Source organism: Acartia tonsa, chromosome 6, assembly GCF_053477335.1.
Source record: "Acartia tonsa isolate MP-2025a chromosome 6, ASM5347733v1, whole genome shotgun sequence".
NCBI lineage: Eukaryota > Metazoa > Arthropoda > Copepoda > Calanoida > Acartiidae > Acartia > Acartia tonsa.
The window spans coordinates 23,663,481-23,937,726 of NC_137265.1; the positions used below are offsets into that span (position 1 = coordinate 23,663,481).

Below are 274,246 nucleotides of genomic sequence, written 5' to 3' on the forward strand. Positions count from 1 at the left end.
TAAATGTGGGCATAAATAAATGTGGCCAAAATCTTTAAAATAAAGCATAGACATCCAAGGGTTGGGAATAAGAGCGTGTTTACCCCCTCAGACTTTGAATTAGATCATTTTAAATTCCTCAATTTAAAAAAAAATACATCAAATTACCCCTTCAAACTTTTAAAACATTTTACCACCCTTAAGATAGAAAGCTTAGACATCCTTGAAATAGAGCCTTTAAATGAAAATAAAATTGTCGAACATTTTGTCGCAGTAAATCTGCCTGATATTTACATTGACATTATGTAATATATTTTAGGATCCTATACCAACAATATAACGCTGTCCTAATCATGAGAAGTTGGTTATAATTACATTATTTGAAAAGCGTTATATTGAAATTTATGATATTGAAGAACTTTTTCTTGAAAGGTTTTAGCCTCAGCGATGAGCCTCACCCCTACGGGGGGGGGGGGGCGCTCCAAACCATAGTAAACCTAAAATTGAAAGTTCAATTTGCTTATCATATTATCCTTTAATATGGAGGGTAATACTTCAAACAGAAATATCTTTTTTTTATTTTCCTTATATGATCAAAAATATACTTGTAGATTTTTTTGGTTTGATGGATTTTTTGGCTAAAAATACTTTTAAGATAATCTTTTAAAAGATTGCTATATTTAGGTTTTTTTTGTAGTTACTGAATTAATAAAGTGATGGAAATAATAAATTGTTAAATTTGTAAAAAAAAGTTTGAATCAAAGCTACTCAATAACATTAAGGGACATCAAGGACGTACAAGCTTTTTTTTTTTTTTGGGGGGGGGGTTGAATATTTTTAACTTCCCCCACCCAAAAAAATTTACTCTGTGGGTGAAATGTATATTGCAACGGGGTGGGGGGGGAGGAATTAGGGTTATTTGCAATTAGCCCCCCCCCCCCCTTGGGCATCCTTGAGAGTTAGAGTGAGTAGAATTTTAGAATTTGTACTTCTCATCTATTGGGTAAAATATCGGTTTCTATATGAAATGTACAGAATAGGTTGAGTGAGGTAAATGAATTTTGTTTGTATTATGGAGATTGAAAATTGTATTGCCTAATTTACAAAAGACAAAGTCGACCAATAGAATAGAACATTTAAGTCTACCTTCTTCAAAAACTGAGAAATTTATCGGCCGACCTCTAAAAGTCTTTTTGTTAACTAGTCAATATGATTCTGAGTTTTTAAAAAAAAAAAAACTGTTTTATGTTGCTTTATGATTTAATTCATATAAAAGGTTTTTAAAAAATTGTGTACATATGCTTTTGTTCAAGTTCGTTTTTGAAATTACGGTTCGGAGCTGTCAAATGCCCTTAAAAGTTAGGAAACATTTATAGTTTTGTTTAAGCAACTGATGATTGTTTTTTTTTTATTTCATGAGAATTTCCAGCATGACATTAAAACCGATTAATATCCGGTGGATTAGAACCAGTTATAGGTCATCATGATAAATCAAGTATAGCATCTTATCACCAACAATTTTCAACGAATATAAAGATAAAAATCATAAAATTAGTTATAATTTTACATTTTTAATTTTAATATCCACGGAAAGCTGTCTATAATACGATGCGATAAATAACTATTTCTAAATTTCTTTGTTAAGAAGATAAAATGCTTATTTTAAAGAACCATGTAATATTAACCTGACTAAAATTCAGATAGATTCAGGAAAAAAAGAAACATTGGACTTAAAATTAATATAGTCTTCAAAGTTTAAAAACTTGTTCTCTCATTTATTGGCTTAAAAATTTTTTAATTGGTTGCTTTAAACTAGCAGTGTCAAAACATTTATCTACAAAATGTGTAATATTGTTTATCATACATAGGGATTTACATCAATTTATCGGCCACTGTCTTATCCCTTGAGATCCCTGTTTTAAGACTATATAGAGTCCATTATCGGAAAGCATTAGAATGAAACAAGCTCTTCGGATTATAAATTCTTCAACAAGGAAAGATTTTATCTATTCATGATTGAGCTTATACCTAAAGATCTCACAAACAGCTGTACTGATTGGTTTTGAATTAAGGGCCCATTAAAGATTCCATGCAATTTTAAAAAATTTAATTTATAAACGATGAAAATATAGAATTTACTTTTTGTCAGTCTGTCAGTCCATCGATCCGTAACGTGATATTTTTGGCTCCTTTTTAGAGTAGACTACTCATTTTTTTGTATGAGAAATCCTCTAACCAAAGAGCATCTATACAGTATACAACCAGTTCATCGGTCATTCTACAAAAGACATGTGCATAATCTATTTTTACAAGGGTTTTGCGATTTCATATCATTTTTATTTCCTTTTTTTAATACCAATGAACATAATCAAGTTGTTCGTTTGTCGTTGGCTCGTGCTTGTTCGTGGCTGTATTTACGTATTCATCCATAAATGGATACTCAGAACGTCTATCTATCGTCGCACTTTGATAATTGATTAGTTTTTACTAAAAGAATAACAAAATGTAGAAAATTTGAATTTAAAATTATTTCTAAAAACTTTACAATTTTTCCAATATATCTATACTAAAGCTTTTCAATAAGTTAGTATCTTTTCAAAAACACGGCTTTTTAAATAAAAATTGAAAGCTGAAACAAGGACGTATATATAAGCTTTTATTCTTTTTGGATGGTGGAATTTTCTAGAATGGGGTGCAATTGTCTTTTTGGTGGGTGGAGGTTATAGATAATAATGCACGAAGCGCGCAGAAAATTTGTTTTATATAAAAAATTGGTTGTGTCTGACATAATATCGAGATGCAATTTTCTCTTTCCAATATTTATATCGACTATATGTCTTTAATAATATATGGCCTTGGTTGATATTATATCGGTAATCTAACACATAAACCACATACTTGACATAATAACGACACAACTTGTAGACGTGCCGCATGCATGATAATATCCTTATCTAAGCATTCTCTCATCCTTGTTTTAATCGAGTGCGAAATTTTCTTTTAAAGTAAATATGATTTATGGAGTGTGTAAAACTGGATATAGATTTTCCGTAGCAGAGCTACTATATAACTTGTCACGTAAATCTGTCCGCAATGCCTATCCTTATTCATTTCTGGTTCATTCTAAAAAATCATGAATGTTATTGTATCGGAGACAATTTTCCAAGAATAATAAAATAAATATCAAAACTGGAATTTTCAAAGTTGCTTTTTTTGCTTATTTGTTGATGAAAACTTACCCACCAGACATCGATTTTATAATCCATGGGTAACGAAAAGTCAATCAAGTTAGAAATATAAAATATATATTTAGCTTTGCCTCAACACCTCTAAAGCAGGCTATTCTAACAATCAATTCTACAAAAAATCACGAAACCTTTGGAAGTGAGGTGGAAGTATATCTTGTTTTTTTTGAAGAGGGGTGGGTAAGAAGGGGGTTTTAGGGAAATTTTCCTTTAGAATTGTTTGTCAAAGTAGCTCATATAAAGGGACTTTTGAAGATCGATTTCTTCAAAAACAAATGGCTTCAGGCAAATATTTTGGGATTTTGCAAATGGGGTCTAATACATCCACAAAACATTTCTCTCAATTTATTCATTTCTGTTTATCTTATATTCAGGGAGGGAGGGAACACTTTGCTGTTTATTGCAATACTCCTTAAAGTTTTATAAAATCATTTTCTTATTCGTTGCCTTAACAACTTTTATTGAATTTTGATTGGTTGGTTTGGTGTCCAAAAGTTTCAACTAATAATGGTAATCTACAGAAAAGGTAATTTTGTGTATCAACATTGGGGATGTATATCAGTTCATCGGCCATTGTCTTAACCTTTTAGATTCCTGTCTTCTATTGGACATTATCCTACTTGTTTTCTATCCTTCATTTTATGGGCAATTTAGCACATAATTTACCTCAAATTGTTTATACATATAGTCGTTAGGCTTTCAATAAGGATTGCAGTAGATAATAGTTATTTCGCGCATCGTATTATAAACAGCTTTCTGCGGATATAAAATGTACAATTTTAAGATTAAATCCAGTTTTTTTTAGCCCCGAGGTGCCGAAGGCACGATCTAAAAAAATGGTTTATGATTGTACATTTTTATATTCGTAGAAAGCTGGATATAATACGATGCTAGACATAGTTTTTTCGTCTGGATGAGAACCGGTTCTTGTCCACCGGATTGGAATGAATACGAGAAATGAATTCATATATTTTTTAGATCTTACACTAAATTTCCAAGTTCTTATATGAAAGTGAAACTAGCAGTGGGCTCAAATAACGAAACAACCCGTCCCCTCCTACTGGATTAACGAACTTACTGATATTGACGACAATTTTTCCCCCGTCATAATATCCACATATATTCTACAAGCGGCATCAACCCTAGCCTCTATCTAGGGGCTTTGTCACATGAGGTTTGATCAACCTAATTTTTCGTATTTTAGATTTAAATTGAGAACAAGTGTCAAATTATCGTTAACCGTCATAAATCCTTTAAATAGAAGCCGCCAGTTATAAAAAACCCGTAACTTATTTAACATACTCACTGAACATAATATTTTTACATTTCTGAGCCTCGCTACTTATGGATCTCGTCTTCCTAGTAAGATTTTCAGCTACAGTAACTTTAATGCGAAAATGATAATATTTTATGCAAGTTTATTCAGTTGTAAAATTAAGTAAATATATATAATAATATAAACATAAATAATATCAAAACATAAAGAAAACGTTTTTTTTATATATAAATGCAAAAGTACAAGCTAAATAAATCCATTAAAATTTTGGTGCATTTGTTTTGGTAGAAAATATCTATTTATCAAAACGTTTTTATAGATAATATGGTTATAAAACGAAAAAATAACTTATTTGCTGGCAATTCCCTAAAAGTGTCTTGACGATCACTGAATCCCCCACTTGTACTATAAAATACATTAAAAATAAGAGGAAGGCGGGGGGGGGGGGGTGGGAGTAGGTTAGGTTCAGTGCTCGATAAGCACTTTAAAGGAAAGCACCTATTTGCTCTATAAGCTAAAGGTTAAAATAAATTACAAATACCCATCACCATTTTGAACACAAGAAAATTTCAGGACAAAAACGTGCCCAATACCCAAAGAATAAAATTCTGAGTTTCAATTCTAAAAATAATCCTCTAACTCTATAGCTTTAATGTCGTATGATTTTATACATGTCATGTTTTTGAAAAGAGTAAAATATTTTCGGATTAAAACTCAGATTTAACAATGGTTTAACAATTTAACAACCATTTCATTATGCAACAAAAATTAAAAGCTAGAAAATTGTTTTTTTAATAAAAATGATATTTTATACAACTTTCCAAAAATCTTTTTAATTCAGTAAAAAGTTAATAATCTACACCTAAATTTATAAATATGAAGTAAATTTTTCTAATAAAATTCAAAAATAATTAAATAACACTATATCACAGAAAATTATAAAAACAAACAAACATAAAAACTGGGTCAGAATGGGTAAATACTATATATTTCCAGTATGGATTCGAAACCGATTAATATCCGCTGAAATTGAGCAGGTTCCGAGCCATGATGAAAAATCATGTATCGCATTAACAGCTTGTTGTCTATAATACGAAGCGACAAATAACTATTATTGCATCGTATTATAGACAGTTGCCTGTAATACGATGCTTTTCAGAAAGGCTTCAAACCGGTTTTAATCCAACGGAAATAAAGCGGATTTTGAGTCACACTACAAATACAACTAAATTTTTATATTAAATTGTTTTTAAATAAGAATTTACATATGTATAGGTAACCAAACTAACTTTAAATAAGATTAAATTTTCTAATTAAACTTTTTATAAATAAAATCTTTTAAATTAAATTCAACTAAATTTATAATTTTCATTTCAAGAGATTTTTAATTCTAACCAAAATAATCATTTCTTTGCATTTGTTATTCAAAAAAATTTAATTATAAAATTACATAGAAATACATATAAAAAATTTCCAGTATTTCTTCGAAACCGATTAATATCCCATGGATAAGAACCGGTTCTCAGCCATGCTGAAGAATTATGTATGTTATCGTATTATATCCAGTTTTCTACAAATATTAAAATGTACAGTCATATGATTAAAACCATTTTTTGGGCCCTTGCCTTCGGCATTACGCGGCTATAAAAACTTATATTTTAACATTTTTAAATCCGCGGAAAGCTGTTTATAATACGATGCAATAAATAATTATTCTGATGAACATATATAATTTTGTTGATCAATTTATTGGTAAATCTCGAGTCCAAGGATTAATTTATATTCCCTCAACTCTGAAAATTAAAACATTATTAACATTTGAATTAATCAAAGATCTAAAGGGATAAGACAATGGCCATTAAAATGGTGTACATTCCCAATTATGATACACAAAATTCCCTCTTCTATAGATTACAATTATTGTTTGAAACGTGTGGACACTCAACTTAATGAATCACCCAACCCAAATTCATTAAAAATCTCCAAGGTTGTTAAGATAACTTTGGGTACTGGTTTTAAAAAATTCCCAATGTCACCTCCCCTCCTCCCTTAGGAAACTGGTGAGTTGCAGAGTATAAAATAAATTGTTACAGACCTGATATTTGGATTATTCATAGGGTCCAGCATTGGGTCATCATAATCACCACCACGGGACAGATAACTAAAATATATTGTATAATAGCTACGCTTTAAAATTATTTAATTTGACATAATAGATTGCGAGAGATTCTTGCATACCCTGATAAATGTGTTTCCCGGCTGGCCAATACCAACGATACCCTATCCCACCTTAGAATTAACCCCATCCAATCCCCCTGACCATGGAGGAACGTGTTGATCAATATCTGTGGACTAAAATTACCCTGTCACAATATCCATTAACTAGCGGCTTCGCCCCTAGCCTCTAGGGGCTTTGCCCCAAGAGGTGATAAAAAAAATTAAGGCAAAATTCGTTAAAGGACCAAGGAAATCTTCTACAAAACATAAAGAACCAAGGAAATCTTCAGCAAAAAAAAAAAAAAAATTGTGGGGGATCTTTTTGTTTTTGGGGGGTTAGGGGTGTCCCACCTCCCAAGAAAATAGCTTAAAACCACCACAGGACCAATAGGTATATACCCTAAAGAGTAGAATCCGATCGGTTCAGTGGTTACCGAGATCTTAAGGGACAGACAGACGGACAGACAGACATCGTTCTACTTTGTATTATAGATATAATATGCAAAATGTAGGTATAAATAAATATTACAATAGGTTTAAAGAGTATAAGAACAAATTCAAAGTAAATTACAAAATGCAATATAAAATAAAAAAAAAAAATATCTGGCAAAAAATTTGATTAAGTGGATAAAAAGCTTTTTCTAATACCTAAAAATATGTTTCAATTCAAATAAAAAAGTTTACCTAAGTAGTGCAAATAGTGTAAGTACAGCAATGAATCCAATAATAACCAGCATGGGCCAGCTACCCACACCTCGCCGACCTCGTCCTCCAGAATTCATCACACTGCGCAACCATCTGAAATTGGTCATAATATCAAACTAACAAAAAAGTTTTAAATATTCAAGAAACAAAGAACCTGTTTCTTTGCTTTGCTTTAGTTAGGATAAAACTAAGTAACTTGACTTCAAAATTTCAATAGTATGTTTTGTAAAATCGTAAAGTAATTTACAATTAATTTTTTTTTTGTTTGAGAACTCCGCGGTTGGGATAAAAGTCAGGTAGTAAGATAATTCATCTTCAGAAGCTACATTTGAAATAGTTATACAGAAGTGCATTGTTAGTGGAAACAAATTCTAGAATGGTATATTTTAAACAAAATTGTAAAATTCAAATTCAAATGCGCTTATTAAGTCAAACTGTATAATGAAATGGTCATGAATAAAAAACAGTTTCGACGCAAATAAGCGCATTTGAATAATCGGTTACACACAAACTTGCGGAAAATACGTGAAAAAATGACCCCCTTTTAAAATTGTGTACCTGTACAAAAGATCTGTAGGAGCTCTCCTCTTATATTTGTTGGCATCTATTAAAATCAAATTATTATATGAAAAATTAAGAAATCACAAATCGATCGTACAGCAAAGATTTTTAAAAATTAGGACGATTGTAACAATAGGACAAAACAAGAATATCAAGGGATATGACAATGTATGATAAATTGATATTATAAATTCCCAATAATGATAAATACAACTACCCCTTCTTTATATTAAAATCATTGGTTAAAAGTTGAGACAATAGCTGCATCTTTTACCATTGTCCAACTGTTGTTGTATTGGCTGCTCATAGTCCATATTCGTGTCCAGGTTGTCATCAGTAGGTGGGGGAGGGGAGGCTTATGGAGGGGGCTCTGGAGGGGGGCGTTGAAGAGGAGGGAGGCTGGTGAAACTGGGGTGTGATGATAGGAAGGCAGCTACGAGGGTGGGATTTTGCCAGAGGTCAATGGGATTTAGGTTGGTGGGGTTATTAGGGCAGGAAAAGAGGTGTTGGACTGTTTCAGGGGTAGGATTGTTGGGGCAGGATGGGCAGTTGGGTGAAAGAGAAGCGTTGATGGAATGCAGGTAACTTTGGAGCTTAGGACAATAATTGGATCTTAATTGGGAGAGGATGGTTCTGTAGTGCCTAGGAAGTTGGATCTCAGAGGGGTTGATGTTGGGAGGGGCATGATTAAGGACAGGATTAGGGGGGTAGGAGTTGATGGCTTGGGTAACTGCAGAGGTGTGGAGTCGGGAGATGGTGGATTTGTAATTTGCAGGGAGGAGAGTGTTGTCAGGGGTGAGAAAAGGTTGGAGATTCGGGAGGAACATGGATTGGAGGGTGGATTTCTTGGATCTAGGACCAGGAGGGGTTGTGACATTGGGGAAGGATGGGTGGGAAGGACGGAGGGAGGAGGCCAGGTACTGGGAGCATAAAAGGGAGAGGTGGTTCCGTACTGGTAGGATTTTAGTTTCTTGGTGGAGGTGGCTAATGGGGGATTTTTTGGTGGAACCAGTACAGATGCGGAGGGCTTGGTTTTGGAGGACTTGGAGTTTGTCAATGTTGTTTTTGGAGGTGTTAGGAAACCAGACAGGACAGGCATAGGTGGTGATGGGGCGGAGGAGGGTGTTGTAAGTGGTGAGGAGGGTCTCCTTCTGGTGGCCCCATTTGGTGCCAGCCAGACATTTAAGGATTCTGAGGCGGGAGGAAATTTTAGAGGAAATGGTGGAGACATGGGAACTGAAATTGAAAAAGGTGTCAAAGGTAACTCCAAGGATCTTAGGGGTTTTCTCAAGGGGGAGGATGGAGCCGTTAATTTGGACTTGAGGATGGAGGTTGGATTGGTGCTTACGGTCAGGAGTGAAAAGGGTGACAGTGGATTTGTTGGGGGCGATGGAGAGGCCATTGGTGGAGGCCCAGTCAGCGATTGAGGAGAGGTGGGAGTTGATGGATTCAACTGACTGGGGTATGTCAGGAGAGGAGTGGAAGGAGTTGAGGTCGTCGGCATAGGAGGAGGTGGTGGCAGGGGGGATGTGGGGGGCATCTGCTATGTAGAAGTTGAAAAGGACGGGGGAAATAACAGAGCCTTGGGGGACACCAGTGTGGACAATTCTGGGGGAGGAGTTGGTATTTTGGTAGGAGCAGAAGGCCATTCTGCCACGCAGGTAGCAGGACAGCCATCTGATGATGTTTGGATGGAGGTTTGAAGAGGAGATTTTTTGGAGAAGGAGATGGATTGGGATGCAGTCGAAGGCTTTGGAAAGGTCAATGGAGGCTACGGTTGTGCGGCTGGGGGGGAGGTTTTGGTTGAAACCGTTAGCAATGGAGGTGGAAAGATTAAGGAGTGAGGATGTGGTGGAGTGGAGGGGTTTGAAGCCATGTTGAGAGGGGTGGGTGGAGAGGGATTGTTTAAGGTATGGGAGAAGGAGGCGTTCAAGGACTTTAGCTGCAGGACAGAGGAGGGAGATTGGGCGGTAGGAGGTGGAAAGGTCAGGGGGTTTACCAGGTTTGAGGAGGGCAATAATTTTGGAGAGCTTCCAAATGGCAGGGATATTAGCAGCGGAAATGGAGAGGTTGAAGAGTTTGGTAAGGTAGGAGATGCCATTTGGACCAAGGTGTTTGAGGTGGAGGATGTTGAGGTGATCAGGGCCAAGTGCAGATGAATTTGAGGAATTTTTAATAGCTTCAAGGACAAGGGCAGGTGTGAAAGGTTGGAAATCTCTGTTGAGGCGGTGGCGGTGTCTAATTTTGCGGATAATTTTTCTGGAGAAAGGGTTGGAGGTGTGGCGGGAGACAGAGGTGAATTGTTTGGTGAAGGATTCAGCAATGTGGGCGTGGGAGGTGTGAACTTTGTTGTTGAAGGAAATGGGTTGGTTGGAAGGAGGGGAATTGTTTTTGCCAGAAAGGGATTTGAGGAGGGACCAGAATTTGGAAGGGTTGGTTCTATGGTCGGATTTGGAAAGGGTTTCTTGCCATTTTTTGTTGGAGTGTTGGTTTACTATTGAGGAAATTTGTTCATTGAGGATTTGGATTTGAGGATCATGGGGGTTAATTTCTCTTAAGGAGTCTCTTTGCTGGATAAGGGGCTTAGCAGACTGGGGGAGGGAGGGATTGGAGTTTTTGATGAAGCCAGCAGGGACTGTGTGTTTGGAGGCAGTTTGGAGGATTTGGCGGAAGGTGGCTTCACCTTGGGAGCAGGAGGAGGGTTCAGGAAGATATTCAAAGAGGGTTTCAGTTTCAAGGGTGAAGGTGTCCCAATCTGCTTTACGGAAGTTGTGGAAAGTTTTGACAGGGCGGGGGTTTCTGTTGATTTCAGGAAGGGAGAGGAGGATGGGGAGATGATCAGAACGGAGGGTGGTGAGGGTGTGCCAGGAAAAGTCAAGGGCAAGGTGGGCAGAGCAAAGGGAAAGGTCGGGGGAGGTGGGTTGGCCGTTGGGGGGGAGGCGGGTGGGGGAGTCCTCGTTGAGGAGGCAGAGGCTGCTCTCATTGAGAGCTTCCAGCAGAGCCTCCCCACGATTCATGGCAGATTGGTCAAGGGTGATGGAGTTCCAGGCAGGGTTGTGGGCATTGAAATCACCGACTAGGATAAGGTCATTTGGGTTGTCAAAGAGGAGGTTAAAGTCAGGGGTGTATTGGGGGGGACAGGAAGAATGTGGAGGAAGGTAAAGGTTGATGATTTGTGTAGGAGAGCCATTGCGGGAAATTTGGATACCATCGATCTCAAGGGGGCCATTGGAAAGGTGATTGAGGTCAAGGTGGGTGAAGGGGATGTCATCGGCAATAAGGAAGGCTATTCCTCCACCAGGTCGGTCTTGACGATCCTTCCTGAGAAAGTTATAGCCAGGGAGGGGTTTGGGATTGGATTTGCTGGAGAGTTTGGTTTCTTGGAGGCAGGTGATGGGGATGTTATGGGTAGAAATAAGGTTGTGGAGTTCATCTTGGGTGGTAAGGAGGCCATTACAATTGAATTGAAGGACAAAAGGTTTACCAGGAGGTTTTCGGGGGGCAGGGGTGGGTGGAGGAGGGGGCGGGGGTGAAGGAGGAGCTGCAGGGGAAGGAGGGGTAGACGGGGAGCTAGGTGATGGGAGGGGTGTAGGGGGAGATAAGTTAGGAGAGGGAGGGGGTGAGGTTGGGGGGGAGCAGGAAGGGCAGAACCAGAAAGGGGAGTAGTGGGTGGCAGATGGGAGGAGGGAGCATTTAGGGTGGATCCATTGGAGGCAGGAGTTACATTGGAAGGAGCCAGTGGATTTTGTAACACCTAAGGAACAGACTGTACATGGGAATTTAGGACCGCGGGGTTTGGATGGGGGTGTTGGTGGTTGGGGGGAGATAGGTGAAAAGGGAGTTGTTGAGGCAGAAATGCAGGGTGGGCAGGACCAGTTGGAATTGTAATCGGATTTGGATGGAAGGAGGGAACATTTAGGATGAACCCAAAGTTGGCAGGAGTTGCAGAGGAAGGCACCAGTGGAGCGGGTAATATTGCGGGAGCAGGTAGAACAGGGGTATTTGGGGCCAGGATTCGGGTGGATGTCGCCAGAGAGGATGAGGGGAGGAGGGGGAGGGATGTTGGATGTGGTTATGGAGGGTTGGAGTTGAAAGGCCTCCAAGGCCTCCAGAGCTGACAGGGGCTGACTTAAAAGCCTATTAGGCCAGCCCCTTGGTGGAAACCCGGACAGGGTGAATGGTCAAGCAGGTGTGTTTGATGCAGGTTTGCCCGGGGACTTCTTCTCCATCTCCCCGGATAGGACCACTCCGGAAAAGCTTGCATCCTCGGTCCAACTGGATTCAATATAAATTGCAATTATATAATTACAGATTATATCCGGGTTTCACTAAGACGTAAAGACATCTATCTAAAACAAAAAGATCAGTAAGAACATTGTAAAGACGTCACAAAATAATGAAATTAATAATTTATAAAATAATTGATTCCTGAATCAGGGTCGCCAGTTATCAGGGGCGAGGTTGCCAGATCTGGAAATTCTGTACCAGCTCGTCTGAAAATAAGTGTACATTAATAACAAAGCTAAAACAAATTAAAAATAACAGTAAACAGCTATACAATAAAAAAGTATTTTAGTACTGATCAAAGGTACTGTTTAAAAAAGTCAGTAGGTAATACTTATTTTTTTTGTAATTTCGTAATATTGGTCATACTGGAATGGATATTCCAAATATTCTGGTAATGTGTGATCACAGGGTAAAACTTGAATCGAAATTTCTATCTCCCCTTCGTGGACGAAGACGGTAGAAATAACAAATTTTGCCATGTAATCATAATAAATAACAAAACCTTCCTGTAGGTAAAACATTGCAAAAAGGCGATACATAATTTTGACGTATTCGCATATTTATGCTTTAGAGTATAAAAAATACGATAATCTTTATCTAATTAAATTCTTTATTTACCTTGAAGTAGGAGTATCAAACTCGAGAACAGTTTCTCCTCCCTTCCAGTTGCCAGATGGTCCAGGCTTGCCACTTGTAGAAGAGCTACTACCTGACCTCTGGTCACCTTTCTTTGCTGGAAAAGAAATTATTTTAACATGGAGCACTTGAATAATTAACATTAACATTATTGGTTGTTTGTATTGAATAATTCTTCATGTTGTCATTGTAAAATAATCAAAGATTTTCTTTTAAAACATTACATCTCGGAATAGTAAGAACCCAATCACCATGGATTTCTTAAATTTTCTTGTTTGTGTAAAATGTTAAGGTTTCCTATACTAACAAAGAAAACTATGCTAATATCAAAGCGAGGGTAATAAATCTCAGCCTCAATGATTATAAAAATATATTAATTTAAAATAAGAGAAAAAATAATTTGCAATATCAGGGCTCACCGGCCGCAGAAGTAAAAAACAGCTTAATTTTTGGACAATCCGCAACCAAAGTCGCCAACGATTAACAAACACAATACTTTAGGACAACTATATAGCAGCCAAAGACGACTTCAGCCACCTTCTAGTCCAAAATCTTCAGCCGCAGCCTAGCTGCTAGGAAAATTGGCGGCCAATAAGGAAATATTCTAAAATTTAGAATATTTAAAAGTGATAGGTATTCTTTTTAACTATGGATAATGTAAAAATTTTAGCCAATTTTGGAATTTCGAATCCGAAATCCGTTTTTTAGTAGCGGATTCGAATTCTTAATTGGTAGGCTAAAATTAGCGTCTTGAGTTTTTTCTTTCAACTCCGCCTTTTTGAAGGCAAAGATTATCATCATTATATATAATATCTTTTAAAATCTGGTTCGATTCTCGGAAGTGAATTATAGAGAACACCAAGAACATTAATTTTTAGGACATATGTAGCAGTTAAATTTTTTAATTTAAAAAAAAGCCTTTTAAAATATTCCAAGAATCCGGAATCCGAATCCGGAATCCGCTAAAAGTAAAAATCCGGAATCCGCCTTTTTTTTGACGGATTCTTGTAAGAATCCGAATCCGGTCAAAAAATTTGACGGATTGCCATCCCTAGTTAAAATCACTTGAACTAAATGTATGTTTAAGAACTTGGAAGTTAGTTGATGAAAGAAAAAGTACGAAAAGCATTTTCCCTTACTGGGACTAGGATAAGTTTTAGGATAAACAAATGTTAGTGCTTTCCCTCAAACTCGAAGTAAAGCACTAAAACGCACCCCTCCTCAATATTGAAAGAAAGAAAAAATAGAAGTGGGGGTAACTGCGGTGCATTTACACTGCTTGGCTACCAAATATAACCTAACCTAAAATATAAACCAAAAAAGAAAAGCTGTCCACACTCCACAACCCTTATTGTTAAAATAGGGTTTCTGTGTTTAACAAGGCACTTTAAGGGAATACCCTAATATAAAATGATATTATGTACCTGCTTAAAGTGGGGTTGACAAAATAGATGTCTAAAATTTATAACTTAAGTTCTCTAATTTAGATATTTAATCTAATTGAAATATAAAATGCATTTTTATTTTATTCAAGTTTAGTCAAGAAAATCCCTATGGAAAGATGGTTTGATGCCTTTTTTGCCGGTTTATTCACTATTTTTGTTTTCTTTGAATATATTAAAGTTATAACTTTGGACCTTTTCTCATATCAAAAGAAATAAAAATAAAGTGTTTTGAGTTTGAATAAGGATAAAGATCGACATATTACATATTACTTGGATGCTTCATATATTATAATTAATGCTTGAAGCTGGTTGATATAACGATAACCCCCATTCACCCCCCTTCTCCTAAATGAACGAACTGAACAATAATGAGGTCCATAATCATATTAGCAAACTAAAATAGCGTCAAGTTTTGCACTATCATAAATACTATCATATATTCATTAATCTAATTAAATTTAATTTCTCGTATTTATTCGAATCCGGTGGATAGGAACCGGTTCTCATCAATACGAAAAAACTATGTCTAGCACCGTATTATAACCAGTTTTCTACGAATAAAAAAATGTACAATCATTAGATTAAAACCAGTTTTTTTAGCCCGTGCCTTCGGCATCTCAGGGTTAAAAAACTGGTTTTAATCTTATAATTGTACATTTTATATCCGCGGAAAGCCGTTTATAATACGATACGAGAAATAACTATTAATTTATTCCTATCCCCCTCCCTGTAGTTATGTGGTAGTTAATGAATGCACTGCACAATAACAAAATATCAACATTGGGGCGCAACTAAATTGATGAATATAAAGAAAAATATCCTTTTATAAAAGAAACAGGATGTCTGTCTGTATCTTTAGATCTCGCTAACTGCAAGTCCGATAAGGGATGGTACCTCAACTCTACAATAAAATCGCTCCAGAAAAAAATATCCAACTGATTTTATTACTTTTTCTTTTTAAAACTTAAATCAAACTAGGTATTATATTGATACTGAAAAACAGAAAAAACTTACAGAATTTTTTTTTAGGAAAAGCTTTTAACTTCAGTTTTTCGTCCCCTATAAAAATCTGTTTACGAGCTTCTAAGCCATCGTAATTACGCCACTAAAAGCACTTGATAAAGTTAGCAACAAATATTCTTTATCTTTCTAACAAGAACAATTTCCACCTCTTCAAAGTATGAAAAAACTTTTTATAATGTGGACTTACTGTAAGAATACTAAAGATAAAACTTCATTTTCAGGAAGGAGGCATATATTATCTGAAGATAAATTATTTTACCTAAAACTATCAAGTGTAATAACTTTTGAGACAAAGTCTAATGATTTAGAAAGTCTTTATTGTAATGCGCAGCTTAGACTCTACAGTCTTTGCGCAGTTTTTTTGCGATTCCCCTCTAAGTGGAGAACACAAACACAAGAAATAAATTAAAAATACGGTAGAAATAGTTTTTTGTTTGTTTATTTTTACTTTACCCCCTCCCCGGCCTCCCTTTTCAGATTTTTTGCATAAATTGAGGGGAGGGGGGTTGCTTTTAAGGAGCCATGATATACAAATTTAAAGTTTTGAAATGTATTTTGTATGATGAAGTGGAGAAAATAAAGTGGTTTAGTTTGATTGAAATTGCGACAACCATACTTTATTCTGAATGTGAAACTCTACTTTTGTGGCGAATGGATAAAGGCAAATTAGTTTTTTATTCAGATAAACTATTCCTTCCTGTAGATCTTCACTAGATTTAATAAATCTTATTTTTCCTGGAAGAATAACTTATTTGGAACGCTTTTATCCAACAATTTGGCTATAAAATGTAAAAAATGCTTTTAATAAGGAATAGTTATTTATCGCATCGTATTATAGACAGCTAAAATTAAATATCAAAACCAGTTTTGTTAGCCCCGGGGGACGAAATTTCATTCTCAATTGTTTCAAAAGAAAAAACTCTTTTTTGTAGGTAAGGTTTATCAGTACTGGTTTAAAAAGGAAATCAAATTTCTATGGGGAAAACACATTTGCCGGTGTTAGCAAAGATATTTTTTGTAATTTCAATCTTAGCTATTTATTAATGTTGTCATCCTTGTTAAAAAATTACGTGTTATACTCATTATAAAAATAAATGATCTCTAATCAAATATCTAAAAAAAATCTATTACAAAATAATAGATTTATTAAGAAATCAAAAACTAAAAAGGATGACAACATCTATAAAAGAGAAGTTCTGAAATGGTAGGACAAACGAACATTTACACTTTTAAAGTGTCAGAACTAAATAAGCAGAATATTAATGCACAAGTTTAAACAAAATTGTAAGTAAATTTGTTGCCAAACTTCTTAAATATTCAATAATTGTTGTCAGAAAAGTAGAAATCAGCATATTTTCAATGGACTTTCTGGTAACGATTATAGAGTTGCTTTTATGCTTTTGACGTGTAGTAATAGCAAGAACAAACAGCTAAATATTCTTATAAAGTGTATTAATTCAATACAAGGTTAACATACAATAATAACATTAATATTAAGACAACTGTTCACTTTTATGTTCGTGTCGTGTTGCAGAGCAATGTCTTGCTCCGAAACCGTTGACACAAGAACTAAAAGCTAATATACAAAATACATACATTGCTCTCAAGTCAGGAAGAAAGGGACTATACATCACATTTCTCCCTGGCTTTAACAGGAACATGGATTTCAAAACTGTAATATTTCAGATTGAATATAACAATATGTTTATTACATGTTAATTATCATATATATTATAAGTAGCATTGAATGCTTATTAAATAGATAATAATTGATCTGGTATGACACCTGCCATAATTTTTTTTTTTTTTTTTTATTTTATTTCCAGATCTTTAAACATTTCATATACATTTTTTTTTCTTTTTGTTTTGGTTCCTTAGAACTCTTTTATGTTTTTTATATGTTCCTTTTTTTTTTATGTGTTTTTTTTTTCTCTTTTTTTTATTTTTTTTAAAAAAAACATTGATTAACATATAATCATTGAAAAATGCATTGATTAACATATAATGCATTGATTAACACATAAACATTGGAAATGCATTGATTAACATAGTTATTATAAATGCATGATAAATAAAAACACTGATTAACATATAACCATCAGAATGCATTGATTTAAAAACATGTCATTAGAGATGCATTGTTATAAAAGCATTAATATTAAACCTTTCGAGACTACTACTGCCTCAACAAATACTTAAACATTAATACATAAAAATAAAATAAAATATGAATTAATACACATTAAAACTATAATTATTCTTGATCATAATATTCATTCTTTTGCCAGATTTTTCTTGATAATAGTAGTATCATTCATATCCATCAATCCATCATTATCCATCAATCCATCAACATCTCACAAATGATATAACCATACCAACCATAGTAGTATCATTCATATCCATCATATCCAACTGTGATTTTCTCAAACAACACAACAGCCATTCACCTCCACCACAAGAAGCCTCCAATCTCTTCAAAAAATTGGGATCAAATCCTTTCTAGCATCGACTCTAACTACTTCCCAAAATTCACCCTTTCCTGATTCAAAATACGTTGCTGATCCTGCAGGTTAGCCAACCGAGCATCTAACTCAACCATTCTAGTAACCAAACCTGCCAAATGTTTGAGGTCTCAGATCAAAAATCAGAACTGCTGTTCACATTTATCATCCAGGAGATTATATCTATTGCATAGTCAGGCATGACTTAAGCCTAATAATGACAACCACAATAACTGCTATTAACATCTCTGTTAGATTCCAAAAATCGACATGTCATTCAAAATACAGAAACTGCCAATGATTTTCGTTATAACAATGATGCTACTGTCGACACTCCAACCAATGATAACGTTGAAAACAATGAACAGAAACAACAAACACAGAGAAAACTGCAGCCGAACAAAAGCAACCAAAACCTTCGCCATAGATTGATTCGAAATCTGATCCATTTTGTTTTTCAATACTAACTATCGACAAACACACCAGCTATTTACAAGTAAGATTACCAACCTGGCAGTCAAATCTACAACAGCCACATCAACTTTAAGCCCCGCCTTCTTTAGAACAGCTAAAATTTCACTAACCAGCATTATACTTTGACTGCCCACTGTATTAACAACTTACAAATATCCGTTTTATCAGTCATATATATATTCAAGATACAATGCATGCTATTTTAAAATTCTGCACAACTTCACAATAGCTTCTAGCCCATGGTGTATATCTCTGTATATCATTATCTATCAACTAAATACTTCTCATTTTGACAACTGTAAATACATCTCTTTGTAGCTACCTGACTCACTGTGCATTTATTTGCATCATCCTGACACACTGTGCATTTATTTGCATCATCCTGACACACTGTGCACATCTGTTCAAAATAAATATCAACATAATTCGTTTAACTCTTTGTATCTACCTGACTCACTGTGCATTTATTTACGTTAATCTGGCACACTGTGCACATCTGTTCAAAATGTTACAATATCAACATATTTCATTTAACTCAATGTTATTTCATTATCCTTGACATACGAATCCTCAATTTTCAAATTAAGCTTCAAAACTACTCTCCGACGTCTTATTATCCACAACTGTTGCTTAAATGCTTAAATTTAACACCTCCAAGTCTTCAAAACTTTTCAACAGTTATTATAAATCTAGCAATCTATAAATCTAAATTACTTTTCTTCTCCTTGGCAGCAGTTGAATTGTTGATTGGAGTACTTATAACAGGTTGAGAAAGGGTTGCAACAACAGTATCAACAGATTGACTTGCTTCAGTAGGATTATGATTATCACTATCACCAGTACCAACAGATTGACTTGCTTCAGTAGGATTATGATCATCACTATCACCAGTACTATCATTAGTTGCATATGATTTGCCACTACTGGTTGATTTAAGACTCTTCTTGCCAAGATCAGTAATAGTCTTCCCATATATAGAGATATTATATTCAAGCTCAAAGATAGCTTCATCAATCATTGTTTGCAAGATATCATATTCAAGCTCAAAGATAGCTTCATCAATCATTGTTTGCAAGTATTTAATCTGTAACATCATGAGGAAACATATTTTGTTGCACAATAGACAGAATATTAGTAAATCCATAAACAGCAGCTCCATACATTCCAAATATGTTGTCAATCCAGCACAGGCTTCCTTTGGAGTTTTGTGCAAGCACTCAGTTGTTAGCTTCAGGTACTTTTCATGATCACTAAATCTCCTTATAGTTGCCAGAGAATACAGGAACCTTGAACTTGATATCTACCTTCCTGGTGATACTCCAAGCTTCTTGACCGCATTATTGAGAACAGTTTTAGCATCCTGTTTAGCTTCCTGTTTAGCTTCCTGTTTAGCATTCTGAACTTCAACAGACTTCACATCTAATCTATAAACAGATTCTCCAGCAGCAATAGGATGTTTCACAATATTACTGACCCAATCACTAAACAATCCTGTTTAGCTTCCTGTTTAGCTTCCTGTTTAGCATTCTGAACTTCAACAGACTTCACATCTAATCTATAAACAGATTCTCCAGCAGCAATTCAACATATAATCGGTCAGAGCAAAGTGTATCATGTGCCTCCACTCTCTCTCCACCAACATTTAATTCAACATATAATCGGTCAGATCAAAGTGTATCATGTACCAGCCTCCACTCTCAAATAATATCAATGTCAACACAAAACAATGGCCAAATTCAAAACTAAATTTCAGTCACCACCAACTACTTCTCTTGCGGCCGATCTAAAACAAAATACAATCATTTTAGATGCCAAAACTTATTTAATACATATTTTATTTTCACTCAACAAAATAAAATAATTTCTTTAACATGTATTAGTATATATAACATTAATCAAATGTATATCAATATTGAACATCATTAAAATCTTAACAAACTAAAACTCACCAACAGGTAATACTGTATCTCAACCACCACAACTACTCCTCTTTTCGACCAATCTAAAACATAATACAATTATTTTAGATGCCATACTTAAATGTTATCACTTAACAAATAAAATTTCAACATGTCTTCTTAAAAATGTATTAAGAAATATAATATTAATCAAATGTTTGTCAATAATCGAGCAACATAAAAATAATTCTTAATACAATATATTAGTCTAATACAGTAAAAAATTTACCTAATTATTCAATGAAATATCTGAATAATAACTTATATCATCCACAACTATTTTTATGTATTAGAATCTTGAAAGTTGAAGCACAACTAACTATTTTTCTCTATACCTGAGAGCACTTTCTTGCGCAGCTCAACTTTTGCGCATACAACGCCCAACTCCTGCTCATCATTGCTGCTACCTCTCTGCACCACCCCACCTTGCGCATACCAACTTCGAGAGACAGTGCAAACTTTTCTTGCCAAATTATTGCCCACCCCCCTTCTCCATGAAGAGAGACAGCTCCACTCAAATATCTAATGCATTATAACAATTTTGCTTCATGAAATTCTAAGCTTCATAAATAATTTTGCTGAATCAACATCACTAAATCGCAATATATACTATTCTATATCGAGTGTCCTTAATAAAATTTAAGCTTAAACAAAAACTTAACACATCCATTATAATTCCAAGTTTTAGTAGATTTCAATCCACCCCTCAATATTTTCCATTTTATTCTGATCCACCAAAACTTTCGCAATACGTTCATTATATTCCAAGTTTTTAAATAGATTGAAATCCGCCCACATCTATTCACGTTAATTTGATTCATCCAAAATTGAGCAACACATAATGTTTCAATTTCAAGTTTGAGTGCAATTTGATTCACCACCCTGTGTTATTTATATAATTCTTCTCCTATAATTAGGTTTGGTCCGCCCATCCATACGACCATTTTGATTCACCACCCTGTGTTATTGATATATTTGTTTTTTTTCTATAATTAGATTCGGTCCGCCCATCCATACTTTACATCTATCTACTTTTTGTATTTCGAACTTTTCATGGTGATTTCTGCAGCAGGTAGGTACAATTTAAAAAACGTAGCAACACTATAATCATTTCTATGACGTCCGTACTTCCATTTGTAAACATGTTGATTTGACCACAAATTTCTATATGATCTAATTATTTGATTGTATACTAATTCCGGGAACAACAAAATTCAACATTATAATCGAAGCAGTTAAAATATCTAATTATCCAATAATTTTATATGATCTAATTATCCGATTGATTCGATGTATATTGATTCCTGGGACAATAAAGCACAATACTTTATGATTGCGATGTCAATAATTTCATATGATCTAATTATCCGATTGATTTGATGTATATTGATTCCTGGGACAACAAAGTACAATACTTTATGATTACAGTGTCAAGCATCCAATCACCCTTCAGACAACCAACACTCTGAGATGCACAACCTTTTTCAAGAAAACATTTCCCCACTCTAACTTTAACGTCACACATCTCACATAGTAGCAGTAGGAACCATTTTTAACTTTGTTAGTTATGACTCAGTGTCAGACCAAGATTCAAACCTATCACCTACCCAACAACAAGTAGATGTGCTACGTGTTAAGCGGTTTATAAGCGAAGCCACTCTATAAGCAAGTTCATAAAATGTAAGTAAAACATCAATCTGTTTCAATCAGTTCTTTTTTAACACATTTACTTACAATTTTACATCGACTCTTATGCACTTATTTTTTCAGTTTTGACACTATACAAGTGTTGATGTTCGTTTGTCCTACCATTCAATGCTTCGCTTTTGTTAATGTTGTCTTCCTTGTTTTTACAAAGATTATTCAGTTCTGACACTATGCAAGTGTTGATGTTCGTTTGTCCTACCATTCAATACTTCGCTTTTATTAATGTTGTCTTCCTTGTTTATTACAAACAAATTTGCTTACAATTTTTGCATTGAATCTTATATGTATATTCTGATTATTTAATTTTGACACTATACAAGTGTTGATGTCCGTTTGTCCTGCCATTCCATTGCTTCGTTTTTACGGATGCTGTCATCTTTGTTTTTATACATCATATCCTCATTACAATCATATATCATATAAATCATATATCAACATTTACTATACGAGTGTTAATGCTCCATTTTTATGAATATTAATATCCTTGGTTTATACATCATATTCGAAAACGTTTCAATAGAAGTCATATATAGGTCAAACTAAACTTGCAACATTTAACCACCAAGTCTAAACAACACATTTAGTATTAATCTATATTGCATCACCCATCATTGGATATAGATATACACAATAGACATCTCTTCCCTACACAATCCTATATATACTAGATCTATTGTCAAAACTTGCACAAAGTTTTATTTTCAACAAACATCCATAAATAATATATCCATTGTACACACATCAACAAGTGTTCTCTTCTCTCCATACAAATATTTCCAATAACATTCATTTCCTACTATACAAATATTTCCGATTTATTTTCAACAAACATCCATAAATAATATATCCATTGTACACACATCAACAAGTTTTCTCTTCTCTCCATACAAATATTTCCAATAATCATTCATTTCCTACTATACAAATATTTCCGATAATTCATTCATATATATATAATATGTCCATTATACATTTCAATTTTGCACACATATCATAATTAATCCACATATAATATGTCCATTGTACAATCCAATTCCACACACATATCTCTCTCTCACTCTCTCTCTCTCTTTCTCTCTCTCTCTCTCTCTCTCTCTCTCTATCTCACATCATAATCAAATACTGAATAACAATTTTTGCTTCATTAAAAATTTTTTGCTGAGTTATGCATTCCAATCTTAACTCGCCATTTAATTGTTTAAAATAAATCTAGTTAAATCCACAAAAATTCCGCCCATTAATCAAATATCAAATATCACATTCTACTGATCATAATGACAAGTATGTATCAATCCAAATCAACGTAAATTCAAAAACAAAACAAACAAAATTTCTGTTCTATCTGTAATAGAAATTTCGTACTATGAATAATATATCACAGATCAAAGATCACATATCTATCTTCACGCAAGTACAATCGTTATTATTCATAGCACATTTTAACCATATTCAAAATATTTTGTTTCCATTCATATAAGCTTAAGAGTAGCTTTACTCTTATTTATACATAAACCGCAATATAATTGTTTTAAATTAAATACTTAGAACCATAATAACTGACTCAACTTTTAAAACAATTTACAGCCTTTCATCAAAATTCTAATACTTTTTAAAGTATCTAATTTCAAATTTTTATCCAATTTTCATAAAATCACGATATTAACATTTAATAAAATCAATTTTCTTCCATTAACAATTTTACAAAATTGTATTCCTATTTTCGTTGAAATTAATCCATCTTCCATTTTTTTATTCTTATCTCTGTTAGACACCACAATAGTCTGAAACAAAAATAAATATATCCAAATATCCAATTCCAGTGTAACAAAACACAAAAAAAAAATAAATGCATATATTTTGATTTTCATAATAACATAATCTCATAAACTCGTATTCAATAGTTAACAAAATGTTATATTTCCAGAATTCAAATAATTACCATAAATCAAATTATTTTCCATCACAAACTTTATAGAGTTGCTTCGTTTCTCTTCTTATTATTTAAACAATGTCAGCGCTTTCCAAATTATATGTTATACATTCTAACCTTATGCATGGACACCACAATGGCAGATAAATTAACATTTATCCCACTAATTCGAATAATATCAGAGATCTACATTTATTAGCAATGGATACAACAATGGAAAATAAATTGACGTTCATTCCCAAAAAATCGAGTAAGATCAGTAATATACAGGGATATAACAATAGCAGATAAAGTTTCGTTCATTCTAGAAAAAGTTGCTCCACAAATAATCTATGATTTGTATGTCAACATAACATCTGCGAGTTTTATTTCCTAAATAGAAATACTTCCAGAAGCACAACTTCTATACATTTTTATAAGCCGTCAAATCTATCAGATACAATACTTATTCAATTATAGATATCTTAATTGCAAAACTACAAAAATCGATCGCCGTCAAATCGCCGTAGGCCGTAGTACATGTATATCCTGTTGATACAATCCAAAACTGTAGAGAAAATCCTTCTTCCCTGCAAATTGTAGAAAGAAATACTCGTTTAATCAATACACGTCTGTCCTGAATAAGCTATAGAAAGAAATACATGTAATCCTTGCTTCCCTGCAAATTGTAGAAAGGAATAAACTGTAGAGAGAATACATTTTTAACAATTTTTAACAATACTCAACTGTCTCCCTGTAGAAACAAACTATAAAAGGATAGAGAGAATACATTTTTAACAATTTTTAACAATACTCAACTGTCTCCCTGTAGAAACAAACTATAAAAGGATAGAGAGAATACATTTTTAACAATTTTTAACAATACTCAACTGTCTCCCTGTAGAAACAAACTATAAAAGGATAATTTTTTAACAACACATATCTATCCTTCTCTCCCTGCTGATACATGTCCAGGGCGGCACCTTTTCCCCTTTCATGGTGTCCTCCACCAACATAGTACATGTCCAGGACGGCACATATCTTTCCCTGGACATTATGTTGGTGTCCTCCACCCACATGTTGTCCTGCAATGTCCAGGGCGGCACCTTTTCCCCTTTCATGGTGTCCTCCACCAACATAGTACATGTCCAGGGCGGCACATATCTTTCCCTGGACATTATGTTGGTGTCCTCCACCCACATGTTGTCCTTCACTAGACAGGATGGTGTCGTGGTGTCCTTCAATGGACAGAATGGTGACATGGTGTTCTTAACCATCACATATCTCTCTTTCACCAGGGGTTCGACCTGGTTCACCCTCTCTCCATTCTTTAAGCATAACTGGTCCAGGAATTCGACCTGGTCCAGCATCACATGTCTCTCCTCCTCCAGAGGTTCGACCTGGTCCAGCATCACATGTCTCTCCTCCTCCAGAGGTTCGACCTGGTCCAGCATCACATGTCTCTCCTCCTCCAGAGGTTCGACCTGGTTCACCATCTCCTTGACTGTTACCTGGTCCTCTCCACCTATACACTCTCCCCCCCCTAACCTGTTTGGCAACACCACCAAACTTTCTTGTTCAAGGAAACAAAATTTTTCATTAGCAATTGGAGCTTTGAAATTGTCCATAGAAAGTGTTGGCAACACCACCAAACTTTCTTGTTCAAGGAAACAAAATTTTTCATTAGCAGTTCGAGCTTCGATCTTATCTTCATGATCTTGCATTCCACCAAAAATAGTTCGAGAACCACTAGCAAACAATTTAGGCTTCTCTTCTGATCCTCCAAATCCTCCAGATCCGCCAGCCGTCCTCTGCCACGGCATAGAGTTATTTAAACCATTCTGCTGGTTATTCGACCCATTCTGCTGGGTATTCTGCTGGTTATTCGACCCATTCTGCTGGGTATTCGAACCATTCTGCTGGTCATTCAAACTATTCTGCTGGGCAATCTTTTCAAGAATTCGCTGCTGGCCAGTCATAAACTCATTCACAACAGTCACATTTTCAGTCTTGATATCATTATCAACACTAGGCTCCACCACCTTATTAAGACGATCTTCCAAATCGTCTATCCGAGTAGCCAGTCCAGTAACCGCAGCAACATTAGTATCAACATTATCCGTCAATTCCTGAACTTTCGCCTCCAGCGGCGCCATTCTTCCAGTAAGATTAACCAGCATATCCCCATTGGAATGAATATCACCCTGCAGCGAGGCCAACAATTGGAGCATATACTCCTCCTTCTCCGCCGGGGACAACTTCTTGTAATAATCAATGTCCACCTTCATGGCGTCCAAAAATTCCTGAACAAAACTAAAGCAAAGAAATAATACAATTAAAAGAAAATCTGAGCCGTAGATTCGTACTACACTACTGCGCCAAAATGACGTGTAGTAATAGCAAGAACAAACAGCTAAATATTCTTATAAAGTGTATTAATTCAATACAAGGTTAACATACAATAATAACATTAATATTAAGACAACTGTTCACTTTTATGTTCGTGTCGTGTTGCAGAGCAATGTCTTGCTCCGAAACCGTTGACACAAGAACTAAAAGCTAATATACAAAATACATACATTGCTCTCAAGTCAGGAAGAAAGGGACTATACATCACACTTTGTAAATCGTACCTAATTGTTACAGGAGTCACCAAACAAAGTTTTAAATCGATAGGACAATTCTAACCTGTTTAAACTAACAAAAAAAGCTAACTGTCACAGACGAACGGACCGACTCTAATAGTAGAAAAGCTTCGCTTTTAAAAATGTCATTATGGAGAGTTGAAGACAATTTTCATCCTTGCATGTTAAGAATAAATAAAATCCTAAAGTAAAATGTGGAATAGAAATAAGGTAAATTACTTACAGTGAAAGATTACAACTTTGTTGAAAAACACTCAAGGAATTAGGCTTCTACTTTTTCCAACACAGAATATAAATATCAAGATACTAGTTTTTTTCTTTTTCCAGAGGATATAGAGTATACGTGGATATTTGGACAGGGAAAAATTGTCAATTTGGGTTGCTTTCAATTTTTATAGACATCATAAATTAATCGTTCATCCAGTAGGAGGAAAGGGGATGAAAGAGTGGATGAGTGGGATCGTTGTATGAGCCAACTGCAAGTTTCACTTCATTAGAGTACATGATGATCTGAGGTATGATCAATGGACGTCCAAGGGGGGGGGGGGAGGAATGGTTGATTACACCCCCCCTCCCAAATAAAAAAGCTTTGACGTCCTTGCTCATATGATATAAAGATTACCCCGCCTCCCAATTTTTTTTATATTTTTACCAACCCCCTAAAAAAGTTATTTTAACATGTACTCAAATTTTTAAAATTGAAAAAAAAAAATTTGAGGATATTACCATTGTATTTTTAAAACTGTAATGAGTTAAAAATAGAATGTAATTATTTTTCTTAAAGATTTTCATAACTGCTAAATTCATATGTTTTCTCTAAGAAAAGAACATTAATCCTTAAATCTCTGACTAGGATGTCACTTGAATTAAATTTAAAATTGTATATTTTAATTAAAATTTTAATATGAAATGAATGAAGAGAATCCTTATCATTAATAATAAACATTTTATTTTCTAGGTAACATTTTTATGTAGACGAAATTTTTAAAGAATAATAATCAAAACTTTTTTTAGTATGTCTTATAAACCGATTAAGATTAGATTAGAACCGGTTCTCATCCATACTGAAAAATCGTGTGTTTATTATTGTATCATTGTATTACAAACAATTTCCATCGAATATTTAAAAAAAATCATCAGTTTTGTTAGCCTCGGGTTCGGCCTCTCAAGGCGAACAAAACTAGTTTTGATCTGATAATTTTCCATTTCAATATCCGGCCGTGGAAAGCTGTCTTTAAAACTATACGATAAATAACTATTCCTGTGTCGATTCTTCTTGATAGGTGGAGATAACCTCCCCCAAAGATGGCTAAAAACCTTCTTTGGACCTATTAGAAGCTAAACTGTAAAGGAGAACCAAATCGGTCCAGCGGTTAAGTAGCTACAGACAGACAAATAGCACTTTTATAAATGGATGTAATAGTTATTTATTGCATCATATTATAAACAGCTTTCCGTGGATATAAAAATAGTACAATAATAAGATTAAAACCAGTTTTCTTGGCCCTGAGATGCAGAAGGCACTGGCTAACAAAACTGGTTTTAATATTAAGATTGTACATTTCTTTATTCGTATAAATCAGGATATTATACGATAAGATACATGATTTTTCAGTATTGATTCTAATCCAGCGGATATTAATCGATTTCGAAGCCATACCGTTAAGTTGCTTACCAGCAATAAGCTCATGCGCCAGATTCATTGGATCTCCTATCCTGTCCTGTCCCTCGGGGGTTGGGCGGGGTCCTGAATTATAAAACAGTTAGCTTTTAACAGGGATCTAAGGGATAAGACATAAAATGGCAAATATTTTTCTTCTGTAGTTTAAAAATTGGTAGTTTGAACGTTTTGATAATCAATGCAATGAATTAAACAATCAAATTCAATAATAGTTCCCATTGTACCAATGAATAAGAAAACGTTATTATAAAACTTTGGGTACCGTTTAAATTTTTTTTCAATGCCCAATTGCAAGCTAGCATGGTCGCTCATATTTTGAACACAGTTAGTTTCTGCAACTATTCTTTATTCTATATTTCGTGGTATTAATCAAAATAGATCTTGTTATATTCTAATTGTTTTAAGAAAATTTGCATCCTTTCACACTATGAACTATTTGAAACCTGTTGAATAAATAACTTTAAAAATACTAATATCATAATAAAATATATTTATATTTGTACAGATTAGATGTTGACCTACCTACTGGAATAGGAGCAGGTTTCCTTTCTTTGGTAGCATCTATCAAGGGTAGGCCTAGACCAGCTCTGGCCCAATTCACATCCTACAGAACAACCTTGTTTTAAACTTTTTAGTAAAATAGAAAAAAGCTAACTGTCCCTTCATGTATAAACGTCTAATAACCGACCGGAAATCAATTTTAATATCTAGGTAGTCTTAGATACAAAAATTTTAAAAATTGAACGAAAAACGACGAAGAAGAATAAAAAAAGCTGATTTATTGATGGTGATTGTAAGTATTGTGACAAGCATTGTGTGAGATTGGGAGGAATACCTTGGCCTTTAAAAAAGTACAATTCAGTTAGGGCTTCTAAAAAGGCCAAGCAATCAAAGAGTTGGAACTATAAATGCTTCTTGAATAGAACAAACCTGTAAATGTTTTCTAAGTTGGTCAGCAACAGGAGAAACCAAATTTTCAGCGGGGAAAATTAGGGCATCACACTAAAATAAATAAAAAGATTAGGGTCAAGCGGGGCATTAACCGGTAAGGGGCATTACCGGTAATTTTTTACCCACCTTCAGAAAATGACATTTTTCTCCGTGTTCTATTCGACTGACAGAAAAAAACATAAAAGCAAATTTGTTCCTTATTAAATTGCCTACAAAAAAGTATAAAATGAAATTTTTGTGAGATGAATTTTAAGGGTACTTTTTGGGTCTCAAAGTCAGACGAAAATTTTTTTTTTAAAATTTTTTTCACCTAGTTGTATAAAGATCGACCTACACAAAAATTGGTAAGACCTAGAACTGATCCGTAAAAACCTTTTGAACTAAGAATTGCCCGCTCTTCCAAATCCGTTGAGAGCTTAAATGTAGAGTTAATATTTTTTTCAAAAATGACCAAAGTTCGCGCGGGGTATTTTTCGGTAACGTCGAAAAAAAATTCAAATTCGATTTTTAAGATAAATTTTCAGGTTTTCTTTGGTAAAATCTAAAATTCAATATGGGCTTTTTAAGAATTAGGCCAAAAAGTGAATAGAACAGGTTTTTTTATATAAAAAAATTTAAATTTTATTTTTTAAGAAAATTTTTGTGAAAAAAAATCGAAATTTCTCGTCTTTTTAAAAAGATGACTTTTGACATAGAAGGAATAGTCCGATCTTTAAGAAAATTTTTGTGGATAATCCCTATAACCTATATTAATTATGATTATTTATGTTTGACTGGCCGTTTGGCCGTTTTTCATCGATTTTTTTTAGATTGAAAAGACGTTACCCACAATGCCCCACCGTGGGGTATTTATCGGTAATTTCTTTGAGTCCAATTATGACAAACTTCTAAAAGTCCTAGGATAACGTCCTAATGGTCTTGGTCCCATTTAAAAATATTAATATTTACCCCATTTTTTTTTCAAAAAACCAAAAAAATTACCGGTAATGCCCCGCCTCACCCTAATTCTAAACTACGCACAAAATTACTCATTCTGTAGAATACAATTATAGGTTGAAATGCTTAGACACTCAACTCATTGAGCCAACCAATCAAAATTCATTATAATCCAATTATAAAACTTTGGGGACTAGTGTAATAATAATGTCCCCTTCATCCCTAGCTGTGTTTACCTAAACACATGTATATCCTTCAGGAGTAGTAGTAGCTGGCAAGTTTCTACAGTGGTTATCCAAACATTACCTGGACACATGTATATCCTTCAGGGGTGGTAGTAGCTGGCAAGTATCTACAGTGGTTATCCAAACATTACCTGGACACATGTATATCCTTCAGGAGTAGTAGTAGCTGGCAAGTTTCTACAGTGGTTATCCAAACATTACCTGGACACATGTATATCCTTCAGGGGTGGTCGTAGCTGGTAAGTTTCTACAGTGGTTATCCAAACAATTCCAATGGTATAAACAGTAGCACGTTAATCTAAAATCATTATTATTTAATATTTATAAATCATACCTAATTAGGTATTATAGGGATTATATATAAACTTAAACAATCAGCTTAAAATGGACATATGGAATTTCTGGTGATGATTACTGAGTTGCTGTGGTTTCTTAATTTTACCTACTTGTTACCTAATCATTACGCTAAATTAGACAATAATTGGACGATTCTATCATGCCAATTACGGACGGACGGACTATGCCTGACCTGTAGAAAGACACGCTTTGCTTTTAATAAGACGTATATATTTTTAAAGAAAAACTAATAATAAATAAAAATTGCAAAAATCCGGCTGGTTTATTAGTAATTAATTTGTGATATTAACTTGGAATTGTTCAGGATCTATTTATATATTTAGTTACATCTTGTTTTTTTTAAAAATAAAAGTTTATTATAATGTAAACCTCTTAGGATAAGTGACAATAAATTGCAAAACAAGCAAATTATCCAAAAGAGGACTATCCACGAACAAGAGCAAGTGATTCTAAGCACCTTCCAGCATTGATCCTTGGAATTTTTTTAGTGAATATACTAGGTTCGTGTTTATTATTTGGTTTATCGACTAAAAAGTTAGGTTTCACTATAGTATTATATGGAAAAAACTTTGAAATGTTCACCATATTTTGGTGCAATATCATCGAATGTTTTGATGAGTTCAAACTGTTGTTTAAAAGCTTTGACACAAAAGTATATCATTTTGATTAAAAATGTATGTTTAGAAAAAGGGTTGGTAGCTTGGAATATTTAAACAGTTTAATTATTGTATTTTTGCATTTGATGCTTTTATTTTATTTTGTCCTTTGAACTCAACAAAGCAGTTGATGGTATTGTGTCTAAAAATGCTTTACATTTTTCATATAAAACCATGGTGAAGCATAACTTTTTAATCGATAAACCAAATAGTTAACATAAACCTAATATATTTACTAAAAAAATACTATGGATCAATGTTGGAAGGTGCTTTTAATCACTTGCTCATGTTCGTGGATAGTCCTCTTTAAACACATTAAAATACATAAATCCTTATAACAAAGTAAAAGGATCTTTGTCTGTCTGTTTGTTTGTACCGAATGATCTGGCTAACCGCTGAACCGATCGGGTTCTCCTTAACAGGGTAGCTTCTCATAGGTCCCGGGAAGGTTTATAACTATTTTGGGGGAGGGTACCACCACCCTCCCAAGAGAATTCGCCCCTAGAAAATACCCCCCCTCAAAATTTTTTATTACTTTTTCTTTTAAAATCTAAAATAATACATTCGGTTATCAAATTCGACCCATCCCTCCTCAAGTGCCCCAAGAGGCCTCTAAGGGGCGTAGCCGCTAGTATGGAAAAAGAAACGTAGGAAAAGCTCATAAAATACAAATAGTTAAAAAGTATATTTTTGGCATTCTATACCTAATTTGAGGAAAATCAAAATTCTTTGAATCTGAAGATTTCATCTGAAGAATAACATGCCTCATTTATCCATAAATAGAAAACAACCAAAATCAATTTGCATAAAAATAATGAATTTTGAAGTAAGGCTCCGAATCCGGTTCATATCCGCTGGATTAAAAAAATCCTTGAAGCCAATAAACTAGAATTATCCATAGAAAACTGTCTATAATATGATGCGATAAAATAACAATATTTTTGTGCATGTATATTCTTAGTTTCTCTATCCTAAAATACTATTTTCATTTCCTGAATATTCCTAAGAGTGAAAGGAATCAGGGATCTAAAGGGATAAGACAATGATGATACACAAAATACACCCCTTCTGTAGATTACAATTAGTGGTTAAAACTTTAGGACTATCATCTGAATGAATCGACAAATCTAAATTCAATAAAAGTTCCCAAAGATGTTAAGCCAATGAAATTCAAAAAATCGTCATTCTAAAATTTTGGGAACTAGTGCAATAAACAGCCCAATGTCCCCCTCCTCCCTGAAAGAAATAATTTCCTGTTCCATCAATGTTTATATTAAAAATGAAAAGGTTCAAGGAGCTGGTTGCACTATGTTCTTCTGATAGAAGAAAGTTGAAGGAAGTGTCTCTTGATCAACTCCTTGCTTGCTAACAAACACTTAGAAACTAGGTCTAATAAACATATATTTTCTTTCAATTTTTCCTGACACTTTGGTTTTTCCAAAAATTATCATACCAAATTATGAATACCTATCCAGTTAAAAACTAGATCTATAGTATAGATGTATAACCAGACAACTTTTTGGTCTGATACCAATTTGCTATCTGCTTTATTGTAGCGACTTGGCTGTATTAATATTCCCGAGAATATTGGTTGATTTTTAAAGACCCAATTGAAAGTCGGCAGGGTACATACAGTTAATAAACCCTCTCCCTCTCTATTGTTTTAACCTATTAGTTAAAACATGAATGTTATTTTCCATTTGTTTTAGAACTTTCTTTGTCTATTACCTAACAGTGATTTAACATGAGAGAAATCATAAAAGTGTTATTTACACAAATTAAATATATAACAGTAAGAGAGTGCAATTTGTGATAGTTGACGCTACTATTTCAAAAAAAATTCAAAAATTTTCGAACAAGTGCTGAGGTGAGTTCTTAAAAAAAACTTTGGCCCCATTAAAATCAGATTGCCTCACTAAAATTTTAGTGAGGCAAAATTATCCCCTCAAATTTTTTTATTTGCCTCACTGATTTTAGTGGGGCAAAAGTTTTTTAAGAATTCACCTCTGTATTAATGCCGCTTAAAAGAAAACTTTTAATTAATCAGTAAAATTAATTTCAAAATCATGTAGTGTAACTCAGGGAGGGAGGGGACATTGGGCTGTTTATAACATTGGTCCCCAAAGTTTTTTTTATATAACGTTTTCTTATTAGTTGGCTTAACAACTAACACTAATTGAAATCTAATTTTGTAAATTTATCGAGCATTGTCTTATCCCTTTACATACCTTTCTATATTTATTTCAATCAAGAGTGAAATAAATAGGAACTTATCAACGTTTCATATGAAATGATAATTAAAATTGAATTTTTCAATTATTGAGAGTTTAATCCATAAGTAAACCTTCGTCAATTAATAAAAATTAATAATTAAATTTCTTTTAAAAGACGTAGAAGTTTACTAATAAATTGTATGTTAAGGTATTGACAGATAGATCAAACATAAAATATAGTTTATTTTTAATTATAAATACAATTTTTTTAAAGTCAATGTGAAACTTTTACTTACGTATACTTCTTAATTGCGTTTTGCATGCATTCTCACTAGAGGCTAGATTAGATTAGGTTATATTGAAAACAGGGTAGCCCAACAGGGTTAGAGATTCCCGCAGGGTTAAGGCATAAAACAATGCTCATTCTTTATTTCAAATTTATCTTATTTAAAAATCTTATGCTCGTTTCGATGAAAAGCACTTCGCGTTTTAAAATAGAGATAAACATTTAGTGTAAATGTGATAAAAAGCCTTACCTTACACATTCTTCTTCAGAAAGGGGAGAATTACAGAAAGCACAATCAGGATTATAATCAGAATCTTGTAACCACGCCAAATAGGACTGTACTACACACTAAATAAAACATAAGACTGTACATATTAATTATTTATTATAATTAGAATCTTGTAACCATACCAAATAGGACTGTACTACACACTAAATAAAACATAGGACTGTACATATTAATTATTTATTATAATTAGAATCTTGTAACCACGCCAAATAGGACTGTACTACACACTAAATAAAACATAGGACTGTACATATCAATTATTTATTATAATCAGAATCTTGCAACCATATCAAATAGGACTGTACTACACTAAATAAAACATAGGACTTTACATATTAATTATTTATTATAATCAGAATCTTGTAACCATATCAAATAGGACTGTACTACACACTAAATAAAACATAGGACTGTTTATCTCAATATTTTGAAACTACATACACAAGATGAAAACTAGTATAAAAACTAGTGATGGCAATCCGTCGAATTTTTGGGCCGGATCCGGATTCTTAAAAGAATCCGTCAAAAAAAGTGGCGGATTCCTTATTCTTATTTTTGGCGGATTCCAGATTCTAGCAGTATTTTAAAAGGCTTTTTTAAAAAAAATAAATGAAGCATGAAAAGCTGTAAAATTTAAATTTTATGTAGAAAAAAATGTAAGTGCTACATATGTCCTAAAAATTAATGTGCTTGGTATTCTCTATGGCCCATGGGACTGTGTATATTTTGATGTCATGTGACCACTGTACAGCCAATTAGAGGGCTTAGTTCACGGTGGGTGGATTACAAGCTCATCACGTGATCGTTGGCTGGACAATGAGAGCTCTGCGTTACCAGCTGATCTCTCAACTTCGTGGTTTATGTGGGAAGAGATTGGGGGAGGGAGGGGGGGGGGGGGGGGTGATCTTTGCCTTCAATAAGAGCGAGTTGAAAGAAAAAAACTTAAGATGCTAATTTTAGCCTACCAATTAAGAATCTGGAATCTGCTATTAAAAAGCGGATTCTGGATCCGGATTCAGATTCCAAAATAGGCCCAAAAATTGGGCGGATTCCAGATTTCCAACCCTAAAAAACCAATCATAATCAAAAAAGGGCTGAGCTATGCACTAAATATAAAATGCACAAAGGACTGTACAATATATTAAACATTAACTCACGTTAGCGTGACATATCGACACACGCAATTATTTAGCTGAGTAGGTTTATATTAAAAAATATTAATGAAAATACCTTTTTATGGCTGCTGACCATACAGTGCTCACAAACATTGACCCGGTGCTCAAAACAAAACTGGTTTGTCACCTTTCGCTTCGGACATTTGCACAATCCCATTCTTGTGGACTCTGAAAATTATTCTAACTCTGAGTTCTGGGTGTTCAAGTTGACAAAACCTTATTTTTTCAGGTTCTTAACTGCTTAATAAAAGCAGTTTAATGTTGTTTATATCGTTACTGATAATTTTAAATAAAATGACTGTATTTGTATTTTTATAATATAAAACAGATCTTTTAGAATCAGGATCATAAAACATTAATTTTGTAAAAAAGAAAATATCCTGAATCAAAAAGTTCATAATAAACAAAACATATAACAATGTGTATTTTAATTATTTTATAATTCATGTTTGGTTTGATAATGATGGCGGTGTAGGAATCTTGATATTTTCTCAACTGACTAATAAAATCATACATGGAGGATTTGCTATGTTACTTAAGATATCTTAAACAGCTTTGTCGAGATGTCTGCAAACATGAAAGCTTCACCTTATACATCGTATTCAATTCACATAATAATATAAAACAACAACCGATAATTATTATGGAAAAGATTCAGGATCCCCCCAGGTATACATAACCAACAAGCAAAATAAATTTTGGAGGCGGCTATATCCACAGGGGGAGGGAGCAACAAATAGCTTAAACCATCCAAAGACTAAAATAAATAGGAAAAAATATTTCGTTAAAATGAACCTTATAAAGTTGAGACTCCAAAAGTAGTGCCTAGCGAGATCTTAACTGACAAACATAGATTCAGACAGTTGCTTCTCCCAAAGCATTTAGGGGAGTGCTGAAAATAGCCTAAAACCATACCAGAACATTTAATAAGTTTCTCTAAAAGGTAACGTATCTACTTTATTCTTTCAATTATCTAAAATAAAATTTTCCTTACTCTCAAAACACTTGACAACTTTGCTAAAAGGATATTTTATACATACTTAACCTCGTCAAAGTAAGAAGGAAAAAAACAAGAATAAAAATTAAGAAAAAACAGAAATAAATTATTTGTAGAAAATATTAGGTAGCATTTTAATTAATTTCTACTTATATACTAATTTAAATTGGTGTTCTCTATAATTCACTTCCGAGAATCGAACCAAATTTTAAGATATTATATATAATGATGATAATCTTTGCCTTTAAAGGCGGAGTTGAGAGAAAAAACTCAAGACGCTAATTTTAGCCTACAAATTCAGAATCCGAATCCGCTTAAAAAAAACGGATTCCGGATTCGGATTCCAAAATTGGCTAAAAATTGGGAGGATTCCGGATTCGGATTGCCAATCCTACTTTTCAATAAATAATTTTTATCTACAGAAGTGGTAATTTTGTTTATCGTCATATAAACAAAATTATCTTTCATTGTCTTATCCCTTATGATCCCATAAGAAATTAGAGAAAATTTGCAGTAATGCAAAGAAAAAAGATTAACTTGTCTTTACCAAGATAATTATTTTAGAAAACTTTTAAACTTTTTGTTCCCAAAACAATTTGTGGATTCAGCAGGTTCAACAAGAATAAAACTTAAAACAATTTTAAAGTTTTCCTAGATTTCTTAGTTTAGCTAAGAAATCTATTTAGAAATCTGAGAATTTCAAGTTTATTCTGTTTAATTGTAACTAAATTTTGATGTTTGCAGCAGTGATAGATCAATGGGGAATAAATGATAACATCCAAACAAGCATAGCTATTCTGTTTAGTGGTATATACGTGGGTTTTTGTGTACTATAATTACATAAATGGAATTTCTTGTCTGCAATGTCAGTAATACTATCAAAAATACAAACATGTAATTATGTATACCAAAAAGCAGATGCAAATAAAGTTTCCTCGCTGCGCTTTTGTCCTCATGACGACACCCTCCCCAAAAATAGTTGAAAACCTTCCCGGGACCTATAAGAAGCTTCACTGTAAAGGAGAAAAATAACGGTTTAGCAGTTAGCGAGATATTCCATGACAGACAAAAAATACTTACTACTTTATATAATAGGATTAAACGCTATGCATATAAAAAAAATCGAGGAATTGTATGCACACCATACTACAGTGTAGTCTTAATTACATACTAAATTAGCTTCCATCAGAGGTGTACTTAGTATGTTATCTCAGGGAGGGGGGGACATTGGGCTGTTTAATACACCAGTCCCCAAAGTTTTCTTATTCGTTAGCTTATCATCTTTTAGGGACTTTTACTGAATTTTTTTTACTGAATTGGTTGATTCATTGATTTGCATGTCCAAATTTTGTGCATCATCATTGGAGATTGATTGACATCAATTTATCGGCCATTATCTTATCCCTTTAGAACCCTGATGTAACCTTCAGGATAGAAATGTATTTAGGTCATGTATTTATTCAGTCTTAATGAGTTAAGGTTTCAAAGTTATTAGGTATTAAGAAACAAATAAGAAAACGTTATTATAAAAACTTTAGGGACTAGTGTAATCAACAGCCCAAAATCCCCTCCCTCAGCTCCCTGCATTCATATAATTCCAACCATGGCACTCATGAATATAGTATTATAATATATTTGAACACACATGGCAAGACACGTTTTCATAAACAATATATGTATTAGTTGTAATAGTTTCCTTTTTTATGTTTACTTAACAACTTACTAGCAGCTTTGTCTTTTAGCAGGCATCTAAAGGAATAAAACAATGGCCGATAAATTGATGTACATCACCAATGATGATACATAAAATTCCCTCTTCTGTAGATTAAAATAACTGCTTGAAAATTAATTTCAAGTCTCCAAAGTTGTGAAGCCAAAGAATAAGAAAACGTTGTTATAAGACTTTATATTTTTTATTTTGCTTAGTAGGAACACCACCAGATAGTTTAACAATGGATGTAGAATATATGTGGTTATTAAAGGAAAAATATTATCGTCAATTTAGGTTGCTTATTCTCCTGTTATTTATTTGTCAGTTCGTCCATTTAGAAGGAGGGGAGGGGATGGGATGAAGGGAGTGGAAGGCGGGAATCGTCATTATAGCCCGTTGCGTGTTTCATTTTATTAGAGAACATGAAAATCTGGTGTAAGATTAAAGTAATAATATATTCATTAGTTTGGCAGTTTCCCTCAAAGTTCCTGGCGAGCACGGGTAGTTTATCATGTATCGGGATTAGGGCTGGTAAAGGTTCTTAAGGGTTGAGGCATAAGAAAGAAAATAACATTATTTTCAAAAAATAGGAGGGTGGTAGGAAGGGGGGGGGGTGGTAGTGCTTGTTGATCAGTGTATGGGAAAGCACCAATAGTTCTGATAGCAAATTACAATATAATGCAAAATTGTAGTATGTATACGCTAATCATTAATAATGTCCATGTTTAGGTGAACCTGAACATCATCAAAGATTACAAAGTTTAATGTACAAAGATAAAGCAGCTGTTCATCTACTTCATATATAGTCATATACAAAGTCAAAGTACAAAGATAATCTACATAATAAAGGACGTCATAATGTCATTCTATTTGTCTATGTCAAATGTTTCATTGGGTGTATCACGGAGATCTTAATTCAAATCATGCCTTCAGAAATCAAGCTTTTTATAATGACAAGGTGAGTGAGTTTTGTCATAATCTAATGATATGAAAATGAATTTATATTTAACTTTACAAATATCCAAAATTCAAGAAAAACTTTATAAGCCCTTCCCTCCAGTTAAAAAGTTTTAGTCCAGTAAACTACAGCTAATTGGATCAGAGTCTCAAACCAGGGATAAAGCAATAGCTGATAAATTGATGAACATTGCAAATTATGATACACAAAATTGGTGTTGCTTCATAAGACCTAATTTATATAGACCTACATTTTTAAGACCTACACTCATAAGACCTACACTAAGACCTAATATGACATAAGACCTACACTCATAAGACCTAAAGATATATAATTTATTATAAAATAATTCATGTTAATGAAGGTCATTTCCGCAGCTCTCGGCCCCCTGGCCTGCCTAGGCGCTGGCGCTCGGCCCCCTAGCCTATAACCTAACCTAACCTAAAAATTAAAGAAAAAAATATAAAAAATATAGTAAATTTTTCTCTTACACATTTTGGCCTCCATCCACCTTATGAGTGTAGGACTTATGAGAGTTGGTCTTATGTCAGTGTAGGTCTAATGTGAGTGTAGGTCTAATGTAAGTGTAGGTCTTATGAATGTAGGTCTTATGAGTGTAGGACTTATGAGTGTAGGCCTTATGAGTGTAGGATTTATGAAGCAAAACCCACAAAATTACCCCTCGTGTACATTACAATTAGTGGTTGAAACGTTTGGACACTCAACTGAACGAACCAACCAATCAAAATTCAATAAAAGTCACTGAGGTTGTTAATCCAACTAATAAGAAAGCGCTATAATAAGACTTTGGGGACAAGTGTTATTAACAGCCCAAGAGTCCACACTTCCCTCAATCCCTGGTCTCAAACTTTTAATTTAGGTTTTAATTATATGTTCAACATTTTTATATTGTTGTTTTGCTTCTTAAATAGTGTCTTTCCAGGAATATCCATTTTAAAATATTGGTAAAAGAAGAGCTAAATACCTTATAAATTGGAGTCAAAATTTATAGAAAAAAACCAACATGTTTACGGATAATTATAGTTGCTAAACTTTTAAAATTGTACCTAACTACTAGTACTAAGTCGTTACAACAAAGCTAAAATGGTATGTAATATTTATTTGGTAAGGACCGACACGGACAGTAATTGTAGATAAGCATCGCTTCTCAAAATATTATTAACCTCCATGTATGATTAAATTACCTAAGATAAGAATATTGATTGGAGTCCACATAGGATATTGGAAATATAAAATTCAGGAAGGAGTAGAGGAGGAAATATTGGACTGTATTCTAGAAAGTATGATGAAGGGAAAAGGTTGTATTCTTAAAAGTTCCACCAGTTGGCCTCGCCAGCCAGCCTCTTGCGCTCTCTCTGATCAAAGTATTCTTCCAACTCTTGGGTGTGTAACGCTTCGGTGGGCAGGTCGTAGTAAGGGTTGGCCTATAAAAACATTTGTTAAGAAGCTACGTTTAAAATTTCTAACCAAACAAGGATGAAAAAAAGTTATAAATAAATAGAAATCAGCCAAACATATGGAAGGTAAAAGTAAGCATAACAGACAGACAATTGTGCATGATGAGTTGTAGCTTAGTTGTTAAATCTTCAACACAACTCAGCTAAATATCTTAGAAAAAGCTTATAAATAAAAATAATTTCTTTAATGTATTCTACAGCAGTATCAATAAACCGATAGGCCAAATGATTTATATAGTAGATGAACAATGGTCAGCAAAAATCAGCCTAAAAATCGACGTAATACAAAGTAGAACGATGTTTGTCCGTTTGAAGCAAAAGATCTTGGTAACTGCTGAACTGATTGGGCTCCCATATCTAATTACCATACTATTACTCAGACAAAGGTCGTGCAATTAAAGGGTTGGTTGTCTGCAATGGTAGTGCCTTGGGACCTACTACAAATGTCTTGTCCTACGTTGTTATTAACCGTTATAGATCATGCATTTTGATAAAATAATAGTTATTTATCGAATCGTAGTACTAACAGCTTTCCGTGGATATAAAATGTACAATTATAAGCCCATGACTTCGGCATCTCGTGGCTAAAAAACTGGTTTTAATCTTATGATTGTTCATTTTTATATTCGTATAGAATTGTCAGTAATACGATGCTATACAAGATTTTTCAGTATGGCTGAGAACCAGTTATAATCCAGCGGATATCAATCGGTTTCAAAGCGATGCTGGAGTAAATAATACCGATTGAGGTTGGCCGATTTGGACCCAGGATCCACTCTCTCCCAGATCTTTATTCCATCCAACGTTAAAACTAAAGAAATGATCGTGATAATTTGAGGTTTTCATTGGGTGTGATTCAGCAAAGTAATTCCATTTGAAATTGCTGAAAATTTGGATATTTTTGTGACGTAAATCTTGTTTTGAGCTGTAAATAAAAGGAAATGTTTAACCGAGACCGTGGCTCAACGCGTAGCGGGGAGGTGATAAGTTCGAATCTCGGCAAGACACCGCGTCATAACTAAAGATGTTAAAAATGGTTCCTACTGCTGCTATGTCAGTTGCAAGACATACATAGTTGGAGAAATGCCTTGGCCCTTAAAAAGGCGCAACTTATTACCATGCACAGTTGGGACTTAACAGACAAAGGTCATGCAATCAAAGGGATGGTTGTGTGTTGGGTATTACTTAACCTAATATCCTTTGGTGTTAGAGTATCGTATCGCATTTCATTAAGAGAACGTTATTATCAAACTTTGGGACTGGTGTAATAAACAGCCCATTGTCCCCTCTCTGTTAATACGTGACTATTTCTTTCAACTGGCTAATATAATGATTTACTATATATTTGGATTGGCAATCCGAATCCGAAAACCGCCCAATTTATGAACCAAGAATCCGAATCCGCAATTTAAATTGTAGCACTTTAACAAATCATTTAAAATAGGTTATGTTAGGTTGAGTAAGGGTTAACAAATGGCCGCTGTAGGGGCTAGATTTTTTTTATTTATAAAGATACTTTTAAAAATATAGCTACAATCCGCAATTCACAATCCGAAAATCCGAAGAAAAAGAACAAGAATCCGCAATACGCACGGATTAATCCTCTTTTTTGGGGGCGGATTTTAGTGAGAATCCGAATCCGACCCTAATATATATAGAGTATCAGCGCTACTAAAAAGTGCGGTTACCGGTTTCCAGGAAGCTTCGAGGCAACTATAACCCATTCTTCTTCCTCGTGGTCATCCCTCTCAACACTAAAATTAAAAATTTTGGTTAAAATGTTTTGAAACTTAACTAAATGAACCAACCCATTAAAATTTTTAAGCAGCCCCTAAGGTTGTAAAGCCAACGAATAAGAAAATGTTATTATGTTAAATGTAATAAGCAGTCCAAAGTCTCATCCCTCTCTGTCTTTGCCCCAAAATTTTTGAAGTTATCAAAATCAGCTGATAAATATAGGTGTGAGTTAAAAGCTTAATGTAGCTACTTTAAGGGTATAATGTATGGGCAGAGCCTAAATATAGAGCAACGTTCTAAAGGGGGTTGCGGATATGCAACTTTTTGAAACCAAAAGTAAAACTCGCATGATCTCAGCCCATAAAAGAGTTACTTTTTTCGTTAAATCAGACAGTTCTCAAACATCTGAGATAAACTTTTTTCTCATAAAAATTTCCCTCATATTTTCACGTGACACTTTTAATATTTCAAACATGTCAATATTAAAAAAAATTGCAAGTGTAAAATCTTACAAATGTCATACATAATACATACAGCATAAAATCATACGCCTTGCACGATACATATGTTTTTATCACGGTTATATCCAGAGGAATCAATTCAGAGGTTTATTGAAAAGAAAAAAGAACTTACTAATCAGCATCAAGATATCCTCTATTGTAGACGGCGCTAGCTATCCATTGTCTCTTAGTGTACATGTGTCTGTACATGCTGTAGTTCTCCTGAAATTAATGTAGAATATACTATACATGGATATAATGACAGGGGAAAAATTGACAATTTAGGTTGCTAACATGGAACTCGTTCATATTTCAGTTCGTTCATCCAGTAGGAAGTGAATGATTGGTTAAAAAAAGGTGGAGAGGGGGGGGGAGAAACATTATTTTAGCCAGCTGCAAGTTTCACTTTATTATAGAACATGAAAATCTGGTGTAATGTCCAAATAATAATATATCCATTTATCCTGACAATACGAATACATTATTGTACGTATAGAATTAATGTTATCATAATTTACGAAATTTATATGTCAGACCATTAATAAAAGGGCAAAATAAACTTTTTTCCTAATACATAAAAAAAATCTGGATCTATCGAAAGATTAATCAATTTATTAGGTAGAATATATTCTGCACAAGAAAAGTTTTTCCCCTGCGTCAAAAAATATTTCATTTCCACCCCCCTTAGCAATAAAACCCATGCAGAATATTCACCACTGTAATCCCACCCTACTCCCCCCCCCTAAAATAAGAAATAGGATAACCCATCAAATATACACCAACAATATTTTAACTTTTTTTCAACTTAACAGCAAGCACTCACAGAGAGAGAGAGGGGGCAATGGTCTGTTTAATATACTAGTCCCAATAGTTTTATAATAACATTTTCTTATTAGTTGGCTTCAACTTTGGAGACACTAGTGAATTTTGATTGGTAAATCAATAAGTTGAGTGTACGTTCGTTTCAACCACTAATTAAAATCTACAGAAGGGGTAATTTTATATTTGGGGATGTAATTTATCGGCCATTGTCTTATTCCTTTAGATCCCTGACACACTCACCTCCTTGTGCATTCTCCAGTCTGACTGTTGCTTGTCATATTTATCAAAATATTCCAGCTGGAGACGCTCAACATCCTCCACTACAACCTCGGTGTCTCCACCCTCGCTCCAATCATATGTTAGAATCTTAAATAACAAGATTAATATTACTAAAAAGTTAAAGATTTGAATTAAAACAAGGATGACAACATCCACAAGTTGATGAAAGTACGGAATTCAAAGAGCAGATATTGAGTCATAAATCAAAAAGAAAAATAGGAAAAATCACGAAATCTTTCATATTTGTTTCAATATTTTAAGTTTTGTGGCATGAATGACCGACTGGCGGACCAAGTAAATTTTATACTGGATGCTTAATGGTTTAGAGAATTTTCCCCACAAAAAAATCTATCTTGAATTGTAACCGAAAAAAATCTCCCTTTCCCTGTAGCGTTCAGGACTGGCAGACAGACAAAGTTAATCATAGATTAGCTTTGCTACTATAAACAAACTGTAAATACAGTGTGTTTTTTTAATAGAACAAAAGTATTGCTTAATATAACCCACTTGCCATTAACAGAAATTAATAATCTATATCTTAATTTCTTTATTTTGTTGGGGAGTTTTGTATAAGAAAAAAATATTTAGCGATTTTCAACAAATTATGCCTTAAAAACCGGTTATTCCAAAGTACCTATTTTGGAAGATTTTTGGATCATGACCAATTTAAAGGGTGTGCAAAAATGCGGACATTTTTAAAATTAAAATTGTGCGGCTTATAGATTATTAATTTCTGTTAATGGGAAGTGGGTTATATTAAGCAATACTTTTGTTCTATTAAAAAAACACTCTGTATAGGTAATCATAATATTTAAGTTTTAAAATTGTTTCATTTTAAATAGCTTAACATTAAAAATATTAAAACAAGAAATGTTAAGTTTCATTGAGTGTGTTGAAAATTACACTTTTACCTTGGAAAAAACGGAGGCTTTCTTCATATAATCATTCTTCAACATATCTTGATAAAGCATATTCAGATAGGTAGAGTTCTCAAACACAGGGCTGTCCTTCTCCCAAGGGTGGGTAGTCTTAGATCTTAATAACATATTATTAGAGAGGGAAATTCAGGGATCTAAAGGGATAAGAAAATGCTCGATATTTTTATATACAATACATCCCTAAAGATGATACACAAAAATATTCCTCTGTAGATTACAATTAGTGGTTGAAAAGTTTGGACACTCAAATTAATCCCCCAACCAATCAAAATTTAACAAAAGTCCCCACAGTTGTTAAAAAAAGTTATTCTAAAATTATTGGGACTAGTGTAATAAACATACTAAGTTCCTCTCCCTCCTCCTTGGAGAAATTTCAAGTATATAAAAATCATGAAAGATCATATATGGAATGGACGGACTAAGTGCTTATTGGAGTCAGTAAGTCTTCAAACAAAAATTCAATTACATGGAATTGTTTTGCTCCAAGAAGACGAAATGAAAGAAGATATAAACAAAAAAGTTATGTAAGCTTGGGAATATACACAAAAAATTCAAATATGTATAGGCAGTTGAGCAAATAGTTTATCCAAAGAAGTATTATGAGAAGATCCACGAACAAAGTCATTCATATGATGATGAAATCTAATCTACAAAATTAAGCCATTTATCTGTAATAGCAGACGAGTATACTTATTATATTTTCCTTTTGGAATAAACAGACTAAAAAAAAGAGATGTTTTGTTAGTAAAAAAGGTTCAGTCTCTTACATTTTACTGGTACTTTTTATTAGTCTTTCTTTGGTTGTATTTCTTTCCTTATCATAAAAAATTCATAATTCTGTATTCTGAATTCGTGAACCTAACTGCTAACCTTCTGTACACAGTGAACTATTCATGTGCCTAACTGCTTACCTAGCTCTGATTTTGGCCTGAACAACATCAGTGGGAGCATCCAGGTGGATGATCACATTGGGCCTCAAGAGGTGCTGTAAAATTTGTTGCTGAAGCTAAAAAAATCATACATTTTAGAACCATTGACAGTAACTCGGCTTTTTTCGGATATTCAAAACATGAATGGTTATTTTCTCTAGAGAAAATCAATTTAATCCTTAAAATTCACAAACTTAAAAATATTTCTTTTTGTATTGCGTCAATTTACCATTTCATGGACACTTTTGAGACTCTCAGTAAGTGGGTAAACGCCTAGGGGGTTGTGTCCATATCCAACCTCTAACACTAAAAATGCACCTCTCTAAAGCTAATATCCCTCTCGATTTTGGTTAAAGAGGAGTGTAAAAATTTTCCAAAATCCTCTGAACGCCACTGCTTGTAAGCATGACTTACTTCATTTACACTGACTGTTAGACATTGTGACAGACAACAAACCCTAGTTATTGAGCAGCTTAGATGCTGATAAAGTACTTACTCTGTAGTAGAGAATTCTGGTGCTTTTATGAATCCATCCCATTCTGTAAGCAGCTTCAATGAAAACAGCCTCGCTGTAGGGAGACTTCTCGGTGACAATACCCTAAATAAAATTTGTTAAAAATGAACAGAAAAAAACAAACAAAATCAAATTACTTTGTGGTTAATGATTTTATAGATTTGTTTGTGCTTTTCCTTTCGTTTCATACCTTTTGGCGAATTTTTCAAATATGCTACCTACAATGTTTGAATTATTACTAGTTGATCTTTACGTTGATTCATATACTAGTGTAACATGAAGAGACTTTAAGACAAAAGAAATGTTATCAAATGGTATTTACCTGACCGGTATTGAACACATGGGCTAGGAGATCGTTGTATTTAAAAGCCCTGATCTTCTGGAGTGTGGTGACCATTCTGTCCAGGCCTCCTTCGCCTCCCAGGGGGTCCTTAGCAAAATTCTTCTCATCGTAACATTTGTTCCTTAAATTGAATGAGATTAAAATGATAATATGTCAAGAAAATGATTTCGTAGATTCTTTTCTAAGGTCTAAAAATTTAAAGGGGTGTGAAGAAGTCACTCATAGTAATCAAACACTCTCCGCAAAATAGTTAAAAACCTTTCCTGGACTGGACCCATAAGAAACTTCACTGTAAAGAACCATATCAGTTCCGCGGTTAGCGCGATGCTTCGCTACAGACAAAAAGAAGCTTACTACTTTAAATAGGATTTTAAAAACTATAATAAGATACAAATAACAAATGTATCAATTCAATCTTACTTTTGATGATGGAACTGCCAGTCAAGTTCTCTAAGATCATAACCATAGGAGTTGATGTACCAATCATCCATGCTAGCCCCGGGCACATAAAGCATGCCGAACTCTTCTGCCAATTCCTTGGCAAATTTGCCCTTCTCCAAACCTTAATAAATGTTGGTTTAAAACATTGATTTTCCTGTAAAAAATATTGTGTTTTTTTTATGTGTTTTAGTAATATTTACTTTCCTTTTTTAAATTCAAATTACTCTCCCTATGACAACCTAACCATATATAAGGGATATGGATAATTTTTATGACAATTAAAATTTAAGTGATGGTCAAAAATAGTAAACTTTTGAAGGAAATTTGGATATTATTGTACTGTATTCAGTCGATCAGTAATAAAATATTACTTTAGCCAAGAAGCGAAATAAATCTGAAATAATATTTGGAAGTGTTTTTTTTAATGCCAACTCTACCTTCTTGTGCTGACATTAAAACTATACCTGGAGGTAACTCTACATTAAAAGTATACCTGGAGGTCCCTCTATATTAAAAGTATACCTGGAGGTCCCTTTACATTAAAAGTATACCTGAAGGTCCCTCTACATTAAAACTATACCTGGAGGTCATTCTACATTAATACTACACCTGGAGGTCCCTCTACATTAAAACTATACCTGGAGGTCCCTCTACATTAAAACTATACTTGGAGGTCCCTCTACATTAATAGTATACCTGGAGGTATCTCTACATTAAAACTGTACCTGGAGGTCCCTCTACAACGATGACCTTGGTGTTATCGTTGAACCTCTTAGTTGTTCCTTCCGTAACCTGCGTCGCATAAACATGCATTAATATGTGTACAAAAAAAAACTGGACGGTATAAAATATATGTACTAAAGGGAGAGGTCATTTTCTAGTAAATCCCGTAAAGGTGTGTGTTATAAGGCCTAAAAATAGTAGTAGAACGATAAGGTGCTCTAGATATATGAATTCCCTATTGAATAGAACAATAGAGAAATTTTTTTTTTTTTTTGATAGCCGTACCTGGATTATCTAAAAAAAATACGAAATTTCTATCAAACGCTTTGTTTGGCTCAAACTGACAAAAATTTAAAAAAAATATAATTATAATAATAATGTTTTCTATAGGTACAAGGTAAAGGTTAAGAACAATCTATACCATTAAACAAAGGAAGAAGTCATTCTTTACAGGTTGATTTATTATAATTATATTTTTTTTTTATTTGTGTCAGTTTGAGCCAAACAAAGCATTTGATAGAAATTTCAGATATTCCAGGTACGGTTATCAAAAAAAAAAAAAAAATTTCTTCCCTATTGTTCTATTCAATAGGAAATACAAATATATAGAGCACCTTATCGTTCTACTACTATTTTTAGGCCTTATAACACACACCTTTACGGGGTTTACTAGAAAATGACCTCTCCCTTTTTTACAGCAGGTAGGATTCACGCTGTTAAGCCTTATTAAAATATATATTATATAAATACTAGCGGCTACGCCCCCTAGAGGCCTCCCCCCTTTTTTAATTTTAGTATTAAAAAAATTTTGGAGGGTAATTTTTTTCTATTGGCGATTTCTCTTGGGAGGGTGATGGTACCCTCCCCTAAAATAGTTACAATCTTCTAAGGACCTATAGGAAGCTACCCTGTTGAGGAGAATCATATCGGTTCAGCGGTTAGCGAGATCCATTGGTACAAACAAACAGACATCCTGCAGACACGATAGAGAGACAGACGGACACACACATGCAGACAGACCAAAGAAGATAAAGTATAGAATAGAATCCAGGTAGAAGATTCTGCCTGGCTAGCCTGAAATAAAATTGGAACATTTGAAAGACAAAAACGGCTGTAAGGCTGTTAGTAAATCACATGATTTCAGTAATTATTCAGAAAATATATTCAAAATAAATTCCTTTTGCAATAATTTACTAAAAGCCTTGTAGCCAAGCTTCCAGCTATCTCTTCCCTATTCACAATGGATTAAAAATGAATTTGATGTGCATTTCAAGCCTTAAAAAAAATTATGTAAGAAAATTTACAAAAAATATTGGTCTTGGTATTTATATTATAAAACTAGGTTGCGCTCTTATGTATGTTTTTAAACAGCTGATTTGGTGTTTTCAAATGCCGGATATCCGGCCAACGCCGGATATCCGGCAAATATCCGGTTATCCGGCCAAATTACCGGATATCCGGCCAAATTACTACATATTAAAGTATCAAAAAAGGATATAGTCCATTTCGTGGCAACGCACCTTAAGGGGCGATTCGTTGTATTTTTAAAATTGCTTTTAATAGGTTATTTTAGGTTACGTTAGGTTATATTTGGATAGGTGATTGCCCCGCAGGATTAGGCAATTGGCCCCGCTTGCTAGAGTCCCCCGCAAGGAGCCCGAAATAGGAGGAAAGCTACTGTGAAAATACGAATAATCTCTCCTTAAGGGGCGGTGCCACAAAAGGGACTATACCCGCAAAAAAAATTCTTCTTAAACTAGTGTTTTATATTATACTAGCGGCTGCGTCCCTAGTATCTAGGGATATTAGAAGGGACATGAAAGTGCAGAAAAATAACTTAAAACCTTACAACTTTACTTTTTTTTATAAAAATTTAACAGCCTAAAACCACTCTGGGACCTATAAGAAGCTTCACTGTAAAGGAGAACCATATCGGTTCAGCGGTTAGCGAGATCCTTCGCTACAGACAAAAAAAGATTACTACTTTACTTAATATTTGTATTATAGATAATAGGATAAAATTAAGGTTAAAACTTAAAAATTAAGTAACTATTAAATGATCTTTCTTCTCAGCAAATAAATCTAATTAACTATTACTACCCTCAATCTGTAATATCAACCCCTAACGGTTGGAGGATGGGCGGGGAGGTGTTGTTGAATGCCTGCCCCCCCCCCCTTCGTTTTTTTCTATCCCATTTTCTGTGTATAAAAGGTAGAGGGCTATAACTGAGTGACTTTCGAAATATGGGTATGACACATAACTGAGTGTTGAAATTTTTTTAAAACCTCCTTCATGGCGGGCACAGGATGCCAGCAAATCTGGTAAGGTCATTCAGGTAAAAAGTAAAAATATTTTTTTACGTAAACAAAGCATTTCATGTTATCTAATATTAAAATATCTTATAGTCATACATCCTCATATGTAATATAGGTGTCCAAGTCGATTTCAGGTTCAAGGTTTAATCCTGCAAGTCATGAACCTCTAGGTCTCCAGAAATCTTTAAACGGTTCCTGTGACTGCAAATTTTTACTTGAAGATTTCAAATTTTAAACTTAGGCTTTTTTATATATCTTCATGACATATTACAATTTCATAAAATCCGTTGCCGTTTACCTGCCAACCGTCGGTTTGTGGCTGGCAGCTGCAAAGTACTGCTGCCACCGCCAAAATTTATGTTTTGAGATTTATAATATAAAATTTACATAAAGATAAACATATTCAGAAAAAATTGTTCTTCTAGCTTCAATAATAATAAAATTACAGCCATTTGAGATTTTAAAAAACAGAGAATTTTGTTGTAAAATATAAAAGATTATATTGCCGGATATCCGGCCGGATAGTTTCAATATCCGATAAGCGGCCGGATATTGAAAATGGCCGGATATCCGGCCACACCGGATATCCGTCCCAACCCTAGAAAATTACAAATGTGGTCAATCGTACTTACCAAAAGTAAAACAACAAATGTTAAGGACTTTTCATATTTGTCTAAAACGACCAAGCAGCGTTAGATTACAACTTCCTTAAATGACATATCATTTTAGGAATCTGAATCAGACAACTGATGTCCCTACCCAGATTCTATTCTTCCTACCTGGATCTGTTTGTAGTGTTCTTCTTGTGAATATCCCCGGGGTGTCCTAATTATATATCATGATTGATTCCTTAATATGCATATGTGTTTACCTTATTGTGATAGTGAAAATAATAAATAATAATATTCTGAATCTCTCATGATCATGTTGATTAAGAACTCCCGGAAGATAACCTTAAGAAGAGGAATACTGCTTTCAGATAAGCATGACATAAGCGGGTTTAGATGTCTTCTTCATCCTACCTATATCATAAGCGTAATATTGTCCCGGATCAGCTCGGTGTTATTGAAAAGTTAATTAAGTCTAATCAGTAGAGATCTTACGAGATCTGACTGATAAATGCTAAGAACTTCTGTATTGACTGTATATAGTAGAGACCTTGCGAGGTCTGACTATCTAACATCAAGAACAGAATACCCTTAGCCAACTAGTACATAGGAATCTTCACAAGCTCATTTAGGTGAGTCATTTCTACTGTATAACGTGGTGGCAGCGAACTAAACTCTGAACCAGCCCCCATCTATTCTTCAGCGAAGAAATAGAAAGGATTAATTTACGCAATCTCTTCACAAGTGAAATGAGTAGAATTAAAATCAGTAAGCCAGAAAGGCTTCCAAGAGATGGTATAACAGACATAGATTTGAATACCTGGAAAAATGAACTTCTCAACTATCTTTCTCAAGATGACAACTTCGAGAAGTTCAGTGACGATGGTCCCTATTCAACCTGGGAAGCTTCTGAAACAAGTAAGCACAGAATTCTTAATGCTGTTCTGCCTGACACAGAACTTGATCTTGCAAAGAGAAGAAAACAGTTGAATAACTTCATTACCATCACTGCTGGATGCTGTTACAAAGATCATTACATGACTGTCATAGAACAATCTACCAGTTTTGAATGGATCTTTAATGAACTAAAGAACATATATCAAATAGTTCATGTAGGCAAAGATTTCTTGAACATAGTTGACATAAGATTTGATGCTTCAACTATGAGTGCTACATCTGTCTACAATGCCTACAGGTCAAAAATCATGGAGAACCTTAAGCCAAAAGGAACTAAAGTAAAGTGGAAAAATAACTTCATGATGCAATCACAGGAAGCACTAACTCCTACTTTTGAAGACCATATTCTACTCTCTGTTCTGCAACTGATTGATTCAAGACTTCCTCTCAAAGTTAGAGAAGTTTATGGACCTCGTATGGAGGACAACAAGTTTTTAATGGACTTTAAGCAAGACATTTTAACCAATGTTTCTAAAATGCTTGAAGATATGGAATCTGTTGAAACACAGCTGAGTTGGATGCAATTCAACAAAGCTAAAAATCCTTCCAGATTTGCAAAAACTAAACAAAACTATGGCCAAAACAAACAATCAGGAGGTAAATTTTGCAGACTATGTCATCTAACCCGCAAGTCAAGAAACCAAGTTACCAGTCATGAAATTGGAGACCTTGATTGTCCATCATTGTCATCTAAGGACAAAACTGCACTTGAGCAAAAGATTGGACGCCTGGCTCCTGTTGTCACTCCAAAAGATGATCTTGAAGAGTTGGCAATGCTTCATGGTTATGGCACTGAATCAGCTGAAGCTGATGAATATGAACCTACTCAGGAAAATGTCATTTTTAATTCCAAAATTTCTTACATAAACCCAGTACCATCCCAAATATTAACTCTTTTTCAAGAAAATAAGATTGTGCATATAGATCTAGACTCAGGTTGCTGGGTATCATGTGCAAAACTAGAATTTGTTAAGAAAATGAAATGGAAGATTCTACCTAACTCACAATTAGCCAAGTTGGCTGATGATAAGACTATCCTCAAATCAGTTGGAGAGATCAATGAAACCTTCAGTAGAAACAACTGGAGAGTAAATTACAGAGCATTAGTTATAACTGAACTGCACACAGATGTTATTGGTGGTAATAACTTCTTCAAAGACAACAACATAGAACAGAGTATAGTAAACAAAACTATAACAGTACACAATAAATTTGTTGTACCTGAAACTAATAGAAATGTCAAGTTACCTTCCCAAATCAATAACATACTTGTCTCAGCTGTCATGCCACAAGTTTTATTGCAAAATCAGTCTGTATCTGTCAAAGTTCCACTTGAAGATGGTAAACAGATAATAGTTGAACCTAGAATAGAAAATTCTATGAAACACTGGCCTACCCCACAGCTATGTTTGGTTAAAAATGGCACAGTTGAAATCAACAACATGTCTAACAAACCTGTACACCTGAAAGGGAAGGAACATCAGCTGCAAATTATATCTACTAATGAACAATCAACATCCATCAAACCCTCTGAAGATTATGAGAGGTCACAAGATACACAAGGATTAAATCAATTTAAAGTTGAGGATCTTGAAATCAACTACAAAATCTTGAATAATGCTCAAAAATCTAAACTTCTGCATAATATTCAAAACTGCAAAGAAATCTTTAACAAAGATCTCACTGGTGGATATAACCAATCATCAGGCAAACATTATTGCAATCTTAATTGGGCTAATCAAGAGAAACCTATATCAAGAAAAGTGATTTGTCCTAACTACAATACAAATCTGAACTACTTACTTCAAGAAGTTTGTGATGAACTTACTAATGCTGGTGTACTAGGTGTTCCACAAGAAGATGGTGTGATTATTCAACATGTTAGTCCCTGTTTTCTACGAAAGAAACAGAAAGCAAAGGATAAATCTCCCAACCAGCTAAAACCATCAGATGTTCGTCTAGTAGTGAACACAACTGAACTGAGCAAATATTTAAAAAACATACCCACAAAAGTCACTAAACCTAATGAAGTATATGCTGCATTATCCAAATGGAAGTATATTATAAAATCTGATTTGTATCAAGGTTTTTTTCAAAATAAACTTCACCATTCTGCCTACCCCTGGTGTGCAATACAAACTCCTTATGGAGGCATGCGTTATTTTAAAAGATCTATTCAAGGACTTGTTGGCCAAACTGAAGAACAGGATGAACTACTTTCAAAAATTCTTCATGAACATCTCAAAAATGGAAGATGCGTTAAAATTGCTGATGATATATTTGCAGGAGGAAATGATATTGATGAAGCTATTGATAACTGGAGTCTCATCATGGAAACACTTCATAAGAATAACATGAAAATTTCTCCAGAGAAAACTGTAATCTTTCCTAGTAAAGTAGACATACTTTCTTGGCAATGGAAAGAAGGTGGTTATCTGACTCCATCTCCTCACAGGAAACTTGCCTTAGAAAACATCAAATATGAAGATCTCAAAACAGTTAAGGACATAAGATCGTGGATTGGACTATACAAGACTTTTATTGATTGTACTCCCAACTTAACCATATACCTAGACAAGTTTGACCAGTTTGTTGGCTCTCGTGATAGTAAAGATGAGATTAAATGGACTGAAGATTACATCAAAGCTTTTAAACATGCTCAGGAACAAATCAGTAATATGAAAGATCTTTATCTGCCAAATAAACATGACCAACTTATAATCATGTGTGATGGTGCAAGAACACCACCAGCTGTAGGTATGGTTTTCCAAGCTAAAACCCCACAAGGAGATGTCAAGGTTGTCAAATACTACTCAGTCAAGCTAAAGCCACACATGGTGAAATGGTATCCATGCGAATTAGAAGCAGTTGCTCTAGGAGCATCAATAGAAGCATTTTATGAGTTTATCAAACAATCTGAAAAACCTGTCATAATCTGTCCTGATAGCAAACCAGTTGTTGATGCAGCCAGAAAAATTGAAAAAGGTAACTTTAGCTTGTCACCTAGAATTCAAACATTTCTGAATGGTCTGAGTAAAATCAACTATGAAATTCAACATATATCAGGAAAATCTGGACACAATGCTGCAGGGGACTTTCAATCTCGAAATGCATTTGTTTGTAAAACAGAACATTGCCAAATTTGTACATTCATTCGTGAAACAGCTGAAACCATAATTGATGTTAAACTGAATAACATATCAACTTTAGCTAATGACAAATCCATGATGTCATTTCTCAACAGAAATGCATGGATAAACATTCAAGAAAAAGATGCTGCGTGTAAACAAGCAATCAAATGTTTACAAACAGGACAAGGTCCTTCAAAGAAACCAGGCAAAATGTTCAACAATGTCAGAAAGTATGTATCTAAAGGTACAGTAGCAAAAGATGGTCTACTAATTGTTCATGGCAACATACCAATGACTACAAATAAAACAGAAAGAATTGTCATCCCATCTGAATTTGTAGAAACAATTGTAACACAAGTTCATCTTAAATTCCATCACCCTGCAAAATCTCAACTTGTGAACATAATTAACAGATATTTCTTTGCAACAGGTACTCTCTCTGTAATTGATAATCTTTATTTCAACTGTCAATTATGTCAAGCAGCCATGAAAATTCCTAAAGCTTTTCAAGAACACACAAATACTACCACAGCAGAACATCCAGGTACACATTTTGGTATTGATGTTATGAAAAGAGCAAAACAAAAGATCATTGTTGCAAGAGACATGTTCTCATCATTTGTCACTGCAATTTTTATTGAGAAAGAAGACAAGGAATCATTGAGAAGTGCTCTTATCAACCTTATTCAACCAATCAGGAGCATGGAACAAGTCATTGTTAGAACTGACAATGCTACAGGATTCCAATCTTTAGCAACTAAAGATGATAAGCTCAAAAACCTTAATATCAAGATAGAACTGTCTGATCCCCACAATAAAAATGGTAATACCTGTGTTGACAAAGCTATATCAGAGTTAATAACAGAAATTACTAAATTGCAACCTTCTGAAGTTCCTATAGACCATAGTATTTTAGCCAAAGCAGTCATGAACCTGAATAGCAGAATAAGAAGAAAGGGAAACTTATCAGCTAGTGAAATACTTTTCTGCAGAGACCAAGTGAACAAAGACAACCTAAATATAGATGATAAGAAAATTTCACAGGATCAAATGTTAACTAGAGACAATGCAAATTACAAACACAACCAGTCTAAACCTTCAACTGATATCTTTCACAAAGGTGACCTTGTTCAAATGAAAGCAAATCCACAGAAACACAATGTTCGAGAAACATTCCTAGTTACTGAGTCTTCTGGAAATGATCTTAAAGCTCAAAAGTTAACAAATGTTTTTAGTTCTAAAAAATCTCAATTAAGAGCTAAGGAATATGTATTCAAACCAGGCAATATCTTCAGAGTTTTAAAGGAGAATCAAAAATCTTTGCTACAAAATGATGTCTACCAAAACAACACAAAAATCAGAAATTGCACTTCTTCTAATTGGTCACCAATACGTAGATCAACTGCAGATTCTTCAACAGACATATCTGAAAGTGAATCTGAAGAAATAGAAGCAGAACAACCTTTAAGACTGTCCTCTGATGATGAATTTATCACAGGAACTGATGATCAAACCAATTCTCTTACTGAAGATGAACTGTCAAATTCTATATCTGAACAAAACATTGAACAACAGACTATGGAACAAGAAATTGATCATGATGATACCATCTCGAATGATGGAAATATTGAAGCAGATGAAGACACAGACACTCAGACTGGAACTATACAAAAAAAGAAAATAATTAGAAAGAAATTTAAAGAAACCTGGAGTTTAGAAAAACCTCAAAATCATAGACCCCCAAGAAAAGCAAGAACAGAATGCTTAAAAAAGCTTTCCAGTTTGAATAGTCCACTTGAAAAACTAAGAGATTCCTCTACAAACTCATGTAATGAAGCAATTCTCTCTGCTGCCACTGAGCATACTCGTATAAGAATTGAAACTTCTGATTCTGAAATAGAAGAACCTATTGATAGCAGTGATTGGGACAAAAATGATTTGTCTGGTACCCCCTCTTATTTCAACAATGCTTATTGTGAACCTGTTTTTAACTTTCTTGAACTTGCTCCTACTGAAATTCCAGCTACAATCAACCCAGGAAGAGTGTATGATTTATCAAATCTCCCAGTCCCACAACCATTTTTAAATACTGAACCACTAGCTTTGACTTCATACAATCAAAAACTTCAAGATGGAAGAGTTTATGATCTTTCACTATTACCCTCTCCACCAAGTTTAGAGATGAATAGACATTCCACACCTAGAAAATATACCAAAGCAACAGGAAAACTAACCAGACTCAGAAAAAGGCTTTTTAAACACTAGGAATATGCACAATCTTAAAAACAATATAAATAATGTGGGACACTCCCTCAAGAAGGGGTTTTATTAAAAAAATGGGGTACGTTAGATTACAACTTCCTTAAATGACATATCATTTTAGGAATCTGAATCAGACAACTGATGTCCCTACCCAGATTCTATTCTTCCTACCTGGATCTGTTTGTAGTGTTCTTCTTGTGAATATCCCCGGGGTGTCCTAATTATATATCATGATTGATTCCTTAATATGCATATGTGTTTACCTTATTGTGATAGTGAAAATAATAAATAATAATATTCTGAATCTCTCATGATCATGTTGATTAAGAACTCCCGGAAGATAACCTTAAGAAGAGGAATACTGCTTTCAGATAAGCATGACATAAGCGGGTTTAGATGTCTTCTTCATCCTACCTATATCATAAGCGTAATATTGTCCCGGATCAGCTCGGTGTTATTGAAAAGTTAATTAAGTCTAATCAGTAGAGATCTTACGAGATCTGACTGATAAATGCTAAGAACTTCTGTATTGACTGTATATAGTAGAGACCTTGCGAGGTCTGACTATCTAACATCAAGAACAGAATACCCTTAGCCAACTAGTACATAGGAATCTTCACAAGCTCATTTAGGTGAGTCATTTCTACTGTATAACGCAGCTATTGCTGCCTTCACTTCAAGAGGAGGTGTGTATCAGAGAAGTTAGTCTCTTTTAGATACTTATGTCAAAGGGTAAATTAATACCTTCTGATTACAGAGAATTAATTTAAAATGTTCTTAAGTCAAGCGTGTTACACTACAATACATAATGTTAAATCATGAAGATCAATAAAATTTTAACAGTATATATTAGATTTTGATACAAATTAAATTTTTCTAATTTTGTCCAACTAGTCATTGTGATTTGTACTTTAGCATTTTTGTCTTTACTGCGCATGGCAAAGATTCCTTCTAATTTCCCAGAAACTTTTATGGTTTTCACTTCTATTCCTCCTTATTCTATGAGACAGACCAAGTAAATACCTAATTGTTTCTAACAGTGTAAATACTGAACAAATCATGATATTTGTATTATATGTCAGGGAGTAAGGGAGGGGACAATGGATCAAATATTCAATTTTTAGGAGTCTCAGACTTTGGGGACTGGCTTAAAGGGAATGTGCAAGAATTTAGCAGTTTCTGGCTGAGTTTGGGGATTTGCGCATAGAATGCCGCTACTCGTTATGAATGTTTTGAATATTGCAGACGGGGAGAAGGGATAAGGGAAGTGGGGGGAAGGGAAATAAACACTCGTTGTGTTAGTTTGGCATGTAGCAGACGGGGAGAAGGGAGAAGGGAGGTGGGGGCAAGGGAAATAAACAGAATAAAAAGGGGCAGTCATATTCTTGCTAGCAGCTGGCCGGGTCCAATAATCTTTTAATATAAAAATCACACCAAAAAACCGCAATATATTTCATCAAAAACAAGTTGTGATTTCACTTTACATGACGCTATGGAAATCTATTATTCTATTAACAATCCCTTTATAATTTCCTACAAATTTATTGGATTAAACTGGATTTCATGCCCTTTCTTTGATAACTCTTATATTGAATTAATTGCCCATTGTCCCCTCCCTTACTCCCTGATTATATGTAGTTCAAAATTTCACCACTAGATGAGATCATCTTTTTTTTTATTTTGCCCATATGTTTGTTGTTTAGTAGTACCTTCTTAATTTTGATTAAATTTGAGTTAATATTATACTTCTCAATCATCAGTACATCGTATGTTCTGTTTTTATTTGTTTTTGTAGTTGTGACGGTAATATCCCACAACATTTAACTTTAATTCAAGTATTCAAAATTGGCAGCTGCGATAGGGTCTCAGTATCATAAACGGGGCGACTTCTCTTCGGAGAATGGTGGTACTCTCCCAAGAAATAGTTATTAACCTTCCCAGTCCCTTTGAAAAGCTACCCAAACAAACAGCCTGTTACTGTATTATAACTTAGGGATAGAAAAGACACGGATTTAAAGTTTATAAGCATTTCATTCTAGGCCATATGTGAGATATTAGGTGTCACCCATCTAACTACTTAGAATAAACATGATAAGAATGTATAATGCAATGTTTCCTGCAGCATGTATCCATAGCCCCATTTCTTGTAGTCCCAAGGTTTCAGTCTTTCTTCCATCTGGCCGCTGGTCTTACTGTAAATATTTGCACATGGTACCTAAAATAAATAATTTTGTGAACAATTTAAGATTTATAAAAAAAAGATTTGCAAATTCTTACTAGCGGTTACATCCATTATACTTTAGTTCTTTAGTTTCTACTTAATATTTTAGTTTTGAAAAGACTTTTATTACAGGGAATTATTTTATTACAGCTGGTTCATTTCCCAAAAAAAGTTGTTAACAAAGACACATAGATTGTTAGACATCCTGTTATACCGATGTAGGTATAAAAAGAAAAGAAAAATGGCATCTAGCTTTAAGAATAGAGAGGAGAACGAATTGCTTAAAACTACCCGAACAAAACAAAATTGCCTTCAACTATCCAGAAAACCTATGTAAACCATCCCTAAAAAGGAAAACTCAATCAATTCAGTAGTTATTAACCAATTTTGCTTCAGCCAAAAAAAATCGAACTAATTGATGTAATAGTTATTTATCGTATCGTTTTATGAACAGCTTTCTGCGGATATAAAAATGTACAATTATTTGATTAAAACCAGTTTTTATGTTCGTAGAAAACTGGATATAATACAATGCTAAACTAAATTTCTCAGTATGGCTGAGAACCGGTTCTAATCATCCGGATATTATTCGGTTTCGACGCGATACTGGAATTGGATTACATTACCTTATTATTGAGGACCTGAACAGCCAGAAGTCTTGCCTGGCCTGCAGCGGAGGCCCCGCTGCCTGGCACCAGGCTCACAAGTTTGCTGGCCAGACACGCCATCAGGGAATCTACACAAGGACTGCAGACAAAATGCAATCTGAAATTGTTTTTATAGATATTATTTAAGCAAGAAGGAAGATTTCTAACTATCAAGCAAATAATGATTTATAAATTACAAGGAGGAGGGAAAGAACAATGGCAGAATATTTATTTATCGCATCGTATGATAGACATCTTTCCGCGGATATTAATCTTAGATTTTTTTACGATGCTTTACAATATTCTTCTATATGACTGAAAAATGGTTATAATACAGCGGATAAAACCGGTTTCGAAGCCATAATGGAAAAATAATTCTTTTCTAAGCCAGAAACTAACTAAACTATGTTCCTTAGTAAAAAATAAGATAAGTTCATCTATCAATGTTCTTGTCCCTGTTTCTATTAAAATAAAATCATAAAATTTAAGTTTTCTTCAAAAATCCAAAAGTATTTTAGAACTAAACGACTTAAAGTTTAGGACATTAGAACTTAGTTTACAGATTTAATAAGTGAGGGTAGTATCTTTTTTGCTTCAATTTAATATTATGGTAATTTCATTAAAATTTTCTTTACTAATAATATATTAATTGCAAAAAAAATGCAGGATATATGTAGCATAAAAAACTATTTGATATTAAGAATATTATACATACAAATTGAAAATATATAAATGTCTTTTCTTCATGATATGCAAAACATTTGGAATAAATTACTTTTATTCAACCAGAACATTTAATATAGATGCTACTCTACATTCTACAAAGATGTTTGTTATTAGGTTGTCGCTTTGGTGAAAATATATGATAAGGCAGGGATATAAAGGGATAAAACAACGGCCGATAAATAAATGTACATAACCAATGATGATACACAAAATTATCACTTCTGTAGATTACAATTTATGGTTGAAACGTTTCAACACTCATCTTAATGAATCAACCAATCAAAATTCAGAAAAGTCCCCAAAGTTGTTAATAGTTTAATAAAAATTCCAATGTTCCCCTACCTTCCATATAATAAGGAGTTTTAAAGGAGGGAATTTGATCATTATTGCTATTACACATTCCTGATTGGATTGAACTTAAGCAAGATAAAAGTTTCCTAAACCGCTTTGCTACCTTAATTTGTTATCGTTCTTGGTCTAAAGATAATTTGATTTCTTACCATTAAAATTCTTTACATCTTATGCATTTAAAGGATAAAATTAAGAGTTTTCAAATAAAGCAAATGGTGGATTTTCTGTCACTTAAAGTATTTGCGGGTGCTAACATTTATTGGTCAGTTCATTTCTCCAGTACGAAAGGAGGGGATGGTGTAAAGGGGTTGGTTGGTTGGTTGGGGGGGTATCGTTATATTAGCTCGCTGCGAGTTTTACTTTACCAAAATCTGGTGTAACATCCATGTTGTAATATATCCATTGTGGTTGTATTAAAAGTAATTATTCCAAACAAATAAAATATTTACAGGTACATGTTTTATAATTTAAGCGTAATATGTTACTCTTCATTCACTAAACACATATTTTCATAAGGCGTAATAAGAATTTTTTATTTGTACATTTCATTTTTAAGAATTTTAATTTTAAGCACTTTATCCATCAGTTCAAGGTTTTTATATTTTAGAGAAAAATAAAGAGAAAAGGCAGATCGAAAAATAAATGCAGAATAAACAGAAAAATATAACATAAGTATTTTACTATTTACAGCCCAAAAATTCCTTATACTACACGAGAAATTATATATCCAATTTCTTAGCCAGGTTGGGATCCTGCAGAGCACGTTTCATTTTCTGGAAGGTTCCGGGTGAGAGGACACCCTGTAAGTTGGTCTCCAGCTTGGCCAGCATGTCACTCTTCAATGCTGAAGGACAGGGTCCGCTGGTAGCTCCTGACTTTGCCTCTATACCTAAAATTATCAGATGATAATTTGTACTTTAAAAGTTAGTTTATTGGATATTAGAATATACATGGATATTATGATAGGGGAAAATTTGACAATTTAGGTTGCTAATATAGACTTCATTTATTGATCAGTTTGTTCATCAAGTAGGTGGGAAGGGGATGGGTTAAAGGGGGGCTTTATTAGCGTACATAAAAGTCCATTTACCTGTTACATAAGAATGTTGTAGCAACTCCTCAATACTTGGTCTTAATTTAACATCTCTGGTTAGGCAAGCTTTAATTACAGACAACAGCTGTGGGTCGACATTCTCGGATGGAAATGGAATTTGATGATCTGGATTCAGGATTGCCTGCAAAAAAAAAAAATAATCCAGATTAATTCTCAACCAGAGGTATACATTCTGCAAATTGACCCTGCTAAAGGGGTAAAAAATGAAAAAATATGTTGTTGGGGGGGAAAAAATTAAGAGAAATGAAAACACTGTTTTTCATTTTCTCCCCTACTTGGTGAAAAAACTAAAATAATGTGAAGGAGGGGGGATTATATAAATAAAATAAAATTTTTAAATTTTTTTCCCTTTTCCTTGCTTGAAAAAAACAGGAGGGGAAAAAAATAAAAAAAAATTTACAGCAGGGGAAAAAAAATATCTTGTGCAGAATATACACCCCTGTTCTCATCTCAACTACCTATTACATTTCAAATCATCATAAAAATTCCACGTAAAATGATACAAATACTAATGATATTTAGGCAGGAGTTTGAGCGTTTTTTTTATACAATTCAAATAAGAAAAAAAAGATCGTATAAACAAACCTGAAGTTTCATAACTGGTATTTTGATATCACCAAAAGGCATCTTTCCATAGGCTAAGTTGTATAGAATGCAGCCCAGGCTCCACACATCGGATTTATAGCTAATCTTTATCAGCGGCTTTCTTGCTCCATTTTCATCTGTTCTTTGACCTAGTGTAAAAAATATATTAGGTATCATATGTATTATTTTCTACATATTATTGAAAAACACTGCATTGTCGCATATTGCTATTTTGTTTGAAAACTTTTATGGCCATTTTTTTTATTATAACCTTCCTCCATGCAAAATTTATCTTTATTATTGGAAATAATTCTTGGATATCTTTCTGTCAGTGCCCGAAGTTATCAATTCCCACTGGACTGTTTAGATTCCCTTTTGCATAAAATGTGCTATTTCCCGGCATGTTTTAATCTATTTTAGGGAGGGTATGTGTAAAAACTCACCTCCACCAGACAAATCTTGAATGGCCTCGGGAGACATGAAGTTGAATGTGCCCATCTGTGTATCCTTCATGACACTGGTCATGTCTGACTGCACGCTGCTGGCGATGCCAAAGTCAATGAGCTTGAGCCGCCCGGCCACCAGCAGAAAGTTGGCGGGCTTCAGATCAGAATGGATAATACCCCGCTAAACAAATATAAAAGAATTAGAAACAAATAGAAAAAAATCTGTTTCTATAACAAGGTTTTTAATTTAAATATTACTATGTAGCCAGTTAAATTTTTGTGATTTCTTTAGGGAGGTTGGTGGATGGTAACCTCCCCAAAATTGATATAAACATTAACAGGATGAAAATCTACACTATAAAATAAGAGGTTCGGCGGTTAGCGAGATTTTACGGTACAGAAAGATAAGCAAACTTATAGACAAATAGACAGACAGATTCATTACCTTGTGAATAACATTAACAGCATGCAGCATTTCTGTCCAATAATGTTTGACCATGGCAGGAGTTATCTCCTTGTGAAGAGCATAGTTCTTCAGTAAACTTGCTAGGTCGGTGTCACCCTTCTCCATCACAACATACAGAATCTAAGTATTTGAAATCATTTCATTAAAGTAAAAGAATAGAGGGGAAATGAAATAAATAACTATGTTAACGGTTTGGGGACCCTGTGCTGAATTTCAGTTGAGATTTTGAATATTAGCCAATAGCGTAAGAAATACCAACACGGCAAAGTCGCTGCAAAAGAGCAGAGAGCAATTTGTTAGCAGACGAACAAGGTCGTCAACATTGGAACCAGGTAGTTATCTGGGTTATACATTTATACTTATACATTTATTATGTATCATTTCAATAAACAATGTTTTTATTTACAAAAAGGCCAAAGAAATACTTTAAGTAAGTTAGATATATTAAGGGATATGCCAATCGAGGATAAATTGAATCACGTAACAAATGATGAAAAACAAAAATATCCCTTCTCTAGATTAAACTTATTGTTTGAAATTTGGAATTAACCAGATCTTAAAAAGTACCCAAAATTTTTGGCAAACAAATAACAGATAACAAAGTTAAAAAACTTTGGGTACCAGAGTAATAAGGGGGGGGGGTTTTAATGCAACCATCTCGTAATCAGTGAGCAAATGGCACTTAGAATTCGAATTTCGAGCTGAAATTTTGCATGGGTAATCCTTGGTAGGTCTATTTTCCCTAAATCGAACAAAAAGTTGGAAAAGTAACGGCTGGCGGCTGGCAGCTCAGCCGTTTAGCCGTTTTTGGCCTATTTTTAGGGCAAATTCATCATTATTTACGTAGGAATCAACTTTTTAAAACATAGTTTTGGTTTAATTCATATTAAATGATAGCAATAACCATTTTTTAAATTTCTAGTACCAGCTGCTAAACGGCTAGAACCGGCTGAGAACGGCTGGGAGCGGCCAAGAGTATGAAGAGTAGATAGGGCTTGTGACATGTCTAGGGGTAGGTTTCTATGGGTGCTGAGCACAAAAGTGCTACTAAAAATAGTGACGGCCAATCCATATGGCAGCTGGGTAACAGCTGCAGCTCAGCTGCGAGCGGCCAAGAGTAGAATGAGTAGATAGGGCTTGTGACGTGTCTAGGGGTAGGTTTTTATAGGTGCTGAGCTTAAAAATGCTAACAAAAATAGTGGAGGCCCATCCACATGGCAGCTGGGTAATGGACGCAGCTCAGCTGGGTAACGGCAGCAGCTCAGACGAGATAGGCCAAGAGTAGAATGAGTACATGAGGCATGTGACGTGTCCAGGATTAGGTTTTTATGGGTGCTGAACCTAAAAATACTACTAAAAATAGTGACGGCCAATCCCTATGGCAGTTAAGTAATAGCTGCTGCTCAGCTGTGAGCGGCTTAGAGTAGAATGATTAGATAGGGCTTGTGACGTATCTATAGGTAGGTTTTTATGGGTGCTGAGCTCAAAAATGCTACCAAAAATAGTGGCAGCCCATCCATATGGCAGCTGGGTAATGGCGGCAGTTCAGCTGCGAGAGGCCAAGAGTAGAATGAGTACATAGGGCATGTGACATGTCTAGGGGTAGGTTTTCATGGGTGCTGAGCTCAAAAATGCTACCAAAAATAGTGGCGACCCATCCATATGGCAGCTGAGTAACAGCTGCAGCTCAGCTGCGAGTGGCCAAGAGTAGAATGAGTATATAAGGCTTGTGATGTGTCTAGGGGTAGGTTTTCATGGGTGCTGAGCTCAAAAATGGTACCAAAAATACTGGCGACCCATCCATTTTGCAGCTGGGTAACAGCTGCAGCTCAGCTGTGCGCCACCAAGAGTATAATGAGTAAATAGAGCTTGTGACGTGTCTCGGGGTAGGTTTTTATGGGTGTTGAGCTCAAATATGCTACTAAAAACAGTAGCGACAAATCCATATATGGCAGCTGAGTAACAGCTACAGCTTAGCTGTGAGCGTCCAACAGTGGAATGAGTAGATAGGGCTTGTGATGTGTCTTAGGGTAGGTTTTTATGAGTTCTGAGCTCAAAATGCTACCAAAAATAGTGGTGAACCATCCATGTGGCAGCTGGGTAACGGCGGCAGCCCAGCTGGGAGCGGACGAAAGTAGAATGAGTACATAGGGCTTGTGACGTGTCCAGAGGCAAAGGTTTTTATGGGTGCTGAGCTCAAAAATGGTACCAAAAATAGTGGCGGCCAATCTATATGGCATCTGAGCAACAGCTGCAGCCCAGCTGGGAGCGGCCGAAAGTAGAATGAGTACATAGGGCTTGTGACGTGTCCAGAGGTAGGTATTTATGAGTGCTGAGCTCAAAAATACTAACAATAATAGTGGCGGCTCATCCATATTGCAGCTGGGTAACAGCTACAGCCCACAAGCCCTATCTACTCATTCTACTCTTAGCCTCCCCCAGCTGAGCTGCAGCCGTTACCCAGCTGCCATATGGATGGGTCGCCACTATTTTTGGGAGCATTTTTGAGCTCTGTACCCATAAAAACTTACCCCAAGACACGTCACAAGCCCTATGTACTCATTTTACTCTTGGCCGCTCCCATCTGAGCTGCAGCTGTTGCTCAGATGCCATATAGATTGGCCGCCACAATTTTGGTACCATTTTTGAGCTCAGCACCCATAAAAACCTACCCCTAGACACGTCATAAGCCCTATCTACTCATTCTACTCTTGGCCTCTCACAGCTGAGCTGCGGCCGTTACCCAGCTGCCATATGGATGGACCGCCACTATTTTTGGTAGCATTTTTGAGCTCAGCACCCATAAAACCTACCCCCAGACACGTCATAAGCCCCATCTACTCATTCTACTCTTGACCGCTCGCAGCTGAGCAGCAGCTGTTACCCAGCTGCCATATGTATAGGCCGCCACTATTTTTGGTACCATTTTTTAGCTCAGCACCCATAAAAACCTACCCCTAGACACGTCACAAGCTCTATCTACTCATTCTACTCTTGGCCGCTCGCAGCTGAGCAGCAGCTATTACTCAACTGCCACATGGATTGGCCATCAATATTTTTGGTAGTATTTTTGAGCTCAGCACCCATAAAAACCTAACCCTGGACATGTCACATGCCCTATGTACTCATTCTACTCTTGGCCTCTCGCAGCTGAGCTGCCGCCGTTACCCAGCTGCCACATGGATGGGCTGCCACTATTTTTGGTAGCATTTTTGAGCTCAGCACCCATAAAAACCTACCCCTAGACACGTCACAAGCCCTATCTACTCATTCTACTCTTGGAAGCTCGCAGCTGAGCTGCAGCTGTTACCCAGCTGCCATATGGATTGGCCGTCACTATTTTTAGTAGTATTTTTGAGCTCAGCACCCATAAAAACCTACCCCTAGACATGTCACAAGCCCTATCTACTCTTCATACTCTTGGCCGCTCCCAGCCGTTTTCAGCCGGTTCTAGCCGTTTAGCAGCTGGTACTAGAAATTTAATAAATGGTTATTGCTATCATTTAATATGAATTAAACCAAAACTATGTTTTAAAAAGTTGATTCCTACGTAAATAATGATGAATTTGCCCTAAAAATAGGCCAAAAACGGCTAAACGGCTGAGCTGCAGCCGCCAGCCGTTACTTTTCCAACTTTTTGTTCGATTTAGGGAAAATAGACCTACCAAGGATTACCCATGCAAAATTTCAGCTCGAAATTCGAATTCTAAGTGCCATTTGCTCACTGATTACGAGATGGTTGCATTAAAAACCCCCCCCCCTTAGTCTAATACACCCTGCCTCCCTGAACAAAAGCTTACCTCTCGTTGCTTATCATTTTCATAGTCAAAAAGTTTAACAATTCTATCCTCTCCCTGAAGCTTGGCCAACATATTGATCTCATTTACATAACCTGAATATTTATAAAGTTAATTTGAATCAACTTTAAAAAAATCTTGAATAATATATCCCTATATAAAAGTAACAGTAAGTCTGTCCATAGCTTAATCTTGTTAACTGCTCGATCGAAATGGTTCTCCTAATATATTAAAGGTTCTAAAGGGTAGAGGGAAGGTTTATAACTATTATGAACATAGATGAAATTGCCCCTAGACAAAAATACAACCCTTTTCTATCTATATTGATTAAATAAAAACTAAAATAAAAATGGAGGTCGATTTCTCCCCTCCTTCTCTCAAGTATCCCCCTAGAGGCATGTAAATGCGTAACTGCTTGTGTGTCTTAAAGTACCTGCAGCCTGAGCCTCGTCCGTACAGCTAAGATCTACTTGTTTGATGGCGACCACATTGTTCTTGTGTTCATCAACCGCCTCATAAACTTTACTGCTGCCGCCCTTACCAAGAACTTTTAATATCTAAAATAGTAACAATTTTGTTGTATTTACGTAATTTTCTTTCAAAAGATCTATGACTATTAATATATTCTTTTAAGTGGCCATTTATTCAGTATATCATACACATAAAACTGAAATAACTTTTCCAGTATGGTATAGAAAACAATTAATATAAGCTGGATTAGAACAGGTTTTCAGCCATACTAAAAAATAATGTAAAGCATGGTATTACAGACAATTTTCCACGAATGTTCAAGTAAAAGTCATAAAATTAATACACGTTTTGTCAGGCCGGGCTTTCGGCTCCTTAATTCTTTTTTATTTGAATATTTTGATAAAAATTGAGTCCAAAGAAATTTGATAGACTTTTGTTAGTCTAAATTAAAGTTCCTTTATAACAAATTTTTTCTTTATCAATATCAATTAGACAATGGTACTTTTTCAGAAAACAATGTTTTGTCTTTTGACTGACGTAAAAGTTCCAGGCAAAATATTTGTAAGTCATATTTTATCTTACACTTACCCTGTATCTTTTATTATTGATGACCAGAATATTGCTGTTACTGGTTGGGGGTGGGGCTGAACTGGCTGGGGGAGGTGGCATACTAGAACTTGGGTTGAGGGCACCACCCACTTCATTTGCGGGGCGCAACATAGAACTAGAATCAACAGGCCTGAAAAAAGTAAATTTTTAGGTACTAAACAAATAAATTGAATACCTCAAATTAAGCCTTAGCAACATAACAAGGGAAATAATGTTTGCTAAGTGTTTCCTAATTCGTGTGTTTTTCCTCTGTATGAACTGTAGTAGGCTTATTCAAGTCGGATACTTAAAAAAGAAAAATCTACCTATTAAAAGAGGGAAGACTAGGCTAGGAGAAAGAAAAGGGAGAAATAGGATATATCGGAGCAAAAGAAATATGCCTTATAGAAGACCTTATGTATTTAAATAAACAAGCAAAGCATTACAGGCGACAAAACCGTCATGTAAACTAAAATTATTAGGCAGACAAAGGTGCCGAGCGCCGCGGCCACAGTTCAAGTTCTGACCGGAGGTGGGGGGGTATAAAAATTTTCAAAATTGAAAAAAATATTTCTAAGAATATTACCAAATCCCCCCCCACAAAAAATTTTTTTTTAGGTATTAAAATTCAAAATGTATGGAATTTTCAAAAAAAATTCCCCCTCCCCCAAGAAATTATTTTTTTACTTTTTCTTTTAAAATCTAAAATGATAAATTGGGTTATAAAATTCGACCCTCCCCTCCTCAAGTGCCCCTAGAGGCCTCTAGGGGGGCGTGGCCGCTAGTTATATGAAAAAGACATTACCTGGGAGTCCGGTCGTCACAAATTTGTTGTTGCTGTTGTGCTTGCTGGGGTGGTTTAAATCCTCCTTGTTGTTGTTGTTCTACACTTGAGTTATAATGATGTTGTTGCCTTTCTTCACTTGAGTGCGGTGTTCTAGCCGATTTAGGTTGGTCAAAGTTGGAATAAGACCGTTGAGTACTTGGGGTTTCCAAAATTGGTTTTGAAAATATTGTGTCAACTTTAGCTGTTGCTGCTTTGGGAAGCTGTTGTTCTTGTTTGTAATGTTCTGATTCAACATTTGTAGCAGATTTAGATTTATTCATGAAATGATGATGATGGTTGTTATAGTCAGGTTCATTAGACTGAGAAGATGTAGAGATACTAGAAACTTGTTCATTATTAATGTTAGTATTGCTTTTTTCAAATGTTGATTTGCTGTGATTATTTTCAGTGGATTGTTCTAATATTTCTGGCAGAGTTGGTCTGGTATGAGGGTTGTTAGCTGGATACGTCGGCTCATGGAAACTTTCATATCTAGAATATAATACCTATAATGTTTGTTATCTAGATTACAATTTGTTGCATAAATAATGATTCATGAATCAAACTTTGTTTATCAAAATCAAATTAATGGCAAAAAAAGATGTCTCAATTTAAACCTTTTTTAATTCTCAACGATTCCTTTGGAAAAAAATGTCATGATTTTTAAACTGCAGAATAAACACGAAATATAAGTTAATATTAACCCCTACGAATGGCTCAAACCCTGTTATGCCAAATCCATGACGGGTTCTTCCTCCTTTTACTTGTAGAAAAAATACATATTTATTAACATTTAATGAAACAAAAGAAGCTAACCTAACATACCTGTTAGGTTTCAGTGAAGAACTGACGTCCCTTCTCATGAGCTGGAGGTCGTCTGTAACTTTCTCTCCGCTTACACCGCTGGCGAGAGATACAAAACTACCTAAAAACACAAAGACAGTTGGTGAAAGGTTGAATAGGTATCCTTTCATTTTAGCTCATTTGAATTATTTTGATTTCATCCTTCCAATTTGTTTTCTCAATACCTATTATCTATGAAACGGATTGATTATGGCTTTACAATTCTCAATGTGCTGTGCACATTATATCAATATTAAAGGCTTCGTGATTTTATAAAATTTCTATAGTATAAGTAAAGTAAAACTGTAGGTGAGTTTTTGTAAGCTATAGAAGGGTTAGGTACTAATAGAAGATTTTATTCCGTTTTTTTTTTAGGTTTCTAATATAATTTTGGAAGATTTTTTTAACAAAATTAATTTTTGTGAATTGGCTAGCATAGTAGATTTAGTAATACTTTATTTGTTTAAGAAACCACCATTGGTATATAAATAGATTATTGCATGGAGGAAAGCTACACAGGCTTGATACAACCTACGACCGTCGTACATGCGTACGTACAGTCAGGTGTTGTTATTCAAAATTAAATATTTTACCTGGAAGACTTGGCTTGGTTTGACTATTCCCAGCAGTATGCTGACCTCCATATGGAAAGGTGGAATCCTGTTATAATATTTATTTTAAAATTTTTAATTAAAACAATGGTATAGAAAAATCAGACGATTAAGACAAATCTTTTCCTTTTTCATAAAAATGGATACAAGGAAAAACTGATAAAATTTTATCCGCCAATGCTGAATTTTTGCGGTTGAGATATTTTAGAAGAAAAACTTGGCCTCTGAAAGGTTGTTTAGGAGCTTCAAGGTTTTTTTTGGATTGGAGGGGGGGGGGAGGTGAGTTCTCTTGGTAGGGTGGTGATACCCTTCTCCAAAGTAGTTAAAATCCTTCCCTGGACCTATGTGAAGCTATATTGTAAAGGAGAACTATATCGGTTAAAAAGATCCTTGGGTACAGACGAACAGACAGAGATCCTGTTACTTTTATGTAAACATAAAGAAAATAGTGTCAATAGGAAATATTTTTTTAAGGCAGAAAAGTATTAAATAAACATTCCTGGTGTCTTGTAGCTGTGTCAGTGTTTGCACTATTGTATCTGGACCTAATGTTGTCTCGCTTTGTACTGCTTGAACTATTAATACCTACAAAAAGTACAAGTAATAAATACAGTGTTTGCACTGTTGTGTATGGACCTCATGTTGTCTAGCTTTGTACTGCTGGAACTATTAATACCTACTAAAATACATTTGTACTGCTATATCTATTAATACCTAAAGTACAAGTACAAGTGCACTGAAATTTGCATGACAGATGCTTTAAAGAGGGACACTGTGGAACTGTGAATAACAGTGGCGAAACCCCCACGCCAAATTTCAATGCAGTTATCCTTTATTTGAGTTACTTTTTACTTTTAGTTTTGTTTTCAAAAAGTGTCACATCCGCCTCCTCCCTCTTTCACGAAGAGTTTATCAATTGGATTAGGAAACTTCCAAATTAATGTAAATTAGGATTAAATATAATTGAATATGAATAAAAATAAAATTAAGCGTTCCATTTGATAAAGACATAACTGACGATAGACTGCTTTATAGATGTTCGTTTTCTGGCATACACTTTAGATTTTTAAACTATTACATTACCTGGTTTAGTGAGTCCCTTGTTCAAAATATTCTGTATATATGCTGGTAGTTGTTTTTGGGTTTGAGGAGTTTTTAATTCCATGGTTGGATTCTTTTTAATGCAGCTGCCCCCATGGTCGGTGAAGTCCTTGTTTTCTGCAAAGCCGGGCCTGGGTTATTTTTATATTAGGGTTGCGTTGTGTTATTATATTTTCATGCTGGCATCTACGCCCTCAGAGGCCCATAGGGGCACTTGAGGAAAAAAGAGAGAGGAGGGGTAAGACACACCCTTTACTTACAATTTTAGTAAGAAACGAAAACTTTTTTTTTTTTTTTTTTTTTTTTTGGGGGGGGGGTAAATGGGGCAATTTCTCTTGAGTGGGTAGAGATACCTTTTAAGGAGCTTCAATAGGAAGGATAACCTGATATTGGTTCAGCGGATTAAATTTGAAAACAAGCTAAATATAAATTACCTATGCATCATGTCAAGGTTCTCTAGGATATCCTTCACCTCATTGTGTTGTTCTTGTTCTGTTAATCCTGCTGGACGTACAGGCAGGCTAGGAGCACTTTTTAACCTGAAATCATATTCAATTTGTTGTTGTTAGGTACAAAAATTCTTTTAATTGATAGGATCCTTTGCTCTGGTTATGATTTGTTATTTTAAGTTTTGAAGTATAAAATATCACTTAAGACATTGGATGTCATGAAATTTAATTCTCTATCTATTTAACTAGCAATTGGCGAGATCATTCGGTACAGACAAAGAAAGACAGACTGTTACTCTTATATAAGAATATAATGATTGACAATTCAAAACTTTTAATAGGAGTTTAAAAATTTACAGTTTTATCTATAACACATCAGGTTCCTAATACATCAAAAGTCCAAATTTACACGGATTTCGCTTTATTTATACATAGTTTTAAAGTTTACCTTGAACTTGACTGCTGGCGAAGGTTGGAATGTTTATATTCTGGTTGATGGGTCACTGGATTAAAACCTGAGGGATGCGAATTTCTTGGCGTAGGATGTGTCATGTCTGTACGCTGCGAAGGTTCTTTATAATTTGACTCAATATCCAGGTTCATTAGCTTCCCCAATATTTGGTCCCCTTGGATATCATCGTTCTTGTTTTCTTTGTCCTCCTAAGGTTTACATTATCTCATTTATTTATATCTTAATCAAGCAAGAATGAGACTTAAAATATAATCGTAGCTTTATTATTTTATTAAGGCCCTGAATATCTTATGAAGTACAGGGTTAAACTAAGGGCGGCGGTATACTTTTTTTTAAAGTAAAGCTATTTATCCCCCAATTTTTTTTACCAGTTTAAAGAAGCATTAGGAAATCGTGATAGTTTCTTGATTGATCACAATCACGATATGAATGTTTGGAAAAGAGGAGAAATTAACGTTTTTAACAAGTTAAAAGGGGACTATCCACGAACAAGAGCACGTGATTCTAAGTACCTTCCAGCATTGATCCTGAGTATTTTCTTTCAGAATATAATAGGTCACCATTAATCATTAATATATTGACGAGAAAATTTATGTTTCACCACTTCAAGTTGAAGAAAAGTAAAAAAATGTCCAGCATTTTTTGTCAAAATTCTATCAAAAGTTTTGTTGAGTTCGGGGTGTCTTTAGTTGTCCATGTTGTCAAATGATAAAAATTTTAAAAAGTCAAAAGCACATTTACTATATCTCATATGAATGTTTAAATTATTGCTAATATGTTTTAATTTACAATCTAAATAACACGAGTATTCGCATATGTATCATCAAATATCCATTTTATTAAAAGAATTAGCTTCATAAAAGTTTTCAAAATCAATCAAAATACCTAAAAACATGGTGAAATATAAATTTTCTCGTCAATTCATTAATGATATATGGTGACCTATTATATTCTGAAAGAAAATACTTAGGATCAATGTTGGAAGGTACTTAGAACCATGTGCTCTCGTTCGTGGATAGTCCTCTTTCAGGGGTGTATATTCTGAATGGGATCCCCGGCTCAGGGGGGGGGGGGGGGGGGGGGGAAATAAAAAATAAGTGGTTGGAGGGAAAAAAAATGTAAAAATTAAGAAAACTGAAAACATTTTTTCCATTTCCCCCCCTCCTTGGAGAAAAAAACTAAAAAAATGTGTGGTAGGAGGGATAAAATAAATAAAATATAGAGTTCTTTAAATATTTTTTCATTTTCCCCTCTACTTAGAGAGAAAAAACTAGGGGGGGGGGGGGGGAAATAAAAAAAATTGTAGCCGGGGAAAAAAAATAAATCTTGTGCAGAATATACACCCCTGTCCTCTTTTCCTTTAAGCAAAAAATAAATGAGCTTAATTTCCTGGTCTAATGCTTTTCTAGCCTCTGGCTTGACATGGCTGATTGGGCGTCTGATGGGGCGGTATTTTGGCTTCACATCTGTGTGGGGCTGCTGAGGTTGTGATTGAATCTAAATATGGAACAGAATTTTGTTTTCAATGATTATATATAAGTAACAGGATGTCTATCTGTCTATGTGTGTACAAGGATCTTGCTATGCGTTAAACATATATGGTTTTCATTTACAGTAAAGCTTTTTGTCGGTCTAGGGAAGGTTTATAACTAAATTGGGGTAGAATACCGCCACCCTCCCAGGATAATTTGCCTTCAGAAAAAAATACTCCCCCACCCCACCCCAGAATTTTTATATACTTTTTTTCTACCGAAATTAAATTCGAGTGTCGACTCCTTAAAAATACACTATCTTAGTTTTGAAAGATAATTTAAACATAAAAACATCAGCGCTTATTCCTAGTAAAAATACTAGGTAAGTTAGTTTTAAACGATAATTTTACACATTAAAACATCAGCGCTTATTCCTTGTAGGTATTTAATAACTATTTTTCAGTTATTACTGCATCTCATAAATCTTTACTCAATGTTAATTGTGTATACAATACATCTTAAAACTTTGAGCCATCTTTGTTTGAGTACTCAGGCTGACTAATATTAAGTAGTTAAGTGGTAGGTACATTGCTCCAAAATAAAAAAATGTGTTATATTATATTATGTTATCTCTGAAACTTCATGGAATCCTACCTGAGAATTAACAGTTAACTGATGAATATTAGTGGTGTGTAATTGAGCCGGGTACATTCTGTACAGGTCCATGTTCGTATCCGCGGTAAAGGATCCGGAGTCCATGGTGTTACGCTCTCGGGATCGAGACCTGGCACGGCTAAACAAAATATTAATAACATATCAATAATTGATAGAGAATACGTGGATGATATAATAAAAGGTGAAAATTTGTCGTCAATTTAGGGGTCATCTCAAAAAACGCCTATCTCAAAAAACGCCCATCTCAGAAAACGCCTAACTCAACAAACGCCTTTTTCATAAAATGCCCACTACATTTTTAAAAATAAAGCCTAATTTATTAATAGTATTCAAAAGAATAATACAATACTTGTCATTCATGATCTCTTATTTTAAACACAAATAAATAGTTACCAAATCAACCATTTTATAAACTCATTGAAGGAAAGAGTTTAATTATTGAAGCTCATTTAAAAGTACATCATTTTTTAATCTGGTAAGAATAAGAAGGAATATAGGGATAAGACATTAAAATAACCTCACCCTATTTTTCCCCCAAAATTATCAACTATGGAAAGTAGAATCTAAAAAAAAACTTTTTGTTCGATTTAGGAAAAATAGACCTACCAAGGATTACTCATGCAAAATTTCAGATCGAAATTCGAATTCTAAGTGCCAATTATACATTGATTACGAGATGGTTGCATTAAAACCCCCCCCCCCCCTTATATAACATGAATCTAAAATTTCTTTCAAGCATAATAAAAACTAGAACATAATTTTGTGTTTACTAGGTTTAGTCATATTTACAACATTTCAACCTGATATTCTGTTAATTCAAGATATTAGGTCAAATAATAAAGAAAATAAATAAAAAGTATGTTTTAATAGAGCTCATAGTTGTTCATCTTATTGTAATAACTGAAAAGTAAACTGGGTTGTTTGCAGTAGATATATGAAAGAAATTTAAAAAAAAAAAGACGAATTAACTAGGTAAAAGTTTTTGATATTCAATTGTGATCAATTTTCAAAAGGCAAACCTTTAGTATGTTGTTACTCAAAAGGCTTACAAAAATAAAAAGTGCCTAAGGAATGTACAAAAGTGACATTATACTTCAGGGATAGATATTTCAATAAGAAGATTTATAATGTACTTATTGTATAATATTCACAATACCTTCTTAGACTTACATGTTTCACTACAAGATAATTTCTAAAAATGTAGTAGGCATTTTATGAAAAAGGCATTTTTTTGAGATAGGCGAATTCTGAGATGGGCGTTTTTTGAGATAGGCGTTTTCTGAGATAGGCATTTTTGAGTATAGCCCAATTTAGGTTGCTACTCTGGTACTCTGCCAGCTGCGAGTATAACTTTATTAGAGTAGATGAAAATCTGGTGCAACATCCAAGTAATAATATATATAGATTACAACAAAAAAAGCAAAATGTTGAAGTATAAAACAATGTCTCAGTAATGGGAAATCTTGTGTCCCGGTAAAGTATTTCTTTTTTAAAAATAAAGTACCCTTCTTTGATGTTTACCTTCTGGATTGAATAGATGTGGATAGGTCTGAAGCATCGTGGTTCATGGATAGTGGTAAAAATGCACGAATCAAACTTGAATCCTCCAGCCTATATATGAAATATGGGTAACAATTGAAATATACTACTTTAGTACTTAGTGCCAATTCCAATTTCTTAATATCTTAGGGGAAAGACAATGTATGATAAGTTGATGTACAGTTTACATACACCCCTAAAATTACCTCTTTGAAGATTAAAATTTTGGAGGAAAAGTTAGAAAACTGAAGGTTTGTACCAACCAATCAAGGTTATACAGAGATTTTATGCCAATGAATAAAAACTTAAGAATCAGCATATAAGTCAACTGTTGTCACTATTAGTTTGCAAAAACACACCTTGAATTATGTCCTGCAGCTGCCGTCTTCCGTAGATCCTCTGTAAATGATCCCGAGTCCGATTGTCTACCCCCACCACCGCTGCCGCTGCTGATATGGCTGCTGCCAGATACTCCATGCAGGGGAGTCTCTAGCAACTTTCTTTCTGGGTCCTCGCTGAAAAAAAAAATAATTATTGTACCAATGTACCTATTTCCCCAAATTTTTGAGTTGTGTTCCTGTTTTAAAGTCTTAAAAATCAACTTTTAACTGAAAATACGCGAAAAAATGATGCCGTTTAATGATTATCATTTGATACATTGATTTAACACTATTATACGTTATTTTTGTCCATAAAAGCAACACATAAAAAGAAACATAGAGGGATGTTATATTTCAATGTCAATAATAATTTTGAAAACTAATATGAATCAAACAAAACATTCTGACTTAAAGTTTCTTTCAAACTGAAGAAAATGTTTTTTTTTTCAAATGCAAATCACTCCTTATGGCAGTCACAAAAAACATGCTTACTAAAGGAAAAAAAATACTTACATAAAACTGTTATTCAAGTCGTCTTTTATTGGCGTGCTTGGAAATAATCTAAAAAATACATTAAAAATATCCTTTAGATTTCTTAATTTGATGTAATGTGTACAACCCAGACAACTACCTGGCCCAAGTGGTGGGGGATTTTTGGTCTGCTAGCAAATTGCTTTCTGCTCTTATGTAGCGACTTGGATGTGTTAATATTTACTATTGGCTTATATTCAAAGACCCAATTGAAAGTCGGAAGTGTCCCCACTCCATTGACAGAGTGACATATAGCTCGACCCCTCTATTCTTTTACTTTAATATTACTTACATGAGATTATTTTTAACCAAGAAAATTATATTTACTTTTTTGTTGTTGTAGATTTATTTGCACTGGCATCTAGATTTCCAAGCTTGTTCTTAGTTCCTGTATACATATATTTGTTAAAATAGTTAATATGTAATATGTATATTTTATTATGAGATATAAAAATAAATAATTTTCTTTGATATCCAGTTTTATTGCAGTTTTCACTTTCTAATCTTACTTTTACACAAGTTGTATTCAACAATGGACGTAGGAAACTGTCAAAGTTATAGAGTAGCTGTGCTTAGTGTTGTACTATAAAATAGGGGGGGGGGGGGGGGGGGTTAATGCAACCATCTCGTAATCAATGATTAAATGGCACTTAGAATTCGAATTTCGATATGAAATTTTACATTTATAATCCTTGGTAGGTCTATATTCCCTAAATCGAACAAAAAGTTGGAAAAGTAACGGCTGGCAGCTCAGCCGTTTAGCCGTTTTTTATGCCTATTTTCAGGGCAAATTCATCATTAATTACGTAGGAATCAACTTTTAAAAACATATCTTTGGTTTAATTCATGTTAAATGACAGCAATAACCATTTTTTATGTTTCTAGTACCAACAGCTACCGGCTAGAACCGTTTGATAAGGTTTTTGAGACAAAAAATGTATTGTGTGGAAATTTGCTTTGAAGATATCCAAAAAATGGCAAAACGGCTGAGCCGCCAGCCGTTACTTTTCCAACTTTTTGTTCAATTTAGGGAAAATAGACCTACCAAGGACTATTCATGCAAAATTTCAGATCGAAATTCGAATTTTAGGTGCCATTTAATCATAGATTACGAGATGGTTGCATTGACCCCCCCCCCCCCCCCCCTTGTATTTATTACCTGTATTCCATCTTATTGGTTTAGGCAAGTTTCCATTCGATTCTTTTCTTCCAGCTTTAGACGTTGAAAACAGCCGTTCTTTGTCAGCATCTAGCAGCGAGCTATTAGCTACCAAACTTCCGTTGCCGGCAGTGGAAAACACAGCTGACGATGAAGTAGTTGGCAGGCCACTAATATCTGAACTCACGGCGTGCGCGTAATGGCCGTACATTTTTAAAACCGGTTTTAACGCGGGAAAATATTAAGAAAATGGCGGACGCATTTGATAGCAGCTTTAGACAAAAATTTTAAAAATAATAATTATCTGAAATTAGAATTGTTACAATAACGTCTCTACACAGTTACAAGCTACTTTACTAGTACAGTGATTTTGGTATTATAAAGAATGAATATATGTGATTATAATATCAGAAAGTATTTTACAGGGGTGTATATTCTGCATGGGATCCCCGGCTCAGGGGGGGGGAAAAAAAATAAAAAATAAGTGGTTGGAGGGGAAAAAAATGTAAAATTTAAGAAAACTGAAAACATTTTTTCCATTTCGCCCCCCTCCTTGGTTAAAAAAACTAAAAAAATGTGTGGTAGGAGGGATAAAATAAATAAAATATAGAGTTCTTTAAATATTTTTCTATTTTCCCCCCTACTTTTTAAGAAAAATCTAGGGGGGAAAAAAAATAAAAAATTTTGTAGCAGGGGAAAAAAAATAAATCTTGTGCAGAATATACACCCCTGGTATTTTATATGAAAATTACATTATTTTGCTTACAATATTCAAAGAAAAAAATATAAAATATAAAAATGTAAATAAAAATAATTTTTAAAAAAGTAAAGCAGTTTTAGGTACTTAAAAATGAAAGTTTTTAGTTTGCATTTTGTTTCTTTAAAAATAAATTGAATACAAAAAAAGAAGAAAAAATAATATAATAATGCATAGTTTTGGCAGTGTTGGTTATATTACGACTAGACTAGCACGTACAATAATAGGTGCCATTGAGTTTATAAATTCATCGTATAGTTTTTTGGACAGTTGTCCGCGGATAGAAAATATGAAAAATCGTGGGATTGATTTCCTTTTATAAAAAAGTATACGATGAAGGTTATTTTCAGTTTGACCCAAAAACGGTTTTGACCAAGAAGGAAAAAATGGATCTGGAGCTATATACTGAGAAATGTACATATATAATAGGCTTAATTTAACAGATTATAAAGTGCAAATTTAATTTTATTACAATTGAAGCTTTAGTAATACAGTTACTCTTTATCAAATACATAACGTAGAGAATATTTTAAGAGGTTAACTCACAAACAAAATGTGAATTTTACATATTAATTCAGACATCACAAAATATTTCGAGCATGTTTCCCCTCTTCAGATGTAAATGTAAAACTCTTGGCAGTTCTTTTAAGAAGTTTTTAACTTGTTATTGCTTCGCTACGTTTGCATATTCGTTAAAAATTGATTACAATTATATAAAAATTGTCATATTCATTGTTTTGGAAGAAACTTTAGTTACAATTCAGGTATAGAATTTTGAGTAATATTTGTGCGATGATAACATTTACATCTTCGCTATTTCAATCCCATTGACTAATATCAGAGAGATCTTGGGGGATAAGACAATAGAAGATAGATTCATGTATACACCTAATTTGATAAACAATCGGAAGTATCGAATCTGCAAGAATCCAACGTTTTGAAGCCAATAAGTGAAAAAATAGTCTAAAATGCCCTTATTTGGTTATTTTTAATAAGAAGGATTCCTTTTTTGTCCAAAATCTTTTAACTTCAAACATTAGGAATAAAATAACGAAGAATGATTAAGATTTTGTCATGTATAGAATCAATCATTCTGAAAAGAATTATAATGTTACCTATGTTTTATTGAATTCCATCAATTTCTATTTAAAATTTTCAGTAAATTTTTTATCAGAATATTTGTCCTTTTATTGCGCTGGTAATCAGGGATCTAAAGGGAAAAGACAAGAGCCGATAATTAATGTACATCCACATTGATGATGCACAAAATTACCCCTTTAGTAGATTAAAATTATTGGTTGACACTCAACTAAATGAACCAAAAAAAAATCCCCAAAAGTCCCCAAGGTTCTTAAGCCAACGAATAAGAAAACGTTTTTATAAGAATTTGGGGATTAATCTAATAAACAGTCCAATGTCCCATCCCTCTCTGATTACTTATACTTTATTACAAATATCTTTATTAACATGCAATACTAGAATACAGGTGCAAATTTTTATCACTGAGTGCGAGTTTTATACTTATCTAATCTACTTAATCTTATGAATTTTTAAAAATATTTTTTTACTTCTAATAAAAAAAATTGAGGAAGAAAAAAATCCACTTTTCATAATCTAAAATATAGTTTAGATGAGAAAGCAAAAATATCAATTTATACAATGTTAAATATAATATTTGTTCATTGAATTTAGATTTTAAGCATAATATTATATTATTATAATATCAATTTTGTGTGTGATGCGAAAAAATTACAATATCTGACTAAAACAGGAGTTGCACAGTAAAATATATATTTATTATCACATCGTGTTATAGACAACTTCCTGCAAATATTAAAATAAAAAGTTATAGGATTAAAACCATTTTTTTTAGACCCGAGAGGCCGAAGGGCCTTGCTATCAAACCTAGTTTTAATCTTATGATTTATATTTTAATATTCGTGGAAAATTGTCTTTGATACGATGCTATAAATGATTTTTCAGTATGGTTGAGAACCGGTTCTAATTCCAGCGGATATTAATCGGTTTCGAAGCCATACTGAGAAGATTATTACGGTATACAGTAGATGGAAAGGTTAGATCTACTTAGCGAGTGGTTAAAAGTTAATAATGATAAAAACTTTAAAAAAAATAACGTTATGAATATCACAACTAAAAATGGGAAAGAGAGTTGAAAACTAAGACGTATTATTCAGAAATAAATCATTTATTAAGTGCTTTAAAAATTTCAAGTCCTGAAAATGATGTGAAAATATTTGTTTTGGGGGGGGGGGGGGGGGGTAAGGGGTTTAATCCAGAACTGGTTTATTGTTTGTCTCCCTACTACTTACATTTCTCTGTTGGGTTTTGTATTCTTTTTGGGCGAGGCTGTGACACTCCCACTTGTTCTTCTCTGCTTGGGCTTCACATCCACCTCAAAATAATCGCCGTCTCTGATATTGTAGGTGTACAACCCCTTGTTCCCGAATTTCATCTCCTCTGGCCCGGTCAGCTTGCTCATCTCCTTAAGATTTTGGAAATTATGGTTTTCAAGGGGAAGAAGGTGAGAGGGGAAATCAATAGTACTATTGGGAGCCAACTTTGAATAGTTCTGAAGTTACTTCTACAAAAATCTTGAATACTGAAACCCGCTGACATTAATGCTATTGGAAGCTAACTTAGAACTTCAGCTTTTTTAGATCAATAGTTTTTTTACACAAAATCCGAAACCGATTTGAATGACAGTAAAAGAGGGCTTTATAAGGAGAAGATGTTTTTTATGAAAAGAAAGGGGTTGGGGGAAGGTGGCTGATGCTAAGTAAATGTATGGGTTCTAACCTAAGATTTTTTTAGTAATATAAAATAGTCATCGAGTTAAAAGTTTCAGTTTGGTATTTTATTCCATATTAAATTCTATTTACACAATCTTTAAATAAAAACAAAAACATACCTAAATACTAAATAGCCATAAAGAGGGGGGTAGGTTTTTGGTAGAATCCGTAAAGGTGCGTGTTTTAAGGCTTAAAAATAGTAGTAGAACGATAATATTCACTAAATATGTGTATATTTTATTGAAAAGAACTATAGACAAAGAAAATTTTTAAAAAGTTAACATAAATTTTTATCGTTCTACTACTGTTTTTAACTTATAACACATAACCTTTACGGATTCTACCAGAAACTTACCCCCCTCTTTTAAATTGTAAAGATAAATCGAGATAAAATACAGGGATATAAAGGAATAAGACAATGGCCGTTAAATCTTAGTACATCCCCAATGAATATGATGTTACACAAAATTAACTTTTCTGTAGATTACACTTAGTGGTTGAATCGTTTGGACACTCAATTAAATGAACCATCGAATCAAAATTCAATTAATGTGTCCAAAGTTGTTGAAGCAACGAATAATAAAAAAACATTATTGCAAAACTTATGCGATACTTTGACAGCCCAATGTCTCCTCCCTCCCTAGATAAAATATCTATAAGTCCAACCTGATCATAATAGAACACTCTCATACTGCAAGCACTAATACTGTACATCTGTTCAATATGTTTCTTGAAACTCTTCACTGTTTGTCGCACTGATATTTTCTGTTCTTTTTCGTCGTCCTTTAATAACAAAGATGTTAAAATCAAATCAATTTTAATTTATGGCCTACTAACTAAACAATAGTCTATTTTATCAGCTTCGCCCCCAAAATAGTTAAATACTTACCCTAAAATAAGCTTTACTGTTAACGAAAAAAACATATCGGTTCAGTGGTTAGCGAGATCCTTCGCTACAGACATAAAAGGCTTACTACTTAATATAATAAAGTGTAAAACAAAAACAAAACATAATTTATATTAAGTAAAAGATTTAGTTTAAGTGTGAAATAAATACCCTTTGGACAAAATTACAATATAATATTGCTATGTAAATGTGCATAATTGTGGAAACTATCCTTTCTTAATCATTGCGTCATTAATGCTAAATTTAGCAAGTCAAGTGTTTTTCTTCTAAAGGTTTTAAAAAGAATGCAGCACCATAATCTCACCTTGTATTTGATAGTCACACTAACAGAAATCTCTGGCGAAAGATCTACATTAGCTAGAGGCTCTAGTAGGCCATGCACTTCAATTAGCTCATCGACACGCGCTGATCTGTCCCCCTCTTCTACGCTTTCAGAATAGAGGTAATAGCGGATAAACGCGCGCTCCGAGTCTTCTCGTTCACCCGGCTTGATCTTGTCGCCGCCGTTGAGAATCTGTATATTGGGCAGGCGAGAAATGACCATAAATCTTCGCTCATGGGCAGTGTAGCTATTGAGCAGTGGGATTTCTTGAATTTTGAGCTCAGTCAGTCCTACACAATAAAATAAAATTAACAGGGAAAAAAACTTGCTGGAATACAACATTAAAAAAGATACTCCCTATGCCTTCCTTATATGAAAAGTTTCACTTATTTAAGAATATTAAAGGACACATTAGGATATTTTAGGTAAAAAGCTGATCTTAACATAGATTAAAAAAGAAAACATTTTAAGTGCACTAGGGGCGTAGTCGCTAGTAAACAGAAAAAAGGATTACCGTGATAAGACAAAATATTGTCTAACTGGTTCCAGGAACTTATTTGAGAACAGGACAAGTTCAATGCCTTTAATGTATTTTGTTCAGGGTTTTCCAATCTATTCCAAAACATGATTTCAATCTTCAGTCTTTTTATTCATTACTCTGTTTATTTATTGAAGTACAGAGATTTCACAATATTGAATAATAATATAGTTTTATGAAAATGATTTAGAAAGACTTATTATCTTACAATCAATAATATTAAATCATAAATGTCTTCTTTTTAATAAACATCTTTTTAATCTATATTCAATCTTATCTATTTGCATTTTACTAACTGGATGCTTATATCATGATTTGCCTTGGAATTTCTGAGATAGGACATTCCGCTAGTGTCAAACACTCCAAATTTGGACAGTGAAAAATCATACATTTCTGAAATAAAGATTTGGTTATTAAAAAAATCTGTCATTTATATTTCTATGTCTAATGGCTGTGCCTACTTCGTTTCAGCAATGGATTACAAAAATAAAATCGAGCGGACAATAATTTCAACAATTACAGAAAGATTTTGTTTTATTAATAATTCAAATTGTTTTATCAATTTCAGCTCACCTGCAGCTTTCCTAGATCTGTGATGGGATTACAAGATAGATAAAGGATTCGAAGTTTGTTATGACTGTATATTTTATCATTTATGTCCTAAAATTATGATTTACCATAAGCCAACAATTATTTCAGATAGGTGCCACTAATTTTAGGTATCATTTTTTATACATGGGTGTATTCTGCACAAGATTAATTTTTTTCCCTTGCTGCAATTTTTTTTATATTTTTTTCCACTCCTGGTTTTTTTCAAGCAAGGAAGGGGGGAAAATGGAACAAATTTTCAGAACTCATTATTTTATTTATATTATCCCCCCTGCAACAACACATTATTTTAGTTTTTTTTCACCAAGAAGGGGAGAAAACTGGAAAAAAATGGTTTTATTTCTCTTGATTTTTTCATCCCCCCCCCCCCCCCACAACCCCCAACAACATATTTTTTTATTTTTTACCTCCCCTTTAGCAGGGTTAATTTTGCAGAATATACACCACTGTTGAAATGAATAATTTTGTACTAAATTGATGATAAATTGTTATAATAATGCTCAACAATAATACGAAAAAGAATACCTTTGTTTTTTAATACCAAAATTAATTTAATATGTAGAATATACATGATATTTTTAGAAGTACACCCCACCCCCATGCATCCCCTCCTCTCTACAGTTGCTATATATGTAAATCATTCCTGTAGATTGTTAGTGCTGACATGAAGCTCTTCAAGGAGAGGTAGAACACTCATCAGATAATGCACAGTGTCCCAACATATTTTGTTTCCGTTCAACACCAACTTCCGGACACTGGACACGTTTTGTCTGGTGGGCTGTGGAGCCGGAGCCGCCCCACACAGAAGATTATTGGTCAGATTTAGAAATTCTAGGTTTGTGAATTCCTAACAAAAAATATATATAGTTTCAACAATAAAAACATAAAATTGCATACCTGGGTATCCTATTATATAAAGAAGTATTGTATTTTTTGTTTATAGGGTCATGGAGGGTTTTGGACTATTTAACTTAAGATCTTAGTCTTAGTATGGGTTTAAGCTATTTTGTAATTTCATATCCAACCGAATAAATATACCTAGATGCTAGGGGCACAGCCGCTAGTTTCATATTAACTTACTATGAAATACTAAAAAAATATTAGTGAAAAGATTTATGTTTTGTACCTAGTTTTTTGTAAATCAATTCTTTGTTTGCTAAGTATGTTTTCTGATAAATATTTAAACTGATTTTGAATTCTGGATTTTTAAGTAGGTAACTATATTTTACCTTAAGAATATTGAAGACTTCATTCCAATCCGACAACAAGTTGTCAGTCAAATCTAAACTTGCAATATGCTTCAAGCTTAAGCTGCTGTAATCTAACGTAGGACTGTTATCTGACTCATTATGTGTCGCATCATTCTCCTCAATTCTATGTCCCATCACCTCGATGTTGTAACCGTTCAGTGATATTATATTGGGCAGGAGGCCGCGTTTGGATTCTGGGGAACAGGACATGAATAGAAACCCGCACTGATCGCCATCGCCGAGATCTGAATATCGGCGGTTCAGACATTTCATTACTGAAGTCATTTTGATGTAGAATTGTGTAAATTGTTGACTCGTTGAGTATCCAAACTTTTTTTTCTTATTCAATGTTATATTGTCCTAATCACATTTGAATATGTAACATAACTTTTTCACTTATAAATTTTACTTTCTTAACTTTATTAGGCTTTATCACTCTGAGTAGTAATGGTTCAAACTTTCCTACAGTAAACATTCAAGTATCTGAAATTATAAAAAAAATAGGTATAATTTACCTAAATTAAGATGACAAACCAAAAATATATTATCATATCAGGTCAGGAATCTTTATGTTTGTGACAATGGATGATAAACTAATATATATACAATCGTGTATATATAATGTAGGTATAGTTTAATAAACCTTCTATAGATTGAAATTATTGATTAAAATGTTTGGGCACTGTCAGTTTTACATATCAAACAATAAAAAATTCAATGTAAGTATCCAAAGTTATAGAGTCTACGAATAAGATATCATACCAATACCATATATACTAATATAGTTATGAAACTTTGGCCACTAGTTTAATTTTTAGTTCAATGTCCCCCATCTCTTACTGTCATTGTATATAATAATGAGAAATGATTGCTTATAACATACAGAAAACAATACCTACAATACAAAAAATGAAGATTATTAATAAAAATATTGATCAAATAATAAAATGACAAAAATTGCGTTTTAAAAAACTTTAGATGAGATTTCTTTTACAGAAAATAACTAACATAAAATATTAATTTTCAAAAATAGGACTAATTTATGCATTAGATGAACGAAAATCATTCATTTTGTATAGATTTTAAGCTATAAAAAGCACTTAACAGTACCAGGTATCCATTTTTATTTTTTCAAATCACAAAGCTTGCTTTTCTTTTTCTTTGGACATCTTACCTGGATTTTGACTGTTCTTCGTACTTCTAAGCTACCCAGCTGCTTCTTCTCCAGTGATGATATAATCTAAGGGTCAAAAGTTACTTGCTTCGAAAACGAATGAAAAAAATACCTAACCTATTATACGGATTAGGGAGGAAAATAGGCGACACCCCTGCCGCCTTACCATTAATCTATTTCAATTGTCAAAGTAATTATTAATGGTATTGAATCTAAAATTTTCTCAAAATTTTCCTTTCCTCCCTGATCTATTCTTTAAACCCACTAACAGGGTGGGTGGGTATGGGTCATTTTATCGCAATTTTATCTTAAAATCTGGAAAATTTAAAACGTCTTCAGCCATAAATTTAATATATAAATATGGTTAACTGATTCGTGTGATTATCACTAGTCAAAATCCAGGAAATCCCCAACCTCCTTGAAACTGATTGGTCCCAAGCAGGCCATGGACATCTTACCTGGATTTTGACTGTTCTTCGTACTTCTAAGCTACCCAGCTGCTTCTTCTCCAGTGATGATATAATCTAAGGGTCAAAAGTTACTTGCTTCGAAAACGAATGAAAAAAATACCTAACCTATTATACGGATTAGGGAGGAAAATAGGCGACACCCCTGCCGCCTTACCATTAATCTATTTCAATTGTCAAAGTAATTATTAATGGTATTGAATCTAAAATTTTCTCAAAATTTTCCTTTCCTCCCTGATCTATTCTTTAAACCCACTAACCGAATTTGCGAAGCATTCCCCCCCGTATCAAAGGTTAGGTCTAAGTTACCGAAGCAAGTTTCCCTTAAGTGGAGAGTATTTTCTTCTTAAAGTCCTCTAAAAGCTTGATTTTAAACCCTTCGTCACAAGTAGGGTTTTTCATCCAATTTTGGACTGAGAGTGGCCACCCTGAAACCACTGGGACACGTAATCTGGTCACCATCTCTCTACCTTTCTTATCTCTCCTTGATAAGAGGTCAGCCACGACTGCGGGGGTGGAGGACAACCGAGGGCAGTGTTCTGGTATAACTTTGCATTCCAAAGTTGTTGTTACAAATATTAATGCTGAGACGAACATAGAAGCCCAGCTGTCACCCTTGCAACGACCATTTTCAATTGCGTAACAGGCTGCAATGTTGTCACATTGTAGTTTGACTATGTTGTTTGGAAGCAATTTAGCGCAATGAAACGTAGCTAATACAAGGCCCATTGCTTCCAGGGTTGTTGTTTTGTTGCCTATAAAATGACCTTGTTCGTCCAAGGTGAATTTAATGAAATTCTCGTCCCATATTTCTGTGCAAGCAATGAAAATATCTTGAGAAGAAGAGACAAACGCTGCTGCACCCACTCCTATGTCGAATGACATTTTTTCGGTCCGGCTGAGTCCTGCAGCATCTGCTATTATGCAGAGACAGTTTTCAGGGAAGGATTGAATTTCGTCTGGGATAGGAAATGACAGTTTTAAATCTGCTAAAACTCTTAACCAGCCATTAATCAGATGCATACTGCCATTAGATAAAATAACAGAACCAGTTTTATAGGCTTTTGTCATGTCCAAAATAATTGAATTCCTGTATGCATTCAGGGTTGGGCAAAGTAAAATGACTTGGTTGATTATTCCTAACACACTTTGAAGCATGCTCAGTGTGCACCTTGGTTTCAACTTAGCCTGCTGTAATTGGAATTGGTATCGTTGAATTTTGTTGTCATCCAGCGACCATGACATAGCTTTTGCATCGAAAAAAACTCCTAATATTTTACCACTGGATCTATACAAAAAGCATTTTTCATCATCGTCTAAATTGGCCAAAGGTAGATTAATTTCCTTAGCTAACTCGATATATTTTTCCATGAAGTTTTTGTTTTCATTAAGATTAGGTGTCACACAAATCTGGTCATCCAAAATTCTTGGGATGTATTCCGGTTTTGTATCTGTCAAGGCCCTCACTATGCCCGTGAATGAACCGCTTAAGTCATCGTAATTGACCGGCGCTGAGCCACTGCCAAAGACTAGGCGCAATTCGACAAAATATTTGTTGAGCCAACGAAACCCCTGAAGGCGCCAATGTGCCGGAAGAGAACCCACATTTTTATAAGCTGATTTTTGATCAACTTTACTAAGTACAGCTGACGGTCCTAATACAAAACTTAATTGTGGCTTAAATAAGATGATAGAAAAAAAAAAAAACATATAATACATGTGTGCCTACACAAAAGGAAAAACATTCGAAGCAATCAATTCAATTGGGGGGGGGGGGGGGGGAGATGATAGTTGGGCCTAGTATAGGAAAATAAGAGTTATATATTAATTTATTAAATATAATGGGTGACTAGATTTAAGAGTGTTTGGGTATCCTGTTAACAACAAAAGAATTAAGTTTATACCTATGGATTTAATCAAAGACGCTATTTCTTTCACAGAACACATTTTCACTTTTCTTAACTTTGATTTATCAATTGCATCGTTATAACTTGCCCCTGGGGGATAGCTAAGGTTCAAGATTGGCCTATTCTTATTATGCTGCTCTATCACAAATAAAGAATTTGCCCTAAAATCATCCAGGGGGGGGGGCATCAAACGGCCCCGCCACAATTCCTGATTTGATCATTGAGGCCAATGTGTCTGTATATAGTTGACCTACTCGAGGTTCTAACATAGAGGTGCTGTTAGGGGCCTCCATTGCTGGCAGCTGAGCTTCATCGACATGTGCGCTCGCCCCATATTTGAGATTGTCTAATGTAGTTTCCATCCATTCAATCTCTTCATTAGACATACTGTCCCTAGCTTTAAAATAATTTCTTTGTAAAGCACTAATGTCTATAGGAGTGTTTTTATCAGTATCGGATGGTAGAGGATTAAATGGAAAAATGGTCCAGAACTCCTTTCCGGGATCCTTGTTATAATTCTTAAGCAGCGGAATTTCCAAGTTTTCTAGGGGTTTTGGGTTAAACTTAGGCTTTCCGATAGTCTCTGTAAAGTCTTTATCACAAAACCATTTATCGACATTTTTCCTAGGCAACCCCAACCTAGCTGACGTCACACTTTGTTCCGACATTAATCTGAAATTGCAGAACAAAATTGAGAAAAAAAATCATTGTTACATTAGACAAGCAAAACAGTCTAAGTTAGGACGAGTGAACAGAAAGGGATAAAAAAAATTGTTTAATATTTTGTGTGAGGAAGGACCTCTAAAGGTTAGGTTACCCACTTTAACTATTATTTTAGTTAGGATATGCAAATAATCAAAAAAAAATCTTTACTGCTTGGAATGAAAATCGGATTTATAAATGAAAAAATCCCCTTCTGTTAATCACAAACAAATAGTGATTTTTTTTTATTGTAATATATGAGTAGTAATAATAAATACTAAAGCAAATTTTCAAAATAAAAGTAGCATCACCTACTTTGTTCCAAATTGGTACACTAGTATCACATATATAATTTTCGAAGCTCAAAGAATCATTTAGGATCCTATTTTTGAATGCCAAATAAATATTTCTTGAAATGCGAAAGGGAAAAACAAGTAAAAAAAAAATACGAAGAAAATGCATTTCCTCCCAAATAACACACAACAAAAAAAAAATTAACAAAATAAGTAGAATAATTTATGGATGAATTTATCTCTTAATCAACTATGAATGATGACAGCTTTTGATAATTAAATCTTAAGCCTGGCTTTTTACACAAGACGTGTATTAAACATTGAGTATGTACTTACTACATGAATTTTAAACTTAAACTTACTAAACTTAATGGCCAGACTCATAAATATGTTTGTAGTCATTAGGAACTGTAAAATAAATGAAATAAACAGAATGAAGAATTAAGGAATTATTTATCTTGTTTAACTTTGTGTTGGGTTGCTGGGTGATCACCTCTGCACATGACTCCATTTGCAGTTTCGAAATTGCACAAATGTAGATACGTCACTCCTTTCTTAGTTGTGCATTCCTTGCCTTTAATATTGCAACCAGCAGCCCTGTTAAAGAAACCACAAACTTTGTCGTTCCTTTGTTTGTTGGAGAAGTTCTTGTTCTGTTGCCTAAATCTTTGGTTGCCATTCTGGTTGTTAGGACCGGATTTGGTGTTGTCAACTCCTCTGATATTCATCTTGAAATCCTTGACAGTATCTGCCATGTCAGTATAGACTAGAAATGGTAGTTTGGCTTGGAATCTGGCGGCATTCTGTTGCATGACATAGTCGATGAAACCAGCACAAAACTTAGCTGCTGGTACATCAGGGGGTCTGAACTCTTTGTCCCAAATGAAAAATGCTCTGCGGGCTAGAAAACGACGTAATGGCTCCAGGGAACAATCAACCATGCAGGCTCTTCGTTTGTATGCATCCACCATAAAAAAGGCTTCCATACATTCCCCCATCTCCGTGATTTCTTCTAGTTGTACCTCTGATTCAATGAAAGGAGTGCCTTCCTCCATCCCTCCTACAAATTTCCTTGCTCCACTGTTGACCTTGATGGCATTCTTCTTTACAAAGTCCTTTAGTGTTATGCCTGTGGCGCTCGGGTCGTGTGCGTCAAAAATACCACGGGTTGTAACACATCCAGCGCCTGCTATGTGGTTCATGTTATACTGTTCAGTAGGAATGGAGGTTTGTTTCGTATCTGTCATCATTTGGAACATCAGTCCTGGATCCATCAGAGGAAAATTGTAAAGAAGGCGCTCATGGATAGAAGATTTTATATCGTCAGCAGATTGTTTGTAAATGACAGGCGTATCAAATAGCTCTTTGTTTTCCAATAACTGTTGCCTGTTCCTCTTGAGGCTAACTTCTTTTTTAGCATTCCTCAAAGATTCCTCCAGCCCCATGAGTTGTCCCAAACTCATGGTGATCTTTGTGATATCATTGAATATGTTCTTCCTAGCTGCCATATAGAAAATTTCTTCCAGGCTTTTCTTGGGCATTGGAGTTGATTTCAAAATTTGTATGATATTCATTTTGTTTGAAACGTTGAAGTTTTCACAACAGAATACCCACTGGTCATCTGCTTTCCAGTTGAGGAAATCCTCTGGGATCTGTACACCGGAGCAGGATGGATTGTGGTTTTCTATTCCGATGAGTGGTTAAATTGTTGGAGTTAAAGTTTATATACAAGAAATAAGGGAATAATTAAAGGGAAAATGAAAAGGAATAAGTTAATAGAGAAAACATTGGAGGGCTGAAATAAATATTCTGCTAGAGGGTCCCCACTGAGAGGGGAAGACAACAAAATAGGGAAGGGGGGAAATATAATAAATATTAAACTGTATTATTGGGGGGGGGGGGGGGGGGAGAGGACAAGAAAAAAAAATTTTAAATGAGGTAAATTTCTTTTTATAGAGCTCTGAATTTGAACCACTGTCCTTTCTGTTCGTTTGAGACCTCCCCAGGAGAGTTCAGGTTGTTAGAGGGGAAGAATTTGGTCTGTTCCCTTGAAGAACTAGGAGGGTGTCTGAATAAAAATGTTATTTAATGCTTAAATTCTTGCTAATTCTTGTTATCAAGTTGTTATATTTCAAGAGGTCATATCATAATAATTGGAAAATTATTACATTTTCACTAGGATAACTTATGTTTTATAATTAGATAGTCTAAAACAAAATAACAACAAAAACGTTTATAATTAATTTCAAGTGGTTACAGACATTAAATACATTCCTGATTGTTCCAGGGCTGCTATGAGCATGAGAGAGGATGGATTCATTGTCATCCTGTTTGTTGTCCATGGATGCAGGATCAACCACAGAAAGAAGAGATTTGTAGCCACTTTTTTGAGTTGAGGGTGGATTTTTTGTGTTGTGTGAGAGTTCATGGCGCATAAACTTATTGGCCTCGGCTATTTTCTTTTTAAGTTGGTCATCATTCATAGTTGATTCATTTACTCCTTCTAAAAAAAAAAGGAATATCATATTGTTTTGAACACAGAATGGATGTAATATATATATCCACCAATATCATTGGTAATTTTGTGGATGAGAAATAAACATCCCAGTTTTTTATTTAGCTGGTGACGGGGGGGGGGGGGGGGGAAGGGTGAATGAAAAATAAAATAAAAAGACTAAAACACAAACTAGAAGATTGGGGAGTGGACTTATCAATTTACTGCAGGTTAGTACTACATAAATCTAAGGTATATATTGTTTGTATAATAAAAAGGTGCCAAGGTTAAACATATGCAAGAAAGTGAATAACAGAACAATATGATATGGTTTGTAATACCTTAACATGCCCCGGTCAACATTCGTACAATCTTTTTGTGTGTTTTTTTACGGCCAATGCCATTGTGTCTGGTGTAAAGTTTGTAAGCATCTGAGTGCCAGTCACCTTGAATAACTGTCTCCTCAGTAGTAAAGACATCGGGGTGAGCAGACATAAGAGATGGGATTCCGCATCTGAATGAATGGCAAGATATTTGGCCGAGTTTGGAATCTAATAAAGGCATAAGATGTTTCTTCAAAACATCGTTCATCTTCCTCATTGTGAGCGTTCGGCCATTAGCCATTACAAAAACATGTGCCTGTTCATTGGTCTTGCCTTGTGATCTCTGCAAGATGGCCAATTTTCTTAAATTCTCGATTGGGCAGTACAACTTATCAGAGAAGCTGAACAATTCGCACACTTGACCATTTTCCCTGGTAGCCTGTTTTGGGTGAGCAAAATACAAAATCAGTTCATCCTCTTCTACAGCTTGAACTCTTTCCCATGTTAACAACCTTGATGAATTCGAGTTGTGGCCGTCTATCAAAATGTCGCCCATTCTAATGCTAGTAAAATAGGCAATAGTGGCGGCTGTGAAGTATAACTGTGCGTCATAGTGTGGCAGTTTGGCTCTAGCCAGGGCTTCTGCGAAAACTTGTAAATGTGCATAGGTGAAAGTTCTGCGGTTTAAACCTTCTACATCCCAGGCTTTATACTGGTTCTCATATCCCTTTAGCACATATTTTAGTGCCGTTGACCGAAAATTGTCGAGTGGGAAATCCAACACTGCATGGTATGTCTTTAATGCTGCCAAATATTGTCTTATTGTTGAGGGGGCCAATCTTCTGACCCGGAATAAAAATACTGAATATCCAATCAAATCTTCCTTGTTAGTCGGAAACACACAGCTTTTTCCCGACAATTTCATAAATTTTATGTACCAGTTGTAAGCTGTACGATAAGTTGACCAGGTACTAGTGCTTAGGGAAGTGGCAATTGCATCCACGTAGTGGGAAGGGATTAGTAAACTTTCTTGAATGTTAAACTTGGCACCCCATTTAAGCACTCTATGGCTACCTGTGGCTTGGTCTCTGAATTCATCTTGTTCCCTGGCGCGTTTCTTTGCGTTGGCCAGATTTGGGAATCTAAAATATGAAAGTTTCCTTTTTACTTGTTTTGTATTTTGTTGTAAGGTTACTACTACACACAATACATTAAATGCGTAATTATTACAGTGAATTGAAAATAAAAATATTGTAAGGTAAAATTGTATGAAAATGGACAAATAAAAGACCCCAACACAATTTCTTTTTATAACAATAAAGTAAGATGAAAACAAGAGTATTATGCCATATTGGCACAGAAAACTTAAAATGGGGGGGGGGGGGGAGCCCCTAACGGAGATGGGATATGATTTTTTAAAGGCTGAAATCAAACTGCAGATGACAATACTTGAAGCATAGTTAACTTTCTTATAAGCAATGAAAATATTATTTAATATATTTTACCTTTGCTCATTTCTTACAGGAGTGTTAGCAGAGATCAGCTCCGCCATTTGTTCAGGGGAGTAGTTGGTGTGCTTAACAAGCATGGCCAAAATATCAGGCATCACTCTTAGACAATAAGCTTCGTAATCTGCCATTTTCAAAGGTGTTGGCGCAAATAATATCGGGTAAAAGGGCAAGCTAAACCCTAGGGTGGCAATAGGTGGGTCCATATTGAGGGTTTTAACCTCAATTTCCGTAACCAGAACTGAGGGTACATTAGTTCTACACCATTTCTCCGTCATGGAATCAATGTGTTTGTTGATAGCTCTCACCATAATTAATGGTTTACCATCATCGCAGAAGGATACTTCATATCTGAAGGAGATGGAATTACCCAATTTTGGGTTGAAAGCAAGCTGGACTAATTTCTTGTTAATCTCCATATTTTGGTTGTCAGGGGACATCATTGCAAAATTGCCGGCCAAAAGCTCAGTTTTCACATCAAACCATTGGCTATGAAACCTATTCTTTATGAATTTAATGTGGTCTGCTGCCACTCTGGTATAGAATGAGCAATTCTCAAGGCCGTCGATATCATGTCCAATGATCTCACGTGGTCTGATGGTTATGAGTTTGGTTTCTTCTCCAATTAGTTTGATATCAAACATGCCGTCCTACAGAAAGAGAGTCTTTGAAATAAATTTATTAAGTTTTGAATATCATTTTATGAAAACTTACAAAACTTTAAGTAGTAGGGATAGATACCAATAAATAGGTAAGGGCAGATACATATTTGTTAAGAATTACTAAACTTAATAAACTGTATTTTAAAAGAAAAAAAAATGTACATGAGGTAGAATAGTTAGGTGTGGGCGAAGGGAGGGCAAAGAGTTGTGACCTATATTTGGAGTTATCATTTTAAAAAATTTTTTTAAAAATTATTTATTTTTTTTGAGGGGGGGGGGGGAATAAAATTTACTTAAAATGCTTAATTCAAAGATTCATTCCTTATTTCTAGTTAGAATCGGCATTATCATAACCCAGTCATTCTGAGTATCCAAGGGATTCTGGCTTGAGAAGGTGGCCATCCTTGCCTCAGGTAGTCTCCAGATTTTGTCATATCTAGAATAATCGAATATTTGTAAGTAGACCAGCAAGGTTTCATTTTAGGAGAGTCTCTTCTCCTCATTTTAGGGAAGTTACTTCCCTTCATTTTAGGGAAGTTACTTCCCTTCATTTTAGGGAAGTTACTTCCCTTCATTTTAGGGAAGTCACTTCCCTTCATTTTAGGGAAGTCACTTCCCTTCATTTTAGGGAAGTCACTTCCCTTCATTTTAGGGAAGTCACTTCCCTTCATTTTAGGGAAGTCACTTCCCTTCATTTTAGGGAAGTCACTTCCCTTCGTTTTAGGGAAGTCACTTCCCTTCATTTTAGGGAAGTCACTTCCCTTCATTTTAGGGAAGTCACTTCCCTTCATTTTAGGGAAGTCACTTCCTTTCATTTTAGGGAAGTCACTTCCCTTCTTTTAGGGAAGTCACTTCCCTTCATTTTTAGGGAAGTCACTTCCCTTCATTTTAGGGAAGTCACTTCCCTTCATTTTAGGGAAGTCACTTCCCTTCATTTTAGGGAAGTCACTTCCCTTCATTTTAGGGAAGTCACTTCCCTTCATTTTAGGGAAGTCACTTCCCTTCTTTTAGGGAAGTCACTTCCCTTCATTTTTAGGGAAGTCACTTCCCTTCATTTAAGGGAAGTCACTTCCCTTCATTTTAGGGAAGTCACTTCCCTTCATTTTAGGGAAGTCACTTCCCTTCATTTTAGGGAAGTCACTTCCCTTCATTTTAGGGAAGTCACTTCCCTTCATTTTAGGGAAGTCACTTCCCTTCATTTTAGGGAAGTCACTTCCCTTCATTTTAGGGAAGTCACTTCCCTTCATTTTTAGGGAAGTCACTTCCCTTCATTTTAGGGAAGTCACTTCCCTTCATTTTTAGGGAAGTCACTTCCCTTCATTTTAGGGAAGTCACTTCCCTTCATTTTAGGGAAGTCACTTCCCTTCATTTTAGGGAAGTCACTTCCCTTCATTTTAGGGAAGTCACTTCCCTTCATTTTAGGGAAGTCACTTCCCTTCATTTTAGGGAAGTCACTTCCCTTCATTTTAGGGAAGTCACTTCCCTTCATTTTAGGGAAGTCACTTCCCTTCATTTTAGGGAAGTCACTTCCCTTCATTTTAGGGAAGTTACTTCCCTTCATTTTAGGGAAGTCACTTCCCTTCATTTTAGGGAAGTCATTTTCCCTTCATTTTAGGGAAGTCTTTTCCCTTCATTTTAGGGAAGTCACTTCCCTTCATTTTAGGGAAGTCACTTCCCTTCATTTAGGGAAGTCACTTCCCTTCATTTAGGGAAGTCACTTCCCTTCATTTTAGGGAAGTCACTTCCCTTCATTTTAGGGAAGTCACTTCCCTTCATTTTAGGGAAGTCACTTCCCTTCATTTTAGGGAAGTCACTTCCCTTCATTTTTAGGGAAGTCACTTCCCTTCATTTTAGGGAAGTCACTTCCCTTCATTTTAGGGAAGTCGCTTCCCTTCATTTTAGGGAAGTCACTTCCCTTCATTTTAGGGAAGTCACCTCCCTTCATTTTAGGGAAGTCACTTCCCTTCATTTTAGGGAAGTCACTTCCCTTCATTTTAGGGAAGTCACTTCCCTTCATTTTTAGGGAAGTCACTTCCCCTCATTTTAGGGAAGTCACTTCCCTTCATTTTAGGGAAGTCACTTCCCTTCATTTTAGGGAAGTCATTTCCCTTCATTTTAGGGAAGTCACTTCCCTTCATTTTAGGGAAGTCACTTCCCTTCATTTTAGGGAAGTCACTTCCCTTCATTTTAGAGAAGTCACTTCCCTTCCTTTTAGGGAAATCACTTCCCTTTGTTTTATGGACCAAAGCCCGTCGACGCTGCAGCTTTGTATTATGAGAGGTGAAATAAAAATTGAATCTAGATCTTTAGATTGTAACACAATTTGGAAAGAAAAGACTAGACAAATAAATACTAAAATCTTTTAGAAAGTGCTACTCTAGTTTACTTATTAGTGCAGACGCTTATATTATCCATCAAGGCTGCAGTATCGACATAAATTCATTTTAAAGACTCTGGTCAACCAGTAATTTGCTAATACTCCTTACTTCCTTAGATGTCATTTAATGTCTGCGATGGAATTAAATTAAAATCGAGTTCGTTATTCGTATATAAATTATATATCGAATTTTATTATATTCCAAGTCCTCTCTCCCGATTTCAGTTTAATCCCACAACATTATAAATTTTTCCGTATTCAATCTGCGTGGCCCGCCGGCTTCTATCCATTATAAATTTAATAATATAAAATACTTACGTTGCTTCTTCTGGTCCTCTTTCCCAGTTCAAGTCCCAGTCTCTCTCCTCACCCGGCGGGGCCACGCGTTCACTCATTTTATCGCAATTTTATCTTAAAATCTGGAAAATTTAAAACGTCTTCAGCCATAAATTTAATATATAAATATGGTTAACTGATTCGTGTGATTATCACTAGTCAAAATCCAGGAAATCCCCAACCTCCTTGAAACTGATTGGTCCCAAGCAGGCCAGCCAACGGAGTTAGAGTGATCAGCTGATATTTGCCTTCATAAAAAAAACAAATATTCTCTAGATATAAATTTCCTTTTCTACTTACAATACAAAAGAATAAATGAAATGGTTCTAGATTTTAAGAATTAAATTGAAATGATTAAATAAAATACTTTACCTATACAATAGTTATAAAGATGGCAAATATTCAGTAATTTTATAAATTTTATTAGAGAAAAAATAGCTATATAACTTTTGTCCGTTATATTACTCGTCTGCTGTCCTAGAGTATCTAACTTATAGAACAACAAAATTGTATATATAATAATAAAGGCAGAGACTATTTACATAATTTTTAAAGATGTTAAAATTTCTAAAATTTCAATTTAAAAAAAATTGATTGTTAATAAAAAATGTATTAAAAATTATGAATGAATGATTTTTTATTTTAATTCGAAGTTTCGTGATTTTTTTATTGTTTGAATTTTTAAAATTGTCTAATCAATTATTGGAACAAAGCGTAAAAAATTGATTTGTTTCCTTTGTTGTTTATATTGACCAAATACGTTTCACCACAAATGGGCTTTCTAATTTTTCTTATTACTAAAATCTAACTAAGTAAAAAAAAATGGAATCAATCAATTCATTTGAAAATTCAGGCAATAATTGTTAATTGATTTTAAAATGTTGTATTTTAATTAATGTTTTTTTTTATTTTTAAGAAATGTTTATGGTTTTTGGTTGCAAATTGTATCGTTTGAAAATTGGCAAAAAAAACATAAAAGAAAGAAATGCGCTAAAAACCTAACGCAACTGGTTATAGCATGGTAAACAACTTTTTTTTTGCAAATAATTTTTATATCATAAAAAATTATAATTTTATTATATTTTTGACAATAAATGAGCATTGAAAATATTTTTATGTTATTTTGTAATATATAAATAATAAAAATAAAATTGAAAAAAAAGTTGTCACACCCAATGTTGCCAAACCAAATAAATGTTGAGTTTGCACGCCGCACCGAAAGCAACCGTTTAGTTCTTCTTCTCTGATCTGGGCCAAAATTTTAAGATTTTTATGGTTAAAATAGTGAAAAAATATATGACAGCCTTTTATAATTGATTTTTGTATACATTTTTATAGTTTTATTTATGTTTTATATGTGAAAAATGTTTATTTTTAATGTTATATTACATTCTAGTTTTCGCCGGAATTGCCCGCTTAAATTATTGAACACATGGGGGAATATAATAAAAGTGGTTTTTATCATTTCCTAGTATAATTTGGGTATATATTGTACGTTATATTATGTTTTTATTCTTAAAATATTGTTTTCCATAGCATTTTCTGCCCACATTATTTGCCTAAATTTATATAAGAAGTTTTGTCCCCATCAATTAAGATTATAAGTTTATATTGTTTATTTTTCGTTTAATGTTAAGTTTAGGCTTTTTGGATAAGTTTCGTTATTGTAGGGTCGATTGTTTAAATATTATTGTATACTGAATATCTCGATAATGTCAAATATTAGCGAAGCTAAGCCCCATAAATTTGTATACCCCAGTTTTCTTTGGATATTTTGATTGTAGGAGGAAGGTAAGGGAATATTTGACTGTACAAATTAATAAGGGGTACTAATAGATATGTGACGACGTATTCTTATTATTTGGCCCAATATCTTTGCGCATTTCTATTAAAAAATTGATATATGTAAATTCCATACTCTCAAAATCAATAAATAAAGGAAGGGGGTAATTCTGTTAATCATCAATATATGTTATACAATTATCATCCGTTGTCTTATCCTTGGATTTGAAAGTTTCAAAACTCATTTCAGAGGAGAATGGCCGAGGCAGAGCTAGCTAATAATTCTGGAGACAGCCCACAAGTGAACGGAGGAGCTCCTCTGGGAGACGAGGATGACAGAAAATTATTTGTTGGAGGGCTACCACAAGATGCTACACAGGTAATAGAGTCGAAATTTCTATCATGGTGCCTAAAATTGTTTGTGATATCGGAAACAATAGTGTTTTATGATCATATTTTTCTAATTATAAGAAGGGTATGCTTATCAGTGTTAAAAAATTCCGAATTGTTAAAGTTCTGTAGTTGTTTTGCAATATATTTAATAAGGGAGGAGTAGGTTGCGCAAGTTAACTAAAAAATTGTCTTGTTTTCAATAAGAAATACACATATATAGTGAATATTACCGTTATACTACTATTTTAGGCCGTAAAACTCACACCGTTACGGATTTTTAGCGCAATCTACTCCTTCCATTATGTATATCCACTTGGTTACATGTATTACTAAAAAAATAGGGTTGACAATCCGAATCCGGAATCCGTTGTTTAATAGCGGATTAGGATTTTTAATTGTTATGCTATAATTAACGTTTCGAGTTTTTTCTTTCAACCGAAGGCAAAGATCACCCCTCCCCCCACATTTCTCTCACGTCCCCTCTTTGAAGGCAAAGATCACCCTCCCCTACATTTCTCTCACCTACAACAGCAAGTGGAGATATCCGAAAATCAAATGTGTAAAAAAAACCGTAGCTTTAGATTCTTCCCAGTATAATATAATCCAGAGTTTCGGATCCGCATTGATTGTATGCGGATCCGGATCCTCAAAATTTGGTCAGTGCGGATCCGGATCCTACCGGATCCGGTTCCGGATCCTTGACAATAAAAATAAAATCACCAAATTTTTCAAAAAAAAATTATTCTTTTATTAAAATATTGCTAGAATCCGGAATCCGCGGAGAATCTGTTTCATTTTTAGTTGGATTCTTGTAAGAATCCAAATCCGGTCTAAAAATTAGACAGATTGCCAACCCTTAAAAAACTACTCAAAGGACAATTTACGTACTTAATACGCCTTTGTTCATAGACTTATTAAATTCCTAATTTATTAACCGATTTCTTAATTCAGGACGATATCTGGGCACACTTTTCTACATTCGGAGAAATTGACAACATTAACCTTAAGGAAAGTCAGCAATTCATATAAGTTATATTAACGAAGGGCCCTCTTTTTCAAGCACCCTTTTCGTCTGCTAGCAAATTATTTTCTGCTAGTTGGCTCTGTTAATATTCCTGACATTATTAGTTGATTTTAAAAGACCCTGTTGAGAGTCGGCACAAGGTCCTTGTTATGGGGTTATACAGTTATTTAACCCCTTCCCCCTCTAGTGTTTTATTCTAATGAACCAGATTCCATACAGACTTCTATCTGTATATTTATAAGCTTTTCATACTTAATTCAACTAAAAATAATTCTCACTGAAATGATAGAACTACAGTATCTTTAATGTTTAAACTTTAATAATTGCATTGCTAACTTACTGTGAAAACAGACCGACCCAAACAGCGGCAGATCACGTGGTTTTGCATTTGTGCTGTACAAATCCGTTCAGTCACTGAACTCTGCCATAGACGCCAAAGAACACACAGTAAAGGTAAAATTTGGCTAGTGGTAGCATGGTAGGTAACAATGGTATGTCGCCCGATCGTCCTAGAAAAATGTGTAAATTCTAAGTGACCTACTCCATGAAGTATTACCAAAAAAAGTTACAATACTGGAATTTGGCAAAGCTTTCGCTTTTATGTGGTAAATATAAAACTGCAACTTAAGTTTTTTTTCAGGGTGTATATTCTGCTAATTTGACCCTGCTAAAGCTAAGGGGGGCGGGGGGAAAATGTAAAAATAACTAAATTTTTTTTTCCATTGTTCTCCCCTCCTTGGTGAAAAATAAATAAAAGAATATGTAAAAGGGGGGGATAAATATAATATGAAAAAAATCTGTAATAGTTATTTCTCGCATCGTATTATAAACGGCTTTCCGCGGATATAGAATGTACAATTATAAGATTAAAATCAGTTTTTTAGCCCAGGGGTGCCGAAGGCGCGGGCTAAAAAAACTGGTTTAAATCTTATGATTGTACATTTTTATATTCGTAGAAAGCCGTTTATAATACGATGCTAGACATAGTTTTTTCGTATGGATGAGAACCGGTTCCTATCCACCGGATTCGAATGAATACGAGAAATATTTTTCCATTTTCCCCCTTAATTAACAAGAGGGGAAAAAATATATAAATATTGGGAAGAAATGAATCTTGTGCAGAATTAAAGCCCCTGGTTTTCTTTGCTATGCGTTTGGTGTTAATTTGTATTTTAACGAATAATACTTATGTTGCTTTAAAAAAATAATCTGCAGCTTATAACCTCATCTCATTTTTAGACAAAGGAAGTGGCTGTAAAGAAAGCCTTGGCAAAGCATGGTAAAATATATGTTGGAAAGCTCAAACCAGAACTCACAGACCAAGAGATCAAGGTACACTTTTTTTACCCTTAAAGAATATACTTATTAGCATTTTCTTAATTTTAATTATTTTAGTATTAATGCATTAACTTCATTTGTACGCTTCCAAAGATAATTAATGTATGTTACTGATGACAGTTGTCCGCGTAAATAAAATTGAAAAGTTATAGGATACACCAGGCTCTGTTGATTCAATTTTAAGCATCATTTTTTGTGTCTTCATCGGAAAACCTTTTTCCAAAGCTTCTTAAAAAATAATTTCTAGTCATTCTACCAAGCTGGATTTAGTTTTACATTTTTAGTGAATCTTTATAATTTCACTTGTAAGGTTCTAAGATATATTAAGTTAAGAATATTCCCTCATTTTTCCATGAACTATTAACTCCTTTGGAGCCCGGTAAGAAGCAACGAATAAGGACTAATTTCTTTCTAATGTACAAATTTTTTCATGAAATTAAATTTCAGGATCACTTTGAAACCTTCGGAAGCATAGTAAACGTTGAGCAGCCCTACGACAAACAGAAAAATGAGCGCAAAAACTTTTGTTTCATCACTTTTGAGAAGGAAGAGGCTGCTAAGCAGTTGTTGAAACTAGCCACAACCACAATCAACGGTGTTGAGCTCGATATCAAGAGAGTCACCATCAAGGTATTTTTATTCTTATCCAATTTTTTTATTACTTTGCAATACCTTGCTATTATTGTTTCCTTATATTTTGGTTGATTTACAATAATGGTCCGATTTTTCGTAAGGATTGTCATTTCCCTCACTTAACTGCATTTCTGTTATCTTAAAATGGTTTATTATACATATTATTTCATTGACCTTTTCTTATTTTATTTCAGGATCCATTAATGGGAGGTGGTATGGGTAGGGGACGTGGTGGTTATCCTGGATTTGGTTATGGAGGATATTTTGGGGCTGGTTATGGGTATGATGCCGCCTACTTGACGGGTTATGGCGGTGGCTGGGCCTATCCTGGATATGGCGGCTACGGCGGTCAGGGACAAGGTAATATGGAAAAAAAAAACAGGGGTGTCTGTGTAGTGTATTCTGCAAGTAGTGTTACTGATTTTTCACATATTTTCTAATATCTTTGGAGGTTTTGGTCTGATTTTCGAAATTTTTCTGGGCAATAGTATCTGTTGATGTTTTCAGTAAATTTTTTTCTCTCCCTCCTCCTCAGCCCCACCACCCTCATGTTTTTAGGGGATTCCATGCGGCACTTACACCCCTGATAAGTAAACTATTTTTGAGTGTCGATTCTCTTTACAAGAAACTAAAAGAAGAAGTTAATTTAAAGAACTAAGTATTTATTGTAAGTCTTTTCATTCGTGTTTTAGTCGTCCTAAATATTGTTTCACTAGGTAAGGAATAGCCGCAAAAAAAGTTTATTTGCTATGCTTTCCAAATATTAATATGCAGTATGCACCTTAAAGGCTACATACATACATACCTTTGAAAACCTGTAGAACGAGTAAAAAACTAACAATTTTAGGCTATAACAAGAACGGCTATGGCGGTCGTGGTGGTGGCCAGCGAGGCCGTGGAAACGGCGGAGGCAGAGGCGGTGCCAGGGGCGGCCATCAACAGCCAGGCGGACCTCAAAAATTGTCGCCACAGTAGATGAAGACTGTAGTCTTGAGTGACTGGGAAGGAGTAGATTGTGCAAGATTCTGAGGGATATCTATTTTCAAACTGCCTCAAATCCTGAAATCTACTACTTCAATAACTCGCTCAGCTCACCCAATCTTCAAATACCCCCCTGATACAAAAATAATGATTTAAACACCATTCGTCTTTTCCATTGACAAACTCACAAACTGAAATGAAAAATGAAAGTAAACCGAAACAAAATATTTTTGCATTGTTCTTTTGAATTGCATGTTAAATTTTAACTATACCTGCCCAACTGTAAACTAGTGTTTATGTATAGTTTTTTGGGTGAAGTTAGCAACAAGGGATAACTTGTTTTTTTCTCATAAATTAGATTTAATCTATTAGGGTATACTGAAGATTATTTTCTGTATAAAAAAGATAAACGAATCACCTCTAGCCTAGCCTGAAATATATGTTTATATATGATATAGACTAAAGATTATGATATAAGTATATCTATATTTTGTTACGACGCAACTTGGACCTGCCTTTACTAAGAATTAGAGATGTCTCGAACCTTTGCACACCTCTATTCTAGATTTATACAGTGAACTGTCTTTTTGTGTCCTAAATCTAACCATAGTTTTAATATTTTGGTTTATTTCTAAAACGTATTAAAACACTTCTGATCTCAGTAGCTTGATCTAGAAAGTAAGCCAGCCCTAGGCTGACATACTAGATAGTGACACATAAAGGCATTCCTAGCTGTATGAATAATGCTTCTACCTGACTAATATAGTTAATATGGCCATCCAGTTATACAATAATAACCTCACAACTAAACTCTTTTTAATAAATCATGAAATATTCAAATGAAAGATTTCTAGATGAATCTATATTTTTAAGAGTTAAAATATCAAAAGTTTTTACCATTCTTTCTGGATTATAATGAAAGTTCAAAATTCTAACATTGTAGTAAGTATGATGTATAATGAGATGGCATGATAAGTTTATTTTCTTAATTATATTTATATTCTATACAGTGTGTAACTATGTTTTCACCAGTGAATTAGGTCATTCAGGGTCTAACCTTCATTCAGTTTTATTGACTATCTTTTATCATTATATAGAACTTGAATTTTAAACGAGAATCCAAACTGTAATGACTGTTAGATCCAGAATGATTATTTAACCGCCTGACCAATATATAAGACCTGTATTATGTAATTCGTGAGTTTATAACTTGCCCCAAAATTTCACCTCCTTCCATTTTAAAGCAAAGATCAGGTTATTGTCAATTTCAGAACTAGTATTAGTTTCCTATGATCTTTGAGTTTTACAGATTGATTGTTATTGACCCTTGAGATCTCATGACCGCAACGCTAACCGTGACCTTTAGTTGGGAGGAGGTGAAATGTTTCGGGCCTAGTAATGGAATGAGCTGTTTAAATTCAGTTTTTGTTACCAAGCATTTTATACCAATTATAAAAACTGCAAAAATTAACAAAAAATAAAACTAAAATTATGTGTGTCCTTTTTATCATAAATATAATTCAAATATAAATGGCAAAAGAAGCACTGGAAGGTTTATTTTTGGATTTAATTCCTTATTATTAAAACTTCCATTTTCTTTATTTTTTGCCCCTTAATTTTATGTTTCTTCTTTGTATTGTTTGTTTCATATAATTTTAAGAAAGTGCTGGTTTAAAATATTCCTCGCACCCGTTGTATGTATGTAATATGTGCTGTTATATTAATGTTGCTCCGTGCCGTTATGCCCTACACGGCAAGGTTGTATGGTGGCAGCCTGTACATGATGTAAAGAAGTGCTGTGCATTATTGCTGTGTACAGCAAATGTACAATAATTATAAACCAACATTGTTTGTATTTATCTTTATCTCTCTCTCTTCAATTTTTTGTTTATTCAAGGCTTTGTTAACTGGGGTTCTTTCTTTTGGAAAATTCTCAACTTAAATCTTTTTATGTCAATACTTTTCACAAATATCAAATCAAACAGCCCTAATTGAACAATGCCTTTTTCTTTTCTTGATTCTCTTATTAAAAATCAACGTAAAAAGGTGTATTTTTACAATAGCAAATGACACCAAAAACTAAAATGTAATTGAAAAGCAAAAGTAAACTCAAATTAAACCTGCATGAGTCTATTTTGAGAGAGTAAAAATATGTCACACGGATAGATGATTAAAATCGCAGAATTTTTTCAGTTCTTAGATACAAAAACAAGCAATCTAAAGCGATTATTTTCTGTGATTAATCCTCTGTTTGTGTGTATATATTACCATATAATAAAACCAAACCACATTCCCTGTGCAAAGTATATTAAAAAGCATGTGTGTTCAGAGTCCTGACACGGCTAGGGAGCATATCTCCAAACCCCATAACCCATGAGCCAACTTCTCTCTTACTATCCCATGACAAGGGGTATTATATATTAATGTTATATGTAAATATAATATGGATGGAGGGTTACGAGTGTGCTGCGCCTCTTGTCTTGTTACAGCTCTGTCTCCCGCCTCTGCCCGATGATGAAAGTCTCTCTCCAGATTTATAAGAGTATCGCCTATTTTTTTACTCGATATGTTGAATAAAAAAAAATGTTAAAACACTGTTGGTTTTATTTATCTTTTGTTGGTAGTGAAGCTATTTTACTATTTAGTTTGTTCGCAACAAGAATTGCTCAAGCCATGTAATTTTTACTAGTTATCGTTATATTTCAGTGGCGTGCGAAGCACTTTGTCTAGGGGGGGGGCATTTTGAAGATTTTGTAAAATTTTGCCCCCCCCCCCTAAATCAAAGTGCCCCGGGGGGGTACTTTGCTTTAGGGGGGGGGGGGCATTTTGATTATATATACTAATTTTAAATAAGGGCGTTTTAAGGGGTGGGATTATTTGATTATGGGCCTTCTAGTTCTTATCCCTTCTTCCCCATCCCTTCCCCCATCCCTTTTCCCATTTATATCCCACACCTTTCCCCCCCCCCCCCCCCAGGGTGGGGAAAAACCCAGGGTTTTTTAAAAAAGCCCAACCCAACCCATAAAAACCCTTAAAACCCTGGGTTTTATTGGGTTTTTTCGGGTTTTATTGGGTTTTTTTATTTAGGAGTCAAATACATTTGATATATTGATGAAATATTAATGTTTATGTTATGTAGGTAAAAGGTAAGCAAGATTTCACAATAAACAAGATAGATAATGAAAACAACTGGCATTTCGATCAATTATAAACCCTTATTTGCAACGGTGCACAAAATATTCTATTAAGGGGGAGGGGAGGTTAAAAGCTTCAAAACATGGAACCTCCTCCTCTATTCCTAAGCTGTCAACACCCCCCCCCCCCCCTCCCAGAAATTATTAAGGTATTCCCCTTTTTACATCCCCTTAATAAAACCCTCTGCACGCCACTGTAACTATTTCCTTTCATAAATTGTTATGTTTTAGTTTAAAAATCAATTACGATTATGTAATTTACACAATTTATACCTATATCATCAATTCAGTAGGTAGCAAAGCGTTTTCTGAAATTAAGTTTTAAGAGAAAGTAATTTCATAAACATTTGAACAATAAGTAGAGCATCATTTTTATAAGAGGGGGTGGGGGGTTAATGCAACCATCTCGTAATCAATGATTAAATGGCACTTAGAATTCGAATTTGGATCTAAAATTTTGCCTATTTTGAGGGCAAATTCATCATTAATTACGTAGGAATCAACTTTTTAAAACATATTTTGGTTTAATTCATGTTAAATGATAGCAATACCATTTTTAAAATTTCTAGTTCCTACAGCAACCGGCTAGAACCGTTTGATAAGGTTTTTGAGCGACAAAAAGTATTATGTGGAGATAGGTTTTGTGACTAATTTGCTCTTAAGATAGCCTAAAAATGGCAAAACATCTGAGCTGCCAGTCGTTAGCCATTACTTTTCCAACTTTTTGTTCGATTTAGGGAAAAAAGACTTACCAAGGATTATTCATGCAAAATTTCAGATCAAAATTCGAATTCTAAGTGCCATTTAATCATTGATTACGAGATGGTTGCATTAACATCCCCCCCCCCCCCCTACTTCATATTTTTTTTTCGTTTTTTAGGTAAAATTTGCTTTAAAATGTTATTAGATCCTAGTCTTTGAGTAAATAGAGGTTTAATTTGTAAATTTTAACGTGAAATTTCAATGTTTTTTCAAAAACCCAAAAAACCTTGGGTTTTTTTTCAATGGGTTTTTAAAAAAAACCTGGGTGGGTTTTTTTGGGTGGGTTTTTTGTATGCCCACCCTGCCCCCCCCCCCATCTCTTCTCCCCCATCCCTTCTCCCCACCCTGCAATGACCGAAGGGAAGGGAGCTAGAAAGCATCTTTGAAAAAAAAGTACAGAAGATAATTTAACCTCCCCCCCCGGCCCCCCCCCCCCCCCCCCCCCACCACTAAACATTTTTTATGGGTGGAAGGGGATGTTATAAAATCTCAGCAGGAAAGATGAATAACCTCATTAAAAAAAATTTTTTGGGGGGGGGAGATAAAAACACTCATTTTGGAAATAATTTACCAAAAATTAACCTAATATGTAAAACATTTTTTATGGGTGGAAGGGGATGTTATAAAATCTCAGCAGGAAAGATGAATAACCTCATTAAAAAAAATTTTTTGGGGGGGGGAGATAAAAACACTCATTTTGGAAATAATTTACCAAAAATTAACCTAATATGTAAAACTGATTTTAAATATTTATTTTTTGTATGACAACAAGGATGACAACATCTTTAAGTAGCAAAGCACAAAAAATCATGAATAAGAATACAGGCAAGTAAATTTAAAGAGCTTCTGTTGAAATAAATATATATTTTAGGTAGAAAAAGTCACAAATCCTTTTTCCTGTATGTTGTGTGATGACAGTCAAAGTAAATTACATACTGGATGCTTGAATCAGCGAGAAATTTTATTTTTTTAAATATTATAATCCACATAAAAAATTACTTGTCCTTTCATCTACAGATATAAAAATCTCTTAGAAATATAGGGTATAGTCTCTTTTGTGGCAACGCCTCTTAAGGGGCCTTCGTTGTATTTTCATAGTAGCTTTTAAAAGGTTATTCTAGGTTAAGTTAGGTCAGGTGATTTCCCTGCAGGGTAAGGCAATTGGCCCCGCAGGAGCTATAAATAGGTGAAAAGCTACTGTGAAAATACAATGAAATGCACCTTAAGAGGCAATGTCACAAAAGGGACTATACCCGAAATTCAAAAGATACAAAAATAGCCAAAAACGTCCTGAAAAGCAGTCCAACCTCCATGATTTTTTAATAGTTAATTATACTCCATAATGATGGGAATGTTAACATTAAGTTTTAGCCTTCTATCTCTAATTGCAGTTGAAAAAATCACATTTCCCCCTTAGCATTACGTACTGACAGCCATAGTGAATTATAGAGAAGCTAAAAAGTTATATCAACATATCCAGGGCGACCACTACATACTATATATACTATTTATACTATATAGGATGAATTTGGATACTATATCATACTATATGACCAAAATTTACTATATATACTATATATCATTACCTTTACTTGACAAAAATTTACTATATATACTATATAATATTACATTTATATAACAAAGAACGAATATTGTCAATTTTGTGACAACGCCTCTTAAGGAGTGTTTTGTCTTATTTTCACAGTAGGTCTTCTCCTATTTCTAGCCCCTGCGGGGGGCTCAAAAGATACTGTGATACGACAAATGCATAAAGCTCTATGTACAGTAAAAAAGAGACAAAGAAAATCCTTTAAAATATATTTTTGTTTGTGATTATGATTTAAATATCAGTTATTTTTCATAGAATTAGCTTAAGGGTGAGGGGGAAGTTTGACCTCTTTCGCTTACTCCGGGATTATTAGGCTAGGTATCAATGTGAGACTAGGTTTATTTAGGATAAAAGTTTACTTTTGGGTAGTAGTTCACTTATATTTAATAATTTTTTTTTGATAAGTTTCCAGGTTCAGGTGCTGCAGGCTAAAATGTGGTTTCTGGACAGGTAAAAAAATTGTTAAATTTAGAGATCAACAGAATATGCATCTTTCAGAATGTTATTAACAAATCTGAAGAAAAAAATTAAAATTGGCCTCCAAGTTCTGGTCCTGCAGCATCAGGTCCACTCTGGACTGGTATAAATTCAAATTTTTTTTGAAGAGTTAGAGGTCAACCTATAAAACAGAATATGCATCTTTATGGATGTTATTAACATATCGGAAAAAAATTGAAAATTAGCCCCCAGGGTCAAGCCCTGCAGGCCTCCAGGTCCACTCTGGACAGGTAAAAAATCAAAGTTCTTATTTTAAGAGTTAGAGGTCAACTTATAAAACAGAATATGTATTTTTTTGGATCTTATTAACATATCTGAAGAAAATATATAAATCGGCCTCCAAGTTCAGGTCCTGCAGGCCTTTAGGTCCACTCTGAACAGGTAAACAATCAAATTTTTTATGTGAAGAGTTAGAGGTCAATTCATATAGCAATATGCATTACTTGGATAATATTAACAATAACATATAGGGATCCAAGTTCAGGTTCATTCAGAACAGGTAAAAGACTCAAATTTCTTATTTGAAGAGTTCAAGTTCAGGCCTCCAGGTTTTCTCTGGACAGAGTCTACATGGAAGCCTGCAGCACCTGGAACTGGAGGTCAATTGTATTTCTTCTTTAGATATGTAAATAACATCTAAAAAGATGCTTATGGTGTTTTATAAATTAACCTCTAACTACATAAATAAGAAATTTTTATTTTTACCTGTCCAGAGTCCACCTGGAGGCCTGCAGCATCAAAACCTGGAGGTCGGTTGTCATTTTTTCTTTAAATATATAAATAGCATCTATAAAGATGCTTATGTTGTTTAATAAACCTCTAACTCCTTAAATTTAAAATTTTATTTTATTCGTGTGCAGAGTCCACCTGGAGGCCTGCAGGTCCTAAACCTGAAGGCCAATTTTATTTTTTTCTTTAAATATGTAAAGAACATCCCAATATAAGCTCATTTTGTTTAACAAATATACCATTAAATGTTCAATTGAGGGAAGTTTGATTTTTACCTGTCCAGATTCTGCAGGACCAGAACTTAGAGGTTGATTTAATTTTTTTTCTCCAGTTATGTTATCACAGGTCTCCTTAACAAAACCTTAGATTTAAAAAAATCTCCAAAGAAACGGACAACGGGGCCTTCAAATAGGGCACAGTGGTGGTTAGAATCCGTTGGAGATTAAATCTTAGCTGCTCCTTCTTGCCAGATATTGCAATTTGAAGTTTTGCGGTAAAAATGCCTAAAATTACAAGAATTCCAAGGATATATGCATACATGAACACCTTAATTTATCAAATAAAAAGGTGAGTTTAACATTTGAGGAGTTTAGATGTCTGTGCATATGTAAACTACACAGTCCCTCCCCATTTAGAAAATTTTAAAACTTTAAAAAAATTATTTTAACAAGAGTAGGGTAAAGTGGGGCGAACTCGGTGTTTTTTCGGTTTTTTAAACCTGCAAATCGTAAAAATTATTTTTTTTAAATGGGACCAAGACCAGTAGAAAGATCTCGGAAAAGTCGATCAGGTCCTAAAAGGACGTAAACCTAGGACTTTGGGAAGTTTGTCAAAATTGATCTCTAAAACGGCACCGACTTCGCCCCGCCTTGAGGCGAAGTCGGTAGGGCATTTTCAAGCTTCGAAAAATCGATGACGTATTGATTTTATTACAGCATGCCCAAAAGGTAAAAGTTGCTAAATGTAATAAAGAGTATGCTCAAAAAAATTTATTAAGATAGGTCAATTTTTTCTACCAAAAAAAATAATTTTTCCAAAGTACGCGAAATTTGACTTTTCTTTCGAAATTTTTTTTGATAAAAAAACATAAAAATACTACTAGAAAAAATAACTTTTTATGACTTTAAAGGCCTGATCCTTAAAATTCAGGCAATTTTGAATAGATTTGGCCAAAAAAAAAATTTGTTCTATTAGCAAAATTTCCTAAAAAAATCAAGTTGAAAAAAAGAGAAAAGTTTGGCAAAATCTGTGGTCGATTTTCCAGCTTCAAAAAACCTATGACATATTGATTTAATTACAGCATGCCCTAAAGGTTAAAGTTGCTAAATGTAATAAAGAGCATTCACAAAAAAAATTATGAAGATCGGACAACTTTTTCTACAAAAAAAAATAAATTTTTTCTAAGTACGAGAAATTTGACTTTTTTTCTCGAAAATTTCACTTTTTTATATAAAATTGAAAAAGTTAGTATAAAAAGTGAAAAAACCGAATTCGCCCCGCTTCACTTTTAGTCGATTTAAGAAAAAACTATACAAGCTTTTTTAAAGTTTTAAACGGAAATGGATAGCCTATTAGATTCTTAATAAGTCCCCTGAAGACGTCTAAGCTCTAGCTCTTACCAGTTTTTGTCCAACTTACCGTTTTTCCGACCGAAGCAAAAAAATCGAAAAAAAAATTTTTTGTCGTCCGACTTTAAGACCCAATAAGTACCCTAAAAATTCATCTCACAAAAATTTCATTTTATACTTTTTTGTAGGCAATTTAATAAGGAACAAATTTGATTCCATGTTTTTTTTCTGTCAGTCGATTAGAACATGGAGAAAAATGTCATTTAATGAAGGTGGTCAAAAAAATACCGACTTCACCTCAAAACCGAGATCGCCCCGCTTTACCCTAATAGAAAGGTACAATGTCTTGTTTTTAACTTTAAGCTAGAAGCTGTTACCATGGAACCAGTAGAAAAAACCTCAGTTCAAGTTTACATATAGCTAAAGTTAGTTTTTAAAATACTCACAACCCCCTCCCCACCTTCAACCCCACTATTACAGCCCATAAATTTAAGGGGGAAGGGGGCGGGAGGGGGGCAAAGTAATAGTATTATGTTTTTCTCAAAACTACTTGAAGTATTGTGAGAAAAATTTATATGTAAGATTCTTAGGCCCCAAGTTTCTTGAAATACTGTTGACTACCCCCCCATACCCCCCCCCCCCCCTCCTAATGAAATCTAATAGGAAGGGGGTGAAGGGGCAGAGTTCTTTAGATATCACTAAAGAAATATATAAGCTTTAGTACATAAACTTTAGTAGGCATCAAAATCTCTTACAAATATTGCTGCAACCAACCTTCTCTATCTGTTTGAAATAGTGGCTAGTGGCATAGGTAAATAATATTGTGTATCATTTAGAAACCTCTAGAGATATTCAGAGTTATTATTTTAACTTAATAGGCCCATATTTACTTTTAAAAATATCTATTTCAACTACAACCCTAATATCTATTTCAAATACAATTATTTTGCTGCATAATCTCCTCCAACCTATTGGACTAATAAAAGAAATATTGTCAACCCATTGCTCCTTCCCTAAACATTGAATAGGTAATACATAGAGAGCAATTTGGAAATCTAAAAGCTTTTTTCCAAAGTTTGCTCCTTAATGCTTTAGCAGTTCCTGAGTAAAACACAGGTGGTGAGATTTTATGGAGGGTAGCTTAAGAGTGAGGGGGAGGGCAAGCAATAATCTAATATTATTTTTATGGGGGTGGAGGAAATTGTGCAGCAATATAATTTTTCTGGATGGGGTTGGTTGAAGTTGGGGAAAGGTCGGCAATATATGAAGTAATTATGGACCTACTAAAGTTTAAATCCAAAAGGGTATTGCTATACTTGCTTCTATTACTTAATTGGAGGGGGGGGGGGGAGGGAGATTGTAAAGCAATACGGAGGGAAGGGGGGCTTAAAGGGGGGGGTTTCAGCAAATTTTGTAAAAGTTGCTTTTGACCTACCAAAGCATATCTCAAAGGTTTGCTTTGGTGCTATAATTCTAGCAGTTTCTTAGTAACACAACAGAGTAGTACCCTTTCAACTGCAACCCTCCCCCCTTTCTCTCTTTGCAAAATGTTATGTTTTTGATTTATGAGGGGAGGGGAAGAGGTCAGCAATATATGTAAAAGTGCTTTGGTTCCTACTACAAAACAAATCCAAAAGCTTATATATATATCTAATAGTTTTTTAAAACACATTAGAATGATCTTCTGCCACCCCCCCCCCCACCCCCTCCATTAGGTTAGGACAAAGGCGAGGGGGGGGGGGAGAAGGTGGTCAACATAATTTTTACAAACTTTTGGCCTAAAAACCTTACATAAAAATTTTTCCCACTATACTTCAATTAGTTTTTGAGAAACATAATAGCATTACTATGCTTCCCCCCTCCCTCCACCCTAAAGTTTGTAGGTTGTGAGAGTATGGGGGAGGGAGCAATATTACTTAACTTAAGTTTTTTCTTCTGGTTCCAGGGTAACAGCCTTAAGGATAAAGTTGTAAATTGGACAAACCTCTTTAAGCTTATAGTACCTTATTTGTTACTCTTATTGAAGTTAAAAACATCATTTATAGTAGTAAAAATTGTTTTGAATGGGGATGTAGTGTGTAGTTTACATATGAAGAGATATCTTAACTCTTCAAATGTTAAACTCACCCTTTTTATTTGATGAATTAAGGTGTTCACTTATGCATATATCATTGGAATCCTTGCAATTTTAGGCATTTTTACCACAAAACTTCAAATTCAATATCTGGCAAGAAGGAGCAGCTAAGATTTAATCTCAAACGGATTCTGACCACCACTGTACCCTATATGAAGGCCCCGTTGTCCGTTTCTTTGGAGATTTTTTAAATCTAAGATTTGTTAAGGAGACCTGTGTTATGTTAATCCAAAAAGATGCATATTCTTTTTTATAAGTTGACCTCTAATTCTTCAAATAAGAAATTTAAATTTTTTACCTGTCCAGAGTGGACATGGAGGCCTACAGGACCAAAACTTGGAGAACAATTTAAATTTTTTCTTCAGATATTTTAATTTAATAGCATTCAAAAAGATGCATATTCTGTTTTATTAGTTGGCCTCAAACTCTTCAAATAAAAAATTATCTAACCTGTCCAGAGTGGACCTGGAGGCCTGCAAGACCAGAACTTGGAGGCCTATTTTAATTTTTTCTTTATCTATGTTAATAACATCCAAATAGATGCATATTTTGTTTTATAAGTTGATCTCTAACTCTTCAAACAGAAATTTAAATTTTTTTACTTGTCCAGAAACCACCTTCCAGATAGCCTGCAGCACCTGAATCTGAGATCTATCCAAAAAATGATTAAATATATGTGAAATACTAACCAAAAGTAAACTTTAATCCTAAATAACCTATAGTCTCACATTCATACCTAGCCTAATAATCATAGAGTAAGCCCCTTATATGTGAAATTGCTTTGATAACAGCTATGCTTTGAGTTATTATTGATGATGTATATACTATGTATTACTTAATAATTCTAAGTCCGATACTATATCATACTATATGAGTTTTAAAAAATATACTATATATACTATATGGATTAAAAAAATATACTATAAAAATACTATATTTTTTTTGTTTTGGAGTGGTCGCCCTGACAGGGCGACCACTGCATACTATATATACTATTTATACTATATAGGATGAATTTGGATACTATATCATACTATATGACCAAAATTTACTATATATACAGGGCGACCACTGCATACTATATATACTATTTATACTATATAGGATGAATTTGGATACTATATCATACTATATGACAAAAATTTACTATATATACTATATATTATTACCTTTACTTGACCAAAATTTACTATATATACTATATAATATTACATTTATATAACAAAAAACGAATATTTTCAGTTTTGTGACAACGCCTCTTAAGGAGCCTTTTGTCTTATTTTCACAGTAGGTCTTCTCCTTTTTCTAGCCCCTGTGGGGGGCTCAAAAGATACTGTGATACGACAAAAATGCATAAAGCTCTATAGTAAAAAAGAGATGAAGAAAATTCTTTAAAATATATTTTTGTTTGGGATTATGATTTAAATATCAGTTATTTTTCATAGAATTAACTTAAGGTGAGGGGGAAGTTTTACCACTTTCGCTTACTCCGTGATTATTAGGCTAGGTAATAAGTTGAGACTATAGATTATTAAAGATAAAAGTTTACTTTTGGTTAGTAGTTCACTTATATTTAATAATTTTTTTGGAAAAGTTTCCAGGTTCAGGTGCTGCAGACTAAAAGGTGGTTTCTGGACAGGTAAAAAAATTGTAATATTTAGAGATCAACTTATTAAACAAAATATGCATCTTTCAGGATGTTATTAACATATCTCAAGAAAAAATTCAAATTGGCCTCCAAGTTCAGGTCCTGCAGGCCACCAGGTCCACTCTGGACTGGTAAAAATTAAAATTTTTAGTTTGAAGAGTTAGAGGTCAACCTATAAAACAGCATATGCATCATTTTGGATGTTATTAACATATCTGAAAAAAAATTGAAAATTAGCCCCCAGGGTCAAGCCCTGCAGGCCTCCAGGTCCACTCGGGTAAAAAAATCAAATTTATTATTTTAAGAGTTAGAGATCAACTTATAAAACAGAATATGTTTTTTTTTATCTTATGAACATAAATGAAGAAAATATATAAATTGGCCTCCAAGTTCAGGTCCTGCAGGCCTTTAGGTTCACTCTGAACAAGTAAACAATCAAATTTCTTATATGAAGAGTTAGACGTCTATTTATATAACGGAATATGCATTTATTTGGATAATATTAACATATCGGGATCCATGTTCAGGTTCATTTAGGACAGGTAAAAGACTCACATTTTTTATTTGAAGAGTTCAAGTTCAGGCCTCCAAGTTTTCTCTGGACAGAGTCTAAATGGAAGCATGCAGCACCTGGACCTGGAGATCAATTGTATTTTTCTTCAGATATGTAAATAACATCTAAAAAGATGCTTATGGTGTTTTATAAACTAACCTCTAACTACATAAATAAGAAATTTTTACCTGTCCAGACTCCACCTGGAGGCCTGCAGCATCATAACCTGGAGGTCGATTTTTGTTTTTTCTTTAAACATATAAATATAAAGATGCTTATGTTTTTTAATAAACCTCAAACTCCTTAAATTTAAAATTTTTACTTTATTCGTGTCCAGAGTCCACCTGGAGGCCTGCAGCTCCTAAACCTGAAGGCCAATTTTACTTTTCCTTCATATATATAAAGAACATCCAAATATAAGCTCATTTTGTTTAACAAATATACCATTAACTGTTCAATTAAGGGAAGTTTGATTTTGACCTGTCCAGAGTCTGCAGGACCAGATCTTAGAGGTCGATTTTAATTTTTTTCTTCATTTATATTAATAACATCCAAAAAGATGCATTACTTTTTCTAAGTTGACCTCTAACTCTTCAAATCAGAAATTTCAATTTCTTACCTGTCCAGAGTGGACATAGAGGCCTACAGGACCAGAACTTGGAGGCCGATTTAAATTTTTTCTTCAGATATGTTAATAGCATTCAAAAAGATGCATATTCTGTTTTATTAGTTGGCCTCTAACTCTTTAAATAAAAAAAAATATCTATAACCTGTCCAGAGTGGACCTGGAGGCCTGCAAGACCAGAACTTGGAGGCCTATTTTAATTTTTTCTTCATTTATGATAATAATATCCAAAAATGCACATTTTGTTTTATAAGTTGATCTATAACTCTTCAAACAGAAATTTTATTTTTTTTTACTTGTCCAGAAACCACCATCCAGATAGCCTGCCGCACCTGAATCTGAGGAGAACTAGCCAAAAAATGATTAAATATATGTGAAATACTAACCAAAGGCATACTTTTATCCTAAATAACCTATAATCTCACATTAATACCTAGCCTAATAATCACAGAGTAAGCCCCTTATATGTGAAATTGCTTTGATAACACCTATGCTTTGAGTTATTATTTATGATGTATATACTATGTATGTATTACTAAATAATTCTAAGTCCGATACTATATCATACTATATGAGTTAAAAAAAATATACTATATATACTATATGGATTTTAAAAATATACTATAAAAATACTATATTTTTTTGGTTTTGGAGTGGTCGCCCTGTATATACTATATAATATTACCTTTATTTGACCAAAATTTACTATATATATACTATATAATATTTTATTTATATAACAAACAAAAAGCGAATATTGACAGTTTTGTGACATCGCCTCTTAAGATGCGTTTTGTTTTATTTTCACAGTTTTTCTCCTTTTTCTAGCCCCTGCGGGGGGGCTCTAGCCCTGCGGGACAACCATTAACCTTTAACTTACCTAACAACCTAACCTTCAATAACCTATCAAACGATACTGTGATACGACAAAAATGCATAAAGCTCTACAGTAAGAAAGAGATGAAGAAAATCCCTAAAAATATTTTATTGTTTGTGATTATGATCTAAATATCTGTTATTTTTCATCATAGAATTAACTTAAGAGGGAGGGGGAAGTTTTGCCACTTTCACTTACTCCATGATTATTAGGCTAGGTATTATTGTGAGACCATAGGTTATTTGGGATAAAGGTTTACTTTTGGGTAGTAGTTCACTTATATTGATTAATTTTTTGGATAGGTCTCCAGGTTCAGGTGCTGCAGGCTGTAAGGTGGTTTCTGGACAGGTAAAAAAATTTAAAATTTTGTTTAGAGAGTTAAAGATCAACTTATTAAACAAAATATGCACCTTTTTGGATTTTATTAACATATCTGAAGAAAAAAAAATTAAAATAGGCCTCCAAGTTCTGGTCCTGCAGGCCTCCAGGTCCACTCTGGACTGGTCAAAAATCAAATTTCTTATTTTAGCAGTTAGAGGTCAACTTATAAAACAGAATATGTATCTTTTTGGATGTTATTAACAATTTTGAAGAAAAAATTAAAATCGACCTCCAAGTTCAAGTCCTGCAGGCCTCCAGGTCCACTCTGGTCAGGTAAACAATCAAATTTCTTGTATGATGAGTTAGAGGTCAATTTATATAACAGAATATGCATTTATTTGGATAATATTAACATATCGGGCTCCAAGTTCAGGTTCACTCAGGACAGGTAAAAGATTCAAATTTCTTATTTGAAGAGTTAAGAGGTCAGAATATGCACCTATTTGGATGTTATTAAGATATCTGAAGAACAAATTAAAATCGGCCATCAAGTTCAGGACCTGTAGGCCTCCAGGTCTTCTCTGAAGTCTGGGGTCTACATGGAGGCCTGCAGCACCTGAACCTGGAGAGCAATTGTTTTTTTTCTTCAGATATGTAAATAACGTCTAAAAAGATGCTTATGGTGTTTTATAAACTAACCTCTAACTCTATAAATAGGAAATTTTGATTTTTACCTGACTGGAGTCCACCTAGAGGCCTGCAGCACCTTAACCTGGAGGTCAATTGTTATTTTTTCTTAAAACACATAAATAGCAACTAAAAAGATGCCTATGTTGTTTAATAAACTAACCTCTAACTTAAATAAAAAAAATTTATTTTATACCTGTCCAGAGTCCACCTGGAGGCCTGCAGCACCTAAACCTGGAGGCCAATTTTTTTTCCTTAAAATATATAAATAACATTCATATATAAGCTCATTTTGTCTAACAAATATACCATTAACTGTTCAAATAAGAAGTTTGATTTTTACCTGTCAAAAGTCCACCTGAGGGTCTGCAGCACCTGAACCTGGAGGCTAAATTTCATTTTTTCTTCAAATATGTAAAAAATATCCAAAAAGATGCATACTTTGTTTAAAAAGTTGACCTATAATTCTTCAAACAAGAAATTTTAATTTTACCTGTCCAGAGTGAACCTGGAGGCCTGCAGGACCAGAACTTGGAGGTCGATTTTAATTTTTTCTTCATTAGTGTTAATAACATCCAAAAAGTTGCATATTCTGCTTTATAAGTTGACCTCTAACTCTTCAAATTAAAAAATTGATTTATAACCTGTCCAGAGTGGACCTGGAGGTCTTCAAGACCAGAACTTGGAGACCTATTTTAGTTTTTTATTTAGATATGTTAATAAAATCCAAAAAGATGCATATTCTATTTAATAAGTTGATCTCTAACTCTTCAAACCAAATTTTTTTTTACTTGTCCAGAAACCATCTTTCAGCTAGCCTGCAGCACCTGAACCTGGAGACCTATCCAAAAATGATTTAATATACGTAACGTGAAATACTACCCAAAAGTAAACTCTCATCTCAAATAACCTATAGTCTCACATTAATACCTAGCCTAATAATCACAGAGTAAGCAAAAGTAGCAAAATGCCCCCCCCCCCCCTTATATGTTAAATTGCTTTGATAACAGCTTTGCTTTAAGTTTTTATTGATGATGTATATACTATGTATTACTAAATAATTCAAAGTCCGATACTATATCATACTATGAGATTAAAAAAATATACTATATATACTATATGGATTAAAAAAATATACTATAAAAATACTATATTTTTTTTGTTTTGGAGTGGTCGCCCTGATTATATGTTTATCATACTGAATGGCAATGATTTAAGGAATATTAAGACACACATTTAAAAATATTGCCATTTAGAAAAAAAACTTTTTAAAAATACTTTTATTTGTAATATTAAATATAAACACATTATAACAATTTTAGTTATCAGTTTTATATTTATTTTGTTTGACAACAGAAAAAATGCAATATTTTTTTTAAAAATAATGTGAACTTTTAGCGGCCAATTTATAAACTATATTTCTCACAGAATGATGTTGATTATATGTTGGTTGTGTGTCTGTTTGTAAGTGTGTGTTGACACACATAAAATGCTATTGTTTACGATTTCTTAGGGAAATCGTGGTTGCCGCGATTTTTACTACAAAATCGAATTAATCCCTAGCGATTTTTTTCGATTTTTGCTATAAAATCTTAAATAAGATTTTGGCGATAATATACTACATATCGGATGCGACTTTCCTTACGACGTTTCTAGCTGGGCTAAATCCATTCCCAAATTTTACACTTTCTATCATATTGCGACGCACTTTTTTCTAGAGCTAAGCTTTTCTTTAATGAACAGTTTCCAAACTTTTCAATCGAAACCTCTAATCTGTAGAATGGGAAACTTTGTATATCATCATTGGGTATGTAGTTCACCTAAACCTTATAATTAATTAGTCATTTTTTCTCCTCTTTAAAACATAATAGGGATATAGATATGGGATGAAATATCAAAGAAGAAATAGTCCAGAAATCATGTTGATGCGCAAGAAATGCCGCGTTTTCTAATGTAAACAAATTCAAGTTCGACCTAAAGTGAGAAAAAATAATACGACCTGTTGCTATCTTGCCATGCTATTTTTTGCTCATTTTGCATAGATTTAAAGGTACAAGAAAATGGACGACAAAAATATTGATATCCCCAATGATGATGAACAAATTACCCCATTTTTTTACATACCTATAGATTGTTCAAAATAACCAACCGAAAGTAGTCAAAGTTTTATGAATAAAATTTTATGGGTACAAAACTTTTTTGGCAGTGTAGGTTTTAGTCCAATGTCCCCTTTCTCAAAGATAATTGAGTTGATAGAGCATAGAAAACGTTGTACGTATGATCGACGAAAAAGTGTTGTTATGAAAGCCTAATACGAAAAATTGTTTAAACCTCCTTTTTAATTAACGTAAGTTTCTTTTTTTTTCTTCTCATATATTACATTTTTTAGAGTTATCATTTGTGACAGAAGACCTTATTATATACATTCTTACAATTAAGCAGAGAAGTTTAATGATGTATTGCAGCTTATACCAATGACGAAATTAATTCGATGAAAAAACCTATACGTGACTCTAGCTTTCAGCTTTCGTTGGGGGACGCGCGACCTTTTTATCCGCCCCAATTATTGTTTTAGATTTATTTTGCTTGTTGGCTATACCTTATTCCTGGCATTAAATTAAATTAAGTTTCAGACTTTTTTTGAAGATGGTGGCTACCCGGGGGGTCGACTCCTTGGAGCACCAGATCATCAAATACTTTGCTAAAGTGGTTCACACGGCCCTGATAAGGTTGGTTAATGGATATTTTGTAGAATATCCTTTTGGATATTATGGCAGAGGGGAAAATTGTCGCCAATTTAGGTTGCTATTTCCCCGGTCATTTATTGTTAATCCAGTAGGAAGGAGAGTGGGTGGGTCGTTAGTTTAGCCCGCTACAAGTTTTACTTTATTAGAAAACATGACTTTTTGGTGGTGTAAGATGTAAGTAAAAAAAAATCCATAGGTTGGTTTATTATAGCTGCATATTGTTTAATCAAAATTGATGAAACCCCGACAAAGCTGTGTCCTGCATGTCTTTAGAATGCGATTTGAACTGTACTTATTATTTGATGAATGTACAATTTTGGGGCCAAGGGGGTTCAAGTCTTTACCTACACTAGTGCATTGAAAAAATTAGATGATGATAATTAGAGGTGGAGTAATAATGAGTAAATTCCGATCAGAAATTTGGGTCGTATATTCAATGAATAGGTAATAATACATAGAAATAATAATTATATGTATTAATTCAGAGTAGAAAATCAGCGGGCTGCCAATTTGTTTATGATTCAGAGCGCTATTCCAGAAAATGAAAGAAAGGAGGTAAGACTTAGAACACAGACATCCACTAAGGGGGGGGGGGGAAGTTTGTACAGTTATAGGAAATGAAATTCAGTATAAAAGTTTGGGAGGGCCGTGTGGGCTTGTTTTTATAGTTATCAACCTAATTCTTTTTGTAGGCTCTCTTATATGCTTGGATGTACACATAAAACTTTGAAAATTAAATTTTGGTACTTTCCTTCTTGGGGCTTGTGGAGCACAAAAACCCCCCAAACGCTAAAAATATGAGTTCTGAGCTTATTTTTAAAGATATCAACCTGATTTTTTTAAAATAATACTTTTTTAACATAACTGAATCAACGAACCATTACAGATTTCATTTTGGGACTTTCCTTCTAGGGGCTTGTGGAGCAAAAGACCCCCAAAAACAAAAAATATGCGTTCTGAGCTTATTTTTAAAGATATTAACCTGATTTAAATAATACTTTTTAACATAACTGAATCAACAAACCATTAAAGATTTCATTTTGGGACTTTCCTTCTAGGGGCTTGTGGAGCAAAAGACCCCCAAAAACACTAAAAATATGAGTTCTGAGCTTATTTTTAAAGATACCAACCTGATTTTTAAAAAAATAATACTGTTTTAACATAGGGTAAGGGGGGGGAAGTTTCGGTAAGGGGCTATTCTCGGTAATTTCGACCTACCTTCATTAAATGACCTTTTTCTCCATGTTCCTTTCAAATGACAGAAAAAAACATAAAAGCAAATTTGTTCCTTATTAAATTGCCTACAAAAAAGTATAAAATGAATTTTTTGTGAGATGAATATTAAGGGTACTTATTGGGTCTCAAAGTCGGACGAAAAATTTTTTTTCCAAAAATTTTTTAGTAGGTGTGTAAAGATCGACCTACACAAAAAATGGTAAGACCTAGAGCTGATCTGAAAAACTTTTTGAACTAGAAATTGCCCGCTTTTTCCAAATCCGTTGAGAGCTTTAAAATCGGGTTAATATTTTTTTCAAAAATGACCAAAGTTGGCGCCGGGGGAAAAATCGGTAATTTCAAAAGAAATTAAAATTCAACTTTTAAGGTCATGTTTTCATGTTTTCTTTTGTCAAATCTATTATTCCATATGGACTTTTTAAGAATTAAGCCTAAAAATGAATAGAACAGATAAAAAACAAACAAAAAATTAATTTTATTTTTTGAATCAAAATTTTGCGAGGAAAAAATCAAAATTTCTGGTCCTTTGAAAAAAAAATATTTTTGACATAGGAGGAATAGTCCGATCTTTATGAATTTTTTTGTGGTTAATCCCAATCACCTATACTAATTATGATTTATTACGCTTGTTTGGTCGTTTGGCCTTTTTTCATCGATTTTTTTAAGGTTAAAATGTAGTCAAGATTTTTTGCAAAGATGACACTTTTGCTTCAAATTCAATTTTTGAGGTCAATTTTTAATCAATTTTCATGTTTTTTGGGCTAAATCTATAGTTCAATGTGAGCTTTTTTAGGATCAGACCTAAAAAGTAATAAAATACGTTTTTTTCTTATATTAATTTTAAGTTTTTAAAAAAAAATTTTCGAAAAGAAAAATCGAAAATTCGCGTCTTTCAAAAAAATTCATTTTTAACATAGAAGGAATAGTCCGATCATTATGAAACTTTTTGTGGATAATCCCTATAACCTATACTAATTATGATTATTTATGTTCGACTGGCCGTTTGGCCGTTTTTCATCGATTTTTTTTAGGTTGAAAAAAATTACCGATATTTCCCCCGGTGGTGGGGAAATATCGGTAACTTTTTTGCGGTCAATTTCGGCCAACTTCTAAAAGTCCTAGGATAATGTCCTTTTAGGACCTGATAGTCCTTTCCGTAAGCTTTCTACTGGTCTTGGTTTCATTTGAAAATATTAATATTTACCCCATTTTTTTTCAAAAAAACCAAAAAAAACGAAATTTCCCCCCCCTTACCCTATTAGAATCAACGAATCATTACAGATTTCATTTTGGGACTTTCCTTCTAGGGGCTTGTGGAGCAAAAGACCCCCAAAACACTAAAAATAAGAGTTCTAAGCTTATTTTTAAAGATATCAACCTGATTTTTGTTATTGAAACTTTTTTAACATAGCCGAACTAAGGAACCATTACAGATTTAATTTTAGGACTTTCCTTCTAAGGGCTTGTGAAGCAAAAGACCCCCAAAAACACTAAAAATATGAGTTCTGAGCTTATTTTTAAAGATATCAACCTGATTTTTTTAAGGAAACTTTTTGAACATAACCAAACTAGGGAACCATTACAGATTTCATTTTGGGACTTTCCTTCTAGGGGCTTTTGGAGCAAAAGAACCACAAAGCACTAAAAATATTAGTTCTGAGCTTATTTTTAAAGATATCAACCTGATATTTTTAGTAGCGAAGCTACTCTATAATTCACTTTGTCCGTCCGTCCGTCCGTCAGTCAGTCAGTCAGTCCGTCCGTAACGCTATGGGGGAAATAAAAGATAGAATGCTGAAATTTTTTGACAACATTCCCATTATTAAGGAGCACAATTGACTATAAAACATCATTTGCGGTCGGACCGATTTTTAGCAGGTTTTAGGCTATTTTTATATTTTTCACATTTTTCTCCATATCTTCAGTGTTTATGGTCCGATTTTCAAAATTTTTTCAGTTACAGATATCAAAATTAAATTTCCTGTCGTTTAAAGAAACAATCATGAAGGCCAGATTGCCTTTTTAGCAGGTTTTAGGCTATTTTTATATTTTTCACATTTTTCTCCATATCTTCAGTGTATGGTCCGATTTTCAAAATTTTTTCAGTTATAGATATCAAAATTAAATTTTCCGTCTTTTAAAGAAGACAACCATGACGGCCAGACTGCCTTTTCAGCAGGTTTTAGGCTGTTTTTTTTATATTTTTAACATTTTTCTCCATATCTTCAGTGTATGGTCCGATTTTCAACATTTTTTCAGTTATAGATATCAAAATTAAATTTCCCGTCTTTTAAAGAAGACAACCATGACGGCCAGACTGCCTTTTCAGCAGGTTTTAGGCTGTTTTTTTTTTATATTTTTAACATTTTTCTCCATATCTTCAGTGTTTATAGTCCGATTTTCAAAATTATTTCAGTTGTAGATATCAAAATTAAATTTCCCGTCTTTAAAGGAAATAACCATGACGGCCAGACTGCCTTTTTGGCAGGTTTTAGGCTATTTATAAATATATTTAACACTTTTTTCCATATCTTCAGTGTATATGGTCCGATTTTCCAAATTTTAAAAGTTTTTAATGATTTAAAAATTAATTTTTTTTGTCGTTTTAAGAAAACAACCATGGCGGCCAGACTGCCTTTTATCAGGTTTTTGGCTATTTTTATATGTTTTACATATTTCCCAAGATCTTTGTTTATTTTCATCCAATTTTCAAACTTTTATGGGATATCAGTATCAAAATAATTTTTCCCATTGTTATGAGCATCTTTAATATAATTTACTTTGACCATCGTCATCATACAAAATAAAACAAGGTTTCATATTTATTTTATCCAATAAATCTATTCTTGATTTTAGTAAAAACCTTTTAAATCTACCTGTACGTATTCCCATCTACGATTTTTTGTGCTTCGCTATTTATGAATGTTGTCATCCTTGTTAAATAATACTTCTTTAACATAACCAAACTAAGTAACCATTACAGATTTCATTTTCGGACTTTCCTTCTAGGGTCTACTGGAGCAAAAGACCCCCAAAACACTAAAAATATTGGGACTTTCCTTCTAGGGGCTTGTGGAGCAAAAGAACCACAAAACACTAAAAATATTAGTTCTGACCTTATTTTTAAAGATATCAACCTGATTATTTTAAGAACACTTTTTTAACATAACCGAACTTGGTAACTTTTACAGATTTCATTTAGGGACTATTCTTCTAGAAGCTAGTGGGGCAAAAGACCCCAAAAAAGTATTATGTTAAAAAAGTATTATTTTAAAAAATCAGGTTGATATATTTAAAAAAAAAGCTCAGAACTCATAATTTGTGTTTTTGGGGGTCTTTTGCTCCACAAATCACAAGAATGAAAGTCCCAAAATGAAATCTGTAATGGTTCGTTGATTCGGTTATGTTAAAAAAGTATTATTTAAAAAAATCAGGTTGATATCTTTTAAAATAAGCTTAGAACTCATATTTTTAGTGTTTTGGGGGGATCTTTTGCTCCACAAGCCCCTAGAAGGAAAGTCCCAATATGAAATCTGTAATGGTTCGTTGATTCGGTTATGTTAAAAAAGTATTATTTAAAAAAAATCAGGTTGATATCTTTAAAAATAAGCTCAGAACTCATATTTTTAGTGTTTAGGGGGTTTTTGTGCTCTACAAGCCCCAAGAAGGAAAGTCCCAAAATGAAATCTGTAATGGTTTGTTGATTCAGTTATGTTAAAAAAGTGTTATTTAAAAAAATCAGGTTGATATCTTTAAAAATAAGCTCAGAACTCATATTTTTAGTGTTTGGGGGGTTTTTGTGCTCCACAAGCCACAAGAAGGAAAGTCCCAAAATGAAATCTGTAATGGTTCGTTGATTCAGTTATGTTAAAAGAGTATTATTTTTAAAAAATCAGGTTGATATCTTTAAAAATAAGCTCAGAACTCATATTTTTAGCGTTTGGGGGGTTTTGTGCTCCACAAGCCCCAAAAAGGAAAGTGCCAAAATTTAATTTTCAAAGTTTTATGTGTACATCCAGTCATATAAGAGAGCCTACAAAAAGAATTAGGTTGATAACTATAAAAACAAGCCCACACGGCCCTCCCAAACTTTTATACTGAATTTTATTTCCTATAACTGTACAAACTCCCCCCCCCCCTTGTAAAATAAATCAAATTTATAAAAGACCAGGTACCTACTTTTTAAAAGCAACTTTTAAATTAATAAATACCTTTGATATAAAAATGTTTTATTTAGAGAGATAAACAAGAATATGAGAAAGCTGAATTATTTTTCATCAAATCTATGTAAGTTTTTTTACCTATTATTTATTTTATCCGTTAAGATTGCGCTTGAACTGAATGAATTTTTCAATTAAATGAAGCTTTATATTTATTAAAATGATTCGCTTATAAGATGGTATTTTGTTGTCCAAGGAATTAGTAAAAAAATCAGATGAGTATAGCATAAAATATTTAAATCGATAGGACAATTCTAACATTTTTAAATTATCGAAAAGAGCCAACCGTCACAGACTGACCGACCTTATTTTAGAAAAGCTTTTCTTTTAAAAATTACTTAGTTTCCCCATTAAATCACATCTTGCTAAAATGTTACTATTTCGCTCTATTTTAGTATGGAGATCAATGATTTTCTGGATGACCTACCCTTCATATTACACAAAAAGATTATCAGTGGTCTTCTAGAGATTTTGATTGCCAACGCAAGGTAGTAATCAGTTTTGGTAATCAAGTAACTGTACATTCACCAGTATAAAATGTCAGTTTCCTTGTTTGGCAGCCAGGATTTTGTTTAAATAAACAGAAGTTAAACCGAATTTTAAATAAAGCTTTTCAACTTTCTAAAATGCTTAAAACTTTTTTGTTTTTAAATATGGAGTATTGTGTCTACTTGTGGCAGTCTTTCTGCTGTTAGAGCGGCGTATTTCCTGCAGGCTTCCTTTAAGCTATTAGAAGCATTAGCTATATTTTAAGTAGGAGGTGTATTTCTTGCAGGTTTCCTTTAGGTCACCAATGATGATACTTTGTGTGCCTGTATTTACTACTTTATTAACACTCCAATGTCCCCTCCCTCTCTATTAAATGAATATTTTATTTAGAACTAAATCATCAGGGCAAGTGTCGAACAGTTACATAGATTATCATTGGAGACCTGATTACAAATTAGAGATACCTGACAATCATCAACTTACAGATACACCACAAGGAACTTTGCATTAACTATAACTTGGCAGCTGATTCGAATCCTGGTTCGAATCCTGTTACAAATTCTAAATGTTTAATGAATAAAACATCCAAGAGTGTAGGAACAATTCTTTCACATTTTTGGTTAAATAGTATGCTAATTTTTGTAAGAATTGGCAGTTTGTTCATCATTTTATTCATAGAAAAAATAACCTTTAAATAGTTGAATTTCTTACGGTAAAATTTCGTCGCTCGTGTTATTGGATTGAAACATAAGAACCTCATATAAATGAAGATCTTTGTCTTCTAGGAATTCCCTTTCAAATTTTTGTGGCTTCTTGACCATCTAAAGTAATACATCTATGTTAGTTTAATGCTTGTACATAACCAGGACCTGACCCAGAAAGTGTCGAAAAAGAATTTGAACAATGGTTGGAACTCCATAATTTAAAACGAGCCAATGGTGAAGCCAAAGGAAAGCATCCATGAAAAGAAATGCAAAGTTTTCATACTTACCTACAACACGAGCTGGGGGATAGGGAGGTGATATCATTATCCTATCTTTGTACATTTAAATATTTGATTCACTACTCAACTTTATTAGAATTAATTTCTTAGTTGCAATGTTTTAAACAGAAAATTTAAAAAGTTCATAAAAAGATTATCTGGTCGTTATTACGTCTAAATGCTGCGATTACTATTGTCCCTTTTTTATATCAATTTTATTATAAGAAAACAATTGAATAATAGTATCGAATCTCTCACATGGAAACTTAATAGAATTTAATTATGAAGCCGTCAGAGGCCAGGGAACTTACATTACAGAACTGCTGTGGGCACAATCTAGCAATGCTTCTCCCAGGGAATAGATAGAAAATTATATTTCCTAAGCATTTAAATATTTGGATGTATGAACTATGTAAATCTGCGTATTGTATTACTGAGCACTTTTTAAATTATTTAGGTATCGTATATTTGGTTGGGTTTCGCCACAACTAATAGTTTCTTAAATTCTCAAACTGGGGCACTCGAAAATGTTTCTTTTTTCAAATTGTGAATCTATTATGATGTAGTGAAGTGGAGAGGGTAGTCAAAGCATTCCCAGGTGTCCCAGGTGTACCCAACTCAGCTCTACGTCAGGCCTGGGATGTCGACAGACGTCAAACCCGAGTTATGGAGTATTATGATAATCTCAAGATTTCTACCTGTAGTCTGCCAGGTACATTTCATTTTAGCAGGAACTATTCACTATAAAATGCATACTAACGGTTTAAATAAATTATTTTTAAAAATATTGGAGACTTTTTGGTTTCAAAGCTATACTACACTATAATAGTTTTTGTCCTGTCCTTATGTAATTCTAGGCCTTCTTTTTTTTTGCATGAATGTGTGATAAACTGCTATTTCTCTTAGGTCCCCTCTGATTTTCCTTTTTTTGCTTATGCTTTGATTTGACGTATTTATCATGTTTTCATTTTTTGTTCAGGTTTGGATGAGTTATTCCATTTAGAGTTGGACGATAAAATGGAGAATTCTTCTGGTGTGTGGCACGAAGTTTATGGAACGCTACGCCAGAAGACAAATCCTACCCTAAGATCTCTTATTTCTGTGATATGCAAGGTACAATGGATGTATAATATACGTGGATATCATGACAAGGGTAAAGTTATCGTCAATATTGGTTGCTATTTCCCCTGTCATTTATTAGGCAGTTCGTATATTAAGTACGAAGGGTGGAGATGGGGTAAAGGGTTGGGATTTTCCATGTACCTTTGAGAAACCTCACTGTAATAGAGAACCATATTGGTTCAGCGGTTAGCGAGATCCTTTGCAGACATCCTGTTACATTTTGTACAAGAATATCTTAATTTTTGTAACTGAATCTCTACCTAACTTTTTTTGTAAGGAGTCAAGTCAGATAGTTGATTTAAGTCCACTAACAGATCTGGGCAACATAAGTGAAGATATTCGACGACATTTCTCTACAGTTCTTATCAAGTGCATTCCGAAGGTAAACTATTTTCTGCATGCTTGTTGTCTAGTTCAATTATGGATTACACCGCGACATACTAATGACGTTAAAATTGTTGTGTATGTACATACATCAATGGATATAAAATGATTGGATATTGTGAAAGGAGACTTTTTTTCGTCAATTTAGGTTGCTAATATAGTCATCAGCTGATAGTCAATACGTTCCTCCATCGTCAGGGGAGGGAATGGAGTAAAGTCTCAAGGGGGGGGGGGGTCTGTCAATATCTGCCTATTCTAAATCCACCCATACTATTAGGATCTCCAGAAAAAGGGTACTGTGGGGTTATTTTGTTTCTCTTAGTCGAAGGTATACAATATACATAGATTTATCGTCCATTGTCATATCCTTGCATCTAACTTGATTATATTTTTCTTTTTAAGATGATCTATCTACGAGAGCTGAACTTTGAGAATCGCCACGCAAATTATAATCTACCACAGGTACAGTAATCTAATTTTAATTGGTATGAGTAATCCTTGTTAGGTCTATTTTCCCTAAATTGAACAAAAAGTTGAAAAAGTAACAGCTAACAGCTCAGCCGTTTAGCCGTTTTTTGGTTATTTTTAGGGCTTTGTCATAAATTACGTAGGGATCAACTTTTTAAAACATATTTTTGCTTTAAATCATGTGAAAAATGATACCTACCAAAAACTATTTTTTAAATTTCTAGTACCAGCAACTACCGGCTAGAACCGTTTGAAAACGTTTTGGAGCGGCAAAGAATATTATGTGGAGATAGGTTTCGTGACGGATTTGCTCTGAAAATAGCTAAACGGCTGAGCCGTTAGCCGTTACTTTTCCAACTTTTTGTTCAATTTAGGGAAAATAGACCTATCAAGGATTACTCATGCCAAGTTTCGTAACGAAAATCGGATTCTAAGTGCCATTTAATTATTGATTACGAGATGGTTGCATTAACCCTCCCCCCCCCCCCCCCCCTTATAAAAGCTTTCTTCTGTATGGACCTCTAAGACAATGGTTTCAAAGAATTTGATTATTGCCAATATGAAATTTTGCATATCTCGACTTCCATTTCTCATAGGATTTCGATTTTCTAGACGTTCTATGGGGGGGGGGGGGGAGGGGGGAAGCAACAATTTACCGCTACACTCTAATAATAACCCTTATAACCCTAACATGGTTAACATTGGTTTAGATAGACAACGAGCATGTAAAGCTGATTGGAATCCACTGCAAAAACTTGGAGATTTTGAACATTTCATTTCACAAGTCAATAACAAAGGAAGGATTTGCTTATTTAGGTAGGTTCTTTAATTTTGTTTCTTTTAATTAAATACTAGCGGCTATGCCTCTAGAGGCCTCTAGTAGAGGGGGGGAGGGGGCTTACTAAACTGATTTTATTCTTATAATATTTCATTTTGATATCGCGGAAAGCTGTCTATAATACGATGCAATAAATAACTATTCTCAGGAGGAAATAAAGACCCCGAGATTGGAAATGGTTGTTTTAAATTGTTAAAGCTGTACATCTATGATATCTCTGTGTATGAGAAGGAAGTTGCGAAGGTAAGCTTATAAGTATTCAGGGGTGTATATTCTGCACAAGATTTATTTTTTTTCCCCTGCTACAAAATTTTTTATTTTTTTTCCCCCCTAGATTTTTCTTAAAAAGTAGGGGGGAAAATAGAAAAATATTTAAAGAACTCTATATTTTATTTATTTTATTCCTCCTACCACTCATTTTTTTAGTTTTTTTTTAACCAAGGAGGGGGGCGAAATGGAAAAAATGTTTTCAGTTTTCTTAATTTTTACATTTTTTTTCCCTCCAACCACTTATTTTTTATTTCCCCCCCCCCCCTGAGCCGGGGATCCCATGCAGAATATACACCCCTGTAAGTATTTTAGAGCGTAGATACACTATAATCAGTGTTTGTTCGTCCGTCGGTCTGTCGATCTCTAAAGAGAACTGTCTTAAATAGGTCTGACTGATCTTGACACAGACTTATATCTAAACAGTATTACTGTTTACTGGAGACTGCTGCATTTCCTTTTTTTATTACAGCTTAGTTACTGGTAGCAAAAGAGAAATTATTTAAATGTATGAAATAGGCTTAAGTTAGTTTTCTTGGGCATTTTTTTAATAAAAATCCTCCAATATAACCCATAATAGTTTCTTAATAAACTTCAAACGACATAAATCAATGATTATTTTTATAAAGGTTTCGGGATTAATTCATGATTTGCCGCATAGTACTCTTTGATTTATTTGACAATTGAACATCTGCTTCATAACTTTTTTTTGTCTGTTTTCCGTCCATGGATAACTACTTATGGATATGGCCTTTAATGTTACAAATGTAAACTTGATGGCTATACAGCTTTCTCACAAGTTCTTGACATTTTTATTTTCCAGCTTGTTATACAACTGCCAAACCTCAGATTTCTTGGATACAAAGAAACTGGAAAGGTAAAATTTTCCTTATTTTTAAATCAGGGATTGGAATAATAAAACTTTCTTGATTAGTATATTAAGTTTATAGTCCAGTTTCTTCGCCTTCCCTGATGAAAATTCTTGATGAAGGGGAAGTTAAAACTCATCAGGGAATAAAAAAAAATCGGAAGTTTGCACTCCCCCCACGGCCTAAACCAAAATTATGAGCACGCGCCTGATAAACGGGGTGCTGCCACTTCTACCACGAGCAAAAATATAGTCACTGTGTTTTTGACCAAAAGTAGATGTGTTTATGTCAAATTAGATTTTCCTATATTTTTGGCATTATTTTTTATCCACTGTCAGAATTACAGTAGGTATATTAACATGTTTTAATTAAGGTTATTCGAACCCTGGACAAGTACCCCAATAGTGTGAAGATAAACATCACTCATGTGGATAACAGGGGTAGCAAAGCAAGACGTCTCGATTATTCGGCCCTGAGGTTAGTACCTACCTATGCGTTTTTATAGAGCAGCTACGCTACGAAAAGATCTTTTTTGCGATGTAGAGTTATCTTGAGTCCTTATGTAGAGACTTGACTGATTGAGTCCTAAAAGTAACAGGATGTTCGTATGTGTGTTTGTACTGAAGGATCTCGCTAACCGCTGAACCGATTTGTTAGTGAAGGGTTCTGCCCAGGGTGGGCATACAAAAAACCCACCCAAAAAAAAAAGTGTTTTTGGGTTGGGTTGGGCTGGGCTTTTTAAAAAAACCTGGGTTTTTCCCCACCCTGGTTCTGCCCCTTGAGTCCACTAGGGGCATGAATTAATTGTATTGTAATATTTCAGATGTAAAAGAAGCCTAATCAATGCCATGGTAAACGTGGTGCCGAATGTTGCAAATCTAAAACTCAGGTGAAGATAATGTTAGAATTTTGTACTCTAGGGGCTCTTAGGGTGGAGATGAGTAATTTTTTCCAAGGGATGATTTCCCATAAGCGATTGGGTTGTTGTACCCTCCCCATAAGAACCCAACTTATGAATTTGTATCAAATTATACACTTATATGTAAAAACGTGCAATATTTTTTTTTAATATTCCTGGTAATTTTGGTATTTATAAATTCTTTTAAAATTTCATCATGCTGCGGTACTTATGGACATACCTATTCTTGTTGTCAGGGTGACTGATGACGACGTCGCGGGCCTCGTCCGTCTGGATCATGTGGCTACTGTTGAGCTTGTCTACCATTGTGGATCCATTCAGAGTCCCAGTGTTGGCACACACTACTTTATGCAAGGTAAATATTTCAAATTGGTGGGACAATTCTATCAATTGTAAGTGTTTTTAGTCTTCTTTAAATTGTTTTACATTTTCACACATTTTCACACATTTTCACTCATTTTCACTTCTTCTGGAAGAGAGTTCTGTTAGAGAAAAAGTTTTTTCTTAGTTCCGTTCTTAATTTTTGTGTTTTAAAATTGTATTTACAGGGAGGTAAACGGTTAACTCTGTTAATAGCGCAGTTACTCTAAAAATATTAGTCATTTTATTAGCCATCTTTAAGAAACATTTATCAGGATTTGCGAGAGTCTTCCACAATAGACATGTATTCTCTATCAGAGAGAGAGTTGACAATGGACTGTTTATTACACCAGTCCCCAAAGTTTGATAATAATGTTTCGTCTTCGTTGGCTTTGGGAACTTTTGTTGTATTCTACTAAAAGAGTAATTTTGTGTATCAACACTGCACTGGGGATGTACATCAATTTATTGGTCATTGTCTTATCCCTTTAGATCCCTCTATTTTACCTAAATTATCAGAAAAATAAAAATGACATCATCCAAAGACCTATCGAAAATTAAGAAAATCTGCTTTAAAACAGAGTTAAATTTGCTGGATTAGAATTGTTAGCCATTCTAAAAAATCATGTATTGTATCTGTCTTAACCTCTTTTCAACAGCTACGGCAGTATCTTTAACATCAGAAATGACTGCAATACAAACAACAGCATCAACTGCAGAAATAACAGGTTTCTCAATAACAGCATCACAAGCAGAACCAACAGGTTCATCATTAACAGCTACGGCAGACCCAACCGGTTCATTATCAACAGCTACGGCAGTACCAACCGGCTCATTATCAACAGCTACGGCAGTACCAACCGGTTCATTATCAACAGCTACGGCAGTACCAACCGGCTCATTATCAACAGCTACGGCAGTACCAACCGGTTCATTATCAACAGCTACGGCAGTACCAACCGGCTCATTATCAACAGCTACGGCAGTACCAACCGGTTCATTATCAACAGCTACGACAGAACCAACCGGTTCATTATCAACAGCTACGGCAGTACCAACCGGCTCATTATCAACAGCTACGGCAGTACCAACCGGCTCATTATCAACAGCTACGGCAGTACCAATCGGCTCATTATCAACAGCTACGGCAGTACCAACCAGCTCATTATCAACAGCTACGACAGAACCAACCGGTTCATTATCAACAGCTACGGCAGTACCAACCGGCTCATTATCAACAGCTACGACAGAACCAACCGGCCACGCACTCTCATCAACAGTTACGGCAGCTTTATACGCAGATTTCTGCTGACCAGCTCCATAGTCAGCACTTGTACAGATAAAACCACTACCAAAAATGGTTCGCCACAACATAGACTGGCCCACTTTCTGGTAGGTTGATGGAAACACGTCAGGATGTGTATTTCCAATGATGATATCTAAGCCTCCACTAATATATGTAAATCTTTCTGGCGGCATCTTAAATATTTCGGCGGCGGTTTCCGGATGGACCGAGCGCATCTCGTTGCCACCTCCGAGGTTAGGCATAACAGCTGCCTCAAATTCTCTCAAGTCACCATCCCTGTCCTTCAGATAGAACACCACATTGCGGCAGGATGATTCACTACCGTCAGAAACAGAAATGTTTGTATATCTGCCGGTAGATTTCAGCTTCAACTTGCTGGACAACTTCTCAGACCCAAGTGATAGATTTGCACCAGAATCAAACCTGACGGCGGCATGGCAGGCGCCGCCGCCAGGTGCTACAACTGGAACTATTTGCAGCAGAAAGGTACATGTGCTAGGCGCAGAACTTGATTTGTAGACTGTATTCACACTAGCACTAGCCTCATGCAACATACGACTATGATAACTGTCGTAATTATTGGTGCCACAGACACCAAGCTTATCCGAGTTAGATGAACGACGTTCCATCTCTCTAAGCCTTCGGTACATATCACGTACTTCTTGGCGCAACTCCATGGAAATTTTAAGCACTCCCATGTCCATCCTCACCTTCTCAACGACGTCGAGGTTCCTGGCGACAGTGCTCGACCTCACGTCGTCTGAATCATTGTCAAGCCAGTGCAGAATTTTCGTACACTGTTCCAACGACGCATAAACTTTATCTGCAACAGTTTTCTGTTCACTAGCTTCATCCAAATCACGCTTGAACTTGCGCATCTCACTAGTCTCCACGGCAGATTTTAGACTTTTTATTAGGTCAGATTGGTCCTTGACCTCACTAAAAATGTCACGAATTGATTTTAAATTCACATTTTCACATGAACTAAAACTTTGGCAGGCTTTTAGATTTTCATAAAACACTTTTATCTGTTCGTCAAACACCTCTAGCCTTTCATTGCCAATAGCGATAGCTCGCTCAATTTTCTGCTTTTTAGTGAGCACCATATTGATTCACTAGGTAATTATTTCACAGAAAAATTGTCAATGTTTTTTGCATCAATACACTATATGCTATTGATTTATTGAAGAATGCTAACGCCTATTCTTCAGATTCTTTGAAGAATGCTAATGCCTATTCTTCAGAACCATTTGAAATTGCTTGTGCAGCTCCTTCCAACATCAGGTTATTTGAAATTTGCTAATGCCTAAACTTCAAACTTCACTTCTTTGAAATTGCTTGTGCAGCTCCTTCAAACATCAGGTTATTGAAATTTGCTAATGCCTAAACTTCAAGTCCTTTGAAATTGTCTCAACCATGACACTTTGGTTGAGTATGACTTCCGAATTAGCGGGAAGTTCTCGAGATCTGTTGGCGAACATACAAACCCCCAATACCAGGAACCATCAAGTTTCAACAGCAGGTTTGAATATAGATATATTGATGAAATTATTTCAAAGTCCTGAAATTACAAAATCAATTAATTCATAATTCCAGTTATTTATAACCACGTAATCTTAATTGCTTTTTAAAAATCATTTTTCTCTACGGTTAAGAATCTTTGGAAACTTTGGCTTTAAAGGAAAATTATTTGGTTTAATAAATCATTGTTAAATGCAAAAATAAAGGCACATAAAAATTACTAAAACATATATTAATCATAATTAAGTTTCATGCTTAGCTGGCTAAAGCCTTTTTTAAAACTACATATAATCGTCCTATACACCATTCTTCTTAATAAAATTAACAAATTCTACCTGAAGTTCTTATGGTTTCAAATCCCTGGTATACTAGGGTTGTTCACGCACTATGAGACCAATGATAGGCCCAATTTTGTTCTCCGAAATCTTCACACACTCATATCTCATTCAAAAGTGAAAAACGTGGGCGCATATAAACAATCCATACCGCGTCACTTTATGAAAGGAAAGTCAAACAAGACGACATTTGCGCTTAATTTAGGATAATGATAAGGAATTAATTTCGAACTTGATAAACACAAAGCTTCCTCGAAAAGAGGTTAAGACACACCCCCCGTTTGAAAGTCAAATTAACTTCCTTAACGAGATTCAAGGTTTTTTTTGCGCTGAGCACTAGCAACATTTCTCACTAAACTCAACTCACCATAATCACATGAGAATGGCCACATCCCGAAAAACGTGACAATTTTTGCTCCTAACTAAATGAAACCCCGTGAAATGCATACACAATATTATACTCCTCACTAGGACTCATAATACCTCACATTTTAGGATAGAAGGATGGGGATTGGTTTGTACCATACAATATTCCAGGCACATGACACTCACAAGATCACATACACAAATCCTAAAATGGATAATCCTATTAATCATGATGTTGTAAATATAACAACTTATACTAAATAATAATCATTTCATAATCAATAGGTAATAAATCATTATTAATAAATCAATAAGTACCTACGAAATCAGGTCGAAATGTAAACAATAATGGTAAAATAAAACGAAATAAATCTTAGACAAGAAAATTAAGATTTATAGGTACTTAAAATTAAATTTGTTAAGCATCAAAAAGAGTAGCAAGAAAAAATATTTCAAAATCCTTGGGCAGAAAGTTTTTCAAACTTAATGAATAAGAACTGTACTATCTTAATCAACAATAAAACTTTTTAATACTTAAAGAATAGCAAAATAATAATAATATTTTTGTTAGAATTTTCATCAAAATTATGAAAAAAAATATACCAATTTTTCTTTGTAAAAGAAATATGAGACTTTAAATATGAATTTTCAATCATTCCTTGATCTGAATAAAATGTTTTACTTGATTGAAATTCATATATAATTTTTTAAAAAAAATCTGCTAAAAAAATACTTGATTTTTTTCTTAGAATAAATATTGAATCACGCAACCTCGACACATTTATTCTTTTTGGTAAACTTTTCAGGTAAGTTTTATAATGAATTGTACTTATGAAAAGAAATTAAACTCAATAAAATTAAATTTGAGCATATGAAATAGAATAAAAATTAATCGCATTTCGCTTGATTCTTATTTTAGGCATAAAAATAGGCATATGAAAATGTGGCTTTTTTCTAAATAAATGTTCTCAATTTTCATAAAATAAGAATCAATTATTGATCATAATTTTTAATAACCGCTTTTATTTTAATATCTGCGATAAAATGAAGGAAAGGTTAATTTAAAATATGCATAGTTTATCTTAAATTAATTCTGTGATATTCATATAAATAATAATCAATATTTTAATAATATCATACATCGTGTTCATTATTATAAATGCTTATCTCATAGAAAATAGAGTTTACATTTTTAAACATGAACGAAAATATATGTACCTAGGAAAATAATTGCTATAAAATACTTCTCAAGGTTTAAAATTTGTCTGAAGTCGCTAGGTACATATATTACTACGAATCTCTGCTCTCGGAATGAAGAAAAATCTTTACGCGTGGATTATTAGGAATCCTTGCCTCCGGAGTGAAAGAAAAACCTTTATTTGCTTACAAATTAAAACAAATATCTTGATTTTTTGCGATAATCTTTTTAAAATAATAATAAGAAATATTTTAAACATTATCATAATAATTTTACATGTTGTGTTCTTTACTTTAATGCATTATCTCATATGAGAATCTGAGAAATAACATTTTTTAAGCAAACGTGAACCATGAAAAAAATACCTCGAAAAATAATTTTTAAAAAAATCTATTTTTCTCAATCTAAAAAAATCTGCAAAAATCATTTGGTAGTTGATACACACAAACTTTTGCTTTTCAAAATCATACTTAAAGAAACAAAATCTTTTAAAATCTGCTTTAAAAGTCTAAACAATTTTGTAGAATTTTTGTGCTTAAATATGAACAATAAAATTAGTTGAATAATGAATACTTATTCTTTACAGAACCTTTTTAGGTTCCCTTCACAAGCTTAATATATAACTTGTATTATTTTTTCTTTAAAAGATCATTTTCACACATAAATAGTTTATGTTGTAAATTAGATTTGTGGGGTTGGTAGACTTTCAATAACTTTCTGGCGGCAACACCCGCCATATTGCAGGCCCTTTACCCTGTGTCGGGCGGCCAGCTTGGCAGCAGCCAGGTCGATTCTTGATTCACAACAGCACCAACCTCATTATCAGAACCGGCTGCAACACAACCAATTTCAGCATCATCATTGTGAACGGCCGAAATTTTGTAATTTCAGGACTTTGAAATAATTTCATCAATAAATCTATATTCAAACCTGCTGTTGAAACTTGATGGTTCCTGGTATTGGGGGTTTGTATGTTCGCCAACAGATCTCGAGAACTTCCCGCTAATTCGGAAGTCATACTCAACCAAAGTGTCATGGTTGAGACAGTATCGTATGTAGAAGGATAAAAAACTTTTCCTCTATAGGATAACTAAAGGACAAACAGACAACAACATTTTATAATAGCTCTATAATTATACGAGTAGGTATGACAGTTGGAATTTATCACCCTTTCTGTAAAAAAATTCTTTTCCTCACTTATGATTATATTATTCTCAGTGAGAGGCACGTACCTGACATCCCTGGCGCTGACCTGCCAGAACATGAGTGTAGCCACCCTGAAGGAGATTGCCAAGTCGTGTGTCAAGCTGCAGATGCTTTGGTACAGATCCAACCATTTCACACCAAATACTCAGGTATGAAGATATTAAATTTTTTATACTTGGTTGTATAAATTACACATAAAGTTGTATAAAAAGCCTGTCCTGGCACATTTTAAGGGAGAGGGGGGACATTGGATTGTGTATGTGTTACTTATAGTTTTTTACCCACGTTCTTATTCGTTGCCTCAAAAACTTTGGGTTCTGCTATTGAATTTTGATTGGTTGGTTCCTAGCTAGTAATGTCATAACTTTTTAAATAATGATTTTAATCAACATCATTGGGTTGGGAATGTTCGTTTAATGTTTAATGTCAGTGTTCGTCTATTGTCTTATCCCTGGTAATTTTTCAATTGTCCTAGTAGTAGCGAAGCTACTCTAATTTATTTACTTTGTCTGTCCATCCACCCGTAAGTCAGTCCGTAACGCTAAGGGAGTAAAGTGATTTCCTAAGCTGCTATTCAAAGTAGATGGCTGATTTTTTCAATACTAATGAGTATCTAGTATGGAATTTACTTTGTACTTTGTCGGTTGGTTTATTAGTCAGTCTACAAAATACAAATATTGAAAATACATGCGAAAGGTTCTTGATATTTCCATTCTTAATTTTAACAAATACTCTTTATACAAGTATTCCCATCCGTATTCCCATGACTTCACTTCTTATGGATGTTGTCTTCCTTGTTCTTTATAATGTTTTGACCAGGATGAGCTCCCAGTTGTGCATGACTACCTGACCAACCTTCACACTTTGTACCTCAGAGTTGGCAACAATGAACTGTACGTTGTGTCCAACTTTCCAACGGATGTTATTCCATTTCTCACAAGGTATTAGTTTTATTATTGATCCCTTAACTAAACCCGCGATTGTAGCGTTCTCGGGAAGGCGATATGTTTGAATTTCGGCATGACACCACGTCATAACTAAAGACGCTAAACTGGTTCCTTTTGCTGCTATGTCAGGTGCGTGGCATAAATATTTATTATTTATTATTGTACATTGCCCAAAAAATCGCAACGTGCCGCGTCTATACTAAAGATATAAAAAATGGTTCCTTCTGCTGTGCTATGTCAGGTGCGCAACATAAATAGTTAGAGAATTGCAACACATTACCAGGCACATTAAGGTCTACGTGCAATCAAAGGGTTGGTTGTCTGAAGGACGTTTGACCGTATATTAACACATCAATAAGCCAGATTTCGTTAATAGATACATCAAAATAAGACAAATTATTTATGTAACTAAAATAGGACTATTACGTTACATACTTGTATCCATACTTTTTACATGAAATTTTTAAAAAATCTTTGAACTTTTTTTTAAGGAATGCTCCATTGCGTGAACTAATAGTTGCAATCAGAAGTAATGTGATAAATGATAGATATGTTCTGAATCTCTTGAAACAGCCAAATTTTTCAGGTTAGGAAAGGGTGCGGATAAAAGGATGATAAATAAATCTTCCTTTAGGGGTGTAATTCTGAACAAGAATCATTTTTTTCCTTGAAAGGAAATATATTTCACCCCCCTTCCCCTTGCATTGTTTTTTCCCTAGGAGGGTGGAGGGGGGGGATTTTTATTAATCTTTAATTAATACATATGTATTTCCCCCTCCCACATATTTAATTTTCTATTTTTTTCCCTAAGGAGGGGAAAAAATGTATTCAGTACTCGTCACTTTTTTTCGTTTTTTTCTATTCCCACATATTTTATCCCCAACGAAAACGGTATTATAAAACGTTGTGTACTAGCTAAAATAACAGTCTAATGTCCCCTCCCTCCCTGGCAACTCTAATTGTAAAAAATATTATTACCCAATGAGGATAACTGTAATGTTTAGGTATTGAGAAGATATTGTTTGTGATTCCCGGTGTCAACTCTATTAGAGCCACACTGTCTATAACAGGTAAGATGGGATTATTCATTTCTGCTGGATTAAAATCGGTTCTGAGAAATCATGTATTGTATTTTATTATTGAGAGTTTGAGAGAGAAAAATATACCTAACAAAATTATGATCTTTGGCAAAGTTTTCATCTTAAAAGAAATACTCGGACAAAAAATGTTGGAAAAGAATTCTCCTTGGAGTTTAAATCAATGATTTGGAAGATTTAAAGAAAAACTCTTGTAAAGACTTTCAATAATTCTTGGAATGTTAAAGGAATTAAAAAACCTCATATAAAAATAATAGGATGTTTGTCCGTGTCTGTGCTTGTTTTTAGCTAAGGATCTAGCTAAAAATAAAATTATATCATAAATAAATGCATAAAATCACTCACCTCGTATTATAAAAAGCTTGTTCTGAAACAGGTACATTTGATGAATTCTGTAATATATCCCGACTTCTTTAAACAACAAAGTAAGATGACATTCTGGCCATCCTGATTCTTACTTATTCTTGACTATTTATGGAACTGTTCTGTAGATATATTATTTTAACTTTGTTTGACAGCTAATGTTGTATCTTCTTTACCTAAACAAAGAACACATTAGTGTTAATCAGCGTATGGTTCTCCTTTACAGTGAAGCTTTTAATACCTAGACACATGGAAAGCTCCCTGATTGCGGATTAATTCGAATTGTGATTCGGATTGTTACCCCTGTATATGTATATACTTTAGATGAAACATTAGAGTACATAATCAACAACTGTTCAAAGATCAAGAAGATTGGGAATTTACTCTCCTGGAATCTGGACAAGTAAGATTTTCTTAATCTTTGCCTTATTAATTGGGAAGTTACTTTATAGGGTAAAAATAGAGTATAAATGCCTTTCAATCAGAGAGAGGGGGGGGGGAGGGGGCAATGGGCTGTTTATTACACTAGTCTCCAATGTTTTATAATAATCTTTTTCTTATTCGTTGGCTCAACAACTACAGTTACAGTTATTACAATAATTTTAATTTGTTTTCCAGTATGGCTTCGAAACCGATCAACATTTGCTTGATTAAAACTGGTACTTTGACATGCTGAAAAATCATGCTTAGCATCGTACTACAGACAATTTTCCACGAATATTGCATTAAAAAACATAAAACCAATACAAGTTTTGTTAGCCCGGGCCTTCGGCTCCTAGGGTTTAATAAAACTGGTTAATCCGAGGAAAGCTGTCTATAATACGTTGTGCTAAATAACTATTCTATATTTCAGCGCCTATAAGGAAATGCTCAAGTACAGAGTGACTGACCAGAGATGGGAGTTGGAGATTATTGACAAGAAAATGACAATGAGATAGATATTGTGTACCTAAAGTTCATTTTTTATCCACTGTATGGCGGATATCATTTTTGTTTATATTTTAAGAGGCAAAGCAGTTTTTTTTATTTGCCCTATCACCTTGTTAAAAGATCTCTTGTTAACAATTTTGTTAAGTTTATGTTGTTAATTTTGTAAAAAGAAAGTTACCTAGGTAAGTTGTAAATTCTTTATTTTTGAAAGATTAAATATTATAATACACGAGATTTTTGTGATGAAGAGTTTATTTGATTTGTTTTGGATTTTTTTTTCACTTCCTTTGTCACATAACAATTATGAATTATTACAGAACTTTTTATACTTGACCTAGATATCAGTTGAAAAATATCATTTTATTGGCGAAGTAAGAGGTACTTTTGAAAATTTGATTATTCATACTTTAATAGTTATTTATCGTATTATAGACAGCTTTCTTCTGATAGTTAAATGAAAAGTTATAAGATTTAAAAAAAAACAGTTTTGTTAGACCCAAAGGGATTAAAGTCCCGGTCCAACAAAACTGGTAGTAATATCTTGATTTTTATTTAATATTCCTAGAAAACTGGCAATATTAATATACGATACATGATTTTTCAGCATGGCTTCAAACTGGTTCTAATTCAGCGGATATTAATCGGTTTGGAAGCCATGCTGGAATTTCTGTAAGCATTCCCTATGTACCTAATGTATACATTTTTTTATGTATTGTAAATATTTTGCACAAAAATTTGCTATTTTTGTTTTTGTTTTCAGTGAAATGAAAAATGGGGTCCACAGAAATGACACATACACTAACTGTTGCTGAAACTTTGAAAAATAATCCAATAGGTAATGAAGGATGTTTCCAGTACGGCTTCGAAACCGATTAATTTCCGCTGGAATTGAACCGATTCTCGGGCATACTTAAAAATTATGTATAACATCGTATTATTGATAATTTTCCACGAATATTAAAATAAAAACTGGCTTTTGACTTTTATTTTCTCATTTATAATCCGCGGACAAAAACGATGCGACAAATAAATATTTTCATTAGAAATTATTTTCAAATCTGTATTGGGATGCGTAAAAATAAGATATACGTCTGGATATATAAAAGTAACAGGATCTGTGTTTGTCTATACCGAAGGACTGATATTGTTTTTTTTTAGCTTCTCATGGGTCCTGGATAGGTTGATAACTATTTTGGGAGAGGTTACCACCACCAGCTCCCAAGAGACATCGCCGTTAGAAAAGAAATGCCAAATATTTTAAAATGACGCTTGGCGTAGGAAACATTTTATAAAAAAAAATTTAAAGTTGCGTTTAGATGCCTGTAGGGACGTAGCTGCTACTAACTAATTTTGTAGCGATCAATTTTATGTAATTGGAAAGTTGTTGAATGTGAGCATTAATATTTAATACTATAATTTCACATTATTTAAAATCAACAAGATGTTTTTCCTTCATGTTTTACCTTTCTAATATTAACCAGATCCTTAAAAATAATTTTTTAGGTAAACTTCAAGAGATGCATATACTTGACGACGAACAGACAGGCCCCCCTCCTTTTTATAACCTTGTTGTAAGTAAACATTTATTTAAACAAGGATGACATCATCCATAAAAACGTAGCTCTAAAATCAGAAAGAAGGACAAACGAACAATAACTCTTGTAGAATGTCAGAACCTAATAAGCAGAACATTAATTTACTGAACAAAATTCTACATAGTTGTTTAAAAAAATAAGATTAGGCATGTTTAGGCATACGGACTTTCTCGTAAGAATTTTAGAGTTGCTCCGCTTCCTTTTCTAAATAGTACCTTACTATAATGGAAATCATCACGCAAAGTTTAAAATTAATACGTCAATTAATGTCTAAATTTTAAAAAAAATGCTAACCGTTACGGACGGCCCTAATTACCCAAAGAAAAGTTTCGCTTTAAAAAAATTTTTGCTTGGAATGAAATATTTCTTGTTACCTCATTTATCAATTTGATTTTACTATTAATTTTTTTATTTAAAAACTGCTTTGGCTTCTGGTATGGCCATGTTTTATGGTATTAGATAGGGTTTATATTTCTAACCAATTCTTAAGAAGTCAATGTTAATAAAACTTACCGTAATCATAGATTAGCTGCGCTTCTAAATTTTAATTGACAGGAACAAAGTGGAGACGACCATGGACCTGTGTTTGTTATTGAAGCAACTTTCAGAGGAATTTTGATTATCTTTTTTTACTATCGGCTGCCCCCCTAGCATACATAAAATTCAAAGCTTTACCTTCAAAGGGGTAAAAATAGCCTAAAACCATCCTGGGAGCTATGTGAAGTTTTCCTGAAATAAACGAAAACTAATCAGTTCAGTAGCTTTTGAAATCTTAAGCTTCAGATAAAAAACTTTACTACTTCATTTAATAGGATTACTCGTTTACAAATGTTTTTGTCATGAAATTATTTCATGCTTCTGATATTTCAGTCGTGTGTTAAAACTAGTTAGCGCCAGGGTAATGCCTTGGTCTGAAAAAATGCCACAGCAATTTGTTTTAATTCTCTTAAAAATTAATCAAAATTAAAATCAGGGAAATCTTCACGTGGAACAGGAATTAACTCTTTATTATCTGTTGTCTAAATATTAACATTTTAAAACAGTCAAATTCCATATTTATTGATTATTATTATAGAGGTTTCTTTCAATGGATGTAGAATATACGTGGATATAATGACAGGGGAAAAAACTCGTCGGTTTAGGTTGGTATTTCTCCTGTAATTCATTGGTTATTTCGTTCATTCAGTAGGGGGGGGGGAGAGTCTAAGGGGTAAATCGTTATTTTAGCCCGCTGCATGTTTCTTTTCATCAGAGAACAAGAAAATCTGGTGTAAGATCCAAGTAATTAAATATCCTATTTGTCTTTCATTCTTCATTTTCCGTGTATTTATCTTAGAAGATTTATTAATATTTATTGTAATATAAAACCAAACTAAAGATGTTTAGACACAGTATAGAGTTACATTTTAGCTCAGGTCCCTCCAAACAGCTGGCAAAAACATATGCAGCCGCAAACTTATTAAGGTGATTTCTTTTCTAAGCGTCGGAGTGAAGATATCGCAAAAGTTGAATGATGGTTCTGTCTTTTTTATGCCAAATAACCTATGATTGAGTTATAAACATGTTAAAGTTTCTATAGAAAGGTCTTTAAATGCCCCAGCAAAAATTATGTGGGTTATCTCCAAGATTTTAAGTACTTAATACGATTTAAATTGTGAGCGATTGGTTTTTTAAACGCTTTATAATATTAGAGTAAAGTAGTACAAAATGTGGATATGTCTTGAACCATAAAATTGAACATGCACAGCACATGTAAGGTTTTGCAGTGCAATGCAAGCAAATTGTCGTTTGTTTAAAATTTTAATGCTTTAAAATTTATCATGTTTTATCTTTACATTTGTTTTGCCCCTTGCCTCTAGAAGTAATTCCCTACATGTTAAGGAGAGATTTTTTAAGAAGAAAATAGCTATAATCCTTGAAAAGTAGAGCCCAATCGTTGCAGGAGATGCTACCGAGAACTTAGGCTTCAGACAATCAATATTCTACTTTGTATTATAGATTTCTTATATTTAGGCAAATAATAGGCGAAGAAGAAGCGAAATCCTCAATAACCCTAGATCTTTCACAAGTATGTATTACAGGTGAGCCAAAATTTAGGATATTCTAGTTTTTAACAGTTTTTCGTGTGTCAGACATTAAGAAAAAATTTAAAAAGTAGTTTTTAAGCCAATAAATATGATAACGTGGTAAGAAAACTTAGGGTATTAGTGTTCTGTACATTACATTTTAATGTCCCCTCCATCATGCCCTCATATTACAGGGATCTTAAGGGATAAAACAATAAACGACAAATATTGAACTACATCCCTAATAATGAAAATAAAAGTTATCTCTAGATTAAAATCAACCAATCAAAATTTAACAAAAGCACCCAAAGTTTTGGAGCCAATTAATAAAATCATGTGGTTATAATACTTTGGGTACCAGTGTAATTTACATTCCTATATCCCCGGCTTATCTTAGCATTTAACAAATTAACATACATAAAGTACTTAGCTTGTTATGAATATTTTTTGTTTGTTCAGAAAACAGTGTTGGAAACCTACAAGAATTTTGCTGTGTCAAAGGTTAGGATATTTTTTTATTTGTAGTGCAACTTCTATAAAATGTTGGTGAGCATATGTCTGATAGGCTATTATATTGCTAGAAAATCCTCTAAAATCTAGTATCTTTGTAGTATACAATTAATGCAATTTTACGCACATAATCTTCAGAAATTATAATTTCAATCGACTCAACAAAAGCCTAAATGTTTTATTATTAATGTATTCTTACTTTTAATGTTTAGTTTAATCTAAAATATTATAGATGTATAGATTCCTTTCATTATTATGTCAAGGTGTCATAATGGATAGTTTAATATAAATACTTACAAGCAGTGTTCTGGAGCCGGAGCCGGGAGCAGCAACATTTTTGGTTGTGCCGGATCCGGAGCCGTATTTTTCGTTAAAAACGGCTCCGGCTCCGGATTAGCTAAAAATGATTTTTTAAGGTAATATTATAATTTGGCAACGGTCTATTTCCATATAATAAACTGAAAAACTATTGTTACTTAACAAACAGACACACATCCTTCTACTTTTATATAGCTTTAATCAAATAAAAGCAAAATATTTTATATTATTTATTTTATTTTATCAAATTCAATAATGAAAAAAATTGATATATTAATTTTAAGGTAGGAGCCGGAGCCGTATTTCCAAATACGGCTCCGCGGAGCCGGAGCCGCATCAAAATTATACGGCTCCGACACCCTGCTTACAAGTATACTTTATTATTATATTCTAGTGGCAATCCCCCTAGTATCTAGGGGCTCTGTGAGTCTGTATTCATTTATATGGGCAGACAGTGGCTATAAAAATTGTTTAAAACCATCCGAAGACTTAAATTAAAAATAGATTAGATAAAACCATAAGATATAAACCCATGTGAAGCTTACTTAAAATAGAGAACCGCATCAGTTGAGTAGTTATTGAGATATTATGCTTTAGACAAAAAAAGCCTTACTACCTACATATAATAGGATACTTCATTTTTTTAAATATACCTAATATTTTTAAGGTTTAGAACATCCTTGGTATGAAGAAGTTTCTGCATTAGGACCCGCACATAACAGAAACTTTTCTATGACGTGCTCCATAGGTATGTACTATGTGTGTGTGTGTGTGTGTGTGTGTGTGTTTGTGTGTTTGTGTTTGTGTGTGTGTGTGTGTGTATGAAGAAGTTTCTGCATTAGGACCCGCACATAACAGAAACTTTTCTATGACGTGCTCCATAGGTATATACTATATGTGTGTGTGTGTGTATGAAGAAGTTTCTGCATTAGGACCACCCGCACACAGGAATAAGGGATGGGAAACGTAGGAAAATATTATTTCAGGCCTATTTCAAGCCTAGGCCTATTTCTAGCCTAATAAACCAGTTTTGGGATAGCGCAGTGGTTCATATAAAATGCTAATGAAAAAGCTGTGTGTGTGTGTGTAGATAAAGTATAGAATCAAATTCAGGTAGCTAGTTTAAAGTAAAAAACATAACTTTTTATAAACCTATATATTAATGGCTTTTGTTAAAATGAAGTTTTTTCTCTCCCAAAATTTTTTATCTTTTACTTTGGTAATTTGAACTGTCAGAAAGCTATTGTTGGGTTTCCCTCAGACAGATTTTAGTTTGTATTATTTGCATTTTTATTAATGAGTAAAAATTTTATTTGAAAATTTCATTGCTAATTAAAATTCAAAATAAATAAATAAATATGCACTTGGGTAACATTCTATCAAGTTCTTTGGATACTATAATGTAATGATATATCTGTACTGTGTTGTATTGTACAAAAATTAGGGTTAAGGTGTTGTATCAATTCCGTACTAAATTTTTAAAATTCAAAATACAACATCTAATTTATAAACTACCAAATGAAAATTCGTAGCTACCTTCTTTCCAAAAAAATAATCCCGTTATTTTTGTTTTTTCTATATGGCCCTTTTTAAATGTTTAACTCTAAGCAGATTTAATAATTAAACTAATGTGATCTAACACCATTTATATTTATTTTTTCGTAGCAGACGAAATCATTATTTTTTCTAGAATTGTCTGCTTCTAAAATTTCCGCCATCTGTGATTTGGGCTTGTTTTGTATCAACCAATCACCAATTGGCGCCGCCAATTGGTGATTGGTTGATACAAAACAAGCCCAAATCACAGAACACTATTGGTTTAGAGCGGTAGCCAATATGAGCCGTCCGCCAGTAAGGTCATTAAATTAGGCAAATGGTAAAAGTTGCATGATCCCTTTCAAAACCAGGCCGAGACCTAATTTATGGCCAGGTTTCCTATCCCTTATCCCTGCCCGCACATAACAGACACTTTTCTATGACATGTTCAAGAAGTATGTTTACTATGTAAAGTTTAAAACAATACTAGCGGCTATGCCCTAAGTTACCTCCCTGGTGGTATTTGCCAGGAGGAGGGAAGTCTACCCCTCAACTTAAGTTAAGACTCTAGGGGGCATGGTGTCGCTTCGGGTACTAGACCTCTCTCCACGCACGTTGAAACATACTCCGCTTATGATTGTGGTGTGAAGCGTCCATTCGCCAACCAGACAACCTACTCTCTGAGATGCACGACTTTTGTCTGAGAAGTCCCAACTGTGCTCAATAACGAGTTGCGCCTGTTTTGGGCCAAGGCATTCCCCCCTTCTCTAACTATTTACGTCGCGCCTCTGACATAGTAGCAAGGGGAACCATTTTTAACGTCTTTAGTTATGACGCCGTGTTGGACCGAGATTCGAACCTATCACCTTCCCGACGACGAGCGGATGCGCTACGTGCTGAGCCACGGTCGCGGGTATTACCCCTCATCTTATAACTTAAAAATTTGGCAAAAGATTTTTAATAGGGTGATTTTAAATAAACATTATGCGTAAAAAAATATATTTTGCAAATAGCTAGGATATTGTTCATTCAAACCTTTTTAAGTTTTGTGAATCAACTGAACATAGATAATACATAGATGTTAAAAAGCTTTAAAAAATTCGACGGTACAATTACATATGATTTGCATGTCTGCTGCATACAAATGATTATGTATCGAGTGAAGATTTATTTTTATGCTTTAGGCAGAATTTGTGAACGAGGCACTGGACCTAACAAGAAAACAGCAAAGCGAGAGTGCGCAGCAAAGGTAAGGAAAATTTCCAGTATGGCTTCGTTGAAACCGATTAATATCCTCTGAAAAATAATGTATCGTATCGTATTATATCTAGTTTTCTAAGAATGTAAAAATGTACAATCATAATATTATAACCATTTTTTTAGCCGTGCCTTTGTCATCTCGGGTCTATCAAAACCGGTTTTAATCTTACAATCGTACATTTTTATATCCGCGGGAAGCTGTTTATAATACGATAAATAACTATTAATTTATATTATGTTAGATAACTTTCTTCTTATAATTTTGCCTGCCTTTTCTCACTCCAGCCCTATGCGTGTCAAGGGTTAGAAATGTTAGAAAGCGTAACAACTCTATGATCGTTATCAGAATGTCCATACGTCCAATAAAAAAATATTTTAATTAGTTAACGTGACTCAATTATCCCGCTCATCTATTCATTACATTTTCTTCATAGTGTTACGGATGGACAAACAGACCCAAGTGTATTATAGAGTAGCCTCGCTATTCAAAATATTTTATTAACATAAATCCATGACAGACCGAACCAAAGACTCTATGTAAAAAAGCTAAAACATAAACACGAGTTAAAAAGATGTTCTATTTTTTAGATAGATATAATGTATAAATCTTTTTTGTCTTTTCGTCAAGATATCTATAACACTAAACCAAATGAGTACTCCACATTTACATATGTCCCAGGACGGTTTTAGGCTTTCTTATTTCTTGATTAAAGTCGTTGATTGATATAAGCTATACAATATATAGAGTCCCTAACGGCCAGGGGCTATATTTACACTACAAGTTAATTTTAAATATTTTTTTTAACGGAGGGTTGAGTTACAAAATAAAACTTGAAATATCTCAAAGTTTGATTTCGATTTTAGTTGCTACGCAAAAGAAAATGGGCAGCTTCACGTACTTTTAAATCACGTGTAGTAAAAAAAGAACGAAAACATGCATTTGTTGAAAACATAGATTTTTTGTTAGATATTATTAATAAAAACAACAAGGACAAATTTATCTATTATTGGCGCAGTTATAACAAGTTAACAAATATTTATCCTAAAAAGAACAATAAACCGTACAACAGGAAGGAGCAATAGTTTTTAATTCTAAATGTCTGTAGAGAAGAGATAAACTTAATGCTTAATAAACTTTAAGTGACAGCCTGACGTACTTTTCCAATTAATGAAGTAGCTGCGCCGCTAAAAAATATCAATAGTAGGGTCAAGCGGGGCATTAACCGGTATGGGGCATTACCGGTAATTTTTTACCCACCTTTAGAAAATGACAATTTTCTCCATGTTCTAGTCGACTGACAGAAAAAAAACATAAAAGCGAATTTGTTCCTTAGTAAATTGCCTACAAAAAAGTATAAAATGAAATTTATGTGAGATGAATTTTAAGGGTACTTTTGAGTCTCAAAGTCGGACGAAAATTTTTGTTTTTCAAAAATTTTTCACCTAGGTGTATAAAGATCGACCTACACAAAAATTGGTAAGACCTAGAACTGATCCGTTAAAACCTTTTGAACTAAGAATTGCCCGCGCTGTCCAAATCCGTTGAGAACTTAAATATAGAGTTAATATTTTTTTCAAAAATGACCAAAGTTCGCGCGGGGTATTTTTCGGTAACGTCGAAAAAAAAATTCAAATTCGATTTTTAAGATCAATTTTCAGGTTTTCTTTGGTAAAATCTAAAATTCAATATGGGCTTTTTAAGAATTAGGCCAAAAAGTGAATAGAATAGGTTTTTTTATATAAAAAAATTTAAATTTTATTTTTTAAGAAAATTTTTGTGAAAAAAAATCGAAATTTCTCGTCTTTAAAAAAAAATTATTTTTGACATAGAAGGAATAGTCCGATCTTTATGAAAATTTTTGTGGATAATCCCTAAAACCTATACTAATTATGATTATTTATGTTTGACTGGCCGATTTTCATCGATTTTTTTCTAGGTTGAAAAGACGTTACCCACAATGCCCCACCGTGGGCCATTTATCGGTAATTTCTTTGAGTCCAATTATGACAAACTTCTAAATGTCCTAAGACAACGTCCTTTTAGGACCTGATAGTCCTTTCCGTAAGCTTTCTAATGGTCTTGGTCCCATTTAAAAATATTAATATTTACCCCATTTTTTTTCAAAAAACCGAAAAAAATACCGGTAATGCCCCGCCTCACCCTAATGGATTTTTTATTACATGGATTTTACACCTGATTTTTATTTTTTCTGATAAAGTGAAACTTGTAGCTTGCTAAAATAATGATCCACCCATCCCCCCCCCTTTACCCTATTCCCTACCCTCCTACTATATGAACGAACTGACTAATAAATGATGCTCATGTTAGCAACCTAAATCAACGAGAAGTTTTCCCCTGTCATAATATCCACGTATATTCTACATCCATTTCAACAATTGATTCGTTTCTTAGAAAAAAACGCTACAAAATTAATTAAAGAGTTTAAGAGTTGCTTCGCTTTCAAAGTCTTGAGTGTAAATATCACATTCTTTAGTCCGACAGTCGCGTTTATAGATTGTAATGCGTAGTGTTCTTATACAAGAAAAATGGATATATTGTTACTTGGATCTTAAACCAGATTTTCACAATCTCTTATTAAGTGAAACAAACAGCGGGCTATAATAGCAATTCCCCCCTTCCACCCCCTTTACTACAACTCCATCCCTGCTACTGGATTAACGAACTGGCCAATAAATGAGTTCCATGATAGCAAGCTAATTTAACGACAATTTTTACCCTGTCATATTATCCACTTAAATTCTAGATCCATTGCTAGAAATCATGTTTTTAAATAGAAAGCTAAAAGTATTTTACTTCAGTAAAATCTTATGTGTAGCGTTATTGATACAAAGTGTTAGACTTTTTTTTTAAAAACTGTTAACAAAACAGGGACATACAAATCCGGAAGAAGCGCAACAAAACAAGCTTATATAAAGAAAAACAAGCTTATTATTATAAAAAAACAAGCTTATTATTATAAAAAAAAACAAGCATCACATCCATAAGTAGCGAAGTAAAAAAACATAGATTGACAAACAGACAGTAAATTATCAAATAAGTAAAAAATAGAAAGGCGGCTAAAAAAGCTGGTTTAATGCAGTCCGACCGCAATGGATGTTTTATACTTAAATATGCTGTATAATGATGGGAATGTTGACGAGAAGTTTTAGCCCAGAAAAACACGTTTTCCCCTTTTCGTCTCTAACGGTTAGACGGAAGGACATTTTGAATCTTATAGTAGCCTCGCTACTATGAATCTTATCGTTTAGGCGTTTGATTATTATCGTAATGGACCAAAACCAAAATAAAACTGTGTTTTAACCTTTGCGTTATCAGGCAATCTGTTAGAGATAATTTGATTAACATACAAATATAAATATTTTTGTTAAGGTTTATTCCCAGCTTATTCGTATGACTCCTGAAGAGCTACAAGAATTTGAGTAAGATATATTTTTATTTGAAGTATTTTTCAGCTCTCTCTACAACCAAAGTATGTCCGATCCGTCCTTTAAAGTTTTATCAGTTTTGTTTAGTATTTATTAATGTACACATATGATGATTGCCATTGAGTGATCAACACAGTTTATTTTAATTTGTTATTTTTATTTGAGAAGTTCAATACAGAGCGTTTCGTGAATATTTTACTTATCTCAAAAGATTTTTTCTTATCTTAAAATTTGTTTGAACCAGCTAATATGAATCTAAAAGTTATTTGAGCACAAAGTAAATATTTGATTGGATTAAAATGTGAATTATCCTGACAATTTTAGAGATCCTGAGGTGCAAGAAACAAGAAAGAAAAAGGCAGAACAGCTAGAAAGAGAAGAAAAGGTATGCTATCAGATTTTTAATTCAGTTAATTTGATATCCACCAGCGTCTCTAGTGCAAGGAGGAAGGGGTCATTCGGCTGTTAATTAAACTAGTCCCCAACGTTTTTTAAAATTAACTTTTCTTATTTGTTGGCTTAACAACTTAATTTTGGGGACTTATATTCAATTTTGATTGGTTGGTTCATTAAGTTTAGTGTCCAAACGTTTCAACAACTAATATTAATCTACATAATGGATAATTTTATTTTTGTATTCATTCGAATCCGGTGGATAGGAACCGGTTCTCATCCATACGAAAAAACTATGTCTAGCATCGTATTTTATCCAGCTTTCTACGAATATAAAAATGTACAATTATAAGATTAGAACCAGTTTTTTTAGTGCCGAGGTGCCGAAGCGGAAAGCTGTTTATAATACGATGCGAGAAATAACTATTATCATCATTGGGAAATAACTATTTTGCTTTGAAAGACATATGTATTTGTAGGAGGAGGAAGAGAGGCGGAGACAAGAGATTGAGGAGGGTAAACTTGTAGTGGATGGGAATATTGGAACTTGGGGAGAGGAGGAAATGGAGAAACAAATTGCTGAGTCTCGAACTCACCAACCAGATGGCGATGCAAAAGATTCTAAGAATGATTCATCTTTAAATAAGGGTAATGGAATGATTTTATTTGTAATTTACCAAAAATTATCCGTATGAAATTTCATGGACCACAGTTAAAGACACAATTTTTGTAATTATTGACGATATTTAGAAGATAACCTTAATTCACTTTGTCCGTCGGTCCGCAACTTTATGGGAAGGATGTCATTTTCTTGGATGCTATTCAAGATAGACGTCTGATTTTTTGTGAAGATTTCTTATACCAATGAAAATTAATTTATTATAATTTACTTGGTCTGTCAGTCATGCTAGGAAATTAAAATGTTTGAGGTTGCGTGATTTTTATATTTTATTTTTAATTTATAACAACAACTGGTATCTGCTCTCTAAATCACTTTGGCCGTATTTCCATCCATATTTTTTTGTGCTTTGCTTCTTTAGGTTGTTGTCATCCTTGCTTATTTTACAGGCGGTGAAGTGGCGGGTTGGGAGGACGGAGAAGCAATGTATGAAGGCGACGCAGGGACCTGGGGTGTACAAGCAATAGATGACAATCAATCAACTTGGGGTAATCAAGAAAATGGGAACTCAAATAAATTATGAGTAATTTTACTGAGGTATCATATATAGTACTAGCGGATTCGCCCCTAGAGGCCTCTAGAGAGTCCGGACAGGGGTAGGTCGACCCTCCCCAATTTTCAATATTAGTGTTTAAAATAAAAAAATTTGGTTGGATCATTTTTTCTAGATGTGATTTCTCTGTGAGTTGTGGAACCCTCCCCCAAAATAGTTAGGTACAAACCTTCCCAAGACTTCTAAGTATTAAACCTTATAACTTAACATTTAAATGCAAATTTAAAAATAGACACAAAAATTCTGTTGACGAATGACATTCTTAAAAATATCAAAAATATTTTTGTTTGAATGAAATATTATACTATGCAAGGTAACACAATCCAAATGTATGCAATTAAAATAATTCTAACCTTGCCAGGGAGCAGGGTGGGGAAAAACCCAGGGTTTTTTTGGGTGGGTTTTTTGTATGCCCACCCTGCCAGGGAGGCAGGGAAGGAAATAAATAATTCTTATCCTTAATTATCTATTAGCAAATTCTACATTTGGTAGTTGATTGTAATAAATGGGCATTGGTTAAAAAAGATTTGTTGATTTTTCAAAGGTCTCATGAATCCCCCTTTCTTGAATCAAATAGTAATTTTGTAATTAAATAATGTAAAATCATACGTATCATATGTTTAATTATTTCATTACACTTGTTGTTAAACATTCTAAAATACGGCATGCTACCAAGTTTCCGAAGTCATTTTATTTTTTTTTTTTTATAACAAACAGCTGTTAAATTATTTTAAATTCAATGAATACCTAAGCAAAAGTATTAAAAATTAAGCTGATTCTACATGTTATAAGTTTTTTTAAAAAACTGATGTATCCCTTTATGTAAAATGAAATTTTATTTTTACCTACAAAACTTGACTATTTAGTTAAAATGCATTTATATCAAGCCAAAATTATCTAGTCACTTTTGACAATGTTGTGACAAATGATTGAACTTTTTTAAAATAAAATATGAAAATTGTGCGACAATAAGAGATTTTTTTTCATACTTTCAAATTTTGAAACTTATGATGCTTTTCTATTTTTGTAATGATAACCTAACCATAAAACTTTTTTTCAGACAAAAATGCCGGCCCATAACCGTTCCGTTGTTCTGCTGCCGACTCAACCCTTTGATGGACAGAAACCAGGCACCAGCGGCCTCAGGAAAACTGTTAAGGTAAGCAAATAACAAACTATATTAGTTATTTATTTAGAGACAGCTTTCCGCGGATATTAAAATATTTTAACTCCATAATTTTCTTAAAATATAAGAGAATGTTGATAATAATGTGTAATTTAGGTTTTCCAGCAGAAAAATTACACTCAGAATTTTGTCCAGTCAATTCTTGCATCTATTGGTAAGTTAGACATTCTATAAGTTTAGGCTTCTTTTATATAGCTATGGATCTACAAAAAAAATACGTATTCTAACTCTAAGATTTCTCTACAACACAATCTTAATTAATTGATTGATTAATTAGCCAGAGTTTCTTATTGTTTTGGACCTAATTAGCCATCTAGTAGGTTTAGATACTTTTTTATAGAAAGCCACTAGGGCCAGCTCAAGCTCCACGCTCAAATTAAATCATCTTAATGAATAACGCTCTCCTCAGAAGAGCTTAGGATAATGGAAATGCTGCTATTATTTACGTGACTATTGAGCAGCGCCGCATCGAAATCGCTTAATAATCTCCCCTCATACACAACCTGGGCAAAGTTGCGTGAATTTATTGCTACTGAGAAATTCGAAACACTGAGAAATTCTAAATGCATGATTATAGTTTAAACTGTCATTGTTGTATTGTATTGTATTTTCGCGGATATTAGAATAAAAATTTATAATATTAAAACCAGTTTTGTTAGCCACGAGGGGCCAAATACCTGGGCCAACAAAAATAGTATTAATTTTATGATTTTTATTTCAGTTTTTGTGTAAAATTTTCTGTAATACGATGCTATACATATTTTTTGATATGGCTGAGAATCGGTTCTAATGCAGCGTATATTAATCAGTTTCGATTATTACAGGTCCTTCAGTTGAGGGAAGTACTCATGTAGTTGGTGGAGATGGGAGATTTTTCAGTATGTCTGAGAACCGGTTCTAATCCAGCGGATATTATAAGTTTCGAAGCCATACTTGATTCTTTATTTTAGGTCCTTCAGTTGAGGGAAGTACTCTTGTAGTTGGTGGTGATGGGAGATTTTTCATGAGAGAGGCGGCGGACATTATTGTTAAGGTGGGTGAAATTATTAACAAAATATTTACAATAAAAAATAGGTAAATACTTAGCCTTTTGATATAAAATTTAAAATAAATATTTATCGTTTTCTTTTCTTAGAAAGCATTTAGTTGGTATTTTTTGGTAGCAAAAAGTAGGTAGTAAAGGTTTCCTGATTTTCTATTTTTTTTATCCTTCTCTATTTTTTCCTCTTACTCTGTTTTTTTGCCACTGAGCAATAGCATCTACTCTATATTTTATTGTGTTCGTTTGTACCTCCATGGTTTTTTGTGCTTGGCTATTTGTGGATGTTTAAAAAACATATTGGATTCTGAGTAGAGAAATGGCGGAATATTACTCATCGTTTTCGAGTACCTATAGAAAATTTTCATTTCAAATTACGTTTGTTTTTAAAGATGGCCGCTGGTAACCGTGTATCCCGGCTGATTGTTGGCCAGGGCGGGTTCATGTCAACTCCAGCGGTTTCCCATGTCATCAGGAAGTACAAGGCGGACGGTGGCTTCATCCTGACTGCCAGCCATAATCCAGGTATTAATTATGGATTTAAAAGCAAGATGAAACATGGATATATCTGATTTTAAATTATTTTGTCCTCAACTTTTGATTTATTTTATTCTAGCGGCTACACTCCCAAGCATGCCTCTAGAGGAAGGGAGGGGGGTGGTATTCAACCCCGCCCTTTATTAAATTTTTGTCTTAAAAGAAAAGAAAAAAAATGGGGGAGGGGGTTATTTTTTTCTTAGTAGCGATTATTCTTTGGATGGAGGCCGTCTTCTCCACAAAAATAGTTATAAACCTTCGCTGTAAAAGAGAACCATATTGATTAGCTGTTAGCGAGATCCTTCAGTACAAACAAACACTCATAGACATCCTGTTACTGTCAGAATAGATGAACTTCGAACATTATACATACATGGAAATATTGTATATCAAAATTTAAAATTTTATTTAATCTTTTAATAATGTAAAGGTGGACCAGATGCTGACTTTGGTATCAAATTCAACATGAACAATGGAGGCCCTGCCCAGGATTCCCAGACTAACCTCATGTTCCAACATACAAAGACAATTACAAGCTATAAGATTGTTCCAGGTTGGTGAATTTTTTAGAAGTTACGACCAATTACCTCGTTGGGGCTTGTTTCTCCTTTGATTTAAAGTGATCATTTAGAGAAGACAGAGCATCATTCGTTTGTTATGGATTGCTTTACTTTAACATTTACGGATAATATTAGATTAAGTAACAGACAGCAAACCCTTTGATTGCACGACCTTTGTATGAAAGTCCTAACTGTGGCTCTTATGCCTGCTTAAAGGCCAGGGAATTCCCCCTACTCTCACACTTTATGACCAGACAGCAGTAGGTAATGAAATATTCAATGAAATAGCTAAAACTCACCCAAACAACAGTGTAATCAACAGATCAGGTAGACAGGATCAATGCCATTTTACACTCTCTAAAATACACATGAAATCTTCAGTTGAGCATAATTAAAACCCCAGAAATATTCACTCTGTAACGGGGAAAGAATAATAAACAAAAGTAATAAATGATAAAGATAATAGCAACATCATATATTGATTCTTTACATAAATAAAACACAGGAATTTATATTTGATCTTTTAAGCTATCATAAAACTATATTGAAGAGTCCTCCTTCTTGTATCACATGTACGTCGGCCTCTTCAACATATAGGACTCCTTCCATAGGTAGGTATTTGATCTTTTATGGTCACATCACAGCATAGTCTAAACAATAACAAAAATATGTATTTATTCAAATTATCACATTAATTATAGTTTAATCTTTCTTTTGTTCTTTTTGTCACTAATCCAAATATTCACAAAAATACATTTGAGCTTTATCTTAAATAACTTATCTGACCGTGTAGACACTTTAATGACTTATGAAGACTTATTTGGAATCCTCCATGACCCAATCTTCCTCCCTAGCATAACGACGGCCAGTGACCTTTCTGCTGCTTCCATCCTCATATAAACCACGCAGAAATTTGTACTCCTTCCTCATTCTATTTACTTGTTCCTCCAGCACTGATATTTGCCGTTCCATAGTTTTATTAGACGCAAAAACTTCCTTTCTAGCACGTTCAGACTCTCCTGCCTGTTTACGCCATTCTCTGGCAGCTGCCTTTTGCTCTTGCACCTGAACTTTCCTGATGTTCAATTCTTGCTTATATTGATTCGCCAATTCTTCGTTTACTTCAGCTGCCCTTTTATACTCTGCCAATAATTGTTGATTCTCATTAGAATTTCTTTGTTCTTTTTCTTTTTCTCCTTTTGAAGAATCATCCTCATCTGTATTATCTTCAGAATCCTCATCTGAAGAATCACTGGAATCACTCCCACTGGAATCGCTGTCACTTGATTCATCAGCAGCCCGCACAACTCTCTCTTCATCCTCGTTTGCTGTCTGTTTATCACAAACATCATTATCAACCTCGATGACCAAGTTTTCCATCACCTCATCCTCCTGTCCCCATGTTGGTCTTGGGGAGGATTGAAGGATCTCCTCCAAGTGATACTGCAGGGCAGCCTCCCTATCCTCCTTAGTCTCCATATGCCCGTACTTGTACATGTCCCAGTGCCTCCACCCAGTGGGTTTCCACTCACTGAAAGTTAATCTTTCAGCCAATACCTCTTCGTCATTCCTACTGACAAGATTCCTATCCTGGAGACACTGCTTGAAAAACGGGTTGATCATATAGCCTGGTGTTGCAGCCAAAGGAGGGGGGATCTTGATTCTAACGGACTTAACCATCGCCCCATCTGGATCCTTTTTACCTGTGAAAGCATGATCAAATACAGTGATTAAATGTCCTTTGAGTCTAATCAGCATTTCCAAGGATGGGTATTTACCCACCCCCAACCCTGCTTGGAAGTCAGCATAGCAACCTGGCTTTGTCCTCAACGAGAAATCTGTTTCCGAAATTGTCGTCATGGCCATTTTGTGCAGGTTCAAAGGGGACATTCCCATGCACAAGTTGTACAATCTTATCCCATCATTTAGTTTGGCCACTTTGTCCCACACATGCGAGAACTCAGGTTCGAAAAGACACGTTCCGAACAGAATTTTGTTCTTTGTTTGCTTCCTCCAGACTTCAAGAATTTCAAGAATGTTATCCAAAATTACCTCGTTGTCTAGCGTGCCGGCATACTTCTGGTATGCTGAGACCACAATATTTTTGGCCTGGGATTGGTCAGCTACTGCCTGTTTGATGGTCTTTGTGGTGGTCTTTAAATCATAGTTCCATAGAGAAAACCATTTGATTCTGGTCTTTTCTTCATCAAAAATGCGCTGTGGCATTGAATGGTATGCAAAGACAATGTCTTGCGCATTACTTGCCATTACGGTTCAGAATAGAAAAATTGTTTATCTGAAAGAAAGAAATTGTACATCAAAAAACTTGTTTATAACTTCTCACAAGGCTACGAAGGGATGTATTCCAATACTTTGATATAATTAGATAATGTAAGATGAACTTTGACCTTTTTTAACTGTGGGGATCCTATTTTTCATATGACTTTTTGTGTTTTAACTTCGTTTTTTTTAATAAAAAATTGCAGTAATTAAGCCACGTCCGCTACAAAAATTATGTTTCACTTGATTTTTCTTTCCGGGTTCGCGGGATCGCTGTGAATTGCGCTCAAAATGCCGCGTTCTGATTTCTGTGTTCCGATTATTGCTTACTTTACGAATCTGCCAACTCATCATGACTTTTCTTTACCGTTATCAACCTTCAAGGGAATGTGCATTAAATAAATCAAAGAAAATAATGTTTGTTCTTTTGTTAATTTTTAATGAATATGTTATGTACATATTTACAAGGATTGTGTTTGGTCTTTAATCTCTATTTAGGACCGCTTTCAGAGTATTTTTACTCAGTTTCCCAGTTTCCAGAGCTTCTAGCAAGGGAACCTTGATGACACCACGTTTAGTTAGTATGTCGGCTAACATCTCCTTTCCAGCAACCCAGCAAACTTCTAGGATTCTTCCATCATCAATCATGTCTTTGATGATTGCTATGTCAGCTCTGAGCATTCTTTCTGAAACGTCTGATTCAGAGTATACAGCAATTTTTGCTGACATGTTGTCAGTGATAGCCCTCACTTTCAGATCCACTACTCCTTTTGTCATTTCTTTGATCTGTGTTTTGAAGCCTAACGCAGCATCTATGCCATTGTAGAGAATCTGGGTTTCTGCCCCTAATGTGCTGTGGACTTTGCGCTTGAGCTTGTTTGTCTTCCATTCAATAACAGCACTATGTCCAGTGTTGATATTGACTAAAAACACAATATAACCACCACAGCTATCAACTTTCTGATTCAAATTTCTGAAAGCTGCATCTGTGAATACCCAGATTTGACAATCTTCCCAACTCAGTAGATTTGACACTTTTACTGTCACTTCAGCTTTCTTCATTTTTAAAGCTACACTTTGAGCTCTTGCCAGATCCTCTACTTTCCCTCCTTTGAACTTTGTGGAAAGTTCTAGAGCATCAAAAGCAATGTCTGGCCTTGTTGCTCTAGCTGCCCAGTTGATCATACCTGTTATCTGCCTCAGCTGAGTCAACTCATCCTGTGTCATATCTCTCTGCTTGTCTTTCATGCTTTTTACATCAAGTTGTGGAATCTTTGCATCTTTCACGTACTTGTTTTGGTGAAAGGTTATACCATCTGCTGCTTGCTTCATGTAATAGCCTGTATACATGAATTCTCCAGACTCCATCTTGCCCACTTTGAACTCTTTGATTACTTCCTCCATAATCCTCTCGAATTCAGGTGTTCCAGCTTGGAGAAAGTCATCAACATGAATACCTACAATTCCAATCAGTACACCATCTTTTATCAAAAAGAACAGGCCTTTATCCATACAAGACTTTTGAAAACCTTTGTCTTTGAGCTTGTTTAGTACTTTGAAATACCATTTACGGCTGGCATCTTTCAGTCCGTATAGGCATCTGTTTAGCCTCCACAGCTTGTCTAAAGCATTTGCCTCCTTTGGAGGTATAACAAACACTTCTCTGTCCATTTTGTCACCCTGTAAAAAGGCACTTGAAATATCAACCGTCTTCAGAGTCCAACTGTTGGTTGCTGCCAGAGCCAATATCAGCCTAACTGATCCTTTTTGCACAGTAGGGCTGTCAGTTGGGAATTCTCCAGTTTCCTGAAAGCCTCTAGCTGTTAGTCTTGCTCTTTTTTGATCACCTTTTTCAGTCAGAACCCATACTGTAGTTATCCTTTCTTGACCTACATCATCTACTTCTTCAAAGGTGTCAAAAGCTTTCAACTTGTTGAGTTCATCAAATTTTGCCTGCATCACCTCTGGTGTGTTCCTTTGTTCTTTGGGAATCATTACCGCCAGAATTTCTTCAGGTAAAGTCAAGAAAACTGCTTCTTCCTCATCCTCAAGTCTTATTTTTCTGTCATTTATTTTGTTTACCTCCATCTTCTTTCCAGAGTCTAACTTGATGATGAAAAATACTTCATCTTCTTCTTGCACCTCTTTTTCTTCATATCTTATCTGGCGTTTGGATACTTCATCATGGAATACATCTCCATTGTCTAATTCTATGTTGAACCAACCAGCATTTCTACCTCCAACTTTTCCACCATGACTCAGTATGGACCCTTTTTCCCACTTTCCATTTTCAAAAATTTCAATTCTGTCTTTCCTTTTGAGCACTTGGTTCGCATTCTGAATCGTACCATCTTCATTGAAAGCTGGTGCTGGTCTTTGATTGACTTTCTTTCTTTTCTTGCCTTTGCTTATGCTGTCTTTTCGAGTTTTTGCTGCATTCTCAATGGTCCTGTTCTTGCTGTTGTCTAAATTTTGTTGTGATTCAACAACATTACCTTTGTTTGTATCGCTGTCAGCAGTTGTTGGTTCTTCTGGCTGTTCATGTAAGTCTTGTTGTGATTCAACAACATGATCTTTATTCGTATCATTGTCAGTTGTCATTGGTTCTTCTAGCTGTTCATTTGGAGAGTTGTCTCCTGTTTGTTCTTTGTCAGTTTTATTCAGCCTGTCAATCTGTAGCTCATCCATTCGTTGTTGTATCCATTGTTCATGCTCATTTAAGGTTTCATCAAGTTGAGTTTGTCTGCTTTTCTCCTCATTGTTGTCTTTTTTAGTATCATCTTTGTTAGTGCTCTCAGTTCTGTCATTTCCCTCATTCTCTGAGATAGGTGATTCTATGACCTCCTTGGCTTTGATCTGTTTGGCCAACTCAGTTCCTGCTTTGAGCAGTCTATTAGCACTAACTCTGTAGTATGAGGCTCCTAATCTGATGAATATCACCTTGCTGTCTTGGAAGACCACCTTGGCTGGTCCTCTCCATTTGTCTTCTCCCTCCTTGTGAAAGTACACAATGTCTCCATTTTCATAGACTGTGTCTGCAATCCTTATCTTTGCCTTTAGTGCTTTTCTTATTCTCTCACTTCTTTCTGATTCTATGAAGCTTTTCCTTGCAGCATGCAGGGCTTCAAGTGTTTCTAAGAGTGATTTGCTCTTTTCTGGCTCTTCCCAGGCTGGCGGGGGATCATCCAGAATGTTTGGAAGCTTGATTTGCCTCCCAAACACAAGCTGATAAGGGGAGAATCCTCTCACATTTGACAAGGAGTTTATAGCTGTTATAGCCCATGCTAGAGCGACCTCCAGTGACATATTAGGATATTCTTTCATATTTGACCTAACTATGTTGTCTGTAATATGATGATTTCTCTCATTTAATCCGTTCTGCCAGGGGCTGTGTGCCCCTGTAGTCAGAAGCTGGATGTTTAACGCGCTTGCCACCTCACGCATGCTTTCGTTTGAGAACTCTGTTCCATTGTCACTAAGAATCTTGTCAACTTTACCAAAGATAGGTAGCCATTTTGTGGTGATGGCCTTTATGATTGTCTCCGGTTCTTTGTTTCTGACAACTGTCGCTACTTGAAATCTCGTGAAATGATCAATCATGTACAGAATGTAGATGCCCTTGTGAAAGTTCCATACTTTCAGATCAATGGTCAACACCTGTCCAAAGTCACTGGATAGTGGTGCTGCAACTGCTGGTTTATCTGGTACTCTCCTGCGCAATAGACATCCTTCACATTTTTCCATGATCTTATCTATCATAGGGTCAAACTTTTCATTCCATTTCCCTGCATCTTTGATAATTTGAACAAGCACTTTCTTCGGTCTATGACCAAATTGTTTATGGATCTTATCCAATCTCTTAATTTGTTCTTTTTCATCATCTGTTTCTAATTCAGTGATATTGACTTCATCTAGTGCTTCATTCTTTTGCAGAAGGTCAACTATGTAGTGACCAGCTGATGTTGTGTGCAGGTCAAGAGGTTTGCCATTAATAGACCCCTTATCATTTCTCATGTCCAAAGTTATTCCTAACCTTTTCATTTCAGCTTTGGAGAGAAGTAAAGGAATATCGGAGCTAATGACATCAATAGTGATTTCATTGTATTCCCCTCCAATCTTTACTGGAATAGTATATTTGGCCTTTGACTTTAGTCGTCCTTGATTTCCGAAGATAAAGGTTCTCTTTGATTCAATAGGTCCTTGTACATTCTGTTTCAAATCTTCTGGTAATGTTTGTAGATATACTCTCATCCATTTCTCTCCTGTCACACTTGCAGTGCAGCAGGTGTCCAGGGCAGCCATGTTTATGGCCTCAGCTGTAAAATTGTTCAGTTCTTCTTTGTTGTCAGAGCAAAGCACAGTACAGTTAACACTTTCTTCCCCACTTTCTTCATCTGTTCTTTCCATTAATAGCTCTTTTTCTTCCTCTACACCTTGTTCATTTACTCTGGTTAGATACACTTTCTCATATTTTCCTTGTCTATTCCCTTTATGGTCGTTCCTTTTCGTGTTTTCAACGGAATCAGGACAATCTGCCATAAAGTGTGTGGTTGAGTCACAGAGTTTGCATCTCATTGGTTTTCCATCTGGGCCCAAAGGATTTCTCTTTTTCGTTCTTAATTGAGAGAAATTACCGGTTTTTGTGTTATTTCCACTGTTTTTGTTCCATGTTTTCCTATTTTGGTCTCGTGAATTCTTATATGAGGAGTTTTGGTATCGTTGATAATGGGTTGGTGGTTTCCAACCTCTGGATATGTAGACTTCTTCGATACGACTCGAAATGTCGTCTTCTCCGTTAGAATTTTGAGTAAGGTTTATTTCCTCATTAATTCTGTCATTTTTGTCATTTAATTTCGAACAGACTTCACGTAATTTTCGTTTAACGGTTTCGTACCGTTTGCCATCTTGCGCCAAAAAATTGCATACGCCACGTATCTTCTGTATTATCTAAGTTTGCACATTCAAATAAGGTTAATGCTAAAAGTTTGTCATTTTTTATGTTGATATCTAACTGTTTGGCCTTTTCATTAATGTTCTCAAATTCGATGAGAAACTGATTGATATCTTGGTTTTTACGGCGCTTAATATTGGTCATTTGACGCTTTGTTTCGAATAGTTCTTTTTCTTCATCTATAAATACGCGCGTTTTTAGGAAATTTATTACACGTTCAATACCGGATTCATTGTTTATTAGTTCCGTTGCAGGACAACTTTTAAAAAAATCATCTTTTAGAGTTTTACCATATTTTTCTGATTCTCTCGGCAGTTCAGACGCAAGAAGGTAACCCTGTTGATCTTTGGCAAGTTCCGTTGCGTTGGACCATGCCCTAACACAAGATACCCAAGTGTTAAAATCACTAAACTCATTTAGAAGTGGCACAGGGACAGTGTTTCTACCTTTCTTGTCATAGTTGTCATAGTATCTGTTTCTCGGACTGTCGTAATAATCATATGGTCTTTGTCTAAAATTGTCGTTTTCTGTAGGTTGTCTGTAACTCTGTCTTTCGTTACCTACGTCCTGTCTCTGTCTTGTATAGTCATCATAGGAACGTTGTTGTTGTCCTTGAAAGTCTTGATAGTTATTTGGTCTTTGTCCAATAGGTTCATAATGATTAATTGGTCTTTGATCATTATAATTAGTTGATTTTTGTCTGTTATAATTATCCTGTTCATTTGGTCTTTGGTCATTAAAGTTAGTTGGTCTTTGTCTGTTATAATTATCCTGCTCATTTGGTCTTTGGTCATTAAAGTTAGTTGGTCTTTGTCTATCATAACGATCCTGCTCATTTGGTCTTTGTCTGCAAAATCTTTCAAATTCAAGAAATCTTTGCATGCGAAATTCATCAAATTCATAAGTATTTGGGTTATCCGTATAAGGAGCTGTATTATAAATTTTAGGCCTTGCACCCCCACCGATGCCTCCGCCCTCTACTCTTCCATTATTATTATTGTTTTCACTATCATCTGTCAAGCCGCCGTCAACACGGCCGGTTTTATCTATATCCATTGTATCGCTACTTTTTGACTGTAATCCTCCCTCAAGAACATTATCAGTACGTTTTTCGCCGTCGTTTTCCCCGGTTCCGCCAACCGCGCCGGATTTTTCAAAATTATTACCATCCATTTTTATTTCTGGGGTTTTTTATTTTTTTTTTTTAGTTTACCATAACCTTAGCCACACCTCTGAACTTTGATCTTGGCCAATACCCCTCTGCTTTTGGACTTGGTCAAATCTTTTAATTTTTTAGAGTGATTGATATGCCTAAGCTGAACTTTTAATTACACTGTGCCGTAGATCGTCTCTTGCTTCTTGCTGCTACCATTGAAATATTCAATGAAATAGCTAAAACTCACCCAAACAACAGTGTAATCAACAGATCAGGTAGACAGGATCAATGCCATTTTACACTCTCTAAAATACACATGAAATCTTCAGTTGAGCATAATTAAAACCCCAGAAATATTCACTCTGTAACGGGGAAAGAATAATAAACAAAAGTAATAAATGATAAAGATAATAGCAACATCATATATTGATTCTTTACATAAATAAAACACAGGAATTTATATTTGATCTTTTAAGCTATCATAAAACTATATTGAAGAGTCCTCCTTCTTGTATCACATGTACGTCGGCCTCTTCAACATATAGGACTCCTTCCATAGGTAGGTATTTGATCTTTTATGGTCACATCACAGCATAGTCTAAACAATAACAAAAATATGTATTTATTCAAATTATCACAGGTAACATTTTTAACGTCACTACTATGACATCAAGCAGGCATGCTATCAATTACGCTAATGCCGCGGTTAAGCAATTACTAGCAAATAAGTTACAGATTAGGTGCATACATCTTTAATTTTTGTAAAACTGCAAAATTATATACAGTTAAATTTTATCACTCAGTTAAAGACACTCATTCATTATTTTTTTTATTAGCATGGAATAAATAATTGAGTAGCTTCCAGTTCCACGATAATTGCGGGTCAGCTTAAAATATGATATTATGCAAAACATTCGGCTGTGCTTGAAGCTTACCAAAGGCCAAAAACGCATCTTTTTCATTTGGGTAAGAGTAGTGATTTAAATTCATTATTTTGTTTAGAAATTGACTATGACCTGGATACCATTGGAGAATATTCGTGCACAGTAGAGGGCAGACAGTTTACTGTCCAGATTATAGATCCTGTCAAGGATTATGTGGAACTCATGAAACAAATATTCGATTTCAAACAGATCAAATCTTTGGTCGGGGCTGGCGGGCCTTTTAAGGTAAATACATTCCAGGGATCTAAAGGGATAAGACAAATCCTCAATGATGATACATAAAATTACCCCTTCTGTAGAGAACAATTAGTAGTTGAAACGTTTGGACACTTAACTAAATGAACCAATGAAACAAGATTCAATTAAAGTCCTCAAAGTAGTTAAGCCAACGAATAAGAAAACGTAATTATAAATCTTTGTGAAATTGTGTCCCATTGTCCCCTCTGTCTGATTATTTTCTCAAGAAGTTTGAAATTTTATTTTCATATATTCTTCTTATTTCAAACAAATTCGCTACTATTTGACGTAATTGTCTTTGTTTTTTGACGTATTTATAAATATTACAGTTAATGAACAAGAAACTAAACTATTACTGCATCAGACTTTTCCATTCCTTTTTATTCCGATTATTTTATATTTTTTAGGTTTTGATAAATTCCTTGCATGGAGCAACAGGACCTTATGTGGAGAAAATTTTTATTGATGAATTAGGTAGGGTAACAAAGAATATTCATCAAAATTAAAACCATAATTCTTCATCTAATGTTTCATACTTTCGTATTCGTTATTCAATCTAAGATAAAGGATATGGAATATACATCGATATTATGAAAGGGTTAAAATTGTCGTTAACTTAGTTGCTAACATAGAAATCATTTATTGGTTATTTCGTTAATCCAGTGCAGTAGGAGGGTAGTTGATGGGGGAAAGAAAGTGCATGTGGAGTATCGTTATTTTAGCCCGCTGTGAGTTTCACTTATTAGACAACATGAAAATAACATGTAACGTCCAAATATATCATATCTATTATCTAAGATCATTGAATGAACATTACGTAATCTCTCAGGTTGTCCTGCAGACTCATGTGTGAAGACCAACGTGCTGCCCGACTTTGGAGGCGGCCACCCTGACCCCAACCTGACCTACGCAGCCGACCTAGTCGAGGCTATGCGCTCCAGTGATTATGGCTTTGGTGCTGCTTTTGACGGCGACGGCGACAGGGAAGAATTTTTTTAAACAGCTGAAATATTATTTTTTAAATCTCTTCTACAGATGAAAGAGAGAACTAGGTATATTGATGGCAGATAAACTAATTTATGTTTCTTCTCAATAAAAAAATAAACGGCCTTTTTTATTTAATATCAAAAGCAATTGTAATTTCTTCAATTAAAAAAATATTTTTAGTTTACATCTTTAAATTTTTCTCAATGAATGCAAACATGTTTTTACTCAGCTGTTGAAAAAATGTTGTAAATAGGAACATGATCCTTGGAGAAAAAGCTTTCTTCGTAACACCTTGTGATAGCTTAGCTGTGCTTGCCAACAATCTGGATCATATTCCTTACTTTAAAAAGGTAATTATTCGAAAAAAAGTTCTAGTCAAAGTATCAAACCTTCTACATTGGGTAATGGTATAGAATACATGTATAATGTAACAGGGGGAATTTTTGTCGTTAATTTAGGTTGCTAATATTGACCTCCGATATAGGGCAATACGTTACTCCATGGTCAGGGGAGGGGATGTGGATATCGTTATATTAGCCAGCTGGGAGAAATTTTTTTACCAGGGTATCCGATAATCTCTCACAATATACACATATTTTGTATAAAAAAAATTGTTTAACTTCATTATAATTCAATTTAAATTCCTTTAGGTAATTTTTTTAATCGTCTTGCATTTTGCTTTAAAAACTTGAAATTTTAGACTGGTGTGAAGGGTGTGGCAAGATCTATGCCCACAAGTGCAGCGGTTGACAGAGTTGCGGCTAAAAAGGGTCTGGAATGCTTTGACACACCAACAGGTAGTTTTCCTTTCCTAAAAGAATTCGGCTGTAACTAACCAACAACTGAATTAATTAGAAAAAAAGTTGGTAATTTTAGCTAATTTATCAAGACTTTGGAGACAACACATTGTACCTTTTACAGGGATGTATATTCTGCACAAGATTTATTTTTTTCCCCTGCTACAAAATTTTTTATTTTTTTTCCCCCCTAGATTTTTCTTAAAAAGTAGGGGGGGAAATAGAAAAATATATAAAGAACTCTATATTTTATTTATTTTATCCCTCCTACCACACATTTTTTTAGTTTTTTTAACCAAGGAGGGGGGCGAAATGGAAAAAATGTTTTCAGTTTTCTTAATTTTTACATTTTTTTCCCTCCAACCACTTATTTTTTATTCCCCCCCCCCCCCCCCTTAGCTGGGGATCCCATGCAGAATATACACCCCTGACCTTTTATTTGCCCCCCAAATATTAAAGATTTATTTCGCTTGTTGGCTAAACCTTAATCCTAAGATGGATTATCTTTTTAGTGTTGTAATATTTATACCTGTTGCCTTTAGAAAATTTGTGTTGTGATAAATGCTTTGTTGCCTTATACTAGTAAAGTTTGAAAATTTTCTACCTTGTACCTTATATCAGGATGGAAATACTTTGGAAACCTTCTTGATGCTGGTAGAATATCTTTGTGTGGAGAGGAGAGCTTTGGTACTGGTAGCGATCACGTCAGGTAGGTTTTTATTCACGGATATAGAGGGATAAGACAATGGCCGATAAATTTATGTGATTATACACAAAATTATACCTTCGGTAGATTAAAATTAGTTGTTGAAATGTTTGAACACTCAACTTATTCAATAAACAAAATCAAAATTTACTAAAGTTCCCAAAGTTATTAAGCTAATTAAGAAGAAAACGGTATTATAAAACTTTAGGGACTAGTGTAATAATCAGCCCACTGTCCATTCCCTCCCTGATTTTTACCTATAAAATTGTTTTACCAAGTTGGTGAAAAGTGAAAGTCAAAAATCAAAATACAAATATGTAGAGTAGAAAAACAAAAACAAAAATATAAAGTTTTTAAATGAGAACCTGAGAAGAAACCGATTTGATGAGATATTATATTTTTCAGAGAGAAGGATGGTGTTTGGGCTGCTCTTGCTTGGCTACAAATTTTGGCTTCTAAGGTCAGCTCAAATTTGATTAGAAATATAATCAGCTCTAAACGAAATAACAAAAAAAAGGTTTTTTATTGGATTAACATTTATGGCTGCCTATAATAGCAGGGAGTTTTTAAATAGTACAATGAAAACTACTTATCCCAAAAGTAGTACGGTTTTTTTTATGTCTGTTGCTTAAGATTTTATCAACTACTGAACCGATCAATTTAATGAAGGATTCACAATGGCCCCGGGATGGTTTTTGTTTTTTTTTAATTTTAGATTTAAGTCTTGGTATGGTTTAGACTTTTTTCTGACTTTTCATTCCATTCTAATACAGAACTGCTAGATGCTGGTGGCTTAGCTGCTCGTAAATCATTAGGTCACTTCATTGTAAAAAGATATTATCTGCTAATTTGCTGTAAACAAAAATAAGAATTTTGCCGAGCGCTGCGGCTAGGCAGGCAAGGGGCCGAGCGCTGCGGCCAGAGTTCATAGTTCGCTGTCGGAGGGGGGGGGGGGGGGGGGGGGGTTACTCAAATTTTCAATATTGAAAAAAAAATTCTAAGAGGATAATACCGAATTTTATTTTTTTATTCAACTCTGCGAGAAACATATATTTATGTATTTATTAGAAATGTACAGTTGAATCCTTACTGAAAGAACATTGGAAAGAATTTGGTAGAAACTTCTTTACGAGATATGACTATGAAGGATGTGAAAGCGAGCCTTGTGAACTTATGATGAAGGTAAGATTAAGTTTGAAAATTAAAAATGATCACGGAAAGAAATGCAAGGTATATTCTTGGTACATTTGGAATAGTATTTTAGATTATCCGCAGATATTACCATGAAAAGATTAAATCCAGTTGTGTTGGCCTTTAGTGTCGAAGGATCTTTCCATCCAATATTAGTAGTGATTTTATGATTTTATTTATATTTGTAAAGAATTGTGTAAAATTCGATACGAAACATGATTTTTTAGGATGGCTCAGAAAACAGCGGATATTAATCGGTTTCGAAGCCATACTGGAAATGCTGTTATCTGATGAATAACATAGCACTTAAGAAATCTTACCCCTACTAAGTCGTTAGTGCACTTTCTTTGATTTTCTGGTTAACAGTTTGCTGTTCTTTATTCAATCTATAACATTGTCAGTTGTTTTATAGCGCTCAACTTAAAAACGTTAATAAAAGGATTTAGGATATGCGTGGATATATTAACAATTTGTAGTCTTTTTGGCTAACTAATATAAAACTCATTTATTGGACAGTTCGTTCATCCAGCAGGAGGGGTGGGGATGGGATAAAGGGAGTGGATGGGGGATATCATTTTATCAGAGTACATGAAAATCTGGTGCAACATCCAACTAATAATATATCGATTGTTCTCGTTTAGAACCTGCAAGACTATGTTGATGATGCCTCCAGCGTTGGCAAAGAATATTCTGCTCTTGGTAAAACCTACAAAGTCTCTGCTTGTGATAATTTCAGGTAAAGGATTTTTCTCGCTTAATATTGCTCAAAAATGATTATCATATCAGCTCTTCAGTTGCGCTAGGTAACCCCTTTTCTCCTTTTTAGGGTTGCTCTTCATAAGGAGGACAAAAGTTGGGTATCACTTGAGATGCGAAATCCCAACTAATGCATTTATGTTATTTGTTATCAACAAAGAAAAAAATTTTCACAAATAAACTGATGGCCGCACAGTATTAAAACCGCCCTTACCAGAAATCTTAATTGCAAGACAAAATGATGTACTGCATGCAAACGGCTAGAGAAAACGCGCGTAAAATATGAATATCTTGCATTGTTGTTTATTGGCTGTTCCAAATTGTTATAGATCTTAATCTGGCGGTTCCAATGAAATGGTTAGTCCTTTTGCCGCAGACTGCCTTTCAAATTTACGATAAATCTTTCATAATTTTTTAGTAGCAAAGTATTTCTCTACGCCTGTCCGTCAGTCCGTAACGCTAGGGGAGAAATGTGATTTTCTCGGCTGCTATTTAAGATATCAATGATATTTTTGTGCTTTGCTTCTTAGGGATGTTGTCATTTTTTTTATTTCAGTTACACCGACCCCATTGACGGCAGTGTAGCCACCAAGCAAGGCATCAGGATTATGTTCAGCGATGGCTCCAGGCTGGTCTTCAGGCTTTCTGGTACTGGCAGCAGTGGCGCTACAGTCAGGTATACATTTACTTATCTAGTCAGGTAATATGAAAAAGATCTTAAAAGATAAGACACTAAACATAAATTTACGTAGCTTAGAATTAATGACTTAAAAGTTCTGACGCTTTCAGTGAGTTAGAAGTTTTCCAAAAATTATCTTACGAATTATAGAACGTGTTTATGAAAAACTTTGGACCTAGTATTGTTTGCAGTGTTAATATTCCCACTCTCCCTGATGATTTTATATTAATTAGTCTTGTTATTTAACTAAATAAAACACGTTTTAAAAAAATATATTAACTAGACATCTTTATGCTCCAGACTTCAAAAATAAATCCGCAAGTGTCTTTGTCAAAAATCAGCAATTTTCAATATTCTTCCAAATTAGAAATTTTGTATATTGCTTAAAGTTTATTAGTTCATTTTCAGTATGGATTCGAAGCCGATTGGAAGCAGTTCTCAGCCATTCTGAAAAATCATGCATAGTATTGTATTACAGAAAATTCTCCACGAACATTAATATGAAAATCATAAAGCTAATACTAGTTTTGTTAGCCCAGGCGCCGTTGTCCCCCAGAGACTAACAAAACTGTAATTAATCTAAAACTTTCCTTTTACTGTCCTCGGAAAGCTGTCTATAATACGATGCGATAAATAATTTTAATAATATTATTTTAGGTTGTATGTTGACAGTTATGAAAATGATGGAAGCAAAATATTTGGATCTGCTCAGGTTAGTCTAATTTTCAGCGATAGGACAATCAAAGATATATTGATATTTCACATTTTATATTGCAGATTTTTGGTAGCTTCAAAGGATTAAAGGAAATGTCTTTTCCTTTCTTTAAAGTAACTCATGGTTTGATGATAACTATAAAATGGATATGGACGGGACGTTATATTGATGTACGTACAGTGCATACCCAATGTCAATAAACAAAATGATTGAAAATATCAGTGAAATTGATTGAACAATATTAGTTTGGAACCAACCTATCACAATTTAATTAAGTACCCAAAGTTTTAGAATCGACGAATAAGAATAACTTTTGTTATCAGTCTATTTTCCCATCCCTTCTTGACAGATAGAGAAGAAGATTAAAAGAATTAACAAAGAAAAATCAAATTGTTTCAATTCAGGTTTAGAATAGTTATTTCTCGCATCGTATTTAAACAGCTTTCCGCATATATAAAATGATTGTACAATTTTATATTCGTAGAAAACTGGATATAAACTAGACAGAATTTTTCGGTATGGCTGACAACCGGTTATAATTTACCGGATATTAATCGTTTCGAAGCGAAAGGAAAAAATTATTAATAATATTCATCCATTTTCAGGAAATGCTTGCTCCATGTGTCCAGGTTGGCCTGGAAATATCTCAGCTCACCAAGTTGACCGGAAGAGACGCTCCTACTGTCATTACATAAACAAAGAAATCTAAATAATTATGAGATTGAAACTTCTGAATTAAGGACGTCTAAGGGGGGTGGTTAAATGGTCCTTGTCTTAACTCATTATGTTTTGAGGTAGAGCGCATGTCATAAATGTCTGGTAACTTCATAATACTATAGACGTATTTTTGTTCCTATCTTTAATAAAAATTAGCTTGACAAACTAATAACCTGTTCTGTAATTTGTTAACTAAGTGAGTTATAGCTTCTGAAGTATGAATAAAGGATCATTTACCAACCCTCCTAGACGACCTTGTCGTAATATATACATTTCTGAATCTATTGTTACTTATAACACAGCTTTTGCTTGCCAATCAACTTCTGTTTTAACTCTTTTACACTTAATATTTGGAATTGCTATCTAATTTCATAGTTTGTTATTGTTTAAAAATAATTGTGAATCTTGCTACGCTCTGTGATGAAATATTATCCTTGTTACTGTCTTTAAATGTTTATATATCCTTCTTTTTGAATGTTATTAAATGAATCCTGAGCTTAGAAACCTAACCAATCCTCATGGTGCTATCGTAAAAATAATATTTTTTATCCATTTTTAGACCAGAATTTAGGATATGATAATGAAAATATAACTTGCGCAGTATATAATTTACCAAGTCGGAAGAAAGTCCGTATTTTAAAAAAAAAATCCTTCTGCTGCCGACCACCAATTTTAAACGCCAAGTACCCATTAATCTAAATCTAACATAAAATCAGAATGAGCTTTTTATGTACTATCGAACTCTTGTAGTCTCTTATTAGTGATCTGATCTATTTTATACAAGAATATATTTTTATCATAAAAGACATATTTATCACCATCAAGACATATTTCAGATTTGATTATGAAAATGTTAGACGATAATGGATAATGTTTATGGATGGATATAGGATTTAAAAATGACCTCGTTATTGGAGCTGCTGAATGGATGTGTAAATAACTGTATGGTGGATACAGGTCTCGGTATTTTTGAATTTTCTTTAAAGGAGATTGCTTCATATAACTCATAATTATGTTATAAGAGATTCACTAGATAAGCTATATTTGGAAAAAAAAAAAATTGGGATCTATTATAATAAGATTTATCATACTGTTTTTATATGACCTTCATACGGTAGTTTACTCTTAATTTAGAATGTATTATTGCTCAGTAACTTGGTGAAACTTTCGATAGAAAACGGTATTCCTTGTATAGTCAAACAGACAAAATGTTCCACATTTGCAGAGTGGGGTTTGAAATACTTATTTTTAAAAAGTGTGATAATAGTTACATCTCGCATCGTATTATAAACAGCTTTCCACGGATATAAAATGTACCTTTGGCATCTCATTTTGTATTTGTTGAAAATTAGATATTATACGTTGCTAGACATAGTTTTTTTTTCGTGTGGATGAGAACCGGTTCTTTTCCACTGGATATTGATCGGTTTCGAATGAATACGGGAAAAAATATTCTTTTAAAGTTCGTTTGTTAAGTGCTACGATTGTACCAACTAGATTTTAAAGAAAAATTATTAGTTTAAAAATCCTTTTTTGAATATAGGTAGTCGAGAACTGAATGAATTACTCGGTGGTGGTTTTTCGCGGGGTCAAATTACTGAACTGACCGGCGAAGCGGGTTCCGGCAAAACACAGACTGTAATTCAGGTAGCGGTCAATATAGCAGCTGATAATGGCGGCAACTCATTGGCGGTCATTCTAGATACAGAAGGAAAGATATGCCCCAGAAGAATATTACAAGTTATTGAGAGGTAATGTAAGTGAAAAGTATTAAAATTAAGAATTTAAAACTCGAATACAGATCGGGATATTTAATTTGAAACTATTTCGCATTAAGCTTTTCTGTTAGCAAATTAATTTATGTTTTTGATAAAAATTAAAGGCTAATAAGTAATAAATCTAATATACCAAGCACTATAATATCTACTTGATTGTGGTTTTTAATTTATTTTTGAAAAGATAAATTAGGTATTTCCAAAAAAAAGTAAAACCTATATATTTCAGTAATAGGCTTGATCCAACCTGTATGGATAGAATCGTAATAAAGAGAATAAGAAATGTGGAAGAACTTCTAGCTACCGTTCAACTTTTGCCTGCTTTCCAATTCAATAATCAGGTTTGATGTTTTAAAATCTTAATTTAAAATACATTTCCCTCATTTACGTTATGAGTTTGAGATTTTATTTAATTTGTTTACTTTTATTTAGATCTTGAAGGATTAATTTTTTCCACAGCTGTAAAAAAAATTACATATATTTGAAAAGAAATTTAAATTTTCTACCAAGTAGTTTTAAAAGTATCAAGACTTGAATATCATATTCTTATGACATATGAACTTATATTCAGGGCGACCACTGCATACTATATATACTATTTATACTATATAGGATGACTTTGGATACTATATCATACTATATGACCAAAATTTACTATATATACTATATATTATTACCTTTACTTGACCAAAATTTACTATATATACTATATAATATTACATTTATATAAAAAAAAACGAATATTGTCAGTTTTGTGACAATGCCTCTTAAGGAGCATTTTGTCTTATTTTCAAAGTAGGTTTTTTCCTATTTCTAGCCCCTGCGGGGGGCTAAAAGATACTGTGATACGACAAAAATTTATGAAGCTCTAAAGTAAGAACGAGACGAAGAAAATCCTTTAAAATGTATTTTTGTTTGTGATTATGATTTAAATATTAGTTATTTTTCATAGAATTAACTTAAGGGTGAGGGGGAAGTTTTGCCACTTTCGCTTACTCCTTGATTATTAGGCTAGGTTTAATGTGAGACTAAAGGTTATTTGGGAAAAAAGTTTACTTGTGGGTAGTAGTTCACTTATATTTAATAATTTTTTGGATAAGTTTCCAGGTTCAGGTGCTGCAGGCTAAAAGGTGGTTTCTGGACAGGTAAAAAAAATATAAAATTTAGAGTTCAACTTATTAAACATGATGTTATTAACATCTCTGAAGAAAAAAATTTAAATTGACCTTTAAGTTCTGGTCCTGCAGGCCACCAGGTCCACTCTGGTCAGGTGAAAAATGCAAATTTTTTTTTTGAAGAGTTAGAGGTCAACCTATAAAACAGAATATCTTTTTGGATGTTATTAACATATCTGAAAAAGAAATTGAAAATTAGTCCCCAGGGTCAAGCCCTGCAGGCCTACAGGTCCACTCTGGACAGGTAAAAATATCAAATTTCTTATTTTAAGAGTTAGAGGTCAACTTATGAAACCGAATATGTATTTTTTTAATCTTACTAACATATCTGAAGAAGATATATAAATCGGCCTCCAAGTTCAGGTCCTGCAGGCCTTTAGGTCCACTCTTAACAGGTAAACAATCAAATTTCTTATATGAAGAGTTAGAGGTCTATTTATATAACAGAATATGCATTTATTTGGATGATATGAACATATCGGGATCCAAGTTCAGTTTTATTCAGGACAGGTAAAAGACTCAAATGTCTTATTTGAAGAGTTCAAGTTCAGGCATCCAGGTTTTCTCTGGACAGAGTCTACATGAAAGCCTGCAGCACCTGGACCTGGAGGTCAATTGTATTTTTTCTTCAGATATGTAAATAACATCTAAAAAGATGCTTATGGTGTTTTATAAACTAACCTCTAACTCTTTAAATAAGAAAGGGGGGAGGCGGAAGTGACACTTTTTGAAACCAAAACTAAGTCAAAGGAACTCAACTAAATAAAGAGTTACAGCTCTGAGATTTGACATGGCAGTTGCTTTAAATAGGTATAATATGGAACTGTGAAGAAACGGCGGCGGAACCGCCGCTCCCGCCGATTTTTTTCGCCTTTTTTCGCCAAATGCAAATATAAGGAACGACATGAAAGTGGAAGGCTGCTAATGCAGGAGAAGAAAAGTGTGGGTTTACTAGAAGTATGAGGCCAGTCAATATATTTGCACTTGGCACAAGCGATTTTAATATTGACATGTTTTGAATATTTCAAGTGTCAAGTGAAAATATAAGGGAGATTTTTATGAAAAAAAAATATTATCTCAGATGATTGAAAATTATCTAATTTGACGTGAAAAGGCAAACACAAATTTCGGCGGGAAACTACGATTTTCGGCGGTTCCACCGCCGTTTCTTCACAGTTCCATATTGCACCTTTATAAAGCAACTGCCATGTCAAATCTCAGAGCTGTAACTCTTTATTTAGTTAAGTTCCTTTGACTTTTAGTTTTGGTTTCAAAAATTGTCACTTCCGCCCCCTCCCTTTTGATTTTTACCTTTCCAGAGTTCACCTGGAGGCCTGCAGCATCAAAACCTGGAGGTCGATTGTCATTTTTTCTTTAAACATATAAATAGGATCTATGAAGTTGCTTATGTTGTTTAATAAACTAACCTCTAACTCCTTAAAGTCGACTATCCACGAAAAAGAGCAAGTGATTTTGGGCACCTTCCAGCATTGATCCTTGGCATTGTTGTAGTGAATATACTAGGTTCATGTTTATTATTTGGTTTATCGACTAAAAAGTTAGGTTTCACCATGGTTTTATATGAAATAAACTTTGAAATGTTAAGCATAGTTTGGTGCAAATTCATCAAATGTTTTGATGAGTTCAAACTGTTGTTTAAAAGCTTTGACACAACAGTACATATATCCTTTTGATGTATGTTTAGAAAAGGGTTGGGAGCTTGTAATATTTTAAATAGTTTAATTAATGTACTTTTGCAATTTACAGCATTTGATGCTTTTATTTTATTTTGTCTTTTGAACTCAACAAAGCAGTTGATGATATTATATCTAAAAATGCTTTACATTTTAAAGTTTTTTTTCATATAAAACCATGGTGAAGCATACCTAACTTTTTAGTCGATAAACAAAATATTTAACATAAACCTAGTATATTCACTAAAAAAATACTATGGATCAATGTTGGAAGGTGCTTATAATCACTTGCTCATGTTCGTGGATAGTCCTCTTTAAAATTTTTATTTTATTCGTGTCCAGAGTCCATCTGGAGGCCTGCAGCACCTAATACTGAAGGCCAATTTAATTTTTTTTCCTTCAAATATATAAAGAACATCCAAATATAAGCTCATTTTGTTTAACAAATATACCATTAACTGTTCAATTAAGGGAAGTTTGATTTTTATCTGCCCAGGACCAGAACTTAGAGGTCGATTTAAATTTTTTTCTTCAGTTATGTTAATAACATCCAAATAGATGCATATTCTTTTTTATAAGTTGACCTCTAACTCTTCAAATAAGAAATTTGAATTTTTTACCTGTCCAGAGTGGAAATGGAGGCCTACAGGACCAGATTTTGGAGGCAGATTTTAATTTTTTCTTCAGATATGTTAATAGCATTCAAAAAGATGCATATTCTGTTTTATTAGTTGGTCTCAAATCCTTTAAAAAAAAAAAATATCTATAACCTGTCCAGAGTGGACCTGGAGGCCTGCAAGACCAGAACTTGGAGGCCTATTTTAAATTTTTCTTCATTTATGTTAATAACATCAAAAAATTTTGTTTTATAAGTTGATCTAAAGGAGTGGGGACAAAACACCTAATTTAAAAATGCCTAACTAAAAATGCCTAACTAAAAACACCTAAGTTTAAAAATACCTAATGTTAAGAACACCTACGTTAAAAACACCTAATTTATAAATGCCTAATTTATAAATACCTAATTTAAAAACGCCTAACTAAAAATGCCCAACTAAAAATACCTAATTTTAAAAATGTCTAATTTTAAAAACGCCTAATTTAAAAATACCTAATTCTAAACTATCTAAACGCCTAATTTAACGATGCCTAATTCTAAAATATCTATTTTTAAAAGCGAAGCTTTTCTATAATTAGGGTCGGTCCGTCCGTACGTCCGTCGGTACCAGAGAGCTTTTTTTTTTGTTAATTTAGGCATTTTAGAATTGTCCTATCCATTTCAAACGTTGCATGGTGATTCCTGTAGTAGTTAGGTACGATTTAGAAAGCGTAGCAACTCTATAATCATTACCAGAATGTCTGTACGTCCATTTTAAACATGTTGATTTTTCTACTTTTTTAATAACAAATTGTTGTGTGATTTAATTATCCGTTTGATCTGATTTTTGGATATTGATTCCTGGGACAACAAAGTACAATATTATAAGCGAAGCAACTCTATAACCAAGTTCTAAAAATGTAAGTATGTCCATAAACATTATCCAGTATCAAGCAGTTTTTCATCAAATTTACTTACAATTTTGCTTTGACTCTTATACTTTTATTTTCTGATTATTCAGTTCTGACACTATACAAGTATTAATGTCTGTTTGTCCTACCATTTCAGTGCTTTGCTTTTATGGATGTTGTTATCCTTGTTTTCACTAAAATACTTAAAATTTTGATAACATTAATCCAATTGGCTGATTGTTCTTGTTGAAGGATATCGCTAGTCATTGAACCAATATGATTCATCTTTACAATGAAGCTTCCCTTAGGTCATGGGAAGGTTTATAACGCTTTTGGGGAGGTTACCAACACCTTTCAATGAGAAATCGCCCTTTAAAAAAAACCCTGGCCCCCCTCCCCCCGTTTTTTTTTTATATTTCTGGTCAACTATCACCCCCCAATAAAGTAACGCTACGGCTACTTAGGTTAGGGAAGAAACCAATAAAAATTTAAATTCATTTTCTTTGTCCTTCAACCTTTGATTTTACTAATTATTTTATTTCTCATGTGAGGTGCCACAAACTAATCATAAAATTTTATTTTTAAAAGCGAAGCTTTTCTATAATTAGGGTCGGTCCGTTCGTACGTCCATTCAGTTTTCTATTTCAAACTATATTTTGAAATTTTGGAGGGGGTTGTAACCACCCCCCCCCCCCAGACTAATTGAATTCCCCTCCTAACTGCAATCGCCCCTAGAGGACTCTAGGGGGTGTAGCCGCCGGTTTAACAACAGTTTTAAGATATGCTTAAAATTAGGTTTTTTTAAATTAGGTATTTTAAAATTAGGTATTTTTAAACTTAGGTATTTATAGTTAGGTGTTTATAAAATTAGGCATTTTTAAAATTAGGTGTTTTGTCACATTAGGCATTTTTAAAATTAGGTATTTTTAAATTAGACATTTTTAAATTAGGTATTTATAAATTAGGTGTTTTGTCACATTAGACATTTATAAAATTAGGCATTTTTAAATTAGGTATTTTTAAATTAGGTGTTTTGTCCCCACTCCGATCTAAAATAGAAATTTTAATTTTTTTACTGTCCAGAAACCACCTTACAGATAGCCTGCAGCACCTGAACCTGAGACCTATCCAAAAAATGATTAAATATATGTGAAATACTAACCAAAAGTAAACTTTTATCCTAAATAATCTAAGGTCTCACATTAATACCTAGCCTAATAATCATTGAGTAAGCCCCTTATATGTGAAATTGCTTCGATAACAGCTATGCTTTGAGTTATTATTGATGATGTATATACTATGTATTACTAAATAATTCAAAGTCCGATACTATATCATACTATATGAGTTTTAAAAAATATACTATATATACTATATGGATTTAAAAAATATACTATAAAAATACTATATTTTTTTTATTTTGAAGTGGTCGCCCTGTATATTGCTATCTTATTTTCACAAAAAACAGCATGACGACTATTTTAATGGTGCCTAATTGTTAGTCATTTATTTTAATACAAAATTATATATGTTAGACTGTATTCTTGTAACTTAAGCTTGCAATCTTTTTTTCTGAAATGCACTTATTGTAACTATCGCTTCATAAATTATATAATTTTTTTTCCTGATATTGTATTACTTATCCCCGGAGCCGGAGCCGCTCTGAAAATAAACGGTTCCGACTCCGGCTCCAGCAAATAATGGCGGCTCCGGTTCCACATTACTGCCATTTAGCCTAGGATCCCATATTTATACCCCCCTGCTTGCCTATCCAAGAAAAGCAAATTTTACCTAACAACAATTTTATCAGATATTTGATTTAAGACAAAAATGATTGTGTTTTTATACCATATAACAACACCTAATAAATATTTAAAACTAATTTAGAATAAAATTGGAGGAATCCTTATAGACAGTATTACACAACCATTCAGATTTTCTCAAAATAATGAGGATAGAAGGAAAAATGGAGGTGAATAGTATAACCTGGGAGGGAGGGGACATTTGACTGTTAATTTAACTGGTATCCAAAGTTTTTTTTTTATAATCTCGACCTTTCATTGGTTGGGTTAAAAACGTTTTTTTTATCAAATATTGATTAGATGGTTCAAAATAATAGTGTTCAAACCTTTTCAACCAACAATTTTAATCTACATAAGGATTTTGTTTAGGTATCATAATTGAGTAAATTAATTCATCTTAAAAGTTTTTGAAGACAACGAATGTGAGAGATTGTTTGTACAATTTATAATTTATACTACTTTTAAAGTTCCCTATTTTCGGATTTTCTGGTATTTTAATGGATTTCTCATTTTAGGATATTTATACAGAATTTGTGAGACCCTTAACGAGCTTGCACACAAAAATAATATTCCTGTTATATTAACCAATCAAATCAGTATTAAAGTAGATCAAAACAATAAAAATGGCGGGACCAGTGAAATTATACCAGCATTAGGTAAGTTTTTCATTTCATTGTCTTAACTCTAAAACAAAACAAAAAACAACTTATTTAATTCAGCAGTGCTTCAATAAAATTGTGCTTTTTAAATTTGATAGCACTAAAAAACAACAAGTGTTTTGTTTAAGAAAACTAATTTTGCTAGGTATGAACTTTTTCATCAGTTAAAACATAATTTTTAGTGCAAAAATTCCTACCTATTATAATTGTACTTTTAAAAAGTTTGGGGCAAAATGGTTGAATGAGTAATATACATAATTCTCTGGTTAAAGATATTGTCAATACAGTTTTGTTATTTATCAGGTGAATCCTGGACATATGCACCCAGTGTTAGAATTTTATTTAAGCACAAAACATTCCAGGTATTTTAAGTCATTCTCGGACCCTTTTTTAATAGTTATTTATGGCATTGTATTATAGACATGACAGCCCTTTGCAAATATTAAAATAAAAAATTATTAAAGTAAGTTTTTTTTGCCCCGAGGGACCGAAGGCCCGGACGAACAAAACTGATAGGTATTAATTTTATAATTTTTCATTTTAATATTTGCGGATAATTGTCTGTAATACGATGCTCATGTAACGTTTAGTATGGCCGAGAAACGGTTCTAATCCAGCGAATATTAATCGGTTTCGAAGCCATACTGGTACTTCGGTAGCTAGGTACTTCATTAAGAGAGGGGTAGGTTTCTGGTAAAATCCGTAAAGGTTATGTGTTATAAGTTAAAAACAGTAGTAGAACGATAAAAATTTATGTTAACTTTAAAAAAAAAATTGTCTTTAGTTCTTTTCAATAAGAAATACACATATTTAGTAAATATTATCGTTCTACTACTATTTTTAAGCCTTAAAACACACACCCTTACGGATTCTACCAGAAACCTACCCCTCTCTTTTTCTATTTTTTGCAGTCGAAAAAAAGATGAATCTTATTCAGAATATACACCCCTTTTTAACTATTAAAAGAACATTTACTTGTATCTGGTGTACTGTTACAGGATAATGAAGATGCTCCAGGTTCTAGAGTGGCCGCCATATTGAAATCACCAGCACAACAACATCAGGAAAAGATTACACTTAATTTAGGATTATAGATTGAGTTATTACATAGTGGCTTCAGTTTTTAATTTTGAAAAAAATAGAATAGAAATATGTATAAAAAATATTACAAATAATTTTGAAAAATTTAGCTAAAAACCATCGCAGGATCACTAGGTATATTTCCGGAAAAGCATAATATCGTCGGTTCAGCGAGTATCGAGATCTTAAGCTTTAGACATATAAATATCCTAATACTTTTATTAGTGATGGATTATAAAGTAACAGATCTACACTCAATCCAGAATCGAATGGCTTTGTGTTTGACGGCGACAGCGATAAAACAAAAAAATATTACTTGTTAGATTTGGATTTTTTGGGGGATTTAGTTTCATGAAAAATTATAGGTATGTATTTTATTTTTTACTATTTTAGTAGATTACTTCGAGAAAAAAACAAAACGAATACAAACCCTTTAGGTATACTTTTATCTACTTTTTACCTAATCATCATTAGGCAATCATAATAGGCTAAAAAGGTGATATTTTACTTACCAATAAACAATGTTTAATCTTTGATTAGAAAACTGCAAATTTTTGTATCAAGACCAGTGGCATTTGTGACTTGTAGTGTTCAATATTCTGAAAAGTTTTATATTTTCAGTTTAAAAATAAGTAAAGAACGACCTACCCCATAAATACAGGGGTGTATAATATATTCTGAATGGGATTCCCGGCTAAGGGGGATGGAGGAAATAAAGTGTACTGAAATCATCAGCTCATACTATTATCCATACTTTTCCTCTTAATCTAGACAAAAAATCCCTTAGAATAATGGGAATCTTAATTCTAACTAAGGGGAAAAAATGAAAATTGTGCAGAATATACAGACACCCCTGCAAATTATAAATATAAAGATGTGATATTATGAATGTATTATTTCTATTAATCTATTTTTATATATTTTCAGATTTGTAATATAAATCCATAAAAATGACAGCCACAAATAATCCTTTAGAAGGATTTAAGATTCTACAGGTTTGTACTTTGTTTATCATTTAAATTCATAAAAACATTGAGCTGAATATATCCAGGGAGTAGGTAATGTGATTCTGACAAACAATTCTATAGGAAAATTTCCCCACAACCCCTTTCCCCTTTTCCTCCCCCTTCTTACCCAGCCCTCTTCAGTTACACAAAAAAAACAAGACATACTCTAACCTTACTCTATAAGGTTTTGTGATTTTTCGTAAAATTGATTGTTAGAATAGCTCAGGGAAAAGGGAATGATATTCTGACAAACAATTATAAGGAAAATTTTCCCACAACCCCCTTCTTACTCTCCCCTCTTCAGTTCCGCCAAAAACAAAATTTACTTCCACCATACTTTAAAAGGTTTCGTGATTTTTCGTAGAAATTATTGTTAGAATATCTAGGCTTGAATATATGGTTCTTATACTGAAGTTGTTGGAAATTTGTTTATCTAATGATAGTCATGTCAAATAATTTAAAAATTAAATTGGAGGGAGAGGATATTGTAGTGATGTTGTATCTTAAGTTTTATTAACACATTATATCATTCATAGGTTTAAAAATGAAATTAAATCTTGATTAGGTGGTACACACTAGCAGTGTTCAAACTTTCCCATCAATAATTTTTATTTGTATAAGGGGTAATTATAATTTTGGGTATGTGTACATTAAGGGGGAGGGGAAGTTTTGACACATTTTTTTTACCTGTACAGAGAGGACCTGGAGGCCTGGAGCTCCGGAACCTGGAGGCCTAGTCAAAAAATCTTAAAACTTGGGAAAATTCATCATATAAGAATGATTTTATCCCTAATAACCTATCCTCTCAGTCCAAAGATAAAGCCTATACTCACTGTTTACGCAAATGTGTCAAAACTCCCCCCCCCCCCCTTTATCTCCGTTGTCTTATCCCATAATACCCCTAAAAAATCGATCATATAGTTTCAAATCTTGATAAAAAAATTTATGTAGGTTAAGTACACAGAATCGAGTACTGCAGTGCGACAAATATTTGTGAAGCAACATCATGTCAGGACCGTAGAACCTGGCAAACCATCGGATAGAACTTTATTCTGTGCCAACATTCCTCCATGGATGCATTTTACAACATTGAGAAGAATATTCCAGGTAAAAATAATCAAAAATCACTATTCGCTACAGTTTGTTATTATGATATTAACTTGCGACCGTGGCTGTAAACGTAGCGCATCCGCTAAGGCGAAAGGTTCGAACCTCGGCCCTATACCGATTAATGACTAAAGACGTTAAAAATGGGTTCTAGTAGGGGTGAATGCCTTGGTCCATTTACAGGCGCAAACTCCATGCACCATGCACGGTTAGAGATTTTTAAACAAAGGTCGTTCAATTAAAGGGTTGTTTGTCTGTAGGATGTTACTTAACCTAATATCGTTGATTGTTACAGTATCGCATCCCATTTCAAGCGGATGATGCGCTGGATTCTCTAGATGATGACAAATGTTTAATGCCTAGATCTTCAGCAATGAAATAATTACCTAGACAAACAGATACTGCTAATGTCAACAAAAATGTAATTTATATTTTTTAAGTTCTGTTGATCTTGACTGATAAAATATTACTCTTACTTGTATTTTTATTCAGAAATATGGAGAAGTTGAGGCTGTGTACATGGAATTTGAGCCCTCCATCGGTCCACCCACCCCCATGCCAGACTATGACGCAATATTTCCTCCCGCAAGGGACCCCTATGACACTGGAAATGGGTTTAAGGTAAATGTTTCTCTATCTTTCATTAAGTTGAATGTTCAAACGTTTCAACCACTAATTTTAATCAATAGAAGAGGTAATTTTGTGTATACTCATTGGGGATGTACATCAATTTATCGGCCGTTGTCATTTCCCTATAGATCCCTGTTGTACATCCATTCTTGTTTTAGTATGCCTATGTTGTGTATACAAGAAGTAGTAGTTTGAGAGAATGTCTCACTTCTCTGGACACAGAAGAAGAAATAATTGCGAGCACGAGTGAACACCGTGTAATTTCTGGGGTTAGAAAATGGAATTCACAGTACAATAAGAAGGTAATCATATTAATAGTAGCGCTGCATCTCTATAACTAAGGTACATCCGTCCGTACGTCACGTTGTAAGAGTACTTTTTAAAAAAAAACTAGAATCTTCGTTGGTTGCTCCATTTTGTTGATTTAGACATTTTAGAATTGTCCAATTGATTTCAAACTTGGCATGGTGCAGATTCCTGTATTAGTTAGATACGATTTAGAAAGCGTAGCAACTCTATAATCGTTACCAGAATGTCTGTACGTCCATTTAAAAACATGTTGATTTTTTTCCTTTTTGACCACAATTTTTCATGTGATATTAACTGATTTTGGGAATTATGATTCCTATACAACAAGGTACAGTGTAAGAGAAGCCTCTATATAATCAATGTAAGTATGTCCTTGAACAGAATCCAGTATTTAAGCAGTTTCAACAAATTCACTTACATTTTTGTTAATACATAAATTTTCTGCTAATTCAGTTATTACACTCTACAAGCGTAAATGTTTGTTTGTCATACCGTTTCACAGCTTTGCTTTGATGAACGTTGTCAACCTTGTTTAGATAAAACGACGTCAAGACGTATTAGATGAAGTGAACGAGTACATGAAAACGTATGATAGAAATATGGATGAAGAAAAGAGGTATTTTTTACATTCATAACTAGGATAATCATATTTTAAAAGTAGTGTTGTAACTTGTAATAATATCAAGTAACAGACTATTTATCCTAAAGTGTGCTTTTTTGTCTTGTTTGCCGTAAGCGTATGTGCTCTAAGACTGGTTTGCCGCATTTCCATATTGTACCTCATTAAAGCAACTGTTTAAATAATTCTTTTTTTAACCCTTTTCAAAGTTCTTTGCTCATGCTCATTCGTCATTTAGCCCAAGTGTTAGAACGTATGCGCATCTGTCTTTATGTAATTTTGTGTATCTTGGCTATATTTATGGGGTTTCAATTTTGTATACCTTTAAATATCAGAATTTATAGCATCTTATTATAGACAGCTTTCCGTGGATTTGAAAAACTATAAGATCAAAACCAGTTTTGTTAGCACCGAGAGGCCGAATGCCCTGGTTAACAAATCTGGTATTAATTTTATGATTTAGATTTTAACGTTCGTGAAAAATTATCTGAAATATGATGCTTTACATGATTTTTCAGTATTGCTGAGAACCAGTTTTCATCCAGCGGATAAGAAACGGTTTCTAAGCTATAATGTAATATTATTTTTATACGCTCTATCGAGAGGTGTATCTTTTTATGTTTTTTATTTCTAAAAGGCATAAGTTTTGGTGAAAACTAATCTTGTTTTAAATTGATTGTTTGATTGATTGTGTAGGAAAGAGGAGGAGATGAGAGAACCAGATGAGGAGGGCTGGATAACTGTCACTAAATTAAAAAAAGATAAGGTGAGTCAAATTTATCCAGGGAGGGAAAGGACATTGGGCTGTTTATTACACTAGTCCCCACAGTTTTATAATGACGTTTTCTTAGTCGTTGGGTTGATAACTTTGGGGACTTTTATTGAATCTTTTAGATACCTGAAAATTATCTCAAAACAAGACCTCATATCGTCAAATTTTTTTCCCATAAACTTTAAAGTAGAGTTTAACACATCCGTTAAATACAGAGTGAGGGAAGGTATGATTTATAGAACACGCCTTGTTTGTAATTTTCGTTGATGAGATTATATGATTTTTCGATTCAAAAGCCTAAAATATTTTCAGTTATGCTTTGAAACCGATTAATATTCGCTGGATTCGAACCGGTTCTCAGCCATACTGGAAAATCGCATGAAAGACAATTTTTCACAAATATTAACATAAAATTATAATAATAATACCTCGGGTTAAACAAAACTTTTCATTTTAATATCTTCGGAAAGCTGTCTATAAAACGATGCGATAAATAACTATTCATGATATTATTAGAGTTTTAAAAAGCGGACAGAAAATGAGTTCAAGGAGATGGAGCAACGTATACGCGGCAAAAACGGAAGACGACTGAAGAAAAAGAAGGGCAAAGAGTTGCAACATTTCTACTCGCATCAACTCAAGTCCGACAAAATAATGAAAATCCGCGAACTCAGAGAAAAGTTTGAACAAGATAAGTTGAAAATTTCACAAATGAAGGCTGAAAGAAAATTTAGACCATTTTAGTTTATTATTTTTTGTAACATTTTTTTCAGATTAATGAAAATGCCTCCAAGGAAAAAGAAGGCTGCGTCTGAACAGGATGAAGCAGCTACACCAGTCAATGGATCTGATGTAAGTGAAGCAACAAATGGGCCTAGAAAATCAACGAGAAAAGCTGCAGCTGACAAACCTGTCGTGAATGGAACCGACAATGAAAATAAAGCTTCTGCTGCCTCAAAAGGTAGAAAAAGAATCGCTTCTACTGCTGAATCTGAAGTCAAGGCTACAAATGGAGAATCTTCTAATACAGCAAGCAAAAGAAAATCTGCTAAAAATGATATAAAAACTGAAGCTGATGATACTAAACCTCTTGCTAATGGCGATGATAGCAAAAAAGCTGCTAAAAGTAGAAAGAGAGGATCCGCTGCAGCTAAAACCACCACAATTAAAGAAGAGTTAGAAGATGTAAAACCTATTGTCAATGGATCAAATGGTATTGCTGCTGCTGCTGATAAAAAAATGGTTCTGCTGCCGCTGAATGTCTCTGTTATTTGGCAGCTAAAGGTATTGTATTTATTTTGCTCTTAAAATAGAACGATTCATCTATATAAAGTGCATGCCTTTGTTAAATAAATTATTAGTTGGTAATTTTAAAAGCATACCTACTAAATACAGACTCAAAACATGATTTGAAATTGCAGAAGGTATTCTTTATATCTTGCTCATTCTGTGTAAGAAACATAATTTTCAATATAAATTTTTTAATATGCCTGGAATGTTAATAAACAAAACAAGACAGAGTAAAATAAGCTAAGATTTATAAACACATTTTGAATTTTCAAGGAATTTCAAGAGAACATTGACAATTTGAATTTATACATTTAAATTTGTACCTAGGAAAAATCTGGATGGTTAAGATATTCACCAGAAGCTTGTGATGTTTTTACAGGAGCTGGTCAAAAAGGAATAGATAAGGTAACACTTTACATTGAACTAACTAATAGTTAACATTTAGGTGCTCATCCACAACTTAGGTAAGGGGGCGGGGTTGGGTCAGTCGGTGCTCAAGATTGAAATTTTAATTTCTAATTAGGGGGGGGGGGGGGTATCAACACTTAAAAGGACTCTCCACAGAAAAATCAACTTTAGATTTTTGAAAATCTAACCTGAAATTATTATTCTCTGTTCAATTTTAGGCATTTTTTGTTTTTGTGGCATCGCGATCGAAGCCCTTTGAAATTTTTTACCTCCTTTAAGTGAATCCTCCCGCCATTTAATTTGTGCTGCTTTAGTGATTTTTAGCTTCTATTTTTGCCGCCGTTGCCGCATTCATCGCCCTTCTCCGCCGCTACTCCGCTGTACGTCGCTTTTTAATACATGCTCCCCTCTCCCTTGTTCAGAAATTAAATGGAGGCTGGGGGTGTTGTGTATAGCTACGTACGCAATGTATAGCGGAGTAGCGGCGGAGAAGGGCGATGAATGCGGCAACTGCGGCAAAAGATGGTTATATTTGGCGGAGGCGAACACAAAATGGAGGCGGCAGGATTGTCCAGTCAAGGAAGAGGATAAATCGTAGAGTGGCCGGTTGCAATGGAGCAAATGTTCTTTAGCGGCGAACACATATTGAGTGGAGGAAAGTGTAGTATATATTTTTATAGCGGCAGTACAAATAGGCGGCGGACAAAATTTTCAATGGGCTTCGATCGCGATGCCACAAAAACAAAAAATGCCTAAAATTGAACAGAGAATAATAGTTTCAGGTTAGATTTTCAAAAATCCAAAGTTGATTTTTCTGTGGAGAGTCCTTTTAAGAGGGTACGTTGTGTGTTAATGCCACAAATTGTATTATTTATTATTCTTTCAAAAAATTTTAATATTTAAAGAAGCAAAATAATTTATGTATTTTTAGATATCTGCGGAGTCAGGAAAGAATAAAATAGAAATAGATTTAACCACAATGAAACAATGTAGCAAGGATGAAGATAAAGATATTAGGTGAGTATAAATATTTCATGTTGTTTTTAGCTTTATATTTCTCCATCATAGGAAAGATTTCGGCTCAAATCTTTAGTGAAATATTTCAAGTTTATTTTATAAAATAACAATTGTTATTAAGTTCGCAAGATACTAAATTAGGGAGGCGGTTGTGACACTTTTTGAAACCAAAACTAAAAGTCAAAGGAGCTCGACTAAAAAAAGAGTTACAGCTCAGAAATTTTGTATGATAGTTGCTTTAAAAAAGTGCAATGTGGAACTGTGGAAATGTCATTCAAAATTTCAGTGCCGTAACTCTTTTTTGAATTGAATTCCTGTAGTTTTGGTTTCAAAGAGTCTTACAACCACCCCCTTCCTTAAAAGAAAAACTAGTAAGACATTTTAAACAACAATATGTATAAAAAACTATTCAGTTATAAATCTTTCTCAACCCAATTTAAAAGGAAAAAAGTCTACTTCATCATTCCGAAATATGTATAAAGAATTGTTTTAATATGTAGATGCTTGTTTGAAACGGATGAGAAGGATTTTGTTTGCTTGAGCTTGGAATCTGGTTCCTGTATGGAACCTGGAGTAGCAGCTAAATTAGTCAAGGTAACAACAACAAAAAACCTCGCTGATATATTCTTTTTTTGTGTTAAAATTAGGGTTGGCAATCCGGATCCGGAATCTGGAATCCGCCTATTTTTTTTGCCAATTTTGGAATCCGTAATCCGTTTTTTAATAGCTGATTTCGGATTCTTATTTGGTAGGCTAAAATTAGCGTCTTGAGTTTTTTCTTTCAACTCCTCCTCTTTGAAGGCAAAGATTTTCATAAAATTTTCTTAAAATCTGGTTCGATTCTCGGAAGTGAATTATAGAGAACACCAAGAATATTGACTTTTAGGACATATGTAGCACTTAATTTAAAAAAAAAATTAAAAATCCTTTTAAAATATTGCTAGAATCCGGAATCCGCCAAAAATAAGAATCCGGAATCCGCAAGGAATCCGCCACTTTTTTTGACGGATTCTTTAAGAATCCGGAATCCGAATCCGGCCCAAAAATTCGACGGATTGCCATCACTAGTTAAAATGATCAAAGAAAAAATTTCAAATTATCACCAGTGTACAGTTTATTTTATGAAGTCTCTAGAAAGATTAGCTGGAAAAAAAATATTGATTGTGTCCATATTTTTCCTACCTTGTCTACTAGGCCGACTCAAGATGCAAAATTTTTTGGCGCGCTATTTTAACCCATTCTATTCATAAATATAAGACTATTGATACCTTTAAAAGTGTTCTCAGACTATTTTTTCAGCAATATGTCAAATTCGAATTTCATAAAAAAGGGGAAGGTTCCCCCCTGGGGGTGAAATTTTTTTTTCTTTCAAACCATGGCTTTATACACCTTCCTAAATTCGTCTTGAAGAGTACATTAAGAATCAAAAAACGTTTTTTAAAAATATTGATCCCAGAAAAAGTTATCCTCAAATAACTGTAAAAATCACCTGATTTTGCTAAAATGGCCAAAATTGTTAGTTTTTTGAGAATAGCTCTTGCTATGATCAATATATTTTAAAATCGTTTTTTGATCCTTAATGTACTCTTCAAGACGAATTCAGGAAGGTGTATAAAGCCATGGTTTGAAAGAAAAAAAAATTTCACCCCCAGGGGGGAACCTTCCCCTTTTTTATGAAAATCGAATTTGACATATTGCTGAAAAAAAGCTACCAGAACACTTTTTTTGGTATCATTGGTCTTTATATCATAAAAGGAATGGGTTGAAATAGCGCGCCCATTGAATTTCAAAAAAAGTGGTAATTCTGAGTCGGTCTATTGTCTACTAATAAACACTTTTTGTCTTGTTTGCTATGGTAGAAATGAGGTATGCTCCAAAATGATAACAATTGTTGGTTTTAAACAAACTTGTAAAAGGAAAAACTTTATTATACTACTTTTTTTCCATGAAAGTGTCCTAATTTTCAATCCAACGTAAAACTGGTTATTACTTTTAGATAATGGATATAAGTTCCCATGTAACAATAGAAGGATGGAAATATGACCTTGATACCATGACTAGAAATAAGGATAATTTGTCAGAGAAGATAATCAAAGAAACTGTTGTTCCAGATAAATTCAAGAAAACAGGTACAAACCATCCAAGATTTTAACCTGTATGCAGGTTCGATTCTCAGCCCTAATCTTGTTATTAATAAATGGTTTCCACTGATGTTATGTTAATCTTAATACTATTCAAGTTTAGGCCATTTTAAAGCAACTAAATATAATGTTGCTAGTGAGATGTGTAACCACATGATCATTCTACGGCCTTTATTAGGCTTATTTGTAATGGATAATCAAATCTGTTCATTGGTTTCTGTGATCTTAACGGACAAGTTAAACTTACTACTTGATATGTTAGATTTAACAAGGCCCTTGACGTTCAATGAGTAATAAATTTTATTAAAAAAGATTGATTTTCCACTTGAAAAGTAGTACTGTATAACAGTTAAATTAATTTTTTAATACATTTGAGTTTGATTTGTTATTTCAGGTGTAACTGGAAAGATTAAAGTTTTAGCTTTACCCAACGATACAGTAGATATTAAACACGAACAACAGGATCAAGAAGACACTCCCCCACCAAATAAGAAGTCCAAAAAATCTTTGAAAGCAACTGGAAAATCTACGAAATCTAAATCTAGCAACGACGATGGTGCGGACGCAGGAATGAATATTAGAATTTTAATAATTGTTGATCTTTTTTTCCTTGTATCACAATTCTCTGTATTAAAACTTTAATACATAGGGAGGCCATTCTTATATATTTATATAAAAAATATAAGTTTTACCATGGTTTTATATGAAAAACAAAAAAATGTTAAGCGATTTTTGAAGAAATATTATCAAATGTTTTGATGAGTTCAAAGTGCAAGATAAATACGACAAAACATCATCTAATGATGTAAAATGCAAAAGTACATTAATCAAACTGTTTACATTATTACAATTTACAACCCCCTCTACTAAATATACATTTTTTTTATCAAAAAAGAATACTTTTCTGTCAAAACATTTGATGGTTTATAATCTCAACTCGTTATACATTTTCAAATTAAAAAAAAAAATATGCCTTACATCACTGCTGAAAGGTGCTTAGTATCACTTGCTCTCGTTCGTGCATAGTCCCCTTTATGAACACAAAATTGTTATTAATCTAATATTATCTCAAAGAAGAGAAGCCACGAATGAAGAGTGTTATTAAGAAAGGCTTAGCTCCTGTAGATGACAATTGTCCACACAAAGACAGGTATTGTTATTTATTTTTAAGGTTCAGCATATACCAACAATGGAATTTAATCGAAAAAAAATCGCGTGATTTTAAGCCTTCGTTTGGGGCAACCTATAATAGAATTTTTAGCTGCCCCCCAAATATTTTAGATGTATTTCGCTTGTTACCTATACCTTGTTCCTGATACAAAAAGCGTCTTTAAAGTAAAGAAAAGTTTATGAATTATTAAATACTAGCGGCTACGCCCCTAGAGGCCTCTAGGGGTACTTGAGAAGAGGAGAGTGGAATTTGATAATCCAATTTCTTATTTTAGATTTTTAGAGAAAAAGTTAAAAAAAAAATTTTGGGGGGGGCGAAAAATTTTTTTTTGGGGGGAGGTGCACCCCCCCCCCCTTAATTTTTGATTTTAGTTAAAAAAAAGTAAAAAAAAAATTTCCATTGGGGGGGGGGATTTTTCATTTTTGGGGTGGTTGGGGGTGTCCCACCCCCCAAGAAAATAGTTATAAACCTTCCTGGGACCTAAGAGAAGCTACCCTGTTAAGGAGAACCCAATCGGCTTAGTGGTTAGTGAGATCTTTCGGTACAAACACACAGACACACAAACATCCTGTTACTTTATTATAAGGATTAAATGTTTTTCCCAATCATTAGGGGTTGTTATTACGAGAAATCACAAAAGCATCATAAACCTATGAAAAATAGAAAATATTTCATGATTTTACTAGGTCCTAGGAAAAGCTTCCTCCCCCCCCCCCCCCCCCTAAAACTCAAATCACGATTTATATTCTCTTTTATTGTGTTTGTTGGTAATGTCTTTTTCTAAAGTCATCTTGCATTTATTTTTTTAGTTATCATGTGTATGTGGAGGGTTCTGACATATGGGATGTTATGCTGAACCAAACCAATATTCAGAACAATAATAACAAGTATTATCTTATTCAACTGCTGGAGGCTGACAGTGGCAGCAAGTAAGTTATATTTAGAAGCGCAGCTGCTCAAAAAATGCTCGTCCTTTTTTCTATCGTGTCTAAATTACTTACACTTTATACCAGGGAGGGAGGGGACATTGGAATGTTTATTACACTACTCCCCAGAATTTTATAAAACTGTTATCTTTTTCGATGGCTTAATAACTTTGGGGACTTCAATTGAATTTTGATTATTAGTTTCAAACGGCGGTTTTCGGCGGGAGCGGCGGTTCCGCCGCCGTTTCTTCACAGTTCCATAGTGTTCTCATCAAAAACAATTGCTGTGTCGAATTTTATAGCTGTAACTCTTTTATGAGCTAAGATCATGCGCGTTTTACTTTTGGTTTCAAAAAGTGGCACATCCGCCTCCCCCCTTTTCAAAAGAAAGGAAATGATCATAGATGCATAGATGTATTGTATATAGGTCTAACTTTTATGACATAGAATGAATATCATATATGATATTTATCTGAAATGGATAGCATGTTATTTAGGCATATTATAATTGTCGCATCTATTTCAAACTTTGCAAAATAATTCCTTCAACTGTAAGTATGTCTTTGGGCTTTAGCAGTATTAACACAATTTTGCAACACCTTTATATACATTTCGAAAATACTTATAGATTAATATACTGCTTATATAGATTTCGTTATCCTTGTTTTCTCTAATTTTACTGTATTACATTTTACTATTGTTAAGGTATGCCGTATGGATGAGATGGGGAAGAATAGGATATTCTGGACAGACTAGCTGGACCGTGGCGCATTCTCTGGACGCAGCTAAAAATGTTTTCACCAAAAAGTTTTCGGTAGGTTGAATCTAAAATAGGAGCCTTTTTTTGCGTATTTTTTGTCAAGATTGGTGTAACCTTCTAGTCAAATCATTACAGTTTTTATGTGATATAATTATATTATTATTTAATTTTTGGAAAACTGATTCCTATTACAACAAGATACAAATTTTAGACGCGAAGCATCTCAAAAAGCAAATCATTATAATTGTAAGTGTGTCCTTAACCAGTATCCTGTATTTAAGCCGTTTTGCAACAAGTGTACCCTTTCAGAGCATCGCTTTTATGGATGTTGTCAACCTTGTTTATTTTAAAATGTGTTTCTATTACTCCCCCGGCTCTTATAGAGGACAGAGGAGAAGCCGAAATATGACTTATAAATATTTGATTTTATAGGTATCTGCCTTTGATTTAGGATAAAACAAAGAACGATTGGGAAGATCGAGGAGACTTTGTAAAATACAATGGAAAATATGACCTGGTCAAGATGGATTACTCTGCAGGAGAAACTAAGGTTGGTATAACTTTAAACTATTAGATTGCACGCAGAGAGAGAGAGAGGGGACAATTGGTTGTTTATTACACTATTCCCTAAAGTTTTTGTGTATCATCATTGGGGGATGTACATCAATTTATCGGCCAAGTCTTATCCCTTTAGATCCCTGGATTGCACGTCATTTGTCCCTATGCCTCAGCTTTGAATGATAAATTTTTTTATCTATTTTGTGTCAATAAATTAAGCATTCTGTTAATGCCAAACTCTCATAGAACTGCGTTAAAATATTTCTTTAGGAAGGGGGGGGGAGTGTGTATACTTTTTGTGTAGGGCACTGGGGGGGGGGGGGGGAGTCAAACCCCTATAGTAATTTTAGATGAAAAATAAAAATTTGAGAGGGGTCATTTAGTTCTAAGGGTGATTTCTCTTGGGAGGGGTGTCTGTACCCTTCCTACAAAACAGTTATGAACCTTCCCTGGACCTACAAGAAGTAACATTGTAGAGAAGCTATATTGTAGAGGAAAACCATATCGGGTCTGTGGTTAGCGAGATCCTTCTGTACAAATACAGAGAGAGACAGACTTATAGACATCCTGTTACCTTTATACTAGAATAAACATTTATTGTTTTTATAATTGTAGGCAGATGAGGTAGACAGTAAACCAAGTGTGAAGTCTGAACCAGAGGTTAAAAAGTAAGCGGATTTTTTTTATTAAAATGCAACTATATAGGATATATATTTTAAAGCTTTATTACAATTAGGATCAGTCATTAACACAGATTGTTACCTAGTGCATTTCTAGGGATAGATTGATTATTTGGATATATGTAAGATTCGTGCCATCTGTTTCAAACTTTCTAGGATAATAACCTGTAATAGTTAAGTGAATAATTTGGATAGCGTAGCAACTCATTACTAAAAGGGAAGTACGATTTTTCTTGCTATTTTGCCAAAATTGTTTACTTTTTATAGTTTATTGAATCTTAAGACGATTAAAAATAAGGTTTAAAAATGGTAGCATCTGAATTCAAGAAATTTACGACTGATCAATATCAAATATTTTTTAAAAAGGGAGTCATTTTTGCGTCAAACGCTCTTATTAAGTCAAAGTGTTCTTAATTGTGAACATAAATTTTAAGCAACGTTTGATCATAATTAAGAACAGGTTGACTTGATAAGAGCATTTGGCTTAAAGGTCACACCCAACTTTATGGAAAATACGCGAAAAAAATGACTCGCTTTTTAGTGCTTTTATAATTTTCAAGGTTTGTCCGATTTAATGAGCTTAGCTTTAAGGGATGTTATCAGCCATGTTTAATTGTAGAGAGCTGCCTGTATCCAGCCTGGAGACGCAGGTGCAGGACCTTATCAAGCTCATCTGTGACATCAGCACCATGGAGCAGAGTGTCGTAGAGATGGAGTATGACACTAAGAAAGCTCCCCTGGGGAAAATTACCACTGAGCAAGTAAGATTTTCAACTTTGACAAATTAAGAAAAAATAGGTAGGATGTTTTTTGGATCTACTGCAGTTCACGGTAAAATATTGCTGGTAACGAATATTGCCAAAAATTTATGAATTTTAAAGGCTGCTAGTTGCCAAACGGCTGAACGTACAGATCATACCCACCCACTTAACTGGACCAATAAGAAGGAGAATGTAAAGGAGAATCATATTGGTCCAGTGATTAGCAAGATCTTGAGCTACAGACGAACAGACAAACTTGCTTCTGTTACTTTTATATTTCACAAGCGGTTATTTTAGATTTTAAAAAGAAAAGATTTTTTTTTGGGGGGGGGGGATTCTTTTTTTTCTTCTTTAGATCAATTTCTTTTGTGAGGGTGCTCTCTGCCCCAAAATAGTTTTAAACTTTTCTATACTTGTTAGAGGTTTCAATGTTAAAAAGAATCATATTGGTCCAACGGTTAGCGAGATCTTGTTCCACAGAAAAACAGACAGACTTGCAACTGGTAATTTCATACAAATATTGCTGACCTAATATTATTAAGATAAAAGCTGGATATGAAGCCCTGAAGCGGATATCTGATTGTATTGACAAGGGAAAGAAGTCTGGTGGTGAGATAACCCAGGCCTGCAATGACTTCTATACAAGGATTCCTCATGAATTTGGATTTAGGGTAAGTCACATATTCAAAATAAGATATGCAAATATGTTAATTTTCTTTTGGAAAATAGATATGGAATAAACGTGGATAATATGATAGCGGAAAAATTGTTAATTTAGGTTGCTAACATGGGCATCATTTTTTGGTCAGTTAGTTCATCCAGTAGGAGGAGAGGGTGTGGATTTTGAATTGAATGTTAATGAAAGGGAGGGAGGGGACAATTGCCTGTAAATTGCACTGGTACCATAGTTTTGTAACCCACGTTATCCTGTTCGCTGACTCAAAAATTTTGAGTGCTTTGATAGAAATTTAATTGGTTGATTCTAAACCAGCATTATAAGTGTGCAACCAATATTAAATTGATTTTAAAGTTGTGGCAATGTTGATAACCGCATTGTGGATATTAACTAATTAGTCGCCCATTGTCTTATCCCCTAAGGTTCCTAAAATGTGCACAAATTAAGACCTTGTATCAAATTTCAGGTTCCACCAATGATCAACACCCAGGCTATGGTGAAGCAAAAGATTGGCCTTCTGGAGGCTTTATCAGATATCCAGGTAATAAATTCAATTTGTCTCTAAAATAACGGAGGAGGTTTCTGTGCTGGACAAGGCTTTTTAGGGGAAATTTCCCCCAAAAATTTACATGCTCAATGTACACAGAAATCGACAGGATATGTAGCATGTACCTTTCAATCATATGCGTGTGGTAGGGAAGGAGGAGGGGGGGGGGAGGAGTGTAGAGGGAGGCAGTGTCAACAGTCCTTAAATGCTGATATTTTGTATACCCTTCTTCCTCTTTTTCACCCCCCGAGACAAAACCATGTGCACGCCACTGAATTCTATAAATCTAATACATAAGCTAAAACTTGGACTGTTTATTAAATTAGTCTCCAGAGTTGTATAATTAGGTTTTCTCATTCGTTGGCTGAAAAACTTTGGGGACTTTTCTTGAATTTTGATTGGTTGGTTTATTAATTTGAGTATCCAAACGTTTGAACCACTTATTGTGACATACAGAATTGGTAATTTTGTGTATCATCATTGGGGATAACCTTAACTTATTTTTAATCATATAGGTTGCTTTGAAAATGTTGTCGACACTGACAGATGATAATGTGAACCCTGTCGATGCTAAATATAACCAGCTTAAGGTAATGAGTTATTAAGAGTCAGCCAATCAACTCAGTTAGAGAGAGGCGACATTGGACTGTAAATTACAAAAGTTTTATAACAATGAGTTATCCGCTGGCTCAAAAAATTTGAGTATATTATTGAGTGCCGACTATTCTTAAACAATAATTTTTATTTTTAGAAGGGGTAATTTTGTGTATCATAATTGGGTATGTAATTGTAAATTAAACTATCGTTATCGTCTTGAAAGTATCTTAAAATTAAATTACTAGGCACAATTTTATTACTTCCTTTAATGAAATTTAAAAATAAAATTTTTTAAATGAAAATAAAAACGAAATGGAAAGTTTTTTTTGTGTTAAGGTTGATATAAAACATCTGGAGAAGGATAACTCCGAGAGAAAGATTATAGAGGAGAGTATTCAAACAACTAAGGGCCCAACTCATTCCAATTATTCTATGGAGATTATGGATGTTTTTAAGCTTCATAAACAACATGAACATGATGAAGTAAGTATTTTGATATCAGTTATGGTATAAAAGTAACAGGATGTCTTTTGTCCATCTGTCTGATGTTCTCTCAACAAGCTCAAGAGTCACTCATTAGAGTCTCCCACCCCACCCCCACTTATCCTTGATTAAATCAGGAAGGAAGGGGACACTGGGCTGTATATTACACTAGTCCGCAAAGTTTTTAATAACATTTCTTTTTGGGTTTTTAAACAACTTTTGTGACTTTTAATGGATATTAAATGGTTGATTCATTAAGATGGGTGTCCAAACGTTTCAGCCACTAATTGTAATATACAGAAGGGGTAATTTTGTGTATCATCATTGGGGATGTACATCAATTTATTGGTCATTGTCTTATCCCTTTAGATCCCTTGATTAATACCTACTCTAGATACGATTAATTAAATGATTTGAAGTTTATGGATGTTGGTAACAAGAAACTACTATTCCATGGAAGCAGACTCTCTAACTGGGCTGGAATTCTTGGCCAGGTAAAATCCATAAAAACACATTTATAGATCAAACAAGGATGACAATGTCCATACAAGCGAAGCTCTAAACTCAGATGGAAAGACATACGGACATTGACACTTGTAGATTGTCAAAACGTATTAAGCAAAATATTAAATATTAGATGAAACGAAATTTTTTTTTTTGGGGGGGGGGAATAAAATATTTGTTGCAGCTGGGGAAAAAATGATTCTTGTGCAGAATATAATTATACAACCCTGTTTAAATTAGTGCAATATCGTGAAGGAGCAATTCTAAGATTACTATTCTCATATTTTTAATACTCAGGGATTGCGCATAGCTCCTCCTGAAGCCCCAGTGACTGGATACATGTTTGGTAAAGGTGTTTATTTTGCTGACTGTTCATCAAAGTCTGCTAACTATTGTTTCACCAACAGGTAATTCATAATTCTTTTCTCGTATCCAATTTATATCATAAAATTTCTATTATCATTCTATTATCTCCAGGGAGGGAGGTGAAATTGTAAATTACACTGGTTCCCTAGGTTTTACAAGCTCGTAGCTCATAACTTTGGTTACTGTTTTGTTTAAGTTTTTCAACTAGTAATTTTGATCAACAGTGCAGAAGGACAAATTTTTAATTCTATCTGGGATTTCGAAGACAAATTGGATGATTTTTCTCCTCAAATTTTGTTGTTTTTATTGCTGCGCTTTTTAAAAAATGTTTCTGTTTTAGGTCTAACAATATTGGGTTAATGTTGATTTGTGAGGTGTCTCTTGGTAATCAAAACAAACTTCTGGTAAGATAATTTTTTAGTAGCGAAGCTACTATATAATTACTTTGTCTGTCTGTTATTGGGGAAATTGGATGATTTGGGTGCTATTCAAGATAAACGACAGAATATTTTTGAGTGTGAAGATTCCCTATACTAGTAAATGATTTACTTGGTTAGTTAGTCTGTCATTCATACTAAAAAAATATAAATATTAAAACAGCTAGCTGAACTCTGACTATATTGCTGACAAGATGCCAGCTGGCTGCCACAGTGTGCTAGGAGCTGACAATAATAATAAGTAATATTTAGAACTCTGACTATAATGCTGACAAGCTGTCAGCTGGCTGCCACAGTGTGCTAGGAGCTGACATTAATAATATGTAATATTTAGAACTCTGACTATAATGCTGACAAGCTGTCAGCTGGCTGCCACAGTGTGCTAGGAGCTGACATTAATAATATGTAATATTTAGAACTCTGACTATAATGCTGACAAGCTGTCAGCTGGCTGCCACAGTGTGCTAGGAGCTGACATTAATAATATGTAATATTTAGAACTCTGACTATAATGCTGACAAGCTGTCAGCTGGCTGCCACAGTGTGCTAGGAGCTGACATTAATAATATGTAATATTTAGAACTCTGACTATAATGCTGACAAGCTGTCAGCTGGCTGCCACAGTGTGCTAGGAGCTGACATTAATAATATGTAATATTTAGAACTCTGACTATAATGCTGACAAGCTGTCAGCTGGCTGCCACAGTGTGCTAGGAGCTGACATTAATAATATGTAATATTTAGAACTCTGACTATAATGCTGACAAGCTGTCAGCTGGCTGCCACAGTGTGCTAGGTGCTGATAATAATAATATATAATGTTTAGAACTCTGACTATAATGCTGCCAGCTGGCTGCCACAGTGTGCTAGGAGCTGACATTAATAATATGTAATATTTAGAACTCTGACTATAATGCGGACAAGCTGCCAGCTGGCTGCCACAGTGTGCTAGGAGCTAATAATAATAATATATAATATTTAGAACTCTGACTATAATGCTGACAAGCTGCCAGCTGGCTGCCACAGTGTGCTAGGTGCTGATAATAATAATATATAATGTTTAGAACTCTGACTATAATGCTGCCAGCTGGCTGCCACAGTGTGCTAGGAGCTGACATTAATAATATGTAATATTTAGAACTCTGACTATAATGCGGACAAGCTGTCAGCTGGCTGCCACAGTGTGCTAGGAGCTGACATTAATAATATGTAATATTTAGAACTCTGACTATAATGCGGACAAGCTGCCAGCTGGCTGCCACAGTGTGCTAGGAGCTAATAATAATAATATGTAATATTTAGAACTCTGACTATAATGCTGACAAGCTGCCAGCTGGCTGCCACAGTGTGCTAGGTGCTGATAATAATAATATATAATGTTTAGAACTCTGACTATAATGCTGCCAGCTGGCTGCCACAGTGTGCTAGGAGCTGACATTAATAATATGTAATATTTAGAACTCTGACTATAATGCGGACACGCTGCCAGCTGGCTGCCACAGTGTGCTAGGAGCTAATAATAATAATATATAATATTTAGAACTCTGACTATAATGCTGACAAGCTGCCAGCTGGCTGCCACAGTGTGCTAGGAGCTGGAAAGCTGGAGCCAAGTGGAGCAACTCAACTTGGAGACTCTGTCATGCCAACAGGAAAAACAAAGTAAGGATTTTTATCAAAGAAGAATCATGTATATCCACTGTTATTGAAAGCATAGGTACTATTTATGCCTTTTACATAGGGTTCAAAATTTAAAAAAAAAAACTTTCTCGTCTGACATTTGAGCTGTTGCCATCCTTGTATGTTTGACAAATAAAGGGGTCATTTTTTCATCATATTTTGTTGTGTATAAGTTGTGTGTTACTGTTTAGTCAAATGCGCTTATTAAGTCAAATTGTTCTAAATTATGATCAAATGAAATGGTCATAATTAAGAACAGTTTGACTTAGTAAGCGCTTTAGATTACTACCCAACACCAAACTTACGGAATTGCGCGAAGAAATTGTTATCCTTTGTGTTTAGGAACACCGGAGTGAACGGTGCCGGGTTCATCCTGCAGTACAACGAGTACATTGTGTACAAGACTAACCAGATCAAGATGAAATACCTGGCTAAGATCAAGTTCAACCACAAATACTAAGAGAAGGGTACTAGGACAAACGCAGGAGTGACAAACATCTGATTAGACACTTAACCTAACCTATCCTATTTTAAACCATCTTATAGATTTTTTAAATGCCTAACCCCTTCGGGGGACTTATTTTTATATTCATATCTTAACATAACCTAACATGTGCGCATAGAATTACTTTATTAACTTAATATTTTGACACTCCTGTGTATGTCTACTTCGACGTTTGTCACTCCTGCGTTTGTGCTGGAACCTAGAAGAAGATGTGCGCATTCATTTCTGCAAGATTATCACATCCGCACAGGGTTGAAAATTCGCAAAAAAGCACGTTGGTGCATGAATTATTCTGCATTTAATAATTTTTTGCATTCTATATTCTTTTTTCAAAAAATGTAAAAGACAGGGATACGACAATAGCTGATAAATTAATATCCACCCTAACCTAAAATGCGTGAAATTCTGCCTTTGATAGTTGTTTAATAATGTGATTATGAATTTAGATAATTGACTGGTTATCATCCTGTCCATCTCTAAGTAAACAGCACTAGCACAAAACTAAATGCATATATAATTTTTCACTTAATTTTTGTACCTAGGTAAAATAAGTACGATACTTTTAAAAAATCTTCTAATGAAAAACTTATGTAAATTAATAACTTCAATTGTGATTTGAAATACTAATATGTACCTTGAAAACTGTTTAACATATCAATCCACACTTTAGAACATTGAAAATCAGTTTTGTTGTGATAAAACCAGAAACATTGACAAAGAATACCAAGTAGAATTTCCAGGGAGGGAGGGGTCATAAAGTTGTTTGTTATCCTAGTCCCCAAAGTTTTATTATTTGTTGACTTTGGGGACTCCTATTTAATTTTGATTGGTTGGTTCATTAAGTTGAGTGTTTAAACGTTTCAACCATTTAATGTAAGCTGCCGAAGGGTAACTTTGGGGACTCCTATTTAATTTTGATTGGTTGGCTCATTAAGTTAAGTGTTTAAACGTTTCAACCATTAAATGTAAGCTGCCGAAGGGTTAATATTGTCTGTCATCATTGGGGATGTACAACTATTTATAGCAGTGTTTGGAGCCGGAAGCCGTGGAGCCGCCATATTTTGCTGGAGCCGGAGCCTTAATTTTCGTTAAAAACGGCTCCGGCTCCGGACTAGATAAATAGATTTTTTTTACAAATTATTATTTGGTAACTTTGTTTTGTCATGTGTAAATGCCCTTTTTAAGTTTTTCAAGTCCATTTTTATCAAAAATTGAACTTTTAAAACCTTCAAAAGTCAAAAATAAAAAATATTTTTTTATGGGGAAAAAAATATGTCGAGTTTTTCTTGATTTTAGGTCGGAGCCGGAGCCGCACCAAAATCAAACGGCTCCGAAACGTTGAATTTTATAGGCCATTGTTTTATCCCTGAGAATTTCCAAGCAGGCAAAGATTTAAGTTCAATATTTTTTTTTTCTTGTCCATGTGTCTGGATTCTAATAAAATATTTACTGGGGTGGGATATTTATCTGAAGAATGACTATTTCACCTCAAATTTCGCACTCATTAAAAAAATCCTCCTTTAAGTATTGTCTTATTTTCTTTGTTGATCAGAATAACATTGTAAATAATTCAAAAGAAAAGCAAAGGATTTATCTTGTATATTATCATTTATGACTTAGGGAAAAGGGGATAAAAAAGTTTTTCTTCAAATGAGCTACCTCTCTATCTACTACATACATATTTACTCTTATTTTTAACTGATCTCAAAATTACTCTTGTGATAGATTGGGCATTTTCATTCATTATAAATTACTTATATTTATTTAAATTATTACTTTCAGAAACAAGTTTTTTTTTAAATCAATAAAAATGCGGCAACGTCGTAATCGTCGAAAGCCCCCAGGAGGACAGCAGAAAAATAAAACAAAAGCGGCACCGACATCACGCCAGAGGGGTAGAAACGTGAAGCAGGACAAATCTTCACACAAACTCCTCTTCTGGACCAGGGAAGGAGGGAGGTTAAAAAAGTTGGAGAGACCTGCTGAGGTTCTGCATGACGACATTATTATGATGGATGTTCAACATGTACAGTCAATTTTATCTAGGAGGGAGCAAGTTGCCAATCAAAGATTTCCTGATGAAAATACTTCTGTACCTGATAATAATACTTCAAACCACCACCCTGTACCTGATAATAATAGAATATCATTGCTGAATCTTCCAAATGAATTGCTGGAACATATTATTCTTTTTCTAGATGTTGATAGTGTCGCAAGCCTTGGGCAGGTCAACCAGAGGCTACATGATTTTGTGGAAACAAACTACTACATACATCTTATGATCCCGTGTAATCAAACATTGATGGATAAACTTGTGCAATCTCAACGAAAGATATTAAGACTTACGTCTAATTGTATGTTAAAGAACCTGCAGGACCCATTGACTGGTGAGTTCCAGGTTAACAAGCTTAACCTGACTGCCTTGAAGGTTCTCCAGTTGTATGGCAACAACTACAACATGTACGCAGATCATATGTATCGGTATACACTGACAGAGTTGTATGTAACATGCTTGGAGTATATATTATCAACAGTAAACCCCACCTCATTCACGAGCCTAGGCTTTATTCTGGATCATACTTTGAACAGATGGAATTGCAGGATAAATCCCCTTCTTGCCAAGTTAACCAGTCTTAACACTCTCACTCTCCATGGAAAAAGCACAGGCTTAGTAAATAGTTCATTAATTTGGGATCATAATCATAGTATTAATAGTATATTGTCTGTTAGTTGTGCCAAGCATGTTATGATAAAAAACTTTCTGCAGAATGAAGACACACCAATGATTATTAAAAATCCTCATATAGTGAGTCTAGAAGTAGACTTTGGCAAGACAGGAAGTTTGAGGTTGCAAAACATGGATAGTTTAGTGAGATTGCATGTTGCAGAGATGTATTTCAACTGTAATTGCTTGAGGCATTATTCAAAGGGAAAACTTTTCACAGATCTAGTCAAAGAAGCTCCGAATCTGAGGTATTACAACGAGATTGACTTGAAGATAATCGAGGAAAAGTCAGGATTGAAGGATATAAGGTGGTATGACTGTTCATTAGTCCAGAATATTCAACTTTGTCACATCCTAAGCAAGGAGCTAATCTTAAGAAAGGACAGAGTACGTACAGATATTCAATATTTTGAAGATTTTGAAAGAAATTACTATCCAATAGTCCAGGATATTCAACTTTGTACTGAACAAAGAGAAGGCGGGAGGATAATCATTAAATTTAAAGGATATGATTATTAATTAAGCCATGTTTAATATCAACTCTAAAAAATCATTGATTCCTGATCAATATTTGTGTTCTATTATGTAAAAAATTATTTCACTTTTGTATCTTTTTATTATTATTATAAAGGGGTCATTTTGTTTTGTGTATTTTCTGTAAAGTTTTGTGTCACTGTTTAGTGGAATGCGCTTATTAAGTCAAACTGTTCTTAATAAGCACATTGGACTAAATGCTAACAAAACCTTTATTAAAAATACGCGAAAAATTTACCCCTTTTTGTTTCTTATAATTGATGATTCAATTATGTGTATCGTTTCCAGAGTTGTTGGCGCACCATTACTAATATCTTCAAGTTAATTAAGATAAACATTTTTTTTGGTTTTCTTTTTAATTATTAGTTAAATAGTCCTTGGTAGGCATAGAGAAAAAAATAAAAGAGAGGAATCAAAGCAACTAGAAGACGAAAATAGGCAGTGGGCCTAGAGGCCTACTCAGCGCTGTTGCCGCGCTAAAATTTATTGCTATTCCACTACTTTTCAAATGGGAGGATTAAAAATTATTAAAAAAAATATTTTTTTACTTTTACTATTTCCATATTTAGGGCAAGAATATTAGATTAGATATATTCGTTTTAATGTTTTAATTAAAAATTACATAGAATTTTATTTTTATTTTAAAAAAATTTGTTCATTAAAGATGAATCCTTCTATTTCTAAAAAGGGGGAAATTTTTTTCATAATGAACATTCAGCTGATTCTGACCGCCCACGGCTGTTTGCTAAATATCGCTTTTTTTTTTATTCGCATATTTATTTATGATTGACTTACAAAAAGCCCTGGGCGGCTTTTGATTTTCGTCTGCTTCTAAATTTAGGGATGGGGAAGTAGTATTTTACCATGAAAAAGGGTAGAGTATTCATCCTCGTATCCTTTTTCCTTATGTTGGTAGGAGATGGGGGGCTACACTTCGAGTTAAATAGGTATGGGCCAAATTTTTTGTGATATTTTAAAATGTGTGATGATTTTATATGATTTGGTATTTCATAAAAATCACATGTACCTAGTTATTTTACAGAATAAAACTAAATAATGTGTGATATGCCCGTGTTGATGTTGAGTAAGAATGCCAGCCACGAATCCAAGTTTTGGTGGTGAGGAGATACAAATACCCCGACCTCCAACAGGTACAACCCTTACATAAAAGTAACAGGAAGTCTTGTCTGTCTTTGTCTGTGCCTAAGGATCACGCAAACCACTGAACTGACATGGTTCTCCTTAACAATGTAACTACTCATAGGTCCTGGGAAATTTTAGAACTATTTTGAAGGAGGGTACCACCACCCATCCAAGAGAAATCGCCCCTACAAAAGAAAAACCAAAATGTATGATATACTGGACTTCCCTTTGTACAAGGGTGCCGTAACTTTTTCTTTTAAAAACTATAATTTAAAGTGGGGGATGGGGGGTCGGCCATCCTTTTCCCTCTCCCCCCCCCCCTCCCCCGAATTCAAGGGCCCTTAGTCTAAAACGACCAAGCTTGATTCACTTCTACCAGAGACAAAATGATTGCTAAAATCGAAATAAATTTTCATATTTTAAAATAAAGTATTTTTAAAATAGGTTAAAAAACATACCAACTTTAAAATAGGTACTCAATCATCCTTTTAACCCTAATTAAAGAGTAGTTGTGCTATTATATTAATATTCATATACGATTACCACAAAGCTTAGAAGTGAACAATGTGAGTAGACCCATGTCAAACATGTCTCTCTCATGCTCTAAACCATAATTATAGAGTAGCCGTGCTATCATATCCATATTAATATTAATATACATATAGGATTACCACAAAGCTTAGAAGTGAACAATGTGAGTAGACCCATGTCAAACATGTCTTTATCGTCCTCTCAACCCTCCACTCTTCCTTCTATGAAGCCACCAGCCCCTACCATCAACAATAATACAGGTATTATTTGTCTAAGGGGGGGGGGGAGTTGTTTAATGCAATCATCTCGTAATCAATGCTTAAATGGCACCTAGAATCCGAATTTAGTAGCGAAGCATGGCATGGTAGGTCTATTTTCCCAAAATCGAACTAAAGTTAGAAAAGTAACGGCTGGCGGCTCATCCGTTTAGCTGTTTTTTTGGCCATTTTCAGAGCTAATCAATCATTAATTAGGTAGAAATCAACTTTTTGAAAATCATTTTTTGCTTTATTTCATGTCAAATGACACCAAAAACCATTTTGAAATTTCTAGTACCAGCTGCTAAACGGCTAGAACTGGCTGAAAACGGCCAAGAGTATGATGTTTAGATAGGGCTTGTGACGTGTCTAGGGGTAGGTTTTTATGGTTGCTTTGCTCAAAAATACTACCCTAAATAGTGTGGGCTCATCCATATGGAAGCTGAATAACAGCTGAGGAATAGCAGCTGCTGCTCAGCTGTTAGTCATCTTTTTTAAAAGAAAAACATTTCTCTTAAAGACCCTGTATATATATATATATATATATATATATTCAATGATTTATTTTAAAGGTAGGTAAATTGATTTGAAATTTATCAGTTGAAATTTTTATTTGAATATTTTATTTCTTCAGGCACTAGTAGACCAGTAAGTCAGATGTCAGGTGTAGGACCTCACAGTGCCAGCCGTGTGGACAATAAGAATGCTCCATCTAGCTTTGTTAATAAACCTGCCAGGGGTTGGCTACATCCTGATAACTTAATTGCTAAGGTAGGTAGTTATTTTTTGCCAATCTTAAACTTGCTAAGTATGGTATATTTTTATGAAGGAGACTAAAGTATACATTACTATAACTGTTTTTATTATGCTGTACTTTTTATTATTTTCAGTCTGTAATTTTTTAAGACTTTCTTTTTCCCACCCATATTTCCTCTTCTTTATACAATACCTTTAAGGGCATAACAAAATTGCATCCAAATACATTGCACACACATTAAGCTAATTCCATCTTCTTATGATGTTTAAAACTTTTCAAATGGCTGTGATCATTTTGTTGTTTAATTCAAAATTTGTAGTTTATTTTTTAGTATCTAGTAATGACAATACTATTATCATAATAATATTTTTTCAGGATGGTATAAATTATGCTGTCAGATATATAGGATACCTAGAAGTCAACACAAGTATGAAAATATTAGATTTCGATACAAGGTAAAGCTAATGTATTTTAACTTGCACATAGTTATGCTTTCATGGTCTTTAGAAGCTTTGCGCCTTCATATAGCATCAAAGCTTCCCTAAATAGAATAACCCAATTGTACACCTCATCTGTTTGATTGATCAAAAAGACAGAACTAATTTATGTAATGGATTAATTTCTTTTTGATTGAGGGGAGGGGGTTGGGGAATTCAACCATCTCGTAATCAGTTTGCAAATGGCACTTAGAATCCTAATTTGTATGAAACTCGGCATGGTTAATCCTTGGTAGGTATATTTCCCTTAATCAAACAAATCGAGCTGAAGGTTGATTCTAATTTGTATTAAACTCGGCATGGTTAATCCTTGGTAGGTATATTTCCCTTAATCAAACAAATCGAGCTGAAGGTTGATTCTAATTTGTATTAAACTCGGCATGGTTAATCCTTGGTAGGTATATTTCCCTTAATCAAACAAATCGAGCTGAAGGTTGCATTAACCCCCCCACCCCCCCACCCCTACCCTATCTATAATTTTTAAATATCATTTTCTTATCTTAGTTTAATGAGTTTTAACCATAATTACCTAACTTAGAAAGTGACTCTTTATGTCATTTGTAACTAAGTTATTAATTTTAGGTCAGCCATAGCAAAAGAGAGTATAGCAAGGGTGTGTGAGGAAAATCAAAACCATAGTCAACAGCAGGTTAGGAATTTACTTTATATTGGAAGGGAGGGGGAGTGAAATGATTTTCTGCACAAGATAAGTTATTTTCAACGGCTGCAAAAAATTTTTGGTATTCCTCCCACATAATTTTCTGGTTTTCCCAAGGAGAGGAGGTAGAAAAAATGTTTTCATTACCTTTTTTTCATTTTTTTCATTTTCTCCCCCCCCCCCTCTCCATTCCTTTAGCAAAGGATCCCGAACAGAATAACATCACTGTTGATAGCATAAAACCATCCTTGTATAACAGCTAGAATATCTACTTAAAACCATTTTTTTAATAAAGGGGTGGGGGGTAGGGAGTTATTTATCATATATATTAAACAATCCCCATTGAAAAGGTTTAAAGCGTGCAAAGGACAAATAAAAACTTTTCTGAAAAGCACAGAACTCCTAATCCATTCAGTTTTCATAATGTCTTCAATAACAAAAGTAAATAAATATTACTCTCTATGAATCCTTTATTAAAGTTTAAACTGACACAAAATTATAAGATAAGTTATGATAGTACTAACAACTGAGACAAACAAAGACTTGTCAACCTGAAAGAACCCAGCAGCTGAAAGGGGTTCCTGTTTATCCAGTATTTTGATGAGAACATAAACCTCTTCTTTGTCAGTTGTTCTTACATGCTTGTATTTTGTCCTAGGTAACATAAACAAAATTATTCATCAATATTAAATCTGTTGTCTTATCAGATAGGAGTCTGAATTTTCTTACAAAGATTTTCTTTCACTATGGATATATTTGGGCATTAAACAGCTTTGGTTACCTAGAAATTATGGTTGCTGCTCATAATCCGCTTTAAATATTGCATTTAAGTTTGATTTTTTGTCAAATGTCAAAAGAATAAAATACAATGACTCTTAGATCGTTTGCTTCTGTTTTTTTGTAGCCATTGCTATTGTCATAGGTTAGGTATCTCTAAACATGAATAAAAAAAATTATCATGCCTTGCCACTTATGGACAGTATTGTTCTTATCTTGTATAAAAATATACAAAATATGTAAATCTTTTATGATTGAATATTAATAAATTAAAAACCTTGTTAAACTATCTTACCAGAAAGCAGTTATTACTCCTTTTAGCTGTTCAAAGCAATGATCAGAAATCATACACAAGAACAACAGAATTTGTAGCTCATGAACCAAATGAAAAAATATCACTAGTGCTATCACTGTATCATCCACTCCCTAGGTTAAATAACACAAAAGCAAATATTAGGGTTGGAAATCCAAATCCAGAATCCGTCCAATTTTTGGACCATTTTGGAATCCAGAATCCATTATTTTAATAGCGGATTCGGATTGTTAATTGTTAGGCTAAAATTAGCATATTGAGTTTTTTGGTCCGAAAATATATTTTAATTACCTAAGTTATTTTATTAAGAAATAAAAAAGTATTATGTTGTTTCTTTTTAACTACAGGTAAAATTGTGGGTAGCATCCAAAGTTGCGTTTTTTTGTATTTATTTTCATTTCACAATAGCTTTTCTTGCTTTATTATTTTAGGTTAGGTTAGGTTGAATAAGGGTTAGAAAATGGCCGTTGTAGGGTCTAGAAATAGGAGAAAAGCAACTGTGAAAATACGAAAAAACGCAGCTTTAGATTCATTCATGTACCCGGTAAAATTTAATCCCTTAATTTATTTTTAAAAAGGCCTTTGGAATCTTTTGGCGGATTTTTGTAAGAATCTGAATCCAGTCTGAAAATTGGACAGATTGCCAACCCTAGCAAATATATAATAATTTCCTAACCCTGAGGAACCTAAACCTGCGTGCAGGGATACCCTGTATACTTTATAACCTAACACTACCTTGGGTAAAACAGTTATACAATTATTTTTACGATAAACTAACTTCCCCTTGTTTTTGATTAAAAATTAAGTGTGGTTGAATTTCTTTGGTTGCTAGGCACTATGAGGCTAAGTGCTAGTTATCATTCATAAAAATATATTAAATGAGAAACCTGTATAATGAACATGGCAAGCCTATGGCTCATGAAGACAGAAGCCACAGTGTGAAGTGATATTATTATCAGCAATGTAGTGGATAAGCTCTCACAAATTCTTCTACTTACATTATCAATTTTGTTTTTAGATTTTCTTTTATCAAAAGCAGTAATCTCTAGAAAGGATGTAACCTGAAGCTCAAATCTTGAAATATTTAATAATTTGATCAGAAACAATTTAATTGTTCTAGCTTAATTTTAACCTTATATTTGGCAATAAAAAACATCAGCAATCCCTTTCGGGAAAAATAATAATATTAACCCAGATTTTGGGCAGATGAGGCTTTTTATACCCTGTGGTTGTCAACATTAATGGCATGTATTTAATTGAGAATACTGAATTTGAATAAGTTAAATTGAAAAAAGAATTTGAGTTGATAAATATTTATGGAGATTGTAAATTGATAAACTTCCTGTACATATCAATTATTCTTCCACCTGTTGCTAAAACATCATTAGGAGCACAAAGTTTTGCATCTTCACAACTGAAATTATAAACATGTTTTTTAAATCAAAATCACATTATCATTAGTAATGTTAAGGAGAAACACATTTGTAGATTGGCTTTGTAACAATGCATTAATTAGAAAATAAAATTACATATTGTTTTTTTTTTATTAGAGCAACATTCTATGCAATCTTTTTAGTTAATTGAATACTTGTAATAGACTAAATTTCAAAAGCCTACTTACTAATAAAAGAATGTAGACACTGAACTTGTAATGACAAGCAGATTGCTGTAAATGCATAAAAATGCTTGCAACATGAGCAGTGAGGTGAAAATTATTCTTATCCAAGTACCAACACCCATCTCTTCAGAATTCTAGATATTTTACAAATAATTGAAAATCTTGATATATCTGACTTAAGTACAAATATTACATTCAATCATTTATAGATTTTTTTGTGTCTGTTTATTTTAGCTTAGTTCTTGCAATTTTCAGGGAAAAATAGTTCAGGTATACGGTAGAATTTAGACAATGTCATGGGAGGGGGATTGTGGAAGATGTACCCTTCTCTAAAGACACAAAGCCTTGAAAATTGACTTAACTAGTTCAAAACATTAATATTGTAAAATGACTGTCCAATGTTTATAGCAGGGATCTAATATTATTATAGAAGAATGAAACCTGAATTTCTTGAACAATAACACAAACCACATAGATTAAGTAGACAACTGTGTAGGCAACAAAACAACCAGGACGACCTGGACCTTTTACCTAGACAATACAAATTTAGATAAAATTTTTTAAATTCTTAGAAATTGTTTTAATGATGTTTAAAACGATAATGTATGTATTACTGTATTGAAAAATCATACTGGAATATGCATTACGACAAAATTATGTACTGTGCTTTTGTAATATTGCACATATGAAAATTATTCTGACAATAAGTGATCACACGGCCAAATTTGTACTTTCTTTAGTAACTGTCAGGGGAAAGAGAAATTTTAAGTATTGTCATTTGTCATGTGATATCACATTTTCAGAATATTTGGAATAATTTACAAAATTAAGATAAATAACTACTCCAATCATAAGTCATGAAACTAAAAAATTTTCATAGAATTAAAAATAATAATAATATACTGCCTGTCCACATGAAAGTTCTTCCTGCATTTCATCATACACAAGCCCTAAAATTACAGTATTTTTAATGAATTATTTATGAAAATTGTTTATAATTAATTTTTCAACGTCTTACCTGAAGATAATGGGGAAACAAGTGTAATTATGGACAAATGAAGTCTTACAAAAGTTGTTGAGAATATTTTATATATATCAGCTTTGTTAGTAAATAAATTTCTAAAAATTCAAAACAATGATATGTTTTGCTAATTAATTTGAAATAGTTTTAAAAAATGACTTATTCTATAAATTAATAAATCTTCACATTTTTTTCCAATTTCGATATATGTTTTGATTTTCCTGACTTCTTGAAAGTGTGCCCCACAGGCTAGCGCAAAGTGACTGAGGACAAAAAGAGTAAAGATGCTGATACTCTTCCAGTTTCTTCTGGCTGGCAGGTCTGATACAAGTCTGGTGATCCTGACAAGCACCCAGCTCAAATTAGTTTATTGATCATAAAAACATATCTTTGAAACTTGGATGGAGCTCATTTTTTTGTGTTAAAAGTAAAACCAAAATGTCATAATGATCTTAATATGTTTGTATATTTTGTTACAAATTACCATGTAGAGAGCAAGGACGACTAGGGTTCTCCTCCTTGATTATCCCCTAAGACTTCTGGAAATTTTGTGTTTCTAAGACAATTTATTTAAAGTTAAAACTAATAATAAATGTAAAGTGATATTTGGGGGCAGATACAAAAGTTGTTATCACTACAAAGTGTTGCCCCATATCTTACAAAACCTTTATAGTATTTTTTTCAAATTAATCACATGTTATAGCTGAGCTAAAACAGTATTAGTTTATTAGTATTTATGTAATATCTAAATCTTGTTTATTATACTAGCGGCTTCGCCCCTAGCCTCTAGGGGCTTTGCCCCAAGAGATGGTAAAAAAAGTGTAAGGTGAAATTTGTAAAAAAAAATATTCCACAAAGAAAATCCTCCACATAGGAAATCTTCTACAAAGGACCAAGGATATTTCTTACAAAAAAAAAAAAAAAAAAAAAATGGGGGGGATTTTTTTTGTTTTGGGGGGGTTGGGGGTGTCCCACCCCCCAAGAAAATAGCTTAAAACCACCACAGGACCAATAGGTATATACCCTGAAGAGTAGAATCCAATCGGTTCAGTGGTTACCAAGATCTTAAGGGACAGACATCAAGCTACTTTGTATTATAGATTGTAAAACTATTTTGAACTATTTTTTTTTCATACAACCAATGCAATTAAAATAAAGATATAATTTGATACTAGGTTTTCCTGCTGAATTGTATTAACTTATAAACAAGTGTTGTTGGTCCATCTTCATCTATTTGATTACTTTTATTGGATTCCATTTCTTTCTTAAAAAGGAAACTCCAAACTTCTATTTCAGTTCAAGAATTAATGTTTGATAACATAAAAAAAAATCTCTCAACTAATGACACCAATAAAACTAATGCATTCTTATATTCCATAAGTGTAAGTTTAATTACTTAAAAACTCAAAAAAATTGTCTGATCATTGAAGTCATAGGTTTTTTTTTGTTTGTTATTATTGACCTAAAATAATTTATAAATTTTTGAATTTAAAATTGTCTTGAAAGATAAGATTTTTTAACACATACTTTTAATTGATCTCAGATTTAAGTTGTGTTTTTCAAATTTGGTATAATATAAGTAAAAGAAAGTGTTTACTTATGATACTACGTCCAGATATAAAAAAAACAAGACTCAAATTGTAAAGAAAAAAAACCTAATAAAAACAGTGAAGATATTAAACTAAAAAAGGATTTATCATTATAACCATAATGGTATAATAATACTGGTTTGTTTTTTGTACATTTTCCTCTGTTTACTCAATAAAACATACAGTCACATCAGGGATCTAAAGGGATAAGAAAAAAGTCGATAGATTGATGTTTATCCCCAATGATGATACACAAAATTACACGATGTGTAAATTGAAAACTCAAATTAATGATCCACCCAATCGAAATTCATTAAAGTCCCCAAAGTTGTTAAGGCAACAAATGAGAAAACTTTATTATAAAACTTTGGGGACTGGTGTAATAAATAGTCCATTGTCCCCTCTCTTTCTTTAGATACCATTTATACAATGTATGTATATATATTTGTCAAATGTTTGCCCAAAAATAATAGAGTTAGTACCATGCGTGCACAGGGGTGGGGGAGGGGTGGTTGTATTTAAAAAAAACCTCTTCCCCCTTTGTTCAGGATTTTAAATACCTTTTTTAACTATTACTTTTACGGTATTCACTGATTTATGGACTAGCTCCTGGGTCCCTAGAATTTAAGAATAATAGCCTAAAACCACACCAATACTAAAAAAAATTGTGCTTAATTTAATTTGCTTTTAAATATTCCTAGTTTATTGTCCAACTAGGATGAATATAAAAGTTCTGGAAAACTGTATCTAAATTTTTGGTGTCTAAAAAAGTAAACAATAATTTTCTGCGCCCTTAATTAGAACATTGTGCAATTATAATTTTATCGGAGTTGGATAAACGGATTCTTTGGTTAACGATCTTTGCCTAAATTAAAATATAATAGTATACCTAGTGCATATTATATGTTAAATAAATATTATTTTCATGTATTAAGTTATTATGGGGTGTAAATAGTATTGCTTTTTTTAACATATTTTATTATATTCTAGAATTTTATGTTTTATAATAGAAATTATTCATATATTATTTTGTACTTCTATAAGAGTCGCTTGGGAGGGATGGGACAATGACAAGTGTCACCATTAGAAAAGTACATCAAATTTTTCTATAATTCACGTTGCCTATCAGTCAGTCCGTAACGTTATAGGGAAGTGTGATTTTCTAATACTAAAACCTCTCTATTTAGATTGAAGAAAGACGGAGACAGGTGGAAAGAAAGATAGCTGCTATGTTGGGTGATAGAGTAATCCTGTCTGGAACTGGTTCTAATGTTCAGCTCACAATTACCTCGCTCTGCCTAAAACTTTCAGGTTTGATAATTTTTTAAAGCGAACCCTTTTATAGTTGGAGTCTGTGCGTCTATACATCATTACGTCTTAGACAATCAGTTTGTTTTGTATACTAGGCAAGGAGGGGTCATTAGACTTTAAGTTATACTTGTACCTTAGTTTTTGTACACCAAGATTCACTTGACTTCGTTCAAACTTTTCTACCCGTAATTCTAATCTATGAGTGGGTAATTTTGTTGATCGTTATGTTGGGTATACATAATTTATATTCAATTGTCTTGTGCCTTAAGATCCCTGGTTCTTACGATTATAAAAAAATGTGTTTGTTGCTTTAGATCTGGACAGTGGAACTACCATACTACAACATGAGATGCCCATGATTAGTTTTGCTAGCGGCGGAGACTCGGATACAATCAATTTTATTGCCTACGTGGCCAAGGACCAGCTTGGTGGCAGGTTAGTACACATTCTGGCTTCAAAACCGAATAATATCCGGTAGATTAGAACCGGTTCTCAGACAAATTGAAAAATCATGTATAGCATCAAATTACAGATAATTTTCCACAAAAATTTTAAAAAGACCTAGAATTAATAATACCAGATTTGTTAAGCCTTTGGATGGGTTTAGGCTAGTTTGCCACCCATCTTACCGCTTCGATCTGTCCTTTTTTAAACATTTTTTTTATAAATGAATAGGGAAGTCAACTGCGCTTATTAAGTCAAACTGTTTTGACCATTTCATATTTATACATTTGGTCATAATAAGATCAGTTCGACTGAATCAGCGCATTTGAATAAACGCCAACACACAACTTTACGAAAACTACACGAAAAAATGGCACTCTACAAATAAACTTTACTTGAACATGAACACACTGTAAAAGATAAATAAATAAGAAATTTACAGACAAAAGCTAAACAAACTTTTCTTCAATCAAATAAACCTTTCCAAATCAAATGTTAAAAGCACAATTTAACTTCATTCTAGTTATGTTTTCATAATACCAGGAAAAAATTAAATGTTAAATTGACAATTTAAAAAAGATAAAAAGTACACCGATATATCCAGCTTTTTAACTAATATAAAAAGCAAAAATACAAAACAAATAGTTGCTTTGCCACTAGTCTTTAGTATTATTTAACATTTCGGTCACCACACCACAGGTCAGGGGGGGGGGGGGTGGAATTGATCCCCCTTTGAATTTTAGTTTTAAAAAGAAAAAGTAATAAAAATTTTGGGGGATTAGGTAATTTTTTCTTGGAAGGGTCGTGGACGTGGTGCTCTCCAACAATAGTTATAAACCATCACAGGACATCGGTTCAGCGGTTACAGAAATTATTTGGTACAGACAGACAAACACACTTTTTGCTGTTTTTAGTTAATATTTCCTATGAAAACTTATTTGTTGTATTTTTGTTTGGTTGAAAGTTTTTATTTATTTTACACCAGATCTATGTTTTCATCTATTTATGTTTGATAACATCTCAATTTAACTTTTACTATCTTAGCTTCTCTTTAGCTTTTGTTTTCTTAAAAATATGAGTAATATTAGTATTATATAGGGATATTTTTTTCTCATTGTTTGTACCTACCTAATAATAATAAAAAAGATATTTTTGAGGGCATTTATTAATTGCAGCAACTTATAATATTTGAGATTTGCGAGAATTTTTTATTGTAACACTTCAATGTTAGATAAATCTTAATAATAAAACTAAACGCTAGAGTATACTACATATTTAGTCTACACACATTACGGTAAAAAAGAGTGTACGTACTGTAAAGAGTCCGTTTTTTTAAAACTTTTATATACGAAAAGTTGACAATCTTAACCATCTTCGACAGACCGAAAGAGTGTCAAACAACCTAGTAATACAAATAACTAAACCACTTTATTCATAGGTAATTAAGTAATATTAACATTGGCTTCAACTAATATGATATGAAGACGCCATTAACTGGTTTTACTTTTTAAATAAATTCTGGGTGAATGAACCCCCTTTAATTGTATTTATTTTCAGGGGTTGTTATGTTTTATATTGTGGAGGTGGACTAGCCCAGGATGTTATTACTACTATTGGACAAGCATTTGAACTCAGGTTGGTCATTTAACTTAAGATAGCCTAAAACCTATTTGAAGCTTCATTAAAATGAACTCAATCTGTTTAAGAGCTGAAATCTTAAGCTTTAAAATAAAAAAAAACTTAATACTTTATATAACAGGCTAATTAAACTTCTACCTTTGAACCTTTTAAGTTTTATACCTAATTATTTTTAGATTTAAAGAGTTTCTGAAGAAAACACCAGGACCTAGACCTCCACCTCTGACCTCCCTACGCTCTGGAGGTGGACACCAACTTCAAGGATCAGGTATTTTTACAGTAGCTTTTCTCCTATTTCTAGCGGGGCCTATTGCTTAACCCTGCGGGGCAATCACCTAACCCAATATAACCTAAAATCACCCATCAAAAGCCATTTTAAAAATACGAAAGGGACTATACCCAGAATTTGTTATTATTTGGCTTAACATTAGGAGATTTCTTCATATGGCCCGAAATTCACTTTTACAGTTTCCAGGTATAATCCTTTTGCTGAAAATTTACTATCTATGACGTGGCTCCCTGGAAAAAAATGTGCTTTTGTGTAGTGTTCTTGATTTTTAAGTGTCCGTGCTACTTTAATATCGATATCTTTAAAAAAAATTACCGCTTTTTTCATCTCTATTGTTTTCCAGGTATAATCCCGTTGCCAGATGATCCGGAATATTACAATGATTTGCCGGGGAAAGCTCCGCCACCAACCACCCCCTCAAATCTTATTGATTTTAACACAGGTAGATTATAATAAAATTACTGTTTCAGAACAATTGGTATCGTTTAAATTGATATAAATTTAGGATAAGTTGTTCGTGTAATTATCATTTGTTGAATTCGATACCTGTTTGATATATAAACCGGTTCTGAACATTTCTCTTAACAAAACATATGTATTGTATAAATATAGAGCGATTTAGTTTTGGTAAAAAATATTTTAAAGAGAGAAAACTCAAAATTAAATATTATTTTTTGTTGTTAGAAATCCAGAATGTAAAATCTCAATATGTGAACACGGAGGGGATGGAACTGCCCCACCACCATCAACAACACAACAACTTCCACCAACAGCAGCAGTCCCATCAAGCTACCACAGCAACCACCGGAAACCCAACCAGATCTGGCCGTCCCCGAGATCCCTTTGACATGAGCCCCTTTGCTCTAAATCCTCCCGGGGGTGGGATACCTTCCCCGTCTTCTCTGGCGAGTGGTGGGTTTGGGTTGCCCTCCCCTACAGGTACTGGCGCGGGAATGGGTAATCTACCCTCCCCCTTGGGTCCTAACAGTAACAGTTCAAACAATTCGACAATGAAATCCCAGCTCAACAAAGAACCTTGGTTTCATGGCCCTATCTCCAGGTATAAACTAATTTTTCTCAAATTTTTATCAGCATCTGTTTGTCTGTATGCGTAGATTCAGCGTTTCTTAGCCCTGATGTTAAATTATTTATGGCTCACAGCAATTATATAAAATATTTAATTTCTTTGAAGTAGTATCATTTTTGTACTTCAATAAAAAAAAATAGTTTTATCTGCCATAGAATTAATTTCATTTTCTCTTAGAACCGATGCTGAGTGCCTCTTAGTCCACGACGGAGACTTTTTAGTTCGAGAATCCTCTGGGAGCACTGGACAATATGTTCTCACTGGAATGCAGGCTAATAATAGGAAACATCTTCTACTTGTAGATCCAGAGGTGCGTAATAAAAGTGTTTTTTTTTGGGGGGGGGGGGGGGGGCGTATTCAACATTGCGTCAAATCACATTTGTTGCCCAAATTAGGATATTATTGTATTATTATGGTAGGCAGATATTAATTATTTAATCATGTCGACTTGGGTGATTTTGAGCAATATTAAAGGGACAACGCCTTGTAGTAATGACGACTTTTATATCTGCCCCCTAAATATTATTTAGATTTTTTTCGATTGTTGGCTAACTATATCTTATTCGGTCATAGGACAAACGTAGGAGTCACAAACGTTGGAGTGGACGAACTTCGGAAAACGACGTCGGAGTGGACACTTAACCTAGCCTAACTTATTTTAAACCATCCTATAGTGTTTTAAATGCCTAACCCCAGCAGTGGGCTTATTTGTATATTCATGTCTTAACTTAACTGAACCTTTATAGAAATACTTAATTAACCTAATATTTTAGAAAACAGACGTTTGTCACTCCTGCGTTTGTCCTGGAACCTCTTAATTTTGTTATCATTATTTTAAATTTCAGGGTATTGTGCGAACGAGGGATAGAACGTTTCAAAGTGTCTCCCACCTCATAGAATACCATAGGAAAAATAATTTACCAATCATTTCGGCAGAATCTGCTCTAAGGCTTCAACGGCCAGTTAATAAAAGATAAACTTTATCCAGTAATAGTTTTTTAACGCTTTGTATTATAGACAGCTTTCCGTGGATATTAAAATGAAAAGTTAAACCAGTTTTGTTAGCACCGAGGAGCCAAAGGCCATGGCTAACAAAACTGGTATTAATCTTATGACTTTATTGAATAATGGTGAAAAATTATCGTAAGATCAAAACCGTTTTTTTAGCCCGTGCCTTCGGCATCTCGTGGCTAAAACAACTGGTTTGAATCGGAAAGCTGCTTATGATACAATGCGAGAAATAACTGTCATAAGTTATTGGAATTACATGAAAGTTAGGTATGTAAATCGACTATAATAGATATTCCTATTTGAGTGATCTATATAACCTTTGTGAAGAACTAATTTTGTGAAAAAAAACAATAAAAAAATTTCTATTTACTGTATTTACGACAAGAAACTAGCGGGAAGCTGTGGATTTTTTAATATACACAAAGTGACAAATAAAAAAAATATTTATGACATGAAAAACTGATGTTTGTTTGTACATTATTTTTTAAATAATCAGTGTTAGTTGTTTGTTGTACAATATAATCAAATTATGGAGATTTTATCAAGCTTAGAATATACTTAGACAACTAGCCATTTAGCTCAATTTTTACTGATTATAATTACCGTGAAAACAAATATTTATTTTTCTGCTTAAAAACTTTAAATATAATATTTATGAAAGATAGTATAGGATCGACATAAATATTAGGTGAGCATTTAAAACTTATTTTTAAACTTTATTTTTTCTGCATTTTTTGGCTTTTCAATTGATGTGAAAACACTTTAAATATTTTACAAAGAATGAAAAAAAATAAATAACAAATGTTGTGTAGAAATGAAATTTCTGGCCTATGATATTTAATGTAATTAAATGTGTCTTCCAAAATGTGACAAAATATCTTTCAAAATGTGCTGAGTTTTAAAAAATATATAATTATGTTAAGAAAGTGCTAGTTCCATGAAGTGCATTAAGATTTTAAATTAGTGTTATAAATTTACCCCTTCAATGATAAAAAACTGCTTTTAGTGTTTTATGAAAATCTATCCCAAAAATAACCTCTTGTGTCAAATGCAACTTTTGAATGCGTCTTGTTTTACTTAATTTCCATGGAGAATTTTAGTGAGTTGTTTAATGTTGTATGAAATGCATTTAAGCATTCGGAAGGGGATATAAGAGGTGGCAAAACCCCTCCTGCAATTAGTACTTTTTTCATTCTCTTGATGTTTACATCCCCTTAGCAATACCCTGTGTACTTTCCTTTTGATACCTTTCTTTTAAATTAAGGAACATCTATAGGATCACTTTTTTAGTTACTCAAGTTGATCGATACATTTCATGAAACTATCCCTTTAATGAACAGATAATATATTAAAGATTATTTTGTAATATTTGTTAATGTATTTAAAGTTACAAATTCTATGTTATATCTATGTTTACAGTATTATAAAAAAATATGTTCGTTAAAACAGAGCGCGGCAACCGCACATAAGCCTTGAATAGAAATTTGGAAAAGATGGATTGTCTGTTTATGAACAGGTTTAGACATCTGGCAAAATATCTATGTTATAAAATGACGATTTTACCAAGGCTTACACGCGGCTGCTGAGCCCTGGTTAAAACACATTTGACAATTAATATGGATTTTGAAAAATTACACTAAAACTATAAAAAAAAAATTAGATGAATATTTTCTATTGATTGTAAGATAATTTTAATTATATCCATATTATAAAATCCATTGGCGGATTTTTTATATGATAATGAAACTAAATGCTATATATATTTTTGTTTACATGTTTTCTATGTTTGGACATTTGATAATAAAATATTATGTAATACTTTGTCTTAATATCCTTGTTAAATACGCAGTTAGTTTGCTTTTAAATGTAAATAGTGATTCCCAAAACGATTAGACATGATGTCGCAAGCTATACATCGGAATAATAATGTAAATATAAGGACGCACATTACTACTAAGCAAAATTTCAACCACAAAGATTCTGAATCATATTTTGTTGTCTACAATACAAGGTAACTTGATGTCAGTCTGTCCGTCCCTTAAGATCTCGGTAACCAATGAACCGATTGGATTCTACTCTTCAGGGAATATACCTACCGGTCATATGGTGGTTTTAGGCTTTTTTCTTGAGGGTGGGATACCCCCAACCCCCCTAAAACAAAAAAATCCCCCCATTTTTTAATACATAAAAAATAGAAAGGTACCTATTTTTTGGGTAAGTTTTCTTTTTACGTTATTTTTTGGGTAAGTTTTCTTTTTACGTCCGCCGCAAGAACTCCGCGGTTCGGATTACCACATATACGGCGAGTAATTTGGCAAAGAATAACTTTCTTGAAAATATCTGTAGCTTTAAGAAAAATTCTATATAGGAGGGTTGACTTTCCCTTACCTCATGGGGCGAAGCCCCCTAGAGACCAGGGCGAAACCACTAGTCCTCTTGCATAAAGTAGTAAGGTTTTTTTCTGAAGCTTAAGATCTTAATAACTACTAAACCAATTGGGTTCTCTAATATCTACATTAGGTAAGCTACATATATGTTCTGGTTTTAGGTTATTTATTTTCAGATTTATGTCTTAGGATGGTTTTCAGCTTTTTTTTTCTAACCCCCCCCCCCCCTGTCCTTCAGGGTCCCTAGATGTTAGGGCCGTAACCACTAGTTCAATGCTAAATATCGCTCTTCTAACCTGAACTTTCGTATAATAGACTGGAAGTTAAGTTTCGCTTACATGAATGTCTTACTTTACACATCCTTGTTTCCTATCAACATTAAGATCTGGTAATATCTGCTTTTACAATCAATTCAGCAAATTTTAAATTAATACACTTAGATTTTTAATATGTCATTTCAGGGATCTTAAGGGATAAGACAACCACCAGCTAGTTTGTACTATACAATTGAAATCTAATTAAAACTTTGGGTGCCAGTATAATTTATGTAGTAGGTATAATGTCCCCTCACTCCCTGTCTTATGGAAAATTAGAAAACAAAGGTTTTTTACATTTGTTATTACGGTTTTTCAATGTATTAATTCTATCCATGCACCTAAAATTGCGTCCCCATAAAAGCAGACACAAATTTAAAAGTAGTCCTTGTAAACTTGTGTCTTTCCGAAAGGAAAAAAATATTCCTTAGCAAATTGTATTATTGATTTAGAACTCCTGAGATCGGTTTTTAATAAATGCCGCGTTTTTTCGACAATTTTTTAGACATTGATTGATTGAACGAAGACGATGGGAGAGTATACAACATAAGATTTCAAAATTTTAAAATTATTTTTTTAGCCATTTGTATTATGTCTAATACAACTTAAATCCATTTTCGCTGCATATTTATTAATGCGTCTTTTTAGAGCTGTGTTAGACATTTTAAAAACTCAAGTTGTATACTCTGTTAAAATCGCACGGGGCATTGATCTTCAAGATGGAATAAGGTTTTTAGCAGAGTATACAACTTAAGTATTCAAAATTTTAAAATTATTATTTTGGCCATTTGTATAATGTCTAATACAGATCTAAAAAGATGCACTGATAAATATGCAGCGAAAATGGATTTAAGTTGTATGGCTAAAATATTAATTTTAAATTCTTATGTTGTATACTCTCCCATCGTCTTCGTTCAATCAATCAGTGTCTAAAAAATTGTCGAAAAAACGCGGCATTTATTAAAAACCGATCTCTGAGATGGGTTCTTAAAAGATGCCGCGTTTTTTCGACAATTTTTTAGACATTGATTGATTGAACGAAGACTATGGGATTTCAACACAGAGTATACAACATAAGAATTCAAAATAATACAACTTAAATCCATTTTCGCTGCATATTTATTAATGCATCTTTTTAGAGCTGTATTAGACATTATACAAATGGCTAAAATAACAATTTAAAATTTTGAATTCTCAAGTTGAATACTCTGTTAAAATCGAGCGGGGCATTGATCTTCGAGATGGAATAAGGTTTTTAACAGAGTATACAAATTTAGAATTCAAAATTTCAAAATTATTATTTTCGCCATTTGTATAATGTCTAATACAGATCTAAAAGGATGCATTAATAAATATGCAGCGAGAATGGATTTAAGTTGTATTAGACATTATACAAATGGCTAAAATAATAATTTTAAAATTTTGGATTCTTATGTTGTATACTCTGTGTATCGTCTTCGTTCAATCAAGCAATGTCTAAAAAATTGTCGAAAAAACGCGGCATCTTTTAAGAACCCATCTCTGTTACAAGAATCTCTAAACAAATCTATCTATATTACACGAACTTTAAACTTCATTATTTTTCAGCCGTGTTTTCATGAATTTTATAATTAAGAGCGCAGCTAATATGTATAATCATAGAATGTAGGATCGTCACAATATATTATTTTATAAATATCAAATAAATAAGGTTTTTTTTGCTGCAAAACTTTTTGGTCATTATCTTCCATGTTTTTTTTAAGAAACTAAAGAGGATGATAACATCCATAAGTAGCAAAACAAAAAAAATCATGGATGGGATTTGGAATACGGATAAGGAGATTTAAAGAGCATCTGATGATATGTTAAAATCAAGAGTAAAAATATATTGGATAAAATAATCACGAAACCTTTCTCACATATTTTAATATTGTATAGCATGGCAGACTTTCAAAGTAAATTACATTCTGGATGCTATTTAGTTGAGGGAATCTTCACAAAAAATTCAGTCATCTATCTTGAAAAACTGTCTAGAAAAGAACATTTCCCCCATAGCGTTAATGACTGACTGACAGACAGACAAAGTGAAGTATAGAGTAGCTCTGCTACAAATAATAAGGTACTTCTATAAATTGTAACAACAGCTAAAATCATTGTTCCGGTGTAGGTTATTATGTAATATCAGGAATGAAGGGATGGGACAATGGTGTAGGTTATTATGTAATATCAGGCGTGGAGGGATGGGACAATGGTGTAGGTTATTATGTAATATCAGGAATGGAGGGATGGGACAATGGTGTAGGTTATTATGTAATATCAGGAATGGAGGGATGGGACAATGGTGTAGGTTATTATGTAATATCAGGAATGAAGGGATGGGACAATGGTGTAGGTTATTATGTAACATCAGGAATGGAGGGATGGGACAATGGTGTAGGTTATTATGTAATATCAGGAATGGAGGGATGGGACAATGGTGTAGGTTATTATGTAACACCAGGAATGGAGGGATGGGACAATGGTTTAGGTTATTATGTAACATCAGGAATGGAGGGATGGGACAATGGTGTAGGTTATTATGTAACATCAGGAATGGAGGGATGGGACAATGGTGTAGGTTATTATGTAACATCAGGCGTGGAGGGATGGGACAATGGGATATAAATCTATCTTCCCCTGCCCCTTTTATAAGGACTCGGAGAATTATTGTTGTGGCTATATAGATATGGCAATGAATTTTAGATTAATCGTATTTGTAAAATTCTGTGATTATATTATTTCTTGGATGTTGATTTTCATGTAAAGTGATGCTTGCACCTGACTAAAAAAGCGATAGAGGGGATTTCCACCCCCTTTACCCCATCCCCTCCCCTTCTACTGGATGAACAAACTGACCTATAAATGAGGTCTATGTTAGAAACCTAATTGAAGAAAAATTTTCCACTGTCAATATATATACGTATATTCTATATCTATTGCGAGAACAAATATGAATACCATTGTCATCTTCCTGATCCCTGAACACCCATACATCTCATGGTGGGCATTCACTACCGCATATTATCATTTCCTCAAAATTTGCCAAAATACAAAATAGCTAATAATAAATTAGGTGATATGTAATGAATAATATATAAGTGGAAATATATATATATATATAAATTGTCGGCATTAGACTTATTTATAGGTCAGTTCGTTTATCTTGTAGGAGGGGAGGGGATGTGGTAAATGGGGGGGATTGTGGGGTATAGTTTATTTAGCCAGCTGTGAGTATTACATTATCAGAGTACAGGAAAATCTGGTGTAACGTCCAAGTGATAATATATCCATTTAGATAGATAATAAATTAGATGACATAACAAGGACTAATAAGAATGTGGATTTTGTGCTATTTTAATAATTCGCGGTTCTTATAATTTTAAAATATGCGGAAATGGACGCACATCATCTGTTTTTCCAAGGATCGATTATATAAAAGGCACAGCTCTTGTGTAATCAAAAGTGTTTAGGTGTGCATATATTACAGCAAATTTTACATTTTTAAAACAGCTACTATAATTAATGATATTTTTGTTCTTTTGCCGTACCAGAATGCAAATTTAGACTGAAGATTCATCTAACGATAAGGTATACATTCCCAGTGAGCTATGTATTACTTTTTAATGTTTTAGTTAGATAGTTTAAGTTAGGTATATCTATTAGCTTCTAGGTGGGTGGATATTATCTATTTTACATTATATCGCTATATTTTACTAAATTTCGTTGTTTTTTTTGCACACTGATAGGTTGGGTGTGATAGCCTGATATCTAGTTGCCGAAAGTGTACGCAGTTTCCTGAGTGTTTCCTCATCCTAGCTCAATATTTACTACTAGCTAAAAAAGCTTCAAACTTCAAAAAAAAAAATCAAAATTTAAAAAATTCAAATTTATAATGTATAATGTATAAATCGTTTACACATTCAAATTTTGATTTTTTTAAGGGAAGTTTGAAGATTTGTAGCTAGTAGTAAATATTGAGCTAGGATGAGGAAACACTCAGGAAACTGCGTACACTTTCGGCAACTAGATATCAGGCTATCTTGGGTGTCCACGTATAAAAAAACAAGATAGCATACATTCATAACACACAAAGGTGAAATGAAATCTACAAGTTATTATAATGTGTTATGCATCTTCTAAACATTAAATAAAATATTTTTTTTATTAAAGTACATATTTGAATGGTACAGAAAAAAACAACAGCAATTAAAATGGGTTAAATTAAAAAACAAATTACCAATGGTAGGCCAATACACAGACTAAATTACCAATGGCAGACCAAAACACGGCCAAAATTACCAATGGCAGGTCAGTATACATTTCAATTGACCAATGGTAGACCAGTATGACGTTATCTTTTTTATATGTACTATAATAAGCTACGTAACTAAAACAAATCTTTATAGAACAAATTATGCGCGTTAAAAACTACATAAACATTTAGTTTTAAACACAGTAGTCGCTTAGTGTGCAATTTTTACATACAATACTCCCTTTCTTTTATATCATAAACATCAACTTCTGGGTTTAACCAGGGAGAGAGGGGATAATGGTCTGTTCATTACACTAGTTCCCAAAGTTTTGGCTTAACAACTTTGGGGACTTTTATCAAATTTTGATTGGTTAATTCATCAATTAATTGTGATCTACAGAAGGGGTAATTTTGTGCATTATCATTGGGGATGTACATCATTGTATCGGCCATTGTCTTATCCCTTTAACATTTCTTGTCAGCCCTTTAAAGTACGTAGAAATTAAACACATTAATTGGCTTATTTTTTTTAAAAGTGAAAAAAATTGTTTAAAAAGGTGTAATTTTTAATAGTGAATAGGTGATATTAATAGTATATAATATCTTTAAATTCATATAAAGAAGTAACAGGATCTGTGAGTGTTTGTGAACGTCTGTACCTAAGGATCTCGCTAACGGCTGAATCGATATAGTTCTCCTTTTCAATGTCCTAAACTTAAAGTTTTTTTTAGTTTTTTTAAAACCAAAATTTAAAATGGGGATTAGCGCCTCCCCCCCCCCTTCCTAAAGTACGTGTAGAGGCCTCTATGGGTGTAGCAACTAGTTTTTAATAAATCAAAATCATCTATTAGCCTAAGAACTTTAAGTAATCTTATTCAATTTCAACCTATAAAAATGTTATTAAAACAAGGATTGCAACATCCATTAGTAGCGAAGCACAGATACATTAAAACATTTAGCAAATATAAAGCAGTCAAATAAAAAGATTTCAACGTAAGTTATAAAGGAGCCCAGAAATTATGTTTGATCTTAGCCGTTCTGGCAGATGGACAGACGAATAGACGCACAAATTGAGTTTTAGAGTATCTTCGCTACTAATAAAAGGAAAGATTTTAAAGAGAGAATAATGTAAATATTTAGCCATTTATTTGTATAAAAACTAACAGACTATACAGACAAACAAATAGCCCGTCTAGTACAATTTCATGTGTAGAGAAGCTTCGCTATAATTACCCAAACTTTCAAATTTGATCAAATAAAAGTTATGATGTTATGTATATCATTACTTGGATGTTGTGTGGTATTCGCCACCCCTAAGCCCTAAGTATATATCTATCTATGCATTGACCATTTTGTTGTATTATAAATTAGTATTTTGTGAGCTCTGAATAAAGTAACATCCCAAATTTATATTCTGTTTGTTATTTGGTGATTTATAGAGAAGCACAGCTTCTCTATAACTATACTTGTTCACGTCTGTTCACACCGCCGTAATACCCGGACTCGGGAAGCGGCTGACAAACTCCAGCCGCTACCACAGTTGCACCAGATTGTCATGTTTTCTAATAAAATGAAGAGAAAAAAAAATGCAGCGGGCTTAAATAATAACGATAGTCCCAATCCACTCTCTGTTTCTGTCCCCTCCATCTCACCTCCTACTGGATGAACAACCTGACCAATAACCTGAACACGTTAGCAAGCTATATTAACAATAATTTTCCCCTGTCATAATCAGGGAGTAAGGGAGGGGACAATGGGCAATTAATTCAATATAAGAGTTATCAAAGAAAGGGCATGAAATCCAGTTTAATCCAATAAAATTATAAAGGGATTGTTAATTGAATAATAGATTTCCATAGCGTTATGTAAAGTGAAATCACAACTTGTTTTTGATGAAATATATTGTGTTTTTTTGGTGTGATTTTTATATTACAAGATTATTGGACCCGGTTAGCTGCTAGCAAGAATATGACTGCCCCTTTTTATTCTGTTTATTTCCCTTGCCCCTTGCCCCCACCTCCCTTCTCCCTTCTCCCCGTCTGCTACACTCCAAACTAACACAACGAGTGTTTATTTCCCTTGCCCCCACTTCCCTTATCCCTTCTCCCCGTCTGCAATATTCAAAACATACATAACGAGTAGCGGCATTTCATGCGCAAGTACCCAAACTCAGTCAGAAACTGCTAAATTCTTGCACATTCCCTTTAAGCCAGTACCCAAAGTCTGAGACTCCTAAAAATTGAATATTCGATCCATTGTCCCCTCCCTTACTCCCTGACTCTTGATAAAGAATAGTATTTTTCATCCCGGTAGTATTAAAAAAAGACAGGACGGTATGCAAAATTATAGGTGACTTCTAAAATGGTGGGTCTGGCTCTCTGACATATCTTAAATTTGGCGAACTTAAAATTTTGCAACGCATTGATAGAAACAAATAATTTCTACTTATGATATTTACATTCCATATTTAAATTTAATACAAATTATTAAAGAATTAAATTTTGTATGACAAAAGCATAGATAATAATTTTAAGAATTAGCGTCGGTATCGCAGATTTCTTCGCAAGAAACTAAGTAAAAATTTTGATTAATTCTAGGATGACTTTACAGTTTATTTTTAGTAGCGAATTTACTCTATGTTTTACCTTTATCGGTTGGTCCCCTTTATTGACCTTAATAGGTCGAGGGGAGGGGGGGGGGGATTGAACGTTCACTCTGTTATCTCGGTTTCTACTAGAGCTAGACGGCTAGAAATTTTTGTGCAAGTCCCCTGTTTGATATTAAATTTCCGACAATAAGTGGATCAAAGTAATTTTTACATTTTTATTGAACAACCTTGTTTTTTTAGGGCCGTTTTTACTTAGAAATTTCAAAAGGCTGTAATTTCTGTACTTTTAAAGCTAGAAGAAGAATTTTTTTCAGAAAATGTTTACCTTTATGTATATACTAGCGGCTACACCCCTAGAAGCCTCTAGGGGCACTGGTAGGAGGGGGAAAAGTCGACCTTATCCCATTTTAAATTTGCGTTTAAAAAGAGTTAAAAAATATTTTTGGGGGTAGGGGGGTAAAGAAACCCACTATAAAAATAGTTCAAAACCTTCCCAGGACCTATAAGAAGCTTCACAGTAAAGGAGAACAATATCGGTTTAGCAGTTAGCGAGATCCTTCAGGACAGACAAAAAACGCTTACTACTTTATATAATAGGATAATATTAGAAATCCCAAATATAAATTTCGGCGGCGGCAGCTGTACTTGGCAGTTTCCGGACGCTGCAGACAAAAGTCGGTAAGAAAACGGCGCTGGATTTTTATGAAATTTAAATATGTCATGTATACATGTTAGAACAGCTTAGGTTTAAAATTTCAAGTCTCTAAGTCGAAAATTGCGGTCACAAGAGCCTTACAAAAAAAAGTTCATGAAATCAAAAGGTTTGTTGTTTGATTGATATGTGGGGGGGGGGGCGGATCTGACACTTTTGCGTAAACAGGGAGTATAGGCCTTGTCTTAGGAGTGAGAGGATAGGTTATTTGGGAAAAAAGTTTAGTTTTGGGGTGTATTTTCCTTATATTTAAAATTTTTTTGATAGGTCTCCAGGTTCAGGTGCTGCAGGCTGGAAGGTCACTTCTGGACAGGTATAAATGAAAAAAAAACTAGTTTGAAGAGTTAGAGATAAACTTATTAAACCAAATATGCATCTTTTGGGATGTTATGAGCATATATGAAGAAAAAATAAAAATCAGCCTCCAGGTTCAGGTCCTGCAGGCCTCCAGGTGAATCCTGGACAGGTAAAAAATAAAAATTTTCACTTTTAAAGTTAGAGCATAACTTCTTTAACAAAAGTTGCTACTTAATGGATAGTATTAACTAATTTGAAGAAAAATTTTAAATCGGGCTCCAGGTTCAGGTACTGCACGCCTCCAGGTGGATCCTGGACAGGTAAAACTAAAAATTTTCACTTTTAAAGTTAGAGCATAACTTCTTTAACAAAATTTGCTACTTTATGGATAGTATTATCTAACTTCAAGAAAAATTTGAAATTGGGCTTCAGGTTCAGGTACTGCAGGCCTCCAGGGGGATCCTGGATAGGTAGAAAATAAAAATTTTCCCTTTAAAGTTAGAGCATAACTTATCTAGCAAAAGTTGCTACTTTATGGATAGTATTAACTCATTTGAAGAAAAATTTGAAATCTGGCTCAAGGTTCAGGTAATGCAGGCCTCCAGGTGGATCCTGGATAGGGGAAACTAAAAATTTTCACTTTTAAAGTTAGAGCATAACTTATTAAAGAAAGTTGCTACTTTATGGATAGTATTAACTCATTTGAAGAAAAATTTGAAATCTTGCTCAAGGTTCAGGTAATGCAGGCCTCCAGGTGGACCCTGGATAGGTAAAAACTAAAAATTTTCACTTTTAAAGTTAGAGCATAACTTATTAAAGAAAGTTGCTACTTTATGGATAGTATTCACATATTTGAAGAAAAATTTGAAATCAGGCTCCAGGTTCAGGTACTGCGGGGCCTCCAGGTGAATTCTGGACAGGTAAAAACTGAAAATTTATATTTTTGAAGTTAAAACTTATTTAACAAAAGTTGCTACTTTATGGATAGTATTAACTTGTTTGAAGAAAAATTTGAAATCGAGCTCAAAGTTCATATACTGTATGCCTCCAGGTGGATTCTGGACATGTAAAAATTAAAATATTTAACTTAAGAGTTAGAACTATATCTATTTAACTAATTCAAAGAGAAATTTTAAATCGGGCTCAAGGTTCAAGTTAAATCCAACCATTTTGTTACATTTTGAATTATATCTGCAAAAAAATGATATCAATTGACTAAAATAAAAAAAACATATTGTCAACAGGTCAGTCACTAAAGGAAGCCTGCAGGAAATACACTGCTCTAACTGTGGTAAAATTCCAACAAGTAGACACAATACCCCTAATTTAATGAGTTAATACTATCCATAAAGTAGCAACTTTTATTAAATGAATTATTCCCTAATTTTAAAAGTGAAATTTTTAGTTTTTACCTGTCCAGGATCCACCTGGAGGCCTGCAATACCTGAACCTGGAGCCCAATTTCAAATTTTTCTTCAAATACTAGTCATCTTGTAGCAACGTTAAATTAATAAGTTATGCTCTAACTTTAAAAGTTAAAATTTTTAGTTTTTACCTGTCCAGGATCCACTTGGAGGCCTGCAGCACCTGAACCTGGAGCCTGATTTCCAATTTTTCTTCAGATGAGTTAATACTATCCATAAAGTAGCAACTTTTGTTAAATAAGTTATGCCCTAACCTTAAAAGTTAAAATTTTTAGTTTTTACCTGTCCAGGATACACCTGGAGGCCTGCAGTACCTGAACCTGGAGTCCGATTTCAAATTTTTCTTCAAATATGTTAATACTATCCATAAAGTAGCAACTTTAATTTAATAAGTTATGTTCTAACTTCAAAAGTAAAAATTTTCAGTTTTTAACCTGTCCAGAATTCACCTGGAGGCCTGCAGTACCTGAACCTGGAGCCTGATTTAAAATTTTTCTTCAAATTGGTTAATACTAGTTATATTGTAGCAACTTTTGATTAATAAGTTATACTCTAACTTTAAAAGTTAAAATTTTCAGTTTTTACCTGTCGAGAATTTATCTGGAGGCCTGTAGGACCTGAACCTGGAGCCCGATTTAAAATTTTTCTTCAAATATGTTAACACTATCCATAAAGTAGCAACTTTTGTTAAATAAGTTTTGTTCTAACTTCAAAAATAAAAATTTTCAGTTTTTACCTGTCGAGAATTTATCTGGAGGCCTGTAGGACCTGAACCTGGAGCCTGATTTCAAGTTTTTGTTCAAATTAGTTCATACCATCAATAAAGTAGAAACTTTTTTTAAATAAGTTCTGTTCTAACTATAAAATTAAAAATTTTCTGTTTTTACCTGTCCAGAATTCACCTGGAGAACTGCAGGACCTGAACCTGGAGGCTGATTTTTATTTTTTCTTTATATATGCTCATGACATCCCAAAAGATGCATATTTGGTTGAATAAGTTGATCTCTATCTCTTAAAACTAAATTTTTTTTTCATTTATACCTGTCCAGAAGTTACCTTCCAGCCTGCAGCACCTGAACCTGGAGCCCCTTGCCGCACATTTATCGGTTGGGGGTAGGGCTCAACGCCCCCCCCCCTTCTCTATTATCTCAGTGCATAGCCCTTGTTGGATAATGAATTTCCGACTATAACTGAACCTAAGTCAATTTTCGCTTTCTTCACCCTTTTATTTAACAACCTTTGTTTTTAAGTCCTTTTCTAATTAAAATTTTCATTTTTTATCTTTGAAGCTAGAAAAATATTTTTTTCAGAAAATGTTTATATTTATATAAATTTTATATTAGAAATCTCAAAACATAAATTTCTGCGGCCGCAGCTGTACTTGGCACCTGCCAGCCACCGCAGTCGGCGGTCAGCGGGAAAACGGCGGATCTTAATAAAATTTTGATACGATATGTAGGCGTGTAAGAAAAGCTTAAGTTTAAAATTTGAAGGCTCTATGTTAAAAATTGCGGTCACAGGAGGCTTTTAAATCATTCTGGAGACCTGGAGGATCAGGACCTGCAGGATCATACCTGGAGCCTGAAATTGACTTGAACACCTATATTTCAAATAAATTAACCAGAATAGCTAACTGTCCCATAATGATAAACTCACATACAGATGGACAGACCCTAATTATAGAAAATCTTTGCTTTTAAAAAACTAATATTTATTCACTCACTAACAAAATTAAAATGTTGGCAGATAAACACATTTTTTAAAGCAAATCTACTCTGTAACTCACTTTGTTTTTCTACCTGTTAATCTGTCACTATGTTTCAAAAGCTCTGAGGAAAATACAAAAAAATATAAAAATTAAAAATAAAAGCAGAAAAAAAGTTACATTGACAAGCTGACAGACATTTCAAATTATAGATAAACTTCATCAACAATTTCAAGATCCATATTTCAACTAAATTTATTCCTGTAAACATAATTCACTTTGATACGAACTTATTTGAACACATGCGAACGAATTCAAATTAATAGATACTTGATCTAAAGTTGCTTGTAACTGTTCAAATAAACGTTACTAAGGAATTAACTTTATAACATATATAAAATACATTATTATATAGATTTTTATTTTTTTTAAATCTTAATTATTGGTGGTGAATAAACCACTTTTTTGAACCGCCCCCATAAAACGTTCCCATGTATAAATTAAAGAATTATTTCTCTTAAAGAAAGTACACAAGATTAATTATTTTTTTCTTCTTAGTATTTAAATTAATTTTTGAAACAAAGTTGGAAAAGAAGAGATTTTAATAATCAACTATTATTTCTTTAAAAAAAATTAATTTAAATATCTGAAAATTTGCCGTAAGTTCTTAGTTGGTAAAAAACAAAATGATTTCTAGTAGCGGGGCTACTCTATTACTATTAATATTACAGAAATTTTACATGAGTATTAAAGTAAATATCATAAGATTAGCGCCAGTTTTGTTAGCTCAGGCATTTGGAACCTTGTTTTCACTTATTATCCACGGAAAGATGTCTATAATACGATGTGTTAAATTAATCAACTCAATTTATTTAGGATCTACAATATTTTGATATATAAAATATATTTGTTTTATTTAATGAAAAAATATATTTCTTTTATTTCATGAAAAAAAATATTTTCTACTTTTCATCCCTTTTGTCCTTGTTAACACAGTATAAACTTTGTACAGCAGAGAAAGAGTGGGCAATGACAATAGTCCCCAAAGTTTTAAAATAACGTTTTTTCATTAGTTGGCTTAACAATTTTGGGGATTGGGTCAATTTAAATTGGTTGCTTCATTAGGTTGATTGTTCACACTTTTCAACCACAAATTTTAATCTACTGAAGGGGTTATTCTAAGTATCATCATTGGGGTATATATTAATTTATCGGCCATTGTCTTATTATCATTATCCCTTTAGATCCATTATACCCACTACTGTATACCCCTTCTAATTTAATTTGCTTTTGTGTATTGATGAAACAATATGCTGAAGTGATAGCATGCGGAAATGAACGCCCACCGTTGAATTGGTACTTTCCCCCCCAACTAATTTGTCTAACTACGCCTCCCACAATACAAAACTGTATAAAAAGTCGTAAGAAATTAAGACGGAAAAAACTCGAGATATCTGTCATGCACGTAATGCGTGGACCCACCATTTTAGGGGTCACCAAATTATAGCCCAATGATAACCCCAGTTTTGGATTAGAATAGTTATTTCTCGCATAGTATTATAAACAGCTTTCCGCGGATATAAAATGTACATTTATAAGAAACCAGTTTTTTAGCCTCGAGATCCCAAAGGCATAGTTTTTTTTTCGTATAGATGAGAACCGGTTCTAATCCACCGGATATTAATCGGTTACGAATGAACACGAGCAAAATTGATTTCTGAGCTCAGTCAAAGTCTTTCGATGGGCGAAATCTAATGTCCTTTAATGTCAGACAAATTAAAGTAAAAGTATTTACAGGATGATAGAGTATCTATTAAAAGTTCGGATCATGGAAAAGAAAACGAAGTAGCGGGTCTCGTCAATGTTAATGATTGCCCCACAGGGGTAGGAAATTGGCCCTGCAGTGTTAGAGCCCCCAGCAGGGGCTAGAAATAGGAAGAAAGCTACTGTGAAAAATCGACAAAACTCGCTACTTAGTTTTGTTTCCATGATCCAAAGTTCTTAACTGGCAATTTACTTAGATGGAAACAAATTTTACAAGCGGACAATCTTGAAAATCCTGTAGGCCAATAATGAGACAAAACAATATATACTGGGACAGAAATTGACTTTTATCTCCAACCTTTTTGAAATATTTGTTTTATTGCATTTTTAAATAATACCCTAGTGATAAACTTTAACAATTGATGTGTAAAATAAAAGTTTTTAATTTCTAAAAAAACAAGAGAATTTGTCAAACAATTTTTATGACTTGATTATAGAGATGCTTCTCTTATAACATTGTACCTTTTTGTAATAGAAATCAGTATTCTAAAAATCTAATCAATGGGATAATTATATCATACAAAAAGATGTTGTCAAAGAGTTAAAAACCATCATTTTAAATGGACGTACGGACTTTCTGATAACGCTTATAGAGTCGCTACGCTTTCCTAATTGTTATTAGAATCATCATGTAAAATTCAAAGTCGATTGGACAATTTTAACATGTTTAAACTAAGAGCGTACGGACGTACCGACCCTAATCATAGAAATCTTCGCCTTTAATAATAATTTTAAAAAATTTAGAAAATGTGTAGTTTTCCTCTATGTATAATATTTACAGCTTCAACATTAACTCAAATACAGTATGAGTAGAGTATAAATGAAAATAATTATACATTAGAGTAATAACATATAATATTTACAGCTTGAACTATAACTCAAATACAGTATGTGTAGAGTATAAATGAAAATAATTATACATTAGAGTAATAACATATAATATTTACAGCTTGAACTATAACTCAAATACAGTATGAGTAGAGTATAAATGAAAATAATTATACATTAGAGTAATAACATATAATATTTACAGCTTTAACAATAACTCAAATACAGTATGAGTAGAGTATAAAGGAAAATAATTATGCATTAGAGTAGCAACATTATCTATTCATTGTTATAATCAAATTATAAAATATAGAAGATTTGGACGAAGTAATTTCCTCAAACAATTCTTATCTTAAGAAATTAAACTTATTTTATCTATCAAATTAAAAAATAAGTACCTTTTCTTGCCAAAATGTGTACACTTTCTAACTAATAATATGGTCTGACTCTTCCTACACTGTTTTTCTATTAGTCTTATTAAGATATTAGCGATCTAGAGTTTTTTATTTTTACTATTTTTTCATATTACAATTTTTATTTTTTTTTATTTTTCTCTTGCTTTACAATTTACTTTTTTACTTTTATTTGTAAAGCTTATCTCTCCTAGTTTTTGATACATCAGTCATTTTTTAGTACACATTCTCATTTATTACAATTCAGTTGTTAATAGTTATTTATCATATCGTATTATAGACAGTTTTCCGCGGAGAGTAACATAATTTTGGTTTTCATGGTCTTAAAAAATAAAATAAAAATAGAACAGATAATGATCCTAATAAAAAGAAACAAGATCTGTAACGAAGGATGTCGCTAACCACTGAACCTATATGGTTCTTCTTCACATTGGAGCTTCTGATAGGTCCAGGGAAGGTTTAACACTATTATGGGGGAAGGGTATTTATAGAGAAATAGCCCAGAAAAAAATGACCCCTCCCCTACAAAAAAAATCTGTTTTTTTAAACATACATTTGAAAGTGGAGGGTGCAATTTCCCCTTCATTTTTCCATAAGTGCTCCTAGAGGCCTAGGTTATTAAAGGTGAAAAATATTACAATTTAGACCTAAAAATGAGCGAAACAGCAGAAACTTTACCAACAACAGATTTCTATAAAGTTGTATCAACAAATGAAATCAGGTATATACATTGCCTGGTGGATAAGTTGAAGGCAAAAAGATTTTTGTTAGGTTACACATTCACATTATGTTAAAAATTTGACATTCAGACATTTTCAGACATTTTCAGACATTTTCAGACATTTTCTGACATTTTCCGAGAAGCTTGATTTTTGATTGGTTGATGAGTGTGCAAACGTTTTAATCACTAATTGTATCAACATTGAGTAAATTTTTTAATCATCATTGTGAATGTTTTTTAGATATAATGTCATATGGATAATATGTCAGCCATTACTACTTTAAATAAAGTCATAAAATCGAAATTTAAATAAATGTTTTTAAAACTACCATATCCTTTTTTTGATGATCATATCATGTTTTAGCCAATTCGCTGGCAAATTACTATGAAACGCGTGGATAACAGTTTCCTATTTTCAGTACAATCAGTTCCAACGACGCTTCGCAGCAATCATCAGATGTGGCCATCATTTTCATCATTGTATTTATTTTAGCGGCTTTTCTAGGTATTTATCGTTTATTTAGAAGCGCATTCTGCTCTATAATAATGTCTGTTCATCCAACCGTCCTGTCTGGTTAACTAGTCGTTAATAATTTGATACTGTTTAATAATAAAATTTGATTTTTGATTTATCTTTTACATTTTATTTATCCAATCTTAATTTTATGTTTTGATTGGAACAAGTTCGTCTTAAGAGGGGGGGGGGGGAGGAGTTTAGTCCCTCACCCTAAATAAAAAATACCCCCAAAATAAAAAGCTTGAGCGTCCTATTAAACTTATTTTTGTCATTACCATGGATTGGACCTTGGACTCGACTATAAATTACACCCTAAGATATAACCACTTTATTTTATTCGTGGGCTCAAAAACTATAGGTTCTTATATTAAATTTTAATTGATAGATTCCAAACTAGAAGTGTCCAAACATTTTAATTAATTATTTTTAATAATCTCTAGAAAGGGCATTTTTTTATCATTCATTGTCTTATCCTTTAAGATATCTGGTTATTACTGAGCTACCTTTTAATACGATTTTCTTTTAAGGAAGCTATCTATCTTATTCATAAAAAAATTCATGCTTAATTTTTAATTCAGTTTTGTATGTTAAAATACCGTTATCAGATTGGATATTGTATTTCATTATAATATTGAGTATAAACTATATTTATGTATGTATATAATAAAGTACATACATTAGAGTAAAACAATAGAGGGGTATAGGTTTAAATAACTATATGTGTCCACCCCGTGGACCTGTCCCGACTCACAATCTGAATATTAGCCAATAGCATTGTAAATATTAGCACAGCCAAGCTGAAACAAAAGCGCATAAAGCAATTTGAAAGCAGACGAAAGAGGTTCCAAAAACAGGGGCCAAGTAGTTGTCTGGGATATATATCTATACTTATTACATGTGTTGTACATACAAACAGTGTTCTAACTTTTTATTTCAATCAATAGACCATTGTCTTATCCCTTAAGATCCCTGTGTATGTAGTTTGACCCTTCATCCAGGGATAGAAAGAATTTTTGGCTGTTTATTACACTAGTCCCCAAAGTCTTGTAATAACTTATCTTATTCGTTGGCTTAACAACCTTGGGGTCTTTTATTCAATTTGATTGGATGGTTCATTTAGTTGATTGCCTAAATGTTAACCACTAATTGTAATCTACAGAAGGGGTAATTTTGTGTATCATCATTGGGGTTTTATATGGTCCCTTTCCTTTTTCGCTTCATGGGTTTATGAACGAAGGAAGAAAACTATTAATGTTTAAAATATATATGTTGCGTGGTTCAAATTATGTTGTCTATTTTCGCTTTGCATAATTTTTGTAGATTTTCATTATTAAGGGATTGTACATCCCAAATCAACAAATTTACAATTTCTGTAGACTATAATTATAATTGGTCAATGATGGTTTAATCGAACTAATCATAATTGAAATAAAAGTACCCAAAGTTTTTAAACCAACTAATGAGAATACATATATAAAACCTTGGGTACAAATGTAATTTATAGTCCAATGTCCCCTCCCTCCCTGATTATTACATCATAATAATAATTATTGATTGCGCTTAAACCATAAACCAAAATTTTGTAAAAAAAAAACTCACAAATCATTTATTTACTTCATTTTTGGGCATTGCCTCGATTTTAACGGTTGACCATTCGACACCCCCCCCCCCTCCACTCTGCAAAAAAGGCCACAATTAATGTCAATAGACTCAAATAACTAAACCATGTGGGTCTCTAATAACCTCTGTATAGATCCTATTAAAAATTGGGATCATGGAAAGAAAACGAAGTAGCGGGTTTCGCAATATGTTCACAGTAGCTTGTAGGTGATTTTAGGTTAGTTAAATGTTAATAATTGCCCCGTAAGCATAGAGCCTCACCCAGGGGCTAGAAAAAGGCGAATATATAATATGAAAATAGGATGAAACCCGCTACTTCGTTTTCTTTACGTGATCCAAAAAATGTGTTGTTAGCTTCCTTATTTACAGAAAAAGAAAATTTTTAAAAATGTACTTTAGGTAGAGCTCTTTTTCGGCTAGATCTATTTAATTTATTGTGAAGATTAATCATTGTAGACTATTTAGTTTATAACTTACTTTGTCTATCCGCTTTGAGAAAGTCAGTCAGTCTGTAACGCTATGGGGAAACATAATTTTCTAGGTTGTTATTTTAGATAGAATGCTAAAATTTAAAGTAAATATTCCGAATCTTTGGACTGTCTGAATCTAGTCTGTACTTTTTATTTCAAGTTAAAAACTGAAAAACTGTTTGTCTAAAAAATACAAAATACATTAAATAAAATAATACGAATAAGCATATTAATCAAATCATAATGAATTTGAACGAATACAATGTTTCCTTAAGCAAAATACATCATAGGTATTATTGGTCCTTTTATAAAACAAAGCAAGGAAGTGATTTACTTTACATTACACATAGCGATTCTAGAGCAAGAAACTTTAACTTTCAGCAATCAACAAACGAAAACTTCAGTCCTATGTAATTTTGGGTCCAGAATCATAATCTGTTAAAACTAAAATCCTATGTCTTCCTATTTGCAATAAAATCGCATTAAAATTGCAACAAATATTTGCGATACCTTATTTTCATCTTATAAGAAACAATAATCCATTTTGCTAAAATAAAAATTAAAGTTAACCATTTATTAAATACTTTCATATCTTTAAATTTGCAAAAAAAGATATTTTTTTGCAGAATAATGCCATTTATGTCAGCGATATAAAAAGTCTCCTTAAAAACAGATTGTTAGAAAAAAAAGTAAATGTAAGTATTATATTATGTTTTTCTGAAGTCATTTAATAAATTTATACAGTAAAAACCAGAATTGTGCAACTTATTTCAATGAAAAGCCAAAAAACGTAATTTGCAAAAAAATTGCAACCCCTAAATCACCTAGAAAAATAAACTTTTAACCAAACTAAAGTAATATGTTTTAAAATACATTAAAAAATATTAATCTTTTATAAAAGAAAGTTTGTTAGAAAAGTTCTAATCAAATAGAACAGGGCAAAATTATTTTTTCAAAATGTAAACAAACACTTAACTTTGAATATTTCTATACTTTTTCTAAAACTTAAAAATCAAATCGTACTTAAAATCAATGTTTTGTTTGTTAAATCTTCTTGTGGCGAGATTTTTAAATGTTATTTTTTCATATGTATTGAATAATCATAAAAAAAAAGAAAAAAAATTGCATTAAGCCGATTCAAATATATTAAATATTTCCTTATAAAGGCAGCAAAATAAAAAAAGGTGTTAAATAAAAATTATTTATATTTATTTCTTAAGCTGTATAACTTTTAAAAAAATTTTAAAACATGATTTTTGCTAAAATAGATATTTTTTCATTAAAAGGAAATATTGTTTATCAAATCAGCTGTTATCAAAGAATATATCATTTTCTTATGTTGGGCAACGAATAGTAATTTCAAGGGATCGACAGCCGCACACAAGCCTAAAATTCCGCAGGTGTGCAAAATAAGATTTTAATAAGGAGAATTGTCTGTTAAGAAACAAGTTTAGATTTTCAGCTTAATTTTAAAGATATAATATGATGATTTAACTGAGGCTTACCCGCGGCTGTTGAACCCTGTTAATTTAAATTAAAAACTATATATCTTTAACAGTCTTTAACCCTCAAAAGTAGGACCCCTTTCCGCATCTTAACCAGTTGTACTTAGCAGCTCCGCCGCAGATGGTGGTTGGCGGGAAAACTTTTTCATGAAATTTTTTTCATGAAGCTTTAGTTTAAAATTTTTAGTTTCCAGCCTAAAATATAAGAAGTAGGATGTCCTCCTTATTGAACAAAACTCAAATAAAAGTTGGGTACGATTTAGGAAGCGAAAAAGCTATATATTTCTGACCACAAAATGCTGATTTTTACTTTTCTAACAGCTTTTGTTGATATAATTATCATATTCATCTGATTTTTAGATTACTCACAACAATTTTATAAGCGAGGCATCTCTATATTCAAATGTATGTTCTTCAACAGTATTTACGTAATTTTGCAACTTTATGTACAATTTTGTTTAATAACTACAAATTAATTGCCTGCTTATAAAGTTCTCACATTCTACTTTTGCACGCATCTGGGCCCTATTTTTTCATTTGCAAATTGAATACATGTTTGCGGGAGATAATTTAAATTTCGTCTTGGTTACCGCAAAATAATGCGGCACTGCTTTGACTGTAATAAAAAAACTCCAATGCTAATTGCCTAATAACACGTTTTTTATAGTATTATTTCCTATAAAATCAAATACGAACGCTAATGCATTAAAAATCTGTTATAAATTACAACAAATTAATATTATTACTTTTTTACCACTGGGAGTTATTTATATGAACATTTATGTTATGTTGTGAACATTTTAGCAGACAATTATTTATTTTAAATTTATAAAGGTAAAATTTTCAGGGATATAAAAAAAAGTTTAGATTTTTTTTCATTTTAAAAGATAATTTAATTAATTGTCAATAATCGTATTTCAATATAATATATTTTTGATAGGCAATATATTAGTCCTAAAAATTGAAAGTCGTCGTACTGATTTTAATGATAAGGTTTTTAATTTAAAAAAAAAACTTAAATATCTCTGAAGAAGGGGAAAGAAGGATTTAACTGTAAATGAAAACATGAAATATAGGCCTTAATTTTATCGCCACACTTTGCGGATTCTTGCGGAGAGGTGTGGATAGTATAATTCGCCTCTGACTCGATGTGATTACCGAATGAAATTAAACTGCAAATTGCCTTATATTCAGCATGCGTGCGATAAGTCTTTACCTGAGTTACATCTCATGCAAGCAGGACAGACTTAAAGCTGGGTTCTAACCATTCAAACACATTTTTCATTGCACAAAACATTCATTTCATGCATTCTTCGATCAACAAAGGAAAACGTGCTTACAGAGAACAACAACAAACTCTCGTGCACTAAACTAATGCCCCACTATTGGAGGTAAAATTAGAGGAAACGTCGTCTTTTCTGGTCCGACGGGGTAAGGAATAATGGGCATAGGAAATTTTCATACAGTGCATGACAAAATGACTCAAGGAATGCTTCCCTTCCTATACATAGTCTTATTATTGTTTTGTTCATTTGTTCGTATTTTCTCTTTTCTTATTTTTGACAACCGAATACCTGCTATAAAACTCACTTTATCTTATCGTCAATTCATGTTTTTAGTGCTTCGCTACTTATTGATGTTATCAAGCTTGTTTATTTTATTTGTGTTCACTGGAATATGACTAAAACGTAGGAAAGTAAAGTCTGAATCACAAAAGGAAATCGTAATTTTTGATGAATAACTATGCAAATAACATGATATAAAATAATTATAATATCTGTCTCTTTCTGTATGATAGTATTTAGTGAGGAAGGGAGGAGCAATTGTGCTGTTTATTACACTAGTTCCCAAAATTTTTATATTAACGTTTTCTTATTCGTTGACTGAACAATTTTGGAGGCTTTCATTGAATTTTAATTGGTTTGTTCGTGAAATTGAGTGTTCAAACGTTTCAACCTCTAATAGCAATCTCCAGACTGGGTAATTTTGTGTATTATCATTGGGGATTTACATCAATTTATTGGCCATTGTCTTTTCTTTAGATCCCTCGTCTCTTTCTGTGATAGTATTTATTACTAACAAGCAAATAAAAGATAACAGAATAGGGGTGTAATCACTTTCGCATATTATTACATCAGCATAGTATTTCATATTCGCAACAAAGACACAATATCATAATTCATATCCCTATAATAAAGTAACAGGATCTTTGTGTCTGTATATAAGGATCTTGCTAACCGCTGAACCAATATGGTTCTCCTTTACATGGTAGCTTCTCATAGGTGCTGGAAGAGTTTATAACTATTTTTGGGGAGAAATTAGCCCTAAAAAAAATATGCCTAAAATTTTTATTTTATTTTTAAAATTAGAATTAAAAATAGTTGGTGGACGACAGATGCCTCTAAGTCTAGGGGCGTAGCTGCCAGAAGATAAAAAAGATAGAGTCTTACCTAATTAGATTGAATCAAAGTGAAGTGCACTGTGGTTATAATTTGCGGTTCTAGTGAATTGGTAATAGTATACAGTTGGTGGAGGTAATTGCACACCAAGATTGTAAAATATAACATTTGGATTTAATGAATAATGCAGCCCTCTTTTTATCACCCTATTACTAAGCATTTTTATAGCATAGCTATTCTGTAATTCAAAATACCCATTTGTAGTTTAAATCCTCGATATTGTTAACCGTATGAAGAAGTGCTGTCTGTACCAATTGATCTCGCTAACCTCTGAACCGATATGGTTCCTCTTTACAGTGTAGCTTCTCAAAGGTTCTGGGATGTTTTATAATTTTGTTGGGGGCACTTGACTTTATTTATCTATAGGGATATTACATTAGATTAAGTAAATTGTACTGATACCTAAAGTTAAAAATTAAAATCATTTAATGGGTTGAAATTTTTTTTTAGTTTTATTAAATCTTGATAGTTGGTCCAAAATGTTAGTGTCCAAACTCTTCAACCAATAATTTTGATTTACAGAAGTGATAATTTTCCTTATCAACATTTTATTTACTTTTTAGGTGTTTTCTATTTCATAAGATATAGAAGAAGAAAAAAGAAGAAAACGACTGAAAAAGCAGGTTACCTACACTCTTTCTTAAAATAGTTCCCTTCAGACAATCAACTTTTTGATTGCATTACCTTTGTTTGAAAGTCCGATTCTAACTGGGCCTGCTTTTGGGCCAAGGATTTCCCCCTACTCCTAATATTAAATAGACGAAGTACGAAGCCTTTTTCATATGTTTATTTATGACGCGGTGGCGGTGACAACGTGTCGGGTATTCGCTTATACTATGATTTCATATATTTAAAGGTATACATCTGTCTCAACCATGACACTTTGGTTGAGCTTGACTTCCGAATTAGCGGGAAGTTCACGAGATCAGTTGGCGAACATACAAACCCCCAATACCAGGAACCATCAAGTTTCAACAGCAGGTTTGAATATAGATTTATTGATGAAATTATTTCAAAGTCCTGAAATTACAAAATCAATTAGTTCATAATTCCAGTTATTTATAACCACGTAATCTTAATTGCTTTTTAAAAATCATTTTTCTCTACGGTTAAGAATCTTTGGAAACTTTGGCTTTAAAGGAAAATTATTTGGTTTAATAAATCATTGTTAAATGCAAAAATAAAGGCACATAAAAAAATACTAAAACATATATTAATCATTATTAAGTTTCATGTTTAGCTGGCTAAAGCCTTTTTAAAACTACATATAATCGTCCTATACACCATTCTTCTTAATAAAATTAACAAATTCTACCTGAAGTTCTTATGGTTTCAAATCCCTGGTATACTAGGGTCGTTCACGCACTATGAGACCAATGATAGGCCCAATTTTGTTCTCCGAAATCTTCACACACTCATATCTCATTCAAAAGTGAAAAACGTGGGCGCATATAAACAATCCATACCGCGTCACTTTATGAGAGGAAGTCAAGAAAGACGACATTTGCGCTTAATTCTAGGATAATGATAAGGAATTAATTTCGAACTTGATAAACACAAAGCTTCCTCGAAAAGAGGTTAAGACAACATCTGATATCATTTCCTAATAATTCTATGTTAAAAATATAACAATTTATCTAAAAGATTTACATATTCTTTCATTTTAGAATTGGGTATTTCAACACTTGGAAGTCTTTACGAAGTTCACAGTCTAATCAGGTATAAAATACAATTTAATCATCAGGAATAAAAAGGAAAAAAGCCTAAAACCACCCTAAGGTACTAAGTTTAAGAAAGGTGTTATTTTTTTTTTACAAATTTAGAGACGTTTGTTAAAATTTTGAGTGGGTGGGTGAACGGAGATTTAGGGGGGATATAAACACCTCTTGGCAAAGGCCTCTGAACGCCAATGGTTTACTTGTATGTTTTCAAAACAAAAAAACGATGCTGTGAGAATTGGTGCAAAAAATATGACGTAACAAAAAAAATTAGCCAATGAGAGGCCGTTATTGACCAATGGCGGCCACTACCATTGCCGCCATTGGTCAATAACGGCCTCTCATTGGCTAATTTTTTTGTTACGTCATATTTTTTGCACCAATTCTCACAGCATCCAAAAAAACTCTTAATATGTAACCAAAGTAAAATTTTGGACTTATTGAAAAATCGTATGTCAACAAAATGCCTCTATGATTAACAGGAGACCACCGCGGAATAATAATTATTCATCGCATAGTATTAGATACAGTTTTTTAACATAAAAAATTATAAGATTTTAACCAGTTTTGTTAGTCCCGGATGAGAACTACTTCTAATCCAACGGATATTAATCGAGATTTTTAAGAGAATTGAAATTAAATTTCAACACAAGGCCTCTATATTTAACAGGATATCACCGCAGGATAATAGTTATGTATTGCATCGTATTATATACAGCTTTCCGCGGGTATTAACATGAAAAATTTTAAGATTTAACCAGGTTTGGTTGGCCCCCAAAAAATTTGATAATTTTTATTTTTATATTCCTGGAAAATTGTCTGTAATTCAATGATATACATGAATTTTCCGTATGGATGAGAACCGGTGGATATTAATCGGTTTCGAAGCCATATTTAAGATTTAAAAAAATAGAATTTAGTGTCATTACAATTCCTCCTTGTTAAACAGGAGACCACCGCAGGATAATATCCTTTTATTCAACACTAGATTCAATTTTATGGCGGCACATTTATTTCATACAGAATGCTTCCAAAGTATAGAAATAAGAGTACTATAGTAATGTGAAGTGTATTGAAAATTTTTTTCAATAAAAACTCTACAGTTCTGTTCAAAATTAATAAAAAATAACACAATAAATGCTCAATAACAATATTGAATTTTGAATATACTCAACTCTCCAGATTACTACAACTTGAGGTTAGCCCTTGTGGAGAATTGTTCTCTACAAGGAGAGTGCATATTTATCCTCCTCCTCATAAAAAGTCATGTTTTATTCTCTTTTTTTAAACTTCTTCAGTTGTCATTCAGATTTTCTGGTGATAAGGTTCAAATTATTATATGACATTGTTTTATATAAATTTATGTTTAATATCTTTGATCATATTTGCTGTTATCTATATAATGTCTCATACCTATATTTTTTTAGACAAATGAATTGAAAAAGATTGCTAAAATCGAAATATATCTTCATGTCTTAGAATAGTGTATTTTTTTAAAAAATAGGTTGAAAAACATACTAACTTTAAAATGTGCATATTTTATTACAAATTAAGAAAGATTTGTCTTTTTTTTTAATATGGAACAAACTTTCTAAAGTTCTTTGTATCTTGGAGATAGACCTCATATAGTTTGGAGCTTTTGATGGGGCATGAAAAGATCTTTCTATAGACACCTTAACCAGGTTTCTAACTCAATCCTTGCCATTTTGGCATCAAAAAGACAGACTGATCAAACATTGACGGCTGCGTTTTTTTAAAGAACAAACTGTCCTAAAATCATTGAGACATGACAACTCTGTCTAGTTATTGATGTTTGATTTGATTTGTAAAATTTGACTTTTATATAAATACTTTGAATTGAAGTATCAAAGCTTCCCATGGGATGGAGCACATTTTTCATTCACTGATAAGTTCTGGCTCAACCAGGGAGGGATATTTCATCCGCAGATAACTATATTGTCTCCAAATTTGTAATTTTTAAAGAATATCTTTTCATTTAAATACAGGATACAACTTCTCGTTGTATTTGTAACTACACCTTCCCAAAAAAAGTCCAAGGAAAAAACTTTAAAAGTGGACTTTTAAAGTAAAATGTTCGTCCATGTGTCTCAATCAAAGTGAATTATACAGTTTTTTTTTAAATTGAAAGAATCCGTGTATTAAGGTTCATTATTCATAGAAGAATTTCTACGTATTTTATACTTTTGACACAGTCTTCTTAATACAAAGGCTGGTTTAATTGAAATCCAATTATAATAGCCATATGAGTTAGGGTTTATTAAGTCTTACATTTTACTTTATTTCTATGTAAGGCTAAAGAAACAATAACGCCTAGGGTATCCTAGGAAATTCAATAGGATTAAGCCAAATTTAAAAAAGAATTAATCATTTAACGTTTCATTATGATAGTATGGTAAAGTTTTAGGCAACTACGATAATATTTGCCGATGCTGTGAGTATTGGTGCAAAAAATATGACGTAACAAAAAAAATTAGCCAATGAGAGGCCGTTATTGACCAATGGTAAAATTTATAGTGGCCTCTCATTGGCTAATTTTTTTTGTTACGTCATATTTTTTGCACCAATACTCACAGCATCAGATTTGCCGCGACCTTTACCAGTAAAAAGTTTTTGGGTTGTTTCTTTCACCATCAACGCATCGGGTAAAGCACAATTGACAAGAAATAAAATTTTACCTTTTTTGAAGGTGGTGAATAACCAATAATGTAATTCTTGTTTAACACATATCTTTTTAAAGCAAAATTAATTTGTTATCTAATCTTAGTTTAAACAAAGATGATGCTGGGAAAGACAAATTTGCATTCCAAGGTAAACAATTAAACAACATTTTTTTAAAATAAGAAGAATATGTTTATAAGTAGCGCATAATTATTCATTTTTTCTTTTTCTTTAATTTCTCAGAAGTTTTGTCTGATTTCAAAACTTTTAAGCTTTTAAAATTTAAATTTCATTGTGGTAAAGGTTGATAATTTGTAGAAAAAGGGGTAGGTAGCTTTATTGCCGAATAATACTTTTCTTTGCATAGCTCTCTGTTTGTTGTTTTAGATTTTTAAATATTCCTTTGCTGCGCTTCTAATGGTTGTTGTCATCCTTGTTCTTGTGATTGAAATCTTATTGAACACCTTGTTTTCTTTAACAAAAGGATAAAAAATTAGCTCATCATCTATCTGGAAAACCCTTCCCCCCAGGGGCATACAAGCTTTTTTATTTGGGGGGGGGGGGGGTAAAATATTGAAAATAAAAAGGCACCCCCAAGCTCATTTTTTTTTTTTTGGGGGGGGGGTAATCTATATTTCATAGAGGCATTTTTTTATTTGGGTGGTAATCACCCCTTTACATCCCCCCCCCCTTTGGACGTCTATGTTTCCCCCCCCTTGGCTATATTACCTAGTACACCCAGGAAGCTAGGGATAGGGCAATGAATGATAAGTAAAATTTTTGGGTTGTAAAATAATGCCTTTTGTAGCTTGTTAATATGTTTATGTTCTTTGAATTATTCTTGTAGAAAGAGCCATGAAACTATAGTCTCATTTAGCTAACCCTGCACCGTAAAACAGGCCAAAACCTGCTTTAGGCACATATTAAGCTTTCCTAAAAATTCATTTTCTTCAAAATGAAATGTATTTTTTTTTAATTTTCTTGTGTACTGTTATCGTTATAGTTGAAAAAGAATTACAAGAACGAAACAGTCCAAAGAAATATTCTTTTCAAGCTTCTTCAAGACAGCTTAGTAAGGTAAATATATATATTACTATTGAACAGGGCTCGGCATCCAAATGGGAATCATAATGGGTTTAAATTGGAGACTTAGTTGAGGCTGACGCCCGGCTGCCGAGCCCTGGTAATTTGCGTCTTATAATTATTAAAGTTTTGTTCCAAATCGCAAGTTAAAACAAGGATGAAACCAATGTAAATAGCAGAGCTCTAATATATATAAGCAATTTTATAAAAACAGGCTAAAATAAAACCTTATATAAAGAGACTTTATGTGTCTGTCCGTTTGTACATATGTTTGAACTGAACGATCTCGCTACCCACTGGACTGATATAGCTTTTATTTTAACAGCTATATTATTATATTGAACTGATATAGCTTTTATTTTAACAGCTGTATTATTATATTGGACTGAAATAGCTTTTATTTTAACAGCTATATAATTATATTGGACTGATATGGCTTTCATTTTCAGGAAAGCAATATCTCCATTCTCCATCAGTAACCATAAATACTTTTTAGATAATTTTTGTTGATGAAGAAGAAAAGAAATGTGAGGATGAAAATCATAATCCAATTGTTTCAGGTAATCTAACAAGCATTTGGATAGTCTATATTTCCTCGATTATATTGTACTTGACCCATAAATCCGCCAACTTGAATCTAGGTTGTGAAAAAGGGTGATCACCTTCAGCAGATGAACGTTATTATTGACACACTCTCCTACAGCATGCCTCTGACTTAGTGTTTAAATTTGCAATTAATTCCTTCCCCCCATAATTTATGACATAAGCTTTTTGCCAAATATGTTTTTATATGTTTTTTTTTTATATAAAGCACAAGTCACGTATTGCCACCTATAAGATCCCAATTTTCAAAATAAACAAGGATGGCAATAGTTATAAAAGCGAAGCTTTAAAATCATAAGGAAGGACAAACGAACAATAACTATTATAGAATGTCAGAACTTAATAAGCAGAACAATAAGTCTATACAAAATTATACATAAATTTATTGCTTAAATACATGATACATAAAAAGGACATACTTTCATTTTAAGGATTTGATTATAGAGATTTTAAAAAATCAGACAAATAGGTGTATTTTATAATACAAAAAGTTGTTGTTAAAACTAATGCTTCGCTTTTAAAAATGCAAAAAATTTAAGTTTCGAACAGACCTACTATGAATACATGTCAAAATATGTAAAAATAAAGTAAACAAGTAAAAATAAATTATGTATGCAACTCAAAATATGAAAGATAGTTGCAGATTATTTACTATCATTTATCTTTTCCGTATCTACTCTATGATTAGGGTGTATAATACGCATTGTCCGTACGTCCATCACAAAAGATTTAAACATTTAGTATAGCTCTCATATCATTTTTGTAGTTTGTTATCAAAATGGCATAAAGAAATAGATATCTAATTACTTGGATCTTACACCAAATTATCATGTATTATGGTAAAGTGAAACTTGTAGCTGGCTAAAATAACGATTTCCACCCTCTTTACCCCATCCCATAAGAAACTAACCAATAAGTGATGTCCATGTTGGCAACCTAAATTAACGACAATTTTCCCCCCGCCATAATATCCACGCATTCATAAGTATATTGATATGTCGTTATTATATCAGCTATGGCAATTTTTAAAACCGAATATAGTTAGTTTATATTACGTATAGTCTCTTTTAAAACAGGCAATGACTAACATTTCCCCTATTTTAAAAGTGTAATAATTTACATTGATAAATCAAAATTTTATTCGATTCGTTTTGTGCAAATCATAGACATAAATGACCTTGTTAGAATATTTGCCAGTAATTTATTTGTTGTTTATTGTAAAGTTACATGTATTGTTTTCTGTGCTATGGATAGGGAACCTGATTAAAAAAATTTTGCTTCCTCAATCGTAAATAAAATTATTTTCTCGTATTCATTCGAATCCGGTGGATAGGAACCGGTTCTTATCCATACGAAAAAAATATGTCTAGCATAGTATTATATTTTTTAGCCCGTGCCTTCGGCACCTCGGGGCTAAAAAAACTGGTTTTAATCTTATAATTGTACATTCTATATCCGCGGAAAGCGGTCTATAATACGATGAAAGAAATAACTTTTATATCGTAAAAATCTTATTAAAAAAGTTTGAGCTATTAAGGTTTAAAGCACCTTGAGTTTAGAAAAGCATTTAATAAACATTATATATTTTTTTGTGAAGCAACTTTATAACTTAACTGATTGTCAGTCCACAGATTTCAGTTTTACAGTTAAAACTTTTGTAATATATTACTCTGGCCAACGAGTCTTGTATTACTTAATTTGTACGTTCGACTGTCCGTCAATAACAAGTTTAAGAAAATTGGAATTTTAATGGGATATTAAACTACTATATACTCCTTTACTCCCTTTGTCCGTTTGTCTGTACATTTGATTATTAGAGTGGATAAGAAATTTAATATTTATACAGTAAGAAATTTAAACTTTTAATATTAAAGTAAAATAATACAGCTATATTTGACTATTCACGGGGGTTTTTCGACTTTAAATTGGATCTTTTGATATCAGCCAATAGCGTCGGAAATATTAACACAGCCAAGTCGCTACAAAAGAGCAAAAAGCAATATTTTAGTAGACGAAAAAATTGCTCACCACTTGGGCCTGGTACTTGTCTGCAAATATAATATTTAAAAGAAACACGAGTGTCTCTAAAGTTTATTTTAAGCATGATTTGCTACCTAATGTATCTCATATTTGATACAACATATACTAAATCTTTAAATTTCCTGTTCGATTATAATACACCAACTAACCACCTTTTAAACCTAGGAATCACAAATCAAGAAAGAAATATTTCATTTTTGGGGCGGGAAAGGTAAAAATCTGGATTGGGTGCGTTGTTTATTTATTACATCATTATTTGATTTGTGGAGGGGGTAGGGTCGCGAAGCGCACAAAAATTATTTTTCTTAAACCAAAATTTTCTACAGTGAGTAAAATTTAAATGGGAGGGGGTAATGAAACCTTCCCCTAAAATTTTATTGTTGGGAAGCACCAAAGAATTTGTTTTGAAGCTGTTAAAGATTTTACGTTATATCACCTTATTACCCATCTCCCTCTCCACTTTTAATGTTCTTAATAGAGCATATTTAAAAGAAAGATAAAGCTAAGAAATATTAGCCAAAAGTACAAAAAAAATTCAATTTTAAGTTTTGGGTGGGGGAGATTTGTCTTGACACCCCTCTACACCTTCCGCCTGTTACTAAAAAGAAGACTTGAAAATGTACCAGTATAAGTTTCAGGGAAAATGCTTGTTTTTAAAATTTTGTCAATTTTCCGTCAAATATATCATCTGAAAATTTTATATATTCATAAATTATACACTCGCTAGTTTATAAGGTACAAACAAGGATGGCGATGTTCATAAAAGCAAAGCAATGTTTTGCTAATAACCTGCTTTGGACTTATATATGGGCGTGAGGAGTGTCTGTACAACCCCCCCCCCCCCCGTACTTAAAATAATGTTTAGGAGGACTGACTTCCCCTGTTCCCACAAAGTAAACACCCCCTGCCCTCCCCCTGTTCACGCCAATGAACTTATTATGTCCGGCCGTTTACGATATCATTCTATACACATTTACCTACACACACAGTCAACTTTCTTCCTTTCAGAGTGTTTTCGTTGCTTGAAAGTGAAATTTTCATACTTGTGTTTTAGAGGATTATGTTGATTGTAGCGAGTTGATAAAACCAAGCGTAACAATAACCCAAGAAGCTCAGCCTAATTTCTTACGTGATTCAAGAAGCCTGCAGCATACTACACTTAATTTGAATGGTGTTACAAGGACTACTTATCTACCTAGGTTTATTTTCATATGCAGATAGACAAAGAGAAACGATAAGGAGGGCGACAATATAAAAAAAATGAAAAGTAACATTGTAATAAAAAGTAAACTGTTATGTAGTAATCATGTTTTTTTTTATTAAATGAGCCAGATTTAACGGTACAGATTGTTTTCTAGCTGATACTTTCATTATGACCTTGTAATTATAAAGTAAGCGAGCCTGTATAACCAACCAACCGACAATTAGACACATGCAACTTTATAAATGTTTGAAAGTATACATACATTTGCGTAAATACTATAAAAGTAATCTTGTCTGTCTGTGTGTTCTTCTGAAATTCTATCTCTATTCGGTTTATACCTCTCAATTAATTGTTCTCTCTTTATCTCTCTCTCTCTCTTTCTTTATATATGTATATATATATATCTCCCCCTTTCACTCAATCTCTCTTTCACTCCCTCTCTCTCACTCTCTCTATCTCCATCTGTCTATCTCTATTTCTCTTTCTATGTCTATCTCTGTTCCTCTCATACTTTCTCCCTTGCTACTATTCGATAAAATCATCCTTGTTTTTTTATCTGTATCTGAAATTATTCTTTCTGAAGTAGTTCAATATTGAAACCACCCAACTGTATAGCAGACAAAGCTACTCCTGAGTCGCTAAGTTCCTCCTCTGGTAGTTCAACTCCTGAACAGATGAAACGGAATGTTATCAGCCCAGAAAGACATCTATCTGTAGTAAGTAACTTTTATTATAGAATGGTATGTGCTCTCTCTTAAAGTGCGTAGCGAGCACAGAGGAATACCCCTCATTTTCAATTGATTTCAATATAAGGAAGGGGGTAATCTGTGCTATATAGACTAGACATTTTGACTAAACGCATAGTACAAAGAAATGCATAATTAAGAACAGTTTGACATAAAAAGCGCATTTGACTGGAAGCTTGCACGAATAATTTCGCTCTATATGATGCTTTGATAATGTGATACATATGCGGAAGTGAATACACCCCCCTATTTTAGGATAACACACAATTATCTTTGGTGAAGAAGGACCATCAGAAAGGTCTGGATAGAACTGATTCATTCAGACCTTATTCACAAGTCATCCTATCCAAACATATGATTTTGAGGCAGAAGCAGGTCAGTTTTTTATGTGTCACCTGCTATCATTTATCAGGGATCAATGACCGATAAATTGATGAACATACTCAATGATTACATACATAATTACCACTTCTGTAGATTACAATAATGGGGTTGAAACGTTTAGGCAATTAATGAACCAACCAATCAAAATTTAATAAAAGACCCAAATTAGTTTTAGCCAACGAACAAGAAAACGTCATTATAAAACTTTGGGTACTAGTGTAATGTAACAGCCCAATTTCACCTCCCTCCCTTTTCGATCAGTTAGACTTTATTCACAATTTATTCTGTCTAAACATATGATTAAAATAAAAAAAAAAAAAAATTATTTAATTTTTAGTTTTGTAAAACCTCCTTTCGAGCAACTGCGGGACCCCTATTCCAGCAGTGTACTATTTTTTCGGATCTATTATAACATTTACCTTATCTAACCTAAAAAATGCATCAAATTTTGATTTTTACGTTTGTTGTCCAGACTCATGATGAATAAAACGGCCAACCCTACTCAAACTTTTCTATATTTTTACTGTATAAAAGTTTATCAAAATTTGTTGTGTATCTGGTTAAATCAAGTTTTTCTAGGATAACTTAAAGCAGGACAGCAGTTCACAAGACAACCTACTCATGCCAGACAACCTGTCAAAGACTTCTGGCAAAAGTTTTGCAAAATCCGAGTCCCACCTTGCTCACCTACCCCCAGTACCACCTAAGATAGCCCCCATTCTACCATCAAAACAGAAAATTAATAAAAGCAGAGAAGACTTACAAAAATTAAATAAGGTAAATTAATTTCTACAAATTTTATTTTTATAATTTTTTTCTCTCAAAATTAAAGGATTTCTAAGAAAATTGACTGATTTAGTTGTCATTTTTAGGGAAGTATCTAAAAGGTTTTTTGTGCTTATGCATTTCCCCCTTTACATCCAAGAAAGAATTAAATTAATTTAAATGTAATTAAAGTTTAAAGTTTGGACAAACGGACAAAGTCAGTTATAGGACAGATGTTCAGTGCTACAAAAATAAATGAATTCCTAATAATTATTAAAAATCACTAAACCTTTTCACATTCATAATTGGTCTTTTTAAGCAAGAGTGACAGACCAGTAAATTGTATACTTGATGCTCATTGGTACAGGAAATCTACAAAAATTTTAGCAGTCTATTAACAGTCAAACAGCAGACGATAAATCCACGCTTACACCATTCCGTTTCTTATAGACGGATGGACATTTCGGAAATAGATTAACTACTTAAAAAAGAGAACAAGAAGTTGTGTTTATACATATTTTATTAGTCTTTATATTTATATTTAAAAATCTGTATACTTTAGGAGATGCTTAGAACTTCTATGACACTTCTCTCAGACAGAATCGAAAAGGTAAACATTTCTTATAATATCTGGCTCTTTGTTTGCAGGGATCTTAAGGGATGTGACATTGGATGTTAAAAATGCAACCCCCCCAATTATATTAAACAATATTACCCCTTATGTAAACTAGAAATAATGACTATTTTATCATTTAGATTGATGAAGATTATGACTTTCCAGCTGGAATGAATGATTCTATACCTGACCATGAACTTATGGACTATGACGAACCTTCCTTTTCATATACACAGGTAATTCCATTTTGACCTACTAAGCTTTTTAAAATAGTTACCACAAGGACCATCAAGCATTTATTTATTTGGTTGTTGGGGTAAAATCTTGACAGGGGGGATAATTCACTTCTTTTTTTTTTGGGGGGGGGGGGGGGTGGCGGGGTTGGCTGGTGCGAGAAGTGCGCTGAAACTATTTACCATCCCAAAATTGTTACCCCAGGGGTAAAATTCGCATGGGGGCTTACACAAATTCGTTTGGGATGGGTAAGTAACTCCTTTCCCCCTTTGGACGTCTTTGAGTAAAAATATAATAAATCCAATTCATGAGCTTTTCTATAAAGAAAATTAATTCATAGTTTTTTTCCCTTTTCAGCACAGTTTTGATGAGACGAGTAAGGCTGAGAACAAAGACGCTTAAAATTCACCAATTTATTCAAAAATTTGTCTATATATCATTAATAGTACAGTTTCAAGCTTTAATTTATTGTAGTAATTATAGTATTAAATAAATAAAAGCATTTAAACAGTTGTTTCAGTTTTTCTACAAATTTTTCATCAGTCTAATAACAACATTCCTTTTAAAAATAGCTATATTAATACTGCATTGATAACAATTATAACAATAAATAGTACATAAATATAAAATAACGGACAGAAGTATGGACGAAAATACACAGCCTTAGTGTAGAAAAGCTTCGCTTTTAACAAGTTTAAATGTTTGAAAAGTTGTAAAAATCTGTGAATATTTTTTTTACAAAAAATCACGAAACTTCTCAATATAATTTTGCAGCTTGCAATTAGAAAATATTTGACATTAACCAACGAGGAGGGGGACAATAATAATTAAATTATTAATCTACAAAAAGGGAGGGAGGGGGGTTAATATCAATCTTCCATTGTCCTCTCCTTGTTAAATTTAAAAACATTAGAAGAATAAATTTTAACCTGTTGAAGGTCTAGCAACTGATTAGGTTTAATAATTATGGATCTTAAGGGATAAGACAATAGACGACAAATTGATGTAATATTAAAACTAACCCTTCTGTAGATTAGAATTTGACAAGTTTAAGCCAATCAATCAAAAATGAATAGAAGTGTCCAAAGTTTTTATGGCAACAATCCTTATACTAAAGTAACAGGATGTTTCTTTGTCTGTGTGTTTGTACCGAAGGATCTCGCTAACCACTGAACCGATTGGGTTCTCCTTAACAGGGTAGCTTTTCATAGGTCCCGGGAAGGTTTATATTTAGAATACGTGATTATGAAACTTTTGGGACCGGCATAATTTAGACAACTATCCTATAACACTTTTTACAATACCAAATTTTACCTAACCTATGCAATAAAACTAAAATGTTCTCCCGTATGGGTAATCATTGTCAACATATAATATCCTTGATTCCTTATACTAAAGTAACAGGATGTGTGTCTGTGTGTTTGTGTGTTTGTTTGTACCGAAGGATCTCGCTAACCGCTGAACCGATCGGATTCTCCTTAACAGGGTAGCTTCTCATAGGTCCCGGGAAGGTTTATAACTATTTTCTTGGGGGATGGGACACCCCCAACCCCCAAAAAATGAAACACTAAGAAGTTAGATAAATACGATAAATACTTTTCAAAACGTATACCTAAGGGGTTGCTAAGTTTTCAAAATTCTGCTTTATTTTAATAGAAATCCTAACACTAGTATTAAAATCAAAAGAACGATTCTAACAGACACATCCAAAGTACAGAAACGCTTCACCTTAAAAAAAGTGCGAGTACATAAAGCATATTTTTTCGCCGGGGGCGACACAGCAGCGCTTTATTTAGGCTTAATCAGATGAATTTCCATAACCCTGGGTGAACATGAGAACAGAGAACAGCGCTCATAGGCATACAACCCATCAATCCTTAGAGAATTGCGGTGTCCAACCACTTACACTTAAAGATTTGATAAAATCGCCAAATCAGAAAAAGCTAGATTAAGTATTTAAAAGATTAATAACTAATGAATACATAAAAGCAGAAATCCAAACATCTAAGTTTTAAAGTTTTCTTTATAGTGCATAATAAAAATGGTAAATATATCTAAAAACTTTTGGACGAAAAAGCCCGAATGACGTCATATTAGAATAATGGACCAAAGTTTGCCAATAAAATCGCATGTTTTTTGTATTATTTGAAACACTAATTTGTGTTGTTGATATTTCTACGGAAGTTATGGGACACTTTTAGCATTACATTACATTATCCTCTCTCTCTCCGTTTAATGTATAAAATATCGTACCGTTCCATAGTGTAATTTCCCCGATTAAATATTGCTGCCGTCACCCGTTTTCTCCGACCACAATTTAGCCTCCTCCCTCCCTCTCCCCCATTATTTTACCGCCTCTCAATGCATGCTCTTTTCTCACTTCTATATTTTCCCTTTTCGCCTTTAATGCCCCCCCCCCCCACCTTTTAAGTGTGAACTCTCTCTCTTTTTCTCCGTCCAAATTATCATTCAGTTTCGCTTGAGATTTTTAGGCTCTCGGAGCATAAATGTGCTTTTAAAAAAATTTCAGAAATTTTTAAATTTGTGATAAAAGAACTTTATAGTGTTTAATTTAGAGCTTAAATACTTAAAAAGGAGATATAAAAAAAACAGTAATAAAATAGATTCAAATTTTACAAATTATATAAAATTAGGTTTTAGAATATAAAGAAATTCTCTTGTTTGTTTGTTAAGATAATTTGGTTTTGTAAACCGTGTAATCTTATACCTACTTTTCATTTCATCTTCTCAGTTCAAAAGCGAGGTTTTTATACATATATGGGCATGTTATAATAGCCGATCGGGATCTAAAGGGATATGACAATGGCCGATAAATTGATGTTCATCCCCATCCCTAATGATGATACAAAAATTGACCCCTTCTAAATATTGAGCTTAGTGCTTGAAACGTCTAAACACTCAACTTAATGAGACAACCAATTAAAATTAATTTTTATTTTATTAGACTTTTGAGCTAATTTTATGTATGTTGTCATCCTTGTTTTCATTACATCTTCTTTGTGAGCAAATGAACTAAATTCAACAATATAAACTGAAAACATAAAGGATTTTCTTTATGGTAAGAAAAAGATTTAAAATTCAAATTTGTTCCTTTTCTTTGTCTTTTAAGATATATTTTGAGTTGATGTAATATATTTTCCAGAATGGCTTCGAAACCGATTAATATCCGCTGGATTAAAACCGGTTCTCGGTAATACTGAAATATACTTTCCAGTATGGCTTCGAAACCAATAAATATCTGCTGAATAAGTACCTGTTCTGATGCTGAAAATCGTATCGTAATATAGACAATTTTCCTCGAATGGTAAAACAAAAAATCATAGAATTAATACCAGTTTTGTTGGCACGTCTGAAATTTCATTTTTTTTATCCGTGGAAACCTGTTTAATTATAATACGATGCGAAAGATAACTATTAACTAGTTTTATAAACGCTGCCAGTCTTTCCTATATAAAACTAGGCTCATAGTGACAATTTTACAACACCACTAAATAAATGGTAAATTTACACTTCTAATAGTACATTTTCAGTCGAACATATCGATAAAAATATCTCATATACAAAGCATTGTTGAAATTATACATAAACCTTTAAAAAAATTTGTCTTAAGTTAATAGGGGTTACAGGTAATATATGAGCTACAGGTTCGAATTTTTAAAAATAGTTTTATGGCGACTGTTGGCCCTCATTGGGTAAAAAATCTGTATTTTTTTTTAACTCTTTCCCCCTAAAAATGCATCAAATATCCAGCAAAAAAGGCCTTCTACCTACCGATCAATCAAAGATAAGAAAAGTAAGAGAGTAAGAATATTGTGCCAACTAAATTATTGGATAAAATAAGCATGCCATAAAGAAGGAATTTCATCTAAAGGAAAACTGGATATAATGGATATAGGAATACAAGTGGATGTATTGATAGAGGAAAATTTGTCTTCAATTTAGCTTAGTAATATGGACCTTATTTATCGGTCAGTTCATTCATCAAGTATGAGGATGGGGGATGGGGAAAAGGGGTTATTTTAGCCAGTTGCGAGCATCCTTTAACTAGAGTATAAGAAAATCTGGTGCAAAATCCATAATAATATATCAATTCCGGCTACCTCGAACAAAAAATTTATGAAAAAAACTTGTATTTTTAAGCTTATTTAAGCTATGTTAAAAACTGGTTAGAAGAGTCCCACAGAGCTAATTCATTTTGGGACTTTAAAGGGCAAAGCTTAATAGTGGGACTTAAAAAAGTTATAACCATGGAGGGGGGGGGGGGGGGTACTTATGGTCAAAGCTAAAGCTCTCCACTTTTGATTTTAATACTTGATGTTGATCATGACACATTTGATTTAATAGTGACAATAGTTTCTTTAATACCTAATAACACTATTTTTTGTTTAATTTACATATAAGTTTAGAATCAGAGAACTATAAATACATTTCTTTTTTAAGAACTTTAAACTTTAAAAACGCATGAAAAAATGTTATTATATCATTAGCAAAATTTAAAAAAAAATTTATTGATTCCCCTGCTCTTTTCGTCAATTTGTAATTTTAAAAGTTTTAAATAACCGACCTCTGATTTTGAACTAATGACAGTGAAATGACACCAATAAAAATAATTAATCTTTTTTACTGTGTCAAACGTCAATATTACTTTTTCACTATCTCTAAAACTAAGGGAATTTTAAATTGAGTTCAGCTAGAACTTCTAACATGAAAATGTAAGCCAAAATATCATAAAAATATTCATTTTAAATTATCTCAATAATATGAAATGACTTTTTGCTTTACTTAGGTTAAGATAGGGTTTATAGGTTAAAAAGTTGTAGTATACGGTTCCCTTGTAAGTTGTCGGTTTGAGGGTTTATATTAGATAGATTAACCAAGCAAGTAGATATGTATACCTATCAAAGATAAAATAATAGATAGATGCATATAGGTATAACAAATGCATAATTTTTATGTTCTCTATAAAGATACTAGCTGCTGTGCCCCTAGCATCTCTGGGCTCTGTATTCATTGGGGTAAGAAGGGGCCATATTAAGGCTTAATTCTAATAATAAAATAGCCTAAAACTATCCTGGGACCTATGTGAAGCTTCAATAAATCAGTTCAGTATTTAAAAACAAAGCTAGAGACAAAAAAAACATACTACTTTACATAAAAAGGATAGGTGACAGTTCTCATTGTTGTTAGGGGTCTAAAAGAAAATCATTTTAAAAGTCTGTTCTTGATAAAATTTTGTGCCTTTTTAATGATGTTTTCAAGTTCCAGGCATTCTTTTCTCTTGTTTTGAATACTTTCAATTGTAATTGTGCGTAGGAGGCGGTGGGCTATCATTTTCCCCTTAATGTCAAAAACATAAATTAACCTTAGAATTAAAACCAGCGAAGCGGCTTATAGTGCCTACTAAATTTTTTTTACTCATACAATACGAATGACCAATGATAGGCTAGTATACATTTTAGTTGACCAAAGGTAAAATGTATACTGGCCTATCATTGGTCATTTTTACTGTATGAAGTAATTTTTAGTAGGCACAATAAGCTGCTCCTAGAATAGCTATTCATAACATCGTATTATAGACTGTTTTCTGCTGATGATTCCAGTTTTGATGGCCCCGAGGGGCCGAATGCAGGTCCAGAAAAGCATTGATTATTTTTTGAAATTCTTAATTTAATTTTAGTGGAAATTATCTACAATACTAAACGATAAATATTTTTTAGAATGGTTAATAACCTGTTTTTTTCCAGCGGAAATTAATCGAATTCGGAACCATACTGGAAAAGTTAAGATTAATATTAATTGTCTCATTGCTGTTTTTAACCAACTATTTTGAGTGGAAACTATAGAACAGCCTAGGAGACTGTTTTCATTCCTGTACATTTAAATTTTCAACACCTAACTATTTTATTTTATTTCAGAGCATTGATCAAATGCTTTGCTTTAGTCAAACTACATCAAATTATTAAATATCAATATATATTTTTTGGTTAAGTTAAATGACCCATGTAAATCGCTCCTGCTCAATAATGGCAATCTATTCAAAAAAAAAGAACACTTTTGTAAATAAATCGCTGAATATGACATTTGTTTTAAAGCCATTTTCATTTTCAACATATTACAAATAACATGGAAAATATATCATTTTGTTAACTTACTTTAACGTAAACATGGAGGGAGGGGACATTTGATGGTAAATTATAACAGTCTTTGGCTTTTTAATATTACAATTTCTCATTCGTTGGCTTATCAACTATCAAGACTTTTGTTACTTATTTTGATAAATTCTTCTGTGTCCAATTTATCTTATAAAAAAGGGATAATATTGTTTATCTGTTAAGAATGAACATTAATTTATCGTCCATTGTCTTATTCTGAAGATCCATTGAAGTGACGTAATATCTACGGAAAATTCTTAGTTAAAGAGTAGCTGTGCTACGAGAAATGACCCAATTTTGGAATAAAACCAGTTTTGGCAGACATTACTTTATGATTTGATTAGTTTATTACTTTGTAGTTATTTCCTTCAGACAGAAGTATTTCTTCTAGAGAATACTATATTACCTTCAAATTCTAGCAAGAATAATCATTATCCTATAATGGGTTTTAGCAAGGGTTTTTGTCTGAAGCTAAAGATCTCAGTAATTACTGAACCAATTTAAATCTTTATTTTGGGTAACAACTGTATTTCATGTTAATCTGCTATTTTATAATAACGTTTTTATAACAATATAAAACTATTTAAATGGTAAGTAAAGTAAAAAGACAACAAAATCATATGGAAGGGATGGAGCAACCATACATTATTCTACAACACTTTCTTTCCTCCATTATTATATAACGAGAGACATAAATCTATGGGTATACAATCTCGCACATGTTTCATATTATCAAAGCATCAGACACGTATATTATTACAACAGCACAAAATCCCAGAGAGAGAGGACTATGGCCTTTTTAATCAAACTAGTCCCCAATATCTTATATAATGTTTTCTTATACGTTGGCTTTACAACTTTGGGAACTTTTAACTTTTAAGTTTGATTGGTAGGTTTATTAATTTTAGTGTTCAAACGTTTCAACAATTAAATGTAATCTGCAGAAGGGATGATTTTATTTATCATCATTGGGAATGTACAATGTACATCCATTTAATGGCCATTGTCTTACATTTTGATCCCTGGATTAATATGCAGAAGTGAATGCACACCACATAAATACATTATACATAATTTTATGCTGAATAATGTATAACATAAATCTAGTATTAGAAGGATAAGTATCTTAATCTAAAATCAATATTTATAGATGATTGGGCATTTAAAAAAAAAAATGTAAGATTTTAAATTTTTTTTTATTATATTTTCACTGCTAAGTGCTTTTGATTCAATTTATAGTGTACTTTCAGGCATGCTCAGTAAACAAGGATAAAAGTAATAATATATAGCTCGTTCAAGGACGTCAAAGATTTATTTTCAGGGGGGGGGGGGGTGTCAAGGTAAGGGGTTTTCAAAGTTTGGGGTGTAAAATACATTTATAATTTTTTTGAGGGGGTAAAATGAGTGGTTCAAAGATTTGGAGGGTGTGGGGGTTGGTGGTGATTAATCTAATATATTTTTTAATTTTGGTGGGTAAAATGAACGGTTTCAAAGTTTGAGGGGGGTACAAACCCCTTTACCAACAAACAAGTATTTCTTCTAAAAATCAATAAAGAGAATGAGAGAGAGTGTGTGTGTGAGAAAGAGAGAGAGAGATAGAAAGTGAGAGAGATAGAGAGAGAAAGAGTAAGAATATTTCTTTGTTATGTGTTTAGGAATATTCTTGACATATCTGTCAATATTTCTACTACAGTATCTGATAAATAACTAGATTATACTCTTAGCCAGGGATCTAAAGGGATAAGACAATTAAATATAAATTAATGTTCATCTCTTTAACACTTAACTTTTAAATTCAAAATTTATTAAAGTCCTCAAAGTTCTATGTTAAACTATTCTGCTGTTATTATATCAATACATTACTTTGAGAATATAAGAAATTATACAAATGTCTTTTGATACTTAGAAAATTAAAGTAATGAAGCTTTTAACATAAAAATGTCAAACTTAGGGTTTTATTGACATTACCTTCCAAAGTTTCTTTGTTATATAAAACGGTTCTAAAATATCAGATTGTTAATACTATATTAAAATTTAAGCATAATAATTTAATAGTTATTTATCGCATCGTATCTTAGTCAACTTTCCGCGGATATTAAAATGAAAGATTATAAGATTAAAACCATTTTTGTTAGTTCGAAAGATGCCAAAGGCCTGGGTTAACAAAACTGGTATAAATTTCATGATTTTTATTGCAATGTTCTTGGAAAATTATCTGTAATACGATGCTATACGTGATTTTTCAGTATGGCTGAGAACCGGTTCTGATCCAGTGGATATTAAACGGTTTTGATGCCATACTAGAAAAGAATAAGACACTTTTATGGAAAATAAATCTATGAAAAAAAATTTGAAAATCTTTCCCTTGGGTAATTGAATATGCATTACATTATCTGATTAAATATTTCAATATTTAAGTCAATTTTCCAGCGGGATATTTTTAGGGATCTTAAGGGATAAGATAGTTTTGACACAGCTAGTTTAAGCCATTTATCTATATTTTACAAACGTATTCAACGTTTTTATGTCAATGAATTAGAGAGCATACTTATACAACTTTGGGTACCAGAATAATTTACAAACCAGTGTCTCCTCCCTCCCTGGATATGCTTAAGAACATTTTATACTTTCAAACAGTTTGACAGATGTACTTGGCAAAATTGAACTCGGAAAAAAGTTGTAGAGTTTAATTTGGAAAATGTAAACGAAAAAAGAGTAAAATATTAAAATGAATTAAATAAATGGGTCCGTAGATGACATATTATTGACAAATGGCCCAACAAAAGCTAAATTATCTCATATTTAAGTTGATAATAAAACCAATAATAATCATTACTATACAATCCTATAAATAATAATCCATACTGATAATATCATTACTTCAGCTTTTGATAATTTTTAACAAGAGAAAAAATAGGAGGCAGCTTAATTTTTCGTTAGGTTTTTATCCCCCGTTTTAGGGAATATTATTAGAGAGGGAGGGTATATTAGGCTTTTTATTATACTAGTCCCCAAAGTTTTATAATAACAACTTTGGAGACTTTTATTGAATTTTGATTGTTTGGTTCATTATGTTAAGTGTCAAACATTTCAACCACTAATTTGAATCTACAGAAGGGTATTTTTTTGTATCATAATAGTGAATGTACATCAATTTATCAGCCATTGTCTTATCCCTTTAGATCCTTGGAATATTATATTCATTTCATTGGCACTTTTAATTTGATTTCTCTCTTTTCACATTTGGGGACCAATACTTAAAAAAAGATTCAGCGGTTTTGTCAAACCGCCACCAAAGTTGTATAATAATTATTTGTGGTATTCTAAAACGGACTCCACGGATAGTAAAATATTAGTGACTGCGACCCTTGCTTATAAGGTATCTAAAATCAATGAGATATGAAGGGGGCAAAAAAATATACCGAAATCATCCCATGAATTAAATCTAAAAAATATAGCCTAAAATCACCCTGTGACCTATGTGAAGGTTTCCTAAAAAGAAGAATTGATTTATTTGAGTAGTTTTTAAAATCTTAAGCTTTAGACAAAAAAGCTTAACACTTTACGTAATACGCTATCGTTTAAAGAATTCTTTAACGATTACTTAAAACTATTTAGTCTTTTTTAAGGACTGGCGTCTGATTAAATATATCTCCCCTTCTCATCATACATTTGAATTAAATTGGAGACTGAGAGAGTGGGAATTTTAAATGGTAAAGCTTTTCTATAATTAGGTTATGTTCGTGTAACTACGTTAGGAAATTTTTGTCTATTGCTTTTCAAGTACTAAAGGCTGCACCCCTATCATATAGAGCATCTAAATATAAAGGTGCTGACTTTAAAATAGCCTGAAACCATCCCAAGACTGAAATAAAGCTCTAAATTATTCCAAAACCTTCTGATAATTTCCTAAATTGTGTGGCGAAATCTTAAGGGACAAAAAATAATAGAAAAATCATTTTATCACTAACAAGCTTAATGTATAATCTGAATATTTTAATATTTGTTTGAAGCCTATGAGCTTTGCTTTTATGAACATTGTAATTCTAGTTTAATTTAATTTTAAACAAACCCATTGATTTTATTTAGTATATTAATTTAGTCTTCATTTCAATATACAGTGGATTTATTTAAAAATGGGATAAAAAGTTTAAAATATGAAAGGATCTACAAAATCAAAATGACAAATAAATAAATTATAACCAGAGTTATATTCAAGACTTTAATTCAAATTGTGATATAGCAAAATCTCCTTAAAACTAACTATTCGTTGATTGATGAGACAAATTCATATATAAATTTAGAAAATAACTCCTTCAATAAAATAGTTGAAACTACATATAAAAAACAATAAAAGAAAGAGGGTCATAAAAAGAGTTTAATGCTGCTTAAAGACTTTTAAAAACAAGGATAACTTTGTCCATCAGTTATCAAAGAATTAAAAAAAGATATTTTAGATTTCATATACATAGAAATTGTGTGTTTATTAGCAGGCATCTAAAGGTATAAGACAATGGCCGATAAATTGATGTACATCTCTAATGATGTTACTCAAAAGTGCCCTTTCCGTAGATTAAAATTAGTGGTTGAATCGTTTGAACGCTTAACTTAAAGAAGCAACCAATAATAATTTACTAAAGTGCCCAAAGTTTTAAAGCTAACGAATAGGAAAACTTTTTAAAAACTTTGGGGACTAGTGTAATAAACATTCCATTGTCCCCTCCCTCTCTGATTTATTAGATAATAGGAAGAAAATAAAAAATAACCTAAACATAAAACATATTTGTTCCTATATCATTATTTATAAAAATAGACTACAAAATGAATTATAGAGATGCTACACATAAATAAATGCTGCATTAAAAAGTCTTATGACCCTAAGACCTGAGAGTTAACATAAAATATAAATGTTGCCAGGAATAAAAGGGATGGGACAATGTAAAATAAATCATAATTTACCCCAATTCTTATCCTTATATATAAGTAACAGGATATATGTGAGTCTGCCTGTGTTATGTACCCGAAGGATCTCGCTAAACCGATATTGTTCTCCTTTTCAATGTAGGTTGTCATTGATCCGGGGAAGGGGTTTTTAAAACATTAGAGTAAAACACTAGAGAGGGAAAGGGTTAAATTTATCTATATCTCCCCATTGCACTGTTCTTGTGCCGTCTTTCAATTGGGTCATTGAAAATAAACCAATGGTGTGGTGTGTATTAACACAGCCAAGTAGAAGGAAATAATTTGGTAGCAGACGAATAAGGTCATTAAAAAGGAAGGGAGGTAATTATCTGTATATACATCTATACTATAGATCTATTTTTAAACCTATTTTTGAAGAGGGTAACACCATTTTCCAAGAAAATCGAAAAAAAACTAACCCCCCACCCAAATGTTTAAAAAATATTTGACCTGCTTTGTATAAATAAAAATCATGATAATTGAGAATTGAATTAATTTTTCAACGCCATTGTCCCTTCCCTCCCCGACTTGTTGTTATTTGAAACAACAGAACTATTAATGTCACAAACACAAATATATTTATTTTTATTTTCTCCCACAGGGTTACACCTTTTCTCAGGGATCTAAAGGGATAAGACCTTGGCCGTTAAATTGATATACATACATCTCAAATAATGTTACACAAAATTACCCCTTCTAAAGATAAGAATTATTGGTTAAACCGTTTGAACACTCAACTTAATAAACCAACCAAAGTGAATAAGCCAAAAAATAAGAAAACGTTATCAAAAAACTTTGGGGACTAGTGTAATAAACAGCCCAATGTCCCCACCCTCCCTGCCTTTTGTCTTTTTAATTCTATCTCAATAAAAAGTTGCCAGGGTGTTTGTCTGTAACTTAAAATCTTGATTCTAGACATGGTTTAGGATATTTTATGAGGAATACATAGAATTTTCCAGAACTACAAAACTTAAAGTGTATGTTGACCAAAAAGCTAATGTTTCAATTTCATCTAAAAAACAAATCATGATTATAGCGCAAAAAAGCTATGAAAAAATGAGCCTCTAAATATACTGTTTATTGTCAGTAAGGTATCTTAAAAATAACTAGCATTTAGAAAAAGTTTTTAATCTGCGCTTCTAATTGAGAAATATGAAATATATAGAAGCTATATTATTGTTAACCTTAACTGTCTTAACTAACCTACATTTAAATTAAAGAAATTAGATAGTAAAACTCAATTAGTCAGGACAGGGATCTAGTGGTAAGTAGTTTTGCATCATAGGCTATAATTATATGATTGTGACTTGCTGTTTGTTTTGGAACTTGGATATTCAGTGAACCATTGACCCATCACTTATAGGATTTACAGACACTTTGATTGCACAAACTTTGTATGGTAATAAATGTTGCCTGTTTATGGGCTAGGCAATTCCTGATATGTTTATTCGTTTTTAATAGAATGATAGAAGACAGTTATTTTAATGTCTCTTGTATGACTTAAACACAAATGAACGTTTAAATATCCCTTTCCCCTGAACTTGACCGACTAATTATATTTTCTAAATGATTTTATTCCCTAACAAAGTTTCCCTTGTATTCGCCTATTAGGACTAATATGAACAATAATTTTTCAACATATCAGGTCACACCTGTAGTCTATACTTAAAGTACGGGAGGGAGGGGACATTCGGCTAATAGTCCTCAAAGTTTACAAAGTTTAATAATAACGTTTTCATTCGTTGAAAACTTTAAACACTACCAGCTTGTAACCAACTTATCAAATTAAAATAAAGGTACTCAATGAAACCAGTGAAATATGCAGTCCAATGTCATCTTCCCCTACCTTGGGTTTTTGTGACTTTTAATGAATAATCCTTGACTATTAACATCCCAGATGTTTAGGCCTGTTTATAAACTGTACATAATATACAGGTACTTCTGGGTGTACATAATTTAAGATACTTCTGGACAAATAATTACTATTTTAAAAACAATTAATCTTCATTACATCATGGATAACAAACAAGTTAGTGGGATTAAAAAAATATTATGCTACAAAAATGTTACAAAAAGTTCAATAAGGCTTCAAATCCGATTAACTTCCTCTGTAATAAAACCAGAAATTAATCATTTAATATTCTGAAAACTGTATATAATCAATGCGATAAACATACATAAGTTACTATGCTTTTATGATTATACCCAACTTTTATTGGGCTATTTTAACATAAACATAAAGGACCGAACTTTATTCTTTAAAAAAGTTTTCTTTAAAGAAAAGAAAAGAGAAAAGAAAATTATTACTATAATTAAGTTATTGTTTGAGATAATTAACATAGCTGTAACTCTGCTTAATAGGCATTGCCTAACAAATAGCTTAAATTTAAACTACCAATAAATAGTAAGGGAGAGCAGGAACATGCAAGGCTCGGCACCCACTCTTTCATTTTACAACTGTCGTTTCAAAAAAGGGTTGACTTTAATGAGGTTGCTAAATATTCGGTTCCGCTGAGATTTGTTAAACTTATGACTTTTAGCTTCTTTTTTAGCGGCTAAAGCTGCAGATTTTACAAAGTGCAGCTTTATGTGGCGGCTGCCAAGGCCTTGGCATAAGCACTAAAAGTGGAGCTTAGTTTTATTGCAAAAAATGCGCTAGTTTTCAGGCAGATTTTCCGATACAATATTTGATAACATCCTATCTTATTCAAATAACCCCCTCTATTATCTTTACTTCAATTAAAATGTATTAGTTGTTATTTTGAAAAAATAAACTCGGTAGATTAAAATAATATTTGAAATACAGCATATCAAAATTAAGTGACAAAAAGCTGAAAAGTTTATATTTCTAAAATTGTAAGATTAAACAAGGTTTGAAAATAATGGGGCGATATCATCAATCGTTTATGGTATTAATAGGAAATTGTAAACTGTTTTGCATTAGCGGTGAGCCCTCATTTCCGCGCAAGAATGACATTTTAAAATTATATTAACTTCATATTATTCCAAAAGCACAAAATTTTACTTACCTATTTCGTACCTATAATCATTAAGCAACTCTTCTATGTCTATGCATCTGCAGAGAGAGAGGGGATAATGGGCTGTTTATTACACTAGTCCCTAAAGTTGTATAATAACTTTTTCTTATAAGTTGACTTAACAACTTTGTGGACTTTGAGAATTTGGATTGGTTGTTTTATTAAGTTGAGTGTTCAAAAGTTTCAACCATTTATTTTAATCTACAGAAGGAGTAGTCTTTTGTAACATCAGAGGGGATGTACATCAATTTATTAGCCATTGTCTTATCCCTTTAGACCCCTTGCGGACGTGACTGCATATCTGCATTAGCTTCCCAGAAACTTTCAAACTTTGCTATTGTCTTTTTCAATCTGAAACATTCTACCCTTAAATAGAGAATTCGCCAATATGGTTGCTTAGAACCTATTTAAGAGGTGTTAAAGTTTTATTAAGGCCTTTTAACTAATTTGAATCTTTATATATTAATTAATATAAATATTGCAGCTTCCACTACATGGAAATTTATTCATCAAAAACGACAATGAAATGAGGAAATGTATTTCTATCTATAATACAAAGTAGCTTGATGTCTGTCCGTCTGAAGCTTAAGATCTTGGTAACCACTGAACCGATCGGATTTTACTCTTCAGGGTATATACCTATTGGTCCTGTGGTGGTTTTAAGCTATTTTCTTATTTTTACCCCCAACCCCCAAAAAATTAAATTTCCCACCCCTCAAAAAAAATCGGGGGGGAGGGAGGGAGTATAGTTCGGGGCACCCGAAATTTTTTTATTTTTATTTTTTTAAAAACTACCTCATGGGGCAAAGCCCCTAGAGGCTAGGGGCGAAGCAGCTAGTATAAGTATAATT

At 33.4% G+C, this 274,246-nt stretch overlaps 17 protein-coding genes and 1 long non-coding RNA gene across 64 annotated transcripts; 9 read left to right on the top strand and 9 right to left on the bottom strand.

Annotated features, from left to right (window-relative positions):
- Nucleotides 1-4,625: 4,625 nt before the first annotated feature.
- LOC145322177 (zinc finger protein-like 1 homolog) lies at nt 4,626-35,524 on the bottom strand. Of its 9 annotated transcripts, XR_013880529.1 has the most exons (15): nt 35,416-35,524; nt 34,147-34,244; nt 30,586-30,682; nt 29,183-29,254; nt 28,775-28,856; nt 28,247-28,318; nt 12,889-13,003; nt 12,412-12,476; nt 7,981-8,026; nt 7,402-7,515; nt 6,596-6,661; nt 6,197-6,293; nt 5,673-6,070; nt 4,999-5,523; nt 4,628-4,876 (listed from the first exon to the last, which is right to left on the bottom strand). XR_013880529.1 is itself a non-coding variant. In XM_080164011.1 (12 exons), the coding sequence occupies exons 1-12, from the start codon at nt 35,515-35,517 to the stop codon at nt 6,278-6,280; spliced, it is 945 nt and encodes a 314-aa protein (XP_080020137.1). In that variant the 5' UTR covers nt 35,518-35,524; the 3' UTR covers nt 6,039-6,277. The 9 variants fall into 9 exon arrangements, 1 of the variants encoding a protein (XP_080020137.1); XR_013880528.1 differs by having other exon boundaries at nt 4,626-4,855; nt 4,999-6,031; XR_013880525.1 differs by having other exon boundaries at nt 4,627-4,866; nt 4,984-6,031.
- LOC145322165 (uncharacterized) lies at nt 16,810-21,470 on the bottom strand. Of its 4 annotated transcripts, none has more exons than XM_080163994.1 (3): nt 20,646-21,470; nt 20,302-20,354; nt 16,810-20,135 (listed from the first exon to the last, which is right to left on the bottom strand). In XM_080163994.1, the coding sequence occupies exon 3, from the start codon at nt 19,509-19,511 to the stop codon at nt 19,050-19,052; it is 462 nt and encodes a 153-aa protein (XP_080020120.1). In that variant the 5' UTR covers nt 19,512-20,135; nt 20,302-20,354; nt 20,646-21,470; the 3' UTR covers nt 16,810-19,049. The 4 variants fall into 4 exon arrangements, with proteins under 4 accessions (XP_080020120.1, XP_080020117.1, XP_080020118.1 ...); XM_080163991.1 differs by having other exon boundaries at nt 20,540-21,470; XM_080163992.1 differs by having other exon boundaries at nt 16,810-20,354.
- A 3-nt stretch (nt 35,525-35,527) lies between the features above and the next one.
- Nucleotides 35,528-59,984, bottom strand: ND-42 (NADH dehydrogenase (ubiquinone) subunit ND-42). Its single transcript, XM_080164010.1, has 14 exons — nt 59,852-59,984; nt 59,120-59,219; nt 47,733-47,798; nt 46,987-47,128; nt 46,546-46,687; nt 46,206-46,307; nt 45,692-45,786; nt 44,754-44,877; nt 43,804-43,929; nt 42,875-42,963; nt 42,193-42,258; nt 41,246-41,315; nt 40,232-40,471; nt 35,528-35,859 (listed from the first exon to the last, which is right to left on the bottom strand). Exons 1-13 carry the CDS (start codon nt 59,951-59,953, stop codon nt 40,355-40,357), a joined length of 1,341 nt encoding a protein of 446 aa, XP_080020136.1. The 5' UTR covers nt 59,954-59,984; the 3' UTR covers nt 35,528-35,859; nt 40,232-40,354.
- Nucleotides 59,985-59,989: 5 nt separating this feature from the next.
- LOC145322171 (uncharacterized) lies at nt 59,990-78,798 on the bottom strand. 2 transcript variants are annotated; one of them, XR_013880521.1, is made up of 23 exons: nt 78,475-78,798; nt 77,643-77,703; nt 77,298-77,345; nt 76,764-76,919; nt 76,387-76,476; nt 74,845-74,983; nt 74,106-74,215; nt 72,695-72,904; nt 72,232-72,336; nt 71,780-71,928; nt 71,194-71,281; nt 70,679-70,743; nt 70,068-70,167; nt 69,222-69,734; nt 68,417-68,567; nt 67,791-67,914; nt 67,361-67,452; nt 63,540-63,680; nt 63,092-63,275; nt 62,649-62,797; nt 62,040-62,184; nt 61,315-61,838; nt 59,990-60,683 (listed from the first exon to the last, which is right to left on the bottom strand). XR_013880521.1 is itself a non-coding variant. In XM_080164000.1 (22 exons), the coding sequence occupies exons 1-22, from the start codon at nt 78,683-78,685 to the stop codon at nt 61,669-61,671; spliced, it is 3,201 nt and encodes a 1,066-aa protein (XP_080020126.1). In that variant the 5' UTR covers nt 78,686-78,798; the 3' UTR covers nt 59,990-61,668. The 2 variants fall into 2 exon arrangements, 1 of the variants encoding a protein (XP_080020126.1); XM_080164000.1 differs by having other exon boundaries at nt 59,990-61,838.
- A 464-nt stretch (nt 78,799-79,262) lies between these two features.
- mlt (tubulin folding cofactor E like protein mlt) lies at nt 79,263-86,146 on the bottom strand. Of its 4 annotated transcripts, XM_080164006.1 has the most exons (10): nt 85,647-86,146; nt 85,059-85,264; nt 84,382-84,466; nt 84,128-84,201; nt 83,785-83,882; nt 83,253-83,560; nt 82,708-82,824; nt 81,562-81,734; nt 80,267-80,324; nt 79,269-80,044 (listed from the first exon to the last, which is right to left on the bottom strand). In XM_080164006.1, exons 1-10 carry the CDS (start codon nt 85,950-85,952, stop codon nt 79,985-79,987), a joined length of 1,485 nt encoding a protein of 494 aa, XP_080020132.1. In that variant the 5' UTR covers nt 85,953-86,146; the 3' UTR covers nt 79,269-79,984. The 4 variants fall into 4 exon arrangements, with proteins under 4 accessions (XP_080020135.1, XP_080020132.1, XP_080020134.1 ...); XM_080164009.1 differs by having other exon boundaries at nt 79,263-80,845; XM_080164008.1 differs by having other exon boundaries at nt 79,269-80,324.
- On the bottom strand, nt 86,142-89,406 carry LOC145322173 (uncharacterized). The gene is made up of 3 exons (XM_080164005.1): nt 89,213-89,406; nt 87,638-88,963; nt 86,142-87,371 (listed from the first exon to the last, which is right to left on the bottom strand). Exons 1-3 carry the CDS (start codon nt 89,400-89,402, stop codon nt 87,331-87,333), a joined length of 1,557 nt encoding a protein of 518 aa, XP_080020131.1. The 5' UTR covers nt 89,403-89,406; the 3' UTR covers nt 86,142-87,330.
- Nucleotides 89,407-92,118: 2,712 nt separating this feature from the next.
- On the bottom strand, nt 92,119-98,118 carry LOC145322172 (uncharacterized). 2 transcript variants are annotated; one of them, XM_080164002.1, is made up of 6 exons: nt 97,893-98,118; nt 95,517-95,633; nt 94,533-95,183; nt 94,102-94,169; nt 92,485-92,713; nt 92,119-92,278 (listed from the first exon to the last, which is right to left on the bottom strand). In XM_080164002.1, the coding sequence occupies exons 1-6, from the start codon at nt 97,967-97,969 to the stop codon at nt 92,161-92,163; spliced, it is 1,260 nt and encodes a 419-aa protein (XP_080020128.1). In that variant the 5' UTR covers nt 97,970-98,118; the 3' UTR covers nt 92,119-92,160. The 2 variants fall into 2 exon arrangements, with proteins under 2 accessions (XP_080020128.1, XP_080020127.1); XM_080164001.1 differs by lacking the exon at nt 92,119-92,278 and having other exon boundaries at nt 92,577-92,713; nt 93,046-94,169.
- Nucleotides 98,119-99,904: 1,786 nt separating this feature from the next.
- LOC145322179 (RNA-binding protein squid-like) lies at nt 99,905-106,655 on the top strand. Of its 21 annotated transcripts, none has more exons than XR_013880541.1 (10): nt 99,905-100,071; nt 101,037-101,091; nt 101,459-101,562; nt 102,349-102,441; nt 102,895-103,077; nt 103,275-103,440; nt 103,928-105,111; nt 105,241-105,315; nt 105,428-105,913; nt 106,228-106,655. XR_013880541.1 is itself a non-coding variant. In XM_080164012.1 (7 exons), the coding sequence occupies exons 1-7, from the start codon at nt 99,949-99,951 to the stop codon at nt 104,053-104,055; spliced, it is 852 nt and encodes a 283-aa protein (XP_080020138.1). In that variant the 5' UTR covers nt 99,905-99,948; the 3' UTR covers nt 104,056-106,655. The 21 variants fall into 21 exon arrangements, 1 of the variants encoding a protein (XP_080020138.1); XR_013880540.1 differs by having other exon boundaries at nt 103,928-105,101; XR_013880537.1 differs by having other exon boundaries at nt 103,928-104,843; nt 105,038-105,111; nt 105,202-105,315; nt 105,428-106,655.
- A 15,209-nt stretch (nt 106,656-121,864) lies between these two features.
- On the top strand, nt 121,865-144,196 carry LOC145322182 (uncharacterized). Its single transcript, XM_080164022.1, has 23 exons — nt 121,865-121,995; nt 122,499-122,568; nt 127,487-127,536; nt 127,865-127,957; nt 128,349-128,458; nt 128,828-128,906; nt 129,212-129,293; nt 129,505-129,652; nt 129,920-130,053; nt 130,340-130,444; nt 130,849-130,908; nt 131,625-131,730; nt 131,901-131,995; nt 132,843-132,896; nt 133,262-133,365; nt 133,712-133,777; nt 134,044-134,162; nt 140,112-140,248; nt 140,919-141,040; nt 141,538-141,632; nt 142,051-142,116; nt 142,831-142,909; nt 143,360-144,196. Exons 1-23 carry the CDS (start codon nt 121,913-121,915, stop codon nt 143,442-143,444), a joined length of 2,142 nt encoding a protein of 713 aa, XP_080020148.1. The 5' UTR covers nt 121,865-121,912; the 3' UTR covers nt 143,445-144,196.
- LOC145322184 (RISC-loading complex subunit tarbp2-like) lies at nt 144,165-156,860 on the top strand. Of its 3 annotated transcripts, none has more exons than XR_013880551.1 (14): nt 144,165-144,271; nt 144,940-145,007; nt 145,587-145,639; nt 146,003-146,022; nt 146,444-146,495; nt 147,045-147,112; nt 147,557-147,598; nt 148,593-148,673; nt 150,646-150,710; nt 154,113-154,162; nt 154,493-154,553; nt 155,041-155,209; nt 155,630-156,106; nt 156,546-156,860. XR_013880551.1 is itself a non-coding variant. In XM_080164025.1 (14 exons), the coding sequence occupies exons 1-13, from the start codon at nt 144,208-144,210 to the stop codon at nt 155,761-155,763; spliced, it is 927 nt and encodes a 308-aa protein (XP_080020151.1). In that variant the 5' UTR covers nt 144,165-144,207; the 3' UTR covers nt 155,764-155,777; nt 156,338-156,860. The 3 variants fall into 3 exon arrangements, 2 of the variants coding, with proteins under 2 accessions (XP_080020151.1, XP_080020150.1); XM_080164025.1 differs by having other exon boundaries at nt 155,630-155,777; nt 156,338-156,860; XM_080164024.1 differs by lacking the exon at nt 156,546-156,860 and having other exon boundaries at nt 145,587-145,643; nt 146,007-146,022; nt 155,630-156,034.
- On the top strand, nt 156,850-176,068 carry Pgm1 (phosphoglucose mutase 1). Of its 2 annotated transcripts, XR_013880550.1 has the most exons (18): nt 156,850-156,952; nt 157,076-157,133; nt 157,930-158,012; nt 158,411-158,543; nt 158,986-159,108; nt 168,505-168,671; nt 169,091-169,157; nt 169,513-169,664; nt 169,922-170,020; nt 170,371-170,467; nt 171,089-171,176; nt 171,579-171,633; nt 172,242-172,355; nt 173,006-173,100; nt 173,677-173,796; nt 174,457-174,511; nt 175,120-175,262; nt 175,479-176,068. XR_013880550.1 is itself a non-coding variant. In XM_080164023.1 (17 exons), exons 1-17 carry the CDS (start codon nt 156,860-156,862, stop codon nt 175,207-175,209), a joined length of 1,689 nt encoding a protein of 562 aa, XP_080020149.1. In that variant the 5' UTR covers nt 156,850-156,859; the 3' UTR covers nt 175,210-176,068. The 2 variants fall into 2 exon arrangements, 1 of the variants encoding a protein (XP_080020149.1); XM_080164023.1 differs by having other exon boundaries at nt 175,120-176,068.
- Nucleotides 176,066-185,853, top strand: LOC145322186 (DNA repair protein RAD51 homolog 3-like). The gene is made up of 8 exons (XM_080164028.1): nt 176,066-176,188; nt 176,775-176,982; nt 177,236-177,347; nt 183,272-183,356; nt 183,702-183,842; nt 184,149-184,207; nt 184,844-184,907; nt 185,464-185,853. The coding sequence occupies exons 1-8, from the start codon at nt 176,131-176,133 to the stop codon at nt 185,511-185,513; spliced, it is 777 nt and encodes a 258-aa protein (XP_080020154.1). The 5' UTR covers nt 176,066-176,130; the 3' UTR covers nt 185,514-185,853.
- Nucleotides 185,801-190,143, top strand: LOC145322185 (ribosomal RNA-processing protein 7 homolog A). The gene is made up of 7 exons (XM_080164026.1): nt 185,801-185,920; nt 186,884-187,039; nt 187,532-187,660; nt 187,828-187,971; nt 188,515-188,594; nt 189,294-189,363; nt 189,886-190,143. Exons 1-7 carry the CDS (start codon nt 185,876-185,878, stop codon nt 190,111-190,113), a joined length of 852 nt encoding a protein of 283 aa, XP_080020152.1. The 5' UTR covers nt 185,801-185,875; the 3' UTR covers nt 190,114-190,143.
- A 3-nt stretch (nt 190,144-190,146) lies between these two features.
- On the top strand, nt 190,147-209,184 carry LOC145322180 (poly [ADP-ribose] polymerase 2-like). Of its 7 annotated transcripts, none has more exons than XM_080164015.1 (24): nt 190,147-190,653; nt 190,987-191,064; nt 191,999-192,084; nt 192,585-192,678; nt 194,081-194,213; nt 194,620-194,791; nt 195,298-195,375; nt 196,206-196,325; nt 197,028-197,136; nt 197,534-197,632; nt 198,256-198,308; nt 198,940-199,081; nt 199,624-199,752; nt 200,224-200,298; nt 200,820-200,894; nt 201,238-201,384; nt 201,804-201,878; nt 202,186-202,295; nt 202,595-202,658; nt 204,232-204,353; nt 204,714-204,858; nt 205,083-208,234; nt 208,426-208,519; nt 209,052-209,184. In XM_080164015.1, exons 1-21 carry the CDS (start codon nt 190,147-190,149, stop codon nt 204,829-204,831), a joined length of 2,586 nt encoding a protein of 861 aa, XP_080020141.1. In that variant the 3' UTR covers nt 204,832-204,858; nt 205,083-208,234; nt 208,426-208,519; nt 209,052-209,184. The 7 variants fall into 7 exon arrangements, with proteins under 7 accessions (XP_080020141.1, XP_080020142.1, XP_080020143.1 ...); XM_080164016.1 differs by having other exon boundaries at nt 204,714-204,854; nt 205,078-208,234; XM_080164017.1 differs by having other exon boundaries at nt 204,714-204,838; nt 205,080-208,234.
- Nucleotides 209,185-212,338: 3,154 nt separating this feature from the next.
- Nucleotides 212,339-214,057, bottom strand: LOC145322187 (uncharacterized). The gene is made up of 3 exons (XM_080164029.1): nt 213,956-214,057; nt 213,051-213,181; nt 212,339-212,632 (listed from the first exon to the last, which is right to left on the bottom strand). The coding sequence occupies exons 1-3, from the start codon at nt 213,986-213,988 to the stop codon at nt 212,452-212,454; spliced, it is 345 nt and encodes a 114-aa protein (XP_080020155.1). The 5' UTR covers nt 213,989-214,057; the 3' UTR covers nt 212,339-212,451.
- A 267-nt stretch (nt 214,058-214,324) lies between these two features.
- LOC145322188 (uncharacterized) lies at nt 214,325-215,225 on the bottom strand. Its single transcript, XR_013880552.1, has 3 exons — nt 215,128-215,225; nt 214,690-214,820; nt 214,325-214,482 (listed from the first exon to the last, which is right to left on the bottom strand). It is a non-coding gene; the product is annotated as an uncharacterized LOC145322188 (long non-coding RNA).
- A 766-nt stretch (nt 215,226-215,991) lies between these two features.
- Nucleotides 215,992-223,042, top strand: Shc (SHC-adaptor protein). The gene is made up of 9 exons (XM_080165409.1): nt 215,992-216,042; nt 218,484-218,607; nt 218,922-219,042; nt 220,609-220,686; nt 220,866-220,957; nt 221,322-221,420; nt 221,663-222,038; nt 222,243-222,375; nt 222,911-223,042. The coding sequence occupies exons 1-9, from the start codon at nt 215,992-215,994 to the stop codon at nt 223,040-223,042; spliced, it is 1,206 nt and encodes a 401-aa protein (XP_080021535.1).
- A 17,275-nt stretch (nt 223,043-240,317) lies between these two features.
- Nucleotides 240,318-259,732, top strand: LOC145322166 (uncharacterized). Of its 2 annotated transcripts, none has more exons than XM_080163995.1 (14): nt 240,318-240,579; nt 240,999-241,084; nt 247,714-247,773; nt 248,818-248,869; nt 251,654-251,697; nt 252,551-252,624; nt 253,127-253,190; nt 256,328-256,472; nt 257,061-257,193; nt 257,479-257,598; nt 258,187-258,384; nt 258,935-258,982; nt 259,129-259,224; nt 259,580-259,732. In XM_080163995.1, exons 1-14 carry the CDS (start codon nt 240,512-240,514, stop codon nt 259,622-259,624), a joined length of 1,233 nt encoding a protein of 410 aa, XP_080020121.1. In that variant the 5' UTR covers nt 240,318-240,511; the 3' UTR covers nt 259,625-259,732. The 2 variants fall into 2 exon arrangements, with proteins under 2 accessions (XP_080020121.1, XP_080020122.1); XM_080163996.1 differs by having other exon boundaries at nt 257,064-257,193.
- The last annotated feature ends 14,514 nt before the right edge of the window (nt 259,733-274,246 follow it).

What these genes read in the sequence shown, in the direction of transcription:
- LOC145322165 (XM_080163994.1), bottom strand. Translation starts at nt 19,511, where the DNA reads ATGGAGCTGCTGTTTATGGATTTACTAATATTCTGTCTATTGTGCAAC.
- LOC145322177 (XM_080164011.1), bottom strand. Translation starts at nt 35,517, where the DNA reads ATGGGATTGTGCAAATGTCCGAAGCGAAAGGTGACAAACCAGTTTTGT. An exon ending in TGGTCAGCAGCCATAAAAAG is followed by an intron (nt 34,245 to 35,415) that starts GTATTTTCATTA and finishes TGTTTTATTTAG; the next exon opens with TGTGTAGTACAGTCCTATTT. An exon ending in ACCTGCTCCTATTCCAGTAG is followed by an intron (nt 28,319 to 28,774) that starts GTAGGTCAACAT and finishes TTTATAATTCAG; the next exon opens with GACCCCGCCCAACCCCCGAG.
- ND-42 (XM_080164010.1), bottom strand. Translation starts at nt 59,953, where the DNA reads ATGGCGTGTCTGGCCAGCAAACTTGTGAGCCTGGTGCCAGGCAGCGGG. An exon ending in CCAGAATTCTCTACTACAGA is followed by an intron (nt 45,787 to 46,205) that starts GTAAGTACTTTA and finishes TGATTTTTTTAG; the next exon opens with CTTCAGCAACAAATTTTACA. An exon ending in AAATCGGCCAACCTCAATCG is followed by an intron (nt 40,472 to 41,245) that starts GTATTATTTACT and finishes ATGTTTTTATAG; the next exon opens with GCCAACCCTTACTACGACCT.
- LOC145322171 (XM_080164000.1), bottom strand. Translation starts at nt 78,685, where the DNA reads ATGTACGGCCATTACGCGCACGCCGTGAGTTCAGATATTAGTGGCCTG. An exon ending in AAATCTACAACAACAAAAAA is followed by an intron (nt 77,346 to 77,642) that starts GTAAATATAATT and finishes TGTATTTTTTAG; the next exon opens with ATTATTTCCAAGCACGCCAA. An exon ending in TCAAGATTTGTCTGGTGGAG is followed by an intron (nt 62,798 to 63,091) that starts GTGAGTTTTTAC and finishes TTTTTACACTAG; the next exon opens with GTCAAAGAACAGATGAAAAT.
- mlt (XM_080164006.1), bottom strand. Translation starts at nt 85,952, where the DNA reads ATGACTTCAGTAATGAAATGTCTGAACCGCCGATATTCAGATCTCGGC. An exon ending in AGCACTAACAATCTACAGGA is followed by an intron (nt 84,467 to 85,058) that starts ATGATTTACATA and finishes ATAATTTTAGGA; the next exon opens with CATAAATGATAAAATATACA. An exon ending in GTGTGACTATCAAATACAAG is followed by an intron (nt 82,825 to 83,252) that starts GTGAGATTATGG and finishes TTGTTATTAAAG; the next exon opens with GACGACGAAAAAGAACAGAA.
- LOC145322173 (XM_080164005.1), bottom strand. Translation starts at nt 89,402, where the DNA reads ATGCCCCCCCCCCTGGATGATTTTAGGGCAAATTCTTTATTTGTGATA. An exon ending in GTCTTTGATTAAATCCATAG is followed by an intron (nt 88,964 to 89,212) that starts GTATAAACTTAA and finishes GTTTTGTATTAG; the next exon opens with GACCGTCAGCTGTACTTAGT. An exon ending in TAAGAAGAAAATACTCTCCA is followed by an intron (nt 87,372 to 87,637) that starts CTTAAGGGAAAC and finishes GTAACTTTTGAC; the next exon opens with CCTTAGATTATATCATCACT.
- LOC145322172 (XM_080164001.1), bottom strand. Translation starts at nt 97,969, where the DNA reads ATGAGTGAACGCGTGGCCCCGCCGGGTGAGGAGAGAGACTGGGACTTG. An exon ending in AGAGGACCAGAAGAAGCAAC is followed by an intron (nt 95,634 to 97,892) that starts GTAAGTATTTTA and finishes CGATTATTCTAG; the next exon opens with ATATGACAAAATCTGGAGAC. An exon ending in CCTGTAAGAAATGAGCAAAG is followed by an intron (nt 94,170 to 94,532) that starts GTAAAATATATT and finishes TTCATATTTTAG; the next exon opens with ATTCCCAAATCTGGCCAACG.
- LOC145322179 (XM_080164012.1), top strand. Translation starts at nt 99,949, where the DNA reads ATGGCCGAGGCAGAGCTAGCTAATAATTCTGGAGACAGCCCACAAGTG. An exon ending in TCACAGACCAAGAGATCAAG is followed by an intron (nt 102,442 to 102,894) that starts GTACACTTTTTT and finishes ATTAAATTTCAG; the next exon opens with GATCACTTTGAAACCTTCGG. An exon ending in CTACGGCGGTCAGGGACAAG is followed by an intron (nt 103,441 to 103,927) that starts GTAATATGGAAA and finishes TAACAATTTTAG; the next exon opens with GCTATAACAAGAACGGCTAT.
- LOC145322182 (XM_080164022.1), top strand. Translation starts at nt 121,913, where the DNA reads ATGGTGGCTACCCGGGGGGTCGACTCCTTGGAGCACCAGATCATCAAA. An exon ending in TTCTACCTGTAGTCTGCCAG is followed by an intron (nt 129,653 to 129,919) that starts GTACATTTCATT and finishes TTTTTTGTTCAG; the next exon opens with GTTTGGATGAGTTATTCCAT. An exon ending in ATTTCACACCAAATACTCAG is followed by an intron (nt 140,249 to 140,918) that starts GTATGAAGATAT and finishes TGTTTTGACCAG; the next exon opens with GATGAGCTCCCAGTTGTGCA.
- LOC145322184 (XM_080164025.1), top strand. Translation starts at nt 144,208, where the DNA reads ATGGGGTCCACAGAAATGACACATACACTAACTGTTGCTGAAACTTTG. An exon ending in TTTGAAAAATAATCCAATAG is followed by an intron (nt 144,272 to 144,939) that starts GTAATGAAGGAT and finishes ATAATTTTTTAG; the next exon opens with GTAAACTTCAAGAGATGCAT. An exon ending in GCAGCCGCAAACTTATTAAG is followed by an intron (nt 146,496 to 147,044) that starts GTGATTTCTTTT and finishes TCTTATATTTAG; the next exon opens with GCAAATAATAGGCGAAGAAG.
- Pgm1 (XM_080164023.1), top strand. Translation starts at nt 156,860, where the DNA reads ATGCCGGCCCATAACCGTTCCGTTGTTCTGCTGCCGACTCAACCCTTT. An exon ending in AATTTTTATTGATGAATTAG is followed by an intron (nt 169,158 to 169,512) that starts GTAGGGTAACAA and finishes GTAATCTCTCAG; the next exon opens with GTTGTCCTGCAGACTCATGT. An exon ending in CTTGTGAACTTATGATGAAG is followed by an intron (nt 172,356 to 173,005) that starts GTAAGATTAAGT and finishes GTTCTCGTTTAG; the next exon opens with AACCTGCAAGACTATGTTGA.
- LOC145322186 (XM_080164028.1), top strand. Translation starts at nt 176,131, where the DNA reads ATGACCTCGTTATTGGAGCTGCTGAATGGATGTGTAAATAACTGTATG. An exon ending in GGATAGAAGGAAAAATGGAG is followed by an intron (nt 183,357 to 183,701) that starts GTGAATAGTATA and finishes TTCTCATTTTAG; the next exon opens with GATATTTATACAGAATTTGT. An exon ending in TGAAATTATACCAGCATTAG is followed by an intron (nt 183,843 to 184,148) that starts GTAAGTTTTTCA and finishes GTTATTTATCAG; the next exon opens with GTGAATCCTGGACATATGCA.
- LOC145322185 (XM_080164026.1), top strand. Translation starts at nt 185,876, where the DNA reads ATGACAGCCACAAATAATCCTTTAGAAGGATTTAAGATTCTACAG. An exon ending in CATTGAGAAGAATATTCCAG is followed by an intron (nt 187,040 to 187,531) that starts GTAAAAATAATC and finishes ATTTTTATTCAG; the next exon opens with AAATATGGAGAAGTTGAGGC. An exon ending in AATATGGATGAAGAAAAGAG is followed by an intron (nt 188,595 to 189,293) that starts GTATTTTTTACA and finishes TTGATTGTGTAG; the next exon opens with GAAAGAGGAGGAGATGAGAG.
- LOC145322180 (XM_080164014.1), top strand. Translation starts at nt 190,147, where the DNA reads ATGAAAATGCCTCCAAGGAAAAAGAAGGCTGCGTCTGAACAGGATGAA. An exon ending in GATGAAGATAAAGATATTAG is followed by an intron (nt 192,085 to 192,584) that starts GTGAGTATAAAT and finishes TTTAATATGTAG; the next exon opens with ATGCTTGTTTGAAACGGATG. An exon ending in CTCATGAATTTGGATTTAGG is followed by an intron (nt 199,753 to 200,223) that starts GTAAGTCACATA and finishes ATCAAATTTCAG; the next exon opens with GTTCCACCAATGATCAACAC.
- LOC145322187 (XM_080164029.1), bottom strand. Translation starts at nt 213,988, where the DNA reads ATGAGCCATAGGCTTGCCATGTTCATTATACAG. An exon ending in TTGCCATGTTCATTATACAG is followed by an intron (nt 213,182 to 213,955) that starts GTTTCTCATTTA and finishes TATTTAACCTAG; the next exon opens with GGAGTGGATGATACAGTGAT. An exon ending in GGAGTAATAACTGCTTTCTG is followed by an intron (nt 212,633 to 213,050) that starts GTAAGATAGTTT and finishes TATGTTACCTAG; the next exon opens with GACAAAATACAAGCATGTAA.
- Shc (XM_080165409.1), top strand. Translation starts at nt 215,992, where the DNA reads ATGCTGATACTCTTCCAGTTTCTTCTGGCTGGCAGGTCTGATACAAGT. An exon ending in GCAGGTCTGATACAAGTCTG is followed by an intron (nt 216,043 to 218,483) that starts GTGATCCTGACA and finishes CTCTCTATTTAG; the next exon opens with ATTGAAGAAAGACGGAGACA. An exon ending in TTCTACTTGTAGATCCAGAG is followed by an intron (nt 222,376 to 222,910) that starts GTGCGTAATAAA and finishes TTTAAATTTCAG; the next exon opens with GGTATTGTGCGAACGAGGGA.
- LOC145322166 (XM_080163995.1), top strand. Translation starts at nt 240,512, where the DNA reads ATGAGCGAAACAGCAGAAACTTTACCAACAACAGATTTCTATAAAGTT. An exon ending in GTATCAACAAATGAAATCAG is followed by an intron (nt 240,580 to 240,998) that starts GTATATACATTG and finishes TCCTATTTTCAG; the next exon opens with TACAATCAGTTCCAACGACG. An exon ending in AGGACTACTTATCTACCTAG is followed by an intron (nt 256,473 to 257,060) that starts GTTTATTTTCAT and finishes TTCTTTCTGAAG; the next exon opens with TAGTTCAATATTGAAACCAC.